General features: G+C 40.2%; 7 protein-coding genes, 3 non-coding genes and 1 pseudogene across 12 annotated transcripts; 7 read left to right on the forward strand and 4 right to left on the reverse strand.

Annotated features, from left to right (window-relative positions):
* Positions 1-9,590: 9,590 nt before the first annotated feature.
* Positions 9,591-41,992, reverse strand: MAGT1 (magnesium transporter 1). 2 transcript variants are annotated; one of them, XM_036271046.1, is made up of 10 exons: positions 41,709-41,992; positions 29,180-29,349; positions 25,495-25,612; positions 23,061-23,201; positions 22,425-22,565; positions 21,590-21,679; positions 20,887-20,950; positions 16,898-16,972; positions 14,315-14,405; positions 9,591-11,659 (listed from the first exon to the last, which is right to left on the reverse strand). In XM_036271046.1, exons 1-10 carry the CDS (start codon positions 41,808-41,810, stop codon positions 11,644-11,646), a joined length of 1,008 nt encoding a protein of 335 aa, XP_036126939.1. In that variant the 5' UTR covers positions 41,811-41,992; the 3' UTR covers positions 9,591-11,643. The 2 variants fall into 2 exon arrangements, with proteins under 2 accessions (XP_036126939.1, XP_036126940.1); XM_036271047.1 differs by lacking the exons at positions 9,591-11,659; positions 14,315-14,405; positions 16,898-16,972 and adding an exon at positions 19,673-19,704 and having other exon boundaries at positions 20,869-20,950; positions 41,709-41,853.
* LOC118636795 lies at positions 32,624-32,727 on the forward strand. Its single transcript, XR_004960776.1, has one exon. It is a non-coding gene; the product is annotated as a U6 spliceosomal RNA (small nuclear RNA).
* A 3,137-nt stretch (positions 41,993-45,129) lies between the features above and the next one.
* On the forward strand, positions 45,130-45,292 carry LOC118636856. The gene has a single exon (XR_004960821.1). It is a non-coding gene; the product is annotated as a U1 spliceosomal RNA (small nuclear RNA).
* Positions 45,293-47,437: 2,145 nt separating this feature from the next.
* LOC118635961 (cytochrome c oxidase subunit 7B, mitochondrial) lies at positions 47,438-52,986 on the forward strand. Its single transcript, XM_036271034.1, has 3 exons — positions 47,438-47,581; positions 51,115-51,239; positions 52,785-52,986. The coding sequence occupies exons 1-3, from the start codon at positions 47,542-47,544 to the stop codon at positions 52,857-52,859; spliced, it is 240 nt and encodes a 79-aa protein (XP_036126927.1). The 5' UTR covers positions 47,438-47,541; the 3' UTR covers positions 52,860-52,986.
* A 5,954-nt stretch (positions 52,987-58,940) lies between these two features.
* On the forward strand, positions 58,941-157,384 carry ATP7A (ATPase copper transporting alpha). 2 transcript variants are annotated; one of them, XM_036270762.1, is made up of 24 exons: positions 58,941-59,046; positions 80,242-80,320; positions 92,417-92,557; positions 105,594-106,083; positions 106,849-107,574; positions 110,441-110,647; positions 114,912-115,075; positions 121,524-121,685; positions 124,733-124,809; positions 125,001-125,226; positions 126,335-126,568; positions 127,905-127,996; positions 129,424-129,551; positions 131,515-131,669; positions 131,868-132,002; positions 136,452-136,646; positions 138,155-138,337; positions 140,454-140,670; positions 149,618-149,782; positions 151,553-151,695; positions 153,390-153,593; positions 154,108-154,225; positions 155,991-156,093; positions 156,742-157,384. In XM_036270762.1, the coding sequence occupies exons 3-24, from the start codon at positions 92,438-92,440 to the stop codon at positions 157,016-157,018; spliced, it is 4,521 nt and encodes a 1,506-aa protein (XP_036126655.1). In that variant the 5' UTR covers positions 58,941-59,046; positions 80,242-80,320; positions 92,417-92,437; the 3' UTR covers positions 157,019-157,384. The 2 variants fall into 2 exon arrangements, with proteins under 2 accessions (XP_036126655.1, XP_036126656.1); XM_036270763.1 differs by lacking the exon at positions 153,390-153,593 and having other exon boundaries at positions 154,220-154,225; positions 156,742-156,844.
* Positions 116,828-116,965, forward strand: LOC118636847. Its single transcript, XR_004960813.1, has one exon.
* A 16,588-nt stretch (positions 157,385-173,972) lies between the features above and the next one.
* Positions 173,973-198,772, forward strand: LOC118636467 (toll-like receptor 13). Its single transcript, XM_036271569.1, has 2 exons — positions 173,973-174,092; positions 195,419-198,772. Exon 2 carries the CDS (start codon positions 195,486-195,488, stop codon positions 198,366-198,368), a length of 2,883 nt encoding a protein of 960 aa, XP_036127462.1. The 5' UTR covers positions 173,973-174,092; positions 195,419-195,485; the 3' UTR covers positions 198,369-198,772.
* A 26,097-nt stretch (positions 198,773-224,869) lies between these two features.
* On the reverse strand, positions 224,870-225,865 carry LOC118636326 (UDP-GalNAc:beta-1,3-N-acetylgalactosaminyltransferase 1-like). The gene is given in 1 exon segment (XM_036271419.1): positions 224,870-225,865. A coding segment is annotated over 1 exon segment (996 nt).
* A 7,142-nt stretch (positions 225,866-233,007) lies between these two features.
* On the forward strand, positions 233,008-259,799 carry PGK1 (phosphoglycerate kinase 1). The gene is made up of 11 exons (XM_036270970.1): positions 233,008-233,173; positions 243,601-243,651; positions 248,912-249,067; positions 249,183-249,327; positions 252,672-252,775; positions 253,405-253,524; positions 255,188-255,302; positions 255,548-255,727; positions 258,366-258,543; positions 258,821-258,919; positions 259,316-259,799. Exons 1-11 carry the CDS (start codon positions 233,109-233,111, stop codon positions 259,354-259,356), a joined length of 1,254 nt encoding a protein of 417 aa, XP_036126863.1. The 5' UTR covers positions 233,008-233,108; the 3' UTR covers positions 259,357-259,799.
* Positions 259,800-270,297: 10,498 nt separating this feature from the next.
* TAF9B (TATA-box binding protein associated factor 9b) lies at positions 270,298-278,161 on the reverse strand. The gene is made up of 7 exons (XM_036271033.1): positions 278,090-278,161; positions 277,406-277,487; positions 276,956-277,092; positions 276,732-276,866; positions 275,193-275,268; positions 272,315-272,425; positions 270,298-270,918 (listed from the first exon to the last, which is right to left on the reverse strand). The coding sequence occupies exons 1-7, from the start codon at positions 278,138-278,140 to the stop codon at positions 270,755-270,757; spliced, it is 756 nt and encodes a 251-aa protein (XP_036126926.1). The 5' UTR covers positions 278,141-278,161; the 3' UTR covers positions 270,298-270,754.
* Positions 278,162-287,274: 9,113 nt separating this feature from the next.
* The window catches only part of LOC118636071, a 1,112-nt pseudogene continuing 28 nt past the window's right edge, over positions 287,275-288,358 (reverse strand).

Raw genomic sequence — 288,358 nt, forward strand, 5'->3', positions numbered from 1 at the left:
TGAAAGTTTAGAGAACTTATTTTCTGAGCGTGCATCCAGTTCTGGATATATAAAGCCTTTGTTTTCAAAGTCAAGTCTTTTCTCAGCTTTTCCTTCCAGACTTTTGGCACATCTATTGTTTGCAACAACTGCAATGTTTTGCTCCAGGGAGCAGTGGTTAGTTCCTTTGTTGTTCAGTATTTTCTAGAATACCTTATGCACACTTGCTTTTCTGCCCTGAAGGATTTCTCAGTTAGATGAAATTTAGGCAAGCCCCTTGTGTCATTCCTTCAGGGAACCCACAGACAGGATCAAAACAGAGAAATACAATTTGTTGGGAACAATGTCTGCTCTGCTCTTTCTGGGACCAACTCCCCACACTGGGAGCACTAACTGCTGTCTTCAAGACTCACCACGCCAAAGTGGGGGGATGGGGCAAGACTAAAACAGCACAAAGTTCTCCTACCATGCTTAAGTCCCCTTTTTCCTGATTTGGCATTCCCTTGGTTGCTTTAAACTTTTGACTATTTCCCAGAGTTCCAATAAAGTTGATTTTGAAAATTTTCGCTCATTTTTTCAGTGTTTCTGTGGAGGAATAGAGCATCTAAGCTGTTTACCATTTTCTGTCTTGGTTGTTTTCGGCTCTTCACATTTCTATGTAAATTTTAAATTCAGCATTTCTGCCCTGGCCAGTTTGGCTCAGCGGTTAGAGCGTTGGCCTGCCGTCCAGAGAGACCGGGTTTAGGTTCCCACTAAGGGCACGTACCTCAGTTACAGTTTGTCCCCTGCCCAGTTTGGGTCATGCGGGTGGCAACCACTCGATGTGTCCCTTTCACATCGATGTTTCTTTCTCTCTCTCTCTCCCTCCCACTCTATCTGAACAATAAATGGAAAAATGTCCTCGGGTGAGGATAGAAAAATAAATAAAAAAATAAAATAAAATCAGCATTTCTTTCTTCAAACACAAATACGCTGGAATTTTTAATTGAAATTGACATAAAAATTGAGTTTTACAATACAGAGTTTTATTTATTTATTTATTTTTTATCCTCACCCGAGGACATTTTTCCATTTTTTGTTCAGGTAGAGTGGGAGAGAGAGAGAGGAACAGAGAGAGAGAGAAACATCGACGTGAAAGGAACACATCGAGTGGCTGCCACCCGCACGACCGACCAGGGCCGGCGACAAACTGCAACCGAGGTACGTGCCCTTAGCGGGAACCGAACCCGGGTCTCTCTGGACCGCAGGCCGACGCTCTAACCGCTGAGCCAAACCGGCCAGGGCACAATACAGTTTTAAAGTCTATAAACAGGATATTCTTTTTTCTTTTCTTTTTTTTTTATCCTCACCAGAGGACATTTTTTTTTTTCGATATTTTGTTCAGATAGAGTGGGAGGGAGAGAGAGAGAGAGAGAAACATCGACGTGAAAGCGACACATCGAGTGGTTGCCACCCACACGACCCAACCAGGGCCGGGGACAAACCGCAACCAAGGTACGTGCCCTTAGTGGGAACCGAACCCGGGTCTCTCTGGACCACAGGCCGACGCTCTAACCTCTGAGCCAAACCGGCCAGGGCTTATAAACAGGATATTCTTTAATTTAGGTATTATTTAATTTCTTTCAACAATGTTTTGTAGTTTCCAGTATATGTCTTACATATCTTTTATTACATTTATTCCTAATTCTATCTTCATCTGAATTAACATAGAACTAGCTAGCTAGTCACTATCAGAGAAACCCATCTTCCTTTCTTCTGATAAGTTGTTGGGACTTCCATCTAATATGTATAATACTATAGCAAAGTGCTAATGCTGGTATTTTAGCATTTATTTTGTGTATTCCCAAAACATTGGTGTTTTATAATAGCACAAGGTAAAATTGTCAGAGTTATCTACATGTTGTCCTCAAATGGTGTTATACCTGGAAAAGGGCCAGGAACAGGATTAAGGATTCTTTGTAATTCTGGCTTGAGTCTTTCCAAATAGTGATGAAAAAGAAAATCTTGATTAAGAAGGTGAGGAGGGCCCTGGCCAGTTTGGCTCAGCGCTTAGAGCATTGGCCTGCATTGAACCTGGGTTCGGTTCCCGCTAAGGGCACGTACCTCGGCTGCAGTTTGTCCCCCGCCCTGGCTGGGTCGTGCGGGTGGCGGCCACTCGATGTGTCCCTTTCACCTCGATGTTTTTCTCTTTCTCTCCCTCCTGCTCTATCTGAATAAAAAATGGAAAAATGTCCTCGGGTGAGGATAAAAAAAAAAAAAAAAGGTGAGGAGGGGGTCAGGATTGTGAGAATAAATTTGACATTCAAAGAGGAAAAAGGAAGAGGAGTAACTCTAACAATGGAAGAAGAGTGGTAGTTGGGTCCTGGAAACCTGCCACCCTCTTTTTTCTTTTTTTTTTCTCAAAATTTTCTACTATCCTCTCTTCCTGTTTCCTTAAGGTTTCTCTACCTCAATTCTAGAGATTCCATTGAAAACATTTGGAATTATATGGAGTCCCAAATTGATTCTAAGGAAAATACAAATGACTAATAAACATAAGAAAAGATGTTCTGGCCCTGGCCGGTTTGGCTCAGTGGTTAGAGCATCGGCCTGCGGTCCAGAGAGACCCGGTTTCGGTTCCCGCTAAGGGCACATACCTTGGTTGCAGTTTGTCCCCGGCCCTGGTTGGGTCATGTGGGTGGCAACCACTCAATGTGTCGCTTTCACGTCGATGTTTCTCTCTTTCTCTCTCCCTCTCACTCTATCTGAACAAAATATTCACAAATGTCCTCAGGTGAGGATAAAAAAAAAAAAAAAAGAAAAGATGTTCTGTTCATTGTTGCTAATAACTTGGAAATTGGTAATCCAAATGAGATACCTTGGAATAATTTTAAAAGAAGAAGAGAGAAAAAAATATGAATGCTTTTAAAGTAGTACATTTTTGTTCATTTAGAAAATTTTAAGTACCACATAACTCATTGAGTATGACTCAGGATATAAATGACTATGACCTCAGATTTTTTTAAAGTACTGAAATGACATTATACTGATAAGAATATTTTGGCATTTCAGTACTGAAAAACTCTAACTTGTGCACTAATATCCTTTAAAATTTCAATTCCTATCACAGAAACCTCTCCCTTTCCTCCCCACCCCAATCCAAAAGAAGTGATCAAACCCTTCTCTGTGCCCCGGACATAACATTTTCCCACTAGCGCAAAGAATTGCATTTGTTTACATGTTTGTTTCTACCACAAGACAGTAAGGAACTTGAGAGTAAAGACCATTTTTTTTCTTTAATCAGTGAAGATTTACTGAGCATGTACAACACAGGCATTTAAGAAAATAACCATTCAGCCCTGACCAGTTTCGCTCAGCAGTTAGAGCATCAGCCTGGGGACCAAAGGATCTTCAGTTTGATTCCGATCAAGGGCACATACTTCAGTTGTAGGTTTGATCCCTGGTTGGGGTCCTGCAGGAGGCAACCAATCAATATGCCTCTCTCAAATCGATGTTTCTCTTTCTCTCTCTCTCTCCCTCCCTTCCACTCTCTCTAAACATCAATGGAAAAATATATCCTTAGGTGGAGAGGAAGGAAGAAAGGAAGGGAGGGAGGGAGGGAGGAAGGCAGGAAGGCAGGAAGGCAGGAAGGCAGGAAGGCAGGAAGGCAGGAAGGCAGGAAGGCAGGAAGGCAGGAAGGCAGGAAGGCAGGAAGGAAGGAAGGAAGGAAGGAAGGAAGGAAGGAAAAATGAAAAGAAAATGACCATTCAAAAATCAAATCAGTAAGATGCCCTGGTTGGTTTGGCTCAGCAGTAGAGTGTTGGCCCATGGACCAAAGGGTCATGGGTTTGAGTCCATCAAGGGCATGTCCCTGGGTTGAAGGTTTGATCCCCGCCCCACTGGGGCACTGGGGGAGGCAACCAATTGATGTGAGAAACACACATCATGTTTATCTCTCCCTCTCTTCCTCTTTCCCTCCCACTCTATCTAAAAATCAATGGAAAAATATCCTTGGGTGAGGATTAACAATAACAACAACAAATCAGTAAGACAACACCCTCCATTTCCAAGGAGTTTACAGTTTAGGGGAGTGACAGGGCAATTAGAATAATAGAAATCAGCCCTGGCCGGTTTGGCTCAACGGTTAGAGCCTCAGCCTGAGGTCCAGAGAGACCCGGGTTTGGTTCCCACTAAGGGCATGTACCTCGGTTGCAGTTTGTCCCCGGCCTTGGTTGGGTTGTGCGGGTGGCAGCCACTCGATGTGTCCCTTTCACATGGATGTTTCTCTCTCTCTCTCTCCCTCCCACTCTAGCTGAACAACAACAACAACAACAACAACAAAAAGGAAAAATGTCCACTGGTAAGGATAAAAAAAAAAATAACAGAAATCAGCATGCACCAAAGAAAATAGGAAGGTTATAGAACCCAATTTGGGAAGTCAGGAAAGTGTCCCAGAAATTATTAAAAAGGGGAGAAAACATTATTTCATTTATTTTATCTGAAGATAATGAAAAGAACTTCAGATCCAAATTTCTCTAGCTAAACTGCTCCTCACACAGACATGGCTAGGCATTATAAACTGGAAGGTCCAGACAAAATGGATTATTTCTAAGTTTGGATATTGGGTGGAGCCAACACCCTAGTGAGTTTTGCTCCAGCTGAAAGTCATTTACAAAGCACTCATTGGAACATACTAATCATCACTGATTCTGCAGACAAGTTTTTTTCTGAATGTCCTTAAATTGTCACCCAAAGGAGCCTGAAAGCCATGCTTCAATATCTCCACCATGAGTCATATTCTATCTAGCTATACTCACGTTTTCAGGACAATGATCAACTACAAAGTAACAGTGAGGATATACCAATATGGAGTTGGGGCTAAAGTATGAGCATTTGTTTTAATTTTGAATTGTGGTAAAACATGCATGAAATTAACCAACTTTACACATTTTAAATGTCCAGTTCGGCAGTGTTAAGTTCACTCAGTGTTGTGCAACCAACCTCCAGAAAGTGTTGTGCAACCAACCTCCAGAATTCTTGTCACCTTGCAAAACTTAAACTGTACACCCCATTGAACAAAAACTCTCTATTGCCCCTTTCCCTAGCAACCATCATTCTACTTTCTGTCTCTATGCATTTGACTACTGTAGGTACCTCATGTACGTGGAATCATACAGCATTTGTCACTTTGTGACTGCCTTATTTAACTTAGCATAATGTCTGAATAAGGTTTATCCGTGTTATGTCAGAATTTCCTTTTTTTTTGTTGTTCAGATAGAGTGGGAGGAAGAGAGAGAGAGAGAGAAACATCGATGTGAAAGGGACACATCGAGTGGTTGCCACCCACACGACCAGGACCGGGGACAAACTGCAACCGAGGTACATGCCCTTAGCGGGAACCAAACCCGGGTCTCTCTGCACCACAGGCTGACGCTTTAACCGCTGAGCCAAACTGGCCAGGGCAGAATTTCCTTCCTTTTTAAGGCTGAATAATATTCTATTGTATTTATATACCACATCTTGTTTTTCTATTCACCCATTCACAAACAGTCTGCTGCTTCTACTTTTTGGGTATTGGGAATAATGCTGCTATAAACATAGGTGCACATGTATCTCTTTCACCCCTCCCGCAGGTCGAGCAACGAGGACTCGAGAAATGGAGACAAGACGGCTCTGATCAAGTCTCGTTTATTCTGGGGAGATCCACAGTATATATATGGCAAGAAGCAGAAAAACAAGAACATTTGTTGCCAAGCATGTCTGTGGTGACCACCCTGAAGCAATTTCAAGTAAATATCATGTAAATATCACAGGTGGAACAAAAGACAAACAGAGCATAACTGGCTGAGTAAATGGTTACTTAAAGAAATGCAGAAACATTGTATGCAGAGGTATCCTGCCTTGGGGCAGGAGATGGCAGAGCAGATTTTTGCAAAATGGATGCCATGCAAACAGTCTCCCATATCTCTTTAAGATTCTGCTTCTTCCCCTGGCCTGTTTGGCTCAGCAGTTAGATCATCAGCCCGCGGACCAGAGAGTCTTGGGTTCGGTTCCAGTAAGGGCATGTATGTACCTCGGTTGCAGTTTGTCTCCGGTCCCAGTTGGGGTCGTGTCGGTGGCAGCCACTCGATGTGTATCTCTCACTTCGATGTTTCTCTCTTTCTCTTCCTCCCTCTCTCTCTCTCACTCTATCTGAAGATAATGCAAAAAAAAAAAAAAAAAAATGTCCTCAAGTGCGGATAAAAAAAAATAAGTAAATATTCTGTTTCTTTTTTTTTTTAATCTTCATCCGAGGACATTTTTCCATTTTTTGTTCAGATTGAGTGGAAGGGAGAGAGAGAGAGAGAGAGAAAAACATCGATGTGAAAGGGATACATCGAGTGGCTGCCACCCGCACGACCAACCAGGGCCGGGGACAAACTGCAACTGAGGTACATGCCTTTAGCGGGAACCAAACCCGGGTCTCTCTGGACCGCAGGCCGATGCTCTAACCGCTGAGCCAAACTGGCCAGGGCAATATTCTGCTTCTTAATTATTTTGGATATGTACCCAGAAGTGGGATTGCTGGATCATACAGTACTTCTATTTTTACTTTCTTGAGGAACCTCCTTACTGTTTTCCATAGTGGCTGCACTATTTCAGATTCCCACCACCCAACAGTGCACAAGGTTACCAATTTCTCTACATCCTTGCCAACACTTATTTCTTGGTGGTGGTGTTTTTTTTTTTATAGTAGTCATCCTAATGGGTGTGAGGTGGCATCTCATTGTGGATTCAATCAGCATTTCTCTTATAATTGAGTCATTGGCATGTTTCCTATAATTACACCCAGGAAAAGGTGAGAACACAGAGTGAAAGGGATGAATGAGACACAAAAATCTAAAGAGTAACCTCCAGGCAATTGTTCTTGCTTCCCTTCTGAATAAAAGCCTTTCTGCCTTCCCTGGTAAATTCCACTTTCACGGATTAAAGGGAGTCATACCAGAAACTCCTCCCTTCTTCTGAAGCCTGCATCAGCCTCTGTTGGGTAATGCTCTCTCATTAGGACCTTTCTCCCAGCAATCTAGATGCCAGAAAGCAAGCAAGGTAAACTAACTCTGGTTTCCATGTCTCTAGGGAGTAATTTGTATCTCCAAGTGAAACCGAATCCAGAGGGAATTTGCAGTAAATGGGAAACCTGTAGGCATTTCCTTGGAATAACTTTCAGTAAATTGTTTCACTTCTCCAGGTTAGGTTTTCTTTAGCAGTCAAAATGAAGGGGCAATTAAATAGTATTACGGTCCCTTTGGTTTTCTTTCTATATTAGCATACTATTACAGTTTTTGATCTTATCCTTTTTTTAAAATTCATCTTTGTTGTTGAAAGCATTACAGATGTACCCCCTTCTCCCCCCTCTTGATCTTATCCTTGCTTACAATTGGGCAAAACCCATTTAAATCAAGACGTGATATTAACATATTGGTTTCAAGTGTATCCTTTCTAAAATATATTTCAATGCATACTATTTAACAATTTCCAGATATTATGGCCCTCATAAGCATTTCCCAGCTTCCTCATAACTTTGATTACAAAAGGATCCTACATTTCCATTGATTTAATTCAACACCAAACCTGAAAATCACAAATGATATCAATTCAAAATTTAAACACACTTTTTTTTTTTTTAATCCTCATCCGAGGACATTTTCCCATTTTTTGTTCAGATAGAGTGGGAGGGAGAGAGAGAGAGAGAAACATCGACATGAAAGGGACACATTGAGTGGCTGCCACCCGCACGACCCAACCAGGGCCGGGGACAAACTGCAACCGAGGTACATGCCCTTAGCGGGAACTGAACCTGGGTCTCTCTAGACCGCAGGCCGTCACTCCAACTGCTGAGCCAAACCGGCCAGGGCTAAACACATCTTTAATATTTTGCATCACAGAACAGTAGTGCTAGAAGGACCACTGAGGTAATTAAGTCCACTGCACTCACATTAAAATTAAAAATATGTCCAGAAAGGTTCAAGTGACTTGCTTATGGTCACATACCTAGATAGAAAGAGAGTAAAGACTAAATGCTATTTAAAAGCCAGATCTCTTTACTTCCTGTCCAGTGTTTCTATTCCATGTTTGCAAGTATATCATTGTCCAGTCTCATATAACTTGATAATCTGTCTGGGTAACTGTTTCAAATCAATTATTTAATACCAAAAGTGAATTACCTAGTCACAGTGTTCACTGACTGGGACAAAAGCTAGATCAACCATTGAAAACAGCTATTCATCTACTTATCCTGGTTGTTTTGACTAATCTAATGGGTGACAACACTAATGAGGGATAACGTATGGAACCCTGGAAGAATACAACTCAACCTAGAAATACTTAAGGAAATTGGCTTATCAAATTCACTGTCATGAGGGCAATAAGAAATTTAAATAGCCCTGGCTGGGTTGCTCAGTGGTTAGAGCGTTGGCCTGTGGTCCAGAGAGACCCGGGTTCGGTTCCCACTAAGGGCATGTACCTCAGTTGCAGTTTGTCCCAGGCCCTGGTTGGGTTGTGCGGGAGGCAGCCACTTGATGTGTTCCTTTTAGGTCGATGTTTCTCTCTCTCTTCCTCTCTCTCACTTCCACTCTATCTGAACAAAAAAGGGAAAAATGTCCTTGGGTGAGGATGAAAAAGAAAAAATTATATTAAAAAAAATGAAATTTAACCATAATTTCAACATGGAATATACTACTTTGGTATTTTTTCCAGATTATTTTATTTTATTTATTTATTTCCATTTTTTGTTCAGATAGAGTGGGAGGGAGAGAGAGGAAGAGAAACATCGATGTGAAAGGGACACATCGAGTGGCTGCCACTTGCACAACCCAACCAGGGCCGGGGACAAACTGCAACCGAGGTACACGCCCTTAGTGGGAACCAAACCCGGGTCTCTCTGGACCACAGGCTGACGCTCTAACCACTGAGCAAACTGGCCAGGGCTATTTATTTGTTATAAATGTTTCTCCTTTTTTACCCCATTGACACCCTCCTCCCCATCCCCCCCACCCTGTCCCCCACCTTGTTGTCCATGTCCTTTGGGTATGCATACATGCATATAAGTTCTGTGGTTTATCTCTTCCCTCCCCCACTACCCCCTCTTCTCAGGGTTGTCAGTCTGTACCCTACTTCCATGTTTCTGGGTCTACCCTATTCCTCAGACTGTTATGTTCATTATATTCCACAAATAAGTGAGATCATGTGGTATTTCTCTTTTTCTGCTTGGCTTGTTTCACTTAGGATAATACTTTCCAGGTCCCTCCATGTTGTCTCAAAGGATAAGAGATCTTTCTTTCTTACAGCTGGATAGTACTCCATTGTGTATATGTACCACAGCTTTTTTATGGACACTTGGGCTGTTTCCAGATCTTAGCTATTGTAAATAGTGCTGCTATGAACATGGGGGTACATATGTTCTTTCTGATTGGTGTTTCAGGCTTCTTAGGGTATATTCTTAGAAGTGGGATCACTGGGTCAAATGGCAGTTCAATTTTTAATTTTTTGAGGTAAAACCATATTGTTTTCCATAGTGGCTGCACCAGTCTGCATTCCCACTACTTTAATGTTTTAAATTCACCCCTCTTTCAATGTTAATAAAAAACTCACAATTTAGATTGTAAAAGTTTATTGATATGATCAAAAAGCAAACAGCCAGACATTTGGTTATCTTTGCCACTACAATGTGTCATTTTGAATAGTATTTTTAAAATGCATAACAAATAATATTTAAACCATTACTAGAAAAGTAAAAGAGTCTACTCATAAGGCACTTCAGATGAAAGCTAATTTCAAAATTTCCACAAAGTTAACACTATTCTAAGTGTAGTAAATCTGCTTTCTACAGATATTAGCCAGAATGCAACTTTTCTCCTTACAGAAAAGAATGTGCTCTTAAGGGAGATAAAACAAATGCAAAAAACTGTCATTATTTCAATGCTCATGGCAAACTATTTGGAGCTATACACATTACATGGCAGTAGTATTCTCCTGGTGAGCCTGTACAAATCAGGGCATCTTAATACAAGTCTTATAAGAATCACAGCATGAATTTATTTGGCCTGAGACAAGTACAAGAACAGCAGATCAAGAATCCAGAATCACAAAATTTATATGGGAGTAATTAACAAAACGTGGCTCCATTAAAGAGTAAAAGGTTGACTATATTCCTCCATCCACCAAATCTACTAACAAAAAACACAAAAAAGATCTCACATAAAACATTTCTTCTTAGACAATTATATCCATCTCTTTCTGCAAACCTCTATTATATAAGACTTCTAGATCACATGAAAGACTTATTAGATAGTAAACAGAAGTCAGGCACAGTATTATTTTAATTCAATACTTCCAAAATTTCATTAAATTTTTTCTCAATCATAATTCTCATATTATCATCATAATGGCATTTCAGTATACTCTTCATAATTGTGGGAAGGTTATAGCTAGATCTAATGATAACCATAAACTTTCATTCTTCACAGAAATTTCATTAGCACATACGGTTATTTCCACTGATAGAAAAAAAGACAAAATTCAAACAAAACCTCTTTGAAGTATTTACTTTGTTTCTCCACTTAAAGTGGAGAATAAAGGCTAAAATAATAGCAAAACCAGAACAGCTTTCAAGAAACATTTACTTTCTATTCACAGGCAATAACTAAATATTTCATGACTTTCTTTTCCTAATCTAGGGAGTCCTTTTCTTAAACACAATGATTATTGAAATACGTTGTAACTGTAATACAGACATCAAATTAACCAGTAAGCGTATTTTTTTCTCTTAGGTACAAATGAATGAAGTGACAATGTCTAATTTGCAGAAACATTTAGACCAATTTTAAGTTACACTGGTTTTTAGCACTGAGCTACATTTTTATTATAGAGTGGGTCACCTTAAATAAAAGAAAACTAGGGGGACAGAATGAACCTGAAACCTTTCAAAATACAAGGTAGTTACTTCCATCCTCATGCAGAAATCATAATTCTGTATTTAGAGATATTTTTTATCATCTACAGCTACCAAGCAGCATAGACAGCCAGCAATGTATTTCAGTAGGAAAGATGGAGGAGGAGGACTGGCTAGTTTTTTTTTTTCTTTTTCCCTAAAGGCTAGACAGGTACTCTGAAGAATGGTATTCTATTTTCAGAAAACCACATAGCACATATGATTTCTCTGCTCAAAAGTAAAGATGTGCAAAAGTATACACATCCATGCACACGTGGAAAAGCTAAGAATGGATTCCTGATGTAGTTATCTGTAACAGGTATATGCAGGAACACTTGGTCAGAACCAAACCCTCACCTTTGGATAAGATAAAATCATATGGCCAAAAGTTAATTAAAGTAGTTTTGAACCTTGTTCTAACGAAAATGGAGTCATAGTTTTCAACTTTTTAATAATATTCTTAATACTACTAAATTAAATGTTCCTTAAAGTTCACTGGGAAGGGAAGATTAAGAGGAAAATTGTATCCAAATACTTCATAATTTTGACAGGAAGTTGCTGTTAAGGCACTACACATCTTCTTTGGTTAAATGATTAACTAAATCACTTGAAAAAAAGAGGTAATACAAAATACACAAATTTCATTCTTCTTTTCACACACAATTTCATTTTTCAATTTCCATTACTCCAGTGTCTACATATCTCTGGGATCCTTTTTAGCTCATCAGAAAGCTGAAACAAAAAATATACAAATCTATTAGTTTCTGGAAAAAAAAAAAAAAAAGTAGGCTTTACTTCTAATAAATATCAACCAGCCAGTGTGTTTCTCTCACATAGATGTTTCTCTCTCTCTCTTTCTTCCCTCCTCTCTCCCTCTTGCTCTTTCTGAAGATAGATGCAAAAGTGTCCTCGGGTGAGGATAAAACAAAAAAATGAAATTAATCATGATGATCAAATAAGTAACAGAAGTCCCAGCAAAATTACCCTTGCATCCTAGTTAGTATTCTATAGATGAGAAATTATTATTTTTTTTAATATCTTGTTTTCTTTTTTTTTTTTTTTTATATCCTCACCTGAGGACACTTTCCCATTTTTTGTTCAGATAGAGTGGGAGGGAGAGAGAGGAAGAGAGAGAGAGAGAGAGAAACATCGACGTCGAAGGTACACATCGAGTGGCTGCCACCCTCACAACCAACCAGGGCCGGGGACAAACTGCAACCAAGGTATGTGCCCTTAGCGGGAACCGAACCCGGGTCTCTCTGGACCGCAGGCCAATGCTCTAACCGCTGAGCCAAACCGGCCAGGGCTTGTTTTCTTTTTTATTTTGGTCTGCTTATCCCCTGCACCTTGCTATCTATCTATCTATCTATCTATCTATCTATCTATCTATCTATCTATCTATCTATCTACCTACCTACCTACCTACCTACCTACCTATATTTTTATTGATTTGTTAGAGAGAAAGGGAGAGAGAAACATTGATGTGAGAGAGAAACATCTTTCAGCTGCCTCCTGCATGCCCCCTACTGGGGATCGAGCCTGCAGCCTAGCCTGGGCATGTGCCCTGACCAGGAATCGAACCCGGATCTCTCAGTCCATAGGACAACATTCAATCCACTGAGTCACACCAGCAGGGCAGATGAAAAATTATTTTAAAATAGACTTAACACAGAACAATGAAAGTATAAAGAATCAAAGTCCTTGTAGGTTTTAGTCTTAAATAAGTTTGAAAGAAAAAAATGCAAGATTAACTTATGTTGTTCACTGATCAGAAGGCATCTAGGAATGTCAAAATATAATGAATCAACCAGGGAGTTGGTCAAAATTATCTATTAAAAAATTGTTAAAAATATGAATGGCCTGGCCGGTATGGCTCAGTGGTTGGGCATCGACCCATGCACCAATAGGTCACTGGTTCGATTCCCAGTCAGGGCACATGCCCAGATTGTGGGCCTAATCTCCAGTGGGGGGCATGCAGGAGGCGGCCAATCGATGTTCTCGCACATCGATGTTCCCCTCTCTCTCTCTTCCTTTCTCTCTAAAATCAACAAAGAAAAAAATATTTTAAAAATAAGAAGAATGAATTTGTTTTAAAAAATATCACTTAATATACTTAACCTTTAGTGTTCAGAATCATTTATACAACAGGAAAATATTGCATTAAAATAATAGGAATTAGCCCTGGCCATTTTGCTCAGTGGTTGGAGTGTTGGCCTGCGGACCACAGAGTTCCAGGTTCAGTTCCCGCTAGAGGCATGTACCAAAAAAAAAAGAATAGGAATTATGGTAACTGGCACTCAGGTTATAAAACTAAACTAAATTAGCCCTGTCCGGTTTGGCTCAGAGGTTAGAACATCAGGCTATGGTCCAGAGAGACCCGGGTTCAGTTCCCACTAAGGGCATGTACCTCTGTTGCAGTTTGTCCCCAGCCCTGATTGGATTGTGCGGGTGGCAACCACTCGATGTGTCCCTTTCACATCGATGTTTCTCTCTACCCCCACCCCACTCTATCTGAACAAAAAGTGGAAAAATGTCCTCGGGTGAGGATTAAAAAAAAAAACAAAAAAACTAAACTAAATTACAACATCCCCAATTATGTCAATTATGTAATTACATTTCTCTTGGCTATTAACAGAGCAAAATTGAGAACTTATAACCAGGAGAGTAATTTCCTTCCTGAGTCTTAGAGATCTCTATGAACATTTCAAGATACTCTTAAACACTCTTATGTACATGCTACAAAATGAATTTTAATCAATTGTTCTGTTTATGGTCTCTAAAGAGCCTTGAAAAATAAAGGTGAGGTGGCTTCAAAAACATTTAAAAATGTTCTCCTCAAGAGGTAGTATAGCATGTAGAAAAGGAACTGTGTGAATAGATACGGTATAAAATGTCCCAATGGTCCCGCTGGTGTGGCTCAGTGGTTGAGCATCGACCCGTGCACCAAGAGGTCGCCGGTTCAATTCCCAGTCAGGACACATGCCCAGGTTGTGGGCCTAATCCCCAGTGGGGGACATGCAGGAGGCGGCCAATCAATGTTGTATCTCCTCAATGTTTCTCTCTCTCTCTCCCTGTCACTTCCTCTCTAAGAAAAAAAATTTTTTTTAAGCTTTAATGATTATGTTTTATAGATTTCCAAATTAATTTAGGTGATGTCAGAATAACCCTGAAAGATGTTCCTGAGAAATCACTTACTACTGTCCATTATATAATTATCTTAAATTTATTTTTATATGACACATACCTAAATTAAATTAAAACCTATCTCTTTGCTTTATAAGCTAGAATAGTCTGGAGGTGAAGCAAAAAAGAAAATATTATAAAGCAACATCAGCTCTAATCTTTGTAAGTATACGTAATCGTTATATAAATGAACAATAATCATACCTATATGGATATCCATGATATTTAGATCTGAAAATAGACAGCAACCAACTGAAGAATAATACAACGAGTCCAATACCAGCTACACACATTACTGCAGAGAAAGAAAAGCAGAGTAAAATGAGCATGTATAATGACAAATCAGAGCATAAATTTTAGTCTATACTTCCAAGAGTGAAAAACAAGGGCTATATAACTTACTGGTAAATCTCAACTTTCCAATACTTATCATCCCCATTCTTTTATCTTCAGGATTCTGCCTTCCCCTTCAATATAATAGAGTAACTTCATTTACATACTTATGCAACTTAATTATATGAATTAATGAATTCCTTTAAAGCCATGACAATCAAGAATTTAGTGTTGAAAACACTGTTTTACTGACAAGAAAATCACCCTAAACTCTTTGTAAAACCCTTAAATGTGGCCTTAACACATTATTGATAAATACTGACTTAAAGACATCTGGTAACATTGTGACAGTTTCACTTGAAAGTACTTTATCCACGCCCTGGCCCGTTTGGCTCAGCGGTCAGAGTGTTGGCCTGCGGTCTGGAAAGACCTGGGTTCAGTTCCCGCTAAGGGCACGTACCTCGGTTGCAGTTTGTCCCCGGCCCTGGTTGGGTCGTGTGGGAGGCAGCCGCTCGATGTGTCCCTTTCACATCGATGTTTCTCTCTCTCTCTCTCTTCCTCTCTCTCCTTCCTACTCTATCTGAACAAAAAATGGAAAAAATGTCCTCAGATGAGGATAAAAAAAAATAAAAAAAAATAAAGTACTTTATCCATGCACAACTATGAGGAACTCATTCAACATGGATACCTCATTTAAATGAGGGGGGAGGACCTGATTCCTACCTCTAAATTCATAGTTCTCTTCTTAATTAATCTCATATGTTCTGGTTTAGCATAGCAGTTAATGACCTTCACTCTAGATACTGACCCCACGATGCTCAAGTATGATTCCCATAACTGGAGACTCTGCGTCCCTGGACAAAGGCAGAGCTGTGGGAAGGCATGTGTGCTACAGCAATGGGAGCTCGAGAGAAATATACTTATTGGCCAATACTAAAAACAAATTTTAGTTTTCTTATATTGGAACAATTCTTTTTCCCTTTTTAATTTTCACACAATATGATTAGGGGCTAAAATGTAAAAGTTCTTTCTCAGTATTAATGTATGCTCATTGTAGAAAAGTCTTTTTAACTAATGCACACATACATGTGTATATATACAGCATCACTCTGTATATGTTTGTATTATACTTTTCACATATCTAAAAGTACTTAGGGCAGTTCCTGGTACATAGTAGGTGCTAAATAAATTTTTATTATCATTTTTGATTATTTAATTAGGTTAGAATCTTAGAAGTAGATCAAATTGTGATTATTTTAATGTCTCCAAAACGTTTTACAAGTTAAATTCATGCCAAGAGTGTAGTATCCAGATGGCTTTTTCCCAGTATTGAATATTGAAATATGAAAATTTTTAAAGTATGCATATTAACTGAATAAAAATTGATAGTGTATCTTTCTAATATGTAAAAATTCATTTTAATGTAGTAAAATAAGTATCTCCCAAATTTGAAATCCAATGTCATCATTTTTATAAGAAAAAGTAAATAGATTTTACTTAGCTGGGTTAATTTTGATGACATTTAAATTTTTTTATCCACAAAAGGAAAACTCACACTTAAAACTGATTTCATGTAAGTAAAATAAAATTACATTGTTAGCATTCCTTTGCAACAAATACCAATGTGTGAATATTCTAATATATAAAAAGTCCATGCAAACCAATAGGAAAAGGACTAATAGATAAATGGTAAAAGACAAAAAGACATTTTACAGAAGGAAAAGCACAAGCAGCTAATAAACATTTAGGAAAATATTTAACTTCACTAATAACCAAATAAGTACAAAATAATATAGCATCCCCTCTTATCTGATTAGATGATAAACACACACGTACACACGCTTTGTTAATGAGGTTATCTAATACTGAAAAAATTACAGTGAAAGAAGCAGTCATAAATACCACTAGTAGGAATCTAAACTATTATAACATTTGAGCAAAGAATTTGGCATCATCAGTTTAAAACATCAAAAGAATTGAAAATACTCATACACAGGACCACACACTCATTCTACTTCAAGAAATCTACCTTAAGATATTAATATGAAATGAGGATAAAGCTTAATGTCCCATGATAGTCATTAAATAAGACTTTATCATAGTGAAAGAAAAACTAAATGCTTAACAAAATCAGAATGGTTAAGTAAATTACAGGATAGAGTATAAATTTAAAGTTATGTAGAGGGAAATATGTATTAGTGAATTATTTAACTCCAGTTAAAAAGGGGGAGTACAAGATTCAAAATTTTATACAATTTAAAAGATGTTTTACAAATGGAAAGAACTGTTAAAATCATTAGATTTTTAATGGTGGAATAATGGATAACTCTATTTTCTATAATTAGCATATTTTAAAATAGTAAAGAAGTAAAATAATATACTTATAAACAAGAGGGAAAGCAATTAGAGGACATGGTTTATTCTGTACTAAAGGCAGCTTGGCATATGACTTACTCTTTCGCTTTCCAATATCCATGTCAGATGTAGCAGCTTCACATAAAAGTACCATTCCTAAGGTAACCCCACCATCTTAAAAAAATTATTTAAGGAGAAATTCACAGACACAAAAGACATATCACTTTAATATCCCTAATCTTTCATAAAGAAAATTAGAATAAACATGTAAGTGTATTTACAAAATATTGTAAGTAAGTAATTTTGTGTCTACACAGCATAAATATTTACTATGAAGACATAATAAAAACGTTAAGGTTGAAAAATTATTTGTAAAAATAAAAATTGATATTTTAAACAAATGTCCCACTATAACTTATAAACTTAGTTTTCCTGAAATTGTACTTTGATATAATATTCCTGGACAGTCTTCCAACTTTTGCTTCAACCTCATACACATTTAAAAATGTATCTATGTGCCCGGCCAGTGTGGCTCAGTGGTTGAGCATCGACTCACGCACCAAGAGGTCACTGGTTCAAATTCCGGTCAGGGCACATGCCCAGGTTGTGTGCCCGATCCCTAGTGGGGGGCATGCAGGAGGCGGCCGATTGATGTTCTCTGTCATCGATGTTTCTAGCTCTCTCTTCCTCTCTCTCTAAAATCAATGAAGAAAAAAAACTGTATGTGATAAAGAACTTGTATACAAAATATGTAAAGAAAAAACTTCTTATAACTCAATAAAATAATCTAATACAAAAATATTAAATAGACATTATGAATATTTCAACCACCTTCTAAAAAAGAACACACTTAAAATATGCACCATTTAAAAAAATATGCACCATTTAGAGACCAACTATTTTTTATTTAAATAACTTCCCAAAAATTCTCCATAATTTCAACAATTAGCCTTTAAAGTACAAATCACTACCTACTTTTGTCCTATTCTAATAGAAGAAGAAAATCTCACATGCCATAACCTCGCTTTTAGTCAACTTCATATAAAAGCTACTTAAATACAAACTAGACCTTTCGAGCAAATAGGTAACACATGGCATGGTTGAATGCTAAAATAAACAATCAAATTTAAAACAAATAGAATGTGTTCTACAGCAATTCACCCTACAGTTTGGTTAATACAAATAGCAGGTAAAAATGTCCAAATTAATTATGCACAGATGCATGCATACTGTATGCTCTGCATGTGGGTATAATTAAGCAGAAAGGGAAACAAAAGTGTTCAGGTAAGGCCTAAATTAATAACCGGCTCTCTAATTTGTCGATTCATCTCTTTAGTACCATCTTGCACTTTCTTCCATAGCCTCTTGTTAGGAATGATGCTTATGCATCATGTTTTCAGTTGCTTGGCCAAGTCTTCTTCTCCAGAGATTATTTTTTCTTGCAGTTCTTTATATCCAGGTACATACAAAGACTGATCATTTTTATAAGGCTTTGGTTACAGGGTACTCTGATTAATGTTTTTATTGATTTTTTTAGAGAGAGTTAGAAACATTGATGTAAGAGAAACAATCGGCTGCTTCCTGCATGTTCCCCCCACCCCGGGATCGAGCCTGAACCCGGGAATGTGCCCTGACCTGGAACAGAAACGGGACCTCTCAGTCCACGGGAAATCGTTCAATCCACTGAGCCACACCAGTCAGGCCATGCCTTTTATTTTATTTTTTTAAGACAAAAACCCTTTTTAGTGGAAATTTTCAGTCATACCAAAAATAGAGAAAATCTCATTCCTCCCCTTTAGTCAGCTTCAATAATTTTTAACATTTTCCAGCCCTATTTCATCTAGTCCTTGCCCTCAAATTTCTTTTTAATCTTTTGTTGAGAGTAGTACAGATGTGCCCCTTCTTTCCCCTCCCATTCACACTCCAGGCCTTCACCACCCTGTAGTCTGTGCCCATGGGTAATGCATATTGAAACAGTAATTCAAAAAATGAAAAGTTGCACCCTGGACAGTTTTGCTGAGCGGTTAGAGCTTCGGCCCGCGGACCAATGAGTCACGGGTTCGATTCCGGTCAAGGGCACGTACTTTGGTTGCGATTCGTCCCCAGCCCTGATTGGGGTCGTGCGGGAGGCAGCCACTCGATGTGTCCCTTTCATGTCGATGTTTCTCTCTCTCTGTTCCTCTCCCTCCCTCCCACTCTGTCTGAACAAAAAATGGAAAAATGTCCTTGGGTGAAGACAAAAAGAAAAAAAAATGTTGATCTGCCATTTGACTCAGTGATCCCACTCCTAGGAATATATCCTAAGACTCCTGAAACACCAATCAGAAAGAATATATGCACTCCTATGTTCATAACAGTGCTATTCACAATAGCTAATATCTGGAAACAGCCCAAGTGCCCATCAGTAGATGAGTAGATAAAAATGCTGTGGTACATATACACAATGGAATACTATTCAGCTGTTAATAAAAAGAAGGATCTATTACCCTCTGGGACACCATGGAGGGACTTGGAGAGTATTATGCTAGGCGAAAGACAAGTACCACATGATCTCAGTTATATGTGGAATCTAATGAACAAAATAAAATGATGAATAAAACAGAAACAGAGGCATGGAAACATGGAACAGACTGATGAACCTCAGAGGGAAGGAGGGTGGGAAGAGGTTAACCAAAGAACTTACATGCATATATGCTTTTTTTTAAAAAATGAGCTTCCCATTTTGCAATATACCTCCAAGGTTTCTGTGTGCTGTTCTCAGCTATCAAGAGCTATGATGTACTTCAACTCACCATTCCATGGCTAAATAGATTAAGTTGCCTGACTCCAAGCTGAATTTTAAGCAGTAAATTTATTTTCCATATTACATAATATTGTTTTAAGAAAATATCATTTTTGCAAATGTCCTTCAATTAAAAGCAAAAACTTAATTATTTTCAGAATGTTTTCCTTAAAATATCTCTATGAAATCACTGACATAATAAAATACAATAAAATAAAATACAATAAAATAAAATACAATAAAATAAAATAAAATGGGGAAAGATATACAGGGGTGGGCAAATAGTATGTTTACAGTTGGGAATATGTGAAACACAGTTTATTCCTGTATTATTATTTATTTACTTATTTATTATTGTATTATTTATTACAAATTGTAAGCTTACTTTTGTCCACCCCATGCACAAACATTTACTAAAGGGGCTATTTCCAGGGGTTCTGATTTTTTCTTTATACAGTACTGAAAACTACTGTTTTCTTACTCAACAAAGAACATAGACTGATTCAAATTAAACATGCCATACCTGCCTGGAGGATTAAAGCCACTCAGTTTACAAGTGCAATTTCTTTTTTTTTTTTTTATCCTCACCCGAGGACATTTTTCCATTTTTTGTACAGATAGAGCGGGAGGAAGAGAGAGAGAGAAACATCGACGTGAAAGGGACACATCGAGTGGCTGCCACCCGCACGACCAACCAGGGCCGGGGACAAACTGCAACCGAAGTACATGTCCTTAGCGGGAACCGAACCTGGGTCTCTCCAGACCGCAGACTGACGCTCTAACCGCTGAGCCAAACCGGCCAGGGCACAAGTGCAATTTCCAAGTAGCCTCAATTTACTACCAACTACAGAGCTTCAAATAAGGAGTTTCTGAAGACAAAATCCCACATTTACCTAAACTTTGTAGTTTCCAGGAAACAGAACCCTGTCCACTTCACAGTCCTGACCTGAGGCTGACTTCTTTACACTTAGCCTGGTTTTGCTTTGAGCCTATCAAAACATTGCTTTACTTACATTTCACCTAAGCCTCAGTCCTTCCCCAAGTCCCAGAACTCTATCTTTCCTTAGGTAAGATGTTCCTTGGTTCCCCTGATATGCAATCTGCCTTGTATCAAGACCTACTAAACTTGGCTTTATCAGAATGCAGGTCTGTCCCTGGTGGTCTTCAGATGACATAATAATGATTCCAAAGATATTACGACTTGCATTAATAACAGAGTAGCCTCAACCAAACTCTGTAGAAATAATACTATAATGTGAGGAAAAAAAGACAAATTAAAACACAGTACTTATTTTAAAGAGGATACTAAACAGAAGAACAATATGTGTTTCAGCTACAAACTGGGCTTGGCTGCTTCCATGGATATAATTCTGAGAGGAAAAAAAAAGACAAAATTAAATCTTCAAATATACATTAAATTTTGGTATCCTAATCCTAAAATGGGCTATTTTCAAACTCTATGAAATTATTAATTCACCTTATATACATAAGCATTGGGTCTGTGGCATTCATCAGTAAATAAATTTGGCTAAAATAAAAGCTATTTCTGTGTTATTTAAAATTTTTGTCTGTTTTTGTACTTATACTATGTTTTCAACAACAGACTATATGACAAAACTAGTATTTCAGTGTATAAGACTGTAAGGTATATAATGTATGTTCCATGATGACAGGGATCATGTTTTTCTTGCTTACCACTATATCTAATAATACATAGTACAGTGCCTAGAAACAGTTCATGCTCAAGTAGTTGATCAAATATTATATTTAGCTGAAGGCTGACTTTTTTTCTTAGTTAGGTTTTCAAAAGGACTCACCAAACAGAATAAGGAACTTCCCACTTTTAAGACTATTGCATCTTCTTTTTAGCAACTGAAGCTCGTAAACAGGAAGACTGAAAATCCAAAACTAAATCTAGTTCCCTCATATGCTGGCTCTGGTCTCACAGGCTAATAATTACTAAGGTTAACTTTGGTATACAATGGAAAGAAATCCCGGGCTTCCCTTACCACATGTCCTGTGTGGGGGTTCTTGTGAGCATACGGTGGTCCTCTTATATGATTCCACATTTGACCAGACGTCATAGCAAGCACAAAACACTAGGAAACAAAAAGTAATGAAATACCCATATAACATGGTGTAGTTGTTCTCACCTTGATTAAATTGATAGGTATATGAAAAGTGCATCTGCTCAAGTAATACATGAAGAAAAATGTTTTCAGATAATTTATTAATTAAGGCTTATATTTCACCACAAGGATCACAAGAATAAATAATATTTACTTTGAAAAAAAATATCATTTTAAAATTATAAATAAGCTGATACAAGTTTTAAAACTGAATAATGAAAAACCTTTTAGAAGAATATTTTTTTAAAAATGGTAGATTTTCTAGAGGTGATAGAATCTATCTTTTAAGTTGAACAAAAACTAGGTACAATCAGTTCCTCCAAGCTCTGTCCATCCTAATGAGATAATGGAGGAAACAAATGATTTTAAGGCATAAAATAAAAATAAACGTCAGAGGGAAGGGGGTGGGAGGGGAGGGAAGAGATAAACTAAAGAACTGATATGCATATATGCATAACCAATGGACACAGACAACAGTGCAGTGATGGCAGGGGTGGGTGGGAACGGGGAAGAGTGTATCAAAGAGGGAAAAAGGAAGGGCATCTGTAATACTTTCAACAATAAAGATAAATTTTTATATATATATATATATATATATATATATATATATATATATATATATAAAATCCTTCCCACAGGTAAGAAATAAACAATATGCTACCCAACAATACAATATTAGTTTTATTCATACAATTTTCTTCTAAAATTCACTCACCAAAGCTGCAAAAGCCCATCCAGTTTTATTAAAGAGAAATTCCATATTGCTTCTTCGAAGATACACAAGTCCACCAATAACAGCTAAAAGCAATCCCAACATAAGGGGACCAGCATAATTTGGGGGTCTTATTACTCTAATCTAATGGAAAGGAAAGAAAAACATTTAAAAGTCTGAAACTGAATCACTAATTATATAGGTCACAATAATTTCAAATAAAAGCAATCAAAATCAGTGTGATTACTTTCAGGGAAAATCACATTTTAAAATTTTCATCCCAGTCAAGAGCCTACCATGTATCTTAAAATGGGATGGAATGGGTACAACATTCTCTTTAACCACAATATAATTAGATTATACTTCTTTTAGATTAAGAAGTATTTGCCAAGTACAACTAGATAGTCCATGGACTTAATAAGGTCAAAAGAGTCGTTTCCATGCTGAATTCCACAACAGAGGATGTTTTGTAATTTCACTCTTTCATCATGATGATTCTGTTAAATGCTACTTATGAAGGTACTGCCCAACTACTTATTACCACCTCAGTGATAGGGGGACAAGACCAATCAGGACCTCCCCAGTAAGATTCTAAGTGGATAATGGCAAAGTAACTTTCTACAAAGTAGGCAAACTTACAGTGACATCAGTTCTGTCAGCAATCCACCGGGCAATTTGCTCAGCTGAAAAGCCACGCACCTGCAACTCATAAGTATCACCCCTTTTGGGTTTCCCTTTTGCAGGAAAGTTGATGAAAGTTGGAGCTGAATTCATGTTTAGCTAAATAAAAAGTAGTCCATGAAAATGTAAGTTATCAAAAAACAAATCTTAACAGCAAATATTATCTAGAAAAGTAGGCATTTTATAGCCCAGGTTTAAGTAGGTAAAGTGATTTGCCTAAGGAAAGTGGTAAATGGTGGAGCCAGGATTCAAATCCAAGGCGGCCTGTGATCTTAATTAGCACACTTCACTGTCCAAATAGAAATGCCTAGCTAAGAAACCTACATTTACTCCTTTAGAATGGAAAAGCTCCCATACCACGAACATTTTAATCTGTTCAGAGATTAAGTAAAAAAAATAATATATTTAAGAGAACTAAAACTGTCTTATGTAGCTGAAGCAGGTTCCAAATAGAGTACATTCTCAATCTGAAGGAAACAAGATCAGGATAAGATAGTGCTCTAACATTGCAATGAAAGCCATACAAAATGGTAGCCATAAGCAGAAATAGTCAATTCTAAAAGGTTCATAAATGTTTATTGATAAGCACATTTCTCTATACTCTATGATGAAAACATAGAGTATAGAGTAATGTATTGTTTAAGAAGACAACTGGAATTGCTAAGTGAAAAAACACATACCACTATTCTATAGACCTTACACCTTTTAAAAAAAATTAACTCAAAATGAACCACAGACCTAAATCTAAAAGGAAAAATATAAAACTCCTAGAAAATAACAAAACCTGTACAGAGATGTTGATAGCAGTTTATTCATAACTGCCAAAACTTGGAAGCAACCAAGATGTCCTTCAGTGCGTGAGTGAATAAACAAACTCTGGTACATCTGGACAATGGGATATTATTTAGCAATAAAAAGAAATGAGCTATCAAGCCATAAAAAGACATGGAAGAACTTTAAATACATATTACTAAGTGAAAGAAGGAAATCTGTAAAGTCTACATACTGTATGATTCTAACTATATAGCATTCTGGAAAAGGTGAAAGTATGAAGACAGTAAAAATATCAAAAGTTATCAAAAGTTAGGGGGGAGGGATGAATTGGCAGGATTTTTTAGGGCATTAAAAATACTCTTTATACATTTGTCCAAACCAGTAGACTATACAAGACCAAGAGTGAACCGTAACATAAACTGTGTACTTTTGGATGATATGATTATGATGTGTCAATGTAGGTTCATCAACTGTAAAAAATGTACTACTCTGGTGGTGGATGTTGATAGTGAGGGAAGCTATCCATGTGTAAGGGTAGGGAGTATATGGAAAATCTCTTTATCTACCCCTCAATTGTGCTGTGAACCTTAAGTTGCTCTTTAAAGCAATAGGTTTAATAAAAAAAATTAAATAAAAAAAAACAAAACACAGGTGAGCCCTGGCCGATTTTGCTCAGTGGTTAGAGCGTCGGCCTGCGGACCAGAGAGACCCGGGTTCAGTTCCCACCTCAGTTGCAGTTTGTCCCCAACCCCGGTTGGGGTCGTGTGGGTGGCAACCAGTCGATGTGTCTCTCTTTCATTGATCTCTCCCCCCCCTCCCCCCGCTCAATCTGAAAATAAATGCAAAAATGTCCTCGGGTGAGGATTAAAAAAAAAAAATACAGGTGAGAAAGGTCATAATAGATAGAGCCCATACGTATGGGATCCAGGGAACAGGAAAAGAATTAAGCTTTGAACAAGGAACCTTGCCCTGGCCGGTTTGGCTCAGAGGTTAGAGCATTGGCCCACGGACCAGAGAGGCCTGGATACGGTTCCCGCTAAGGGCACGTACCTTGTTGCAGTTTGTCTCCGGTGCTGGTTGGGGTCCTGCGGGTGGCAACCAGTCAATATGTCACTCTCACATCGATGTTTCTCTCCCTCTCTCCCTCCCACTCTATCTGAAGACAAATTCAAAAATGTCCTCGAGTGAGGTTAAAAAAAAAAAAGGAGGAAACTTTCCACTAAGACAAGAAGCAAGGGAGTCAAGACAAGTACCTAACTCTATAAAGAACTTCAATATTACAATGATGGCATAATAATGAATTAATGCTGTAATTTTAAAAGTTACTTGATAAACTTTCCACTAAAAATGGTTAAAATGGTAACTTTTATAATGTATATTTACCACAATTTTACTTATATATGTTATTTGATTACTACTCAATTTTCATATTCTAACAGGTTAAGCACTGACCATTACATTTCATGATTAGCTCAAGTTTAGCTTTTATTTCATGAACTACTCTAGATCTTACATAAGACAAGTTCTATTTAAGTTCTTATGGCTATTGAAAAATACATATTCCACTTTATCCATAGTCTGCCTATTCCTACTTAATAGAATAAACCAAAGATCTTACCATCTGAAATACATCAGAGCCTTCATCAAAATCCACCATAGCAAAAAATATCCTGTTGGTAAATGCACTGGAGTATCGCCAGGAGTTTGCCAGGATCTGGAATTCTTCATCAGCTTGCCTGGATATAATCAGATTTGTGAAGATAAAATATGAAACATTTTAAAAAGAAATCTAGTTTATCAGCAGCAAAACAGATCCAAAGATGCAACAGAAGTTTTTCCAATGGGGTCGGGGGTAGGTTAGGCTCTACTGACAGGGTTAGGACAAACATTGGCAAACTCTGCCATTATTTTGGCATAAGAGAAGTCTTATCAAAGTGTTGGAGATTTCAATAGAAAGTAGTAATTACCTGTCTACACTATTTCTTCTCTTAAAGTAGTCACTAGAAAATCCAGCTAATTGTCTCTACAACAATTTTTATTTTTATTTTTATATTAATTTATTTTTGTTACAGATGTTACTCTTTTCGCACATTGACACCCCCCTCCTGATTCCACCCTCCCTCCCCCGCATTGGTGTCTATGTCAATTGGCCATGCATATATGCATATAAGTTCTTTGGTTTATCTCTTCCCTCCCCCCCACCCTACTTCTGTACCCTACTTCTAAGTCTCTGGGGTCTATTTTGTTCATCAGCTTATTTTGTTCATCAGTTTATTTTGTTCATTATATTCTACGACAATTTTTAATACCCTAAATTACTTCTAAGAGTTCAAAGACAAGGTTAAAGTATTTTTCCAGATAAAGTAGATGATAATATTAATCCATTAATCCATTTTAAAAATCGAAAGTACATAATGCTACTTAGTAAATAAAAATATAGTCAGATGTATTATTAGCGTGAAAAATAAGAATAATTTAGGGAATGGAGATTACTGAAACCTCAAGTCATGTTTGACTTTTCCCTTATTGCCCACATGCTTTCAGTTTCTAATATCTGACAATTCTTCCTTTGTGATCATCTCCACCCCTTCCCATTTATTTTCATTGCTATTATCTAAAGTCAGAGCCTTAATATCTAGTTTCTTTTCTTCCAAGAAACTCCTCAGAAACTGTTGCTTTTCTATTACCTTCAGAACATAGTCTCCGAGCTCTTTCGCTGGTTGGTTATTCAGAGTCCTTTATCATCTAGTTCCAAATAATGCACCTGCAAACCCAGGTACGTGCCCATGACCAGGAATCGAACCCATGACCTTTTGGTATGCGAGCCGACAGTCTAACCACACTGGCCAAGGCACATCTAGCTTTTAAGTTGCCTTTCTACTAATCAATCTCAAACAGGATATCTTTTTTAAAAATTATTCCTCACCCAAGGATATTTTTCAATTTACCATCAGATAGAGTGGGAGAGAGGGAGAGAGAGAAAGAGAAACATTGATGGGAGAGAGACACATCGACCAGTTGCCTCCCACACGACCTGACCAGGGCCGAGGATGAACCGAAACTGAGGTACGTGCCCTTCACCGGAATCGAAACTGTGACTCATTGGTCCGTGGGCAGATGCTCTAACCACTGAGCAAAACTAGTCAGGGCTCAAACAGAACATCTTAATTGCTGCTTTTATTTATTCCTATCTGTGTACCCTTTCACACATCACTGCTTCTACCTGTATGTAAAGCTGAACCATTTGTCTAGCCCTAGTACAAGTCCTATCTTCTCAATTAGGCCAGCCCTAACCACTCCTGTTATGTGTCTTTCTTGAAATTTCACAGTTATTTATTACGTACACAATTCACAGAGTACTTAATCATAAATTGTCTTATATTGCCAGTAAAATTTTCATGTGTGAACTCATTTCCTAGCCAGATGATGAGGGCAGGGCATTTTTCTTATACTTCTCATCCTGATAGCATCAAAGATATAGTATTATAAATATTGCTGTTGCTTAATTTTATTTTTTGATTGAGTTTAGGAAAATGTGAACTAATTTTAAATTTGGTCTTGTAGAGACCTGGCCGGTTAGAGCATCAGCCTGCGGACCAAAGAGTTGCGGGTTTGATTCTGGTCAAGGGCATGTACTTCAGTAGCAGTTCAGCCCCCGGCCCTCCCTGGGGTTGTGTAGGAGGTGGCCAATGTGTCTCTCTCCCATTCAGGTTTCTTTGTCTCTCCTTCTCTTTCCACCCCCTCCCTCCCTTTTCCCACTCTAGCTGAGGAAAAATGAAAGGATATTCTCGGGTGAGGATTAAAAAAAAAAGGTCTTATAGAAAGTAAAACAAATAAAAACTTAGGTTAATAAGAATTCCACTAATTTGCATTTAATACAAAATTATGAAGGAGTCTGTGTCTGTTCCTGACATTTTTGTACATTGCTGACTGCCAGTGAGTGAAATGACTGAATTAGGAGTAACTCAAGATTTAAAATTTATTCATAGTTAATACCTACTATTCTTTTTCCTTCTTCTATTTACTTTTAATTTACATTTAGTATATACCCCATAAAATAAGCGCTCTGGAACCAAATACCTTGACTATCTCCTACCTCCAAGGAGAAAATCCTTTAAGAAGAGTTAGCAAGGCTTGGAGTAGCATAACACAGTATTGTGAAAGGAGGCTGTCTATTCTTTCACATGAGCCCAGGCTGTCAAATTTGGAAAGCCTCCAAGGTTTTTACTAAATTAGTTCTTCACAGGGCAGTTTTGTCATTTCATTTAAAGTAAATTCCCAGATCACACATACTGATCTAAAAATATAAGTAAACAACAACAAAAAAAACACCAAAAGGCAAAAGCTATTTCATTTTTTGTATGCACTATTTTTAATTATCCATAACACTTTTGTTTAAAGAAATACCAACCTTTATTCCTAAGATCATTCACAAACAGTAAAATAAAATCAATAAAGCACTATTTGGTGAAAGTGTAAGTGAAATTAGCCTCCATTTTCAAGGTTTACAATCACTGCAAAATAATATAGAAAAAAAGAGAAAGATCTCTAAATCATGCATTTTTATTTTCTTAAAAAGTTCTCTTGTAATTCCAAACTTAGATGTAGCCACCATTATTGTATTAATAAATATCTCCAGCTTTGGGCCTGGCTGGTGTGGCTCAGTGGGTTAAGTGTCGTCCCATGGATTGAGAGGTCCTGGTTCAATACTCAGTTGGGGTACATGCCTGGGTTTTGGGCTCGATCCCTAGTAGGGGGCATGCAGGAGGCAGCCAATCGATGTTTCTCTCTCACATTGATGTTTCTATCTCTCTCTCCCTTTTCTCTCTAAAAAAAAAAAATCAATAAAAACATATTTTTAAAAAATATATCTCTAGCTTTGGGCAGACGAGTTAAAATTTCAGAACTTGTTTTTCACAAAACTGTGAGAATATTTGCTTTACTACCTTATAAGGTTGTTATGATAACTGAAGAGTATGAAAATGAAAGCACTTACAAATAATAAAAGACTACATCAATGCTATTGGCATACATTTATATAAGTTGATACCAATTTAGAAGATAATCATTAGATTTATTCCTATGATTGCTACAATACTTTATCCTTGCTCCCCCCCCCACTAATATGTACAACCAAGAAATGACTATAAAAAAGCAGTAATATTATGTGTTACTATAGATACCCTAAGTAAGGGATACACATTAATTATGCACCCACTAAACTAATTTAGTTCTTATGGGATTGAAAAACTGTTAAAATCTTGTGAGTTATTTAATTTTAAAGTGTAGTTGAAGGTTCATACTTGCACACGACACATTGTCTATGAAGTTGGAGAGCAGTGAACATGACAATAACGGAGTAGTTTCTTGGTGGGGCTTTAACAAGGCGACGGAACTTGTCTCCATTCATTCTTATTACAGGTCTTTTATTGGTCCATTCCATCAGTTGACTAACCTTTTCAGATAACACCATCTAAAAAAGACAATGGGAGCATACCGTTAATATTCTGAACTTTTCATTTAAAATTCCTTTTATCTAGGCAACTTAACACGGAGACTAACAAGTAGAGGTAGATATGAAATGTGAGAGCTCTAAAAATAAAATTTAGGCCCTGGCCGGTTTGGCTCAGCGGTTAGAGCATCGGCCTGCGGTCCGGAGAGACCCGGGTTCAGTTCCCGCTAAGGGCGCGTACCTCGGTTGCAGTTTGTGGTTGCAGTTTGTCCCCGGCCCTCGTTGGGTCCTGTGGGTGGCAACCACTCGATGTGTCCCTTTCACGTCGATGTTTTTCTCTCTCTCTCTCTCCCTCCCACTCTATCTGAACAAAATATCAAAAAATGTCCTCGGGTGAGGACTAAGAAATAAAATAAAATAAAAATAAAATGTAGGAGCTGGGCCTGCGGATGATAATTATTCACAAAATTACATGATTTCATGATGAGATTAAATCAAATACTATAAATTTTATGTGAGTTGTTTATTATATTTACTAATACGTAAAATAATATAAAGTCATAAACCCTTTTGTTTGCCAAAGATTCCAAAGAACGTGGAGTTAAACTAACTGGCTAGTTTTATATAAGATTCTGCTTCTCAAAACATACACACACACCTACAAACTAGAACAGTTGAAACAATCTTGAAAAGAATGAACAAAGCGGGAGGAATCACTCTCCGCAATTATAAGGTTTGCAACATAGCTATAATAAGCAAGCCAGGGTGGTAGTGATGAAAGGATAGACACATAGATCAATGGAACAGAACCAAGAACCTAGAAATAGACCTACACAAGTACAGTCAACTAAGTTTTCAAAAAGTTGCAAAAGCAACTCAGCAGAGGAAGGAGAGCCTTTTCTACAAATGGTGCTGGAGCAACTGGACATCCATACTCAAAATATGAACTTTGAAATAAACTTCATACCTTATATAAAAATTAGTTCAAAATGGATCTCATACTTAAATGTAAAATTAAAAGTATAAAAATTTAGGAAAAAATATAAAAGAAAATGCTCAGGATCAAGGGCTAGGCAAAGTTCTTAGACCTGACACCCAAAACACAATTTATGAAAAGAAAAAGAAACTGATAAAATGGACACCATCGAAATAAAAATTTTTCCTCTGTGAAAGGAGGAGAGGATGAAAAGACAAGCTACAGAGTGAAAGAAGATATTTTCTAAACACATGTCACAAAGGATTAGTAGCTAGACTATACTTTTTAAAACTACCAAAATTCAAAAGTGAAAACCACACAATTCAATTAGAAAATTGGCAAAAAACGTAAGACATTTCCTTGAAGATGATCTATAGACATCAAATAAACATGTGACAAGATGTCCACCATCATTAGCCATTACAGAAATACAAATTAAGAGCACAATGAGATAGCACTACACACCTGTAACTAAAATAAAATATAGTGACAATACTAAAGGCTGGCGAGGATATAGAGAAACTAGATCTTCTACATTGCTGGTGGGAATATACTATGGTACAGCCACTCTTGAAAACAGTTTGGTAGTTTCTTAAAAAATTAAGTAACTAACCATGCATTAACCATACAATTCAGCATTCCTGAATATTTATCTCAGATAAATGAAAATTTACACCTACACACAAAAAAGAAAGAGCTACATTTTGTTCGTTTCTTTTTCACAGCCAGTCATCATGAGACAAAGGAAGAGAACTATGGTTAGTCAACAAGAATTTCAGCTGAAATTCATGCAATCATATTTATCATTTCCCTCATCTCTACCCTTATATTCAAACTTTGCAAGAATAGTAAGACAAGGCGAGAGAAAATAAAAAGTACAGAAGACAAGAATCTCAAAGCAGACTTAATACTAAATTATAGTTTTGTTCTTCTTGAAAATATGTTTATAAAGGGCTGGTACATCATGAAGTGATTCATTATGCAGAAGCATTTGACCAGTTACATTTCCCATTACTTATACTGAAATTTGGCCAGGGCACTGGTATTCAAACTTTAAAAATAGACTCCTCCCATGTAACTCAATCATCAGAGAACAGATGTTAGGCTGTGCCTTTTCACTTTGGAAGTGGATCAGAAACTTACTAGAAAAATAGCACTCTTTGAAAGACAGCTGTCAGTAATGCAAATCTGTTGCCTCAGATTTGGGCTAAGAAAAATAATCCCTAGAAACAGTAATAGCTTCTGTGGCTTTAGTTAACCTCAACAAAATTAGTCACCTTGAGAATGCATGTCTAGTGGGTTGTGAGTGACCCTAAATGGTTTTCCTAAGTGGTCAAGAACTAAGGACACAAGTATATTAATCCCACCCCTCCAGATCTGCTAGATGTTTCACATTTTTAAAATGTATTCTAGCACTTATCATTCTAAGACATTTTTGACATCTGTTTTCTTCCCTAAACTATTAGCTACTAGAGAGCTGACACAATACTTTACCATATAGTGGGCACTCAATAAGTGTGTACTGAATTTCTATTTAACAGAATCCAGCTGGGAATGGATTAACTTGCATATTATGTAACATATAGGGAAGAAAAGATAATTGCACATACAAACACACAGAAATGGAAAAAAAATTAAATATATGTTCTATTGATTTTTTTAGAGACAGAGGAAGAGAGAGGGAGAGATAGAAACATCCATGTGAAAGATACATCAATAGGCTACCTCCTGCATGCTTCCTACTGGGGATTGAGCCCACAACCAGGGCTTGTGCCCTGACTGGGAATCGAACTAGGACCCCTCAGTCCATGGGACAATGCTCAATCCACTGAGCCACACTGGCTGGGCCTAATTCATCTTTTTTTTATAACCTCACCCGAGGATATTTTCCCATTTATCTTCAGATAGAGTGTGAGGCGGGCAGAGAGAGAGAGAAAAAAAACATCGATGTGTAAGAGACAGATCGATTGGTTGGCTGATGCTCTAACCACTGACCCAAACCAGCCAGGGCCCTAGTTCATCTTTTTTTTTTTTTTTTGGTACGTGCCCCTGGCGGGAACCGAACCCGGGACTCTCTGGTCCGCAGGCCGACACTCAACCGCTGAGCCAAATGGGCCAGGGCTCTAGTTCATCTTTTAATAGTAGAATCAGTTACCAATATTTGGCAAGAGTAGGGAATATTTGATTTAAATAAAAGCTGAGTAGATTAAATGTATTCAGTTTTTCCTACAAAATGAATTCTTATTATTTGATATATCCTTAATGAGTCTCACAGCTCAGAGAACAATAGTGGTTCACAGTTTTAAAATATGCATTCTTGTGCTCTCTTCAGCAACATATGTACTAAAATTGGCACACTACAGAGATCAGCATGGCCCCTGCACAAGGATTACACACACATTCGTGAAACATTCCATTAAAATAATAAACAAGATTAAATTAAAATAATATGCATTTTCTACTTTTAAGCAGTCATTAATTTTGTTATATTTTCAAATTAAATTTTATAGTCACCAGCAAATTCAAACATGATTTGGCTATTTTACTTACCATGGCTGCAGATTCTACTTGTGGCTATTTTAGACAAAAAATGAAAAGCAGTAACAAGTATTAAGGCAGGTTTTTTTATATAGTCTACTTCTATTCAATCACATAGATATACATATGATCATTCCAACAAAACAAGTATATGTGCTTTGAGTTAGCTATACATATGTAGTCTTCTTAAACAAAAAGTCTTAAATAACTTTCAACTAGGTCTATGCAAAACATCTATAATATTCCTGTTCCAGTTTATTAACAGCCTGGAAAGGTCACATTTCTGCCTATTCAATTAGTTCAGAGGAATTACAATTTCTCTTTAAAGCTCTTATAATATGAGATTAGCAAGTTAAAAAACTGCTTAATACAGGGGCCATTAGGTTACTTTCTGAGTTCATTTTCTTTAAAATGAATTGAAGATAGATCACAACAAAAGATGAACTAGTTTAAAATTTTTACAATAAAATTACATGAACACAGCCTGGGACATAATTAGAAGTTATAATCCTTATTCACAATGATTTAATATTTTAATATATCTTAGAGTACGCCTTTCCTGACTTTAAATGAAACAAAGTATAAAGAAACCAATTTTAACATAGGCTAATTGACATAAACAAGAGTTAATTTCCTACATTTCATCAACATTACAAGGAAAACAACAAAAGGATGTTATTCAGGGACCTGTTGTATTTGGAATGCTTAGTATGAATGTATTGGGCAGCAACTTCTTTTTTTTTTAACCTCACCTAAGGACATTTTTGCATTTATCTTCAGATAGAGTGGGAGGAAGGGGGGGAGAGAAACATCGATGTAAGAGAGACACATCGAGTGGTTGCCACCCACACGACCCCAACCGGGTGGGGACAAACTGCAACCAAGTTACGTGCCCTTAGTAGGAACCAAACCCGAGACTCTCTGGTCTGCGGGCCGACGCTCTAACCACTGAGCAAAACCGGCCAGGGCACAACTTCAAACCTCAAAACAACACTATGAGGTACTCTACTATATGCTTATTTAACTTTTTTTTTTTTTTTATCCTCACCCGAGGACATTTTTCCATTTTTTACTCAGATAGAGCAGGAAGGAGAGAGAGAAAGAGAGAGAAACATCGATGTGAAAGGGACACATCGAGTGGCCGCCACTCACACGACTCAACCAGGGCCAGGGACAAACTGCAGCCTATGCTTATTTAACTTTAAAAGATTTTTTCTTTATTGATTTTAGAGAGATAGAAACATTGATGAGAGAGAATATCAACTGGTCGCCTCCTGCATGCCCCCCACTGGGGATCAGGCCCACAACCTGGGCATGAATCCAACCGGTGACCTCTTGATGCATGGGTCTCTGCTCAACCACTGAGCCACACCAGCCAGGCCATTCAATTTTTGAGTAAACAGAATCACAGAGGTTAAGTAACTTGTCAAAAGTGCCCAAAGTTAGTAAGACACAGAGCTAGGATTCAAATAGCCATGATCATTCTAAACCAGGGTTTCTCAACAACAGCACTACTGACATCTTAGGTCAGATAATTATCTGTTGTGGGGAGCTGTGCTGCACATCGAAGGAAGTTGAGCAGCATCCCTAACCTCTATGCCCAGCTACAACCGCCAAAAATGTCTCCAGACATTGCCACATAATCCTGGGGGAGAAATATCCCCCCTTCCTCATTGAGAACTGTTCTAAAATGAAAAGAATTTTCACAGTACAACTTAGGTTTTTATAATTGTATTATGCATTCAAAAAACTTTTATTCAATAATGCTCAGAACACAATATAAAATATTTGACAATAAAGTACACTAAAACTTCTCAGAGTGAGCTGTTAGCATAATGGATAATAAACTTTCTATACCCATGTTTCTCAAAATGTAGCTGTTAAAAGTACAGACTTCTGGATTTCATCTTCCAATAAATTTAACTCAGTGGGTCTAGGGTAGGTTCCAAGAATACAAAATTTTAACATGTACCCCAAGTCTTTATATGCACTGAAACTTGAGAACTACTGCTTATATTCTAATTCTTATGAATAGGGATCACATGTTACATAAATTTGTGTGTGTAACACTGGGAAATTAAATAAATATTAAGCAATTCAAATAAACAACAGAAAAAATACACCATTCATAGTAATAAATCACCTGATCTTCCTGGAACAGTTGAAAAATGTGGTATAGTCTAGATAACTCAAATATAACACCTTAATATTTACCAGACACTTCTTTCACTAGTTTTCTTTTGTCTTCTCTAGTATATGGTTTTATAAACGAGCATCGCTTTTGCTCACATTTGAGTTGAAAGCTTTCTTGATAGGAGTAAATTTCTAGTACTGAAGAACATCCTTCCTTATGATGCTTCTCATCCATTGTCAAGAGGCCATTGTTTGTTAATAAAAGCCATGGCTTAGAAATAAAAATTTTGTTTTTCGGGTAAATACCCAAACAGGAATTGCTGGATCATATAATCTTGTATACCTGAAAATTATGTAATGTTATTAACCAATGTTACCCTAATAAATTTAATTTAAAAAAATTGCCCTGTCTGGTTTGGCTCAGCAGTTAGAGTGTCGGCCTGTGGACCAAAGAGTCGTGGGTGCGATTTCGGTCAAAGGCACGTACCTCAGTTGCACTTCAGTCCCTGGCCCTGGTGCGGGTCATGCGGGAAGCAACCAAGTGACTCTCATACATCAATGTTTCTCTCCTCTCTCTCTCTCCCCCTCTCCCACTCTATCTGAAGATAAATAGAAAAATATCCTCTGGTGAGGATTAAAAAAATAAATAAATAAATAAGAAAAAAAAGTGTTTTCTATAGCCTCTCCACTAAGTTCCATTATTCACTCTCCACATATTCCATTATCTTTCAAAATCACAACCTTTGAAAGTAAAGGATTAAAATGTCACCTATACCCTGACCAGCTGGTGTGCCTCAGAGGTTGAGTGGTCAACCCATGCATCAAGAGGTTGCCGGTTCAATTCCCGGTCAGGGCACATGCCCAGATTGTGGGCCAAATTCCCAGTGGGGGGTGTGCAAGAGGCGGCCAATCGGTGTTCTCTCTCATCAATGTTTCTATCTCTCTCTCTCTCTCCCCTTCTCAAAAAAATAAATAAATAAAATAAAATGTCACCTATACCCTTCAGTTCCGCCTATTTACTATTTAATAGTTAAAATTGATTAATAAGAAACACATTTTCCAAGGACTGTGGTAAAGAAAAATAAAAAGTTTACCAAGTGAACTACTCAGTAACTCAAAAAAAGGAATTGATTTGGAAACAATTCCTATTGCAAATACCTTTTCCACTAAGTTTCAAAAAAACATTTAAGGAAATATATCCATCCAGTTTTTAATTTGCATTAAATATATTCATTCAAAACAAAATATAGGCTTGCTATGGGAAAACATTAAATTTATAAGCAAAGACTTACACAATCAATTTACCTCCCCCATGGCCCAACAAGTTTGGCTCAGTAGTTAGAGCGTCGGCCTGTGCACCGAAGGATCTTGGGTTCGGTTCCAATCAAGGGCACCTACCTGGGTTGCAGTTTGGATCCCCGGCCTTAGTTGGGGTCATATGGGAGGCAACCGATCAATGTCTCTCTCACATTGATGTTTCTCCCTCTCTTTCTCCCTCCCCCTCCCTAAAAATCAATGGAAAAATATCCTCAGGTGAGGATTAACAACAAAAAATTTGCCCCCTTCTTGGAGTACATTACTTGGAGTACATTTCCACTAAAACAAAAACAACAACGATATTCATAATTAAAATATCTTTCAACAAACTTAAGTAAGTTTACTCTTTCTCTTCTCTTGAAACATTTAAATTAGTATGGCCACACAATAATCCCACTAACAGTAAGTCAATTAATATATCTAATCCTGTTGGTGATAATCAAGTGTGATGAAATTTTTAGGGCTACAAAGATTAAGAGGGCCAAGAAAGGGCAGCAAGACAATGTTTAATTTTATTCTACCTGCTTGCATAGTATTTAGCCCAATTAGCTCAATTAGTAGATTAGGCCTTAACAACCACAAATTCCCCTACTTTACTGAAAATCAGTCATCAAAAATAGCATATAGGAATCTATTATCATTTAAAGCTAAAATATAATCCTGCTATTAAGATTTCTTCTGAATTTCACAAGTTAAAAAGCTGCCCAGGTCCTGGCTGGTTTGGCTCAGCGGTTAGAGTGTCAGCCCGCGAACCAGAGAGTCCCGGGTTCGGTTCCCGCTAAGGGCACATACCTAGGTTGCAGTTTGTCCCCGCCCTGGATAGGGTTATGTGGGGGGCAACCAATCGATGCATCTCTCTCACATCGATGTTTCTCTCTCTCTCTTCACCCCTCTCTCCCTCCCACTCTATCTGAAGATAAATACAAAAAATGTCCTCAGGTGAGGATTAAAAAAAAAGAAAAAAAATTTTAAGTCAATAAAAACACTTAAAAAATAAATAAGTAGCCCTGGCCGGTTTGGCTCAGCGGTTAGAGCGTGGGCCTGTGGTCCGGAGAGACCCGGGTTCGGTTCCCACTAAGGGCACGTACTTCGGTTGCAGTTTGTCCCCGGCCCTGGTCGGTTGTACGGGTGGCAGCCACTTGATGTGTCCCTTTCACATCGATGTTTCTCTCTCTCTCTCTCCCTCCCACTCTATCTGTACAAAAATTGGAAAAATGTCCTCGGGTGAGGATTAAAATAAATAAATAAATAAATAAGTAGATTTTTAAAAAGCTAAGCACACCAGTCTGAATTCCTCTGAAATGTACCACCCTCTCCCCAAAATATGATGTGACTGTATCTGTGTTCTAGACCATCAGGGTTTATTCATAAAAATTCTTCATATTTTTACTTTCCTAATCATCTAGTAGTTTTCAGATGTTAGGAAAATAAATTCCCTGGTTAAGCAATAACTTTCCAACCCCGTCCTTAAGTTACAAGTGAGACTGAACAGATCTGGAAACATAATTGGCAGATAATGACCAAAGGAGGACAGTGAGCAGAGAAGAGAGCAGATTTAATTCTTAAATGCTATCTCCTCCATTCTCAGTTCACCTACTTCCTGGACAGGACTAAAATACACCACTGTTCACTCTCCTTGTTTTATTATTGGGGGAGTGTCTCATTTGTTTTGGAACACTTACTGAGCTTTTAGTTCTTAGTGATAAGGTATTTTCTAAAGAATTGCTGTTTTGCATGTATGACACACGCATGTGTCAGTTCTCAAAGCGATGTCAGAGAATACAAATATTTCCAATAAAGCCTGCCTTGTGAAAATATGCAGATAATTCTATTTTCTAAGTAATCCTCATAAAAACAATAAAAAAGATCAATTGAGAAAACATTTTACTGCTGCAGAGGAACACATTCTTATTTTATTTTCTAATATTCATCTAATGTCTTCTACATGCCAGATATTACATTAAGCACTTTATAGCTTTCATCTTATTTAATTTTCACAATATCCAAAGAAACAGGCATTTTCCCATTCTACTGGTAAGGAAAATGAGACTCAGAGTAACTTGCTAAAGATCATTTGGGTTGCATTAACATACATGCTCTTTAAAATTTTTAAACGTTTTTGGAAAACTGAGAAGAGGTGGGGGGACTATCTCATATCCTACCATTACTATGACCATTTTTTTTAAATCCTCACCTGAGGACATTTTTCCATTTTTTGTTCAAACAGAGTGTGAGGGAGATAGAGGAAGAGAGAGGGAGAGAGAGAAACATTGATGTGAAAGGGACACTTACTCTGCAGGGTTACTGTATTATAGATAATGCATGTAAACCATTACCTGACATGTAGACGGCACTGAGTAAATAATAGAGAATAAGTTCAACCTTCAAGTAAAAACATTGCTACAGGTATAAATAATCAGATAAGTACGGTAGCATTATATTTAACAACAGACAACCATGAGGAACTGGAGTGATTTTTAATTATATTCATTTAAGGGAGACGTCTTTTTTGTTGTTAATCCTCACCCAAGGATATTTTTTCCATTGATTTTTAGAGAGTGGGAGGCAGGGAGGGGAAAGAGAGAGAGACAGGGAGGGAGGAAGAGAAAAACATTATGTGAGAGAGACACATCCAGTGGTTGCCACCTGCACGACCCCAACCACAGCCGGGGACAAACTGCAACTGAGGTACGTGCCCTTAGCAGAACCAAACCTGGGACTCTCTGGGCCGCAGGCTGACGCTCTGACCACTGAGCCAAACCAGCCAGGGCAAGAAAAAAAAATTTTTTTAATCCTCACCCAAGGACATTTTTCCATATTTTGTTCAAATAGAGTGGGAGGGAGAGAGAGGGAGAGAGAAACATGGACATGAAAGGGACACATGGAGTGGTTGCCACCCGCACCACCCAACCAGGGCCGGGGAAAAACTGCAACCGAGGTACATGCCCTTAGCGGGAACCGAACCCGGCTCTCTCTGGACCGCAGGCCGATGCTCTAACCGCTGAGCCAAACCGCCAGGGCAAGATAAAAATTTTTAAAAATATATAAATGTACTCTCGCCCTGGCTGTTGTGGCTCAGTTGGTTGAGCAATGTCCCATGCACTGAGAGGTCGCCAGTTGGATTCCTGGTTGGGGCACATGCCTGGGTTTTGGGCTCAATCCCCAGTAGAGGGAGTGCAGGAGGCAGCAGATAGATGTTTTCTCACTATAATGTTTCTATCTCTCTCTCCCTAAGGAAAAAAAAAAGTCAAGTAAAAAAAAGTGCCTATATTCAAGATGTTCACAGTCTAATGGGAAAGACTAGTATATAAACAATAACAATACAATGCGCTGAATTTATCTCAATTCACCTGGGAGAAACAAAAAAAGCTTAGTTGAGGAAGAAAGTAATGTTTGAGCTAAGACTTGAAGAGTAGGAAACCTCAGGTGAATGAGGGGGTGGGATGAGAGAGAAGGGAAATACTGCAGCAGAATTCTAATAAGAATAGACACAAGAGAGTACAGAAGATCAAGGAAGGCAAGTAATTCAGTATGACTAGTACAAGGACGAGCTGGGACTGAGATGAGACTGGAAGAAGCAGACCAGGGACAGATTACAGAAGCCCTTTTATACTTAGCAAAATAGGTGAAAAGGTTTTCAGAGTTTCCTTTTCATCTCTGGCTACACTATGAAGTATGGGTTCAAAGAGGACCAAATTGAGATAAAATTCACATAACATAAAATCCACCATGTTAACCATTTTAAAGTATATAATTCATTGCTTATTCCTTTTGTACATAATGTATCCCCTGCTAGGCCTTTCTGCTTCTAGTTCAGTGAGAGATTAAATGAATAAATATAACTTTAGTAGAAATGTTAATTTATTTTATTTTTTAAAAAACAGCTTTTATTTTTATTTATGTATTTATTTTTTATCCTCACCCGAGAACATTTTTCCATTTTTTGTTTAGATAGAGCGGGAGGGAGAGAGAGAAAGAAGAGAGAAACATGGACATAAAAGGGACACATTGAGTGGCTGCCACCCGCACCACCCAACCGGGGACAAACTGCAACTGAAGTACATGCCCTTAGTGGGAACCAAACCCAGGTCTCTCTGGACTGCAGGCTGACGCTCTAACCTCTGAGCCAAACTGGCCAGGGCTAAAAACTAGCTTTTAAAAATCTTCACTTGTTCATTAAAAATGAGTAAGTGTTCAGAGTAGGAGGATGGGGGGATGGATGAAATGAACCAAAGAACTTATATACATGTATGCATAACCAATGCACATAGACAACAATGCTATTTGGGGTCGGGGGCAGACGGGGAGGAGGGGATCTGGGAGGAGAGGAGAAACATCTGTAACAAAAATAAATTAATAAAAATTGAAAAAAAAAAAAAAAAGAGTAAGTGGTCATTGTAGCAATTCAGGCAATAGCGTACAAAAGGTAAAAAGTGAAAGTGTTTCCCTAATAAACAACCTGATTACCCCAAAATAACCACTGTTAACAGATTGGTGTGTATCCGTACAAATATTTTGTTATACATATACATACCTTTATATATAGTGTTTTTAAACATAAAAGACATCTAGAATGTACAGGAGATAACATAAGACTAACTAATCCAGAGTTTTAGGCTTTGTTCTGCCAGTTAACTGCATAAACTTAGGACTCAGTTTCCCTCATTTATAAAAAATAAAACTAGAGAGCATAAATGATTGCTAGTAATCTGTAAAACTCTAGGAGCATATGGCTGTTAAGTCCCTAGGGTTTCAACACAGTGTTAAAATTCCTTTTTGGACAGCTTAATTGTGAGTAAAGAATATTGTTATCTCCTCCACTAACTAAAGCCAGTAAATTCCACAAGGAGGGATCTTAGTTTTGTTCACTTATGAATACCAAAGTCCTGGCACGCTTATTGTTTGGTAAATGACTGAAAATAGTTTAATAGCTTCCACTCCCGTAAATTGCTTTGAATCAATTACTTGGAAAAAGTAATAAACCTGGCAGAGTTTCCCTCTCCAGTTTGTCTTACATTTCTAAAGTGAAAATGCTATAAACTGCTCTAAGCGTCCATAACGAAGTTACACCTACTGACAGCAGAAGACTCTCAGGTTCTACCCGCTGGACTTCAAGTGTAACTCCCCCCAGCACCTGATGGGGCCCACACTCAAAGTGTCAAAAGTCATAGATTTGTAGATGCACAGGCCTAGAGAAGCCAGGATGTTCATACCCAACTCCACTCTCAGACGCCACATCCCCAGAACACAAGGTGCTAGTTTCTTCTCTTTCAAACCCCACAACTTCCAAAACGGCGGAATTGGAGCCACCAAAGACACAGAACGGGCGGGGAAAGGGGGTCGGGAAGGATAGAACAGACCCTCTCAAGCCGCACTCATTGAGAAAAGCCCGTGTTGCTGGAAACAGCATCCTCACCTCCTTCTTTCTTTGGGCAGAGGCTGAGGGAACCCCATAAATGAGCAGCAGCGCCACTGCAATGGTTGCAGAGACACATCGAAGCCACAAACGCGCTGCCATGTTAGCTCCTCTCCCTCGTAGAAGCGAAACTTTCCTCCGCTGAGTCTGCGGGTTGGGCGTGAGAACAGGCAAACCAGCCCCTTAACCCTCCTCATTGGTCTAGCTCAGCCCTACCGGGCGACCTCTCACATTACGTCACGGCGCTCTACTGTGAGACGCCCGCTAAAAGACGGTTCACTTCTAATTGGTCTCCGTTAGCCAATAGAAAAAGGATAATCTGGAGGTTTTTCATTGGTCCGCTAAAGATGATGGCTCGCCCCTTTCATTTACGTAAAGATGTCGCGCTTCGGGGCTCTTCAGACGCGCGTGCGCAGTTGTGAAACTGCGGCTTTTCGGAGTCTAAGATGGCTTAAGGTTGGGAAAACAGAATCTTTCCCATGGAGACTCATTTAGAAGTCTGACATCCACCTCTTTCGTGTAATATTCTAGAATACATTGAACATAGTCATGTGATTGTTAGAATCTTTTTTAGTCCCTCATTCTGTCACCAGATTGCCTCAAATCAAAATAATAATTTTTAAAAAGCCAGAAAGCAAAAATATACTCAGTATCACAGAGGGAGATTTTTTTACGGTGAACAAACAGGAGCTTGTTGAATACCTTCTGTGTTCCAGGAACTGTGCTATGTATGCTGAACAGAGTGGATATCAAAGTCATTTTTGAGGTTTTTGTTTAATAATGACATTTTTATTTTTTAATCTTTTTTCTTTGTTTAGAGAGAGGAAAGGCAAGGGAGAGATAGAAACATCGATGAGAGAGAACATCGATTGGCTGCCTCCTGCTTGCCCCACACTGGGGATCTGGCCCACAACCTGGGCATGTGCCCTGACTGGGAATTGAACCTGCGACCTCTTGGTGCATGGGTCGTTGCTCAACCGCTGAGCCACACCAGCTGGGCTAATCATGACATTTTAAAAGTTAAAATTCTTATTACTAGAGGCATCAACAAGGACTTAAACTTTAGGTTATGCAGAGCAAATGCCTTTTTTTATTTGTTATTTTGTTTGGAGGATGGATGCAAAACTAAGGTTGTAAGGAAGCACTTCGGTCTTTTTAAAGTTATGTGTGTCATAGCTGTCATCAAACATACAATTCCCCTATCTAAAAAATAATAAAAACCCTACATAGCTGAAGAAGTTTCCATTTTTTGGCCCAGGTCTGTTTATCATTGTGGGTTGTAAAACTGGAATGATTTTTTTTTTCAATTTTTTTTCTTTATTTGATTTTAAAGAGAGGGGAGAGAAAGAGAGAAACTGGGAATCGAACCGGCAACCTCTTGGTGCATGGGTCGATGCTCAACCACTGAGCCACACCGGCTGGGCTGGAATGACTTTATTATTATTATTATTATTATTATTATTATTATTATTTTTATCCTCACCCGAGGACATTTTTTCCATTTTTTGTTCAGATAGAGTGGGGGGGGGGGGAGAGAGAGAGATGGGGAAGGGACACATTGAGTGGCTGCTACCCGAACGACCCAACCACAGCCGGGGACAAACTGCAACCGAGGTACATGCCCTTAGCGGGAACTGAACCCGGGTCTCTCTGGACCGCAGGCCGATGCTCTAACCACTGAGCCAAACCAGCCAAGGCTGGGATGATTTTAATAGTGACTAATAATCTATTCAAGAGGAAAAGCACCAACAAAATAAAAGAAATTGCCCTGGTCAGTTTGGCTCAGCAGTTTGAACATCGGCCCTTGGACCAAAGAGCTGAAGGTTCGATTCTGGTCAAGGGCACATACTTCAGTTGTGGTTTGGTCCCAGGCTCTGATTGGGGTCACGTAGGAGGCAACCAGTTGATGTGCCTCTTTCACATCGATGTTTCTCTCTCTCTCTTCCCCCACCCCTTCCTTCCACTCTATCTGAAGATAAATGGAAAAATATCCTCAGGTGAGGATTAAAAAATAATAATAAAAATAAAATAAATTGCCTATAAGTTAGATGTATTTTGGTGATGTGTAATGTCCTATGACTACTCTTTTTTTTTTTTTTACATTTTTTATCCTCACCTGAGGACATTCATTTTTTGTTCAGATAGAGTAGGAGGGGGAGAGAGAGAGAAACATCGACGTGAAAGGGACACATCAAGTGGCTGCCACCCACACAACCCAACCTGGGCCGGGGCAAACTGCAACCAAAGTACATGCCCTTAGCGGGAACCGAACCCGGGTCTCTCTGGACCACAGGCTGACACTCTTACCGCCAGGGCCCTATGACTACTCTTTTAGACTCTACTTGGAAATTCAGGCACACGAAGGGAAATAATATAATTATGTAGGAGAGTCAAGGACGTGGGTATGGAAAAGAAACTAGCTGGTTCTGAAGTGAAGAGATGTGATTGAGAGAGATTTAAAAAATTAAAAATGTTTACAGACACTCATAATAATAAAAATACAAGGAGACATGCAGTGTGATTCCACCTATATGACGTTCTGGAAAAGGCAAACTCCTAGAGACAGAGAACAAATCAGTGGCTATCAGGCACTGGAGGTTGGAAGAGGGGTTAACTACAAAGGGGCCACATATATTTGTGGTGATGGAACTGTTCTGTCCTTAATTGTTGGGATGGTCACATCCTTGATAAATTTGTCAAAACTCACAGAACTGTACATTGAGTGGTTGCTTCCTGCACAACCCAACCATGGCCTGAGATGAACCACAACCGAGGTACATGCCCTTGACTGGAATTGAACCCGCGATTCATTGGTCTGCAGGCCGATGCTCTACCGCTGAGCCAAACCAGCCAGGGCAGAACTAGGATTCTCACTGTGGAAGAAGGGAGCTAAAAATATGAAATGAGGGAAGGTAAAGAAGAATTTTTGGGGGTTGGACTGGAATTGGAGGTATCAGTATAAACTTATCATTCATAAAATATATTCCTAGCTCTATTCACTGAAAGGACTAGAAAGCAAAGACACTTCAAGGAGCACACCTAGTGCCAAATCTAGGTTACTAAATACCATCCCTAAAAGAAACTAAGGGTCCTTAGAGAAATGGCTGATTCCATTGCTAGGGCAGGGAAAGTACAAGATGAACCTTGAATATTTTGTGTCAGAAAATAAAAAGTTGCTCAAAAAAAAGATAGAGACATAAAAAAAAAAAAAAAGACATAAGCCAGCTGAAAGGGAATCCTACTGACTACATCTGGCATTATTATTTATTAAAATAAATAAGAATGGATTATAACCTATTAGAGTCATGAATCCATACTGATAATGAACAAATAAATAGGAGAGAAGATAAAATTCCTCTTTAGAGTAGAACATCCATCATTGATTATGGAAAGAATAATAATTAGAAAATCACCACTTTGCATACTTACCTGGCAGGGGAGATACCATGATCACGAAGGCGGTTTTCCCAGCGAGAGGCTTATCCATTGCACTCCGATGTGCTGACCCCTGTGATTTCCCCAAATGTGGGAAACTCCACTGCGTAATTTGTGGTAGTGGGGGACTACATTCGTGCTCTCCCCTAAAAAAAAAAAAAGAAAAGAAAATCACTACTTTGCAATTTTCATTTTTTTTTTAATTCTCACCCGAGGACATTTTTCCATTTTTTGTTCAGATAGAGTGAGAGAGAGAGAAAGAGAGAGAGAAAGAGAGAAACATTGACCCGAAAGGGACACATCGAGTGGCTGCCATCCACACGACCTAACCAGGGCCGGGGACAAACTGCAGCCAATGTACCTGCCCTTAGCGGGAACCAAACCCGGGTCTCTCCGGACCGCAGGCCGACGCTCCAGCCGCTGAGCCAAACCGGCCAGGGCAGCAATTTTCAAACTAATAATTGATTTAGGCAAAAATCATCAATGGATACAAAAACTAGTGGGTGAAAGTTTGCTGAAGAACAAGATTATTTACATAGTCTTTATGTATTATTCTTCACGTTATTTATACTTACAAGGGGAAAATAGTAACTTTATAGTGTAGGAACATAGAAGCCACTCCTTCGACCAAATGATTCAAGTTGACATTACCAATGTAATATTACATGCTTCCTGATAAGATGCCCTAAGAAGACACATCTGTTACGTAATGTTCCAACCAGAAGTCATGTAAACTGAATGTAATTATGAGGAAACATCAAGACACACAATTTGGCCCTGGCCGGTTTGGCTCAGCGGTTAGAGCGTCGGCCTGCGGTCTATAGAGACCCGGGTTTGGTTCCTGCTAAGGGCATGTACCTCGGTTGCAGTTTGTCCCCGGCCCTGGTTGGGTCGTGCGGGTGGCAGCCACTCAATGTGTTCCTTTCACATCGATGTTTCTCTCTCTCCCTCCCACTCTACCTGAACGAAAAATGGAAAAATGTCCTCGGGTGAGGATAAAAAAAAAAAAAGACACACAATTTGAATGGAATTTTACACCTGTGTGGCATCAGAAGTTCAGTTACCAGTCCTTCCCTTAGAATTGCCTAAGTTTGATCTTTTAGGAATCATTTAAGGATTCTTTACCTCACTTCATATGTAAAACTGAAGGAATAAAACTTACCTGTAGTGAGAAAAAAATCAATGTCATGAAAGACAAAGAAAGGCCGAGGAACTGTTTAATTTTATCAATGGGGTGTACACCTGAAACTAATATAATACTGTATGTCAACTATAATTTAAAAATAAAAAAAATATTTAAATAAAAAAAAAACACACAGAAATAAAGCTACAAAAAAAAAAAAAAAAAAGAGAGAGAGAGAAAAAGTAAAAGGAGACTAAAGACACATGACAACTAAATTCAATACAAGGACCTGGATTGAATTCTATGTGGAAACATTGGAACAACTGGTGGAATTGGAATACCGGTTGTACTGTATCATTATGAAAATTTCTGAATTTGATAACTGTACTGTGGTTATGCAAAAGAATATCATAATCTTATGAAATGAACCCTGATGTATTAATGGGTAAAAGCACACCGTGCGTGCAAATTATTCTCAAATGGTTCAGAAAAAAAGCAAATACACACACATACACACACACGTATACATGTATAAAATACGGAGAGAGAACACATGTGGTAAAATATTAAGAAGTTTTGTATCTTGGTAAGGGGTATACAGTGGTTCTCCCCCATCAATGTTTTATTATGAAAATATCCAAACATAAAGAGAAAGTGAAAGAATTTTACTCTGAACACCGACCATGTTTCTGCAATCGACACTTTGTTAAATTTGCTTCGTCACATATTTATCCACATATTATGAATTCTTTTTACTATTCTTGCAACTTTTCTCTAAATTCGAGGTTGTTTCAAAAGTAAAAGTTAAACGATTTAGCATGTAGTAATAGAAGACAAAAAAAAAAATCAAAGACATGAAGGAAGTTTGGGAGGAACATTAGTGTGGAGCGAGATACAAGCTCAAGCTTCTGAAACACTACCGATCTCGAACCTGGTTCCTTTGCTGACTCAGCCCAAGATCAGAGTCTCATCTCTCCTTTATTGGGCCCTAAACCAGTCTTCAAGGTTGGGGGGGCGGGGTTGTCTGTAATTCGTCAGTAAATACGTCATTTATAAAGCGTGAAACTACATTTCCCAAAAGGCCTTTATCTTCCCGTGTTTTGAAGAGATTACTATTTCTATAGGTTTTCACAGGTCTCGCGAGAATTCATTAAATCTCATTAAAATGCCCTACTGAAAGCCATTTTGTTTTTCAGGGTTCCTTGCAAGGGTACCTGACGCGAAGTTCCAACAACCAGCCGCTGCAGTTGCTGCAGTTCCGTCTTCAGCTTCACGATGTTTCCATTGGCCAAAAACGCGCTAAGTCGTCTCCCAGGTGAGCAAAAATTGTGATAAAATAATTTCCAAGGGCCTTTTATCCATTTGTCCTCGTGGTCGCTCCTGCCTTTTCCGCCGGCATCCCGACCTTCTAACTCTAAATGCTTAGTCTCCCGCCTCGCCCTAACTAACTGGGAAGATGCCCTTAGCATGAGCTTGATCACCCCGTGTTCCCTTTGCGGTTCACAGCTCTCTTTTGTTACTGGAGTCATAGCCTAGCCCTGCTTTTTAATTATTCAGTAGTAACCTATGATTTCAGGGAAAAACATTCTTGGTGGACACCTTGTTCCTTAAATAATTTCGTTAATTTTAGTTTGGGGGCACATTTCCCCCACAAATGGAAGAGTCTTTTCTTCAATTCTTGTAACAATGACGGAAGGAACTTGTAAATTTCGCTCTTCATCTGGTTTTTCATCGCAGGGAGATAAGCTAAATGGTACCCCGCACTTTTTGTTATTTGTGGATTATTTCTTATGTAAAAGTTAAGAGTGTACAGGGACGATTTGAGACCAGCATTACATATTTAGAATACATTAGATTGGAGAAAGGAAAGTCATTTCCTTGATTGATTTGCACTGAAGGTGACCTTGAGTAAAGTGAGTTTTTTTTTTTTTTAAACAATAAAGGTAACCTTAAGCAATCATTTACCTTTTTTAGCTGTCTTTTTATTTTCAGTTTATGTAGCTGTTGGAGGAATAACTAGACTGTGTTCTGAACACTCAAACAGCTTTGACAATGAACAAAAAGTAGTCGCCTGACTTTTTTGGTAATCCAAAATACCCATCTCTTATCTCTTTCACATTGGGTAAAAAGCTGAACATCATTTTCCTCCTTTGTAAAATAGGGGATTAGTAAATAAAACCTACCTCATAAAGTTCTTGAGGATTATGTGAGATGACTAATAGGTGGTAAGTAAACCAATTCTTGTCACAAAAATCTAAAGAAATTCACTTGAGTGATCAGTGTTGAGGTCATGAGGTGTTGCAGAATTGTTTGATAATCTTAATGTCTTTGCCCTTTGAGCAGGTAGGGTCTTGTAACTTAGGAAACGGGTTTTGCTTTTTTGTTTTTTTTCAACATGGAATTCACAAACTCACTTTTTAACTGCTCTAGAGCAGACCATATTTTGAAATGTTTGTAAATTTGCTCATCGATGTTTTAGTAAAGGTGAAAAAAAAAAAAGACCGTAAGGCAGTTAAGAGATGAAACCACTAATTGGCAAATAACTATCCTGAAATAACATATTGTATCATACAGCCCTGGCCGGTTTGGCTCAGTGGTTAGAGCATCGGCCCTCAGACCAATGAGTGGCAGGTTCGATTTCCGGCCAAGGCCACATACCTCGGTTGCAGTTTGTCCCTGGCCCTGGTCAGGTCATTCGGGAGCCATCCAGTCGATGTGGCTCTATCACATCGATGTTTCTCTCTCTCTCTCTCTCTCTCTCTCTATCCCCCCCCCCTCTATCTGATGATAAATGAAAAAATATCCTAGGGTGAGGATTAAAATATATATATATATATATATATATATATATATATAGAGTATCATACAGAAGCAATTATATTCTTAAGTGCTAGTAAATGGTCAAGATTGCTGTTTCTTTTTTAAATGTTTTTATTGACTTTTTAGAGAGAGAGAGAAACATCGATGCGAGAGAGAAACATCAGTCAGCTGCCTCCCACTTGCCCCCAGGGATCAAGCCTACAACCCGGGCATGTGCCCTGACTAGAATCAAACCAGGACCTTTCTGTCCATGGGACAGCGCTCAGTCCACTGAGCCACACTGGCCGGGAAAGATTGCTGTTTCTTTAATATACTTTCTATTAGCACATAAGTACCTTTTGAGGGTTTAAAACAATAAGCACCTGCCACTTAGATTGGAGAGGAATTTAAAACCAGCTGGGGATATGCATTTTGCAGTCTTGGCTCTTTCCCAAGCCCTCCAGAGTCGGTTTGAAAAGTATTTCTACTAAAATAACAGTAAAAGCAAAGTTTGAATGTGTAATTCTGCTCGAAAACCTTTACCTCAACCAAAACATTGGCCCTCCATGATTATTTTTCTTTATTGATTTTTAGAGAGAGAGGAAGGGAGAGGGAGAGAGAGAGAGAGACATCGATGAGAGAGAACATCGATTGGCCGCTTTCTGCATGCCCCCCACTGGGGACCAGGCCCTCAACCGGGACATGTTCCCTGACCGGGAATCGAACCGGTGACCTCATGGTGCATGGGTGTTCAATCTCTGAGCCACACCGGTTGGGTCCTCCATGATTTTTTTTTTTTTTTATCCTCATCCGAGGACATTTTTCCATTTTTTGTTCAGATAGAGTGGGAGGGAGAGAGAGGAAGAGAGAGAGAAACATCGATGCAAAAGGGACACATCGAGTGGCTGCCACCCGCAGGACCAACCAGGGCCGGGGAAAAACCGCAACCGAGGCACGTGCTCTTAGCGGGAACCGAACCCGGGTCTCTCTGGACCACAAGCCGACGCTCTAACCGCTGAGCAAAACCGGCCAGGGCTCCTCCATGATTTTTTAGCTTTACTCCCATTGCTTGTCTATACACCTCATCCTTTAGCCAAATGTAGTTCATTTTCTAGTACACTGGGCTTTTCTGTCTGCCTTTTATCAGATTCCCCTTTCCCACATCTATATAACCAAATCCAACCTGCTGTTGAAAGTGCTTAGCTAACATCCTACTTCCTTGTATTATAGTGATTTGTATCTACATGCCTAATATCCTCCTCTAGACTGGAAGTTACCTGAGGACAGGGTCTGTGCCACACATTTTCATTTACCCCATTCCCTTTAACACGGTGACTAATTATTTTAAAAATCAAGATTCATTTTTGGAGTTTTTTCTTTTTTTGCAATTTTAAGGTCATGAACATTTAGTGTGCTTTAATTTGAAGTTCTTTTTTAGTTTATTTACCCTTCTATGTTGTATGTTGTTGACCACTGCTGAATTAACTTTAGTTAAAATTTAAGTCATAAATATTCAAATTAATGAATAGGAGCTAAGTTCCAGACGTGATACCAATACCAACATGTAAAGAGTGTTATTGATATCACCTGTTCTTTGTTTTTACCCCAACTTTTTTTTTTGAGCAATCAATTACATTTTTTTACTATACTTTTATTGTTGGCATTATTACATATATTCCCCCATTTCCCCTCCCCTGCCCACGTTCGTCCAGCACCCACACTCCCTCCAATGTTTTACTTAGAAAACTTTCAGACATACAGAAATGTCGGAACAATTGTTTGATGAACATCCACATACCCACAACATAGATTCTACAATTAACGTTTTACTATATTTGTTTTGTCACATATCTATCCATCTGTCAGTTCATCTTATTTTTTATGCCTTTCAGAGTATGGTACTTTTAGCTATAATGTTTTAACATTTTATTGAATTGTATAATACTAGAGAGTTAACTTCTTGGCTTTCCTGGTTTTCAATATCAATTGCATACGTTCTTTTTCCTAATAATTCATAGATATGCTTCTGTATATTTTTTTTTCTTTAAGTTCGAAGCATTCAGCAAAAAATGTCAAGGCAGATGCACCAGAAACAGGCACCCGACTTCCATGACAAATATGGTAATCTTGTATTAGCTAGTGGAGCCACTTTCTGTATTGCTGCCTGGGCATATGTAAGTACTATTGATTGATAATTTCTGGTTTAAATGTTTTTCATTCACATTTAGCTCATGTATTCATACTATATTCACAGAGTAGTGTGCATTTCTAGTAAGGGAGGGACCTTAGAGATTTTCTAATGTAGTTACCCATCGGGGCAGGAATTTCTTTCTCAATATTTAGCATTCACCTATCATCTGTTCTTAACATTTCCAGTAACAACTTGCTTACTGGATCACAAGGCAGCCCTTTCTGTGTTGTATAGCTGTTTTATGTTTGTTTGTTTTTTATCCTCGCCCGAGGGCATTTTTCCATTTTTTGTTCAGATAGAGTGGGAGGGAGGGAGGGAGGGAGAGAAACATCGATGTGAAAGGGACACATCGAGTAACTGCCTCCTACATGCACGACCCAACCAGGACCGGGGACAAACCACAACCACGGTATGTGCCCTTAGCGGGTACCGAACCCGGGTCTCTCTGGACCGCGGGCCGATGCTCTGACCGTTGAGCCAAACTGGCCAGAGCTGTATAGCTGTTTTAAAAGGGTTGTATGTTGCCCTGGCCAGTTTGGCTCAACGGTCAGAACGTTGGCCCAATGTGTGGGAAGCTATCAACCGAGAGATTTCTCTCTCCCTCCCTCCTAGTCTATTTAAAAATCAATGGAAAAGTATCCTCAGGTGAGGATTAACAACAAAAAAGTAGAAGTTTTGAAGTTATAATAGATAAGTTAATCTCTTTTTGTTTTTATTTTTTAATTGATTTTTTAGAGAGAAAGGGAGACATAGAAACATCAATTGGCTGCCTCCTGCATACTCCCTGCTGGGGATCGAGTTCAAAATCTGGGCATGTACCCTGACTGGGAATCAATCTCTGACCTCTTGGTGCATGGGATGCTGCTCAACCAAATGAGCCACACCGGCTGGGCAATATAAGTTTATTTTAAAAGACATAACTCAACCCTTGCCTTAATAAACAAAGATACTTTAATATAATAGGCCTTTTTTATTCTTGTTTGATCTTCCTGAAATTAGATATACTATTAAAATAAGTGTGTGTGTGCTTTATTAGAAGAAACAGATGTTGAACAAATGTCTTATCGGGGACTTCAAAAGGTAAAGTGCTCCTTCATGAAGGGATATTACAAAAGTGCTATTTGGTGGTATTTAGGTAGTTGTGGTTGAGTGAAGCAACATTTTGATGAAGTAGTATAAAATGTGAACTCTAAACTTGAGTTAATTAAATAAAATGAAAAATTCAGTTCCTTAGTCATACTAGCCACATTTTAATAACCTATGTGGCTAGTGGTTACTGTATTTATTGGCCAGTGCTGATACAGAACATTTCCTTCATATGAGGAAGTTCTATTGAACAACATGGCGTGAGTCTAGAGAATTAGTAGCAATTAGATTTGCCTACATGGAGGGCAGTCTATCCCAATGAGTTTCTATTTGTTTTTAACCTACAGAGCAGAATACCTTTGTCACTTTTAAGAAATAGTTTCTAAGGGAGAATGGTTTCTGGTTTAAACATGTAGAACTGACAGCATTTTAATTTTTACAGACAGCAACGCAGATTGGAATAGAGTGGAACCTGTCGCCAGTTGGCAGAGTCACCCCAAAGGAATGGAGAGATTAGTAATCATCCCAGATGGTGTAATAAAGAATTGTTTCAAAACCAACTCATCATTGATGCCAAGTGAAAGCACTGTGTACCCATTAAAATATGGCATGATTAGAGAAATAAAATACATTTGAAACTTGTAGGTTTGTTTGTTTTGTGAATGAAAGCAAGCTTGATCACTTCATTTATTTAACTGTTGTGTTAATAAAATCAAAATGCTATACAACTTCTTTTTTTTTGTACATGCCCCTAGTGGGAACCAAACCCGGGACTCTGGTCTGCAGGCTAATGCTCCAACCGCTGAGCCAAACCAGTCAGGGCTATACAACTTCTTTTTTTTTTTTTTTTCTTTATTTATTTTTCAGACAGAGTGGGAGGGAGAGAGAGGAAGAGAGAGAGAGAGAAACATCGACGTGAAAGCGACACATCGAGTGGCTGCCACCCACACGACCCAACCAGGGCCGGGGACAAACTGCAACCGAGATATATGCCCTTAGCGGGAACCGAACCCGGGTCTCTCTGTACCGCAGGCCGACGCTCTAACCGCTGAGCCAAACCGGCCAGGGCTATACAACTTCTTAAATGGCTTTTCTATATGAGGTAGTGTAAAAGGAAAATTTGGCTATCACCTGGAAATCGACTTTATAGTAGATTGAAATTATAGGTCATGAATAAGGGCTCACAGAGTTATTTTAGGTCATCTTTGAGCTAAAAATTGATGTCTAGATCTTGGTTATGCCTACTACTTCCTACCTCCCAGTCAGGGTGGTGTGGGAGGCAACCAATCGATTTGTCTTTCTCACGTTGATGTTTCTCACCCCACCCACCCCCCATCCACTTTATCTAAAAATCAGTGGAAAAATATCCTCAGGTGAGGATTAACAGCAAAACAAAAACAAAAAACATACAACTCAGCATCAAAAAAGCAAACAATCCCATTAAGTAATGGGCAAAGGGCCCTGCCAGTGTGGTTCAGTGGCTCAGTGGATTGAGCTTCATCCCATGGTCTGGGAGGTCCTGGTTTGATTCCCTGTCAGGGCACGTGCCCAGGTTGTTGGCATGATCCCCAGTGAGGGGTGTGTGGGAGGCAGTCAATCGATGTTTCTATCTCTCATTCCCTTTCTCTCTAAAAATATCAATAAAAACATACTTAAAATGGACAAAGCACCTGAATAGACAATTCTCCAAAGAGGACATGCAGATGGCCAATAGATGAAAAGATGCTCAATGTTACTAATCATCAGAGAAAAGCAGATTAAAACCGCAATGAGATACCACTTCTCACCTGTCAGAATGGCTATCATTAAATCAACAAGTGGTGAAGATATGGAGAAAAGGGAACTCTAGTGCACTGTTTTTTAAAAATTTTATTGACTTTATTGGGGTGACTGGTTAATAAAATTATATAGGTTTCAGGGGTACAATTCTATAATACGTTATCTCTAGTACACTGTTGGGTATGCAGATTTGTGCAACCGCTCTGAAAAATAGTGAAAAATTAAAAATGGAACTGCCTTATGAACCAGCAATTCCACTTCTGGGAATATATCCAAAGAAACCCGAAACACTAATTCGAAGGAATATATGCACCCCTATGTTCATTGCAGCATTATTTACAATAGCCAAGATATAGAAGCAACCAAAGTGTTCATCAGATGAGTGAATAAAGATGTTGTCTGGCCCTGGCCAGTTTGGCTCAGCAGTTAGGTTAGAGCATCGGCCTGCGGTCGGAGAGACCTGGGTTCGGTTCCCGCTAAGGGCACATACCTCGGTTGCAGTTTGTCCCCAGCCCTGGTTGGGTCGTGTGGGTGGCAACCACTCGCTTTCATGTAGATGTTTCTCTCTCTCTCTCTCTCCCTCCCTCCCTCCCCCCTCCCACTCTATCTGAAAAAAATATCGAAAAATGTCCTTGGGTGAGGATAAAAAAAAAAGTTCAGCCCTGGCCGGTTTGGCTCAGCGGTTAGAGCGTCGGCCTGCGGTCCTGAGAGACCCGGGTTCGGTTCCCGCTAAGGGCACGTACCTCGGTTGCAGTTTGTCCCCGGCCCTGGTTGGGTTGTGCGGGTGGCAGCCACTTGATGTGTTCCTTTCACATCGATGTTTCTCTCTCTCTGTTCCTCTCTCTCCCTCCCACTCTACCTGAACAAAAAATGGAAAAATGTCCTCGGGTGAGGATAAAAAAAAAAAAAAAAAAAAGTTCATATATATATATATATACAACAAAAGACTACTCGGCTGAAAAAAAAGGGATCTTTTTGTGATAGCATGGGTGGACTGAGAGGGTATTATGCTAAGTGAAATAAGTCAGAGAAAGATAAATACGATATGATTTCACTTATATGTGGATTCTAATGAGCAAATAAAAATAGAAACACTCAGATACAGAGAACAGACTGACAGTGGTCAGAGGGAAGAGTGTTTTGGGGGCTGGGTGAAAGAGGTGAAGAAATTAAGCAGTACAAATTGTTAGTTACAGAATAGTCACGAGGTTGTAGATTATGGTGTGGGGAATATAGTTAATAATGTCATGATAATTCTGTATGAGGCCAGGTGGGTACTTAGGACAGTGGGGGAGCTCTCTGTAAGGTGCATGATTTTCTGGCCACTTTGCTGTACATCTGAAGCTGGTACAGAATAATATTGAATGTTAACTGTGTTTGAAAAAACAAACTGAAGAATTTAGGTAAGTGATTTACTTTAGAAGCATTGCCAATTATTATTTATTAAATTTTTTTTTAATGTAGTGGTAAGATATATTGGAGCAAAGGGAAATAATACACCCTCAGGGACGTAGAGGGTGGGCAAGCTCTAGCAGCAACTGCCTAGAATCATTGCCAATTTTAAAAAAAATATGTTTTTACTCATTTTTTTAGAGAGAGAGGAAGAGAGAGAAGTATCCATGTGAGAAACATCAATCGGCTGCCTCCTATACGCCCCCTACTGGGGATCAAGCCCGAAATCGGGGCTTGTGCCCTGACAGGGAATCAAAAGCAGACCTCTCAGTCCATGGGTTAATGCTCAATTTACTGAGCCACACTGGCCAGGCTTGTTGCCAATTTTTTTTTATTCCTCACCCAAGATATATTTTTATTTATCATCAGATAGAGTGGGAGGGACAGAGAGAAACATTGATGTGATAGAGCCACATCAACTGGTTGCCTCCCGCACGAACTGACCAGGGCTGGGGACAAATCACAATGAATGTACATGCCCTTGACCGGAATTGAACCTGAGACTCTTTCGTCCGTGGGCCGATGCTCTAACTGCTGAGCCAAACCGGCCAGGGCTCATTAAATGTTATTTATTGAAAGACTATCAAGTATTTTTTAAAATTAGGGTGAACATCATGAATCCCATTCTTAATTTCACCCTAAAACAATTATTTTAGGGGGTGTGTTCTGTTTTTTAAAATTATTATTTAGAATTATGTATCAAGGTTGTTACAGAGGCATAGATATTGAATTCTCATCCTTGTGACTATTTTATTGGAGATATTAATACCACTTTGTAAGCATTTCGGGGGCACCTACTAACTGTTTAAACCCAGAAAACCTGATTACTTCCTGGAAACATTCCATTCTGTTTGATAGCTGTTAGAATAATATTGTAATCATAAAAAATTGTAATAAGCTTGTACATTAGAAGGAAGATTAAGGTTGATGCAATTAGAGACTGACATGTTTTATTAAAACTTTTCTTTATTGATTTTTAGGGAGAGAGGAAGGGATAGGGAGAGAGAGATAGAAGCATTGATGAGAGAGAACATTGGCGGCCTCCTGCATGCCCCCGACTGGGGATTGGGCCCACAACCTGAGCATGTGCCCTGACAGGGAATTGAACAGGTGACCTGCTGGTGCATGGGTTGATGCTCAACCACTGACCTACCTAAACCGGCTGGGCAAGTTTTTTTTTTTTTTAATAGATTTTTGAGCGAGGAAGGGAGAGAGAGAAACATCAATAGGTTGCCTCCTGTGGCGCCGGGACAGGGGATCAAACCGGAAACTCGGTATGTGCCCTGACCGGGAGAACCTGCTCCTTCTGGTGTAGGGGAAGACGCTCCAACCAGCCACACTGGCCAGGGTGAGACATGACACAATTTAGAATGAGTGAATGGCCTGGTGACTAGGGATATACATAGTAGAGGATTTTGCAGTTTATAATGATAAACTTAATATAAAAACTAGAGAGGTAGTAGATTTGATATTTTCTGATGAAGATTATCAGAGGATAAACCTGGTTTTCTGCCTTTAAGAAAATTTCTTTGAAAACTCAACAGTGTTAATATTGTAGTTCAAAACTAACTTGCTAATAAATGGAAGCCCACTTAAAAACCACCTTAATTTCATGTGATGTATTTTTAAGATTTTAAAATTGGGGCTGAATATGTATCTTAATCGTGCACATTGATTGAGAACTACAACTTCCTGCCCAGGAGGGTAAGGGGTTTTGAAGCTATTTTTGTTATTTATGGGGATAAGTGTTGAGGGAGGAGAAATAATTCCTTCTGAGATAATTAATTGCAGGCCTATAATTTAGATCTGTGGGCAGTTTTAAGTATTGTCTATCAAAACTTAATAGGATTTGACAACATAGGATGGAAATTATTTTATTTAATATTTATAAATACTTATTGTGTGTCAGACACTTTTGTAAGCTTTTACAAATATTAATTAATGTGTTTAATATATGTAGTTTATGTACTATTTTGAGTTCCACAACATTATCAGACTCAATACTCTTTTCATGGGAACTGGGTTCAAATGGTTCCAGTTGAAAATATAAGTAATCTTGTGATTAGTTTCCCCCTACATCTTATGACAGATATTTAATGAAACGCAGTATTAAAAGACCATATCTCTATCTGAAATTAGTGAGATGGAGCTTCACCCTCTCACTGTTAATGTTCATCGTTTTAAAGATCCTAGGATTTTGCTGCTTTTTAATAAGTCAAAGGGGAAAACAGGAATAAAATAATTTTTCTCAATTTCTGTACCATTTACTTATTGCATTGTATGGCTACATTTTATGCATCTCATTTCTATCTAAAACTCATGGTGATTGATATATACTGCAATATATATATATATATTTTTTTATCCTCACCCGAGGATATTTTTCCATTTTTTGTACAGATAGAGTGGGAGGGAGAGAGAGGAACAGAGAGAGAGAGAGAAACATCGATGCGAAAGGAACACATCGAGTGGCTGCCACCCGCACAACCGACCAGGGCCGGGGACAAACTGCAACCCAGGTACGCGCCCTTAGCGGGAACAGAACCCGGGTCTCTCAGGACCGCAGGCCGACGCTCTAACCGCTCAGCCAAACCGGCCAGGGCTATACTGTAATATTTTTGCATCCTTGGAATCTTCTAGGTTTTTAAATGCTGGACAAATGAAAGAATAAATGTGGAAGTGATTCAGAGCTTGGAATGGTCATGTGAAGGTAGTGTGAGGTGAGATCCCTGTCCTAACTCCAACACACACATAAAGATTATGAATTTAAAAGCACACACACACACACACACACATACATATACACATATACATGATGAATGAGAAACTTTTGGAAATCAATTTTCAGTGGAGAGATGAGAGCAAATCCTGGTTCTCGCGTTCACATCTGGAGTTCGGCTACACAGTCCGAGAAGCACGTGAATTTCGTGCTCGGAAGGGCTGCCCTGTTCGGAAGGCGATTTACAAGGACCTCATCACTTCTTCACTGGAGCTTAGGAAACTACGGAGGACAGAAGTTTGGGTGGGATTTTGCTGTTTTGATTTCGTTGAAGGAGGAAGGAGGCGCTGAGCAGCACCGAACAGACCTCCTCCCAGGCTGCGTGTCAGCCAGGGGGCAGCAGGGGACCAGGAAGCTGGACGGCTCCGCGCGGTCCCCGTCACGTGACGCGTCCCTCTCCCCGCCTCGCCCGCCCAGCTTCCGGCCTGGGCATCACCCGGAAGTGGGGGGAGGGAGAGGAGGAGGGGGGAAGGCGGCTGGCGGGCAGCAGGGGGTGGAGGAAGAGAAGTGGCTGGAGGAGGAGTTGCCGCCGCCGCCGCTGCCGCCGCCGCCGCCACCACAGCCGCCACCACAGCCGCAGCCACCGCCGCTACTATGACTTCTCCCGCCGTGTGAGAGAGTAGCCTCCGCGCGTGGATTTGTTGCCGTCACGGGCTACGTAGCTCCCGAGGTTTAACCGTAGGACAAAAACCAGGTAAGTCCAGTATCAGCTTCCCGTCGTCCCCTCTTACTGGTGGAGGGGTGTTCTGTCTGTCAGTCTGTTCTACCGAGTGTGGCAAGAAGGTCATCTTAATCCGGGGCAGTCTCCAAACTCTCACTTCCTCACAACTCCGGTATTCACCGCGCTCCTGCTTTACTTCTCCTCACTGAGAGGGGAGACGGGGAAATGAGGTCCTGACCTGTGGCAGTTCCCGTACCCTGCTGGGGTAGTGTCCTGATCGTCCGTGGCCTATCTTAATTAATGAATTGAACGTACCAGCAGATCTGTGCCCGGTATTGGAAATCACAGACACTGATCATCATCAATGAAATAATATAGAAAATTATTTTGCTTCTTGTGTCGCTTGGGAACATAAGCTAAACTGAGATAGCACTCTTTTTCCCATTCCATTTTGTTCATTCTGTCCCCTTCCCAGTAAAGTTACTCGCCACCCTTGTCGCACCCTGTGGCATCTTTCTGTCACTTTTTGTTGTAGAAGGAGTCATTATCTTCATCACCGACAACTCTTATTGTTTCACAAGTAAATATTTTTCAGCATCTCATCTTTGTTTTAATTACAGCTTCTTCATCTACAAGAATATGGCTTTGTACTGAGAGTGTGTGCAGAACATTGAATTAGGTGATATTGAGGTGTGGGTAGTGGTAGGGTGCATACACAAGAAATAGGCCAGAGTCACTGACCTCAAAAGAGTTTGCATTCAAGTAGTTCAGTTCAGTTATGAAGACAATGGGTTCTAGCACTCCCACTGATTGACTAACTAGGCTGCTTATCTCATCCTTTCTAAGGACATTTTGAACAGACATTTTTTTACAGAATGTATTTTTTAAATTACATTTATTGGGCTGACATTGGTTGAGATTTTATTTTTATCTTTCAAACTTTCTTATGTCTAGTCATGACATGAGGGGGTTTTTTTTGTACTGGAGGGTCTCACAATGTAGTAGGAAAGACTGATACTCCCTTTAAATCTCAGTAGCATATATGAGAAACAGAAAGTATTATGAGAGTACAGGGAAAGCAGCACTTGAATTAGGCCTTGAAAATGGATTAAATTTAGCTCTGTAGGGGAGGGCAGGCCAAGTAGAGAAAATAATGTAGGCAAAGGCTTGGGGGGCTAGAAAGATGCAGGACATCCAGCAACACACTGTACGTCAACATCCCTATTTCTAATACAGCCACATCTTCTAAGATTTTACTGGTTAAAAGAAAAAAATTATGATACAAAACTGGTAAGCTTACAACCATATCCAACTACCCTGCAGCCAATAAAAAACCTTTTGTACTTCCAGTCAAGATGGTGGAGTAGAAAGACAACTGTAATTGAAAAATAAAAACAAATACAAACCACCCACAATTCCACCTTGTAATATATCCACTTTTTATTTATTTTATTTTTTTTTCTTCTGTATTGGTGAGATTCTCTACTCCTGATAACATTAAACATTTACTCCATAAAAAAGCTTATATATAGAAAAAATACATGCAATGACAAAAAAAGTGTTAGTGTAGTATATTTATTTCTGATGAAAACTCAAATCTAAAAGAGAAAAAAGTGAAGCTTGTTATAGATACTTTAATTTTGATAGAGTGTTGTGTATAAAATATAATTTGGAATCATTTTCTAAATTGCTGGCAATGAATAACAACATTGACTAAAGCCAGAAGCTGTTCCAGGTTTTCCCCAAGAAATTTGTGCATTTCCTTTTCTCCTCCAAACTGATTTCTCTACTGGTCTTCTTAACCTGATAGAAATTATTCTTTTCAAATTATAGTCTTAAAAAAAGACCTCAATTTGTGGCCTTTAGGCAGTGTTAGCTTAAACCAGTGATCCCTCCAGAGAACAGGTTAACATCTCTGGTCTGTAATGCAGAAGGTTGTTTTTCTTTTAAAAGTACATGCATAAGCAGTAAAATTTGTTTGAAAACTAGAGCCAGAGAGCAAGCAAAAATAACCCAGACTAACACACTACAACTTTTACTTCTCTTGGTGCTCTAAGCAATACATTTCTTTTTATAAATCCTTGTTATAACTGTGTGTATATGTATATATACTTGGCAGACTTTAATCAATACTTTTGACATCCCAATGAGTGAAGATAATCTTCATTTTCCAGTTGGTAAAATAAAAATTTTGAGAAGTGATTTGACTAAGGTGATACAGGCAGTGACATAAATGAGAATAATATTTGGGAGTTTTGCCTCAAAATTTCCTTTACTCATCTTTTTTAAAGGGTGGTAGAGCATTTAAATGTTTCACAGAATTTGATTTTTGAACAGTGATCTTTCTTAGGACATAAATCAAGATGGGGACAGGGAGGGGGGAGGCAGGCAACAGTCAGGTCTATTCATTTCAATTTACCATCCCAGCAATCACATTTTTCACTTATAAATTTGTCTTCATGTTGATTTAATGTGGTATAACTTACTTGCTGAGATAACATGGCAGGAAATGTATCACAATACCTTGGGAATGTGCGTCAGTAAGTGAAAGGGTAGGACGTTTCTGGTTTCATAAATATGTCCCTAGTTTCTCCAGCACTGTTAGAAAATTTAAGTGATGTCCTCATCCTTGTGGGCTCAAATGTGTGGAATATTGGTAGGTTCCATCATTTTTCACAGATCCTTCTTTCTTGAAGGAAACTATAAAATATCCTCATTTTGAGCCAATTAGTTGCACTTTGTCTCATGTTTTCTGTCTACATTTAGAATTATACAGCTATGGCTCAAGGATTTAATTTTTTAACCTATTTTTATTTTATAATTCTCTAGTGTAGAATTACAGTTTTCCAAACCTATAATCAGAAGTGCATTTTAACAATTTACTGATTGAAATAAATGGGTTATTTCACATCTTAATGAAATTGTTTTAGTCTGGCCATTTACTTTAGTTGATTTTTTTTTTTTATCCTCACCCGAGGATATTTTTCCATTTTTTGTTCAGATAGAGCAGGAAAGAGAGAGAGAGAGAAACATTGACGTGAAAGGGACACACCAAGTGGCCGCCACCCACACAACCCAGCAAGGGCCGGGGACAAACTGCATCCAAGGTATGTGCCCTTAGCGGGAACCGAATCCCGGTCTCTCTGGACTGCAGGTTGATGCTCTAACTGCTGAGCCAAACCAGCCAGGGCAATTTTTTTTTTAATCCTCACCCGAGGATATTTTTCTATTTATCTTCAGGTAGAGAGAGAGGGAGAGAAAGGGAGAGAGAGAAACATCGATGTGAGAGGGACACATCCATTGGTTGCCTCCTGCATGACCCCCACCATGGCCAGGACGAACTTCAACCGAGGTACGTGCCCTTGTCCGGAATTGAACCTGAGACTCTCTGGCCCACGGGTCGACTCTACCGCTGAACCAAACCGGCCAGGGTCTAGTCAATTTTGTTTGTAAAAAGTAAAGTATTTGCCAGCTGGTGTGTCTCAGTGGTTGAGGGTCGACCCATGCACCAAGAGGTGGCTGGTTTGGTTCCCAGTTGTGGGCCCGATCCCCAGTGGTGGGGCATGCAGGAGGTGGCCGGTCCATGTTCTCTCTCATCAATGTTTCTCTCTCTCTCTCTCTCCCTCCCTTTCTCCCTCTCCCTTCTCCTCTCTCTGAAATCAATAAAGAAAAAAAATTAACCTTTTTTTTTTCCATTTTTTGTACAGATGGAGTGGGAGGGAGAGAGAGGAAGGGAGAGAGAGAAAGAAACATCGACGTGAAGGGACACATTGAGTGGCTGCCACCCGCATGACCAACCAGGGCCGGGGACAAACTGCAACCGAAGTACGTGCCCTTAGCGGGAACCGAACCCGGGTCTCTCCGGACTGCAGGCCGACGCTCTAACCGCTGAGCCAAACTGGCCAGGGCTAACCTTTTTTTTTTAATGCTGTTTTAACTGATGCTGATCCTGCTTGTGCATTTGATGTCCCAACAAAAGCAGATTGAGAAGGAATAATATTGGAAGTATTTCCTTCCCCTGCCTCCACTGAGAGTTTTCAGAACACTGTATGCTTCTTGGAATTGTGAAGAAAATGGTTTCTGCCCTCTTGAGTGTTCACCTGAAGCAGGCTACCTGCCACTCATGAGAGGAGAGCACTAAGAGGGCTTCTGTTAAGATCTGAAAAGCTGTCAACAAGGATATAAGAACAGAGAGAAATAATTCCACAGTGGAATTCTAAAAAATAATTCTCAGGGCTATTTTGGATAAATTTGTAGTTGACCTCTGCTTTCATGAGGATGCTTAAGACTTGATCCTTGAACTAACAAAAAGTTAGAGAGCTCAGTTGTTAAAGCGTTCCAAGTACAATTTCCTTTTTGATTTTTGCACTTACAATGGGAGCAAAAAAAAGAAGGTATCTGGCCCTGGCCGGTTTGGCTCAGCAGTTGGAGCGTTGGCCTGCGGACCAGAGAGTCCCGGGTTCGGTTCCTGCTAGGGGCATGTACCAAAAAAAAAAAAAAGAGAGAGAGAGAAAAATGCCCATTTATCATCTTTGAAAGTACAAATGAACAAATTGAGTGGACAATTAAAAGTTAAAATATTGGCCCTGGCCGGTTTGGCTAAGCGGTTAGAGCGTCAGCCTGTGGTCCGGAGAGACCTGGGTTCGGTTCCCGCTAAGGGCACGTACCTCGGTTGCAGTTTGTCACCGGCCCTGGTTGGTTGTGTGGGTGGCAGCCACTCGATGTGTCCCCTTCACATCGATGTTTCTCTCTCTCTCTCTCTCTCCCCCTCCCACTCTATCTGAACAAAATATCAACAACAACAAAAAAAGTTAAAATATTGGTAGCTCAGAATTTCCTCAGTAGTTTCAAACGAAGTTCAAAAGTAAGAATCCAGCCATGGGCAGCTCGGCTCAGTGGTTAGAGTGTCGGCCCTGGGACAGAAGGGTCTTGGGTTCAATTCCTGGTCAAGGGCATGTATCTGGGTTGCAGATTCCATCCCTGGCCCTGGTTGGGGCCCTGTGGGAGGCAACCACTCAATGTGTTTCTCTCTCTCTCTCTCTCTCTCTCTCTCTCTCCTCCCCTCCCTCCCTCCCTCCCTCCCTTCATTCCACTCTATCTAAAAAATCAGTGGAAAAATATTCTCAGGTCCTGGGAAAATAAATGGTTTATGTGTGTTTTATCATCTTTACAAGAAACACATCTTTGAACTTGATTAGACTTTGATATTTATAATAATGTTTTCAATTTAAACTGTACTAAGAGATCATGCAGTAGAAGTTGATAAGCATAAATGGGACCATTGTTGGGTACATTTTTCTGGACTACTGGATAGTCTCTTGGTAACTTCAAAACATCTTAACTTCAGCACTGTACTCTGAAGTGCTGATTTGGAGAGGCACTGTAACAGGATTAAAGAATGGGGTCTATGGCACCAGACTGCCTGGGTTGGAATCCCATCCAGCTCCTCTGCTTACTACTTGTATGACCCTAGACAGATTTCTTACTTTTTTTTTTGGCCTCAGTTCCTCCAAATTTCTGAAATGGGGGCAATAACAGTACCTGATTCTTAGGATTGTCAGTGAATTAATACGTGTAAAGCCCTAAAAGCAGTACCTGGCAGATAGTAAACACACAAAATTTAGTTACTATTATTCTTTTAATACATTATTTACTGTAAATGTAGTTTTAGCAACCTGTATAATAAAATTTTAAATTATAGTTTTGCTGTACTACTTAGTAGACTACACCCTGCAAGCAATATTTATTTATTTTTTTTATCCTCACCTGAGGACATTTTTTTTTGGCATTTATTTTCAGACAGAGCAGGAGGGAGAGGGGGGAAGAGAGAGAGAGAAACATCGATGTGAGAGAGACACATCGATTGGTTGCCACCCACACAACCCTAATTGGGGCCGGGGACAAACTGCGACCAAGGTACATGCCCTTAGCGGGAACCGAACCTGGGACTTTCCAGTCCTCAGATTGATGCTCTAACCACTGAGTTAAACTGGCCAGGGCACAATATTTAATTTCTACATTACACTATAGAAAATGGAAAACTCAGATTGGGAGGGCACAATAGCCTACAATATACCTACAGTATGCTGACGTGGTATTTCAAAACTTGTTATGAGAGCTAGCAAGTCATATCACCCTGATGTACTTACTCATTCTACTTCTGTACCAATCTGCTTGTAGAATTAGTGAGTCACAGACTCTGGGCTATTGAGATTTTCTAGATTATTTCTCTAATAACCCAATGCTGAACCATACTTTTACTGAATAATTTCTGAAATATAAAATGTTGGCAATTGAAAAGGCTTTATTCATGTCTAACCTACTCTTCAAAATAGCTGCATTTTTACAAAGTTGTGTGCACATTGAATTTTTATATTCAATCACATCAGCACTCCAATTAATAAAGGCTTATTATGTTCTTGTATATCTAGTGTTTACATCGGTCCTGTGTGGTGTGCAGAGGAGCATAAGGCATATTCTCCAGTGTCTAGCCAGAGAAAGAAGTCTAATACTAAACAATTACAGAGAAATTAGGTGCTAAACTGTGATGCTTATTCCAAAAGTATTCAGAATTGAAAAAGAAAGCGGGTACAAGTATTTGACATGTTTTTCATGGAGGAGGTGGGGCTTGGGTTCATTTACTCACTCAACAATTATTTTAGTAGCTACCATGTGTAATGGCCTGAGGATATAATAGTGAACACAGCAGATAATGGTCCTGCTTTTGTGGCATTTGCAGACAAGTAGTGTGATGGGATTTAAATATACGGTAGAGAGCATTCCAGGTGAGGAGACCAGTTAAAGTAATAGGAGTCCCAGCCCCAGCCCCAGCCCCAGCCCCAGCCCCAGCCCCAGCCCCAGCCCCAGTCTCAGCAATAAAAAAATAAATAAATACAAATAAAGTAATAGAAAGAAATGGCAAGCATGGGCCGTGTGGCAGTGAGGGCACTTGCCTGATTGTAGTAGAGATTTTATGTCAGAGAGAAGTATTTAAAATGATAGATGTGGGCCATTTTATGAATGATTTCACCAGCTATTTAAGTCTGTGAGAAGTGGGGTAGAGCAGTCTTAGGGGACCCAGCCCTTAACCCATGAGATCCTATCTCCAGGTCGATAGTGTCAGAATTGAATTAAATTGTAGGACACTCAGCTGGTGTCACGGAGAATTTCTTGGTGGGAAAAACCTCCACACATCTGGAGTCAGAAGTGTAAGTGTGGTAGTAGTATGAGAGTCAAGGAGAAACAAGGGATGGAAGGCTGCTTTTTTCCAATACAGTCAGTCATTTTTTGAATGCTTTGAATAGCTATTTAACCTTCACTAAATTCCTTTGTATAACCTGTTTAGGAGAGGGTTAGTCACATAGGCTTTGGAGTCATACTGTCTCAATTTGATACCATCTCCACTCTAATTTGTTTCCAGAGTTTAGAATTTTGTATTAAGTTTTCCTAGTGATACAACTATATAGGCAATAAAATGATATTTACAGAGAGCAGCTGGGGTCAGTAACCCAAGTAGTACCAGGTAACACTGGAGAGCAATGTACACATTAAGTGCCAGTGGGAAGTCCAAGAAGTTGGAAGACATAGAAGCAGATTAGGCAAGGAAAGAAATACACTCTGTGATAGTTGGTGGAATGCCGTCAGAAATGTCTTCAAGCAAAACAGACTACATTTGCCTAACCTTTGTTTTCTGGAGAAATGTAACTGCAGTTGTTTGACTTGGCCATTTGAAGACTACCAGTAGTCATTTTTTAGGTTCTTTTTTTTTTTCTTTTGGGTGTAGGGCAGGTAGGGTCCCCACCACCAGAAAACCAGAATAAATGGCCCACCTCCATCCACAAAGATCCCGGACAGAGTAGACAAGGATTACATGGAACAGAGACCCCAGGCGAGGAGAGAGGTTGGCTATCTTCACAGAAACTCTAGGTTCTGTTCTACATTTGAAGCATCTGATCAGTTTTAGATTATATTCTATATTTGAAGCATCTGACTTGGTGTCCTAGTTTTGTGTGGTACCTAAATACAACTTGGTCAGAAGCTTAGTAGTAAGTTTTATTTGTAATCTGTGTTAGTACTCTATCAACTTGGTTTAAAGCATGAGTGGATTGCCAAATGAATGCCTGTTATGACCTGCCTTATTCTCTCTTGTTACCTTTGGATTTAATGTTAATATGATCATGTTCTAATAAGGTTTAACAGTAATATCTGGCCCTGTCTAGAATTTTTTTCCCCACCAGACGAGTAGATATGATCACACAAGACCATCCTTGTCTCCTCCCAATCCTTTATTATGGTGATCTCCAACCTTATTATATGGAGGAGCTTCTTTTAATTTGAGTCTTGAGATCAGGGCGGATATAATCATTGCAGTCCTTGAGAAGTTGTTGCTGGCTCTGTTATTCTCCCCTTCACTCTGGGAATGTTAGCTGAGACTTGTGGCAGAAAGGATGTGTAGCAGAGAGGAGACATTTTGGAGCTCCATGAGGTGAGGTTTCTAGACCTACCAGTAGATCCTGATTTGCAGGTTGGAGACTCCCACTTTATTTCATCCAGGGCTGTTGTCTTACACAGCTCCAGGGGGCAGCTGTGTAAGTCTGTAAAAATTATGACATGGAGTTATGCAATATGGTGGCCTCGAAACCTACCCAACCCACTTGTATTTTTAGCCCCAATTTTCCCCTCAATACCCACTACATATAGTAGCATGTAGTCCCAAGTTCATCATTTGCATCTCACTTCCCACCTTAAGGTTCTCCTGTACTCAAACAGAAGAAATTTAGATCTTTGAGGATTTTAAGGAGTTGCATCAATTTTCTTACTCTTTTTAAGTGTACTCATTGGAAAATGATTGATACCTGCCCTAACTCATAGGTTGTGATCAGTATCGAATAAAATAATGTATGTGAAATCACTTTGTGAATTATGGAGTACTCTATAAATATAAGACAATATTCTTTCTTGATGTTGTATTATAGTGGAAAGAGTACCGAATTTCATTTTATTTTATTTTTTAAAATATGTTTTTATTGATTTTTTTGAGAGAGAGGAAGGAAGAGAGAGATAAAAGCATTGATGTCTGAGAGAAACATCAATTGACTGCCTCCTGCACACCCCCTACTGGGGATCAAGCCCGCAACCTGGGCATGTGCCCTGACTGGGAATTGAACCATGACTTCTCAGTCCATGGGGCAATGCTCAATCCACTGAGCCACACCTGTGAGGCCAAATGTACCGAATTTTTTTTCTTTATTGGTTTTAGAGAGAGAAGAAGGGAGAGGGAGAGAGAGAAACATCAATGAGAGAGAACATTGATTGGCTGCCTCCTGCATGCCCCCCACTGGGGATCAGGCCCACAACCTGGGCATGTGTCCTGACCGGGAATCGAACAGGGGACCTCTTGGTGCATGTGTGGATGCTCAGCCACTGAGCCACACTGGCTGGGCAAGAGAGAGTACCAAATTTTAATCAGGAGTCTGGCATTTAAGTTTCAATTCTGCTATTAACAAACTAACTTTGGACAACTTAAGTTGTATCTCTGGGCCTCTGTTTCCTTATCTATAAAAGGAAACTTAAAATGCCATTTCTCTATATCTAGAAGCCTAAGAGTTATTATATTTTTTCTCACCTCATATTATCAATCACCAAATCTGTTTAGTTTTGATATTTTTCAAATTTCCCCCCTCCTTTCTATCTCCAGTCTCTAATCATTTCTCTTCTGGGCAATAGTTTTTTTTTTTTTTAAATTATGATAAAATATATGTAATATAATAATTAACAGTTTAACCATTTTAAAGTGTACAGTTCATTGGCATTAAGTATATTCACAGTGTTATGTAGCTATGACCACTATCCATTTCCAGAAATTTCTCATCATCCCAGGCAGAAACTTTGTACCCATTACACAATGGCTTCTCATTCCCTCTTCTCCCACGCCCAGTAAATCTATTCTGCTTTTTGTCTCTATGAATTTACCTCTTCTAGGTACCTCATAACTGTAATCATGCAATATGTTTTCTTTTCATCTGGCTTATTTTACTTAGCATTATGCCATTAGGATTCATCCATGATGAAGTATATGTCTGCATTTCATTCCCTTTGGTGGCTGAAAAATATTCCATTATTGGACAATAGATTTTTTTTTTTTTAATCCTCACCAGAGGACATTTTTCAACATTTTGTTGAGATAGAGTGGGAGGAAGAGAGAGAGAGAGAGAAACATCGATGTGAAAGGGACACATCGAGTGGCTGCCACCCACACGACCCAACCAGGGCCGGGGACAAACTGCAACATAGGTACATGCCCTTAGCGGGAACCGAACCCGGGTCTCTTTGGACCACAGGCTGATGATCTAACCGCTGAGCCAAACCGGCCAGGGCTGGACAATAGATTTTTAACTGGTCTTCCTATCTCTAGTCCTGTCCCTTTCAAATGTATCCTTCACAATACAACTTTACTTACCTTTTCAATCTCCTTGTCATTCCCACTCATGTCATATTCCCAGTGATACCAAGAGCATTCCTTCAAATATGCGATGCTGTTTGATACATCTGTAATTTTGTTCATGGCCCTTTTGTTTGGAGTTTATTTCTATTTTTCTGGAGAACAGCTACTCAACCTTCAAGACCCAGTTTGCCTAACAATAGTTGATTGGTTAAATTGTGGTGTAGTTCATGTAATAGACTTCTATTTTGCCTTTTTAAATTATGGCATATATATTAGTGATTAAAAGCATAGACTGAATTCAAATTTCAATTATGTCACTTATTAGCTGTGTGACCTTGGGAAAGTCCCTAACCTTCTCTGTGTCTCAATTTCATCATGTGTAAAATGGAGATAATAGTGGTATATATCCCATTGGGTTCTGGGTTGAAATAGTAAAAAGTATTAGGTGTTATTATATATTACTATTTACTAATACAGAAAATGTTTATTGTAGCGTTAAATAAAAAGAAGCAGCCCTGGCCGGTTTGGCTTAGCGGTTAGAGCGGCGGCCTGCGATCCAGAGAGACCCGGGTTCAGTTCCCACTAAGGTCACGTACCTCGGTTGCAGTTTGTCCTCGGCCCTGGTTGGGTCGTGCGGATGGCAACCACTCAATGTGTCCCTTTCACGTCGATGTTTCTCTCTCTCTCTCTCCCTCCCACTCTATCTGAACAAAATATGGAAAAATGTCCTTGGGTGAGGATAAAAAAAAAAGCATATTATAAGACAATAGTATATCATTTTATTAAAAATCCGTGTTTACACACACACACACACACACACACACAATAACCTGCTAAATTTATACACACATACACACGTAAACACATATATACATTCCTACCTCAAAATGTTAACATTAGTAATCTCTTGGTGGTGGACTGATTTGTTGTTTCTTTTTAAATTTGCTTATCTATATTTTCTATTTCTCTCCAGTTGATTTTTTTTCTTATATTTTAAAGGGAAAAAAAACCCAAAGCATCTTTTCTTTTTTTTCTTTTGTGAATCCTCACTCGAGGATATTTTTTCATTGATCTTTAGATAGAGTGGAAAGGGAGGGAGGGAGAGACACATTGATGTGAGAGAAGCACATCAATTGGTTACCTCCTGCAAGATCCTGACCGGGTCCGGGGATCGAACCTGCAACCCAGGTATGTGCCCTTGACTGGGAATTGAACCTGCGACCCTTCAGTCTGAGGGCCAATGCTCTAACTGCTGAGCCAGACCGGCTAGGGCAAAACATCTTTTCTGTGAGTTCTTTGCTCTACTCCCTTCATCCTTTAGGTCACCACAGGATACCATGCAACCCTGAGTCCTTTGAAGGCAGAGCCTATGTCATATTCATTCACCTTTGCATCCCTAGTAGGGCCTGGCACAGAACGTGAAAGATACAGGGTTCTCAACAATGTTAATAAGGTGAGGAGGAGATGGAATTATGTGCCAAGCATTTTATATATGTTATCTGATATATTTCTCTTAGCAGTCCCATGAGTAAGAGTTGTTTTTTTAGATGAGGAAACTGAGCATTAGAGAGATCAAACAATTTGCTGACGGCAGAATTTAGATTCAAGTCTAAGTTTATCTGATGCCAAAAATATTTTCTTTAATGTGTATCGAATTAATGAATTGCCTAATGAATATACCCACTTCTTCAATGATATAATTTATGAAAGACTTCTTTGTAGGCAGAAATATGCTCTAGGAATGTAAAGATATGTTATTCTTCTTTCTTTTCTGCTGTATTCCCACCCACACCCTTGATTCTGACTAGGCAGACCGGCTTTCCTGCTTCTGTGCACAATATTTTCTGTCTGTTCAACTGGCATGTTCTCCATATGTCTTTTTATATTGTCCAAGTTCTACCTACTCTTTAGGAATATGGCTCATAATTATGATACAAAGCTTTTCAGATTAATCCAGCCATTTCCATCAAGCTCACTCTTGTGTGTGCATGTTGAGAAGACTGATTTGCAAGGATCTGGCCAGATATAATTTGTTTCATGTCAAAGTGTGGCGTTATCATCTTTGAGCATAGATACTTACACTTTTCCTAATTTGATCTGTTTACTTTTCTCTGCTGTGTCCAACTTTAATTTCCTACATTCATAGTCGTACCTTTTTCTTTTTTTAAAAAGGTCTCAGATATACCTCACATTTTAATAAGATGCCCTATACACACATTTGCTACTAAAAATTGAAATAGCACATTCAAAAAAATTGTTACAATTCAAACTTTTGACAACCAGAGAATCTAATTAATGCACCCTATGCTAATTATGCTCTAGCCAAACCACCCAGTGCTTTCTTTTTCACATTCCTTCCACACAAGTTACTTGCTTCTAATTCTTGATGTTGGGTTTCATCTTACTGACTCCAGGCTTCTAAAACACAATGACAACACTCAAGACCTATTACTAATGCTTCTTCGGGTCAAATTGAAAAGGATCTGAAGTATATTGAAGTCATTTAAATGCAAAGTACACGAATTTCTTATAATTTACTGGCACTAAAATAGATAAGAAAAAGATACAAGAAAAAGACATCACAGAACTTTTGTCATAGGTTATCAAAATATTGGTATACAGCCTATCCTAGCATAGAGTTGCTAATCTAAGCTGCTTCATAATGACCTTAAAATTAGTAGCAAGAAAAAAAGCACAAGAATAAGGTTTATAGCTAAATCGACTCCATCTCATAATTATTCTCCATGCTAATATTATCAGAAGGATCTCCATGATAAAGGAAAATGACAACTACATCTAACTCTTCTGAATCTTGATTTGATCTCAAGTTTCCTCTCCTGTGGGTCTTTTTTAAGCAGAGACAAGGTGCGGTATCGAATAATTTGTAACACCCTTTGCATCCTTTCTTTCCGAGTAATTGCCAATGTCCTCACTCCATGTGTCCTCCCGTAGAGCATGCCTTGACCCAGCCCCAGTCCAAGCCCCTGTAAGTTGTTTTCTCTGTCCTGCTGTTGCGGTGAACATTTTGGTGGAAGGGAAGGGAATTTGGTACTAGGGTTGAGAGTCAAGTTACTAAGATTCTTTGCTAGTACTTCTGAGATGGTTTGAGCTCCAGCTGAATCTCCTTCACGGGGCATCTGAGAAGACTCTGGGGTCGAGGGTTAGCTAAGCTTGGGCGAGTCCATTGGAAGTCTGGTCACAGCTTGAAGCTCTTAGATCCTCCCAAAAGTGTTTGAGCAGAAGGTGATAATAAAAACCCTCAAATTGGCCCTGGCTGGTTTGGCTCAGCAGTTAGAGCGTCGGCCTGTGGTCCAGAGTAGACCTGGGTTCGGTTTCCACTAAGGCCATATACCTTGGTTGTGGTTTGTCCCCGGCCCTGGTTGGTCATGCGGGTGGCAGCCACTCAATGTGTCCCTTTCACGTCGATGTTTCTCTCTCTCTCTCCCCCTCCCGCTCTATCTGAATAAAAAATGGAAAAATGTCCTCGGGTGAGGATAAAAAAAAACCCAACAAAACCTCAAATTGTTACAGAGAAGCCTGTAAAGAACTGTACAGCCCAGAAATAGTGAGAAAACCCCCAATTCCAACAAAACCTAGTCATACCTTTTTCAAAAGGAATTGCGAGAATTAGGGTTTTTTTGTTTTTGTTTTTAATTTCTTTTCTTTATTGATTTTAGAGAGAGAGAGAGAGAGAGAGAGAGATGGAAACATTGATGTGAGAGAACATTGTTTGGCGGCCTCCTGCATGCCCCCCACTGGGGATTTGGCCCACAACCTGGGCATGTGTCCTGACCGGGAATCGAACTGGAGACCTCTTAGTGCATGGGTCGACGCTCAACCACTGAGCCATACCGGCCGGGCGTGAGAATTAGTTTTTAACAGGAAGATACTGATTAATAAGTTCAGTCTGTCTTACTTATTTGTATGTATAAGTGTTTGTGCACATGACCCCTTCATCAAAAGTAGAGAAAAATAAGGCGGTTAAGGTAAGAAAAGAGGCACTTTAATAATTTATTTCAAAAACCCAACAGAATATGCTAAATTAAAATTTAGTCTTTAGTTATAGCTGGACTTCCCACAGGTTTTTCAGAATTGAAAAGGTAAACCCCCTTTAGGGCAAACTAACTGAAGGGAAGTATCCACTTTATGAGAATTACATGTCTAAAATGCAGGGGAGCCCTGGCCGTTTTGGCTCAGCGGTTAGAGCGTTGGCCTGCAGTCCAGGGAGACCCGGGTTCGGTTCCCGCTAAGGGCATGTACCTCAGTTGCGGTTTGTCCCCGGCCCTGGTTGGTCGTGCGGGTGGCAGCCACTCGATGTGTCCCTTTCACATTGATGTTTCTCTCTCTCTCTCTCTCTCTCTCTCTCTCTCTCTCTCCCCCTCTCCCTCTCCCTCTCCCTCTCTCTCCCTCCCACTTTATCTGAACAAAAAGTGGAAAGAAATGTCCTCGGGTGAGGATAAAAATAAATTAATAAATAAATAAATAAATAAATTTTAAAAATGCAGGGGAAATAGCTCCCTTGTAGATGAAGTACTTTTTTTTTTTTTTACTTTGCCAGAACCACTTTCTAAAGGTTCCAGCCTATTTTATTTATTTATTTTTGAAATGTTTTTATTGATTTTTTTTTTAGAGAGAGACGAAGGGAGAGAGAGATGGAAGCATTGATGTGAAACATCCTGCACGCCCCCTGTGGGGGATGGAGCCTGCAACCTGGGCATGTGCCCTACTGGGAATTGAATCAGGACTTCTCAGTCATGGTACTACACTCAATTCACTGAGTCACACTGGCTGGACTGTCTTTTATTTGTTTTTTTAATCCTTACCCGAGGATAGTTTTCTACTTATCTGCAGATAGAATGGGAGAGAGATAGAGGGAGAAAGGGAGAGAGAGAGAAGCATCAACATGAGAGGGACATATCGACTGGTTGCCTCTCGCATGACCCCGACCAGGGCTGGGGCAAACAGCAACCGGGGTACGTGCCCCTGGCCAGAATTGAACCTGCAACTCATTGGTCCGTAGGCTCACGCTCTGCCACTGAGCCAAGCTGGCCAGGGCTATATTCTTATTTTTAAGCCATGGAAAACTAAAGCTTAAGGAGTCAAGGCAACAGGCTCAGGGCTTTAAATTCAGCAAGTGACAGAGCTAGGATTCAAACCAGGGTAGCCTGATTCCAGAGCTATTGTTTTTTTTTTTTTTTAATTTTCTTTATTGACTTTTAGAGAGAGAGGAAGGGAGAGGGAGAGAGAGATAGAAACATTAATGATAGAGACCACTGATTCATCACCTCCTGCATGCCCCCAGTGGGGATTGAGCCCACAACCCAGGCATGTGCCCTAACTGGAATCGAACTGGTGACCTCTTGGTGCATGGGTTAATGCTGAACCACTGAGCTACACCGGCTGGGCCAGAGCTATTGTTCTTAAATACTTAGCATTTTATAGATGAAGTACTTTGTCCAAGATTACTTTTTTAAAAAAATCCTCACCCAAGGATATTTTCCTATTTATCTTCAGATAGAGTGGGAGGGAGAGAGAGAGAAAAACATCAATGTGAGAGGGACACATTGACTGGTTGCCTCCCGCACGACCCCGACCAGGGCTGGGGATGAACTGTAACCAAGGTATGTACCTTGACCAGAATAGAACCCATGACTCTTTGGTCTGTGGGCTGACGCTCTACCACTGAGCCAAACCGGCCAGGGCTAAGATTACTTTTTAAAAATTTCTCACATGAGGATATTTTTCTACTTATTATCAGGTAAAGTGGGAGGAAGGGAGAGAGACAGACAGACAGAAACATTGACATGAAAGAGTCACATCGACTGGTTGTCTTCCACATGACCTGACTAGGGCCGGGTATGAATGCAACCAAGGTACATGCCCTTCACCATAATTGAACCCGCGACTCACTGGTCCACAGGCTGACGCTCTAACTGCTGAGCCAAACCAGCCAGGGCCAAGATTACTTTTTTTTTTAATAAACAATAATAGCTAACTTTTATAGAGATTCAAAATATTTTAAGCATTACTGGGTCTTCACAATCTCAGTAAAGCTTACGCATATTTTGGACCTTCAAGATAGGATAAGCAACACATTTTGAGTGAACAAGCTTCTAGTGCCATATGATTTTATCACTCTAAATAGGAAATTATATTTGCATGAACTAAACTGTATAAGTTATTTCATCACAAAGCCAGAGAGAGCCAGGATTTGACACAAGGACATTTGACTTCAGATGTAGAGCTGTTACTGCACAGCAAAGTAGAAGGTAACATGTCGTTTATCTTTGTTCTGTGTACCTTGGGAAACCAGTCTAGTGAAACTACATTTAACAATCCCCAAGGAATGTTTGTTAAATTGTTCGTAGTTTCCTAAAATAAATTTCTCAAAATAAAGCTGAATGAAGAAAGAGTTTTTCTTCACAGGTTTGGAGACAGCAGAGGAGAATGATTCAGAGTAAAAGCTCTGGAGTTAGATTGTCTGATGCCTTCTCATCTTTAGTTCTTGATTTACTGACTCAAGCATGACCTTGAACAGGCAACTTTGCCCTCCAAGCCTCAGTTCTCTTAATTGTGAAAGAAGCATAGTATTCCATTATGTAAATGTACCACAGCTTTTTTATTTACTCATCTACTGATGGGCACTTAGGCTGTTCCCAGATTTTAGCTATTGTAAATAATGCTGCTATGAACATAGGGGTGTTTAGGGATTTTTTTTTCTGTCTTAAAATGACCACTTTTATTGTCTGACAATGGCAAAGCAATTGATTTTCCAGTGGTTCTAACCTCCTCAATGTGAACATAAGAATCATATCTGCAAAGATGCTCCATTTGTACAAAACAGTTAAACTAAAGGGGATGATATTATCTGCAGTATTTACTCATTCTTTTTTTTTAAATTGATTTATTTATTTTTGTTACAGATGTTTCTCCTTTTCACCCCACTGATTCCCCCCTCCCACTCCCGCCCCACCCTGTCCCCACCTTTGTTGTCCATGTTTAGGGATTTTTAGGATATATGTGGTGGCTCTATTTTTAATTTTAAAAAATATATATATATTTTTTGGTACGTGCCCCTAGCGGGAACCAAACCCAGAACTCTGGTCTGCAGGCCAACACTTCAACCGCTGAGCCAAACTAGCCAGGGCTAAAATATTTTTTTCTTTATTGCTTTTAGAGAGAGAGGAAGGGAGAGAGAGATAGAAACATTGATGAGAGAGAACATCGATTGGCCACCTCCTGCGTGGCTCCACTGGGGATTGGACCCACAACCTGGGCATGTGCCCTGACCAGGAATTGAACTGGTGACCTCTTGGTGCATGGGTCGATGCTCAACCACTGAGCCACACCAGCTGGGTGCGATTTTTAATTTTTGATGAGTAAGTAACTTCTAATGATTGGGTTCAGTTCCTCTGATATTACTTTCCAAAATAGATATAACAAACAAGTTGTTCAGGGTGATAGAATAATATGTTCGTAGATTCTAGATATTGCCCACATCATCTTTACTGGTCATTCTACTTTGTTGTGATAATTATGGCCAGTATGCTTCACTGTTACTTGGCTATTCAATTACAGTGCTGAAAGCATAATACCCTTTAGTATACTAGGTCCTTTTAGTATACTCTTACTATCTTTAAGAAGAAATTTAGAGAAATGTGTTTAAATCTGAATACTATGTTTCTGAAGGACTGGTATAAATGGAAATTCACAACATTTTCATTTTTATAGCCACTCTGAAAATAAGCACATGATGAGCCAAGCTCATTTACTAATGACCAGTTGTTACACCTATCCTGATTTGTCTGAACTCGTTCCAAGTTTTTGTACTAACCTATTAAGCTAATCACTCATAAAATAGAGCTCAAAGCAAGAATAGTTCACATTTAAAATATATATTATAACCAGTTCTTGCCAAAAATCAGAATATAGGGGAAATTGTCAAGAAAAATGATGAGAATACATTGTAAATGAAATAAAATAACAATGAAATGACTGATAATGAAGGGTTATGGCTTTCTTTCCATTTACTTCGTATTTTAGTTTTGATTATCCAATTCTTCATTGACATTTCTGAGCTGTAAAAAGAACTGTGTTACCACTTCACACTCATGATTGGTATTATTAAAAAAAAACAGAAAATAGTAAGTGTTGGCAAGAATGTAGATAAATTAGAACCCTTGTGCATGCTGGTGGGAATGTAAAATGGTGCAGTTGCTATGGAAGACAGTATGGTGGCTCCCCCAAAAATTATTATTATTTTTTTAAAATTTTTGGTACGTGCCCTTAGCGGGAACCGAACCTGGGACTCTCTGGTCTGCAGGCTGATGCTCCAACTGCTGAGCCACACTGGCCAGGGCTCCCCCAAAAAATTAAACATAGAATTACCACATGATCTGACAATTCTGAGTACATATCCCAAATAATTGAAAGCAAGGACTTGAACAGATATTTGTATAAGTCTTCATAACAGTGTTATTCACAATAGCCCGAAGGTAGAAACAACTCAAATGTCCATCAACAGAAGAGTGGATAAACTAAATATTGTATTATACATACAAGGTAATATATTTTAGCCTTAAAAAGGAATGAAATTCTGACATGTGATAAACAGTGGGTAAACCGTCAAGATATTACTCTAAGTGAAATAAACCAAACCAAATAAAAAGACAAATATTGTATGATTCTACTTATATGAGGCACCTAGAGTAGTTAAATTCATAGAGACAAAAAGTAGAATGGTAGTTATAGGGGCTGGGGGAGGGAGAATGGGAAGTTATTGTTTAATGGGTACAATTTCAATTTAGGAAGATGAGCAAGTTCTGGAAATGGATGGTGGTGATGGTTGTATAACAACATGAATATACTTAATGCCACTAAATGTTACACTTAAAAATGGTTAAAATGGCCTGGGTGGTGTGGCTCAGTGGATTGAACATTGTCCTGTGGACTGAGAGGTCCCAGTTTGATTCCCGGTCAGGGCACATGCCCGGGTTTCGGGCTTGATCCCCAGTAGGCGTCGTGCAGGAGGCAGCCGATCCATGTTTCTCTCTTATATCAATGTTTCTATCTCTCTCTCCCTTCCTCTCTCTCTAAAAAATCAATAAAAAGATATTTAAAAAATAAAAATGCTTAAAATGGCCCTGGCCGGTGCTGCTCAATGGTTAGAGCTTCCACCCAAGCACTGAAGGGTCACGTGTTCAATTCCCATTCAAGGGCATGCACCTGGGTTGTAGGTTTGATCCCTGGCCCAGGTTGGGGAGTGTACGGGAGGCAACCAATAGATGTGTCTCACATCAATATTGCTCTCTTTTTCCCTCCCTCTCCCTCCCTTCCTTCTACTCTCTCTAAAAAAATCAATGGAAAAAAATATCCTCAGGTGAGGATTAACAAAAAACAAACAAACAAAAAACGGTTAAAATGGTAAATTTTATGTTATATGTATTTTGCCACAACAAAGGAAAACTTTTTAAAAATGTCTGCCTTTCTCAGGAAATAGTAATTTTGCTATAGCCCATAAATGTTTTTAGAGAAAGAATAAATGTCATATAAAAGTGTGCAAGAGAAAAATCACCTCTGACTTCCACTGAGGATTCTGAATGACAACTACTTAAAAAAATAGTAGTGTAACATATTGGACATAGTCATAATAGGTCATTGCACTTCTTGGCTTTATAGGACAAACATGGGAAATCCAATGATGGAAAGAAGATTCTTCAAAGTTTAGATTTCAGCGATATCTTTGTTAGGGATCCATTTTCAATTCTACCTTATTGTTTAACTGTTTATAAAAGTTGGCTTGCCCTGGCTGGTGTGGCTCAGTTGGTTGGAGCATTGTCCCACACACCCAACGGGTCGTGGGTTCAATTCCTGGTCAGGGCACATGCCTGGGTTGCAGGTTCAATCCACAGTTGGAGTGTATATGGGAGGCAACCCATCGGTGTTTATTTTATTTTATTTATTTTTTGTACAGATAGAGTGAGAGGGAGAGAGAGAGAAACATCGACGTGAAAGGCACACATCGAGTGGCTGCCACCCGCACGACCAACCAGGGCTGGGGACAAACTGCAACCGAAGTACGTGCCCTTAGCGGGAACCAAACCCGGGTCTCTTCAGACCGCAGGCCAACGCTCTAACCGCTGAGCCAAACCGGCCAGGGTCAGTTCACATAATATTTAATTAAATCACATGATTATAAGAAGTTCAGTGGGCATAAGCAAAAACAGATGAACTAAGTGTGCCAACATACTACTTGTGGGATAAGGGGTGCATATAAGCATGCTGTGAACATCTGAATATTTTAGTGATAGAATGGAGACCATCAGGAAATTCGTTGGAGGTTGGTTAAGAGAACTTTTGCAAAGTGAAAATTTGCTTTTTCTTACTGAATGTATCCTGAACACTTTTCCTGTCTGTAAACAGAGATCTACATCATTATTTTTAATGGCCACATGGTAGTAGACATGTGTTAGGCTAAGCTCTTGCTTGCAAACAATATAAAACAGTTCTGACTCAACCAGACAATGGATTTATTGGTAGGCCATTAAGATTGCTTATATAGTCAACAAGGAAGATGGTCATCCAGTCTTGGAAAATGGGCAGGAATCCAGCGAGGCTAAACACAAGCCAAGGTCACACCATATGAACAGTCTGGTGAGCAACTCTCTGGTGGCACTGGCTTTCTCAGTACTTTTGCCACCACTGCTGCTGATATTTTGATTCTGCCGCTGCAATTGCTGTGAATTCTCTGTAACTGTCACTGTATATTTGTGTTACTTCATCAGGATTCAAAACCCTGGGCAGAAGCATCTGTTCAACCGGGTCTAGAATCACTTAGCAGCATCTCAGCTTCAAGGATGAAGGGTAAGGAAATATCTCACATTCCCACTTTGGCTTTAGTAGTGGGGGGCAGTAATGCCCTACTATAGAAATTTAGGTTGTTTCCTATGTTATTCTGTTTTAAGCTAAATGGTAATAGACACATTTTACTAAACTAGTATCTTAGTTGTTTTAATTTATAATTGATTAATTTTAAAAAGAGGAAGGAGAGAGAGAGAGAGAGAGAGAGAGAGAGAGAGAGAGAGAGAGAGAGAGAGAGAGAGACATTAATTTGTTGTTCCAGCCCTGGCCGATTTGGCTCAGCGGTTAAAGCATCGGCCTGCAGTACAGAGAGACCCGGGTTCGGTTCCCGCTAAGGGCACGTACCTCGGTTGCAGTTTGTCCCCGGCCCTGGTTGGTCGTGCGGGTGGCAGCCACTCGATGTGTCCCTTCACGTCGATGTTTCTCTCTCTCTCTCTCTTCCTCTCTCTCCCTCCCGCTCTATCTGAACAAAAAATGGAAAAATGTCCTTGGGTGAGGATAAAAAAAAAAAAAAAAAAAAAATTGTTGTTCCACTTATTTATGCATTCATTTGTTGATACTTGTATGTGCCCTGACCGGGGATCAAACCCACAACCTTGGCATATCGAGATGACACTCTAACCAACTGAGCTACCCAGCCAGGGCCTAATTTATAATTTTTAAGATAAGTACCATATAATTTCAGTCACGTGGAATCTAATGAACAGAATGAACTAACAAGCAAAATAGAGACAGAATCAGAGAGAGCAGGCTGACAGTTGTCGAGGGGTGGGGATTGTGAGGCTGGATAGGGGGTGGAGGGATTGAGCAAAAAAGAAAAAAGAAAAAAGAAACTCATAGACACGGACAACAGTGTGGTGACTGCCCTGGGGAGAAGGGGGTGAAAGGAGGTGGAGGAGGGTATAGGAGGGATAAATGGTGTTGGAAGGAAACTTGACTTGGGGTGGTGAACACACAGTACAGTGTACAGATGATATGTGGTGGAATTCTGCCCCTGAAAACTGTATAATTTTGTTAACCAGTGTCACCCCAATAAATTCAATAAAAATGAAAAAAAGAGGAAAAATATAACAAATGTAAATGTAAATTTTCATGTGTTTATTGGTATTTTGAATTTATTTTGTCAATTGCTTGACATATATATTACTGTATAGGTTTTTTTAAGATGTAATTTACATATTGTAAGATTCATCCTATTGAAGTGTATAATTCAGTGGTTTTTAGTATATTCAGGTTTGTACAACCATTACCATTCTCTTGGTCCAGAACATTTCGTCACCCTCAAATGACACTCCATTCATATATGTTTTTGTAGTTTGTTTACATGGTGTATTTTGCCACATGAAATTTTAAAATTTTATATCATGAAATCGTAAAATATTTTTCTTTATGGCTTCTGCTTAGAAGGGCCTTCCTTACCCCAAGTTTTATTGTTACTGTTAATTAATATTCACTTCTATATCTTTGTAGCAATTTTCTATTTTCTCTTTACATTTCAGTCTTCAACTCAGTTGGAATTAATTTTGGTGTAAGATGGGACCTAAAAAAATCACCTCAAAGTGTTAGAACATATTGAACTGTTCACAGCCATGTTGTATTACAATTGAAATGTTTGTACTGAATAAAGTTTTCTTCTTCACTGAAAAAAAGAATGGTTAGCCATTATGCCAACACCACTTAATTGATTTCTCCATTGACTGGAAATACTGCCCTTATTATATACTAAATTCTTTTTTTTTTATTTTAAAAAATTTATTTTATTTATTTTATTGACTTTATTGGGTTGACATTGGTTAATAAAATTATATAAGTTTCAGATGTACAGTTCTATAATATATCATCTATATATCATATTGTGTGTTCACCACTGTAAGTCAAGTCTCCTTCCATCATCATTTATTTTCTTTATACCCTCTTTTACCTCCTTCCACACGTGTTTCTTGGACTTACTATTCTGTTGTAAGGATGTCTATTCTGACATCAGTATAAGACTTTTAAAATAATTAATATTTTAAAAGACATTTTAATGTACGATAGGATAATTAGCATTATTATCCTTTTAGTGATATTTTAAAAAATAAAATTAATGACATACTTGAAAAGTGTGCTCAAACTGAGTTGTCTTTTTTAGCCTCACCAAACTTTATAGTTTACTTGTTCTTAGTCAGTTACAGCAAATGTAAAACAAGTGCTTTTTCAACTTACTTTATTTAACGGTTAAATACTAACAGTTGTTTTTTAGTTTTCATAGGTATTTAACTTTTTTCCTTCATCAGTGGCTTGGGGCACTATTTTGTTTAAGAGTCAAAAATTGTAACATGGATCTTCCTTCCTTCCTTCCTTCTCTTCACCCAAGGACATTTTTCCATTTTTTATTCAGACAGAGTGGGAGGGAAAGAGAGAAAGAGAGAGAGAGAGAAAGAGAGAGAGAGAGAGAGAGAGAGAGAGAGAGAGAGAGAGAGAAACATCAATGCGAAAGGGACACACCAAGTGGCTGCCACCCGCATGACCAAGCAGGGCCAGGGACAAATTGCAACCAAGGCACGTGCCCCCAGTGAGAACCGAACCCGGGTCTCTCTGGACCGCAGGCCGACGCTCTAATCGCTGAGCTAAACTGGCCAGGACCCAAGACCATATTTAACTGATAATATGGTTGAAAAATAGTCTGACACATTTTAATGTCAAATAGTTGAATCCTGCCCCCCCTCTACTTTCCAGAGATTAGAATGGCCTTGTCTGAGGGCTTTTCTCTCCGGTCTATTATTGACATGGCGGCAGATGCTCAGCCCCCAGTGGAAAAGAACCTAGTAACTGGAAGATTGTTTCTCAGTTTCTGAAGAACTTGTGGCCACCTGTGTTTATTTCAGGGACCATTATTTTTCAGGCATTTTCCTCTACCCTACTCCCACCTTCGGTTGGTTTTGCAAACATTATCCTATTAAGTTTAATCCCTTTGAGGCTATTGTTAGCTCTGGACTCCAGCCTGAATTGGCAGTATGAGTGTGGTTATGTCTGAGTATTAGCTTCCTTAATATTAAAAGGAGGCTACTACCCTACTTTTGTGGCAGAATTGTCATGAAATTCATGTATATGGAAGTTTTTTCAACTCAGCAATGCTATAGGAATATGAAATATAAATATTATTATCACAAAGACAACTCTTTTTTTTTTTTTTTAAGAAAGGCAGCGATTACCAAGTACCACAAAAATGGCTAGCAAAGCACATTACTTTTTTATTTTTAATGTTTTTATTGATTTTTTTTTTTTAGAGAAAGAGAAATGGAGAGACGGATAAAAACATCGATGTGAGAGAGAAACATCAGTTGGCTGCCTCCTGCATGCCCCATACTGGGGATTGAGCCTGCAACCCAGGCATATGCCCTGACTGGGATCGAACTGGGACCTGTCAGTCCATGGGACGACGCCCAATCCACTGAGCCATACTGGCCGGGCACATTGCTTTTTCTTTTATTTATTTATTTTTATCCTCACCCGAGGACATTTTTTTGTTTTTTTGTTCAGATAGAATGGGAGGGAGAGAGAGAGAGAAACATCGACGTGGAAGGGACACATCGAGTGGCTGCCACCCGCACGACCCAACCAGGGCTAGGGACAAACTGCAACCGAGGTACGTGCCCTTAGCAGGAACCGAACCCGGGACTCTTTGGACCACAGGCCGACGCTCTAACCGCTGAGCCAAACCGGCCAGGGCCACATTGCTTTTTCTTAATTTTAATATTCTGTGTTTTTTTTTTAATCTTAGTAATATGCCTTAAGTATTGGCTCCTAATCTTTTGGGAATAATCAAAAATGAAAAGAATAATTATGTTCTAAAACATATACTTGTCTACTCCAGCTGTTTCATCTGGAATATTAGTCCTCTATTATATAATGACAGTTGCCTAATGAAAGAGATTAGACACTCAGTATTTTGAAAACAGGTTAAGGAGTAGGAATAATTTTTATTTTAAAGGCTTACACAATTTAGATGAATTAGGTAGGCTAATGCTTTCCTCTTTTGTTTGCTTTTTTATTGGTGTTTAGAGAGAGGAAGGAAGGGAGGGAGACAGAGAGAAACATTGGTTCATTGTGTCCTGTACACACCACTACTGGGGGATTGAACCCGCAACCTGGGCATGTGCCTGACCAGGAATTGAACTGGTGACCTTTTGGTGCATGGATCGACGCTCAACCACTGAGCCACACCAGCCAGGCTAAAATGGACTGGTTTTTAAACATCTTTTTCCTCCGGCTTTATTGGGGTATAATTGACAAATAAAAATTATATGTATTCAAGCAAATTTCAAGTATACAATATAGCATTACTGATTATAGTCTTCCTGGAATAAGTTAGATCTAAAGACTTTATTCATCCTGCATAACTGAAACTTTGTACCCTTTGATCAACATATCTCCATTTCTCCTACCACCCCAGCCCCTGTAACCACCATTCCAGTTTGTGCTTCTAAGAGTTTGACTTTTAGATTTCACATATAAGTGAGATCATGTAGTTTTTGTCTTTTTGTGTCTAAGCTATTTCACTCGGCATAATGTCCTCCAGGTTCATTTATTTTCTTTCAAAATTCTTATCATGAAATAATTTAGGCCTACAAAGAGTACAGAGGCCCTGGCTGGTTTGGCTCAGCCGTTGGAGTGTCGGCCTGCAGTCCAGAGAGACCCGGGTTCGGTTGCCGCTAAGGCACGTACCTCGGTTGCAGTTTGTCCCCGGCCCTGGTTGGGTCGGGCGGGTGGCAGCCACTCGATGTGTCCCTTTCATGTAGATGTTTCTCTCTCTCTCTTTCTCTCTCTCTCTCTCTCTCTCTCTCTCGCTCACTCGCTCTGTCTGAAATAAAAATGAAAAAATGTCCTCGGGTCCTGGCTGGTTTGGCTCAGCGATTAGAGCGTTGGCCTGCGATCCCCAGAGACCTGGGTTCGGTTCCCGCTGAGGGCACGTGCTTTGGTTGCAGTTTGTCCCCGGCCCTGGTTGGTTGTGCGGGTGGCAGCCACTCGATGTGTCCCTTTCACGTCGGTTTCTCTCTCTCTCTCCCTCTCACTCTATCTGTACAAAAATTGGAAAAATGTCCTCTGGTGAGGATAAAAAAAAAAAAAAAATGTCCTCGGGCAAGGATAAAAAAAAAAAAGTACAGAGTACCCTGTAACATATGTGTATATCCACTGCCCAGCTTAAGAAGGTAAACACTAGCCCAGCTGGTGTGGCTCAGTGGTTGAGCATCAACCCATGCACCGAGAGGTTGCTGGTTCGATTTCTGGTCAGGGCACATGCCCAGGTTGTGGGCCAAATCCCCAGTTGGGGGGCATGCTAGAGGTGACCAATCAGTGTTCTCTCTCATCGATGTTTCTATCTCTCTCCCTCTCCATTCTGCTCTCTAAAAATCAATCAATAAAAAATAAAAAAAAAGAAGGTAAACATTACATATATAGTTGAAGTTCCCCTGTGTGCTCAATCACATCCCTTCATCTCTCCTTAAACTCCTGAATTTGGAGATCATCATTCCCATGTACATTTTTATATTTTGACTAACATTGCTATATATGTGTCCATATAAAAACAGTACAGGGTATTTTTCTTTTATCCTCACCTGAAGACTTTTTTGCATTCATCTTCAGATAGAGCAAGAGGGAGAGAGGGAGGAAGAGAGAGAGAGAAACATCGATGTGAGAGGGACACACCCACTGGCTGCCACCCACATGACTTGGGACAAACTGCAACCGAGGTACGTGCCCTTAGCAGGAACCGAACCTGGGTCTCTGTTGACCACGGGACAGCGCTCTAACCGCTGAGCATTATAGGGTATTTTTTGATGTTTGTATCCTTCTGAAACTTTATTTTCTCAACTGTGTTTATGAGATGTATCCATGTTGCTATTTGTAGGTCTATTTCAGAGTTTCTCAACTTGTTACTATTGACATTTGGGCTGGATGATTATTTGTTTGGAGGAGCTTTCTTGTTCACTAAAGAATGTTTAGCAGTATCCCTGGTATCCCTGGCTTCTACCCACTAGATGCCAGTAGCAAATTTTCCTCCTCCTCAGTTGTGATAACCAAAAATGTCTCCAGACATTGTCAAATGTTCTTTTGGTGGTGAAATTTCCCTTGGTCCCAGTGAGAACCACTATTTTAGTTCATTCATTTCAATTACCCTATCATGTGCCACTATATATACATGACCATCTATTTATCCATATTTTGGTTGATGGACATTTAAGTTATTTCCAAAGTTTTAACTGTTAAGAACACTGTTGTAATGAATATTCTTGTTCATGTTTTCTTGTGCACATGTGTGAGACTATCTGTAGGGTAATAAATATGCCCAGGAATGTTTAGGATGTTTAGAATGTTTAGTTCTAGTATATGCATATCTTCAACTCTGGCAGATGTTACCAAGCAGGTTCCATAATGGTAGTACTAAGTTACACTCTTACCAGTTGAATGAGAGATATCCTCACTAGCACTTGGTATTGTCAGATTTTGACATTTTTGTCTAAGACTCACAGACAAGTAAAAGCTAAATGAGTTTGTTACCACCAAACCAATATTATGTTAAAGGGTCTGTTAGAAGAAGAAAGAAAAGGAGGAAGGAGGAAGAGGAGACAGAGGAACATAGTTCAAAGGATAAAATGGCAATAAGTACATACTTATCAATAATCACTTTAAACGTAAATGGCTTGCCCTGGCCGATTTCGCTCAGTGGTTGGAGCATCGGCCTGCAGACCAGAGAGTCCCAGGTTTGGTTCCTGCTAGGGGCACATACATACATACATACATACATACATACATAAATAAATGTAAATGGCTTAAATGATCCAATAAAAAAACATATGGATAAGAAAACAAGACCCATATATATGCTTGCTATCTCTCTTGGCCTGCTGGGGGTCAGTGCAACGCAATGAACTATAAGCACATGCTGGTAGGAGTGAGGGGGAGCATAGCAAGGGAGCAAATGCTCCAGATCTCTGAATGCAGCCCAATTTATTTGTAGAGTGGTTCCCCAAGTTACATGTGGATTTATGTAAATAATTTCCTTGAGATGGCACCTCTGCAAATCCTACAGCTGAGCCTTGTCTCTTGCTTTTTATGGGGAAGGAGACTTCGAAGCTAAAAAATAACAAACCCAGCCGCACCTGTGCCTACGGCCCATTATCCTCACTGGGTGGTTTTCCAACCCTTTGACATGCAAACCTTATCTTTTTCACATGCAAATGAAGCATTCAGAGACACTCAAGGCTGTTTTCCAGCTTTCCAGTCAAACCTGTCTGTCCACACACACTTTGATTCTAGGCTGGCCAGGTTGCGAGAATGCATATCACAAGGTTACAAATCATTCATCCACCGAACCCCCATCCCTACATATGCTGTTTACTAGAGGCCCACCTCAGAAAGATACGCACAGGCTAAAAGTAAAAGGATGGAAAAAATATTTCAGGCAAATGAAAATGAAAAAAAAAAAAGCTAGGGTAGCAATACTTATATCTGGCAAAATAGACTTTGAAACAAAGGCTATAGTAAGAGACAGAGACTGCATAATGATAAAGGGAGCAATCCATCAAGAGGATATAACCTTTGTAAACATTTATGCACCCAACATTAGGAGCACCTAATATGTAAAAGAAATCTTGATGGACATAAAGGGAGAGATTGACAGTAATAAGGTCATAGTAGGGGATTTCAATACCCCATTGATGTCAATGGATATATTTTGCAGACAGAAAATCAACAAGGAAACAGTGGCCTTCAGTGACACACTAGATCAGATGAATTTAATTGATATCTTCAGGGCATTTCACCCCAAAGCAACAAAACAAGTCTCAATAAATTGAAGAAAATTGAAATCATATCAAGCATCTTCTCTGATCATAATGATAGAAATCTATCACAAGACAAAAACTGAAAAACACTCAGAGATGTGGAGGCCAAACAGCATGTTACTAAACAGTGAATGGGTTAATAATGAGATCATGGAAGAAATCAAAGATACCTTGAAACATGAAAATGAGAACACAACAACCCATAATGTATGGACATAGCAAAAGCAGTCCTAAGAGGGAAATTCATAGCATTACAGGTCTATCTCAAGAAACAAGAAAAATCTCAAATAAACAATCTAATTTACACTTAAAGGAACTAGAAAAAGAAAAGCAAACAAAGCCCAAAGTGAATAGAAGAAAGGAAATAATAAAGATCAGAGTAGAAATAAATGAAATAGAATGTAAAAAAAAAAAAAAAAAAAAACCAATACAGAAGAACAGTGAAACCAAGAGCTGGTTCTTTGAAAAGATAAACAAGATCAATAAACCTTTAACCAGACTCATCAAAAAAGAAAGGGAGAGGACCCAAATAAATGAATCAGAAGTAAAAGAGAAGTAACAAATGACATCACAGAAATACAAAGGATTGTAAGAAAATATTACAAACAACTATCTGCCCACAAAGTGGACAATCTGGAAGAAATGGACAAAACTAAAAGCATTTCCTTAAAGATCAGGAACAAAACAGGAATGTCAGCTTTCACCACTCTTATTTAACACAATACCGGAAGTCCTAGCCACAGCCGTCAGACAAGAAGAAGAAATAAAAGGCATTCAAATTTGAACGGAATAAGTAAAATTGTCATTATTTGCAGATGACATGATATAGTGTGCCCTAAATATTCCACCAAAAAACTACTAGAACTGATAAATGAATTCAGTAAAGTAGCAGGATACCAAATAAATATCTAGGAATCAGTTGCATTTCCATACATATGATGTGTTGTGGAATTGTGCACTTGAAATCTATAATTTTGTTAACCAATGTCACCCCAATAAATTTAATAAAAAGGAAAAAAACAGTTTTTTGTCTACCTTATGGATGTAAATCGTATGCATTGTGGTTTTAATTTGCATTTTGTTTATGACCATAGTAATAAAAAATTATCCAGGCAGAACTGTACCTAAAACAGAATTAAATTGTTCTGTATAATTTGTTGAGAATCCAGAAACCTTTCCTGAATGGGAACTATTTTTAGGGGGATTTTATCAATAATGTTTGAATTCTGTGATCAGCTTTATGAAATGGGTTTGAGCAGTCAGACTTCATATATGTCATGTTTGTACTCAACTTTTGCAGTTTCTGTCTTCAAACCAGAGGTGATGATGTAGTCATAACACTTCCTTTTGGGAAGTGTTATTACCAATGGTGATTACCATCTGCATTTAGGGAGTGACTCAAAATACTTTAATAATAACCAGAAGTTATTTTCCTCAATGTTGTTGGATGCTCTTATTCTTAGAGTCACCTCATTACTAATAGCTGCATGCCAGATTTGTTTCCTTGATATTGTTATTTCCCAGAAGCCTACATTTTTCCCCATACCATATAAAATTGTTTATGTTCTTATTCTGTTTTCTGAGTTATTTTGCTAAATGCATTGGGAAGTTAAACAATGTTCCTGACTTTGTACTTATCTTCAAGACATTTAAAATTCAAAACATGGACATAACATATATTACAAAATCAGCCCTGGCCGGTTTGGCTCAGCAGTTAGAGCACTGGCCTGCGGTCCACAGAGACCTGGGTTTGGTTCCTGCTAAGGGCATATACCTCAGTTACAGTTTGTCCCCGGCCCTGGTTGGGTCGTGCGGGTGGCAGCCACTCAATGTGTTCCTTTCACGTTGATGTTTCTCTCTTCTCTCTCCCTCCTGCTCCGTCTGAGCAAAGAGTGGAAAAATGTCCTCGAGTGAGGATAAAAAAAAATCAATTAGAGTTGTGTGTATATGTGTGTGTGTGTGTGTGTGTGTGTGTGTGTGTGTGTGATATAATAGAGTGGTATGAAGGAGATGGAATTCCTCTGATGTTTTACATGTAAGGTCCAATTTAAGTAGAATTTGGAAGAAAAAATATAGGTGAATTATGAAGGTAGAAATAAATATTTATTATTCATAGATGATTTGACATGCATAAATTAGTATGTAGTGGGAAATGTGGCTGTATTCATGTAATTTTCATTCATGCTCAGAAATTCTTTCCTTCTTTTTAAAAAGATATGTTTTTATTGATTTTTTAGATAGAGTAAGGGAGAGAGAGAGAGAAACATCTATTAGCTGCCTCCTGCATGCCCCCCACTGGGGATTAAGCCCACAGCTCAGGCACGTGCCCTGACCAGATATCGAACTGGGAACTCTCAGTCCATGGGCTGACACTCCATCCTCTGAGCCACACTGGCCAGGCTTCACATGTATTATTAACAAAATCTCGGATTTATCACTTTCTCTATATACATTCTAAACAAGATCAAGGATCTTAGAATCCTTCAATTACAAGCTCCCATCCATATTATTGTTTTCTAGTATTTCAGGTCCACTGTTGCTTTGTGTGTGCATATGTGTGTGTATGTTTGAATAATAATGCATTCTCATGGTACAAAATTCAAAAGGTACAAAAGAGACTAGATCTTAATTGTTCTCACCACACACAAAAATGATAAGTGATGAAATAGAGGTGTTAGTAATGGTGGAAGTCATATTGCAATATAAAAAATAGCCCTGGCCGGTTTGGTTCAGCGGTTAGAGCGTTGGCCTGCGGTCCTGAGAGACCCGGGTTCGGTTCCCGCTAAGGGCACGTACCTCGGTTGCAGTTTGTCCCCGGCCCTGGTTGGTCGTGCGGGTGGCAACCACTCGATGTGTCCCTTCACATCGATGTTTCTCTCTCTCTTCCTCTCTCTTCCTTTCTGTCTGAACAAAAAAATGCAAAAAAAATGTCCTTGGGTGAGGATAAAGGCTCAACAGAGTCTGAAGAATCAAATTTCAAGACTCAGTTTACTCACCTGGCTGTTGGCAGGAGGCCTCAATTTCTCTACACATTAACCTCTTCATAAGGTTGCTTGAGTATCCTCATGTCATGGCAGGTGACTTTCCCCAGACTGGGTGAATCAAGAGAGAGGACAAAGGAGGAATCCACAATGACTTTTCCCTCCCTCTTGCAGTGCCTTTTATGACCTAGACTTGGAAGTCACACCTCATTGCTTCTACCATATTCTATTTGTTGTCAGCAAGACACTGAGTCCAGGTCACAGTCAAGGGGAAAGGAGTTAAATTCTACTTCTTGAAGCAAGGAGTAACAAATAATTTGCGAATCGCACTGGCTGCTTTGGCTCAGCAGTTAGAGTGTCAACCTGCGGACTGAAGAGTCGCAGGTTCTATTCCAGTCAAGGGCACGTGCCTTGGTTGCAGTTCGGCCCCGGCTCTGGTCAGGGTCTTGAGGGAGGCAACCAATAGATGTCCCTCTCTCACATCGATGTTTTTCCCCTCTGTCTATCTCTCTCCCCATCCCACTCTATCTGAAGGTAAATGGAAAAATAGCCTCTGGTGAGGATTAAACAAACAAACAAAACAAATAATTTGTGAACATATTTTAATTTTTTTTTAATCCTCACCCGAGGACTTTTTTAGATATTTTGTTCAGATAGAGTGGGAGAGAGAGAGAGAGAGAGAGAAACATCGACATGAAAGGGATGCATCAAGTGGTTGCCACCCACGCGACCCAACCAGGGCCGGGGACAAACTGCAACTGAGGTACGTGCCCTTAGCGGGAACCGAACCCGGGTCTCTCCGGACCACAGGCCGACGCTCTAACTGCTGAGCCAAACCGGCCAGGGCTTGTGAACATATTTTAAAACCATCACAGGAAGACAGATGATAAGCAATAAACATAATAAGTAAATTATGGAGTGCATTAGAATATGATATGTTCTATGAAAGAAGAAGAATAGAGTAGAGGTAAGGGGAATCAGAGTGTTTGTGGAAGGAGGTACATTGCCCTTTTAAACAGGGTGGTCAGCATAAGACTCATTAAGAAGGTTAGATCTGAGTAAAGACTTGAAAGAGACAAGGAAGTTAGCAAAGCAGATATCTCGAAGAAGAAAGTCCCAAACCAAGGGAACAGTTAAAGCAAAGGCCCTGAGATAGGAATAACATGAGGTGAGAGAAAAGAATACTGACTATATTTTATTAGTAGTATATTTTTAATTGAGGAGAAGGGGGAAAGTTGAGGAAGTATTATTTCCATGACTGAAATTAATGAGTTCATTGTTTCTAATAGGAATGTAAAGAAGAAATCAAAATGGATCCAAGTATGGGTGTGAATTCTGTCACCATCGCTGTTGAGGGGATGACATGTAGTTCCTGTGTTTGGACAATTGAACAGCAGATTGGAAAACTGAATGGTGTACATCACATTAAAGTAAGTTACCCTTTGGAAATTAGTGAAGTAAGAGATTCAGAATTGGTTAGGCTTTTCAGTGAAGCACAGGAGATATATATATATATATATATATATATATATATATATATATATATATATATACTTCTTGTCTCTACAATATTCTTGTCTATGATTCAGACTTTTCATAAGATCTTGAGCAAATTGACTTCAGTTTGCCTTGTTTTATTACAAATAAATTGACTAATTGGCATATAGTGATTATGAAGTTTGTTTGTTTTTTTATCCTTACCCGAGGATATTTTTCCATTTTTTGTTCAGATAGAGTAGGAGGGAAAGAGAGAGAGAGAAACATCGAAGTGAAAGGGACACATTGAGTGGTTGCTGCCCACACGACCCAACCAGGGCCGCTGACAAACTGCAACTGAGGTACGTGCCCTTAGCGGGAACCGCACCCGGGTCTCTCGGGACCGCAGGCCAACGCTCTTAACAGCTGAGCCAAACCAGCTAGGGCTTCTTTATGAAGTTTGATAAAAAATTTCCTTAACTCAAGAGTCATGTGAAGTGTAGTGGCAATATGTGGATAATTCTTTTCCATGTCCGAAACTGTAGGTGATTTTTTTCCATGTCTGAGGTTCATATTCATCTTAGCCAGAGAGGGCAAAGTAAACTTCGAATCCATCTTTACTGTTTGTATGGTGGGAAAGCAGTGTTTCTCTCGTTTGTTGAGTACACTACACACTCTGGCCAGCTAAGACTATATTGATGGTTGTGACTAAAAAAAGTTTTATTTACGTGGTATAATAAGCCTTCTGCTAAGTTTTCTGCCCTGAAGGCATCCGTAGGAATACTTAGATATCACTTTTTCACTTTAACATGCTTCCAAAAGTAGGATTTTATTTTGTACTCACCATGTACCTTCACATAACCCCAGTCTTAGAGGCTCTTCATTGCTTCTCCCTTCTCTCCTCCCACCCCTCCACAAGGATGCTGCTTTCTTTAATTTGCTCTGGGGAGAGAGCCAAGTTGGAAGTGCTGAGAAGTGATGGTATTACTAGACTGCAGGTTTTGTCAAATTAGTTTGTTTTCAAAATATTTAAATGTATAAGAACATTTTGTAATTTTTTCACTAATTTCTAACTATTCAAAAATTAGACAGGTATTTTGCAGTTTGTTGATTTGAAAAGAGGATGACAAAACTAGCTCTACAACCTTCAGTCCCAAAGCTTTAAAAACAAGTCATTTAATTTCAGTGAGTAATAAATTTGGCATCTGCGCTTGATTTTACCCTCAAATGAAACCAATTAAACCTCCTCCACTTGATCTAAGGTGGCCTGTGCTGGGGGCAAGAATAGAAGCTAAATTGCCTTTGCTAATTGCAGTAAAGCTACTTGAACCATCAAGAAACTAGTTCACATGATTTTTCACCAAGTGACTTAGGTACTTATTCTTTGTCTGACAAACTGTTTTAGATTAATGTTTGTTTTGCCAACATATCCATGTATAAATGAAGGACTGAATTCTACTTTAACATTTGCAAGTCCAGTCCTCTGTACATTTTCCCCAAACAGCCTATTGCACCCCATTGTATGTAAGGCTGCTGTTTCTACTGCATCCTCCCAGAATTCACCTCTATTTAATAAAGCCTGTTTAAGGTCAGAAAAATGTATTTGAATTGGATTAAGTGTGAAAGAAAAGTAGCAGTGATGTAATATGAAAGCACTTTGCATTATCCACAGTAATTTATACTGATCCCAGTGACAGTTACTTAAGGCGATACTTTCCAGGGCATGTTCACAATTTGATTGCTGAAAACAAAGGAAACACGCTTTGTCTTTTCCAACTCTCCTCTCCTCCTTTAGCCAAAAGCCCATATGGTACAGAGTATAATTTTGACCTTTCTTTTTCTTTTTTTCTTCCTTTAAAAAAATATTTTGCTGGGTGGGGGGAGGATGAAGAAGGTAAAGGAGGTCAAAAGGAGACTGGACTATGGATAATGAGCACACAATAGAGTATACAGATGTTGCATTATAAAGTTGCAACCTGAAATTTATATAATGTTATTAGCCAATGTTACCCAGTACATTTAATAAAAAATATTTTACTAAATATTAAGTCTTCTAAGCCCAGAGACAGATTTATTGTGAAGTTAATGAAACTTAAGTTTCAGAGCCCCTCACTTAACAGGGAGTGACCCCTTCTGAGACCCTGGACAGGAGTCATAACAGTGGGTTCACATGACATGATTACGTGTTTTGGCAAAAGTAAAATATTTTAACCACAATCCTTTAAGTCTATTGTCTATTGCCATTGACTCCCCTTCTGTTAGACTTCCCCTTTGCGGTGGGTGGTATTGGATGTGCCATGGGCATTTTGAGGATCTAAGAGGAGGGTCAGTGGGGATATGTTTAGTTTAATGGTAGAATATTTGGCTAGATGTGGTTCTTAGTCACTTGTGTGTATAGTGATATTTTTACTAGAAATTCTGGTGCAAGAATGGATTTCAGTAATATTCCTACCACCCACTAAAATTCACCCAGTATCATGGCATAAAGATGTAGGCCTGGCTCAGTGTAAAAGTGGTAAATGACTTATCAATTTAAAGAGTATTTAGAACAAATCACTATACAAGTAAACTTTTCTGAAATGCTCTGAAATCTTAAAGCTCATATATGAAAGAAATCTTAAAGCTCATATATGAAAGAAATCTTAAAGCTCATATATGAAAGAAACTTGATAGTTTTCCTAAACCTGACAACAGCTCAAAAATTTATCAATATCTAGTTGTGACATTGAAAGGAACTTTTCTAAACTCTCATTAGTAAAAAAATATTCTGACCCTCAGGAAATAAAATTATCTTTCTTTTCTCTATGTTGAAAAATATTTTTTAAAAATCATTATCAAATGAAGCAGCAGGGTATACAGCCAAAAATATAGGATAATAAAATATAGAGGTAGGTGTATCAGGTATTAGTAGAAAATATTTTATTTTTATGGATTTTGTGGTGTTTGCTAGCTTTTAAAAATTATAAATTGCAATTTTGTTATTTAGAAAATTTACTTTTGTACAGAATTTTAAAAAAATTCTTGGATTATTTTAATTTTTTTGTTAATCCTCACCCAAGGATATTTTTTTCATTAACTTTTAGAGAGAGTAGAAGGGAGGGAGGGAGGGAGGGGGGAGAGAGAGAGAGAGAGAGAGAGAGAGAGAGAAACATTGATGTGAGAGAGACACATCAATTGGTTGTCTCCCACACGTGCCCCGACCAGAGCCGGGGATCAAACCTGCAACCCAGGTACATGCCCTTGACTGGGAATCAAACCTGCGACCCTTCAGTGCTCAGGCTGATGCTCTAACCACTGAACCACACCAGTGAGGGTGGATTAGTTTTCTTAATGACAGCCTCCCCAAATGTTTTAAATTTCAGAGGCCACAAAAGGTAGATTTTTCTAGGAATTGTATAGAAAATTGTCCATGTCCAGACATAATTTATAGTCAGAATTTACCTTAACGTGTTAAAACATAAATGTGGCTCACTTTTTAAAGAATGTCAAAGATTAAAATTTCTAGATCATAGTTTCTTAGATTGCACTTACTAAGACTAATGTGCAGTCAATTTGAAAACCAGATTTGGAGAGGACCTTGTTTTGACAAAGTCAGGAAGCTCTGGTAGTATTTGGAATAGAACTCTGATGTGAAGTAGTATAATTAAAAATTTTTTTTTCCTTTTTTTTATTGACTTTAGAGAGAGAGGAAGGGAGGGGGAGAGAGATACAGAAGCATCGATGAGAGAGAACATCGATTGGCTGCCTCCTGCACGCCCACTGGGGATCAGGCCCACAACCTGGGCATGTGCTCTGACCAGGAATCGAACCAGTGACCTCTTGGTGCAAGGGTCAATGCCCAACCACTGAGCCACACTGGCCGTGCTGAAGTAGTATAATTTTGATGTTAAATTGAGTGTGGTTGCTTTATTGAAAAAATGCTACAATGGAACAGAATAGAGAATAGTCAAGAAGTGTCTAATTTTTGAATAAGTAGGATGGATGAGTATTTCTCTTTGCAGCTGCATTTAAATACATTTTGGGAATTTTGTCTTAAATTGTAGTTTGTAAATGAGTGTAATACTCTTGTTTGTCCTGCCAGTGTCAAGACAATACTCTAAAGGGATTAACCTGGAGTTTAATTTAATCATCCCAGTGGTCTGTTCAGGGGGGAAATGAAATGGGCAGATAATGTGAATGTCTTTCTCTGGGATTGGTTGACCTTTTTGAAAGTGGAAAAGGAAAAACAAATTTAATTAGATATAAGTACTGAATGATTCCAAAGGTTAATGCCTTATTAGCAAATTACTTTGTCCTTGAAACTTAAACTGCTAACTCTGAGTGCTTTTTCCCTTTATGCAGATAAAGGCTGCCATCCATTCTTTTAATATAGACTGCCCTTTTGTTTATTTTATTAAACTCAATAAAACCTCATCTGGACACTGTATTGTGCACCCATTGCCCCAAGCAAAGTCTCTGTCAGTCCCCATTTCCCCCGCCTTTGTCTACCTCCCCTTGTCCCCAAACCTCTTTCCCTCTACCACCACACTATTGTCTGTATAATATAGACTGTCCTTTTTAAATATGACCACCTAGATGCTAGCAGTAACTAAATTCATCCTGTGGATCAATACATTCCTTGCTTCCCTTAAAAATAACTATTTTTTAATTCTTGTAAAAGTAACACATGTACAGAGTAAAGTCTCTCTCCCATAGGAAACCAATTATCAGTTAGCGATGTACATATCCTTCCAGAAATAGATTATGAATATAAAATGGTTTATATTATGTATATATATCCATATGTGTATATATGTATGCATATATATATATATCCCCTTTTTATATCAATGGAATCATACTATACATGTTGTTCCGTATCTGCTTTTTTCACTTAGCAAATATATCTTAGATATAGTTCCATAGTTCCATATAAGCATATAGAGATCAGTCTTTTGATTTCTATTTGGAACTTTTTTTTGTTTCCTTATTTTTGCTATGGCAAATGACTGCATTGAACACTCCTTTTTTTCAAACAGTGTGTACTTATGCAAATTATACAGAAATCACATGCAGATAAAGTATAGTATGTCTGAATTTCATATGTTAGAGTAATACAGGCATTTTGCTTAATAGAAATTCCTAGGTAATAATCATGTGTCCATGAAGACAGAGAATCAATTATTCAAGGAGGCTTAACTTTCTGGTTTAGTTGAACTTTATTCCAAGTATCAAAGAAAGGTCTAATCCAAGGTAAAAATCTAGCACTGGAGGAATGGTGTGAAGAGAGACTTTCACTATTTCCTTTTTATAACTTTTATTTAATTTTATAATGAATAATCACACATTCGTTGTATACTTTTTGAAGTAAAACAGAAATATATTAGCAATGAAATTCTGACAAAGCAATCAATTTACAAGTAATTTATTTCATGAAAATCAATGTTACAACTTAAAAAGACTAACAAAATCTCTATATCTTTTCATTTCAAAATAGTTGACTATTAAATTTTTATATTTGTTTTGGGTTACTGTCTTTATAAGAATGTCTTCTGCTAGTTAATAAATTGATTTAACTGATAACCTTTATTGAGGTTGGTCATAAAGTATTTGTTAATAGAGCTTGATGTTTCACTTTATGATATTTTAATTTTCAGTATTCTATACTGAAGCATCAAAATAGAGTGTTACTTGATTAATATACACATATTATTTTTTCAACAAACAACAATATAATTTGTATTGAGATAATGTATAATATAAATGGGATTCCTATTATGTATTAAAATAGTTTTTAGTTGAGTCAAAAATATATTGTAGGTGGTGAATCAAACTTCAGAAGTTAAAGATAATTAATGAATTATTTCACTTTTCTTTTTTTAAAATATGTTTTTATTGATTTTTTAGAGAGAGAGGAAGGGGGAGAGAGGGAGAAACATCAAGGTGAGAAAGACATCAATCGGCTGTCTCCTGCCCGCCCCCTACTGGGGATAGAGCCCACAACCCTGGCATGTGCCCTGACCAGAAATTGAACTGGGGCCTCTCAGTCCATGGGACGATGCACAATCCACTGAGCCACACCGGCTGGGCAAATCGTTTTACTTTTTGAACTTCAGTTTCTGTAAAATGACAGAAGCCTTTCAAGCTCTCAGAAGCCTTTGATTACCTTTATGTTGAATTGTTATGAAAATGTAAGTGGGCTTTAAACCATCTGAAGACTCCAATACTAACTCCTGCAGCATGCTAACCTGAATTTATTGTGATGACTTATATAAATTAATTATGAGGAGGATATAAAGGAATTTCAGTGTCCTAAAACTTTAGCCAAGAACCTCTCCCAAAGTGACTTTTAAAAATGGGGAAATTTTAGAATATACTGATTGCGATCCTGATAAAAACATAAAGAAATATGTTCTCTAAATCATTTTTAATTTAAATTAGTAGGGGGGAAGATAGAAAATGTAATGGGAAAGACAAACAGAACTAAAATTTGGTTCAAACACTAGAAAACAGTTTTCAAGAGTTTTGATTAATAAACGACACATTGCTCAAATCACAGGCATAAAATTTTAGCTATCCAAGGAAATTGAAGATCATCTAGCCTCATCATTTATAGGTGTAAAGAATATGGACTTTGGCCCTGGCCGTTTTGGCTCAGCGGTTAGAGCGTCCGCCTGCGGTCCGGAGAGGCCCGGGTTCGGTTCCCGCTAAGGGCATGTGCCTCGGTTGCAGTTTGTCCCCGGCCCTGGTTGGTCGTGCGGGTGGCAGCCACTGGATGTGTCCCTTTCACGTCGATGTTTCCCTCTCTCTCTCTTCCTCTCTCTCCCTCCCACTCTGTCTGTACAAAAAATGGAAAAATGTCCTCGGATGAGGATTAAAAAAAAAAAAAAAAAGAATATGGACTTTGGAGTTACATAGACCTGTATTTAAATCCTAGCTTGACCCGGCCCACAGGTCGATCAACGAGGACTCTAGAGGGGGAGTGAGGATGAGGAGGGACAAGAGACACAAGAAATGGAGACAAGACAGGATTCTGATCAAGTCTCATTTATTTAGGGGGAGTTCACGCAATATATAGGGGGAAAACAGGTGAAACAGTTAATGAGTATCCCACCTGAAGCAAATTCCAGTATATACCCCAGGTGGAACAAATAAGCAAAGAATGGAGTAAACAATTATCTAGAAGAATGCAGACACTGTATTCAGAGAAACCCCGTCCTGGGGCCGGAGACAGCAGAGCAGACTTTAACAAGATGGATACCATGCAAATGGTCTCCCACACTAGCTTTCATTTTCTTGCTGAGTTTCTTGGGCAATGTATTCAGTTTCATAGTTTTCATAAATGAAACTAGATCACCTTTTATTATCAGATGAGAAGGAACACAAAAGAGAGTAATGTACTAATAGCAACTGAAGAAGTGGTAGTAATACAGTTTTTAGATTTTATAGAAAATTAGAGCTAAAAGGATTATCTGATCCAGTCTCTCAAGAAACTGCAGCTTTTCAAATTAGGGTAATTTCTCCAAGTCCTAGATTTCATCTTGCTTGAGAATAACTGATGCAGCCTTTGTGTATTTATGCAAATTGTACGGAAATCACATGCAGATAAAGTATACTGTGCCTGAATTTCATACTAAAAAAACTTGTTGTTTTTTTTTTTAGAGAGAGAGGAAGGGATAGGGAGAGAGAGAGATAGAAACATAGATGAGAGAGAACATTGATTGGCTGCCTCCTGCCTGCCCCCCACTGGTGATTGGGCCCACAACCTGAGCATGTGCCCTGACCAGGAATTGAACCAGCAACTTAGTGCATGGGTCGATGCTCAACCACTGAGCCACACTGGCCAGGCCTGAATTTCATATTTTAGACATTTCATTAGATAAAGAACAACATACGCATTAAAATAATGGATCTTTACAATATGCATGGACAGTTAGCACCCTCTACACCATTGTGAATGCTATTGAAGCCACAGAGAACACCGGATTTCTTTTCTGTTCTCCTACTCCTGCCTTCATCTAAAAACAGTGAATAGTCCTCAACTTTCCTGTGAGCCACATTCATAACTTGTGGTTTGTTTTATGTTTATTTGCAGAGGAACTATTGATATAATGGAAAAACAGTTCCTCTGAAAATAAGAATAACAGCTTTGATTCCTAATGAAAGATTCTGAGCAAATGACAAGCTGTTGAAACTTTGGAGCAATGTGGGGAATAGGCAGAGGTGGTTTTCATTGGTGAGGATCATGTGAAAGGAGAGCTGGACTAGAGCCAGAACCAGACTACTACCATTAATTTCTACTCTATGGAGTCTGTGCCTGTTTTGTTCACCACTGTATCCGAAGCAGCTAGCACAGTGCCAGGCATATAATAGGCATGCAGTACATCTTTGTTGAATAATAAATGCTATTATATTCATTTTTTTTATCCTCACCCAAGGATATTATTTTTCCATTGATTTTTCAGATAGAGTGAGGGAGGAAGGGAGGGAGAGAGAAAGAAAGAAAGAGAGAGAGATTTATGTGAGAGAGACACATTGATGTGTGAAAGACACATCGATTAAGGCTGGGGATGAAACCTGCAATCCAGGTATGTGCCCTTAACCGGGAATCAAATCCAAGACCCTTCAGTCCTCAGGCCAATGCTTCAGCTGCTAAGCCAAACTTGCTAAGGCTAAATAAATGTTATTTTAGCTTCCTGCCCAAGGATTTGGCATCCAAAACAATATTGTGATAATCACTATATGAATTTCCTCTTAACAGAAACAAAGGAGCTGCTTGTTTTTGTTTCCTTTGAGACAGGCTTGAAAAGTCTCTCTGATATCTAACATTCAGAGGAAAAGTGGAGTGCTGTTACCACAAAAGGGAGTAAGGGTAACGTTTTTGTGTGTAAGTGTGGTTGGCCACTTTTAAAACGCACACATACATGTTACTAAATACAGAAATGCTTTCTAGTCTGCAGCATGAAAAAAAATAAAGGGTAATAAAACTTTTTGTATAGTATTTTATATACATAGTTTCCTTATATCTTTTTAATCAATAGAAGATAGGCTAAAGCAGTAGAAAGTGCAGGAAACCATCTAGTGACAAAGTAAATTTTGCTTTTAAAATCAGTTTTGAGAATAATTTTTCTTTTCTTTTGTTTTTTTTATCCTCACCCGAGGACATTTTTCCATTTTTTGTTCAGATAGACTGGGAGGGAGAGAGAGAAACATTGATGTGAAAGGGACACATCGAGTGGCTGCCTCCTGCACGACCAACCAGGGCCAGGGACAAACTGTAACCGAGGTACGTGCCCTTAGCGGGAACCGAACCCAGGTCTCTCTGGACCACAGGCCAACGCTCTAACTGCTGAGCCAAACTGGCCAGGGCGAGAATAATTTCTCATTTGGTATGTTGATAAATTGACATTTTTGGGGGGAAATTAGCTCAAAGGGTGGGGAGGGTGATGAAAAGGTTAAAGGGAGTCAAAATATATGGTGACAAAAAATATATAGTGACAGAAGGAGACTTGACTTGGGGTGGTGAACACCACCCAAAACTCCCTTATACAGGTAATACAGGCAATGTATTATAAAGTTGTACAGCCTTATATAATGATATTAACCGATGTTACCCCAGTACATTTAATTTTAATAAAAATTTAAATCTCAAATTTAATAAAAACTTTTAAAAACCTCAAAATCATGTCTTCTTTAGTAGATACCAGATACAATGTATTTAATCCTAAAAGGAAAAGAATTCCCCTTCCCTTTTTAAAAAAGGACCTAGAGTGGTACTGTCCAATGGAACTTTCTGCAATGATGGAAATGTATTATTATCTACCTTGTTCTGTATGGCAGCCACTAGCCACAGTGGCCATTGAACACTTGAAATATGGCTATTGAAACTGAGGAACTGAAATTTTAATCTTATTTAATTGTTTTGTTTAAAAATTATCATCATACAGTAAATTTGACTTCTTTTTGGTATACAGTTCTAGAAACTTTTTTTAATTTATTGAATTTTAACAAGTATAGATTCATTTAATTACCACCACAATCGGGACAGCAGTCTCATCACCACCCAAAACTCCCTTATGCTGCCTCTTTATAGTCACTCCTTCCCCACCCCTCATTTCTCCATCTTCCTCTTAAGTTTAAATGTTTACAGTTTTAAAGTAATTTTTTTAATCAGAAAATCATTTGGCCTCAGGGGAGTGATATTAAAGTTTAAAAGAGAATCTCTTTAAAGACACAAAGACACAAAAGCCTTCATTTTATCGTGGCTATGTTTAGCCCCAGCCTGTTTGGCTCAGCAGTTAGATTGTCAGCCTGTGGTCCAGAGAGACCCGGGTTCGGTTCCCGCTAAGGGCATGTACCTCGGTTGCAGTTTGTCTCCAGCCCTGGTTGGGTCGTGTGGGTGGCAGCCAGTCAATGTGTCTTTCTCACATCTATGTTTCTCTCTCTCTCTTCCTCCCTCTCTCCCTCTCACTCTATCTGAAGATGAATGCATAAATGTCCTTGGGTGAGGATAAAAAATAAATAAAATATAGTGGCTATGTTTATATTGACTCTCAAAGTATATGTCTGAACTATATGTGGTTTGGCTATTCTGCAGCTTTTTCATGGAATATGTTATACAATGTATTCTAAAACAAAATATAAATTATTTGTCTACTGTTTTGGATCATTTATGCTAATGATCTCTTCCATAAGTAAGAGCAATCTGACCAACTAGAATTATTAGTCTTGGAAACATTTCATACCATGGACACATTTCAAGATTTTACCAAATAGCCATTGATTACCAAACTAAAGGATAAATAAAAATATGATGTATATTAAAATAAGTGAAAGATTTAACTATATCACTGTTGTAGATGATTTAAAGTGATATTTTCTACTTTGAATCATTTTGAGGTTGTTTTTATTTTATGGAACAAAGCTTTTCAGCAGGAATCGATGATGATGATGATAATAATAATAGTACTCATACTTTAACTGCCTTTGGAACATTAATACCCTACTGCCTCTCAAAATCAACAGGTCTAAAACTGAATTCATCGCCCTGGCTGGTTTGGCTCAGCGGTTAGAGTGTCGGCCTGTGGTCCCGAGAGACCCGGGTTCAGTTCCCGCTAAGGGCACTTACCTTTGTGGCAGTTTGATCCTGGCCCTCGTTGGGTCGTGCGGGTGGCGACCACTCGATGTGTCCCTTTCATGTCGATGTTTCTCTCTCTCTCTTCCTCTCTCTCCCTCCCACTCTATCTGAACAAAAAACGAAAATATGTCCTCGGGTGAGGATAAAAAAATAAAATAAATAAAATAAAACTGAATTCATCATCCTTTTTCCTCTTCACTACAACCTCTTAGCTTCCTCCAGTTTTCCTCCTCTCTGATAGCCAGTGGCCCAAGCCAGAAACCTTTAAGTAACCCTACTCATCTTCTTTATCCTCTATGGCAGCGGTTCTCAACCTGTGGGTCGCGACCCCTTTGGGGGTTGAACAACTCTTTCACAGGGGTTGCCTAAGACATGACAGTAGGAAAATTATAGTTATGAAGTAGCAACAAAAGTAATTTTATGGTTGGGGATCACCACAGCATGAGGAACTGTATTAAAGGGTCACGGCATCAGGAACGTTGAGAACCACTGCTCTATGATCTCTTTACTAGGTCTTGCCTTCCTAAAATGTATCTTGGTTCTGCCCCTTTTCTCTCTCTTTTTTCTTTTTTTATCCTCACCTGAGGACATTTTTTCCATTTTTTTGTTCAGATAGAGTGGGAGGGAGAGAGAGAGAAACATTGACCTGAAAGGGACACATCGAGTGGTTGCCACCTGCAGGACCCAACCAGGGCCGGGGACAAACTGCAACCGAGGTACGTGCCCTTAGCGGAACCGAACCCGGGTCTCTCTGGACCGCAGGCCGATGCTCTAACCACTGAGCAAAACCGGCCAGGGCTGCTCCTTTTCTCTTTACCCGCAGTGTTCGTACCTTAATTCAGACCTTCTATTGTATCATTATTGCAATAGCCTCCGAGCTGATCTCCCATTCTCCTGTGTTACTCCACTGCACCCCAATAGAATCCACAGTGCCTCCAAAATGATTCTTCTCTAAAAAGCAAATAGGATCATGTCACCCCTCTGCTTAACTGCTTAACTTTTCTATCGCTGTCTATTACCTATAAGGATAAATTACAACTATTCTTGGCATACAAGAGGCCCCATAATAAAGCAATTGCTTAATTCTTCACCCTGTTATCTTTCGCTACTTTTGTGCATCCATTTGTCTGAATTCCTGGCTTCATATATCCTTGCTGATTTCTGTTTGTCTTATAATATTCGGGTATTATATTTGCTAAGAAACTTTTTCTCACCCATATTCCCAGGAATGAATGGGTGTCCATTTTCTCTCTTCTCTCTTCTAGTATTCCCTGTGACTGTGTCATGCTCAGCTTTGTATCTGGAGAATCCCAGTTTGTAGCACATATAATAAGTGCTTGATAAATATTAGTTGTTCAGTGTTTACTTTTATATAACTCACTACTACAGAGAACTGCTTTCCTATGTGTTTACTCATCTGATCCTTATAACAAACCGGAAGCTAATAGGGCATATTTCCCATTTTTCAGATGGTAGAACTAATGAGTATTGGCTAATAAGTAGAGAAGTGACACTGGAACTCAAATCTTCTGACTTGCAACCCAGTGTGTGTGTGTGTGTGTGTGTGTGTGTGTGTGTGTGTGAGAGACTATGTCATAAATTTTTGTAAGATGTCAGCCAAAGAGATACATGCAGTCATGGTAGTAGTTCTAGGGTGTGTTTGCCTATGACTATGTTTCACATACCTGATCAGTACCTGAGTCATGTACACCTCCCTATAGCTTTACCATTCCCATGGGTACGTGATGAGAAGTAGTAGAGAAACTCCATTAGATTGAACTACTTGTTTCATTCTTAAATGTGGTGCGATGATTGTTTTTAGGCTCTATGTCATGTAATTTAATTAAACTGACTTCTGAAATTTCTTTCCAAAGGTTTCACTGGAAGAAAAAAATGCAACTATCATTTATGACTCTAAACTGCAGACTCCAAAGACCCTACAGGAAGCTATTGAAGATATGGGCTTTGATGCTATTCTCCACAATCCTAACCCACTCCCTGTTTTAACTGACACTGTGTTTCTGAGTGTCACTGCTTCACCTACTCTGCCATGGGACCATATCAAAAGTACATTGCTCAAGACCAAGGGTGTCACAGATATTAAAATTTCTCCTCAGCAAAGAACTGTAGTAGTGACTATAATCCCTTCTTTAGTGAATGCCAATCAGATAATAGAGCTGGTTCCGGATCTCAGTTTAGATACTGGAACTCTGGAGAAAAAGTCAGGGACTTTTGAAGATTACAGTATGTCTCAAGCAGGTGAAGTCATGCTGAAGATGAAAGTGGAAGGGATGACCTGTCATTCATGCACTAGCACCATTGAAGGAAAAATAGGGAAACTGCAAGGCGTTCAGCGAATTAAAGGTAATACATCGGTGTTATTTGTTTTGTAAGGCTTACTTTTATGTTTTGGCCTTTTAACTTTCTGCTTTCTTCTGAAGCCTGGGATTTGAATCTGTGGGATTGGAATGCTTATTGCTTCATTGAAGTGTGAGGTACAGTATAGTCCCAGGATTAACGTCAGTAAAGCTAATGATTAAAAGTTACGTGAGTCTTGAACTAGCAGAAAAGGCAGTTGGGGTGGCGAATCGTGGAGTTTCGAGTTCTTAATACAACATGCCTGGGATCTTCTTTACTATATATATATAGTATCCTCACCCGAGGACATTTTTCCATTTTTTGTACAGATAGAGTGGGAGGGAGAGAGAGGAAGGGAGAGAGAGAGAGAAACATCAACGTGAAGGGACACATCGAGTGGCTGCCACCCGCACGACCAACCAGGGCCGGGGACAAACTGCAACCGAAGTATGTGCCCTTTGCGGGAACCGAACCCGGGTCTCTCCGGACCGCAGGCCGACGCTCTAACCGCTGAGCCAAACCGGCCAGGACTACTCTTAATATATTTTTACTCAGGCATGCAGAAACTTGGAGACCACAGATATAGTGACCATGTCTTTTACTTTTTTCTAGTCTCTGTTAATAGCATATTTTTTTGAAGAACAGAACTATTTTAAGAAAGGGGAATAACAACAATGAGACAAACAATTTTGTGTGGTATTGATTTGGTTTACAGAATGTTTTCTGAGGTAGCCCAGGAATAAATTAAATAATTATTTTTCTTTTTATTAGTCTCCCTGGACAACCAAGAAGCTACTATTGTTTATCAACCTCATCTTATCACAGCAGAGGAAATAAAAAAGCAGATTGAAGCTGTGGGCTTTCCAGCATTTATCAGAAAACAGCCCAAATACCTCACATTGGGAAGTATTGATATAGAACGTCTAAAAAACACACCAGTCAAATCCTCAGAAGGATCGCAGCAAAGGAGTCCATCATATACCAGTGATTCCACGGTCACTTTTATCATAGATGGCATGCATTGTAAATCATGTGTGTCAAATATTGAAAGTGCTTTATCTACACTCCAGTATGTAAGCAGCGTAGTGGTTTCTTTAGAGAATAGATCTGCTGTAGTAAAGTACAATGCAAGCTTAGTCACTCCAGAAACGCTGAGAAAAGCAATAGAGGCCATATCACCAGGACAATATAGAGTTAGTATTGCAAGTGGAATCGAAAGTACCTCAAACTCTCCCTCCAGCTCATTGCTTCAGAAGATTCCTTTGAACATAGTTAGCCAGCCTCTGACTCAAGAAACTGTGATAAACATTGATGGCATGACTTGTAATTCTTGTGTGCAGTCTATTGAGGGTGTCATTTCAAAAAAGGCAGGTGTAAAGTCCGTACTAGTATCCCTCGCAAATGCCAATGGAACCGTTGAATATGATCCTCTACTAACCTCTCCAGAAACTCTGAGAAAAGCAATAGAAGACATGGGATTTGAGGCTACCTTGTCAGGTAATTAACACTTTTTTCTTTTCTATGTATTTATTTATTTATATACTTATTTTTATTGAATCTATTGGGTTGACCTTGGTTTACGAAGTCATACAGGTTTCAATTGTACAGCTCAACAAAACACCATCTACACACCGCATTGTGTGCTTATCACCCCAAGTAAAGTCTCTTTATGTCCCCGTTTCTCCGCCATTGACCACCTCCCTCACCTCCCACCCCACTTTCCCTCTGTCTATCATCATATTGTTGTCGGTGTCTATGTGTTTTATATATATATGTATATACACATATATAGATACACACACACACACACACATGGTTTTTTGCTTAATCCCTTCACCTTCTTTCATACAACCCCCCAGTTTCTCTCCCCTCCATTTTGTTCATCAGTTTATTTTGTTCACGAGATTACACATATCAGTGAGATCATATGGTATGTCTTTCTCTGACTGTCTTATGTCATTTAGCATAATGCTCTCCAGGTCCATCCATGCTGTTGCAAAAGGTAAGATTTCCTTTTATAAGGCCCAGTAGTATTTCACTGTGTAAATGTACCACAGCTTTTTAACCCTCTTATCTACTGCCGGGTACTTGGGCTGTTTCCAGATCTTGTCTATTGTAAATAACACTGCTGTGAACATAGTGGTGCATCTGTTCTTTTGAATTAGTGTTCCGGATTTCTTCAGATATATTTTAAGAAGTGGAATCACTGAGTGAGAAGGCAGTTTTATTTTTATTTATTTATTTTTTTTGTTACGTGCCCCTAGCGGGAACCAAACCTGGGGCTCTCTGGTCCACAGGCCAACGCTCCAACCGCTGAGCCAAACCGGCCAGGGTGGCAGTTTTATTTTTAGTTTTCTGAGGAAACTCTGTTTTTCACAGTGTCTGCACCAGTCTGCATTCCCACCAACAGTACATGAGGGTTCCCTTTTCTCCACATATACACCAGCAATTGTTTGCCAATGTAACCAAAAGGGACTACTTCTGTGACTTATTTTAATTTAATACTGTACTCATAGAGTGTGAAAATTGCAGATTACCTCTTGTACCTGAAATAACTAAGTTATTTTGGAACAAGACATAAAGTAATTTGCAGTATAAACTTTTTTTCATTTTCCAAGTTCAAAACTAAGTCTTAATAGTAATTTTGAGAGAATTAAGTAAGATCCTGGTGAGAAAAAAAATAATGTTTTTTCCAAAGCCAAAACTCTTTCTTTTGACAAAATGAGCCTCCATTTTGAGTTCCTTAACATTACAGTATTATTTGGTAAATTTTACACTCTATTTTCTGAATGATGCTCTTGTAATCTGAGTGATTCACTCAAGACCAGAAAATAACTAATTTCCGAAGTGGAGGAATCTTGTCCTTTGATATTCAAAGTGTCCTTTGCTGTACCCAAACTGGTAGAAAAGCAGAATCTCAGACCCTACCCTAATGTACTGAATCAAATCTGCATTTTAGCAAGATTCCCTAGGTGACTATGCATTAAAATTTTACAGCCGTTATTATACTGATTTGAGGAGTCTATATCATTATTCATCAGGGAAATGGTCAGGCTTTTGTTAAAGTTTCTTCAAAGATGCCCTTCTTCAGCATCCTGAAAACCAACTCTGCTATGTAGGGCTTCCTCTGTGGGCTGTCCATATAGACCTGAACCTGATTTTTATTTTTAATCCTCACCCGAGGATACTTTTTGCATTTATCCTCAGATAGAGCGGGAGGGAGAGAGGGAGGAAGAGAGAGAGAGAGAGACATCAACTGGCTGCCACTCGCACAACCCCAACCAGGCCGGGGGCAAACTGCAACCGAGGTATGTGCCCTTAGTGGGAACCAAACCCAGGACTCTCTGGTCTGCGGGCCGATGTTGAGCCAAACAGGCCAGGGCGACCTGAACCTGATTTTTGCTCAAGGGGAAGAAAGAACAAATTAGATAGGTTAGTGGAAGTTTCTACATCATTTTTTTTCCTCCTTATTTCTGTAGGAGAGTAGAAAATCTTTAGCTTTTTTTTTTACAGGTGCATGGATATGCTAGAGAGAACAATTTCTTCCTTCTTGGGAGATTATTAGTACTGCACTGAATAAGCTAAAACAGAATAGCAGCTTTTCTGAAACTGCAGGGGGAGCTTCTGGGATGATCGGCACTTCCCACTGTTCTACAGACCATAAGCATTCTACGAAGAGATTCTCCAAATACTCCTTTATGCAAAATGAAGATTACTGCTAACTTATTCTTTGCTTCTTCTTCCACTGTCCACAAAGACATCTTAATTTTAAAAAATACCATTTATTAGTGTAAATTCAAACAATACAGAAGTATCTAGAGAGGAAATTTGTTCATTTGTCTGTCATTCTGGTCCTGCTCTAACCCTATTCTCCAGAGGTAGCCACCATTCATAGTTTGGTATGTAGCCTCCCATGCTTTCTTGTGCATGTTTTCATATATACATACACTCAAAAAAATTAAATAACATCATACTGCAATGCTGTTTGGTAAATGGTGTTTGGTTCCATTTACTGTACCACAAATTGCTTTAATACGAGTATGCAGATTGTTAACATGGTGTTAAAAATTTGTTATAAAAATAAGAACTATCCATTAACAAACTATACCTAGGGTTTGGGGTGGAAATAATGGCTGAAAGAACTTGATATAACCAAAGTTTTGTTTACTCACTTTCGATTTTCCTTAGAAATGGGATGGACAGCCTTGAAATTAGAAGTCACTTCCTAGGAAGTGTAAAGATAACATAGATCCATGCTGGCTTTAAAGGAATGGATGGACAGTGCCTGGGGGTGGATGTGATGAATGACTAGGGTACAGCTGGAGAATACCTCAAATTAAAAGAATCTTTCCCTGTCCACCAGGTACAAATGAGCCATTGGTAGTAATAACTCAGCCCTCATCGGAAATGCCACATTTGACCTCATCTAATGAATTTTATGCTAAAATGACGACACCAATTCACAACAAGGAGGACACAACGACTTCATCTAAGTGTTACATACAGGTCACTGGTATGACTTGTGCTTCCTGTGTAGCAAACATTGAACGGAATTTAAGACGAGAAGAAGGTGAGACACTCTGAAAGTTTGTTTTATGTCCTAGTTTGAAGACTCTGTCCTTTTTGCCTTCGTATGTGTTTTGTTACCATGTTTATGATTCTTGCCAAGACCTCATAAAGACTATCAGTGATGTTCAGGACAGCCTTGACTTTCTGACAGCCAGTTGTTAGTGTTTTGTTCCCTTAGATGTAGTTCCTATCTAGTTTGCTTCATGATCACATTTTAATATTAATGAAATTTGTAGGGAAATAGCACAAGGAAATACATAAGATTACTATTCTTTATGGACCTTGGCTGAAATATATTTTCTGAAACAGACAAAATTACTGATAAAATTATGTGTAAAACTAATAAATAGAATCCATAAGTTTCAGTATTGCTATACCCAGACCAAGCATGAGACTAAAACCAAGTTTGTTTAGAATTACAAGGGTGGGAATAAGTAGGTTAAATTACCGGCCATCATTACATAAAAGATAAATCATAAGTAAGGATATGAAATAACAATAATACAAAGACTACTAATAGATAATGCAATAATAAATTAATAAATAATAATACAAGAATAAATTCTGTGTTTCACATACTCACAACTGTACATCTCTTGTGCCCACCCCTGTATATTGTTTTCTTCCAACATTTGATCGCTGACCTTTGCTTGCAGTAAAAATGTTCAAAAGTTACTTAAGCCCGGCCGGTGTGGCTCAGTGGTTGAGCGTCAACCCATGCACCAAGAGGTCGCCGATTCGATTCCCAGTCAGGGCCCATGCCCTGGTTGTGGGCCCAATCCCCATGGGGGGGCATGTAGGAGGTGGCCAATCGATGTTCTCTCTCATGGATGTTTTTCTTGCTCTCCCTCTCCCTTTCTCTCTCTAAAAATCAATAAAAAAGAAAAAAAGTTACTTAATATTGTGTATGAGGTTTGATTTTAGGTTACAAAATTTTAGAAATTTTACAACATGCCCTGGCCGGTTTGGCTCAGCGGTAGAGTGTCGGCCTGTGGTCCAGAAAGACCCGGGTTCGGTTTCCGCTAAGGGCATGTAACTCGGTTGCAGTTTGTCCCCGGCCCTGGTTGGGTCGTGCGGGTGGCAACCACTCGATGTGTCCCTTTCACGTTGATGTTTCTCTCTCTCTCCCCCTCCCCACTCTATCTGAACAAAAAATGGAAAAATGTCCTCGGGGTGAGGATAAAAAAGAAAAAGAAAAAAAGAAATTTTACAATGTTATTTAATCACACTCAGGTATTTTAACTTATAAATTTATATTCATGTTACTGGACTTCACAGTATGGCATAGTAGGTTTTTTTAACCATAGAGATATCTGATTATGTTGAATGAAACTGAAGTCATAGGCTTAGTACTTAGGCAGCCCTAACCACAGATGTCTTAAAGATACATGCTGTTATTCACAAGGGCTAAATAAGTAAGATTAATATAAGCTTATTCCCACTACTGGGAAATAATTCAGAAGTATATATAGTAATAATGCAGGCCTGTGGCCAGTAGAATCATCTTATATATAAAGGCCAAAACATTGTAACAAAATGTATGTTATACAGAGTCATCTTCATTTCAATATTATCTTCTCTGCATTCTGTCACTTCTGCATCCTTCATTTCAGCCTCCATTATATCTAATAAAATGCAGTCAACACTGAAGCTTATATCACACTTTGATTGATTAAAAAAGAAAAGGGGGGAGCTTGGCTGGTATAGCTGTGTGGATTGGGTGTCGCCCCATGAACTGACAGGTCCCGGTTCAACTCCCGGTCAGGGCACATGCCCTGTTGCAGGCTCAATCTCTAGTATGGGGCATGCAGGAGGCAGCCAATTGATGTATATCATCACATTGATGTTTCTATCTCTCCCTTCCTCTCTCTAAAAAAACCAATTAAAAATATCTTTTTTAAAAAAGGGGAGGGGGAGGTCGCAAGCAAATGAAAGCAAAAAGAAGTTTCTGAGATTCTTGTTTAATTTTATAATCAACTACTTTTGGGCAATTCAGAAATAGTCATTTTCATGAGACAAGCAAAGCCTGTGCCAATTACAAATCTTTTTTAAAAATATATTAATCTAATTCTCCTAGTTACTCTTATCCCCTTTACTACCTCTTAACCCAATTAGGAATACCATTGGCCTAGCTGGGATGACTTTTTTTTTTTCTTTTTAAACTAAGTAATACTGGTATTCCCATAGTTTAGGCTCATTATATTTCTAAAGATGAATAGAAATACTTCTAATTATAGTTTGAAGTAAGAATTTTAAAAGTTATCCATAATTTATGTAAGTATGAAACCTATTTTTGAAACTTAATAATCAGAATTTCCCTTCTATTTCTGTTTGGATATGGGTTACATTCAACTGAGAAAAAAGATTTTTTTCCTACTGCTCTATCCTGTTACTACTGACACTTTCTCATGAACCATTTCTCTGAGTTATTTGATACTCACAAATTCCAGAGAATCGCTTTATGTAGAAAACTTAGATTATATTAGGTACTTTGTTTTCTTATTAAAATTATTAAATGAACAATTTTTTTCTTTTTCTCAAACCCCACCACTGACCTAGTGACTAGTAGTCCCCATTCCCTGTCTGGTAGCCACCAAGTACCACAGATTCCTAGAAAGAACTGCCATTTTCTGCTGTGTGGAATTAATTTTCTTTCTGGCAATGACAGCAATAGCTGGCCTAGGGAAGTGGGACGTTTGTTAACAAAAGGCTTGCACCACAGAACAGCGTGACTGCCATAAAATGAACTCCTTTGTTCTGTTAACAAGCTGTGTGGTAATTTTTTATTCTAGGAATGAGAGTGCTTTAGATTAGTGTGTGCCAGACAGTAAAATGAGAATTTTAAGAAATGTCTATTATTTGATATTATAATGTGTATGTTGGTACCGTCTTGGACTCTTTGTTGCAACTGCAGTGATTTCCTAAGCCTTTCTCTAGGACTGTCTCATTTGTTTCTAAAAATGCTTTTTATTTACATGATAAGATATCAGCTCATTGCAATTCATGGGCCTTATTTGGATCTTAATTCAAACAAAAGCACAGTGTTAAACAAACTAATAAATAGATATATGACACTTGTGGAAATGTGAATATTGCCTAGATATTTGATGATATTGAAGAATTATTTTATGTATGATAATGGTATCATGGTTTGTTTATTTATTTATTTATTAAATCCTCACCCGAGGATATTTTTCTATTTATTTCTTTAGATAGAGTGGAATGGAGAGGAGAGAGAGAGAGAAACATTGATGTGAGAGAGACACATTGATTGGTTGCCTCTTGCACGACCCTGTGTGGGATAGGGATCAAGCCTGCAACCCAAGTGTGTGCCCTTGACCAGGAATTGAACCAAGACCCTTTGGTCCGCAGGCCGACACTCTAACTGCTGAGCCCAAGTGACCAGGGCAATTATGGTTATTTGAAAAGAGAACAATCTCCATCTTTTAGAAATACATATTTAAATATTTAGTCTGGCTGGTGTGGCTCAGTGGTTGAGCGTTGACCCTGCACCAAGAGGTCATCGGTTCGATTCCTGGTCTGGACACATGCCCAGGTTGTGGGCCTGATCCCCAGTGGGGGGCATGCAGGAGGCGGCCAATCGATGTTCTCTCTCATCAATGTCTCTCTCTCTCCCCCTCTCCCTTCCTCTCTAAAATCAATAAAAGAAAAAAATATGTTTAAAAATAAATATTTAAATGATACGATATCTGAGCTTGAAAATATCAGGGTAGAGGGCAGAGATTACTTGGTAGGAATATGGAAGAAACAACATCAGCCTGGTATTATTGATAATTGTTGAAGCTGGGCGACTGGTACATCAAGTTTATTATGTTGTTCTCTCTTTTATATATATACATAAAATTGAAAATTTCCATAATAAAACTTTTAAGAAAATAAGGGCCCCCTTTCAAATAGTTTTATTTGGTTTGGGTTTAAGACTGTGTAAAAGTTAAGTAATACATTTCTCCAGATTCACTTTAATCCTTTCATAATTAAATGAAAAACAAAAATATTATAACACTCTTTTTAAAAATTATTTTCAAAAAATTATTTATTGATTTTTAGAGAGAGACGAAAGGAGACAGACAGAGAGAGAGAGAGAGATTGATTTGTTGTTCCACATATTTATGCATTCATTGGTTAATTCTTGTATGTGCCCTGACCAGGGACTGAACCTGCAACCTTATAATACTACTCTTTTTTTTTTTTTTTTTTTTTATAAGGTGTGTTATCTGAATTGTTTTTCTTATCAATGCTTCTAGGAATATATTCTGTACTTGTGGCTCTGATGGCTGGGAAAGCAGAAGTAAGATATAATCCTGCTGTTATACAACCCTCGATGATAGCCGAGTTCATCCGAGAGCTTGGATTTGGAGCCACTGTGATAGAAAATGCTGATGAAGGGGATGGTGTTTTGGAACTTATTGTAAGTAAGAATATTTGTGTAATTAATGAAATTTCCAGGATTCAGAAAAGAGTTCCAAAAATAATTAAGGCTGGGAAAATAAGACATAAAAGGAAAATTAAGGGAACTAGACAGTGAAAGGATATGATATGTCTTAATGGTGGCCTTCAAGCATGGAATGTAAAAGATAATCATCATATCTCTATTAAGAACCAAAAAAGAAGAATTGGGTTTAAATGCTTAAATGAAAATCAACTTTTAAAAATGTATGATTCTTACCTATAGCATGTAAAAGAATAAGTTTCAGATGCATTAAACACTTATGTTTTATACTTGAAGTCATAAAACCAAGTGTAAGACATATTAATTTACACTTGATCTTAGCCAAAAGGCCAAGAAGTGATGGGGCATATTGATTTAAAATGGTCATTTTCTCCAATCCAGCAAATCAAGTTTTATTTGTTTAATTTTAGCAATTAAAATGAAAATTTTAACCCTGCACCAAAATAGGTTCCAGCTCAAACAAAAATTTAAATGTAACAAATGAAACCATGAAATATTTGGAGCTTTTTTCAATACGTTAGCATAAACATTTCAGACATCGGAAAAATCCAAAGAATTGCACAGTGGACACCTTTATACCCACCACCAAGATTCTACAGTTAATGTTTTACTATATTTGTTTTATCATACATCAGTCTATCAGTCCACTGTGGAAATAATTTTAGACTCACAAATAAGTTGCAAAAATGGCCCAGAGAATTTCCATGTAGCCTCTACCCAGATTTCCCCAATGGTATAATCTAAACCATTATTTAAAAAATAATATTAGAGTAGAAAGGGCCTTTCTACATAGCCTATAAAATTCATAAATAAAAAGGTTGATGAATCAAGTACATACAGTTTTCCTCTTGGGAGAAAAGCAAAATAAAGTCAAAAGGCAAGTAAAATAATTGTCATTTATCTCATAGATGAAGGTTAATTTTCTTAATATATGAGGAACTGTTTTATAAATCAATAAGAGTAAAGAGCCAGCAACCCAAAAGAAAGATGGTAAAGGATATGAACTGAGAACTCACAGAAAAGCCAAAACATTACCTCTTTAAATATATGAAAAGCTATTTGAACTCATTTGTAATGAGTAAAACAAATTTAAACTGCATTGAAATGTCATTTTTTACCTATTAGATCTGTAAAGATTAAAAACAATTTTGTTAACACTGTGCTTGTGATCTCTCATATTGCTTGTGCAGTGTCAATTGATATAAGCTCTCAACAGGAAATTGACAGTATCTATCAAAAGTAAAGTTGTGCATCCCTGGCCAGTTTGGCTCTGCGGTTAGAGCGTTGGCCTGCGGTCCAGAGAGACCCGGGTTCGGTTCCCACTAAGGGCATGTACTTCGGTTGCAATTTGTCCCCGGCCCTGGTTGGGTCATGCGGGTGGCAACCACTCGATGTGTCCCTTTCACATCGATGTCTCTCTTTCTCTCTCTCCCTCCCACTCTATCTGAACAAAAAATGAACAAATGTCCTTGGGTGAGGATTAAAAAAAAAGTAAAAGTTGTGCATAGCCATTACCTCAGAAGCGTCACTTGTAGGTAGTTATCGAACAGATGTTTGAGTATGTATGAAATGACATGTGCAAAATGTTCATTATATTATTGTTTATAACAGCAAAAGATAGGAAACAACTAAATGTCAGTTATTGGGAAATAAATAAATTATGACACATCCATACTGTGGGATACTAAACAGCTATTAAAAAGAATGGGTAATGGAACCTGCAGGTACCAACCATGTGGACAAATGAAAATGCCTTTGTCTACACATTGCAGTGATCCTACATAAACGTGGAGGTCTCTGTCTGCCTTAGCACAGCTGGCTAAGTCTGATCGTTCCCCTCCATACAAACTTTAAAACCTCACTCCAGGTACTGTTTTCCTTGCTATTTGCTTAATATCTCTGATGATTAAATGTACTGGATTTTCTTTAATTGAATTTATTGGGTGACATTGGTTAATAAAATTATATAGGTTTCAGGTGTACAATTCTAAAAAAAAAAAAAGAAAGAAAAAAAGAAAGGATAGATTTTTACTTTTTAAAGACTTTAAAAAGCTCTGACTGGTTTGGCTCAGCAGTTAGAGTGTTGGCCCTCAGACCAATGAGTTGTGGGTTCAGTTCTGGTCAAGGGCACATACCTTGGTTGCAGTTCATCCCCGGCCCTGGTTGGGTTGTTTGAGAGGTGACCAGTCGATGTGTCTCTCTCACATCAATGTATCTCTCTCTTCCTCTCTCTCTCTTCCTCTTCCTCTCTCTCCCTCCCTCCCACTCTATATGATGATAAATAGAAAAAATAGCCTCATGTGAGGATTAAAAAAAAATAAAGACTTTAAAAAAATAATAGGTTTATTGAACTATAATCCACAAATTATAAACCTCTTTTAAAGTGTACAATTCAGTGGATTTTAGTATATTTTCAGAGTGGTGCTACTATCACCTCAAACAAAATAGAAACAAACTTATAGACACAGAGAGCAGACTGGTGATTTCCAGAGGGGAGGGTGGTTGGGGGACTGGGTGAAAGGATTAAGAAGTACAGATTTGTAGTTACAAAATAGTTTTAGGGGTGTAAATTACAGCATAGGAAATATAGTCAATAATATTCTAATAACTATATATGGTGCCAGGTGTATACTAGAATTATTACAGGGGGATCACTTAATAAATTATGTAATTGTCTAACCACTGACCTGTACACCTGAAACTAATATAAAATAATATTGACTGTCAACTGTAATTGAAAAAATTGCTAGTATAACATCTTTGTCTAGTAAGTCCAGTGTCTGTGCTTCCTCAACGATAGTTTCTATTGATTGCTTTTTTTCTGCTTATAGACCATACTCATTTCATTGCATGATCTCATAATTTTTTTTGTTAAAAATATAGTATGGCAACTCTGGAAATAAGATTCTTTCCACCTCCTCAGGATTTGCTGTTGTCATCATTTGTCATTGTTATTCTTTGTTTAGTGTTATTGTTTGTTCAATACTAATTCTCTGAACTAATTCCATGAAGCCTATATTCTGTTTTGGGTAGCCACTGAAGTCTTTCATTAGCTCAATGGTCAGCTAATGATGGGATAGAAATTTTCTTAAATACCCGAAACCAGTAAGTCTCCCAGTCTTTGCTGAGGAGCTCTATGTAAATGTTGGGGCATGCCTTCAACACTCAGCTCTGTGGTTGTCAATTTTGTCTTAGCTTTCATTTCCTGCCTCTACAGAGCCTGAGGTGAGAGAGGTTGGGGTCTTTTCTGTTTTTTTTCTGAGCATGCACACAGCCCTGGACACGTGCACAACCCTATGCATGTGCATGACCTTCTAGATTCCTAGGAAGATGTTGGAACTGTTGTGGACATCTTGCTTCTCTGCGTTTCCTTTTAGGATTTTTGGTTAGCCTACTGTTTGCCCCAACTATTACCCATTGGCTCAGGCAGCCATAAGATTAAAAAATCCTCTCCTGTTTTTGACAAAATTTTCCAGAGGAAAAAGCTTTTTGTACCCACTGAGCTCCAGTCAGGGCAAATACAGATGTCTTTGCAAGTGGAATATTTCATAGAACCATCAGATAGTTCAAATAATGAAAATTTTCTGATAAAGAGGCTTTGAAGGAGCTCCAACCCTTTTTGCCCTCTCTGGTGGCTTCTGATGCCCTTTTTTTTTTAACCATGGTTGTGAACTGGTGGTCTTCATGATTACCACAGAGCTGGAGGGGAGGAGCAATTATAATGCAGATAGGGATTCATCTGATTTTCTTGAATAAGTGCTTCCTGGGTTGCTGCAAGCTTTTGTTTAGTTCTAGATTTCTGAAAAAGTTGGTTCTGACAATTTTTGCCAGTTTTCTCCTTGTTTTTTTTATTTTTTTATTTTTCTTTATTGATTTCAGAGAGGAAGGGAGAGGGAGAGAGAGAGATAGAAACATCGATGAGAGAGAACATTGACTGGCCGCCTCCTGCATGCCCCTCACTGGGGATTGGGCCCACGACCTAGGCATGTACTCTGACTGGGAATCGAACTGGTGACCTCTTGGTGCATGGGTCAATGCTCAACCACTGAGTCACACTGGCTGGGCTTCTCATTGTTTTATGAAGAAGAAAATTTTCAGAGATCCTTACTATATCATTACTGATATCCCTATAGAAGATATTCTTGAATAAATGCTTTGTAATTTGTTATATACTCTTTGGTCACTTTCCAGAGTCTTTAAACAACTTTTTTTTTTTTTTTAATTTTCAATTACAATTTACTTTCAATATTATTTTTGTATTGGTTTCATGTGTATATCATAGTGATTAGACAATCATATACTTTACAAAGTGTTCCCTTTGGTATTTCTACTACCCACCTGGTACCATACATAGTTATCACAAGATTATTGATTCTATTCCTTATGCTGTATTTTATATCCCTGTGACTATTTTGTAACTATCAGTTTGTACTTCTTAGTCCTTTCACCTCTTTCATTCAGTTTCCCAACCACCCTCCCCTCTGGCAACCACCAGTCTGCTCTCTGTGTCTGTGAATCTGTTTCAATTTTGTTTGTTCATTTATTTTATTCTTTAGATTTCACATATAAGTGAAATCATGTGATATTTGTTTTTCTCTGACTGACTTATTTCACTGAGCATAATACCCTCTAGGTTCATCCATGCTGTCACAAAGGTAAAATTGCATACTTTTTATGGCTTGGTAATATTCCATTGTGTAAATGTACCACAGCTTTTTGAATCTACTCATCTATTGATGGGCACTTGGCTTACTTCCATATCTTGGCTATTGTATATAACTCTGCAATGAACATATATTCTTTTTAAAAAATATTTGTTTCTTTATTGATTTTAGAGAAAGAGGAAGTGAGAGGGAGAGAGAGATATAAACACTGATGAGAGAGAACATCGATTGGCTGCCTCCTGCATGCCCCCCACTGAGGATTGGGCCCACAACCTGGGCATGTATCCTGATCAGAAATAGAACTGGCGACCTCTTGGTGCATGGGTCAGTGCTTAACCACTGAGCTACACCAGCTGGACTGAACATATATTCTTTTGAATTAGTGTTTTGGGTTTCTTCAGATAAATATCCAGAAGTGGGATTGCTAGGTGATAAGGAAGTTCCATTTTAATTTTTTGAGGAAAACCCATACTTTTTTCCATAGTGATCTACACCAAACTGCATTCCCACCAACAGTGCTCCAGGGTTCACTTTTTTTTACATTCTTGCCAACACTTGTCATTTGTGGTTTTATTGATGATAGGCATTCTGACAAGGGTGAAGTGATATCTCATTATGGTTTTAATCTGCATTTCTCTGACAATTAATGACATTGAACATTTTTTCATATGCCTATTGGCCTCTTTTTCATATGTCCTCTTTGGAAAAGTGTTTATTCAGGTCCTCTGTCCATTTTTTGCTTGGATTGTTTGTTTTTGGTGTAGAGTTGTATGAGTTCTTTATAAAGTTTGGATATTAACCCCTTGTCAGATGTATCATCGATGAATATCTTCTTCCATTTTCTTCCATTCAGTGGGTTTTCTTTTTATTTTGTTGATGGTTTTCTTTCCTTTGCAAAACCTATTTAGTTCAATGTAGTCCCATTTGTTTATTTTTGTCTTTTGTTACTCTTGCCCAAAGAGATATATTAGAAAAAAATATTGCTAAAGGAAATGTCAGAGATTTTACTGTCTATGTTTTCTTCTAGGAGTTTTATGATTTCAAGTCTTACATATAAGTTTTTAATTTTATTTTGAGTTTACGCTTGTACATTTTGTGAGAAGTTGGCCTAGTTTCGTGTTTGTTTGTTTTTTGCAGGTATCTGTCCAATTTTTCAAGCACCATTTTCAATAATGTTTTGAAACTTTCCCCCATTTTTATCATTGCTTTTTAGGGGAAAGGAATAGATGAGCTTCTTACACAGTCATTCACAAATTTCTGCCTCATGACTTTAGAATTTAGTATTAAACTGAGCTATATATAACCTCACTCAACAGTGAGGGCAACAGTATTTTTAGACAAATGTAGCAAACTTTTGTCATCCATTAACTTTCACTAAAAGTAATAATAAAGGTTATCTAATTTAGCAGTATGAAAAAGTATCTGGAAGGAAGCAAGGCATTGAATACAAGAAACAGTGATTTTTCAAATTCTCTACAATGAGTAGTGACAAGAAGAGGGAGACTTTTAATCAGATCCTCTTCTGTGTAACCTGTTGCAGCTGGACCATATCCTTGTTCAATATGATATAAAAAGTGTTTTAAAAAAGTGTCCTAATGGTCATATCTAAAGCATATTAATAGTGCAGAAAGATCTTATGTGTTAATCTCATGTTATAGGAGTTATTTTAGTTTAAAGTAATAACTCATGTTTAATGGAAGAAAAAGTATATTTCTGAATAACAATGTGTTTGTCTTTAACAGGTGAGAGGAATGACATGTGCCTCCTGTGTACATAAAATAGAGTCTACCCTCACAAAGCACAGAGGTATTTTATACTGCTCTGTAGCCCTGGCAACCAACAAAGCACATGTTAAATATGATCCAGAAATTATTGGTCCCAGAGATATTATCCATACAATTGAAGTAAGTGCCATTTTCTGTGTTCTTGCCTATTTAATCAACATGCCGTTGAATTGCTTCTGTTTGTATCAGAGGCAATGAAAAAATCTGACACATTTGGTTACTCTAGACATCTGTCTCAAAATGTAATGTAAATGTTCTGCCTTTTTTGGTGTATTTGTCAGGAAGAGTAGGCAAAGGCATACTGACACTGTAAATCAGGAGCAGACTTAAAGTAGAAACACAAGGAAGTTAAAAAGTATTTAGAAAATGGAAGTGAAATACAAGTTGTTATGAGTAAAATTTATGTCAATCGCTAAGAAAATGAAGCATCCTGCCAGAAGCTTTATGGTGTGTTAGGTCAAAGCAAACAATGTATTTTTAAGTTAAAGTAAGAAATTTAAATGACCAAACCCTTTTCTTTGTGATAAATTCACCTTGTGATTTTTTTTTTCCTTTATTGACTTTAGAGAGAGAGAGAGAGATAAAAACATCGATGGGAGAGAACATCGATTGGCTACCTTCTACATGCCCCCCAATGGGGATTTGGCCTACAACCTGGGCATGTGCCCTGACCAGGAATTGAACCAGCGACCTCTTGGTGCATGGGTCAACGCTCAACCACTGAGCCACACCAGCTGGGCCATCTTGTGCTCTTTAGTATATCTTAAGTGGTAGTACATGTGGAAGTGCTTTAAAAGTTTTATTGTGGTATAGCATTGGTATTCTAATAATCTAAAGCATGTTAATAGTTCAGGTAAAATCTTATTAGTATAGATAATAATGCCATTAACGCATTACTGAGTATCTACTGTGTCAGTTACCAAGATTGCCAAGCTTTGTTTTAATTTTATTCACACAACAGTGCTGTCATCTTCATTTCGGAGGCGAGGAACCTCAGGATAAAAGAAATTAAGTTACTTGTCCAAGGTCAAATAGCTAGTAAATATCATAGCTTGGATTTGAGCCTAATCTTTCAGACTCCAAAGGTCATGCCTGCTCTTTTCACCGTACTATACTGCCAACAGATGTTCTATGGCAGTATTTTTCTTAGCACTTGAAAATATGATGTGTTACTGTCTTTGCTCATATAAATCTTACTTAGGTGTGTTTTTCTTTTAATACTTTGTTTTATTGAGGAAAATTTTTGTTTGTGTTCTTTTTTTCTTAATTTCTCCTGAGAGTTTATTACTAGTGTATAGAAACACAACAGATTTCTGTATTTTAATTTTGTATCCTGCAACTTTACTGAGTTCTAGTAAATTTTGGTGGAGTCTGTAGGGCTTTCTATATATGGTATCATGTCTTCTGTTTTACTTCCTCCTTTCCAGTTTGGATACCTTTAATTTCTTTTTCTTGTCTGATTGCTGTGGTTAGAACTTCCAATACTATGTTGAACAAAACTGGTGAGAGTGGGCATCCTTGTCTTGTTCCTAATCTTAGAGGAAAAGCTTTCAGCTTTTCACCATTGAGTGTGATGTTAGCTGTGGCTTTGTCATATATAGCCTTTATTGTGTAGGGATATTTTCTTTTATCCCCGTTTTGTTGAGAGGTTTTTATTTATCATCAATGGATGTTGAATTTTGTCAGATGTGTTTTCTGCATCTATTGAAGTGATATGATTCTTTTTTTTTTTTTTTATCCTTACCCGAGGACATTTTTCCACTTTTTGTTCAGACAGAGTGGGAGGGAGAGAGAAGAAGAGAGAGAGAGAGAGAGAGAGAGAGAGAGAGAGAGAGAGAGAGAGAGAGAAACATCAATGTGAAAGGGACACATCGAGTGGCTGCCACCTGCATGACCAACCAGGGCCAGGGACAAACTGCAACTGAGGTATGTGCCCCTTTAGTGGGAACTGAACCCGGGTCTCTCTGGACCACAGGCCGACACTCTAACTGCTGAGCCAAACTGGCCAGAGCGAAGTGATATGATTCTTATGCTTAGTATTGTTGATGTAGTGTATCACATTGATTGATTTGTGGATATTGGAGCACCCATGCATCCCAAAAATAAATCCCACTTGACCATAGTGTGTGTGTGTGTGTGTGTGTGTGTGTGTGTGTTACTATATTGTTGAATTCAGTTTCCTAATTTTTTTTTTTTAATCCTCAGTTGACAGCATTTTTCCATTTTTTTGTTCAGATAGAGTGGAAGGGAAAGAGAGGAAGAGAGAGAGAAACATCGATGTGAAAGGGACACATCGAGTGGCTGCCACCTGCACGACCCAACCAGGGCCGGGGACCAACTGCAACCGAGGTACATGCCCTTAGTGGAAACCAAACCCGGGTCTCTTGGGACTGCAGGCCGACACTCTAACCGCTGAGCCAAACCGGCGAGGGCCAGTTTCCTAATATTTTGTTGAGAATTTTTGCATCTATGTTCATTAGGGATATTGGCCTATAATTTTTTTCTAGTGTCTTTGGTTTTAGTTATCAGGGTGATTCTGACCTCATAGAATGAGTTGGGAAGTGTCCCTTTTTATTTAATATTTTTGTATAGTTTGAGAAGGATAGGTGTTACTTCTTCTTTAACTGTTTGGCAGAATTTACCTGTGAAGTCATCTGGTCCTGGACTTTTGTTTGTTGGGAGGTTTTTGATTACTGCTTTAAATTTGTTGCTAGTAATCGGACCGTTCAGATTTTGTTTCTTCATGGTTTAGTCTTGGAAGACTGTATGTTTCTAGAAATGTGTCCATTTCTTCTAGGTTGTCCAATTTGTTGGCATATCATTGTTCATAGTATTCTCTTTTATTTTATTTATTTTTTATTGTTGAGAGTATTACAGATGTCCCCATCCCCCCCCCCCTTTGCCTGCCTCCTCCCAGCCCCTGCTTCTCACCCCAGGCCTTCCCCACACTATTGTCTGTGTCCATGGGTTATGAATATATGCATATAAATTCTTTGGTTAATCTCTTACTGCAAAGGAAGCATGTCTTCATCTTTGTATTCCCCACAGTAACTTGCACTCAGTAATTGAATCGAATTGTTCCTAATGACAATACCATGGCTTAGAATTTCTCTACTTAATATTTACACATTCAGTACAATAATTGTTTTCGCATGAATTTCCATTAGAGTTTAGGTTTTGAAGCTTCTTTGGTCAAGAAGGATCGGTCAGCAAGCCACCTGGACCATAAACGAGAAATAAGACAGTAAGTACTTTTGGAATGTCATTGAAAAGTAAATTTTGATTCCTTGTTACAAATTTAACATCCTGTGAGCATGTCAGTTTTTACAATATCCTTATACTTGGTGGAGTGGTCACAACTTGTATTTACCTATAGTACATAGACTCTTTGACCACTAGCTACTTACTAAAATGATTTTTTTTTTTCTACACAAGATGGAGACGGTCCTTCCTTGTGAGCCTCTTTTTCTGTATTCCTGTAATGGGGCTGATGATATATATGATGGTCATGGACCACCACCTTGCAACTCTTCACCATAATCAGAACATGAGTCAAGAAGAAATGGTCAACATTCATTCTTCTATGTTCCTGGAGCGCCAGATCCTACCAGGATTGTCCATTATGAATTTGCTATCCTTTTTATTGTGTGTACCTGTACAGGCAAGTGAAAGTATATTTGTTAATAATGAAAAATAGCTAAAATGTGGCAGGTAAGTCTAGTTTCAGTTGGAAAGCAGATGTTTGCTAGAAGCCCACCATTTTATGCTGGATGCTTTACAAAAATAATATTAAACTGAGTGGTTAAAGTAGATAATAAATTCCACTTAACCCCTAAGGATATTGTTTAAGGACAAAGCAGAGAATGAGTTTAATTTGTATTCAGACATGAATTTGGTATTCATATCTGCTACTGTATATAAATTTATATTTTAAGTTATTTAACAATAAAATGTCCTTAGCCTACATAGCCCAGCTGGCTCAGTTCTTCTACCTCTGTAACTTTCTAAATACATTTTCTCTTATAACTAAAAAATATATTTTATTTATATATTCAATATTTTTAAATTAATTATATTTATGTTAATGATATTAAATATATTTTAATGTCTTTATTAATTTATTATATAAAATAAAATAATTATACTATTTATTATTAGCTATATTGCTTTTCCCTGGCACTTTTTGTATGTTTTCAACTCTTCTTCTGAGATAAACTTTAACTGTGTAAAACTTCCATTTAATAATTGTATTTCTTCTTCTGATCCTTGTAAAAGGCAATAATGATTTTCTAAAAATATTAGTGCTTTTCTCTATAATAATGAAAAATAAGTTTTTCAGTTATGTTTACCAACAAAACCAGCCAACAGATCAAATAGCTTGTGATATACCACTTAGGTTGAATTTTGGAAAGGGAGAGATGAATTTTATATAGAAAAAAATCCTTGTCAAAAGGATGTAATTCTTTTCCTAGTTCTTGTTTTTGCTAGGATCAAAGAGAAAATTCTAAGAACCATCTGAGTTTATATTATGTAGTATCCATTGGACCATAGAGGACAGCTGCTAAGGGCCTATACAGCAATTTGAATCTTTATGCACACATATCTGCTAAAATACAAACTGTTGTTTCAGCTTAAAATCTCTCTTTAGTGTTTATGGATTAGGTAAAAGCCAAAGGAAGTTAACATTGATACTGTATCTTAGTTATTGAGACATATAGGTGAATTTCAGTATTTTTTGAAAAGCAATGATTATTGTTTCTATCTTACAGTTTTTTGGAGGCTGGTACTTCTACATTCAGGCCTACAAAGCATTGAAGCATAAAACTGCAAATATGGATGTACTAATTGTACTGGCCACCACCATTGCCTTCACCTACTCTTTGGTTATTCTTGTGGTTGCAGTGTATGAGAGAGCCAAAGTGAACCCTATTACTTTCTTTGACACACCTCCTATGTTATTTGTGTTTATTGCACTGGGTCGGTGGCTGGAACATATAGCAAAGGTAAAGTCAGAAAAGGTGACGTTTGTTAAAATCTTGGGTAGCTAAATGACCATAATATTTTCTAGACAAGTTACTGGAAATATATATTGATTTATGTAGTTAACCATTTACTGAAAGAAGTATTTATTTTTGTTGGGAAGTATTTTAAGTTAAGTATTCCTTTAGAAGATTTACCAAATTTATGGAATTAATACTGTAGATAGTAGAGTACATCTGTGTTTATTTTAAGAGAGGGGTATTTAAGAAGTATTTATTTTATTTATTTGTATCACATTATTAATGGAAAAATTGATGTGACCACAACATTTAAAATAATGGTGGAAAAAATGTACCCATAATCTCATGCTGTAATGGAAATCACTTTCTAATCCTGTTCCACATACGTTTGTATTTTCCAGAGTGGCAAACTTAATATTAAATACCACTTTGTATCCTTAATACTATATAGTTTTTCCCTCATTTTTGCAGTCTAGATAATTATTTGGCATTTCTGAATAATATTCTGTCAAATCAATGTGCTGTAATTTACTAAGCCATTCTGGTTTTGTTCTCAATTAGATTGTTTCCAGTTTTTAATTTTAGATAATGCTGAATTAAACATATTCATGTCTGATGTCATTTCTATTGAATTAGTGTCTTAGGATAAATTATAAAGCATGTGGTTAAAAGACATAACTCTTTCTGTGGTTTATGCTATAAGTTGAAACAGTTTTTGCCAGCAAGGGTATGTTAGTGAAGTAGTTTTACTACAACTTCATCAGCATTGACTCCTATCTAAATGTTTGAAATGGCATCATAGAGTTGCTTTAGTTTGCATTTATTCCATTAATAGCAGGAATAAACATTTTCTAACACATCAGTTATATTTCTTCTTTAAACATTTTTATTGATTTTTGAGAAAGAGAGAGAGAGAGATACATTGATTTGTTTTCTACCCATTTATGTACCGGCTGGTTGCTACTCACATGTGCCCTGACTGGAGATCGAACCTGCAATCTTGTCATAGCGGGACAGTGTTCTAACCCAACCGAGCTACCTGCCCAGGGCTCATGTTTCTTCTTAAATGAATTGCCTGTTCATATTGTTTGCCCATGTACATATTGGGTTCCTGATGTTTTTTTAAATTAATTTACATAATTTATTTATAAATAATAGCTAATTATACATTTTATATTTTGTGTACTTCATATTTTTGAAGTGAAATATTTTTATTTGAACTAATTAATATTTCTAAAGCTGTCTTGTGAGTAAATATTAAAAATTGCATCTTTATTTTAGGTAAGACCTGGGCTTTTTCTTCCATGGCATTGTTGACATTTTTTTTTTTAATTTATAGGGCAAAACGTCAGAGGCTCTTGCGAAGCTCATTTCACTACAAGCTACAGAAGCAACTATTGTAACTCTTGACTCTGATAATATCCTCTTGAGGTATTTATCTTCATTCTTCCTATCTTTCTTTTTAAATTCCCTATGAAAATATCAAATATACACAGAAGTAGAGAGTAGAGTATAATGAATGCACATAATCCATCTCCCACATTTAACAATTCACATTTTGGCACACATTACTTCATCTAAACATTCTGCTTTTCTTTCTGTTATTGCAGTAGTATTTTAAAGTAAATTCCAGTAATATCATTTGGCTGCTAAATATCCCTGTAGTACTCTAAAACAGGACATGTCCTTATATAACTGTAACACCATATTGCATCTAACAAAATGAACAAAAACTCTTTAATATCATCTGATACACAGTTTATATTCACATTTCTCCTGTTCCAAAATGTTTTAAGTTTCATTGTTTGAAATGGAATTCAAACAAGGTCCATGGGTCATTACATTTGACTGCATGATTCTTTTAATATAGAACAGCTCATCTTTCTCTTTTACCCTCCTTCCTTCCTTCCCCCTTCTCCTTCTCTATACAATCGCCCTGGCTGGTTTGGTTCACCGGTTAGAGCGTCAGCCTGAGGACTGAAGGGTCTTTGGTTCTATTCTGGTCAAGGGCACGTACCTGGGTTGCAGGTTCAATCCCAGGCCCAATCGGGGTCGTGCGAGAGGCGACCAGTCTATGCATCTCTCTCACACCAATGTTTCTCTCTCTCTCTCTCTCTCTCCCTCCCTTCCTCCCACTCTCTCTAAAAATCAATGGGAAAATATTTTCAGGTGAGGATTAGCAATCTGGATTTGCCTCTTTGCTTCTGTGTGGTGTCATTTAACTTGTTTTATAACTCCTGTGTTACCTGTAAACTGGAAATTAGAACTAAAGGCTTGGTTAGATTTTATTATTTTGTATTTCTCATTTGTATATTCATAAAATTATTTAGATAAATTTGTACAATAAATAGTTTAGTTAAATAAAATCCATTAAATTATTTTCTAAAGTTTTCATTTATTCATTCAATGACTATTTAATAAATATTTAGAGTGCCTACTTTGTACCAGGTACTGAGCTGTTCCCCTCCAGTGAACAGGACTGACATTATAATTCTTAGCTTAAATGTTGGTTCTAGCCCTGGCCGGTTTGGCTCAGCGGTTAGAGCATCGGCCTGCGGTCCAGAGAGACCCGGGTTTGGTTCCTGCTAAGGGCACGTACCTCGGTTGCAGTTTGTTCCCAGCCCTGGTTGGGTTGTGCTGGTGGTGATCACTCGATGTGTCCCTTTCACGTCGATGTTTCTCTCTTCCTCTCTCTCCCTCCCACTCTATCTAAAAAAAAAAAAAAAAAAATGTTGGTTCTAGCTTCCATTGGTAACAGTTACAGAGCCATAGCTTGATATGAACTCAAAAGCTTACATGGAAAAGTCAGTGTGAAAAGCATATTGTCATAATGCTTTTTTTAAAACACTTCTATCCAGTGAAGAACAAGTGGATGTGGAACTTGTGCAACGTGGAGACATCATTAAAGTGGTTCCAGGAGGCAAATTTCCAGTGGATGGCCGTGTTATTGAAGGACATTCTATGGTAGATGAGTCCCTCATTACAGGTATTTTCTTTCAGAAAGTCATGAAAGTGAAGTTGAATTCAAAGTGTTAATGAAAAATAGGCATGAATGGTGACAAGCTTTTTATAGAAATTGGAATGAGTAAATAATGAGCAAAGAGAATATGAGTTCTTTTTAAGACTGTATTAAATTACTTTCTTCAGATTTACTTTGAGGTTTTAGTTATGCTAAGTGAAGGCTCATTTCACTGAGAATTGTTCATTACTAGGACATATAACCAAAGGAAATTGTCCAATTCTTCTGTAGAGCCCAAAAGACTGACAACTTTATCTGACCAAATACCTAGTTTGTCTTTCTGCCCTAAGACTGTTCTAGTCTGAGCAGGGATAGGACTCCAGGTTTTCCACATCAGTGTCTGCTCTGAGAGAGAGGACTCTAGCAGGGGTGGGGAACCTTTTTCTGCCAAGGGCCATTTGGATATTTATAACATCATTCGAGGGCCATATAAAATTATCAACTTAAAAATATACCTTTTAGCCCGGCCGGTGTGTTTCAGTGATTGAGCGTCAACCCATGCATCAAGAGGTCGCTGGTTAGATTCCTGGTGAGGGCTTATGCCCAGGTTGTGGGCCCGATCTCCATTGGGGGACATGTGGGAAGAGGCCAGTCAATGTTCTCTCTCATTGATGTTTCTGTCTCTCTCTCTCTAAAAATTTTTTTTTTAAATTAGCCTGCTATATTTGGTCAGGCTAATTTGGTGAGGTGTGTGATATTAGCTAGTATTGATTTTGTGGGCCTTATTCGGCCCGCAGGCCAGACGTTCCCCACCCCTGAAGGTCTTAGATAACTAAGGCCAATATGGAACAGAACCAAAATATGTAACAGCTTTCCTACCTTGACCCTCAGGATAATGCCAAAAGAAGCTTGGCTTATGGACCAGGTGGAAATAATTCAGGATTGTGTATTTCTCAGTAGGTGTCCTATTGCCAGTTTGGATGGGACAATTCTTTTTTTTTTTTAATCTTCACTGAGGATATTTTTTCTTTCTTTTTTTTTTTTAGATAGATAGAGTGGGAGGGAGGGAGACAGAGAAAGAGAAAAACATCAATGTGAGAGACACATCGATTGGTTGCCTCCCGCCCGACCCTAACTGGGGTTGGGGATCAAACCCGCAACCAAGATACGTGCCCTTGACCAGGAATCGAACCCGCAGCTCTTTGTTCTTTGGGCTGACGCTTTAACCGCTGACCCAAACAGGCCAGGGCTGAATGGGACAATTCCTAGTCCTGGGGGACTCTCTTACACATTACAGTCCTCCCTCACCACTTCGCACTTTGACTTTCGTGGCTTCACTCTATCGCGGTTTTTTCAAATATATTCATTAAAAGGTTGATCGAGACAGAGAAAATGATACAATGCACACTCGGTTGTCTGAGTCAGTTATACACCCCTATTACAATTAAAATTAAAATGACTGTACATATGGACTGTAGGCCTGTGGCATAGGGCCTATGTATTGGAGTACCCCAGAAATCCTTCAACACCAGGTGCAACCAACTAGGGTCTGGAACGGATTAACCACAATAAACGAGGGGCAACTGTATGGTACATTTAGTATCCTTGACCCTGGTCCAGTAAATGGGAGTAACAGCACCCCATGCCCCACCAGTAGTTATTACAAACAAGAACTTCCTCCCACATTTCTAAATGCTCCTTGAGAATAGGCTGAGAAGCACTGATCTAAGATTAGGGTAGAGTTCCAAAAGGATCTTCCAACAAGAGCTAGCATATTAGGTTTTTCCAGTTTAAGACAGTATGCCTAGGTTTGACCCAGAATTGACATAAGGAAATAGAGAGGGCAACTTTCACCTGGGCATTTGTCCAGATTTTATTTCATGAAATAAGAATCTCCTTTCTAGATATTTTTTGATAATCGACAAATAATGGTATGTTTCAAGATAGCACTTATTTATGCTCCCTAAATCTATCTTTACTCCTTATACAGGGGAGGCAATGCCTGTGGCTAAGAAATCTGGCAGCACAGTGATTGCTGGTTCCATTAATCAGAATGGGTCATTACTTATCCGCGCAACCCACGTTGGAGCAGACACAACCCTTTCTCAAATTGTCAAACTTGTGGAGGAGGCACAAACATCAAAGGTAACTTAATTCCCTAGGAGAAATAGAAACTACTTTCTTTAGAGCCCACTCAGTATAAATCTTTATTTAGTTTTCATATTTTCCTTCGATTAATTCTATTTGCATTAATATGAAGTTTATTAAAATAACTGTGCTCTATTTATTATAAAAAGGAGACTTTGATTTATGTATTGTTGTTGTTATATTATTTAATTCTAGGCCCCTATCCAGCAATTTGCAGACAAACTCAGTGGCTACTTTGTTCCTTTTATTGTTATTATTTCCATTGTTACCCTCTTGGTTTGGATTGTAATTGGATTTCTGAATTTTCAAGTTGTGGAAACCTACTTTCCTGTAAGTGTGACATGTAATAATTCTTTACCATATATAAAACAGTTTGTGAATTTTTTACATAAGTAATTAATTGGAAAATAGCCTTAATAATTACTAGTATCTCAAAGGTACTGGAGTGGAAGGATGAAAAGAATAACATTTGCATTTCTATAACTATAAAAGATTTCCTTTTAGAAATCTTTTTTTTTAGTATGATGTGATTTTTCCCAAAGCAAGTACTGAACTTTTATATTTTATACCTAGTCTCGTTTCTAGCATGATTTTGCTTTCAGAAAGGACTATAGATATATTGAGGAAAACCTCAGGATCTCAGCTCTGCCACATACCGTCTGTGTGAATTTGGTCAAATTAATTTCTCTATGAGCTTCATTTTATTCATCTATAAAGTGAGATTTTAATAAGCCCATCCTGAGTAACTTGTGAAAATTAAATAAGATGATGTGTTAGAAACACTTAGTAATTTATTAAATGCTTTATAAATATAAAATAATATTAGGCCCTGGCTGGTGTAGCTCAGTTGGTTGTACATTGTCCCATACACTGAAAGGTTGCAGGTTCAACTCCTGGTCTGGGCACATACCCAGGTTGCGGGTTCGATCCTCATTTGGGGCATATATGGGAGGACACCAATTGGTGTTTCTCTCTCATATCAATGTTTCTCTCTCACATTGAAGTTTCTGTCTCTTTCTCTCCCTTCCTCTCTCTAAAATCAACTAAAATTTTTTAAAAGATAATATTAGTACTTGCTTCTTTCTAGTTCTATGATAGTCTCTAAAGTATAGTGTTATAAAGCAGTAAAGTAGAACTGCAGTGTGCCTCATTTTAATTTTTTTTTTTTTTATCCTCATCCGAGGATATTTTTCCATTTTTTGTACAGATAGAGTGGGAGGGAGAGAGAGGAAGGGAGAGAGAGAAAGAAACATCGATGTGAAGGGACACATCGAGCGGCTGCCACCCGCACGACCAACCAGGGCCGGGGACAAACTGCAACCAAAGTACATGCCCTTAGCGGGAACTGAACCCGGGTCTCTCTGGACCGCAGGCCGACGCTCTAACCGCTGAGCCAAACCGGCCAGGGCAGTGTGCCTCATTTTAGAGATACAATCTTCTCCTAGCCTCAGTTTTGTCATCTGTAATTTAGTGATAATAATACCTGAATTGCAGGATTGGAATTAGTGTAGGTGAAAACATGCACATATGTCCTGTATGAAAACATAAGCTTAGATGTTTATGAAAGTCCTTTCCAACTCTGTTACCATATAGATATAGAATTCTTAGATGAACACTTAGTTTAAGTATTTGACCAGCTGGTGTGATTCAGTGGATTGAGCGTTGTCCCATGGACTGAGAGGTCCTAGTTCGATTCCTGGTCAGGGCACATGCCCAAGTTTCTGGCTCGATCACTAGTGGGGTCATGCAGGAGGCAGCTAATTGATGTTTCTCACATCGATATTTCTCTCTCTCTCTCTCTCTAAAAAAATCAATAAAGGTAAATAAATAATAAATAAATAAGTATTTAAGCCCTGGCCGGTTTGGCTCAGCAGGTGTTGGAGCGTTGTTGGCCTGTGGACCAGAGAGTCTTGGGTTCGGTTCCCGCTTGGGGCACTTAAAAAAAAAAAAGGGAAAAAAGTATTTAAGTATTTGAGAATTGAGTAGGAATCTAGCACTGTAAAACCATTACTATTAAGAAAGTCTTACTTTGTTGTGTTTCTTTCTTTCTTTATTTAAAAAAAATTTTTTTAATCCTCACCCGAGGACATTTTTGCATTTATCTTCAGATAGAGCAGGTGGGAGAGAGGGAAGAAGAGAGAGAGAGAAACATTGATGTGAGAGAGACATGTTGAGTGGTTGCCACCCACACGACACCAAGCAGGGCTGGGGACAAACTGCAACCGAGGTACATACCCTTAGCAGGAACCGAACCGGGACTCACTGGTCTACAGGCTGACGCTCTAACTGCTGAGCCAAACCATCCAGGGCATGTTTCTTTATTTTTAAAAGTGCTGTTCTGTACAGTGTTTTATGCTGTTTGTCCCTTCAATTAAAGAATAAGTAGAGCCCAGCTGGTGTGGTTCAGTGGCTGAGCGCCGACCCATGCACCAAGAGGTCGCTGATTCAATTCCCAGTCAGAGCACATGCCCTAGTTGTGGGCTCGATCCCCAGTAGGGGGTGTAGAGGAGGCAGCTGATCAATGTTTCTCTCTCATTGATGTTTCTCTCTCTCCCTCTCTTCTTTTCTCTCTAAAAATCAATAAAAACACTGAAAAAAAAAGAGCAAGTAGAATCATAACAACTGTGTATTTGTTCCATGGTATGGTCATTAGTATAATAGAAAAAATTTTCTTTAAATGATTCATATTGATTGAGTACACATTGAACAAGGGGATTTCCGGGAGGTATTTTGGAATGCATATCATGAGTTCAGGGGATATTAGGAGATTTCCCCTAGTATAGTCGATCATAATTACCCACACAAGCAAATATTCAGTGTCATTTAGAGCTATACTGACCTGGCTGATGTAGCTCAATGGTTAGAGCACTGGCCCTGTACACTGAAGGACTGTGGGTTCAAGTCCTGTCAAGGGCATGTACCTGGGTTTTTGTTTCAATCCCTGGCCCTGGCTGGGGGAGGCAACCAATCGATATGTCTCTCTCATATGGATGTTTCTCTCTCTCTCTCCCTCTCCCTTTCCCTCTCCCCCTCCCTCCTTCCCTTCCTTCCGCTCTCTAAAAATCAATGGAAAAAATATCCTCAGGATATTTTTTTAAAAATAAAAAAAAAATAAATAAATAGCCCTGGCTGGTGTGGCTCAATTGGTTGAGTGTCATCCTGTGCACCAAAGGATCGCTGGTTCAGTTCCAGGTCAGGGCACATGTCCAGGTTGTGGGCTCAGTTTCCAGTGGCGGGCATGCAGGAGGCAGCTGATTGATGTTTCTCTCTCCCTTTTCCTTCCTTTCTCTAAAATCAATAAAAACATTTAAAAAAAAAAAAACAAGTAAACTATTAAAAACCAGAGCTATACTACCAGATATACTTAGTTCACCTGGTTACATCCAAAATAATTTTATTGAAATGTTTTTAAGCTCCCTTTGTATGCTTTGTGATTTTTTTTTCATTGTCTTCAGAGAAGAGTATGAAAGGCAGATTTAGTCCTGGCCGGTTTGGCTCAGCGGTTAGAACGTCCGCCTGCGGTCCGGAGAGACCCGGGTTCGGTTCCCGCTAAGGACATGTACCTCGGTTGCAGTTTGTCCCCGGCCCTGGTTGGTCGTGAGGGTGGCAGCCACTCGATGTGTCCCTTTCACATCGATGTTTCCTTCTCTCTCTCTTCCTCTCTCTCCCTCCCACTCTGTCTGTACAAAAAATGGAAAAATGTCCTCGGATGAGGATTAAAAAAAAAAAAAAGAAAGGCAGATTTATGGTCTCAGTATACAGAAATTCAGAATTCCTTTTGTTTAGGATCCAATTTATTGAGAATTAGGTCCCATGTTTGCAACTGTTTTTTAAAAAATATGTTTTCTTTATTGATTTTAGAGAGAGAAGAAGGGAGAGAGAGAGAGAAACATCAAAGAGAGAGAACATCGATTGGCCGCCTCTTGCAAGCCCCCACTGGGGATGGGGCCCACAACATGGGCATGTGCCCTGACCGGGAATTGAACCAGGGACCTCTTGGTGTATGAGTCAATGCTCAACCAGTGAGCCACACTGGCCAGGCTGTTTGCAACAATTTTTGAAAGTCCCTAATAAAAACACTCTCAATATGGGGCAAAAAAAAAAAGCTGACTTTTATGTTCCTTATATTCACTCCATAGTTTGTAACTGTGAATCAGTAAAGTTGAAATCTTGATTTGGGGACCATGACTTGTTTACCAGTTATGTCACAATTTCTTTTATTCATAAAATGTAAAAAAGTGTTTTCTTGCTAGTAACTAAAAAATATAAATTGGTAGCTAAGTAGGATTATGTGACTTCAAAATTGAGGTTTTAATTTTTTGTTAATCCTCACCCGAGGATATTCTTCCATTGATTTTTTTTTAGATAGAGTAGAAGGGGGGGGCAGGGAGAGAAACATCAATGTGAGAGACACATTGATTGGTTGCCTCCCACATAACCTCTACTAGGCCAGTGATCAAACCTGCAATGCAGGTGCATACCCTTGACCAGAATTGAACCCCGGACCCTTCATTCCACAAGCTGACACTCTAACTGCTGAGCCAAACCAGCCAGGGCTGAGGTTTTATTTACATAGGGTTAGAGTTAGACTTAGTCGGGGGCATGCAGGAGGCGGCCATTTGATGTTCTCTGTCATCGATGTTTCTATCTCTCTCTCCCTCTCCCTTCCTCTCTCTCAAAAATCAATAAAGAGAAAAAAATTAAATACGGTTAGACTTTCTGTCTTTTGTTTTGTATAGCTCTAGATCAATAACCAGAATTCATGCTTTTCTTCTACAGGGCTACAACAGAAGTATCTCTCGAACAGAAACGATAATACGCTTTGCTTTCCAAGCCTCTATCACAGTTCTGTGCATTGCATGTCCCTGTTCACTGGGTCTGGCGACTCCAACTGCTGTGATGGTGGGTACAGGAGTAGGCGCTCAAAACGGCATACTAATCAAAGGTGGTGAGCCATTGGAGATGGCTCATAAGGTAAGATAGTTCCCAGAGCTAAGAATTGGCACACCTACTAAGAAACACAGAGCCCTAAATTATTTCCACCTGGCCCATAAGCCAAGCTTCTTTTGGCATTATCCTGAGGGTTGAGGTAGGAAAGGTGTTATTTTGGTTCTGTTCCAGATTGGCCTTAGTTATTTAAGACCTCTAAAACTACTGGAGTCCTTTCTCTTAGAGCAGACACTGATGTGGAAAGCCTGGAATCCTATCCCTGCTCAGACTAGAAAAGTCTTTAGGGCAAGAAGACGGAGGAGGTGTTTGTCCAGGTCTTTCAGGCTTTTGACCTATTTGTTTGTGATTCCACGTTTATGTTCTTCACTGTGAGATAGCACTTGTGGTTACATTGCAGTTTCTTTGCTTTTCTGTCACCAGAAGAAAATTTGCAACTATGACTTCAGGAATATAATCTTATCCCCAGTCTCTTTCATATTAGGATTTTCATAATGATCTCAATTAAGGCTACTTGACTTCAACTAAAACCATGTTCCTTCTAGTCTGTTCTTATTATGAGGATATGAACTACACAGAGATGCATGCATGTACTAAACATACAACACAGTGTAGAAATGGAACCTCATCTAGTGAATATGGGCTATTAGTTTTTATAGTATTTTTTTTATTTTGATATAATTTCAAACTTAAAAATGGCAAGAATAGTATAAAGACTTTCTATTTACCCTTTATTGCAGATATCAGCCTCCTTTCCTAAGAAAGATATTTTCTTACATAACCACAGTACAAAGTTCAAAATCAAGAAATTAATATTGATATAGTACTATTATCTAATCTGTAGTCCACATTCCAGTTTCCTCAGTTGTCACCATAATATCCTTTATAGCTATTCTTTTCTTGTTGGGAGTCATGCTTTCTATTTACTTGTCATATCTTTTCATCTCGGTTCCTCAAGCTATTCATTTTTCAAGGTTTGTATTCTGAGTTTACTGTGAGGTGACTGTTTTCTAATTCCAGACTGTTCCTTTATCCTGTTGGGCTTCGTTTCCCTCATTGATTCCCTGAGCCAACTCTTCTCAGGCCAAGCTTCTCCTCTAGACCCAATAAAGTCAAAGCAGCCCAGCGGGTCTTATCTGGTGTTCATTTCAACTTAATTATTTACCTTTCTCTTATTATATCTGTCTAATGGCCAGATTTCCCCTATAGATCTGTAATTCATTACTATTTAAAACCTTTATCTTTCCCTGGAGGCACTAGAGGCATTTCTTAATTAACTATTAACAGTCAGCCTCTAATAATTAGTTCTAGGTGTTTAACATGTATCCACAGTAGGTTAAACATTTCCTGTGTGTATGTGTGTGGGGGGGGGCCAAGGGGGTAGGCATAACTAAGAGTATTTCTTCCCTTATTCTTCCAAAGACAGTTTATTAAGTCCAAGCTTATTAAGAAGTAAAACTTTTTTAAATTTCTGGAATGGTGATACTAAGAATTATCAAGTCATTTAAGTATACTGTATTTTAATTTTCTTACAGGTGAAGGTAGTGGTATTTGACAAGACTGGAACCATTACCCATGGAACCCCCGTAGTGAATCAAGTAAAAGTTCTAGTGGAAAGTAACAGAATATCACGCAGTAAGATCCTGGCCATTGTGGGAACTGCTGAAAGTAACAGTGAACACCCTTTAGGAGCAGCCGTAACCAAATACTGCAAGCAGGTAGAGTTTTTCTCCTTGTTGAGATACAATTCACATACTATAAAGTTTACCCTTGTAAAGTACACAACTAAGTAATTGTTACTAGATTCACTGGTGTGCATCTGTTAACTACTTTTAATGCATATAACAAAATATTTGCATTTATTGTTTTTTAAACTTTACATAAAAAGGTCATACAGTGAACAATCTTTGGTACCTTGTTTTTTAAATTTTATTAAATGATTTTTTCATATGAGGACATACAGACCTTCATTGTTTTTAATGGCTCTATTATATTCTATTGCATGATTAATTTTTGGCTCTTACAATGTATATTTAATATCCTTATCAGCTTTTGCAAGTTTATCTCTATGTTAAATGCCTATTAATGCAATTGCTAGATCAAAGGAAACATGCAGTTAAATTTTGATGAATATTACCAATACCCACGTGGCAAATATTACCAATACCCACACAGAGGTTGTACCAGTATATACTTTCACCAGAAGTTATGACTGTCCATTTCCCAACATTCTTACCAACACTGTTTTTTCCACTATAATAAGTAAAAAATGTTAACTTGCCTGGCCCATGTGGCTCAGTGGATTGAGCATTGTCTCATGGACTGAGAGGTCCCGGTTTGATTCCTGCTCAGGGCACATGCCCGGCTTGTGGTCTCCATCCCCAGTAGGGGGTGTGTGGGAGGCAGCCGATCAATGTTTCCGTCTCACATCAGTGTTTCTATCTCTCTCTCCCTTCCTCTTTCTCTAAAAAAAACAAATCAATGAAAAAATATTTTAAAATGTTAACTCATTGATGGTTTGCTTTTCATTTTCTTAATTATGAATAATGTTGAGAATATTTTCATATGTGTATTAATCATTTGAATTTCTTTTTCTGTAATCTGTCTGCTTGAATCCTTTGCCTATAGGATTGTTTACCTTTCTCTTATTGCTTTGTATACGTTCTTTGTAAGTTATCTCACGTACTTTTATAGTTAAAATATGGCAATTTCTACCATTGATGTTGTCATTTCTTTTTTCTTTTTCCTTTTTACCTATTAACTATTACTAACCTGGCTTCTTTACATACCATGGAACAGCAGAGAGGATGAAGATGTAAAGAGCCAGAATTCCTTGACTTACTAAGGATACAGAATTACACGAGAGAGGCACTCTAGTAACTAAAGGCCCAGTTTTTTGTTACCCTTTTCCCTGTAATTAACAGAAAATCTGACCTGACAGTAGAATTAAATATTTAACTTGTAATTCCTTACTGGAAAGGGCAGAGAATATTGATAAACTGTCCATATTTTCTTTCCCTAAACTTGGTATGCATTTTAGAGAGTGGGATTAAAACAAAGGATTCTAAGGTTGTCCTGTAATTTTGAACATTATACTCAACACTCTGTTCCTTTGTCCTTATTAAAATCCACTGTCATTTAAAGACACTTGATAAAAGCTCCACAAATCTTCCTCTCTGTGTCTGTATAATAAGGGATTAAATTTGCTCAAAGATTTAGCCTTTGGCCCCAGGTCCTAGGTGGTAACCCCTAAATCCTTGGAGTTTGCTGCCTGATAAGAATGTCTTGGTTTACCTGGGGAGCCTTTGGCCATGCCAGATAATCTATGCCAATGATGTGATTTATGGTGGGAAGACTAGGGCCATTCTGTATCAGCTCAGCCTCTGGAAGGACTAGAGGCTAAAGTCAGCAGTGGAGATGGTCAGTCTTGTCTACATGACTGAGCCCCAATAAAAGCTCTAGACACCAAGGTTCAGGTGAGCGTCCCTGGTTGGCAACACTGTATGCACATAATCATCCATACTTGCTGGGTGAATTAAGCACTATTCACATGACTCCACTGGGAGGGGACCACTGGAAGCTCCATGCTGGGTATCTCTTGAACCTGCCCTATATGAACCTCTTTCCTTTGTTGATTTTAATCTGTGTCCTTTCACTACAATAAAACGTAATAGTTGATAAAAAGACTAAAAAAATCCACTGTCAAATAGGCAATGATAAGTGATAATTTTATTCTAAACATTTATAATTAATCAGCAGTAATCTTTGATCTTGTTAATGATGACCTTGGATTATTAGAACAATAGAGGAAATCCTTCTGTTTCTATTTGTTAGGAGCTGGACACTGAAACCTTGGGTACCTGCATAGATTTCCAGGTTGTGCCAGGCTGTGGTATTAGCTGTAAAGTTACCAATATTGAAGGTTTGCTACATAAGAATAACTGGAAGACAGAGGAAAATAATATTAAAAATGCATCCCTGGTTCAGATTGATGCAAGTAATGAACAGTCATCAACTTCATCTTCCATGATTATTGATGCTCAGCTCTCAAGTAAGCTAATTTTCTTTGTAATACCAATTATGGGACAGTTATTAACAGTTGTCTAACTTTATAATCCTGAACTGTTATATAAGAAATTAAAATTGGCATTATGGTTTCATTCTTGCAAATCAATTTTACCATAGGCCTCTGATCCCTTCACTCAAGTTACTTGAGAACATTTACCATCTGTGCTCCTTGACTCCACTGTAGGGTGATGAAGTCTAGTCTTAGCTGATCTTCCATCTCATTTCAGCTTTCTTTTATTTCTCATCCTAGCTACTCCAAGCCTCTTATATCCTTCACATGATCTGTGGCCTCACCCCTAGTTCCTTAAGGAAATTATCTGGCTTATTTTCCAGACACGTGCTCCTTTTTTTTTTTTTTTTGCCCAGCTTTATTCCTTTTTCAGGGAAAGAATTATCCCTCATCTTGTCTAATGAATCCCCTCATCTGTGCTCTGGATTCCTCTCTCTCTCTCTCTCTCTCTCTCTCTTTTCACAGAAAGAGAGAGAAATATCAATGTGAGAGAGACACATTGATTGGTTGCCTCCCGTACGACCCCTACTGGGGCCGGGGTGAACCTGCAACTGAGGTACACTCCCCTGACTGGGAATCGAACCTTCAACTGTTCAGTCCACTAGCTGATGCTCTGACCACTGAGCAAAACTGGCTAGGGGTCTTTTTTTTTTTAATCCTCACTTGAGGATATTTTTCTTTTGATTTTTAGATAGAGTGAGAAGGAGGGGTAGAGAGAAACATCGATGTGAGACACACACACACACACACACACACATATATGATTTAGTTTAATTTTTTTCTATCATCATTTATTCCCTCTGTGCCCTCTTCCACTTCCCCACACACCCCACCCTCTCACTATCTTTTTTTGTTAATCCTCACTCAAGGATTTTTTTTTTATTGATTTTTAGATAGAGTGGAAAGGAGGGATGGAGAGAGAGAAAGAAACATCAGTGTGAGAGAGACACATCAATTGGTTGCCTTCCACACGACTCTGGAGCCAGGGTTCAAACCTGCAACCCAAGTACATGCTCTTGACCAAGAATCGAACCTGTGACCCTTCGTCTGCAGGCCAATGCTCTTAACTGCTGAGCCAAAACAGCCAGGGCCCTCCACCTTCTCTTGATTCCTCAGAGACCTGCTTCTCTTTATGTTCCCTTGCTTCTTTATTTTCCAACTCTCTGTAGAAGCTCCTGCTAAACATATAAACACTTCTATCAAAACCACTGTATTTCCATCAACATTTTGTCCTATTTTTCCTTTTTAAATTTTAAAAAAATGTGTTCTTATTGATTTTTATAGAGAGAGGAAGGGAGAGAGATAGAAACATTGATCGGCTGCTTCCTGCACACCCCCAACCCGGGCATGTGCCCTGACAAGGAATCAAACCAGACCTCTCAGTCCATGGGACAACAGTGAATCCACTGAGCCACACTGGCTGGGCATATTTTTCCCTTTATATCCAAACTTTTAGAAATAGTAGCCTAGTCTTGCTGAATTCACTTATTCATGGAACAGTCTGGCTTCTGCCCCATTTATACTACTGAAACTATTCTTTTTACATCCACTGATGACCTTATTCAATACCATCTGCAGTGGTCACTTCTCAGTCTTCTGCTTGAATGACCTCACCAAAGCATTTGACAACGTTGGCCATTTTTTCCTTCCTAAAACTTCCCTTTATTCCATGACCCTGCTTTCTCTAGATTCTCTTCTCACTTACCTGGCTGTTCTTTCTAATCCTCCTCTGATTCATCTTTTCTCCTGCTCTTAGGGTTTTGTTCTTTGTCTTTTTCTCATTTTACATACTCTCTCTGTACAATCTAGTTAATGCCTGTGCTTATTCTTCCACACCTGGGCATCCACTGCCACTCCAAAACCCATGTCTCTAGCCAAGGCCTGTTTCTTTTGTTTGTTTGTTTGTTGTTTTTCTGTTCTAGATGTTTCTCCTTTTTCCCCCATTGACACCCTCCTCCCAATTCCGCCCCCGCCCCCAGCATTGTTGTCTGTGTCCTTGTTTACACATACATGCGGCCCTGGCTGGTTTGGCTCAGCGGTTAGAGCGTCGGCCTGCGGTCCCGAGAGACCCGGGTTCGGTTCCCGCTAAGGGCATGTACCTCGGTTGCAGTTTGTCCCCGGCCCTGGTTGGTCGTGCGGGTGGCAGCCACTCGATGTGTCCCTTCACGTCGATGTTTCTCTCTCTCTCTCTTCCTCTCTCTCCCTCCCACTCTATCTGAACAAAAAATGTCCTCGGGTGAGGATAAAAAAAACCATAAATAAAGAGAAATGTACACATACATGCGTATAAGTTCTGTGGTTTATCTCTTCCCTCCCCCCACATCCACCTCTTCTGAGGTTTGTCAGTCTGCACCCCCACTTCCATGTCTCTGGGTCTATTTTGTTCCTCAGCTTGTTTTGTTCATTATATTCCACAAATAAGTGAGCTCATATGATACTTGTCTTTCTCGGACTGGCTTATTTCACTTAGCATATACTCTCGAGGTCCCTCCATGTTTTCTCAAAGGATGAGAGATATTTCTTTCTTACAGTTGCATAATATTCCATTGTGTATATGTACCACACCTTTTTTATCCACTCATCTACTGATGGACACGAGTTGTTTCCAGATCTTAGCAATTGTAAATAGTACTGCTGCGAACATAGGGGTGCATATATTCTTTCTGATCTGTACCTTTTATTATGGTGGCTTATAACAATATTTGAATCATGAACCTTTGGAGGAATGTGATGAAAGCTATGCTCACCTCTCAGAAAATTTCTGTTTTGGAGGTTTGCATACATCCTAAAACCCATCTGTGGAATTCTGTTAATAACTTTACTGGCTCTCTGTCTCTTGCAGAACAAAGTCTAGTCTGCCTGGACTTTGTTCACGATCTGTTCCCCATGATAAGTCTCCTGCCTCCCTGCACCACCCACCTTGTCTTTTTCTACTGCCAGCCCCCCACCACGTACTCTGTGTTCCATCCCTATGCTTATAGTTCCTCCTTATATCGCATCATTTCATGCTTATTAGATCATCTCATTGACTGTTTTCTCTGGGTAATGTCCTTGTCCCAGTGGCATCTACTTCATGAACTTATTTTTTGTAAAGCAAATTATTTTTTATTTACTTTTTATTGTTTAAAGTATTGTTCATGAACTTATTTTCATCTTTTTAAGACTCAGCTCACATCTCTCTTCAGTGAAGCCTTCACTGACTGACATACAGAGATATTTGGCAGATAATAGGCAGAGATATTTGCTCTTCTTTTTAAATCATAACTGTGCTTAGTCTTTGTTATTATACTAGGCACACTGCATGAAAATTCTTTATTTGCCTGTCTGATTCTACTAAACTGTAATTTTTAAAAATTTTTCTATGAACTTCTAGTATCAAGCACACCGACACATAGTAATTTTGTTCATTTGAAAGTTTTTATTATACACTGTTCAAGACACTAAAGAATCAGCAGTGAGCAGAATAGACAAAGTCCCTATCTCATGGAACTTATATTTGTGGTGGGAGAACACAAGACAGTGAGCAAGTAAATGTGTGTGTGTGTGTGTGTGCGCGCGCGCATATATACACACACATATTTATATGATAGAGGAAAAGAAATAAGGGTAAGGGGTATAGGGAATGCTGGGAGTAGTGGATATTATTTTATATAGGATGATCAGGGTTGGCCTCATTGAGAAGGTAGAATTTGAGCAAAAACCTGCGGAGGGGGAGGGAGAAAGTTATGTGACTATCTGTGATAAGAGCATTTCAGGCAGGAGGAATGTTAAGTACAAAGTCTTGAGCCAGGAATGTGCCTGATTAGTTTCAGGAACATCAAGGAGAACAGTGTTGCTCAAGCAGAGAAAATGGATGAGAAGGGAATAAAAGATAAGGGAAGAGAGGTAGGATAGTTAGTGCAGGACTAGACCGGGTATAGACATTGAAGGACTTGGGTTTTTGCCCTGAGATGTAAAACACTGGAGAGTTTTGAGTATAGGAGTCACGGAATATGACTTAACGTTTTAAAATTATTATTCCAGCTGCTCAGGTAAGTATACACTGTTGGGTGAAGGGAAAGGGCAGAAGCAGGGAGATTAATTATTGCCATAATCCAGGTGAAAGATAATGGTTGCTGGGACTAGTGTGGTAACAGTAGAGGTAATAAGAAGTGGTCAATTTCTAGATGTGTCTTAAAGCTGGCAGGCAAATTTTTTCACAGATTGCATGTGGATAATGAGAAACAAGAGTCAAGAATTATGCCAACCATGTGGGAAGGAACTGAATTGTCAGGCATTAAAGAGAGAATTAGGGGGCAGCTTTCTCCAAGACCGAAGTGCTGGCAGAGACCATTGTTCCTTTGGTGAGCCCTTGCCCTACAGAACTGGCAGGCAGGCACCATATCTGAGACTCCATCAACCTACCTCATACTATTTGATCCACCCAGGTGATTCCCTGAGACCCTGCCCCATCCAACTTTTGGGCCCACCCAAGCTATTGCCAGGGGATTTTCCCATACAAATGGCCTGCCTTAGTTCATGTTTCAGATTTTTCTAAAATCTCTCAAACAAGCAGCATCTGGCCCCCAGCGGGCCCTGTACCTCTCACTAAGTGGCCCCAGGCCCGGCACTAGGGGCAGCCGGCCTTGGATCACAGCTTGGCCTCACCTGGGCACCTCCAAGGCCAGCACAAGCAGCAGCCATCTACACATAGCTTTGTAGCTCAAGCCAGGTAGCCCCAGACAGAACACAGGCAGTGGCTGACCTTGGCTTGCACCTCCTGGGAGGTCCCAGAGCCAGTGCACCCAGTGGATAGCTTCAAACCACATCAAAGCACCACCCAACCAACTCCACAAGTGACACACTCAAGGAATGGACTCAGTGGCTACCAGAGCCCCACTGAAGTAAGTCCTGCTCTGTGGGGTGGGCCCTGCACAGCTGATCCTCCACAGTGTTCAGAGATTGGTGGTTGGTGGTCACAGCCAGTCCTTGCAGCTGATCAGCCTGGGAGTAAATGCCTCCCACTGATGTGCCAACAGTGATCAAGGCTCAACTACAAGAAGAGGGTGTACTGTCCACATGAGTGGTGCACCTGGAAGGCCCAGCTTGGGTGATTGCGGAGGCTGTGCCACTGGGCCCTACAGGACACTCTACTAAGCCTGGGAGACACAGCAGCTCTACTTAATACATAGAAACAAGCACAGGGAGGCTGCCAAAACGAGGAGACAAAAACAAAACAAAAACAAAAACATGCCTCAAATGAAAGAACAGAACAGAATTCCAGAGAAAGAACTAAACAGAATGGAGGCAAGCAATCTAATAGATGCAGAGTTAAAAACATTGGTTATAAGGAAGCTCAGTGAACTTAGGGGAAGAGTAGAGGAACTTAATGAGAACTTCAAAAAGAGATAGGAAACATAAAAGTAGAACTAGAAAACATAAAAAAAAGATCCAGCCAGAAATGAAGAATACATTACATGGAATCAACAGAGGAGTAGATAAAGCAAAGGAGGATCAAATCAGATATTTAGAAGTTAAGAAAATAGATAACACCCAATCAGAACAGCAGAAAGGAAAAAGGATATAACAGTGAGGACAGTGTAAGGAGTCTCTGAGACAACTTCAAGCATACCAACATTCATATCAGGAGGATACCAGAAGGAGAAGGGAGAGACCAAGATATTGAAGACCTATTTGAAAAAATAATGACAGAAAACTTTCCTAACTTAGTGAAGACATACAAGTCCTGGGAATGGCAGAGAGCCCCAAACAAGACGAATTCTTGGTGCCCACACCAAGACACATCATAATTAAAATAAAAAGGTTCAAGACAAAGAATGAATCTCTCTATAAAAAATGTTTTTTCTTTATTGATTTTAGAGAAGAAGGGAGAGGGAGAGAGAGATAGAAACACCAATGAGAGAACATCGATTGGCCACTTCCTTTGTGCCCCCCACTGGGTATTTGGCCCACAACCTGAGCTTGTATCCTGACCTGGAATCGAACTGGTGACCTCTTGGTGTGTGGGTCAGTGCTCAACCACTGAACCCCACCAGCTGGGCCAAACAGAGAATCTTAAAAGCAGCAAGAGAAAAGCAGTTACCTACAAGGGAGCTCTCATGAGACTGTCAGCTGATTTCTTAACAGAAACTTTGTAGCCCAAAAGGGACTGGCAAGAAATATTCAAAGTGATGAAAAGCAAGGACCTACAGCTAAGATTAGTCTGCCCAGCAAAACTATCACTTAGGATCGAAGGACAGATAAAGTGCTTCCCAAACAATAAAAAGCTAAAGGAGTTAATCACTACCAAACCAGTATTATATGAAATGTTAAAGTATCTTCTTTAAGAAGAAGAAGAAGAAGAAAAAAAGATAAAAACTATGAAAAAAATAGCAATAAATACATATCTATCAACAATTGAATCTAAAAAACAAAATGAACAAGCAGAACAGATTCAGAATCATAAAACATTTTGATGGTTACCAGATGGGAGTGGGGTTGGGGGAATGAGTGAAAAAGGTAAATGGATTAAGCAGTATAAATTGGTAGTTATAGAATAGTCAGGGGGATATAAAGTACAGCATAAGAAATATAGTCAATAATATTCTAATAACTATGGTGTCAGATGTGTGCGAGATTTATCGAGATGATCACTTGGGTAGTTATGTAATGTCTAATCACTGGGTTGTACACCTGAAACTAATATAATATTGTATGTCAGCTGTAATTTAAAAAGAAAAAAAGGAATTATGCCAAGGTTTGTGGCCTAAGAAATTTAGATGGGTAGAGTTGCCATTTAAATAAGATGAGGAAGACCACTGCAGGGGCAATATTGAGGAAAACTGATCAGGAGTTCAGTTTCGATGTGTTAATTTTGAGTGCCTGTTAGATATTTAAGTGGAGATGTCATATAAATGGAACTATCAAGTAGGCAATTGGCTGCACAAGTTTGCAGTTCAAGGAAACAGACTGGGTTGGAGATACGGATTGGGGAGACCCACTGACAGATCTGTGCTGTCCAGTAGTTACATGTTAGCCACTAGTTACATGTGACTCCTAAAATTTAAATTAAGTAAAGTTAAATTTAATTTAAAATTCAGCCCTTCAACTGTACTAGCCATATTTCAGTGCTCAATCACCACATGTTAGTACCTACTGTATTGAACAGAGCGGATATAGAATATTTCAATCACCAAAGAAAATTCTACTGGACAGGGCTAGTATAGATGGCATTTAAGGCCATGAGACTGGATAAGATCACCAAGGAGTGAGAGTAGACAGGGTAAAAAGGAGGTTTAAGGATTGAGCCCTGCAACACTACAAATTAAGAGGTCAGGGAGATGAGGAAGAATCAGAAAAGAAGACTGAGAAGTGATGAGTAAGGAGGTAATGCATAAGAATGTGATGTCCTAGAAGTCAAGTAAAGAAAGTATTTCAAGGAGTGAGTGATTATCTGTGTAAAATGCTGCTAATAGGACAAGTAAAATGAGGACTGATAATTTGTCATAAAGGTCACTGGTGTGCTGTATGAACAATTCTTTGAAGTAGTAGAAACAAAAGCTTTATTGGGGTTGGTTCACAAGAGAATGGGAAGATAAGGATTGGAGCTAGCCAACAGAGTCAACACTTTGGAGAAGTGTTGCTATATGTACAGCAGCAGAGAAATGAGACAGTAGCTAGAGAGGTTAGTGAGCTCAAGAGAGGGTTTTAAAAAAAATTTATCTTGCCCTAGCCAGTTTTTCTCAGTGGTTAGAGCGTCAGCCTGCGGACCAGAGAGTCCCGGGTTCGGTTCCCAGTAAGGGCATGTACCTTGGTTGCAGTTTGTCCCCGGCCACAGTTGGGGTTGTGTGGGTGGCAACCAGTCTATGTGTCTCTCTCACATCGATGTTTCTCTCGCTCTCTTCCCCCCTCGCTCCTGCTCTAAAGATAAATGCAAAAAGTGTCCTCGGGTGAGGATAAAAAAAACTTTATCTCTATTGTTGAAAGTATTACAGATGTCCCTCCTTTTTTCCTCCATTGACCCCCCTCCTCCCTGCTCCTGCCCCTCCCACCGCCTTCACCACACTATTGTCTGTGTCCATTAGTTATGCATATATGCATATAAATTCTTTGGTTTCTGTCTTCCTACTCCCTCTGAGGGTTTTCTTAAAGATAGGACTGTGTACAGTAGAGATCAAAAATTTGATTATGTAAGAGAGAGAGGGGTGAATTGTTAGAGAGATGTTTGTAGAATAGGCAAAGGAGGGGGAGCTAGTGTCCGAGTGGAGGGGTTGTCCTTAAACAGGAGCAGGGGCAGTATATAATCAGAGGGGAAAGTAGATTAACATGTACACAGGTACAGCTAGCTGAGTACATGTGGCAATGAGAGCTTGTAGAAGTTCTCTGCTGATTGCTTGTATTTTCTTTCTGAAGTAGGATGCAGAGTCATCCCCTGTGTGAGAACGGGAGAAGAGATCTGGAAGGAATGGAGAATGAGCAGACTAGAGAAGCAGTAGAATTACCAGATGGCACTAAAGTCCCACTTAAAGTTAATGGTCACACATTTACACGGAGACATCAGTATGGTTGTATGTTTTCGTTCAACCATGTTCAGCTACTGATCCACAGTATTTTTAATTTAATTCAATTGCTTTGGAAAGTCAAAGGGAAAGGCCAAAAGGCAAGCTTCACAAGAAAGTAGCATTTGAACCAGCTCCTGAAGAATATGATGGAGTTTGGTATTTTGAAAGGAGGGCTGGTGGAGGCAACAACATATGCGAAGGCCCAGAGACATGGAAGAGCAGAGCATGTTTCTTCAACATTTAGAAATCAGTGTTGTAAACTGCATTTTACCAAAAATACAATGTAGTGACTGCAAGGTTAGACAGGAAGAACGTGCCTCGTGGGGTTGTTATCAATATTAAACGAGCTCACTAAATGTTATTTCTGTACTTTCTTTTAGGTGCTCTTTTAAACTCAGGTGCTCTTACTGCTCAGCAGTACAAAGTCCTCATTGGTAACCGGGAGTGGATGACTAGAAATGGTCTTGTCATTAATAATGATGTAGATGATTCCATGATTCAACACGAGAGAAAAGGTCGTACTGCTGTATTGGTGGCAGTTGATGGTAAGGTTTTCCATAAGTACACTATGACTCAATGTTGTGATCTCAGCTGTTGTTTTATGTGTATTTTTGAGAGACTTCTGAACTATGAGAATTTTTCAGAAACAGCTTGAATGCAAAGTAAAAATGTTAGCAATACATAATTGACGCGGATTAATTTAAAATTCTCTTGCATTTGCCTGGCTTTGTTATTTTCCTCCTTAGCCTATTTTGTTTTTTTAAAAAGCTAATCAAGGATTTTTTAAAACCTAAAAATAACGTAACATTACATTATAATCTCATCATTTAAACGCATGGTCAGTTTTGTATATATTTCTTTTCTTGTTTATATATGTACATATACATACACACACATAAACATTCACACACAGCCCTGGCCAGTTTGGCTCAGCGGTTAGAGCGTCGGCCTGTGGTCCAGAGAGACCCGGGTTCGGTTCCCGCTAAGGGCACGTACTTCGGTTGCAGTTTGTCCCCGGCCCTGGTTGGTCGTGCGGTGGCAGCCACTCGATGTGTCCCTTCACGTCGATGTTTCTCTCTCTCTCCCTCCCACTCTATCTGTACAAAAAATGGAAAAATATCCTCGGGTGAGGATAAAAAAAACAAAACAAAACAAGACAAAAACATTCACACACAGAATTACACTATTAGTACATACATTGTTTTTAGATGGTTGCATTTTATTGTATGTAAATTTTACCTTAATAAAATTGAATAAAAAAATCAAAACTTCTGCCCTGGCTGGTTTGGCTCAGTAGTTAGAGCGTCGGCCTGCAGTCCAGAGAGACCTGGGTTCGGTTCCCACTAAGGGCACGTACCTTGGTTGCAGTTTGTCCCTGGCCCTGGTTGGTTGTGCGGGTGGCAGCCACTCGATGTGTCCCTTTCATGTCAGTGTTTCTCTCTCTCTCTTACACTCTCTCCCTCCCACTCTGTCTGAACCAAAAATGGAAAAATGTCCTCGGGTGAGGATGGAAAAAAAAAAAATCAAAAATTCTTATACACATACTATTTTATTTTGCTTTATTTTATTTAATACTAAATATTTTCCAATTTTATTTTAATGCTGTATTATTTATCAAACTTAGACACTGTAATTAACTTAATCATTCTCCTGTTGGAAATTTAAGCTATTCTTGAGATTTCATTATTATAAATAACACTACAATAAATATCTTGAAGTTTTAGGTGCTTTCTTTTGTTATATCATTTCTTAGGTAAATTTCTAGCTATGAGATTAATTAGTCAACATTTATAATCCTTGCTCAGTATGAAGACAGTATCTTACAATGGCCTTTTGAGATCCAGGAAAAAACAAAACATCATTTACTTTTCTTTTTAAAAATAAAATAACTACTTGCAGTGACTTTTTCACTAGTAAAATGCCAGTTTTATCTCTACCTTAAAAAGAAAAAAAAGTATTCATTTTCAGTTTGATTTGCCTATAAATTAGCTAAAGTGTTTGGGCTGTCGGCCAATACTTCTCTAAGGAAAGAAAAGGGGTCTTTCAGTATCCAGTAAGGTCTCTCTTTTCGTTTTCCTGTTACTACCTTTATTCATAATCCCTACCTGACTCTGTGAAATTTTCATAACCAAATATGGAGGTTTGTTACAAGGTTTGTGTTATACTCTGTGGGGGCTTGGCGATATTTTGAGTTAAGCCAAGCCCTGAACAATTTTACTTCACAAAATTCTTTTGTTTTTGAAATTTTAAGTCAGAATATTATTCTGCTTTCTGTGTATTCCACACTCCCTTCTTTTCTGGTGCTCCTATACTAGATGTCCTGTGTGGCTTGATAGCTATTGCTGATACAGTAAAGCCTGAAGCAGAACTGGCTGTCCACATCCTGAAGTCTATGGGCTTAGAAGTCGTTCTGATGACTGGAGACAACAGTAAAACAGCTAGATCTATTGCTTCTCAGGTAATCGCTTCACTTCGTTGTTGGGGTGAGCTATGTAGTAACTTCTGATTCTTCGTATACATTTCCTTTCTTGCCTTCAGATGCTAAAAAATTAATATCTATTATTTTCATTATTGCCGAGTAGACATAGCTGGTTCCTTAAAGAATTGGCATGCTATTCAGACAGGAATTGGGGCTTTGTGTGCTAGTACTGTAATAAATTAAAAGCTATTTGCTTAGTTCATGAGATGCTTAAGTGACATTGTGCACCAGTTTCTGTTGATGCTTCCATTGAAATGTTGCTCATATTTTTCACCAGTGCTGTCAGCCTAGGCCAGGCTCTAATCCTCTTATGCCTAAAATACAGCACTGACTCCATGCGCGTCCCTCCCCAGTCCATCCTGAACTGGTGAAACCATCTTCCTAGCGCACCACTTGACATACCATTTTTCTGCTACTGACCCCCACATTTGTCTTACCTTCCAAACTTTTCTCATATTAGTCTTTTCTTCTTTGGAATGCCTTGCCACCTCTTCTATTAAATAACGCAAGTGATACATGAATGCATTCTTGTATAAAAATACAGAAGGTTATAATAAAGTGAAAAGTTTGTTACCCTTTTCCCAAGCTCCCTGTCAAGTCCCCCCACTTTTTTATATGTATACATGTTCATATACAAATGTATAGTTCTGGTATTCTCAACATAAATTGGATCATTTTTGTATAGATTGTTTAGCAGTTTGCTTTTTAAGATGTTTTTATCGAATTTTTAGAGAGAGAGGAAGGGAGAGAGAGAGAAACATTGATATGAGAGAGAAAAACCTATCTACTGCCTCCTGCACACCCCCGACTGGGCATCGAGCCCACAACCCGGGCATGTGCCCTGACTATGAATAGAACCGGGACCTCTCAGTCCATGGGACGACCCTCATTCCATGAGCCACACCCAGCTGGGCATAGAAGTTTTACATAGCAATATATTTGCCTTGGAACTTTGTCCATGTCTGAACAAATAGTTATTTATTCTTTCTACATTGCTGCAGGGAATTCCATGGTATGGCTGTATCATGATGTATTTAACCATTCCTCTAATGATGGGAATTTAGGTGATTATGAAAATGTTGTTGTTACAAACAGGGTAGTAATGTGTATCTTTGGACATACCTCTTTTTATGCATGTACAATTATGTCCAAAACAGCCCTGGCCAGTTTTGCTCAGCAGTTAGAGCATTGGCCCGTGGACCAGAGAGACCCGAATTCGGTTCCCACTAAGGGCACGTATCTCGGTTGCAGTTTGTCCCCAGCTCCAGTGGGGGTTGTGTGGGTGGCAACCAGTCGATGCGTCTCTCTCACGTCGATGTTTCTCTCTCTCTCTTCCTCCCTCTCTCCCTCCCGCTCTGTCTGGAGATAAATGCAAAAATGTCCTCGGGTGAGGATAAAAAATATGTATAGCTAGACGTGGAATTGATGAACCAAATGATGTGCATACTTTGATAGATGCTGCCTAATACCCTCCAAAAAGACAGTACCAATTTACATATTCACCAACACTGTATAAGGGAGCTTATCTCTTCCTGTTTTTACTGTCACTGGATGTTATCAGTCTTTCAAAATGTGCACATGTGGTGGGTGGAAAATGATGGCTCATTATTGCTGAGTTATATTTCGGGTACTCAGTAATATTTCTTGAATTGAATCTATTTTCCCTGACATAGGTTGGCATTACTAAGGTATTTGCTGAAGTTCTACCTTCCCACAAGGTTGCTAAAGTGAAGCAACTCCAAGAGGAGGGGAAACGGGTAGCAATGGTTGGAGATGGAATCAATGACTCCCCAGCTCTGGCAATGGCCAATGTTGGAATAGCCATTGGCACAGGCACAGATGTAGCCATTGAAGCCGCCGATGTGGTTTTGATAAGGGTGAGTGCTGTAGCCTGAACTTTGAGGAGTGTAAGTCTGTTCTAAGTGGTCAGGGATCGTGTCATAAAGTAGATTGAGCATGATGATTCTGTTCTAATTCCCATGATCCCAGCTATTGAAATGGAGAATTTGAGATGGGTGTACGAGAAGTCTTACTGATTACTTCCGGATTTTTTCAGTTCAGTTAAGCAAATGACAATGACAAGCTTCTAAAGGGAAGAGCAAGATTTGGGAACATACTTATAATAAATTTATCTTCAACAAATACTGAGGTCATTGTAATAGTATTTAATCACTATACCAGCATACAACCCTAAATGTGTTTTCAGAACTGTGAGAAAAAGTCTCGAAAAACATCTTCCAAGGCTGACTCATATTTTTAGCGATATCTGAGATTTGTAGTTACTTCACATATTACCCTAAGGTACATGTCATCTTCAGTATACACAGTATCAAATGCAAAAATTACTAGTTAAGAATGTCTCACTAATATCACAAATATTTCTGTTCTCAGAATGATCTTCTAGATGTAGTGGCAAGTATTGATTTATCAAGGAAGACAGTCAAGAGGATTCGGATAAATTTTGTCTTCGCTCTAATTTATAATCTGGTTGGAATTCCCATAGCTGCTGGTATGTGACTGTTAACTAGTATTGCTTTTTCCTCTGAAGTCATTAGAGACATACCATTTTGGAAGTTTTAGTCTTTTTATTAGTTTTGAGCTCATTCTTTGTATGTAGTCTGCTGATGTGCTAAGAGATAATATTAAGATCAATAGCTTTAATTTTCAGCAGTGTTCATTATAGTCCAGAATGTATAAGCATTCTGACAGGTTTATTTTATTTTACTTTATATTTTTCTCCAAGTTTACATTTTGAAAAGTTTCAAAACTACACACACAGGGAAAAAATGATACAATGAGAATCTGTATACCCTTCACCTAAATTTATCAATTAATAATATTTTGTTACATTGCTTCATCTCTTTCTCTATATAGTCTCATACATATATTTTTTATTTGTTTTTTTCTTAAGAGAATAAATTTACCATTAATCTCACTACCCAAACACAAGTACCATTAGCATTTAGTCTATTTACTTCTGGTCTTTTTAACTCTGCGTCAGTTTTTGTCTTGTCACATAGTTGTAATTATAGCATACCGAGAAGTTCCAGTTCCAACAGGTTTTGTTTTTCTTTTTTTTCTTTATTAATTTTAGAGAGCGAAGAAGGAAGAGAAAGAGAGATAGAAACATTGATGAGAGAGAATATCAATTGGCTGCCTCCTGCACGCCCCCCACTGGGGATCAGGCCCACAACCTGAGCATGTGCTCTGACCGGGAATCGAACCGGTGACCTCTTGGTGCATGGGTCGACACTCAACCACTGAGCCACACTGGCCGGGCCAGCAGGTTTTTCTTTATGTTTGTGGACTAGATGAGAGAGAGCCATTGAGTGAAGGAATATGACCAAGAAAGAACAATTTAGAATTATCTTATAATCTCCTGTATTTAGGGGCTTGGTAGAAATTAGTAATAACATAAGAGAAATAGTTGTCACTTTCTTGTTGTTCTCTCTGGTTTGAGAGCCAAAGAAAGACAGAATGACATGAGAGCAATTACAAAGCTGTTGATAAACACACAAATGCCGAGAGGATAAAGAATAAAAGAACGATCAAAATCCAGAGAGGTTAGCCCTGGCCGAGCTCAGCTGGTTAGTGTTGACCCGATACGGCAAGGTTGCAGGTTCAATCCCCGGTCAGGATACATACAAGAGTCAACCAATGAATGCATCAATAAGTGGTAGTGGAACAACAAATCGATGTTTTTCTCTCTCACAAATCAATATATATTTTTTTAATCCAGAGAGATTAATTCATAGAACAAGTGATTTTTAAAAATATGTAATATATGATCACTGCAGAAAAAGTAAAAAATACAGATAAGTACATAAAAAAATGAAAAATACAGCAAGTCTATCTTATCCCCATCATATGAGCAAATATTAAAATGTCTGTCAAAACCAAGTGTGGATGAGTTTGTAGACCATGAACTCTCATGCCCCGTTGATGGTATTGTGATCTGGTACAGCTACTTTGGAGAGCAACTGAGGAATATCCACCTACAGTTGAAAACGTGCCCATGTTCTAACCCAGCAGCTTCACCTCTAGGTGTGTACTCGACAGTGATTCTCAAACACATGTACAGGGAGGCATGTACAAGAATGTTCACAGCAATGCCCTTTTAGTGAAAAATGGGTAGCTACATAAGTCTCCACCAACAGGAAGATAAATTGCAGAATAAATATCAAATGAGGAAATGGTTTGTAAATACGTATTAGAAGCACATTGGTGATCTGTTTAGTACTACCTGCTGTAAGTAATCCACCCTTGTTTCCTAGGAGTGTTTATGCCCATTGGTTTGGTTTTGCAGCCTTGGATGGGATCTGCTGCAATGGCTGCCTCATCTGTTTCAGTAGTACTTTCTTCTCTCTTCCTTAAACTGTAAGTATAATGGCTTGCTCACGTTTCTATTTGATATTCCTTTTTGTCACCCACAGTCAGTCTTGGTAGGCTTTATTCTTGTATGGATCAGCGATAAGCCCAAACTGTCTTAATAATAAATGTTAGCTATGTAATTTTCACCGTATGTAGTCTATATGTAGCAAGCACAGACTCCAAGTGGGGTAAAATCGAGTACATTGGCTCTGAGAGGTAGGATTTCTGATCATGTGACTTCACCCAATTCCTTTTGAGCTACTTGCCTAGCAGGGACCGCCTTTGTACATTTCATACCAGGCAAATCTCTTGTCATTTTTTATTTATTTTTTATCCTCACCGGAGGACATTTTCCCATTTTTTTTTGTTCAGGTAGAGTGGGAGGGGGAGAGAGGAACAGAGAGAGAGAGAGAAACATCGATGTGAAAGGGACACATCGAGTGGCTGCCACCCGCACAACCAACCAGGGCCGGGGACAAACTGCAACCGAGGTACATGCCCTTAGCGGGAACCGAACCCGGGTCTCTCCGGACCGCAGGCGGACGCTCTAACCGCTGAGCCAAACCGGCCAGGGCTCTTTTCATTTTTTAAATATAACAAGCATCTAGTTCACATTTGGCTATTTCAAACTAGTGTACTTTTGCATGTGTCCAGTTACAGGAAACCAACTTATGAGAATTACGAACTGCATGCCCGAAGCCAGATGGGACAGAAAAGTCTTTCAGAAATCAGCGTTCATGTCGGAATAGATGACACCTCGAGAAATTCTCCTAAACTGGGTTTGCTGGACCGGATTGTTAATTACAGCAGAGCCTCCATAAACTCACTACTGTCTGATAAACGGTCCCTAAATAGCGTTGGTACCAGTGAACCTGACAAGCACTCACTGCTGGTGGGAGACAGCAGGGAAGATGACGACACTGCATTGTAACGGCCGCAGAGAGCACGGAGCGCTGCCCGCGTTCATGATGCCACCTTAGCTTTTCCAAATATTGTGGAAGGGTTTTGTGTAGCTCTCATGCTCTTCTATTAGGGATTCTGTTTGAATTGCATTTTCTAATGGCAAAAAGATCTTTCTCAGAGCATCAGCTCTGAACCCAGCTTTATTTAAAATGAATTTCCAGTGTTTTTTTGTTTTCACTAGCCAGCGAGGTTTACAGCAAGCCCTACATTTGAAGATCGCCAAACTGCTGCTAAAGTGATAGATACTTTCTTTATTTGACCAAAAAAAAAAGTTCAAGAAAAGGATAATTAAAAATGTGAATATTTGAGAGCACGATCTTGAGGAGATTCTTGAGCCTTCATCCCTGCCAGATTGGGAAACAGTGGCTTTCAAAGCACTGGATAAAGCATCTAGTTTTCAATGGAAAACAGTAGAAACTGTTTAAAAATAGATGTGCCTTCCTTAGTACAGGCTCCCCCCACCCCCAATCTCCCTGCATCTTTGTCTTTGCATTTGCTTTCTTAGATGACCCAGTATGTTCTCTTTTGTATCTTGTTTTGAGTAAGCTAAGTGTAGGTGGTTTTTCATTGATAAAAATAACTAACAAGATTTCCGGTATCGTGTTCCTTTCTTTATCTTGTACTTCAAAAGACTTTAAAGGGCCACAGCTTTAGGTTCCCTGCTTCCCATCTTTCCATTGTTGTGAAAAGTAGATCAGATTCTTCCTTCAGTGCGCTCCTCCCCAGCTCGGTGCAAACCTTCAGTTCACTCCGACCGAGGTCACCTCTACGTTGTTCTTAGTGTCCTCTATCGGCTTCTGTTCAGAAACTTCGGATTTTGAGCCTCCTTCACAATTGATTTTTTTCAAAGATAAAAGGTTTTTCAAAGAATTTTTTTTTTTTTTTTTTTTACCATTTTACCATATACGGGTCATATAATATTACCTGGATTCACTATATTTGTCCTTTTATGGACAGAATATAAGACCTTAGCTAGTATATATAATTTAATGGATTTTTTTTTTATCCTTGCTCGAGGACATTTTTCAATATTTTGTTCAGATAGAGTGGGAAGGAGAGAGAGAGAGAAAAACATCGACGTGAAAGGGGCACATTGAGTGGTTGCCACCCACATGACCCAACCAGGGCCGGGGACAAAGCGCAACCGAGGGACGTGCCCTTAGTGGGAATCGAACCCTGGTCTCTCCAGACCGCAGTCTGATGCTCTAACCGCTGAGTCAAACCGGCCAGGGCTATAATTTAATGGATTTTAATTTTCTTTTAGTATTTTAGATAACCACTTAAAATGACTTTAAAATAATGCTCTCACACAAAATTGCTTTTACCAAAAATACAGTAAATTGTAATACAGAAATGAGAATTTCCCTAGGTTGGGATACCTTTCAGGCAAATTTATACTTTTCTCTAGTTTAAAGCATTTGCACTGGCTAATTAGTGTGATTGGCAAAGTCAAGGGCTTGTTCTCATTACCATATACATTTGCAAATTCCCCTGTGAGTGCCTGGAAGTTCATACACTGGCCAGCGATCTGGTACTGTACTTGTATCACTATTTAAATTTTCTTGTTAATTGTAAGATAGATTTCATATGTAGAATATGTAAGTGAACTCATAAATAAATTTCCAATATTTTGTTTCCATTGACATATGTAAAGCTGCTAGCACAGTGCCTAGCACGTAGGGTTTGTACTCAGTAAATGTTCATTGTTTTCTCTGCTTGAGGTTGGTAATAAATATTAAAAATCAATGTTATAGGGCAGAGGCTGAAATCAGGTGGTATTGGGAGATGCATTTCTTCCCACCCTACTTTCTCTCTTCTCTTTTCATACACATACAAAAAGTTTACAACATTATTCCATGTTGTCTTTTCAGATTTAGAAAATATCCCTCTTTTTTCTCAGCTGTTTTAAAGAGAGAACTGAAACTTGATGAAGGTGCTATTAATCTGGAAAGGCAAACCGTTTTAATGAAATCAGAATGAGTTTGTATATCTAGTTTCTTTCTTAGAGTAATACCTATTCCAGCTTCCATGCTACCAGTTTGAATTTTAATGTGCTTCTTATTTTAATTCCAGTGGCCCAGCATACTGTAAACTTGTTTCTTCTGAAAGAAACGGTTAATATGACAGGTGTATATTAGACTTTTGAAAAAAGAAGCACCTCTCTCTCACTCTCTCTCTCTCTTACTCTTTTTCTCTCTGTCTCGGAAGCACTTGAATGTAGCCAGGTGCTATTATTATTGTGTGTATGTTTGAGTTGTGGTCTTGCCCCCCCCCCACCCCCCGCCAAGCGACCCAAGTCATAGAACAGTGAGAAGAGCAATCTGTAGTCTGGAAAAGATCGAGGCTATAATTTCAGCCCTTACTACTAGAACACAAAACATGCTGTTTAGAAAGAATCCTTTAAATATCTGTAGCTATCTTTGAATTCTCTACCACAAGTTTTTGTTTGTTTGTTTGTTTGTTTTTACAATCCTGAACTCCCGTTAGCTTCATAGAGCAGCTGTAGTCACAGGAGAGAGAGGCGATACATAGAGGAGATCAAAAACATGGCTTTCAGTCGGTAACTAGCATTAAATAACTGGTTACTAGTGAGAACAAATTTTATAAATATGTGTGTATGTCTATTCATATGCATATATAAATACATACACATATATACACAAACACAAATGCCATATAGAAGGAAAATAGATTTCCTAGTGGTCCCTCTTATCCGTGGGAGATGTGTTTCAAAACCCCCAGTGGATGCCTGAAACCACAGATACAACCGAACTCTATATATGCTATGTTTTTCTCTATACATACATCCTTTTCACTTAAAGAAAACACTGTATGGCTTCTCTTTGGCATATCCAAATTGCCAGCCTCCCTACTCTTGCACTTTGGGGCCATTACTAAGTAAAATGGGGGTTACTTGAACACAAGCACTGTGATACCAGAACAGTCAATCTGATAACTGACATGGCTACTAAATCACTAATGGGTGAGGAGTATGCACAGTGTGGATATGCTGGACAAAGGGATGATTCATGTCTTGGGTGGGATGGACCAGGACAGCGTAAGATTACATCACAATACTCAGAATGATGAATAATTTAAAACTTACGAATTGTCTTTTTCTTGGAATTTTCCATTTAAGATTTTCAGACCATGGTTGACCATAGATAAGTGATAGGGGAAAATGAAACCACAGATAAAGAGGGACTACTGTATATTTGAACTTAATATTTGAAGTTTATTTGTTATTCCTTTATCACTCATCTTTATTCACTCAGCAACCATGCCCTCAGTCTGAAGTTAACAGGATGTTTTGATATCCAGTGCTGGTTCGGACTCAATTATGGGGCACCTTTTATCTTAAATATCCAAAGATGCCTTTTGAATTTCAAAGGTTAAAACACAGCTAAAATATTTAGTGTTGTAGTCTAAAGAAGTATGATTGTTATTTGTGAAAACAGAAACGTTATTTTTCCTAGTTTAGTATCAACATTTTAGAATGTTAAATTCGATGCCTTGTGAACAAATAATTTTATATTGTGCTTTAACTTTTTAAAAGTTATTCTTTTTTCAGATGTATTCTTTGTTCAAAATGCTTAAATAGCACTGTAGATAGATGTTTCCAAAAATTTAAGCGTGCATATCTTTTATGTACACAGCTTAAAATCAAGAATGTATGTTCTTAGAGAATTTTTCCATTACGTGTGGATCTTGCTTTAAGATTATTTTCTTAATATTTATTTTACTTCTGTTATTTTTTGGGGGGTGAGGCATCTGGTTATTGGTTATTTTAATGAGAATAAAAACATTCCTGGAATCACTCCTTTTGGATTTTTTGTGTTTAGTTCTTACTTTTCTATATTTAAAAATATTATTTTACCAAATATAAAAATATATGGATTCATGCCAAATTATTAACTATTTTTACACTAATTTTCTTAGTCTGAAAGTTTATCTGGTATGAGTAACCAGATAAAGCACACAAGCAAGAATTCTTGTTCTTCAATGAAAAGAGCTTCTGTAATGGCATTGATATTAAATGCCTTCTGTAGCCAAAACCAGGCGTCTCAACCTTGTTTTTAGTTCAAGAAATGTTTAACTAAACATTGTTAAACATTGATTGTTTGCTACCCAAACAGCAGTGGGCGATGTTGTGCAATAATCATCTGTAGTCAAGATATTAAGTAGTTTGTTTTTCCACAGCATGTAATTGATCATATTTTGATCTGCCACGGATGTGCCTTCAACTTTATAATTATAGTATTGTGAAAAAAAATGGTTTTGTCAGTGTCTCGTTTGTTAAATCATCCAAATACTCTACCTGCAGTTCCAAACCACCCTGTGTTTTTAGTTTAGTTTAGTTTAGTTTAGTTTAGTTTAGTTTAGTTTAGTTTAGTTTTTTACAATTAATGATGGGGGAGATTAGAGGCAGTACCATGTATTCACTGAGAGTGGGAAGGAAGAAATCTACTTTCCTTCAGACTCCACTTGCTGTATCATTTAGTGAAGATGAGAAACAAAGAAAGGAATATAATTATCCTCTTTCTTTTATAGTCTCTAATACATTCTCCATAGATTGTCTACCCCAAATGACCTAAACAGAGACAAAGGGTTTTTTGGGTTTTTGTTCTGAATTTTGGGAGCTCTCTACAGTGTGTTTGAGTACCCCACTCCAAATACATTCCCATCCCAAACACTTCTTTGAGTTAAGAAAAGGGTTTTAAACTTATTTGTAAGGGAACACTAATCCCCCCTCCAAATCCTTGGGATTATTCAGGGTGATGACATAGGATTAGAAATGGAAACACAAGAGTAAAATCCCTGAGTGTGCACTTAGCTGGCCAGCCTCCCTTTTCTGTGGGCATGTTGAGTAACCTTTGAGAAGAACGTGCAATGATAGCAACATCCCAGGTGAGGTTTCAAAACCTTCCAAACAAAAACAAAACAAAAAGCTAGAAAACCTTCCTGTTGGGAAATACTTGCTAGGTTACAGCATCAAAGGTCCTGTGGAAATTCAAATAGAGGTGAGAGAGATACAGATGCTGCTTTCACAAATTTCGCTTGGGCCAGCCAGCCCTACTTGCTTAACAGCTTCCTCTTCAGAGATGGGACCATTAGTTGTGGACATAAATTACAAGCAAGGGATGAAAGGCAAAGCTTTTGAGAAAGTTTAAGCGAAGTTGTTAGTATAAATAGGATATCATAAAATTAAAGGAATGTGAGAACTTCCATACAGTCAGTCAGTCCTCTCTCTGGAAAAGTTCAAATAATCTGCCTACTGCCCTCGAGTGGCTCCCAGCTTGCCCCCTACCCCCTGGCCTGTCTATAAACTGAAGTGCGCCCATTATGTCAACATTACTTGCTTCCCTTCACTCAATCAAAACCTCATTTTTTTCACTGCAGTTATTGTCAACAAGTAGTAGGAGACAAAAATGAGATTAATGTCATCCATCCAAAAGTGTCAATGACCTTTAGCTCTTGCCAGTACTTGGAATTATTTGAAAATATTTTTTAATCCAAATAATTTTATAATTATTGAAATAAAAAAAAACAAAAACAGCAGGCCGTGTGGAAGAGATTATATGGGGGCAAGTAGACCCCAGGATCAATTCTACTGAACTCCTCTTGCTTCTTGCAATTTTTTACCTTCCACTTTTTCATCCATTTCTTTAAGAACACCACATCACCATAGTGAGGGGAAGAGCATTGATTTTGGAGCCCACTAGACCTGTTTACAAAATCCCAGTTCTGCCATTTACCAGCTGGATGACTGTATTAGTTTCCTATCACTGCTGTAAAAAATCCCAACAAATTTAGTGTCTTAAAACAAAACATTTATTATCTTACAGTTCTGGAGGTCAGAAGTCTTAAATAGGTCTCACGGCTAGAAAGGCATCAGCATGGATGTATTTCTTGTTTAGGCTAGAGAAGGAATTTAGTTTTTTGGCTTTTTCAGCTTCTAGAGGCTTCCTACATCCCTTGGTTCATGGCTCCTTCCTCATCACTCCAACCTCTTGTTTCTGTCATTGCATATTGTACTATTACCGCTGACCCTTTGCCTACCGTTTGATTATATTGGGACCACTCAGATAATCCAGAATAATTTTCCTATTTTGAGATCCTTAATTACATCTGTAAAGTCCCTTTGCCATGTAACATAACATATTCACAGGTTCTGGGGATTAGGACATGGGCACCTTTGAGGGGCTGTTATTCTGCCTGCCACTGTGACTATGGGTAAATTGCTTAACCTAACCATCTTCAGTTTCTTCACGTGCATATTGAGGATGATAATATCTAACGTGCAGAATTGTGAGACTTAGTAGTAATGGAGGCAATGTTTCCAAGACACCAAAAAAAAAAAAAAAAAAAGTGGTAAATGGTTTCTGTTACATTCTTGGCCTGAGCACATAGGGATAGAAGGACAAACTAGTCACAGACACTTGGGCATGTAGGTCAATTATTGGTCTGAAGCTGCCTGAGTTGCTAATTTTCTATTTTGAAGAGAGCTTCTTTTACCTATGGAAATGTAACAGGGAATAAAATTTTTATACTACTCTGACTAATAGAATGGAGTTAGACTAAAATGTACTGATAAAAATAACTCACATACTGACAGTTTCCTTGTAAGCATGTTACAGGCACCAGCAGTTCCAGTTCCTGCTTGTACAAGAGACACCCTTGACCATAACTTCAGATAATCCAACAACAGGAATTGGGCTAGCACTGACCACTTCCGGTGTGCTGACATTAAATATCCAGTTGGGACCAGCAAAGACACTGCCTACATGTCCACAGCCCCTCCTCCTGATCTCTTTGTTTTACTTTCCCTCTCCCTCCCTATAAAAACCCCTGCCTGGCCCTGGCCAGTTTTGCTCAGTGGTTAGAGTGTCGGCCCGTGGACCAGGGAGACCTGGGTTCAGTTCCCACTAAGGGCATGTACTTCAGTTGCGGTTTGTCCCCAGCCCCAGTTGGGGTCATGTGGGTGGTGGCCACTCGATGTGTCTCTCTCACATTAGTGTTTCTCTCTCTCTTCCTCCCTTCCCTCCCTCCCACTCTATCTGTAGATAAATGCAAAAATAAATAAATAAATAAATAAAAATAAATAAATTTAAAAAATAATAAAAACAAAAAAAACCCCCAGGCCTGGCCTTGGCTGGTTCGCTCAGTGGTTAGAGCATCAGCCTATGGACCAATGAGTCATGGATTTGATTCTGGTCAAGGGCATGTACCTCGGTTGCGGTTTGTTCCCGGCCCTAGTTGGATCATGCAGGAGGCAACCAGTCGATGTGGCTCTGTCACATCAATGTTTCGTTCTCTCTCTCCCTCCTTCCCACTCTATCTGATGATAAATAGAAAAGTATCCTCTGGTGAGGAATAAAAAACAACCGACAACAACAAAAATCTTGCCTGGCCTGACCTGTGTGGCTCACTGGATTGAGCATCATTCCATGGACTGAGAGTTCCTGGCTCTATTCCCAGTCAGACACATGCCTGGGTTGTGGGCTTGATGCCCAGTGGAGGGTATGCAGGAGGCAACCGATTGAGGTTTCTCTCTCATCTCTCTCTCTCTCCCTTACTCTCTAAAAAAGCAATAAAAAAAGTTAAAAACCCACAAAAAACAAACCCTGCTTGCACTGATGTTAAGATGGACTTTGGGACGAGAGTCTTCCATCTTTTCAGGTTACTGGCACCTGAATAAATACTTTTCTTTTCACCAGCACCTGTCTCATGAGTTCAGCAAGCAGCCGAACTTTGGTTTTGGTTACAGAAAGACCCCATATGGTGTGATTTAAGAAGCACCAAAATAACAGCCTACTCATCCCAAATATTCCCTATGCCAATCACATTTCTTTGAGTCCTTAAATTTAGCAATGTTACCCTTCCCTTCTCCTTCATAATTGTTACTTTTCATATTTGTGCCAGTTCAACTGAGATAACACTCCCACATTGAAACATAGCCAGCTGTGTTCTTAAATTTAGGACCATAGCTATTGGGCAAAGTCCTTGTTTCCAATAGTCATAATGAAGCAGTTATCTCTGTTCAAAATTGATTATTCTGTTTCTTATTAGGTTGAACCACTGGTAGCAGCTATTTCCCAGCTGGTCATATTTTGGTTACATTGTCTGAGACCAGGCTTCAGTAATGCCTTTAAATCTTGCAACTCAAACTATGGTTCCCAGGCCACCAGCATCAACATCGCCTGGGAGCTTGTAGGAAGTGCAAACTATCAGGCTCAACCCCACATCCGCTGAACCAGAACCTGCATGTTAACAGGATTTCCAGGAGATGCATATGTGCGATAAAATGTAAAAAGCACTGCCTTAAAACATTTATTCTCACTCTTCTTTGGGATGAGTTGGAAATGCCTACACATCTGTCAAGGATTCACACTTACTAGCTACTTGTTTGTCTTCCTTTCTTTCCCCAGTGAGCTCTAGACAATAGTTAAATTTTGACCAGATACCCAGTTCAAATGTAGACTTGTTCGTTCATTCATTCATTCGCCCATCCATTCATCCATCCATTAAAAAATATTTATTGAATGTTGCAGTGGATGAGGCACTGTGCTGAAGATAACAGTAGGGAACAAAACATAAAGAACAAAAACGAAAAAGCAAAACTGCCCCTAGGGCCCTGGCCCTGTAGCTCAGTTGGTTAGAGCATTGTCCAGATACGTCAAGGTTGTGGGTTCGACCTTGGCCAGGGCACATACATGAATTGACCAATGAATGCGTAAATAAGTGGAACAACAAACTGGGTCTCTCTCTCTCTCCCTTCTCTTTCTCGAAAAATCGGTCAGTAAATTTAAAAGAAATTGCCCTCAGCATGCTTAGATTTTGATGTGGGAAGACAGTAAACAAAATATTTAGAAATATTATTTCTATAGAGAAAATAGAGAAGGGGAAATGATATTGGGGAAGGGGCTACAATTTAAAATAAGGTAGTCAGAGCTCTGGCTGAATAGCTCAGTTGGTTCGAGCATTGTCCCAATCCACCAAGGTTGTGAGTCAGGGCAACCTTGTGATTGCCAGTCAGGGCACATACAAGAATCAAGGGGTTGTCCTGGCCGGTTTGGCTCAGTGGTTAGAGTATCGGCCTGCTGTCCAGAGAGACCCGGGTTCAGTTCCCGCTAAGGGCACATACCTCGGTTGCAGTTCGTCTCCGGCCCTGGTTGGGTCATGAGGGTGGCAGCCACTCGATGTGTCCCTTTCACGTCGATGTTTCTCTCTTTCTCCCTCCCACTCTATCTGAACAAAAAATAGAAAAATGTCCTCGGGTGAGGATGAAAAAAAAAAAAAATCAATTGGTGCATGAATGAATGGAACAACAAATCAATGTTTCTCTAAAAATCAATTTAAAAAATTTTAAATAAGATGGTCAGGGGAAAACTCACTAAAAAGCTGACATGAGGAAATACTTGAAAGAAGTGGGAGCTTGCCACATAGAGAGATAAGAGAGAAGGGCATTACAGGCAGAGCATATGGTATGGGACATACTTATACTAAAAAATTATCTGCTGTTTATTCTAAAATTTAAATTTATTTGGGTAGTCTGTATTTAATCTGACAGCCCTAGTTAGGAGGCTATGGCAATAGTCCAGGTGTGGAGGTGTTTCTGTTTTGAAAGTTGAGAGACCAGGAGTTCCAGGTTCCTGATTGGTCGGCTATGAGTTATGAGAAAGAAGTCAAGGATGACCGCAAGATTTTTGGCCTAAACAACACGAAGGATTGAGTTGCCATTTACTAAAATGGGGGAAGGCAGTAGATGGAATGGTTTGTTTTGGGAGGCAGGAGAGAGAAAGATCTAAAGTTCAGTTATAGACATAATTTTGAAATATCTATTATGTAGCCAAGAGGAGATGTCAAGTAGGCAACTGGATATATGAAATTCAAATTAAGTGAAAATGTCAAGGCTGAAATTACAAAGGCGTATATATTTCAAAAATGCAAACTTTTTCTATTTAAATGGGTGTGATTTTATTTCCCGTATGCCTATATGAAATCTCTTGTTATCCTCATAACAATCCAGGTAATCTATAGTTTATAGCTAAAGGAAATGAAGTTTCTTGGTTTATAGATGAGGTGGTGACTTTGTACAGTGTCACATTTGGTAAACTGGAACTATATATCACAGAATTTTCTTCCCTGTATGGGTTTGGTTAGGATTAGTTACAAGACACATTTTCTATGAGATTTAGAGTGCAGAGCCCAGGGCACTGATCTGGCTTACTTTGGTGTGGGGCAGCACACTAACCTGAGGCTTATCAAGCTACTACCAGACCTCCTTTTTCCAATTCTCTAAGGCCAGGTCCAACTGGGAATGTAGTTTTGTGATGCAGGGTACCAGCTGCTGCTGTTAGGTCTCAATGCTATACTTGTTAAATGTTAAAATGTAGCACAGTTCTGCATCTCTGAATGAGCTTTAATTGATACAGATGGAGAAAACATAGGTACTGTAATGAGAAGTAAAATGACATAAGATCACTCAGTGATTAAAACCCAAAACATATGTGCCCTCTTCAGAGTGTTTCTACAAGACTAAGAAAAAACTGAGGATCTGGTGGCAAGAAATAGCAATAATGCTAAAGGATGTTTCACTGGAGACTGCTGATCACCCTTATTCTGCAGGGCCTGAGGCCCATTTGCACCCACAAGAACACTATTTAATGAGTGGATAAAAAAGTTGTACATATGTACAATGGAATATTACTCAGCCATGAAAAAGAATGAAATGTTACTATTTGTGACAGCATGGATAGACCTAAAGGATATTATGCTAAGTGAAATAAGTCAGTCAGAGAAAGATAAATACTACATGATTTCACTTATATGTGGAATCTAAAGAACAAAATAGAAACAGACTTACCCTGGCCAGGTAGCTCAGTTGTTAGAGCTACACCCTGATACACCAAGGTTGTGGGTTGGATCCCTAGTCAGGGCACATACAAGAATTAACCAATGAATGCATAAATGAGTGGAACAACAAATCAATGTCTCTCTCTTTCTCTCATCAATAAATTTTAAATAATTTAAAAATAGAAACAGACTCATAGATACAGAGATTAGACTGATGGTTGCTAGAGGGGAAAGGGGTTAGGACATTGCGGGGTTGGGTGAAAAAGGTGAAGCAATTTAGAAGTACAAATCGGTCCCTGGCTTGTTTGGCTCAGCAGTTAGACCATTGGCCCGCGGATCAAAGAGTCACGGGCTTGATTCAGGTCAAGAGCATGTACCTTTGTTATGTTTTAATCCCAATCCCTGGTTGGGGTTGTGCGGGAGGCAACCAATAGACGTGTCTCTCTCACATCGATGTTTCTCTCTCCCACCCCCACTCTATCTGAAAATCAATGGAAAAATATCCTCAGGTGAGTATTTTATTTTATTTATTTATTTATTTTTTTAATCCTCACCAGAGGACATTTTTCAACACTTTGTTGAGATAGAGTGGGAGGAAGAGAGAGAGAGAAAAATCGATGTGAAAGGCTGCCACCCACACGACCCAACCAGGGCCGGGGACAAACTGCAACCGAGGTACATGCCCTTAGCGGGAACCGAACCCGGGTCTCTCCGGACCACAGGCTGATGATCTAACCGCTGAGCCAAACCAGCCAGGGCCTCAGGTGAGTATTTTAAAAAAAGAAGTACAAATTGGTAGTCACAAAATAGTCATAGGGATGTAAAGTACATCATAGGAAATATAGTCAATAATATTGTAATAACTATATATGGTGCCAGGTGGGTACTTGAAATATTGGAGGGACCACTTAGTAAACTCTATGATTGTCTAAACCACTATGCTGTACACCTGAAAATAATATTGAATGTAAATTGTAATTGAAAAAAAGAAAGTCACCCTGGCTGGTTTGCTCAGTGGTTAGAATGTTGGCCTGAAGACTGGTCAAGGGCACATACCTGGGTTGCAGTTTTGATCCCCAGCCCCGGTGAGGGTTGTGGGCCGTGCGGGAGGCTGCCCATCAATGTTTTTTTTTTTTCTCTCTCTCTCCCTCCCTTCCACTCTATCTAAAAATCAATGGAAAAATGTCCTCGGGTGAGGATTAACAAAAAATAAAAATAAAATAAAAATGAGAGCGAGACAGAGAAAGAAAAGAAAAAGAAAAAAAGAAGGCCATCTAAATAGAATCATACAGTCTAACATTTTGATACTGACTTCTTTCACTCAGCATAATACCTTTCAGATCAATTAAATTTATTGTGTATACTAATGGCTCTTTCCTTCCTTTTTTTTTTTTTTATCCTCACCTGAGGACATTTTTCCATTTTTTGTTCAGATAGAGTGGGAGGGAGAGAGGGAGAGAGAGAAACATCGATGTGAAAGGGACACATCGAGTGGCTGCCACCCGCACGACCAACCAAGGCCGGGGACAAACTGCAACCGAGGTACGTGCCCTTAGCGGGAACCGAACCCGGGTCTCTCAGGACCGCAGGCCGACGCTATAATCACTGAGCCAAACTGGCCAGGGCTCTTTCCTTCTTTATTGCTGAGTGGTATTCCATTGTATGGATTTAAAACTGTTTGCGTATTCATTTGCCAATTTACGCTGTTTCTTTTTCTTGGCAATTATGGCTAGAACCTTTATAAACATTTGGGAATATGTTTTTGCATGGACATAAGTTTCATTTCTTTTTGGATGTGAATCTCAACCTAGGATTATTTTGCCCCCCTCAAAGAATATTTGGCAATGTCTGGAGACATTTTAATTGTCCCAGCTTGGCGGTGGGGGCAGTAGTACTGGCATCTACTGGAATGCATCTACCAGGGATGCTGCTGAACACCCTACAATGCATAGGACAGCCCCTCACAACCAAGAATTAGCTGGCCCAAGACTGAGAAAACTTGATGTAAATGCCCAGGAATATGATCGCTGGGTCATATGGTAAGTGTATGTAATACATATAAGAAATAGCCAAACTCTTCTCCATAATGGCTGTGCCAATTTGCACTCCCACCAGTAATATAGGAGAGTTCCAGTTGCTTCATATCTTTGCCAGCAAACTGGGGTGGTTTAAATAGGGGTGTAATGGTATCTCACTTGTGCCACTTTTTAAAATATATGTTTTTATTGATTTTTTTGAGAGACAGGAAGGGAGAGAGAGACAGAAACATTGATGTGAGAGAGAAACATCAATTGGCTGCTTCATGCATGCTCCCTACTGGGGATCAAGCCCGCGACCCGGGCATGTGCCCTGACCTGGAATCAAACTGTGACCTCTCAGTCCAAGGGACCAGGCTCAATCCACTGAGCCACACCAGCTGGGCTTACTTGTGCCACTTTTTTTTGGTACGTGCCCCTAGCGGAAACTGAACCCAGGACTCTCTGGTCCGCAGGCCGACGCTCCAACCGCTGAGGCAAACCGGCCAGGGCTCTTGTGCCACTTGTTAAGTGAGGAAACGTTTCCAAGAGTCCCAAACGGAAACCACCTCATGTCTCATCAGTCAGAATTACATCACATGGCTTTTCCTAAATCAATCACAGGCAAGGGAGAATGGAATTATGATTCATCATCAGGAGTGCTTGCTCACTGAAACTTCAAAATATATGTTCTGTAATTTCTTTATGCCTTCTCTGTATTTTCTCATGAAACAAAACAACGAGAAATGCATTATCGATATGAAATCCCATACTTTGCTCTGGTCAGTGTGGCTCAGTGGTTGAGTGTCATCCCATGCACCGAAAGGTGGCTGCTTAGATTCCCAGCCAGGGCACATGGTCAGGTTGCAGGTTCAGTCTCCGACTGGGATGTGTATGGGAAACAACTGATCAATGTTTCTCTCTCTCTCCCCACTCCCTCTCTAAAATAAATAAAAGCCATATATATATTTAAAAACATACTTTGACGCTGTTTTTGAAAGACCATGTAGTGACACCTTCACTGTCTGTGAATTTTGTAGGGGAGAAGTCAAGAATTGGCCACTTCCCATGATCCTCCTGTTCCCAAGAGGAGTGATCACAATACTATGAGCAAATCAATTCTAAATATGCTATTTTCCCTTCTCCTTTCTTCTTCCAGGTATTTCTCCAGTAGTGCAGACTTGGAAATTGGATGGTCTCATGTCAGACCCAGGAGATATGGAATGGAGCTGTGCACTCACTTAAAAAAAGCATCTAACAAAGATAAACTCCTTTTATTACGTTAGGTACATAATAAAGTGCGTAAAAATAAATGTTCTGTGTTTGTAGCATCACACTTTATTGGTTTATTAGCTGTTTAGTTGAAAGAGCTTTTTTTTTTTTAAAAAAAGAAAGGGTTGTCTGATTGATTGATTTAATTTATTTTTGGTATGTGCCCCTAGCGGAACTGAACCCAGGACTCTCTGGTCTGCAGGCCAATGCTCCAACCGCTGAACCAAACCAGCCAGGGATGAAGGAGCTTTTAATTCAGAGAGGATCCAGGTCAGCATTCTGGTGTATTTGTCCACAGAAACAGCACTAACTAGCACCATGAAGTTTTTCTATAAATTACTTATATGATTAGCCAGAGTGTGGCTTTAAACTTGCCTTTCTTGCAGCTCAGTTGAGAGAACTGATCATAAATGGTTTCTGGAAAGAAATATGTAAAGAAGCCATCTCTGAGTGGCAAGGAAGAAGAGGATATCTTGCTGGGAGGCTTATGGAGACTTTTTATTAAGAAAAACCTGCCTTGGCAGGTTTGGCTCAGCGGTTAGAGCATTGGCCTGTGGACCAAAGGGTCGTGGATTTGATTCCCAGTCAAGGGTGTGTACCTCGGTTGCAGGTTTGATTCCCGGCCCTGGTCGGGGTAACCAATTGATGTGTCTTCCTCATGTCAATTTTTCTCTTTCTCTCCCTCCCTCCCTTGCACTCTATCTAGAAATCAATGCAAAAGGAAAAGTATCCCCAGGTGAGGATTAACCAAAAAGAAAAAAGAAAAATCTCCCAGGAATAATATTCCCAGAAAGGTGAATGAAAAGGCTGTTTTAGGAGTGGTGTTACACAGTATGACTTGTCTCAGCTAAAATAAACAATTGTAAAAAGGTATAGACCTCAGAGAACATCCAGAGAGGAGCTGGCAGTGCCTTGGACAAGAGATGTCCAGGAGCCCTGGCTGGTGTGGCTCAGTTGGCTGGTCCCATGCACCAAAAGGTTGCTGGTTCAATTCCTGGTCAGGGCGCATGGCCAGGTTGCAGGCTCAATCCCCAGTAGGGGGCGTGCAGGAGGCGGCCAATTGATGTCTCACATCAATGTTTCTCTCTCTCTCTTCCCCTCTCCCTTCCCCTCTCTCTAAAAATCAATAAAAATATTTTTTTTTAAAAAGAGAGCTCGCCCTGGCAGGTTTGGCTCAGCGGTTAGAGTGTCTGCCTGCGGTCCAGAGAGACCCGGGTTCGGTTCCCGCTAAGGGCACGTACCTTGGTTGCAGTTTGTCCCCGGCCCTGGTTGGGTCATGCGGGTGGCAACCACTCGATGTGTCCCGCTCACATCGATGTTTCTTTCTCTCTCTTCCTCCCACTCTATCTGAACAAAAAATGGAAAAATGTCTTCGGGTGAGAATTAAAAAAGAGAGAGAGAGCTCCAGGATCCCAAGGAGGAGGAGACACTAGCTCAACCTACCAGCAGAAAGTACACAGGATCAAGAGAAGCCACAGGGTGTCTGGGTAAACAGAGATACCATCACAGCTTTGTTCTTTACTGGCTAGGTGACCCTGGGCTACTTCATTATTCTGTCTCAGTTACCGCATTTAAAAACTGGGAAAGTAATACTATTTATTTCATAGAGTTCTTTGTTACCTGCGTAAATACATATAAAGCACTTAATACAATGCTTGGAATATGGTAAATGATCTCTAATTTTTGTCAGTAACTATTATTATTATAATATTATTATTATTAAACAAGAGATGGTACATAGTATGAGTGAGAGTATTGAAAAAGCCCAAAGAGCTTCTCCCTCACCAAAGAAGGCATTGCCACAAGTCTCAGGGATCCTGCTATGGGGATGTCTCCTCATCTAGAAAAGAACACTTTGTCCAGATATACCCCACTCTCCCATTATGATGTTATGGCAAAATATATTATTCTGCTGTTGTCTCTTTTTCTGAGCTGCACCTCTACTGAAATGTTGTGGTTTCAGTACTTAAAGGTAAGGAGCACGGGGCTGTCAAAAGAGAGTGGGTCCCCGAGTTTCTGGAGTGTGATACACACAGCAGAGGGCAATCTCGTCCTTGTTACTGGAGAGATGTGTGAAGGACAGAGTGCTAACGTTAAACTACCAAGACCTGGCTAGAAATTCCTCAGTCAGCCAAAGGCTGGCCCTGTAAATGGGTTGTTCTGGTGTTTCTTCCTCCCAACCTTTCATCAGTATTTTGGATCAGTTCTTGATAGTGTGCATTCAATCTCTTCAGAATTCAATCTCTTCACAAGCTTCTCTTCGCTATCATGAGGGGAAAGAAACAAATTTTGCTCCCCAAACCAAAGAACAACATGGGGAATCTCATCAACAGGCAGTCAGGTCTGTGGCACAAAGGAGGAGTCAGTGAGGAAAGAAGCAGAACTACCTGGCCTGACCACAAGGCTGACACACAGGTGGGACCTAGTCGAAGAAGCATACCAGTTCCAAGAAAAAAAACCAAGAGAAGAGAGGCCTCTCCCTACCAATTCAAATGTGCGGTTCCAGGCATGTTGACTAGAACTTCTTCCAACACAGGGCTTGAACCAGCTGAGCAAGCCCAGGAGTTCACAGGGAGCAACACATCTGGAGGAACTTGTGATGGGCACAAGATGAAATCTTTCTCACTAAATATCTGTTTTGCAATACACACCAAACAGGATTTTGGCACGTCTGCAAAAACTCCCTTAGTTACCACAAAGTGAGCAAATCAGAAAAAAACCAAAAACATGTGGTCTGAAGAGGAAGAAAATGTTTCTTACTTTTGGTCACACGTCTTAAGAGTTCCTTGCAATCATCTTGAGGTTTTGAAGCTTCCCAAGAAAGAGGTTTCGTATTTGAGAGAAAATCTGACTACAGGAAGATGAACAACAGGAACGTGTATTAAAAGCTTCTCACAGGTATGTTGTTTTTCTTGACCCTTAATTAGCATCCCAGCAATATACAGGGAATTATGGGAAGAAATCCTTTCCCAGACTTACACCAAGAGATAGATGGCATTACTCGAGTCTGAGGGATCCAGAAAATGATATTTTTTCTTTAAAGAGATTCATTCAGAAATTCCACCATAGATAATGGTATTACATGGGGGTGGCATAGCATTTATTTTCATATCAGCCAACAAGCTTTGTTCCTCACTAGTTACACCTGTCCACCTATACCCAATAACTTAAGAAGCTCTTAACAATTTTGAACCTGAAGAGATGTCTGTGCCCCCATGTTCATTGCAGCATTATTCACAGCCGCCAGGATATAGAAACAGTCTAAGTGTCCAACCACAGATGAATAGATAAGGAAAATATGGTGTATATGTACAGTGGAATATTATTCAGCCATAAAAATAAGGAAATCTTGCCATTTACAATAACATGGATGGACCTTGAGGACATTATGCTAAGTGAAAGAAATTACACAGAGACGGACAGATTCTGTATAATATTGCTTATATATTGAATCCAACAAAAAACAAATTCCTAGAAACAGATCAGCTTTGCGGTTGCCAGAGGTAGGAGTGATGGTGAGGGAAGGGAGTGAAGGTGGTAAAAACGCACCAACTTCCACTTACAACTTAAATAAGTTCTGGGGATATAATGAACAAAATGATGACTATAGCTAACAGTATAGGTTTGTATATTTAAAAGTTGCTAAGAAAGTCGATCTTAAAAATTCTCATCACAAGGACACATTTTTGTGAGGCGATGGTGATGGATGTTAACTAAACTTATTGTGGTGATCATTTCCAAACATACACATATACCAAATTATTGTGTTGTCACCTTAAGCTTGTACAATGTTATGTGCCAATTATATCTCAATAAAACTAGGGGGAAAAAAGAATTTGGGATTCCATGTACATCCTAAGTTAGGTGCTTCTGTAACTACTGGACAGAATATGTTGTTGAAATTATCACAGTGCTTTTTATTTTTTTATCTTTATTGTTGAATGTATTACAGATGTTCCTCATTTTCCCCCACTGACCCCCTCCTCCCCACTCCTGCCCCCCTCCTGCCTCTTTCCACACTGTTGTCTGTGTCCATTGGTTACATATAAGTTTTTTGGTTTATTTCTTTTCACCCCCCCCAACCCACTTTCCTTTGAGGTTTGTCAGTCTAGCAACCAATTTGTACTTCTTAATCCCTTCACCTTTTTCACACATTCCCCCAACCCCCTCCCATCTGGCAACCAACAAAATGTTCTCTGTATCTATGAGAATGTTTCTGTTCTGCCTGTTCATTTTGTTTGTAGATTCCATTGTCAGTAGATATGTATTCATTGCCATTTTGTTTGTTCATATATTTTATCTTTTTCTTCAAAAAGACCCTTCAATATTTCATATAATAACGGTTTGGTGGTGATGAACTCCTTTAACTTTTTCTTGTCTGGGAAAGTCTTTATATGGCCTTCGATTCTAAATGACAGCTTTGCAGGATAGAGTAATCTTGGTTGCAGGTTCTTGCTTTTCATCACTCTGAATATTTCTTGCCACTCCCTTCTGGCCTGCAAAGTTTCTTTTGAGAAATCAGCTGACAGCCTTATGGGAACTCCCTTGTAGGTAACTAGCTGCCTTTCTCTTGCTGCTTTTAAGATTCTCTCTTTGTCTTGAACCTTTTGCATTTTGATGATGATGCGTCTTGGTGTGGGCCTCTTGGGGTTCATCTTATTTGGGACTCTTGTATGTCTTCCTGGACTTGTATGTCTGTTTCCTTCTCCAAGTTAGGGAATTTTTCTGCCATAATTGTTTCAAATAGGTTTTCGATTTCTTGTTCTCTCTCTTCTCCTTCTGGCACCCCCAAGATACGAATGTTGGCACACTTGTAGTTGTCCCAGAAGCTCCTTACACTATCCTCATTGTTTTGGATTCTTCTTTCTTTTTGCTGTTCTGATTGGGTGTTTTTTGCTTCCTTAGATTCCAAATCGATGGTCTGTTTCTTGGCTTTACCTACTCTACTATTGAATCTGTGTAAATTATTCTTTATTTCAGTTAGTGCTTCCTTCATTTCTGACTGGTCCTTTTTTATGCTCTTAAGGCCCTCCCTAAGTTCGCTGAGGTTCTCACTAAGTTCACTGAGCATCCTTATAAGCAGTATTTTGAACTCAGCATCTGTTAGGTTGCTTATCTCCATTTCGCTTAGTTCTTTTCCTAGGGTTTTGTTCTGTTCTTTCATTTGGGACCTGTTTCTTTGTGTCCTCATTTTGGCTGCCTCCCTGTGTTTGTTTCTGTGTATTACTTAATGAGAGGTATGGGGCTAGCTGAGACCAGATGCTGCTTGTTTGAAAGAATTTAGGAAAAACCTGAAGCAGGTTCGAAGACAGGCCAATCCTATGGTTAAGCAACTGGCAACAGCTTGGGTGGGCCTGAAAGTTGGGTGTGGCGGGGCCTCAGGGAGTCACCAGGGCGGGGCTACCAGTGTGAGCCAGGTTGCTGGAGTCCCAGATATGGCAGCTGTCTGCCGCCCCAGGGAAGGGCTCACCAAAGGAACAAAGGCCTCTGACAGCACGTTTGTCCCCGAGAAAGCCCCCTCTCCAGCCCTCGCTCCAGTGCCAAACAGCTCAGTTCTTCCCTGTATGTCTCTGGCGCCCCTCCAGCTGCCTCCCCTCCAAGCTTAGAGGGAGAGAGTCCGATAAGTCCGTGTGCGGGCCCTTTAAGGAGCTGCCTGGGGCTCCAGCCGCCTCAGCCTCCCTGAGCCTCAGTTCCCGCTGGTTTTCCAGCCAGAAGTGATGGGGATTCTCTTCCTGGCACTGGAACCCTGAGCGGGGCACCTGGTGTGGGACGGGGACCCCTTAGTCCTCAGGAAGGACCTTCCCAGCTGAGGTGTCCTCCTGATTTTTATCCGCCACACGTGGGTGTGGGACCAGCCCGTCCCCTCCGCCCTCCTACCAGTCTGGATGTGGCTGCTGCTTTAATTCCGTAGTTGTAGGACTTCCATTCAGCTTGATTTCAGGCGGTTTTGAATGATGGTTGTTCAGTAGTCTAGTTGTAACTTTGATGTGTATCACAGTGCTTTTTAAAAAAACTGATTTTAGAGAGAGGAAGGGAGAGATGGAAACATGGATGAGAGAGAACATCGACTGGCCGCCTCCTGCTTGCCCCCCACTGGGGATCTGGCCCACAACCTGGGCATGTGCCCTGACCGGGAATCGAACTGGGGACCTCTTGGCGCATGGGGTCGACGCTCAACCACTGAGCCACACCAGCTGGGCTATCACAGTGCTTTAAAAGTTTCTGCTCTCAGTCTAATAAACTCTCTAAGAATGCATGTGCAAGTTTACAGTTAATTTTCATTTTGCTCACTGCAGTGGTTTTTGATTGGGTTTCATCACACCTCAGAAATGCCAGAAATAAGCAGTTGGAAGGAAGGGGTAGAATTCTAGATAGTGCTCTGGGCCACATTATCCACAGTCTATGCAGTAGCCTTGGGGAGCAGGCATCGAGGTCTGTGTTTGTACCACTTGTGCTGAGGTGGCAAGAGCACTGGATTTGAGGTCAAGAGGTCAAGAGGGGTGGATTTGAATCTCAATCATACATACCATTTACTGAGTGCCAAATCATGCTCCCTCCTTTCCTCTTCTGTAGACCTTCACGGAGGTTATGTGACCGGATGGTAAATGTAAAGTGCCAAGCAATTTTGAGGTATCTTTCTAGGCATCAAGTTCCATAGCACCCGTCAGATGAGAGCATGCACTGTGGATCACCTCCTCTCTCATTTCCCCTACCCCCAGCCACATTTTCAAATAACAATACTGTCAAAAAACTTCCAAGAATAGAACTAGAAGGGCTCCTTCTAATTTCAGACAAAACATCATATATTACAAAATAATAATAACAAGCTAGGTACAGTTGAATTCATGGCAAGATTTCACCTGAGACTCTTTGGCAGAGTGCCTCTTCAGACAGCTGTAGGAGTGGCAAACTCCCAGGTTCTGTGTGAGTCCTGAAACCCTGTTTTCTCAAAACCAGAACTTTCCCCCATACCTGCCTGGGAAAGGTCCCTTTTTCCTTGCCTTTGTACAAGCTCAGGAATGCCTTTGAAGGACAGGGGGGTAAATGCAATAGGATCATCAGCCTTGGAAAAGAAACTCAAGAGTTCTCCTGAGACATGGTAGATCCTTGTAAGTGTGACAAGATATGGCTCCTGTTATCAAAGTTAAGCTTACCTACTGCTGGAAAATTATTTGATTTGGGTGCTATCTGCATGGAGACTGGGGGGTCAGAAGCTGTGCAGGAGAACATTTCCATTAGGAAGCTAGTGGCTTGAGGTGTGTGTATGTCACCCTCTGCTTCGCCTGGGTGACCTTGAGAGGGTTGTGAGCTGATTTTTTTTGCAGGGATATGCAGGGTAGAGATCGATTCAATAACTAACTGAGAGTTGGGGCTCGTTCCATCCCCCCCGCAGGTATCCCTTGCAGGGGCACACTGAAGAAGAGGCCATGGCAATTGTTTCACAATGAAGGTCAAACTAAGATAAGCTATGCCAGTTGTTCCTAGTGTGGACCTGAATCAGTGACATCAACATCACCTGGGGAATTGGGGAAAATGCAAATTCTTGGGCTCCTCCTCAGACCAGATGAATCTAAAACTCTGGGAGTCAGGCCCAGCAATTTATGTTTTCAAAAAGCCTTCCAGGTGATTCTGATTCAAGCTCAAACTTGAGAACTACTGGGTTAGGAAGGGCTTTACATCCCTGGCTGCATACTCAAGGCATCCATCCATCCATCCATCCATCCATCCATCCATCCATCCATCCATCCATTTATTTATTTTTACATTTGAAAAGCATTTTTTTTTCTTTTTTATCCTCACCCGAGGACATTTTTCGATATTTTGTTCAGATAGAGTGGGAGGGAGAGAGAGAGAGAGAAAGAAAAACATCAACATGAAAGAGACACATAGAGTGGCTGCCACCCACATGACCCAACCAGGGCCGGGGACAAACTGCAAATGAGGTACGCACCCCTAGCAGGAACCGAACCCGGGTCTCTCCGGACTGCAGGCCAACGCTCTAACCGCTGAGCCAAACTGGCCGGGGCTGAAAAGCATTTTTATTTTATTTTATTGTTGATAGTATTACAAATGTCTCCCATTGCCCTCCTCCACCCAACCCCTGCCCCATCTCAACCCTTCCCCATGTATGTGCATATATGTTCTTTGGTTAATCTCTTCCTGTCCCCTCCAAACCAATCCCTCCTCCTCCTCAAGATCTGGTATTATGTTCCATGCATCTATACCTATACCCCTAGACCTATTTTGTTCATGTGATATTTGTCTTTGTCTAACTGGCTTATTTTGCTTAGCATAATAGTCTCCAGCTCCATCCATGCTGTCTCAAAGAGTAACAGATCCTTCCTTTTTACAGCTGCATAGCATTCCACTGTGTAAATGTACCACAGATTTAAAACAAAACAAAACATTTTTTTCTTTATTGATTTTAGAGAGAGAGGAAGGGAGAGGGAGAGAGAGAAACATCAATGAGAACATTGACTGTGAAGCATCCATTTAAAACACAGATTCTTGAGAGGGGCCTGGGACAGCTATGTTTTTAATCCCTAGGTGATTCTGTTGCTCAGACAGGATTGAGAACCACAAGTTCTTATGGACAAGTTACTGAGGACCATGCTGAGTTTGGGTCATGGGCCTTCCACCCCTCTTCTCTGCATTAAGGGTTAGTTTTACAATTAGATGCATTTCCTGGCTCCGGGCCTGTCTCTGTGATGGAATCGAGGCCTAGGCCGGGAGGGATGTCTGTGTTTCTTGGTAGGAAAGCTGGAGTGTCTCTGCCCATTAGCCTCTTTTGTCCGCCTCCCATCGACGTCTTGAGGAAGCAGTTAGCAGCTCACGGTCCAGAGCCTGGAGAAACGCTCTGCAGAAATAGTGAACGGGGCTGGTGGGGGCTGAAGTACAAGCACCGTAGTCCCTGGATCTTCTCTGTTTCAAACTGGGCATCTCTAGTTTCTTCAGTCCTTTCATCATCCCCAGTTATTCCCGGCTCCACTAATACATGGTCTATGACCTTGGGCCAGGCACTTTTTCTGCTTGCACGTCTTTTTTAAAACAATTTTTTTCTTTTTCATTTTTTTGTCTGTTTATTTCATCATCCAAAGTCAAGTCTCTTTCTGTCACAATTTATCCCCACCTTTACCCTCTTCTGCCTCTCCCCACCCCCACCCCATTCCCTCTGGTAATCACAATACTGTTCTCTGTGCCTGAGTTGCTTTTTATTTTTGCTTAATCCTTTCCCCCTTTTCACCCAGCCCCCAAAACCCCTCCCCGCTGTGAGTTTGTTCTCTGTCTCTATGAGTTTGTTTGTTTTGTTTGTTCCTTTATCTTACTTTTCACATTGCACATGTAAGTGAAATCATATGGTATTTGTCTTTCTCTGACTTACTTCCCTTCTCTTAGTATCCTCTAGGTTCGTCCATGTTACAGATGGCAAGATTTCATTCCTTTTATGGCCAAATCATATTCCATTGTATAGACGTGTCACTTCTTTATCCATTTTCCATTTGAAAGTGCAACTATGCCTATCATCACCCAAACAGCAAAGGCGGCAGGCAGGGCTGGGGGAAGGGTCAGTCGGGGGACCACCTACATTGCCCATCTATATAAAAGGCACCAGACAATGAAACCACCTACATTGCACAGTGAAACATTTTGGGGGGAATATAATTCTGTCTGAATTCATCATTGTTGTCTTGAAAGTGGTTTGCAGGGGGGAAATTCATTCATGTAAATATCGAATCATAGAGCAACCGTGAGATAATGTGAACTTCTGCCTTCAGTTAAGTCAATCTGTTATTTCATCTCGCCTTCTCTTGGTTTCCTGCCATAATAAAAGTATACAGAAACAGGACAGTGTTCATATACACATGGGGAAATGCATGTTGAACACAGGCAAATATGGTTACATTCATTGAAGGTCTATGTGCTGAACATTTTACTTACATCACCATATTTAATCCTTACAGTAACCTTGTGAGATTATGACTGCCTTTTACAGAAAAGACTCACTTTATGTGATCTGACTTCCTGAAGTCTCAGGAAGTGTCAGGCAGACGCAGGGTTTGAATTCAGGTATGTCTGATTTGAGGGAGCTTTTGTTCTTTCATGAAAGAACAAAATGGCTTGCTGTCATTTTCCTCACAGTAGAGCTGTTGTTTAAGATGCCAGCCAGGTCCTGGCTGGTTTGGCTCAGCGGTTGGAGCATCGGACTGCCGACCAGAGAGTCCTGGGTTCAGTTCCCACTAGGGGCACGTACCAAAAAAAAAAAAAATGGGGGGGTGCCAATGGGTTAAAAAGGTAAAATATCTGTAACAAAAAAATAAATAAAAAATTCATTAAAAAAATAAATAAAAAATAAAAAGAAGTAAAAAAAAAAAGAAGCCAGCCAGGCTGAAGTGAGCTCTTATTTTATTGATAGGTTTCGATGCAGGGGATGTATATGATTTGTTTCAGATGACTCACGGAGCTAAGACTAAACCAGGTTTTTCTGTCTGCCAAGCCAGAAAGTACATCTTATGGCCAAAGGATGAAGCAGTCCCTCCTTGCTACAGCAATGCCAACACTGACCAAGAAATCCAGGAAGGAGCTAGGATGTCCCAACTGAAAGGGTTAATAATGTTTTAACAAAATTAAACTCCATTCTGACCAGTTATTCCTGCATGTAAACACCCGAGCAGTTTTCTAAAAAGAAACCCTGGGACTGAAACCCAGAGAAAACATAAAGATAAGGAGTTAATGCTGGCCTTGGAAAACTTGGAGGGACCATAAAAAGAAAGAGATTAGTAATGGCCCTGACCTCTGCTGAAGCAGACTCCTCCCTTACCTCTGAGATAGCTTATATCAGCCCTGGCACCAAAAAGCGGCACCAAGAGAATGTGTTTTTTTGTTTTTTTAATGTAGTTTTTTTTTTTTTTTTGGTAGTTTCTATAGTTTATACAAATATAAGCCAGAAAAGGAAAGAAAAAGCTGAAGCTGGGCTTTTTTTTTTTTTTTTTGGATCTGCCTGCCTGCACCCAGGCGTATGCAATAAAGCCATTTTGCTCTACACTGGCCTTGTGTCGGGGCTGTGATCTCCCACCAGCTCACACCTTGTACCTACCACTGTCTGGGTTCCGAATAGGGCCTTGATGTTGCAGATTGGCAAAAGAACATCCTTCCTTTGGGCTATACTTTGGTCTAGGCTTTTTGAAGCTCCAGCTCTGGAATTCAAAATAGAAATGAACAAAGGGAAGGGGGCAGAAAAGAACAATCATAAATATGTTAAGCAAAGATGTTAGGGCTGTAATAAAGAACAAAAAGGATTTTTTGGGCATAAAGAGTTACAACCCAGGAGACACAGAATCAGGTAGCGACCTAAATTGTGCTCTGGAGAGAATAAAGAAACGCATGGTTTATAAAGGCAAAACCCACGAAGTGTAATTCTTTGGTGCACATGAAGAATTGCTGGCTAGGTTAACCGGGACTGGTGAGTTTCAATATGCAAACCAAGGGGGTGAAAACTACAAGGAAGAGGGCAAATTCCTGTGTGTCCATGGGGCAATTGTGTTCCAGGATGTTTGTGGCTCCCCTTGGAGCTGAGTTTAGCAACATGTATAGCAACTTAATAGCAACTCTGAGAACTGAGGACCGGCAGGTGCACAGGCCCCACTTCCTTAATAGCAGTTTGACTCTATTTCAAGTGACTGTCTTAGCAATGCTTATTCTATTTTATTTTCTCCATTATAAATATATTTATCTTATTTATTTGAAAAGCATTTTAGTTCTTACTCTGTGCCAGCTGCTGGTACTTGACATATATTAACTCATTTAATCTTCAACAACTTCATGTGGTAGGTACTATTATTATCCCCATTTTGCAGATGAAGAAATTGAGACTCTGAGAAATTCAATATTTGCCCAAGGCCACAAAGTGAAGGGCAGAGTCAGGAGATAAGCCTTGGCAGTCTGTTTCCGACTCCATACTTTTAGCCACTGTTCTGTGCTGCCTCTCAAGGCTGCAAGCAGAATTCTAAACCCATGGATTGAGAGTTGGAAAGGACTCTTAAGGACTTTCAGTCCAAACTTCCAACCAATCCAGGAGTCCCCTCTATGCACGCCCTTCCCTGCTTTGCATTTACACTACCTGGAGTTGAGGGTCGGTCTCAAAGGCAGCCCATTCCAACACCGACAACCTACGCTTATTGGGAAGTTTATCTTTAAAGTGAGCTGAAGAACAAAATCAGCTCAGCTTATGCTGCTGAGCCCATATTATGTTTGAACTACTCTGTTCGGTATATACAAAAATAAGGAAGATATGGTCCCGGTCCCTTACAGATTTATTTACTTATTTTATTAAACATTTTTATTTTATCATTATTATTTTTTATCCACGCCTGAGTATATTTTTCCAGTTTTTGTTCAGATAGAGTGGGAGGGAGAGAGAAGAAGAGAGAGAGAGAGAGAGACATCGATGTGAAAGGGACACATCAAGTCGCTGCCTCCCGCACGACCCAACCAGGGCCGGGGCCAAACTAAAACTGAGGCACATGCCCTTAGCGGGAACCGAACATGGGTCTCTCCGGACCGCAGGCCGACGCTCTAACCGCTGAGCCAAACCGGCCAGGGCTTATTAAACATTTTTAATGTTGACATTATTGCAGGAGTCCCCTCCCCCTCTGCCCACCTCCACTCTCCCCCACCTCCCTTCCCCTTGGCCTTTGCAAACCATTGACCATGTCAGTGGGTTATACAAATATGTTCTGGAGCTAAACCCTTCACCTTCTTTATCCAGTCACCCCCCCCCCTCCCCTCGGGCACCGGCCTTACAGATTCCTAAGAGAGACAAGCAAGCATACAGTGGCAGAATGTCGTACATCTTACACTGTAAATACAAAGGTGAGCTTCAGGAGTACAGAAAAAAGTGAAATGAATTGCAAGAATGAGAATTAAGGAAGGCATCACAGAGAATCATAACAACTCGGCTCTACCTACAAGCTTGGGTAAGATGTCATTCAACAAGCACAGCTGAGGCAGAAGCAGGAAAGAAACATCAAGTAAGCACAGAAGTGTTCTTGGCTGACAACAACCAGGTTCCGCTCTGAGTCGTCCTCCTGTCCCCTCAGCTGTTTTGCTTTTTATTTAGTGTTTAAGAGCTTGGGCTCTGGGTTCGGATCCCAGTGCTCCCACCTGTTACCAGGGGCTCACTATGATGTTTGCGGGCCCCAGGTGCTTTTATATTCTGGGCTCCTTCCTCCATTAAAAAACCTACAAAAATAGACCTTACAACTATGTTGGTATACAGGCAAATATATTAATATTATATATTAAAACATTTCCTCCAACCTAAATGTTCGTTTTTTTAATTCTGATTTAGTAAAAGGCAGTAAAACCTTTGTAAAGGCTCCTGAAAGTATTGTGGACAACAGGCCCTGTCCCTACTGTGCCTGATGGATAAATCGGGCCTATTCATTACCTCTATGACCTTGGAGTGCGTACTGAAACCCTCAGAGGCTCAGATTTCTCATCCATAAAATTGCAATAATGCTATAACACATATATCATAGGGTTGTGATAAGGATTAAGTGAGGTCTGGCATGACAAACAATAAATGGCACTAATAAATCTTAGCTATATATATGTAGGATGGCCATATAATTTGTCATCCAAAATGGACTACTTTTGACAGCAGAAGGGGATAATAATTGGATGGGATGACAGCGATTGGCATAAACTGGGACCTAATGGTCACCTTATATATATGACTTGCTTTCCCGATCCTTCACCACGCTAGGCACCCTCCTTTAGATTCCCATCCCATTTTGGCAATGGTGCATTTAAAGTATGGTGAACAGAAGAAATCTAGGTATGGTCTGACCAGGGGAACAATAGTTCATTCATTTTATTTATTTATTTATTTATTTATCCTCACCCGAGGACATTTTTATCTTGAGATAGAGCAGGAGGGAGAGAAGGAGGAAGAGAGAGCCAAACCGACCAGGGCAATAGTTCATTCATTTAATCCAAGATTGTATTAACTGCTTGAGCAGCTCTATTACATGGCTGGCCCATTGAACAAAATCTTTAGTTCTTTATAACTTCTAAAAGATTGCCAACAGTAAGTGTTTTTTTGGCTTATAAACAACAGAGGGCGCTTTTCCAGGTCGCAGACTTCTCTTTGTGTCCTCACATGGTGGAAGGGGTCCAACAGTAAGTATTTTCAAAATCATATCTATAGTCTTTTTTATTTTAATTTTTTTCTCCTCACCTGAGGACATTTTTGCATTTATTTTCAGATAGAGCAGGAGGGAGAGAAGTGGGAAGAGAGAGAGAAACATCTATGTGACAGAGACACATAGACTGGCTGCCTCCGGCATGACCCCAACCAGGGCCGGGGACGAACTGCAACCGAGGTACATGCCCTTAGTGGGAACCGAACCTGGGACTCTCTGGTCCGCGGGCCGACGCTCTAACCGCTGAGCAACTGACCAGGGCTCTATAGTTCTTTTAATATCATAGAATGTTGTTGATCTACGTTTGGAGACTTCAATCCTGTAACATTTAGTTTATTCTTATATTAGTTTAATTCCATGTAGCATAACTAACTTGTGCACATGAATCCATCCACCTGTCTGTAAATTATTGCTCAAGGGTAGGGACCATGACCTCCACATCTTGTTTAGGTAAGCATCGCCTAGCACAGTAGCTGAAACAAAGTAGGCACTCAACAAATGTGTATGAAATAAAGTCACTGACAAATGCATGAATTTAAAACAGCTATATATTTTCTTCTTTTTTTTTGGTGGTGGTACGTGCCCCTAGTGGGAACCAAACCCGGGACTCTCTGGTCTGCAGGCCGATGCTCAACCACTGAGCCAAACTGGCCAGGGTAACAGCTATATATTTTCTGAGCAATACCTCAACTACCTTGGCTTTCAGCTAGCTATATTTATTCTACCCTCCCCCCAACTTGGAAATGTTTTGTTGTTGTTTTAACTTGGAAGCTATAAATAAAATATAGTTGAGTAGTCTGGGTTACGTTCTGTTATCTCATGCACGTTATCTCATATCCAGAGTGACCAGCTGTGGCAGCATGCTGCAGCTCCATTAACGCCGGTCATGTATGCCGCCTCTTTCACTCTCAAAAGTGTCATCATGATTTGACTGAGAAATTATCTATGGTCATCCTTCTATTTTTCAATTTTTTTTTCTTTATTGATTTGAGAGAGAGAGGAAAGGAGAGGGAGAGAGAGATAGAAACATGGATGAGAGAGAACATCGATTGGCCACCTCCTGCATGCCCCCCACTGGGGATCAGGCCCACAACTGGGCATGTGCCCTGACCAGGAATCGAACCGGTGACCTCTTGGTGCATGGGTCGATGCTCAACCACTGAGCCACACCAGCTGGGCTCTATTTTTTAAGGCCAGCTTAGCAATAAAGGTCAGTGGGTTGTATCTGGAGCTAACATCAGCAGACGATCCCAGGATGGATTAAGCTTTTTTTGTTTTTTTTGTTTTTTAATCCTCACTCGAGGATATTTTTTCCATTTTTTTGTACAGATAGAGTGGGAGGGAGAGAGAGGAAGGGAGAGAGAGAGAGAAACATCGACGTGAAGGGACACATCGAGTGGCTGCCACCCGCACGACCAACCAAGGCCGGGGACAAACTGCAACCGAGGTACGTGCCCTTAGCGGGAACCGAACCTGGGTCTCTCCGGACCGCAGGCCAACGCTCTAACCGCTGAGCCAAACTGGCCAGGGCTGGATTAAGCTTTAAAGCAACAAAATCTCTGTTAGGAAAGGAGCAGACAGGTGGCAGTCTAAGCACCTCTTAGTGGGATTTGCGGGCCCATCATTCTCAAGCTGGGTTTTCCAGCCTCATCCACAGAAGTCAAGGGCGGTGGTAGCCTATGCCCTGTTCTGCCTGAGTAACACTTCAACTCCTCACTTTGCCACCTAAGAGCAGCTGGCCTAGCTCCTGGGATGGGAAGAGCCTCATCTGCTTTGAAAGCCCCCTAGTGACTGGGAACTAAGTAAATGGCAGCGCTCAGGATCAGCCTCTTGCGTAACCTTGCTGTTTAAAGTCCAGCCTTTCCGATATTAATGAGGTACAGCTCCCCTGCCCAACTCCCACCCCACCCCCACCTTCATGTCCAACCCCACCAAGCACTGGTTTTGGTTGTGCAAATGAAACGGTGCCTCAGTGAACTACACAGTAGTTTTCAGTTCCCCTCTTGAATTTTGTTGAAATGGCCCAGGAATTTAGACACGATCAAGAGGAACTCTGCAACCGCCTCAGCAATACAGAATATTTCTCCCCTGCCCTCTCCTCCTGTCTCCCCGGCTGCTCAGTTCAGGTCCGCTTTCCTCCAGGAGCACCAGGAACTCCAGCTGCTGGATAACCAGCCCGGTAGCTCGGCACTCAGCATACACCTTTTGGCCTGAGTAATTTGGTGGATATTGGGCCACTCATTGAATTCTAGATTACAAATGAGGAAACTGAGGCTAAAATAAGTATATAACTTGAGCATAGCTGGTAAGTGAGAGAGCTGGGATTTAAAGCTAGGTTTTGCAAAGCTGAGCCTACTTCAGCTTTGGTCAGCCCAAGAATTTCCCCTTTTCCTTACTTTCAGGAATGGGATGGCTGATAACAGGATCAGGTGCTCTGTGTAGGAATTTTGGCCGGGTTTCAGAGAACGCAAACACGTCAAGCTTGTTAGGGTCCAGGCAACGTGCAACCAGTCAGCAATGCTGCCTGCTGAGAGATGCAATGGTGGGTGACTTGTGTCAGGCCTGTACAGACTTCATGCAGAGTCAAAACACAAGTCCAACTTCAAAATCCTTTTGTTATAGAGAACCTTTTCTGTTGACTTTCTTAAAGGGGTAGTGCAGGGTTTTACAGAGCAAATCAAACAGAAAAGCTTCATAAAATTCCGCTTCTCTTCTCCATTTCGTTAAAGTCTGCAGAGCCACAGTTCAAATCTCTGTCCTCTACCCCCACCCCAGACCCCATTCTCACTCTCTTTCTTTCTCACTCCATGCTGCCCTCTCTCTCTCTCTTTTTTATCCTCACCCGAGGATATTTTTGCATCTATCTTCAGATAGAGCAGGAGGGAGAAAAGGAGGAATACATAGAGAGAAACATCGATGTGAGAGACACATAGAGTGGTTGCCACCCACACGACCCCAACCAGGGCCGGGGACAAACTGCAACCGAGGTACGTGCCCTTAGCAGGAACTGAACCCGGGTCTCTCTGGACCATGAGCCATTGCTCTAACCACTGAGCAACCGGCCAGGGCTCTCTTTATTGATTTTTAGAGAGAAAGAGGAAGTGAGAGGGAGAGAGAGAGAAAGAAACATTGATGAGAGAGAACATCGACTGGCTGCCTCCCAGATGCCCCCCACTGGGGATTGGACCCACAACCTGGGCATGTGCCCTGACCGGGAATCGACCCGCCAACCTCTTGGTGCATGGGTTGACACTCAACCACTGAGCCACACCAGCCTGGCTCTACACATTTTATTTTTATGATAGTGTTTTGATTGTAGAGAAAACATATTAAGGAACCTGGAATCAGATGCTGAGCCTTTGCATGCTTTCACTATGGCAAGCTTTACTACCCGAGAGTAAAGCTTTAGGCTTGGCGCTCTCTAAAAAAGGTGAACTGGCCCTGGCTAGTTTGGCTCAGCGGTTAGAGTGTCAGCCTGTGGACCAGAGAGTCCCAAGTTCGGTTCCCGCTAACGGCACGTACCTTGGTTGCAGTTTCTCCCTGGCCCTGGTTGGGGTTGTGTGGGTGGCAACCACTCGATGTGTCTCTCTCACATCGATGTTTCTCTCTCTCTTCCTCCGTCTCTACCCCCCCCACCCCATGCTCTATCTGAAGATAAATGCAAAAATGTCCTCGGGTGAGAATTTAAAAAAAAGGTGAACTGATGACAAACTTGTAAACTAGACTAGGATGTAGTCTGCTGTAAAAATTCTTATTTCTTCACAATCCTTGCCTTGTTTAGGATGCTATAACCAGAAGTGTTTTTGGCCTCGTGTCCTACTCAAGGCCTTTTAAAGGCTCTGTGCGTTCCACTCCCGCGGCAGGCCTAAAATCAAGCTGCAAAAACCAGCGCTGTTTGGGTCTTTGCACAGATTTCCCCCTAGTCTCTCTTTTGACCCTCTGCTCTCTGTTCTCATCTCCCCAGGTTGCTAAACTTAGTTCCACGCTTGCTTCTAGAAGCCCCGGCTGGTGTGGCTCAGTGGTTGAGCGTCAACCCATGCACCAAGAGGTCACCGGTTCGATTCCTGGTCAGGGCACATGCCCAGGTTGTGGGCCTGGTCCCCAGTGGGGGGCATGCAGGAGGCGGCCAATTGATGTTCTCACCCATTGATGTTTCTGTCTCTCTCTCCCTCTCCCTTCCTCTGTCTCTCTAATATATCAATAAAGGAAAAAAATTAAATAAAAAAAAGTTCCTCTAACAAACAGGGATAGATTTGAGGGGTCATATCGCTATCTCTTGTCATCTCCGAGAGCAGAGAACACATTAACTTGGCATTGCTGTCTTGTTCTACCCAGTTTTTCTCAACCACCCAACACTTATGCAAGACATACTTATTTATATTACTACTTCTGCTTCCTCTTCTGCTCTCTTCCTCTTTCTCCTATTCACTTTCACAATGAAATCGCTCCTCCTTGGATCCATTGTTTTTCTTGTTGCCTAACAAAGTCAAAATGCCTTAAAGTATTGAGTCAATCTATTCATCTCAGTCATTACGCAAGTTGGCTGTCTTAAAATTCAAATTCAAATTATCATTAGAGTATTGCCTTTTCATTTTATCTGTCATGGACATGAATAAAAGGTGTAAGCATAGCCCTGGCTGGTGTGGTTCAGTGGTTAGCCCACAGACCAAAGAGTTGTGGGTTCAGTTCCGGTCAAGGGCACATACCTCAGTTGCAGTTTGATCCCCAGTCCTGGTCAGGGTCGTGTGGGAAGCAACCAGTCCATGTGTCTCTCTTACATCAGTGTTTCTCTCTCTCTTTCCCTCCCTCCCTCCTTCCCACTCTATCTGAAAATCAATGGAAAAATATCCTCAGATGAGGATTAAAAACAAACAAGCAAACAAAAACTAATAAGAGAGTTCAGGAAGCTTTCTATATTTATGATCAACAATAACAAAAAATTCAAAATTTATGGCACCCTTGCTATACCTAACTAGAAAATTAAATATAAAAAAATAACACATCCCTTAAAATAATAACATCCAAACGTTTCTAGGAAACAACTTAACACAGAAAGCACAAAATTTTACAAAGAATATTTTAAAATTATTTAAAAATATAAAGGAAGTTTTGACTAAACAAAGATAAACCATGTCCATATTTGGGGTGATTTACCATGATAAGATTAACTTGCAAATTCAATGCAGTCCCAAATCACATTCCAGCAACACTTTAGGGGAAAGTTGGTAGACTTACAATTATAATGGAAACATTTTCATGAATTGCTAATCTCTTTAAAAATCAACTTGAGTTGCCCAGCCAGTGTGGCTTAGTGGATTGATTGTCATCCCATGGACTGAGAGATCCCAGTTCAATTCTTTGTCAGGGCACATGCTTGGGTTTTGGACCCTATCCCCAGTAGGGGGCGTGCAGGAGGCAGCCAATTGATGTTTCTCTCTCACATCCATGTTTCTGTCTCTCTCCCTCCCTCCTCTCTCTCTAAAAATCAATTAAAACATTTTAAAAAAATCAACTTGAGAAAGAAGGGCAAAGACAAAGGATTCACCCTGTTAGATATTAAGATATACTTTATAGCCATTGCAATAAAATGGCATGGTACCCTTGTAGGAACTGATAAGTAGATAAAGGAACAGAAAAGAGAGGTCAGCAATATACAGATGATGTATTATAGAATTGTAAACTTGAAACCTAAATAATTTTATTAATGATTGTCACCACAATAAATTTAATTTAAAAAGAAAAATAAATAAAACAATGGTGTCTCAGGGAAAAAAGAGAGGCCAGAAATACATTCAAGTATATATGGTAACTTTCTTTATGATAAAGATGCCCCTCAAAGCATTAGAAAAGCAACAGATTGTGTTTAAAAAAATTTTTTTTGTTAATCCTCACCTGAGGATATTTTTTCCATTGATTTTTAGAGAGTGTGAAAGAGAGGTAGAGAGGGGGAGAGAGAGAGAGAGAAACATTGATGTGAGAGACAAACATTGATTGGTTGCCTCCCACATGCACCCAGACTGGGGCCGGGGATCAAACCTGCAGTCCAGGTATGTGCCCTTGATTGAGAATCGAACCTGTGACCCTTCAGTGTGGGGGCCAATACTCTAACCACTGAGCACACTGGCCAGATTGTTTATTATTATTTTATTTTAATCCTCATCCGAGGATATTTTTTTCTATTGAGTTTTAGGAGGTGGAGGGTAGAGACGGAGGAAGAGAGAGAGAGAAACATTGACGTGAGAGAGACACATCAACTGGTTGCCTTCCTGTATGCACCCTAACTGGGGCCTGGGAACAAACCTGTAACCAAGGTATGTGCCCTTGACCAGAAATTGAACCCACAACCCTTTGGTGTAGGGGCTAATGCTTTAACTGTTGTAGACCAAAGAGACAGACCAGACTCAGAACTGGGTTCAAATTAAAAGAGCTTTATTAGCTGCGCGGCAACTGTCCCATCCTACACAGAGGAGGGAGCAGCCCCGAGCTCAGGGGGAGGGTTGCTTATATAGTTGTCTTAGCCCCTGTTAAGGAATTTGGGTTAAGGGTATGCGAGCAAGCAAGCACTTACAGAAGCAGATATTTGCAGTTAGCTGTTATGCCTGAGGGAACAATCAGTTTCTGTGTACACAAAGCAATGGTTATCTATACAATGCAGTGGTTATCTGTTAGCAGCTAGTTCTTGCCATTCCCTTAAAATCCAGGGGGCAAGGTCATGTGTTTGTCCTTTACATAACCCCTGAGCCACACCAGCCAGGGCCAACAGATTATTTTTTGGTTTATAGTGAGCTACTTTGCTAATTGAAGATTATAGCTGGATCCCTACCTTACACAATGTACAAAAGTGAGATTTTAGATGGATTAGACATAAATGGAAGAGGTAAAGCTAAATGTACAGCACTTAATGTAATCTAAGGAGGCAAACAATTATTTTTAATCTTCACTTGAGGATATTTTTCCATTTATCTTCAGATAGAGTGGGAGGGAGAAAGAGAGAAACATTGATGTGAGAGAGGCACATCAGTTGGTGGCTTCCTGCACAACCCTGACCAGGGCTGCAGGCTGAACTGAAACCGAGGTACATGCCCTTGGTGGGAAATGAACCCATGACTCTTAGGTCTGCAGGCCAACGCTTGGACCGCTGAGCCAAACTGGCCAGGGCAGGAGGCAATTTTTAAAAACAGGAATCCTGCCCTGGCCGGTTTTGCTCAGTGGTTAGAGCGTCGGCCTGTGGTCCTGAGAGACCCGGGTTCGGTTCCCGCTAAGGGCATGTACCTCGGTTGCAGTTTGTCCCCGGCCCTGGCTGGTCGTGCGGGTGGCAGCCACTCGATGTGTCCCTTTCACATCGATGTCTCTCTCTCTCTCTCTCTCTCCCCCCCTCCCACTCTATCTGAGCAAAAAATGGAGAAAATGTCCTCGGGTGAGGATAAAAAAAAAAGTCACGTTTTGTGATTATGTTACAGGTGGAAGTGGGCAGTGCCTTTCGCTACTGGGTGCTGGGGGTCGGGTTCTTATGATATTTTGAGAAAAATAATTTTCTAAGACTTGCATGGGCAAATGAGTGATTTTTATTTGCACCGAGTTACATTCCTCAGTTTCAGAAGTCCCAGTTCCCTTACACCAGTCCTGGAAGAAGTGCAGCTGGGGATTTAGCAGAGCTAGAAGCAAAGCCAGTGTCCAAACTTCTTGTTCCATGGCGGGCTTAAGTAAGGCTAGTGCCAGTCCACCAGTCCATTGTGGGGGGCAGGGTCCACACGGCTGTGGGCCATGTGGGCGAACGCAGGGGAAGGTGCCCCCTGCAACAAGAGAGCCAGGAGCGCAGGCAAGCGAGAGAGCAAGAGGATGGAACTCCTTTGCTCAGGAGTTTAAATATCCAATCTTCCCATACTTACAGTGACCATACCTATTTTGGCAATGACCCATTCCCAGGTGTGACTGACAGGCAACCACCCTCCCCTACGTCACCCATACTTTACTGGGCATGCGTTTAAATTGCAGCTTCCCTTGTTCATTTATAACCGGGTTAGTTACGATGGTATCATTTCTGTTCATTATAATACAGTGGTGATTGTCATTGTACCAACACAAAAGATTCACATTTGATTAGATATATGTTTCTATAATGGATGCTTGTTTTGTGATTCTTAAAACAATTTTTTTTATCCTCACCCAAGAACATTTTTTTGTTTTGTTTTGTTTTGTTTTGTTTTTTATCCTCACCCGAGGACATTTTCTACATTTTTTGTTCAGCTAGAGCGGGAGGGAGAGAGGGGAAGGGAGAGAGAGAGAGAAATATCAATGTGAAAGGGACACATCGAGTGGCTGCCACCCGCACGACCAACCAGGGCCGGGGACAAACTGCAACCGAGGTACGTGCCCTTAGCGGGAACCGAACCCGGGTCTCTGTGTACCGCAGGCCGATGCTCCAACCGCTGAGCCAAACCGGCCAGGGCCCAAGGACATTTTTTTACATTTATCTTCAGATAGAGTGGGAGGGAGAGAGGGAGAAAGAGACAGGGAGAAACATTGACGTGAGAGAGATACATGGAGTGGCTGCCACCCACACAACCCCAACTGGGGCCAGGGACAAACTGCAACCAAGGTATGTGCCCTTAGTGGAACCGAACCCGGGACTCTCTGGTCCACAGGCCGATGCTCTAACTGCTGAGCCAAACCCACTAGGGCTTTTGGTTCTTTAAAAAAAAAATTTCTTTCCTTTATTGATTTTACAGAGAGAGGAAGTGAGAGGGAGAGAGAGATAGAAACATCAATGAGAACATCCATTGGCTGCCTCTTGCACACCCCCCACTGGGGATCGGGCCCACAACCTGGGCATGTGTCCTCACCGGGAATCGAACCAGTGACCTCTTGGTGCATGGGTCGACGCTCAACCACTGAGCCACACTGGTCGGACTGTTTTGTGATTCTTAGAGTTACAAATAAGAGTGCTAGAAAATTTCATATATTTCTGTGGGTGTATGGAAATGCATATATACAAAAGAAGAAAACAACCTAATGCAACTATACTATTTTCTTCCTCTGTGACTAGCAGTGTTGTTGAAACAAGAGCTAGGAGAGCAATACGAAGGTGTGCTGGTGTTGGTCTAGAGTTAAGGCGAAAAGAAGGGAATGGCCTTCCATTGCACTCCACAGTGTACCAGGCATCAAGCTAGGCACTTTAACTCGTGTTGTTGAATCTGTACAACATTATGAGGGAATAGGTATTATTATCCCATTGCATGGATAAGGAAAGAGGTTCAGAGGGGTTAAATAATTTGTCAAAGGCACAGGATTGGATCTCCGTTCTGTTTGAGCTGGTGCTGTTTTTACTCCATTACCGTGAGTGACTGTGGGAACGGGTTGAGACTGTGGGAACAGGCTGAGACTGTGAGGCAAGGCTGGGGAGAACTTGGTCAGCACACATCAGAAAGTGAACTGACAGAGCTAAATTTACTGTAGTTATGATTTTTTCTGATGACCAGGAATACCATATGCTAACAACAAGTTTAGTTGTCTGAGAGATGTAAATGCAAATTGTGGGGAACCAAGTGGCTTTAAAGCAAGGACTCTGTATTCTCTTTATTCATTCACGTAAGATAGAGGTGAGCTGTAAACTTCATAAACATTGTTGTCCACCCCCCCATCATGGATGATTCTTTTAACTGCACTGAGATCCATAGAACCCAAAGTGCATCACCAGTGGTGAAATTTCAGGTATCGGCCCAGACAGCAAGGGAGGTGTTTTATTGTGCAGGGGTGAGAGGAGGGTTGGGAATGTCTTCATTCTCTAAATTAAATAAAATACACAATTGCCTTCTCTTCTTCCATGTGCTAACAATTTTCCTTATAGGAGAAATAACACTGGTCTTTGCTGATACACATGGAGGTTGCTTTAGAAATGGATGTGTTTTGGAAGTTAACTTTGGGAGACTTTTTTTTTGTTTTTTGTGTTTTTTTTTTTAAGCAGCTATGATATACTAAAAGAGAAATTTAAACTTAACTTTCTTTTTTTTTTCTTTGCAGCAAAGTAACATGGAAGGATCATTTCTTCAAAAATGAGCATGATGCATGTGAAGGGATTTTTTTTCTAATGGTATCTCTGAATCCTGGGGCTGACAAGATGGGCTTGGGGAACCTCCTGCCTCCTCAGTGGCTCTGGCTCATTTTAATTGCATTTTCTCTGCTGTCTTTGGCAGATACATATGGATTCAGTAAATGTACACAGTATGAATTAGACATTCATCATGTTTTCTGCATCCGGAAGGACATCACCAACTTGACCGATGCCATTTATGACCTTCCTGGATACACTACTCACCTCAACCTGACACAAAACAAAATTGAAGTCCTTCCTCCCTACAGCTTCACTACTTTGTCTGCTCTGGTAGACTTGCGACTGGAGTGGAATTCCATTTGGAAGATTGAGGAGAGGGCCTTTTGGGGACTTGAAAATCTGACCTTTTTGAACTTAGTAGAAAATAAGATTCAAAGTGTGAACAACTCCTTTGAGGGCCTATCCAACTTGGAGACTTTGCTCCTGAGCCATAATCAAATTACCAATATTCACAAAAATGCCTTTGTCCCTCTTTTCAAATTGAAACACTTAAGCTTATCTAGAAACTTTATTACCAATTTTTCCAATATTCTTGAAGCAATCCAGCATCTTCCACGCTTGGAATACCTTGATCTTACTAACAACAGCATCATCTCCTTGGATCACAGTCCCAGGTCATTGGTCTCTCTGTCTCAGCTGAGCCTGCAGGGGAACAAGCTAATGGAATTAAATTTCTCTGCTTTGTCACTGCCTAATCTGACCACTCTGAATGTCTCTCAGAATAGCCATGGAGTCATCCAGAATGTGGCTCTGGAAACTCTACCCAATCTGAGGAGCTTGAATCTGAGCGGTACCTTGGTAAAACTAGAGATGCTTCCAGCCAAGCACTTACAGAATCTAAGGGAAATGGATCTTAGTGACCGGGAGTTTAGAGCTGGTCATTTCAACTTGAGCAGAGTGTGTCACCTCCTGAGACACTTGCCCATATTAGAGGTTTTGGTTTTTAGGAAAAAGGCCACTGATGCAGGGGACATAAAGCACCTTGCCAACTGTACCAGGCTTTTGTTCCTTGACCTGAGCCAAAACGATAATCTGGTTCACCTCAATGACAGTGAGTTCAATGCTATGCCCAGCCTCCAAAGGCTGAATCTAAATAAGTGCAGACTTTCCTTTGTCAGCAATCAGACCTGGAGTACCCTCCAGAACTTGACAGCCCTAGATCTGAGCCATAACAGGTTTAAAAGTTTTCCGGATTTTGCATTTTCGCCATTGAAGGACCTACAATCTCTCTTCCTCTCTAGAAATCCCATCACAGAACTCAATGACATGGCCTTCTATGGGCTGTACTCTTTGAAGGAGCTCAACTTGGCTGGGTGCTGGATAGTGAAAATTGACAAATACTCCTTTTCTCAGCTTCCAAATTTGGAGAGTTTAAATCTTGAAGACAACAATATTAAGACTCTAAAACGCAGAACTTTTCAGTTTCTGAAGAAACTCCAAGTTCTGATTCTCTCCCGGAACCGCCTAAGTATTATAGAAACGAATGCATTTTCTGGCCTTACTTACCTCTGTTACCTTGACCTGGCATACAATATCTTGTCAAGTTTTCGGGCTGGTCTTTTCACTGGCCTTGAAAATCTAGAAGTTTTGGATCTCAGTTTTAATAAAATAACATATGAAACCACCAGGACCTTGCAATTTCCTCCATTTATGAACCTCAAGTCTTTGAAACAACTCAACCTAGAAGGACAAATGCATGGGATTCAGGTTGTTCCAACCAACTTTTTCCAAGGGCTGAATGGCTTGCAGGAGCTATTCCTGGGCAAAAATTCCATGGTATTCTTAGACCATCTCCAATTTGACTCCCTTACTAATCTCACAAAGTTGGATATCTCAGGAACAAAATCTGGAGACCGAAGTCTCTTTTTAAATACTTCCTTATTCCATAAACTCAAAAGACTAAAAATGCTGCGCCTGGAAAACAACAACATGGAGTCACTGGTTCCTGGCATGTTCTCTGGCTTAGAAAGTCTTCAGGTCTTCTCTTTAAGATTCAACAACCTACAAGTCATTAATCAAAGTCATCTGGGGAACCTGAAGTCTCTGATGTTCTTTGATATCTATGGGAACAAACTTCAGTGCAACTGTGACAATGTGTGGCTCAAGAACTGGTCAATAAACACAGCAAAAGTTCATATCCCTTACCTCCGGAGCTATCACTGTCAGCAGCCAAATACTCAGAATATGTTGATAGATTTTGATGATGCTATGTGTAATTTTGACCTGGGACAGGTTTACTTCTTCTGCTCCTTCAGTCTCGTCCTCACAACCATGGTCGTCTCCTGGTTCAGTGCCCAGATAACTTCATCTCTAAGGTATGGGCTCTACATATTTCGAGCCTGGTGCCTAGCCAAGTGGCATAGGACAGAGAAGCAGTTCATCTATGATGCCTTTGTCTCTTTCAACACCACTGATGAACAGTGGGTGTATGAAGAGCTTGTTCCAGCCCTAGAGGAAGGTGGTCAGCCCACCTTTAAGCTCTGTCTTCACCACCGGGACTTTGAACCAGGTATAGATATCTTTGAGAACATTCAGAATGCCATCAACACCAGCCGGAAAACTTTGTGTGTGGTCAGTAACCACTACCTGCACAGTGAATGGTGCCGCCTTGAAGTACAGCTGGCCAGCATCAAGATGTTCTATGAGCATGAGGATGTTATCATCTTGATCTTCCTGGAAGAGATCCCAAACTATAAGTTATCCAGCTACCACCGACTCAGGAAACTTGTGAACAGGCAGACATTTATCACCTGGCCAGACAGTGTCCATGAAAGGCCACTGTTCTGGGCTCGTATTAGAAACGCACTGGGTAACAAATCTGTGGAGAAAGACGCTGCACATCTCACTGTGATTGAATGACAGGAGTTTTGTGACCTTAAATCCAATGTTGCCCAAGGTATGTATAGGCTAAGAGTGTGACCGAATGTACTTGTTCTGCAGGAAAAAGCTCCTGACCATCAGACCCAGGATCATTTGGTTCACGTCCATTGGGCACTAGGAAGAGCGAAGGGGACTGCTTGAAGAATCGTCAGGAAGTGTCCCCACTCTAGGGGATTGGATATCTGGAAAGTATATCTGTTTTATTAAAGGGAAGACTTGGGAGACAAGTCACCTGAAAGTCTGAGGATCAGGAGAGCCCTAATATGTGCTTGAGAAAATTGCTCAACTAGTTTCTCCAAATCAGTTCCTGTCAAGATAGATCAAACTCTACTCCTTCTAAGAACCTGTAACAACAGAAACACCATATACAGAGATCAATAAAAACCAAAGAAAATATTTTGGTGTATTCTTTGTTAGAGCATAAGATTCCAAAGGTCAGATGTTTTTTTCTGCTTAAGTCAGAGGCCAAGAGTTAAGAGAATCCTACTTGGGATCCATCAATTTACTTCATGGGAAGCAACCTTGATGAACCAGCAGTGCAATAATGGCTGCAGAAACTATCACCCAGCTTTGATAAAACAGACTTCATACAGCAATTTCTGGCAGGGGTGGAGACTCTAGTGACTTCATGCTTCAGGCAGCAAACACATACCAGTGTTCTGGAGCAGGCAATGATTACTGGAAGCAACACTCAGTTTAGGGTCCATGGCTGTTGTATTAGGTAAAAGTGCTACAAATTCCTGTAGGAAGGAATTTCCTAGAAGAAAAGTGCTACAGCCTGGCCAGCGTGGCTCAGTGGTTGAGCATCGACTAAGAGGTCGCCAGTTTGATTCCCGGTCAGGGCGCATGCCCAGGTTGTGGGCCAAATCCCCAGTGGGGGGCATGCAGGAGGCAGCCAATCGATGTTCTCTCTCATCGATGTTTCTCTCTCTCTCTCCCTCTCCCTTTCTGTCTCTCTGAAAATGAATAAAGAAAAAAAAATTTTAAAAAAACGCTACAAATTCCTGGAGCTCGAGGGATCATAGAGACCCAAAGAAGATCAACCTATAGTAAGAAATCTTTTTCTGATTTCTCTCCACAAGGATTTGGTCTTTAGTTGCTGGCTTCCTTCTGCAGTCTTCCCTTTATCCCTAAGACTCTGGGAAGTTTGTGTTGAGGAAAAGACCCTGAAGGGCAGAGTTTCAGTGGCTGGGGTAGCCAAAGGTTTACTTCAGTGGACCCTAGCCAGGCCTCTTTGTAACCTAAATGAAGAGAGGTTGGCATGTTTTGGACATGACTTTTCTTAAACCATTAACAAAAAAAGCCCAGGGCACTGAGATTAGTATTCTTCCCGATTTGGTAACTACTGTCCTGTGGATCTTTGCTGAAGAGAGTTGGAGAAATGACTAAAATATAAAACTGTTTACCCCAGGCCTGCATAAATAAATGTCACTTCACCACTCTCTGCACCCAAATCACCGAGGTCCCATTGGAAGGTGTACTCAAACATTTCCAGTCTCCTGAATTGCACACAAATAGATGCATATTTGAAAAAATGTAGGAAAAAAAATCCAAGGGGATTTATGTGGGAAATTATGTAATCAACTGGATATTTATGGTTAAATATTACATTGTAGCAGGAAATAATTTGCAACTGTCATATGGGACATGAAGAAATATCACATTGCTTAATTTTCTTTAAATCAAATGCTATCTGATTTTGAGGCCTTGTTCTACTAGACTGGTGGAAAACTCAGTCTGAAGTCATTAAGTCATTATGGGTTCCTCACCCTTACCACTAACCCCCCATGTTCTTGCATAAAGAAAGAAAAGTGAAGGACTTTTGTAGAAAAGAAGTGTCCAGGAGTAAAAACTAAAACTGACCCTCTTTTTTTTTTTTTTTTTTTTTAATCCTGCAATAAAAAATTTATGGCAGTCTCTCCAGTCTTTGGTGCATAATTATCACCACTTGTATGACCATCATCCAAGCTGGATCTTTGAAATCTGAGGGTTTTCTGCCTCTCAGCTATGCTTGGCATTGCATTCTTGCTGAAATTGGATACAGCCATTCCTTACTGAAGTACTATCACCTCCCTGGAGATGGGTTGGGTCTTAGATCCTACCACTCAAGGAAATAGCAGTCTTCTGTTCTTTTCCTGGTCTTGAAACTGGACCCTAACACTGAAACCAGATGCTAACAGGTTTTTTTCCCCCTACTTTGAAGTGTCTTTTTGGAGATAACAACAGGCTTCTTCACAGAGCTCTGGAGACCACCAGGTCAAGCTGGATCAGACTGGTCCGCAGGCAGTTAGCAGCTAAATAGCCCTAAACTGACCTTGAGAGCACAGTGGAACCAAAAGTCAGGGAACTCCAGTTCCAGAGGGGCCACTTTATCACCCAGAGCCCATTAGGACTCAACAGGTCAGTCAATAGGGAAGATCTGGTGCTGGGACCCAATTTGGACACACAGAGGAATAACTAATCAAACTCTACCAGACTGGAATCTCTTTGTCCTCTGTAGCACCTTCTACATCCCTAACCTCGGATGGCTTAGTTTTAAGACTACTCAATAAGATCCCCTGAATTAGAGTTAATAAATATGTATAACACCTTAAAACTGATCCCAACCCTTTGTTTGGGAAGACTAATTTAAGCTTAGATTCAGGTCTCCTTGTTTGGCTGGCCTGAAGACTGAATCTCTTTTTCTCTGAGAAAACCTGTCATTGTAGACTTTTGACTGGTCAGTAAGTCTTGAGTAATCTTCATCTCTCATGTTCTGCTCTGTCCCCCACTGTGCACACACATGTGTGCATGCGCGCGTGCACACACACACACACACACACAGTGTGGTCTCATCAGTGAACTAAGAAAGAGAGAGTGTATTCAAACAATTTCAGTGGGCATACAAATATGTTCCCTTTGAATGTGGAGAGGGGGAGCTATAATTCTCATTTTCCTGATTTTTCCCATAGCAGGAAAAAAAAACAACACAATATAAATGATCCTGCCATGAAATTAATGACTGAAATGGCTAAGAGACTAAGATCGCTGGCGGCCTGGCAGGCAGCAGCAGTAAAGGATTCCTTGAAACTACAGTGTTTGATGTGAGGGGCACAATACCACGAAAAGGGTCATGGCTGTAGCCTAGTAGAGAAGTGCACATAGGTGCATATGTGTGTAGTCCTTTTTGGCAGGAAAGATGGATCATTCATAACTTGAACTGGTTTGGTTTTTATGTTACCAGATAGGGACGGGGCCTGGACCGGTCTGCATTAGGCCAGCCTGTATTATGTGGGTTCTTGACTTCACGCAGGAAAGATTTTAAAGCTGGGGACAGTGAAAGAAGGAAAGGTTTGTGATAGAAGAAGCAACAGAAGAGAGACTAGGCGGGGCTGCTTTGGCTCTTTCGAAATGTTACAGGAAAGAGCCTGGCCGGTGTGGCTCAGTGGTTGAGCGTCGATCCATGCAGGAGAGGTCACCAGTTCGATTGCCGGTCAGGGCACATGCCCAGGTTGTGGGCCCGATCCCCGGTTGGGGGTGTGCAGGAGGCAGCCAATCGATGTTTCTATCTCTCTCTACCTCTCCCTTCCTCTCTCTCTAAACCTCTCAAAAGAAAGAAAGAAAGAAAGAAAAGGAAAGAAAGAAAGAAAGAAAGAAAGAAAGAAAGAAAGAAAGAAAGAAAGAAAGAAAGAAAAGAGAAATGTTAAGGGAAAGAAGTGAGCCAAGGCAGGGCTGCTGTCTGCTCTCTGGGGAGTCAGAGAAAAGGGGGCCTTGGGCACAGGTTCAGGGTATTAGCCTGGATGAGCTGCTGCTGCCCATTGCTGCCCTGGTTGCAAGTCTCGTGGGGCCCCTTAGCGTTTAGGAGATGCAGGCCTGTGGGGGAAGGAGAGGGGAAGGGCGATCACATGCTGGGACCTTCGTTTTGAGGGTTTAAAAATTATATTTTAAAAATATATATTTTAAAAAAATATACGTTGATTTTTTTAGATAGAAAGGGAAAGAGAGATAGAGACATTGATCAGCTGCCTCCTGCACACTTCCTACTGGAGATTGAGCCCATACCCAGGCATGTGCCCTGACCGGGAATCTAACGGGTGACCTTTTGGTACATAAGATGATGCTCAATCCACTGAGTCACAATGGCCAGTCTTGAGGGTTTTTAAAGTCTGGGAGTTTATGGGAGGTCTTAGAGAAGGATCTCAATAGAATATTCATCAGCTCTTTCAGGTTTGTCCTTTTAGGGTCCGGTCTCCACTGACAGGTCAGTGCCAGGGCAGAGGGTCATTAGTCATTGCAGCTGGTCCTAGCTTCACCCACCTGGCTTTTCTGGGCCTGGAGCTGAAATACAACTGAGACCTAGATGTCATCTCTAGGGAAGAAAGGTCAGGAGGTTTAAACCACAGGACCAGCAATGTGCCAGGGAAGAAAAGGCCACCCTGGGGATGAGGTCTGGTGCCAGTTTTGCATGTTGCTGGGCACCTGGGGCTTCCACCCTGGTGACCTTCTGTATTTGGCTGTAAATTGCTCAGCCAGAGTTTGTTCTTTATCTGTTTCACTTTCCCCATTCCACTTGCCAAGAAATTTCCCTAGCTGCTTCTTTTTTTTTTTTTTTATCCTCACCCGAGGACATTTTTCCATTTTTTGTTCAGATAGAGCAGGAGGGAGAGAGAGAGAGAGAAACATCGACGTGAAAGGGACACATCGAGTGGCTGCTACCCGCATGACCAACCAGGGCCGGGGACAAACTGCAACCGAGGTACGTGCCCTTAGCGGGAACCGAACCCGGGTCTCTCTGTACTGCAGGCCGACGCTCCAACCGCTGAGCCAAACCAGCTAGGGCTCCCTAGCTTCTTATTACCCTGCCTCATTTGGGATAATGAGACAATCATGCTAGAATTGCGACTACATTATATACATACCTGGCCAGGTAGTTCAGTTGGTTAGGGCATTGTCCTGATGATACTGTTGTGATTAACCCAGTTATTAATTAATACCTGGAAAAGGAGCAAAGGTAAGCTGCAATTTAGATGTATGCCCAGTTAAGTCTGAGTGACACGTAGGGGAGGGTGCTTGCCTGTCAATCATACCTGGGAATGGGTCATTGGCCAGAATGGGTGTGGCCAATGGGCAAGCACAGGAAGATTTGCTATTTAAACTCCTGCTCTCTTGCTTGCCTTTGCTCCTGGCTGTCTCTCTCTCTCTATTAAATCCTCGCCTGAGGACATTTTTGCATTTATCTCCAGATAGAGCAGGAGAGAAGTGGGGAAGAGAGAGAGAGAAACATTGACGGGAAAGGGACACATAGAGTGGCTGCCACCCACACGACCCCAACCAGGGCCGGGGACAAACTGCAACCGAGACACTTGCCCTTAGCGGGAACCAAACCCAGGTCTCTCTGGACCGCAGGCCGACTCTCTAACTGCTGAGCCAAACCAGCCAGGGCTGCTCCTGGCTCTCTTGTTGCAGAAGACACACTCCCCTGCACTTTCCCACATTGCCCACAGCCATGTGGACCCCACAAAATGGACTGATGGCCTTTGACTAGCCTAATGCTGTGCTGGACTCAACTCCACCATGGATGGGAAGCTTTGGACACTGGCCTTACTTCTAGCTCTGCTGAATCCCCAGCTACCCCTCTTCCAGGACTGGTTTAAGGGAAATGGGACTTTAGAAATGGGGGGATATAACTCCACATAAATAAAGCTTTTTATCAATCTCATCCTCCCATGGGGGCCTCCAGAAATACTTATTCCCGCAGTGCCCCCAAGAATCCCACTCACACTAGCAACAGAGAAATGCAATCCATGCAATTCTCCAATAACAGCGAACACCAAGGTTGTAGGTTCGATCCTTGGTGAGGGCACATACAGGAATAAATAAATGGAACACCAAATTGATATTTGTTTCTCTTTCTCTCCCCCTTCCTCTCTCACTCTAAAAAAATCAATAAAATGGGGATTATATTATTAAAAATTATATATACATAGTCTAGAAAACCAGATGAACAGCAGTGTTCATTTATGTACTCAGGATTGGCTACATAAAGTGAAGAGCCCAGTGTAAAATGAAGACGCAGGGCCACTTGTCCAAAAACTACTCATAATTTCAAAGCAGAGATGGCAGAGCATTAAATCAAGCACAGGGACCTCCTGCATGTGGCGTCACATGCCCATGAAGCCAGCCCTTCTTGTGACTCTCAACCAGGTGACTAGGCTTTGTACCTCACAATGTAAATCTCCAAATAGGACAATAGGTATTTCCCACAGAATTGGGCAGCATCCCATCTAGCCACCAGAAGGGAGCTCATAGGGATTGTACAGAACAGAAGGTTTTTATAGGAAGAAGGGTGGGGCAAAGGAGCTATTAGCCAAAGAAAGGATTATTTTTAGGCCAGAACACCCACCTGTGGGGAAGGGAGGGCAAGGCAAGGGTTTTATTATGCAGATGACTCTTCTTCCTTTGGCGGCAGTGGAGAGGGCCCCTGTGATAGACTACCGTACAGGTGCGCAACCAGGACATTCCAGACTGGTTAATTCCGACTACATTTCTGGAGAAGGTTGAAACTGCAGTTAGGTCAGGTATGAAGTCTAGGTTTTGTATCACAGGCTTGAGCACAAGTGATGCCATTTGGAACCTATGGTTGCATTTCTTTTTTTTTTTATTTTTTTCACCCTTACTCAAGGACATTTTCCATTTTTTGTTCAGATAGAGTGGGAGGGAGAGAGAGGAATTGAGAGAGAGAGAAACATCGACGTGAAAGGGACACATCGAGTGGCTGCCACCCACAAGACCCAACCAGGGCCAGGGGCAAACTGCAACCGAGGTACGTGCCCTTAGCGGGAACTGAACCCGGGTCTCTCTGGACCACAGGCCAACGCTCTAACCGCTGAGCCAAACCAGCCAGGGCTATGGTTGCACTTTTAACACATGTTTCAACTATTTACTTAGCCAGGATACAGAGAAACTAATTTCCTAGACCAAGTTACTAGAACTACAGGCATTTTTAATGAAGACGTTGGGGTTGTAATTATTTTATTTTATGTTTATTATTTATTTATTAAAAGTTTTTTTTTTTATTTATTTTATTTTATTTTTTATCCTCATCCGAGGACATTTTTTGTTCAGATAGAGAGGGAGGGAGAGAGAGGAAGAGAGAGAGAGAGAAACATCGACGTGAAGGGACACATCGAGTGGCTGCCACCCGCACGACCAACCAGGGCCGGGGACAAACTGCAACCGAGGTACATGCCCTTAGCGGGAACCGAACCCGGGTCTCTCTGGACCGCAGGCCGACGCTCTAACCGCTGAGCCAAACCAGCCAGGGCTTATTAAAAGTTTTTAATGTTGACATAATTCCACCTACTCCCTGTCTCCCCCTCCCTTGACCTTCACCAAACTGTAATTATTTAAAAATGATATTTGGAAATGATTTTGTTAAGTTCTCTATCACCCAATCTGAAGTAACAAGCGGTTTCTATTGCAACAGAAAATAATTAAAATGAGAAAAAGAGAAATTTTCCTGCTAGTAAAGATAGAACTAGATTAAGCTTAATTTATTAGAAAGATGTGACATTTTCTCCCCTACAGATACTATAAAAAAGGGACAGAAACCTCTCTGTTTAGAATTATTTATGTGGAGTTTCAGTACCAGCCCTGTGGGAAATGGACAATGTCTCCACCTATTGGATATGTTTCCTTGAAACCACACATTTGCTCTCAATAATAGGATAACTGATTAGGTTTATTTATTTTTATTTATTTATTTTTTAATCCTAACCCGAGGACATTTTTCCATTTTTTTTTTATACAGACAGAGTGGGAGGGAGAGAGAGGAAGAGAGAGAGAGGGAAACATCGATGTGAAAGGGACACATCGAGTGGCTGCCACCCGCACGACCAACCAGGGCCGAGGACAAACTGCAACCAAGGTACATGCCCTTAGCGGGAACCGAACCTGGGTGTCTCCTGACCGCAGGCGGACGCTCTAACTGCTGAGCCAAACCGGCCAGGGCGGTTTATTTTTCAATTAAACATTTTTTTCTTTATTGTTTGGAGAGGGAGAGAGAGATAGAAACACCGATGAGAGAGAACATTGCTTGGCCACCTCCTGCATGTCCCCCGCTGGGGATTTGGCCCACAACTAGGGCCAGTGACCTCTTGGTGCATGAGTCAGCGCTCAACCACTGAGCCTCATCAACCGGGCTGACTGATTAGGTTTAAAAGGCAGAGCCAAAATTATTCCTTACCACGCATAGTATGATCCACAGACCAGGAGCATGAGCATCGCCTGGGGGCTTGTCAAAATGTAGACTGTCAGGCCTGGCCCCAGATCCCCAGGGGATTCTTTTTTTTTGTAAATAATTTATAATGAGCATGACACAGAGCTCCTATTGCACTAAAAAGTGGATTACAAATCTCTTTGATTGCTTTAGTGAGGAATCAATGATTAAAAATTTGTATCTGGCCCCAAGTCAGTGTTTATAGGAAAATAAACTGCTGGTTCCAGAGTGGACACAGGCTACCTGGGCTTTGCACCAAGCTCCCCTCCTTCCAGCACAGGGGTGGGGTTCGGCATGGGGGCTCTCCAGAGGGAGCAAAACTGTGCCATCGGGTCTCATGGGAAGAACTATGAAAATCGTCCTTGAGCCTCATCTACCTCCTGGTGAGTTCAGGTGCTGGTACACCCTCAGGTGGGCTCTGGCTTCACGGCCTGATCCTCCGTGGTCCCAGATGGTGGCTCCAGGGGCAGGGCCTTGTCCTGGGTCTGTGTCAAAGGGTGGACCGTGGACATGTGTACATTGAGGTTGTGAGCCTTCTCAAACCGCCGGCCACACTGGTCACAGGCGAAGTCCAGCTCGGTCTCAGCCCTGTGTTTGGTCATGTGGTACTTGAGGGATGCCCCAGGGGATTTCTATGCACCTTAAATTTGGGAAGCTTTGGGGTAAGCAGTTATCTACACAGGGAAGCTCTGGGAAGGTTTTACTCTGTTCAAATATAAGCTCTTCTTAGGTAACACTGATCAAAATTTAATCATTAAATATTTTTTGGATTTCTCTTCTTGTGATATTTCTTAAAAGAGTAACAGTAGTGCCTGTCCAGTGTGACTCAGTGGTAGAGCATCGACCCATGCACCAAGAGGTCACAGGTTTGAGTCTCGGTCAGGGCACATGCCCAGGTTGTGGGCCGAGTCCCCAGGGGGCGGGGGGGGGTCGCGGGGGGGGCGGGTCATGCAGGAGGCAGCCAGTCGATGTTCTCTCACATTGATGTTTCTCTCTCTCTCTCTCTCTCTAAAATCAATAAAGAAAAAAAAATTTTTGAAAAGGAATAACAGTAGCACAACATAATTTTACATGTGTGTAGTTGAATACTGTTTCCAAAGCACTTTTGTTGTGGCAGAAATTTGGTCGGCGGGAAGAGACAGACTGCACACACTCGGAGGATTAGAAAAGGACTGTCTAATGTGCACCGATGCTGGCCCAGCAGAGTCACCTCCAAAGGCTGAACCCCAAGCCCGGGTTCCAGCCGCCTTTTATACATGACAAGCCTCTGGGTATTTGGGGCTTTCTGGTTTAGGTGGCTGGCAGGTGTAAGGGGAGTACAAAAGCCAGGGGCGGGGTCTCTGCACTGCCTAAGGGGCTGCACCTGGCCTGCCTTCTCACTTTCATACCTTTGAACTCACTTGATATTTTTATGATGGATAACCCATGAAATCAATGCACCCTAATCATTCTACCAATAAATATGAAGTTAGGTCAATACTGTATTGTTTTTATGTAAAGGTCATTAAAAACTCTAAGATCACTGTGGTGGTAATCATTGTACAGTATTTAAGTGTATCAAATCAACATGAATATCTTGAAGTTACACAATGTTAGGAGTCAGTTATATTGCAATAAGGCTGGAAAAAAAAACTCAAATAATATATAGATACAGTGTAATCAAAATAAATTATGAGTGCAAAATACACATAAGATATAAAAATTATGAAAGAAAAGATAATACAGTGAAGATATAGTTCTAAGCATGAAAATGTAAATTGGTACATAGACTCACAGAAGGAATTTTCATCATTGGGGAGATTTAATTATTATGTCTTAAGTAACATTCATTCTCTTGAGGGAAAGAAAGAAAGAGAGAGAGAGAGAGAGAGAGAGAGAAAGAAAGAAAGAAAGAAAGAAAGAAAGAAAGAAAGAAAGAAAGAAAGAAGAAAAGAGCCCTGGCCAGTTTGGCTCAGCAGTTAGAACGTTGGCCCGCGGACCAGAGAGACCCGGGTTCGGTTCCCACTAAGGGCACGTACCTCGGTTGCAGTTTGTCCCCGGCCCCAGGTGGGGTCAGGTGGGTGGCAACCACTTGATGTGTCTCTCTCACATCCATGTTTCTCTCTTTCTCTCTCCTCCTCCTCCTCCTCCTCCTCCCTCGCTCCCTCTTGCTCTATCTGAAGATAAATGCAAAAATGTCCTCATGTGAGAATTAAAAAAAAAAAAAAGAGGCTGCAGAAGCTACATATGTCTTCATTTAAAACAGTAAGCAACTCTGGCCCAGCTGTGTGGCTCAGTGGTTGAGCGTCAACCCATGCACCAAGAGGTTGCCAGTTCAATTCCTGGTCTAGGGCACGTACCCAGGTTTGGGCCCGATCCCCACTGGGGGGTCATGCAGGAGGCGGCCAATCAATGTTCTCTCTCATCAATGTTTCTATCTCTCTCTCCCTCTCCCTTCCTCTCTCTCTCAAGTCAATAAAGAAAAAAAAATTTTAGAAAGTAGAAACAGTAAGCAACTTCACTTGAGTAGGTTAGAGTTAGCTAAAGAAAATGCAGATGTACGATGCAAAAATGAGTACAACGTAGAGGATCTAGGAACTCAGGAATTACAAAAACAGGTTCATAGATGTGTCTGGACACTAACTGCTGTAAAGGTTTGTCTGCAGAAGAAGGTGACATTGCCCAGTAATGTCACTTATTACAACCATCTTTGATTTTATTCTACTGTACCTCCGGGAGGAATGTCAGCCTGTTATAGGTGGCCTATTGCATTTAGGGGGAACTGGAATAAAGCTATTGTGGATTATAGTAGCTCTAAGTCCAGTCCTAAAAACTTTGTTTTCAAATAAGTTCTCAATGGATCTTTCTAAATTGATACTTATTAAAGTGATATGAACAGGGGTTCTAACTTGAGGAATTGTTTCCCAAGGTGAGAGATGTTAACAACCATTTGGTGAAAAGCTCCAACTTTTCTTTTTTTTCCATCCTCACCTGAGGACATTTCCATATTTTGTTCAGATAGAGTGGGAGGGAGGGAGGGAGAGAGAGAGAGAGAAACATTGATGTGAAAGGGACACATCGAGTGGCTGCCACCCACACGACCAACCAGGGCCAGAGACAAACTGCAACCAAGGTACATGCCCTTAGTGGGAACCGAACCCAGGTCTCTCTGGACCACAGGCCGCCGCTCTATCCCCTGAGCCAAACCGGCCAGGGCCAACTTTTTTTTTTTTTAAATCCTCACCCGAGGACATCTTTTTTACATTTATTTTCAGAGTGGGCGGGAGAGGGGGGAGGGGAGACAGAAAGAGAAACATCGATGTGAGCGAGACACATCCACTGGTTGCCACCCACACTGCAACCGAGGTACGTGCCCTTAGCGGGAACCGAACCCGGGCCTCTCTGGTCCACAAGCTGATGCTCTAACCTCTGGCCAGGGCTAAAAGCTCCAACTTTTAAGCTCAATGCCACAGGTGCTCTGTGGGCAACAAATATAGCTAAGGTATGGTCCTTAGCTTAATGGAGTTTGCCATCCAATTAGGAGAAGATAATGTATTTATGTAAACGTATAAATAAAATGCTAGGCAATGTGCGGTTAAAGAGTCACCTGAGTAATACAGACAGTAAGTACTAAGTTAATTCGGGGAAGGAAGGCTAGAAGCCAGGGAGCACCAAGGTCTGGCAATTAACCTCAGCTGACTAAGGTTTGAAGCTTGACAACCTCCGAGGAACAGTAACCCTGTTACTTGACCTCTTCAAACCTGATTTTCATTCTGTAAAATCAGGATAATTATAATAGCTTTTCCTAGGCTGTTTTAAGGGTTAAATAAAATAATGTATAGAAGAGTTTAGCAGGATGCCTGGTCCATAGATATTCACCTTGCTCACAATTGAAGGACCTGGGGCAGAAAGAGAAATGGGTGTCTAAGCATGGGCTTACTGAAGAGAAGCAGCTAGAAATACAGAGGCCACCAACTTTGTCCACTTCACCATTTGCTAAAGGCCATCCATAAAGGGAATGCTGGGTTGTTTCCCTCAAAGGCTGTAGCTTTGACAGTGCTTGGAGCTTCATTGAGTACTAAGACAGGTTTTTCCATGCATTACTTACCCATCAACCGCTGACATACCCAACCTGGCTACCATGTAAACTACCTGTGGATGACCGAGGTCCGTGTGTGCGGCTTTTTAGGGTCAGAAAGAAGTTTCGGGGTCAGTGGGTTGGAGTGATGAAAATAAAGTTGATATCCAAGGGGAGAGGAGGATGTGAAGTAACAGAAGTTTTTCATGAGATCCCTGTACAGCACTGCCACCTGGTGGTCATTTAGTAAAATCACACTATCTCCCCCCACCCACCCACACCTGCCCACCGTCAAGGTCTGGTCCTAAAGAGTTAATTAACAGAGAATAGGGTGATGCATTGTATTCGTTTCCTGTGGCTGCTGTTATAAATTACTACAAAGATGGTGGCTTAGAACAACAGAATTTATTCTCTCACAGTTCTGGAGGCCAGAAGTCCAAAATCAAGGTTGGGCAGCACCATGATCCCTGGAGAAGTTCTAGAGAAGAATCTGTTTCCTGCCCTTTACAGCTTCTGGTGGCGGCTGGCTACCACTCCTGAGCTCATCCCGGCATCACTCCAATCTCTGCCTCTTTGTTCATATGGCCTTCTCCTCTTCTTCGTGTCTGATCTTCCTCTGCTTCTCTCTTATAAGGACACTTGTGATGGCATTTAGGGTCCACTTAGGAAATCCAGGATTTTCTCATCTTACGGATGCTTAATTTAATTGACATCTACAAAGACTCTGTAATACGGTAACATTCACAGGTTCCAGGGTATCTTTGGAGGACCATGTTCTTTTTTGGCCTAACCCTCACATCTATTCTTTATTATCTTTTAAAACTTTTTTTATCCTCACCCAAGGATATTTTTCCATATATCTTCAGATATAGTGGGAGGGAGAGAGAGAGAGAGACAGAGAAACATCATCAATGTGAGAGAGACACATTGACTGGTTGCCTCCGGCACAACCCCGACCGGGGCCGAGATGAACCGTAACCGAGGTACTTGCCCTTGGCTGGAATTGAACCCACGACTTTTCGGTCCGCAGGCCGACGCTCTAACCACTGAGCCCCAACCATGGGCTATTCTTTATTATCTATGAATTCCCTGTTGGTGATTGATATGTAAGGTCAATTTGCTTGCCAGGGTAGGCTGAGAGGATAGGATGCAGAATGCTGAGTTTGGGATTTGGATGTGGGGTGGGATAGGGAGGGAACGGTCCACAACAAGGGTGGGGAACTTTTTCTGCCAAGGGCCATTTGGATATTTATAACATCATTCGAGGCCATACAAAATTATTAGCTTAAAAATTAGCCTGCTATATTTAGTCAAACATTTAATGAGCTCACCCCTAATGTGAAGGCTGGAACTGCTTCTCTTTGGGGAGGCGTGTGATGTTAGATGGGGTTGATGATGTTGCTACTCACAACTGCGTTTCCAGGTTTGTCTTGGTCAGTCTGGAGCACAGTCGACTCTTTGCGATGGGAAGCTTGGAAAAGAACTGCTCCCAGCAGTAAGCTGTTCCGAACACAGATGCGTATTTCAATGCGTGTCTCCTCAAAGTGGGAAATTCATCATTGCTTAGGTAACATTTATAGAACTCAAGCAGTGGGAGGTGGTTGTACCTAGCTTTCAGCTCAGCATCACTTTGCAACTGAATGATTTCCTATTGTAGGTTATCAGGCTCATCAGCTGGTTCTACATTGAAAGGTGCAGCAAAGATGTTAAATTCCATGTGTTTACTTTTCATGTCCTGCAATTTTCATTAAATGCCTCAATTAGTTTCGCACATTCGCCAGCATATTCAAGGGTCCTAGAAGGCTTTTGTCCTTCCAGAGTGGGGAAATGCACCGTGTTATTCATTTCGAGTTGCACTTTCCACAGCCTTAATTTAGCTTCAAGTGGTTTCACATTTGAAAGCAGGGAGCTGAGAAGCTGGCTGGGGCCCTGCAGCTTGACGTTCAGCTCTGAGAGGGACTTGGTAATGTCCACCATGAACGCTAAATCACACAGCCACTTGCTATCACTGAGTTCCCTAACAGGATTTCCCTTCATCTCCATGGACTGCTTGACTTCATTCCGCAGTTCGTGAAACTTCGTGAGCATGTTCCTGTCACTTAGCCACCGCACTTCAGTGTTAAACAAGGTCACCGTACTCAGAGTCAAGATCGTTCAGTAACTCCTCAAACTGGCAGCTGTTAAACCCTCTGCTTTTGACAAAATGTATGCATGACACTACTGTTGATGTCACACTGTTGAGCCGCAACGACTGTGCACAGACTTTCTTGGTATGTGATGCAGTGGCACATAATTAAATCACTTGGATCAAGACTGAGACAATTCACTTCTTTCTTGACAAATGCAGTTAGCCCCATTTTCGAGCCAAACATGGCTGGAGCTCCATGTGTAGTAAGGCCTCTTAACTTTTCAAGTGTTAGCTCAAGTTTTTTTCATTGATTAAACAAGTCTCTCCAACAAGTCCTCACCTCTTGTAGGGACAACAGTTCCTCTCGCGTGTCCAACTCTGCAGTTATCCCAGGAATGAAAACGGCCAGTTGGGCAGTATTTGTTATGTCCATTGTCTCATCATGCCAGAGAAAAAGATTGGAAATCTCCTGCACGATCCTTCAGTGCTTCTTCAGTATCTGTGCTAAGTCAGTAACCCGATCTGAGACGGTTCTCCGAGACAAGCTAACCCTCTGAAACAATTTGACTCTGTCTGGTGCTAACGGTTCCGCAGCAGCCACCACGCACTCTCACAAACTCTGCCTCTGCACGAGGCCTCAGCTTCTTTGGGATTAGTTCCCTCGCTACACTGCTAATCTGAATAACGAATGTTGCCTGTCACAACAAGGCCTAGTGAAAGCGGCTTATTGTGATTCCAAACTCCGCTGAAGACCATTGCTTCTATCCAGACGCATTTGGCCTCCCAATTCATTGAGTTTAGCATGTTTTGAGCTGTAATGATGCTCCAGATTAGCTTTTTTCATTACTGCTAATGCATCCCCACAAACTAGGTACACAGGTTTGCCTTTGACTTCAACCACAACAAAAAAATCATTCGTCCATTTCTCTTGGAAAGATCGACCCTGCATCAACTTTTCTTTGTAGTTGCCATTTGTAGGATGTCACACCACTTAGGTTTTTTTGTTTAACTTTTTTTTTTTTGCATTTATCTTCAGATAGAGTGAGAAGGAGAAGGGGGGAAGAGATAGAGAAACATCGATGTGAGAGAGACACATCGACTGGTTGCCACCCACACGATCCCAACCGGGCTGGGGACAAACTGCGACCAAGGTACATGCCTTTAGTGGGAACCTAGCCGTCCATAGGCTGACGTTCTAACTGCTGAACCAAACTGGCCAGGGCCCACTTAAGTTTTTTAAAAATATGCTTTTATTGATGTTTTAGAGAGAAAGGGAGAGAGATAGAAACATCAATGTAAGAGAGAAACATCCATTGGCTTCCTCCTGCACGCCCCCTACTGGGGATCAAGCCTGAAACCTGGGTATGTGCTCTGACTGGGAATGGAACTGGGACCTCTCAGTCCATGGGATGACGCTCAATGCACTTAGCTACACTGGCCAGTCTTAATAACTATCCAGTGTGTGTGTCGCCAGTGACATGATTATTTTGCTTTGATCACTGTTCTAATCCTGTACCTTGGATTTGGAACATATCCAATGTTCGTATCGTCAACTCTCAAGGTCTTTTCTGTGTACTATAATTTCCTTAATCTTCATCTGAGATTCGGTTTTTGGGAGGATTGTTGATTGTGGACGTGTGGATAAAGGTTGGATTGGAGTTATTGTCTGCATCAACAAAGAAGTCAACAACATTGTCATCCATCATCGGAGGCAAGGTCATCAGCATCTTGAGAAATCATCTCACCACATCTCATCTTATCATCACCGATTGCTGTCGTTTTGCTGCAGCGTGTTACACTCCCAGCCTGCCTGGCACTGACTGTCCTCTGAGTCACTGCAACACGGGCAGATGGGCTGCAGGCAGCCAACAAGAAGCATTTGTATCTGTCCCGTCATGTACTCGTATGTGTCCTGTGTATCCTGTAATGGACATTCCTTGCTTGTCCCTCAAAATTTACATTATTATTATGATTCACTTAATATAAATTTATGTTGCTATGAAAAAAAGGTCCTAGATTTATTAAATTTTGAGTCCCATCTGTGGTTGCCTTGGCAGGGCCAGACCAAAAGATTTCCCAGGCCTCATACAACCCATGGGCCGAACGTTCCCTACCCCTCGTCTAGAAGGTCAACTTTTCTAGGGAAGGGAAGCTTGAGTGGGGCAGGGCAATGAGACACGCTGGGTGATCAGAAAACAGAGCAGAGGACTCTGGGCATATGAGTGTGGAGCAGAGAGTATTGAAAAGGCAAGAAAGAAGCGGTGGATCAAGATTTAACTTTTGCTTGTTTTCAATAAACTGAATGTGAGTGGTCTTCCAAACCCTTTATGGAAATGGGCAGTCTCAAACATTGCTGGTAAAACCGATAGAGTTGGTAAAATTTTTTTGGAGAACAATTCTACATATATATCATACACTTCTATCCAATAATTCTACCCCTAAGAGTCTATTTTAAGGAAATAATCAGACTACAGGAAGTTTTATGCACAAAGACATCCTTTACACCCTTCTTAAAAGGTACTCTTGAATGTTGGAAACAAAATGTATACCTTTAGAGAGTAACAGTTGAGCCCTGGCCGGTTTGGTTCAGCGGTTAGAGCATCGGCCTGTGGACCAGAGAGACCCGGGTTCAGTTCCCACTAAGGGCACGTGCCTCGGTTGCAGTTTGTCCCCGGCCCCGGTTGGGGTCGTGTGGGTGGCAGCCACTCGACGTGACTCTCTCATGTAGATGCTTCTCTCTCTCCCTTCCTCCCCGCTCTATCTCAAGATAAACGCAAAAATGTCCTCGGGTGAGGATTAAAAAAAAAAGAGAGTAACAGTTGAGTGAATTATGGCTCATCTACATGATGCAATACTTTATAGTCATGAAAATGTATGCTTACGAAGAGTGTACCATAACATGGAAAATATTTTATGTGAGATGTTAAATGAAATACGAATTACAAATTGCTTTTAACAGTATATATGTCTTCTTGGTGTTGGGTAGTATAAGTTCTTTATATATTTTGGAAACCAATCCTTTATCAGATGTATCATGGACAAATATGTTCTCCCATTCAGTGCATTCCCTTTTCATTTTGTTGATGGCTTCTTTTGCTGTGCAATAGCCTTTTAGTTTGATGTAGTCCCATTTGTTTATTTTTTCCTTTCTTTCCCTTGCCCAACAAAAAAATGGGCAAAGGACCTGAATAGACACTTCTCAAAAGAAGACATACAAATGAACAAGAGAGATGAAAAAATGTTCAACGTCATGCCCTAGACAGTCTAGCTCAGTTGGTTGAGCATTGTCTTGTGCACCAAGAGGTCAGTAGTTCAATTCCCGGTCAGAGTATATGCCCAGGCTTTGGATTCGATCCCTGGTCAAGGTGTGTACAGATCAATGTGTCTCTCTCTCTCCCCCTCCCTCCCTCCCTTCCTTCCCCTGTCTCTCAAATCAATAAAAACATACTTAAAAAAAAAGAAAAAAATGTTCAGTGTCACTAATCATCAGAGAGATGCAAATTAAAACCACAATGAGAGCCTGGCTGGTGTGGCTCAGTGGATTGAACATCGTTCCATGGACTGAGAGGTCCCAGTTCGATTCCCGGATAGTGCACATGCCTGGGTTGTGGGCTTAATCCCCAGTAGGGGGCATGCAGGAAGCAGCTGATGTTTTCTCTCATATTGATGTTTTTATCCCTCTCTCTCTAAAAAAATCAATGAAAAAAAAAAACAAAAACACACATTTAAAAATAAATAAATAAAAGACATAACCTGTAAAATTTCTGTATGTCAAAACAACAACCCATTATAAAATAAAATTAAAAGAAAAAAATAAATAAGGAAAACACATGCAATATGTGACTGAAACATTTAATAAATAAGGACTTCTTATCAATTAATAATAAAAAAATGAATGCCACAATAGACAAAGGAGTAAAAGGAATTCTATGTTTATTTGTGTTTTTCATTTTGAATTTTTATGAGTTTATTTGAGCCAAACTCATAACATGCCAAGAAGCAAGATCTCAAATGCTACTGAATTTTATGTTCATCATGCTCCTAATAGTTGAGACTCAATGTTTTCTTCAAGGATAGCTCCTGAAACACAGAGCCTCGATTTTTATCTACAAAGGTTTAGCTATCCTTCCATAAGAGGCATAAGTGAAACATTAACCTCATAATCCTTTGGCTATCCTTGAAAATTAGAAAGCATAAACTAGTAGCTCCATAGATTAATTTACCACATTAGCAAGTGTTGCTTCTATAATCAGAACAAAATGTAACAAAACAATAAAAGACAAGCAAGAGCTTGAGCCCTTAGGCTGTATACAATGACCTGGTTCCTTTCAATGGCCCTGTTAGAATTGCAGGGACTGCACCCTAGCAGCTAAGTGTTACTGGGAAAAATTCCGCACAATGCAACTTGGCACCAATATAAATTCTTGGTCACTAACCTCAATTGGCCCTGAACTCTGCTCAGCAATCTTACTCTATTTCTTTGGTCAACTCATGCTTCAAATACCCCACAAACCCATTTTACTTTTCTCAAACCTCGAATCCTTCTATTTCCCTCATTGTCACTCTGAGTGACCTTACTTCTTACTTCACAGAATAGATACTGAATGGGCATTAGCTCAATTTTTCCTGCATTGAAACATAATAATCGGCACCCATCCTCACCTCCTTTGTACTGTTAAAATAGAGGTAGTAGTTTCCCCACCTCTGTTGAGTGGTTATTATCTCACTCAGTAAATATTTACTGAATGAATCAATCAGGAAGCTAGTCTGACCTGGGAGTACAGTGGAAATTTTCTCTGCAGTCTTGGTGGTTCTTTTGAGTCTTCAATGATTGTGTGTTTGTCCCAGTAAATCTCAGAGAAGACAGTGGCACTACCCAGCTGAAACTGGATTGTGTCCCTTCAAGACAGGGACAGCATTTAATTAATAGAAGGTGGTGGCAGTCAACACAGAGATAGCTTCCCAGACCCCATGCCAACACTTTGGGGGAGGAAAGGAAAGAGGAGAAAGTAAAGCATCCCTTATTGTTTTTAGTCTCATGACCTGGAATAGAAATTAGACCTGCATCTTATCCTACAAAATTTGATAGTGAAAGAGTCCTTGTCTCCCCTCTGTGAGGACTCCTTTCCATATATTCCACAATGGGCACATTTCCTCCTTCAAATCACACAGATTTTACCATTTTCCTGAGTGCTGTTTCTGGAGCTTTATGTTCAGTAGAAATGGAATCGGCAATAAAGTTTACATTTAAAAGCAAAAAACATTTTTTGATTGGTTGATTTAGAATAGGTAAAACATTAACATGGTTTAAAAATAAAAGCAGCCCGGCTGGCGTGGCCCAGTGGACTGAGAGGTCCCAGTTCGATTCCTGGTCAGGGCACGTGCCTGGGTTGCAGGCTCCATCCCAGGAGGGGGCGTGCAGGAGGCAGCCGATTGATGTTTCTCTCTCACATCGATGTTTCTCGCTCTCCCTTCCTCTCTCTCTAAAAAATCAATAGAAACATATTTAAAATAAATAAAATAAACAAGGCGTATGTTTAGAATGCCCACACCTACTCTTCTACTGCACTATGTTCGTTCTCATAGGAAACCATTTTATTAGTTTCTTATATATTATTTCAGCATTTCTTTTGCAGATACAAGCAAAAATATATATCTCATTTCCCCTTTCTTACACAAAAGGTAGCATATTACTATACACGATTCTACATCTTGCTTTCTTCACCTAAGTACATCCTGAAGATATATCAGTGCTTCCAGAACTCCTTCATTCTTTCTTCCAACTTCATTTGCTACAGTATTCAATTATATTGATGTACCATAGCTTATCTCATCTCCTATTGATAGACACTGGGATTTTTCCCCTGTCTTTTGCTGTTACAAACAATAAGAAAATGTACATACATTAATTCATAAAGTATGATATATCCTTACTGTGATTAAATTTGGAGAAATGGTACTGTTGGCTAAAAGGGTAAATGCATTAAATCTTTGTTCCGCTTAGAGTTTAACCTGCCATATGGTGTGAGGAAGAGATAGAACTTTATCTTTTTCTATATAACTATGCAATTTTTCCAACACCATTCTTTTGAAAAATAAAGTCCAATAGTAGGGGATTTTAATACCCCATGGACATCAATGGATAGATCTTTCAGACAAAAAAAATCAACAAGGAACAGCAACCTTAAATGACACACTAAACCAGATGGATTTAATAGATATTTTCAGAGCATTTCATCCCAAAGCAACAGAATATACATTTTTTTCAAATGCACATGGAACATTTTCTAGAAGAGACCACATGTTAGGACACAAAACAAGTCTCAATAAATTTAATAAGATTAAAATCAAATCAAGCATCTTCTCTAACTGCAATGGTATGAAACTAGAAATCAACCGCAGGAAAAAACACACAAACACATGGAGGCTAAATAACATGTTACTAAACAATGAATGGATCAACAAAGAAATCAAGAAGAAATAAAAAGCTACCTTGAGATAAATGGAAATGAACACATAACAACCCCAAACCTATGAACACAGCAAAAATAGTTCTAAGAGGGAAATTCATAGCATTAAAGGCCCACCTCAAGAAACAAGAAAAGTCTCAAATAAACAATCTAACTTATACTTAAAGGAACTACAAAAAGAACAAAGAATCAAAGCCCAGAGTAGAAAAAAAGATATATTTCAGTAAAATAGAATAGAATACAATAAGAGTAGAAGTAGGACAGACTTTAATAGGAAAAAATCTAAACACCTGTCTCTAAGTATAGAATTTACTTGTATAAATGAAGAAGAGGGCATGTCTAAGTAGCAGTTCATATGAAAAATATCCGAGAGGTTTAATTTTCCACAAGGTTTAGTTCTATGATATGACTGAACAAAATGACAATGCAATCTTTTCTTTTTTGTTTGTTTATCCTCACCTGAGGACATTTTTGCATTTATCTTCAGATAGAAGTGGGAGGGAGACAGGGAGGAAGAGAGAGAGAGAAACATCGATGCGAGAGAGACACATTGAGTAGTTGCCACCCATACAACCCCAACTGAGGCAAACTGGCCAGGGCGACAATGCAACCCTTAAGCTGAGTAAATAGAAGTCTAGGTCATTGTTAATAACGGTTCTACTGTACCTTGTGCTAACCAGGTCTCATGTGTTCCCAGTTCAAGGCAAAGTACTGTATAACACACACAGAGAAAAGTGCATGAATCATAAATATACAGTTCAATGAACTTTAACAAAATGAACACACCTATATAATTGCTAGGGTGGCCAACTGTTCCAGTTTCCCCAGGACTGTCCTGGTTTTAGCAATGAAAGTCTTGTCTTGGCCTGTTTAGCTCAGTGGTAGAGCATCAGCCCACAGACGAAAAAGTTGCAGGTTCGATTCCGGTCAAGGGCACATACTTTGGTTTTACATCAGTCCCCCACCCTGGTCCGGGTTGTGCGGGAGGCAGCTAATTAATGTGTCTCTCTCACATTGATGTTTCTCTCTCCCTCTCACTCTATCTGAAGATAAAATGGAAAAAAAGTATCTTTGGGTGAGGATTAAAAAAAAAAAAAAAAAAGTAAGTCTAATATCCTGGGAAACTGCCTGGTCCTGGGCAAACCAAATACTTTGTTATCTTAACCCACCCAGATTAAGATATAGAACCTCACCAGTATCCTAGAAGCCCTCATATGGATTGTCAGTTACTACCCACTCCTCCTCCCAAAAGGAAACCATTATCCTGACTTCTAACACCATAGATTATTTTGAGATGCTACATATTATTTATTTATTTTTTAATTAATTCATTTTTGTTACAAATGTTTCTCCTTTTCCCCCCACTGATTCCCCCCTCCCCCCTCCATGCTGTCCCCGCCTTTGTTGTCCATGTCCATTGTTCATGCATATATGCATATAATTTCTGTAGTTTATCTCCCCCCCCACCCCCTCTTCAGGGCATTGTCAGTCTGTACCCACTTCCATGTCTCTGGGACTACCCCGTTCCTCAGACTGTTATGTTCATTATATTCCACAAATAAGTGATACTTGTCTTTCTCAGCTTGGCTTGTTTCTCTTAGGATAATATTTTCCAGGTCCCTCCATTTTGTCCCGAAGGATAAGAGATCTTTCTTTCTTACAGCTGCATAGTACTCCATTGTGTATATGTACCACACAGCATTTTTATCCATTCGTCTACTGATGGACACTTGGGCTGTTTCCAGACCTTACCATTGTAAATAGTGCTGCTACAAACATGGGGGTACATATATTCTTTCTGATTGGTGTTTTAGGCTTCTTAGGGTATATTCCTAGCAGTGGGATCACTGGGTCAAATGGCAGTTCAATTTTAAATTTTTTGAGGTAACACCATAGTGTTTTCCATAGTGGCTGCACCAGTCTGCATTCCAACCGGCAGTGTTCTAGAGTCCCATTTTCTCGACACCCTTGCCAACACTTGTTTGATCATTTGTTGATGGCGGCCATTCTGACAGGTGTGAGGTGATACCTCATTGTTGTTTTAATTTGCATCTCTCTGATGATTAGTGATGTTGAGCATTTCTTCATATGTCTCTTGGCCATTTGTATGTCCTGTTTGGAGAGGTGTCTATTCAGCTCTTCTGCCCATTTTTGGGTTCTTTGTCTTCCTTTTGTTGCGTTGTATGAGCACTCTATATATTTTGGAAATTAACCCCTTATCAGATGTATCATTGGCAATGATGCTCCCCCATACAGTGGGTTGCCTTTCCATTTTGATGATTGTTTCTTTTGCTGTGCAGAAGCTTTTGAGTTTGATGTAGTCCCATGTGTTCATTTTCTCCTTTGTTTCTGTTGCCTTAGGTGATGTATAAGTGAAAATTCTGCTACGTATGATGTCTGAAATCTTGTTGCCTACATTTTATTTTAGAATTTTTATGGATTCACGGGTCACATCTAAGTCTTTTATTCATTTTGAATTTATTTTTGTGTATGGTGTAAGTTTATGGTCGTTTCATTTTTTTTGCATGTAGCTGTCTAATTTCCCCAACACCATTTATTAAAAAGGCTGTCTTTACTCCATTGTATACTCTTGCTTCCTTTGACAAATATTAATTGAGTATAATGTCTTGGGTCCATTTCTGGGTTCTCTGTTCTGTTCCACTGGTCTACATGCCTGTTCTTGTGCCAGTACCAGGCTGTTTTGATTACAGTGGCTTTGTAGTATAACCTGATATCTGGTATTGTGATCCCACCTACTTTGTCCTTCTTTTTCAAGATTGCTGTGGCTATTCGGGATCTTTTTTGGTTCCATATGAACTTTTGAAGTATTTGTTGTAGTTCTGTGAAATATGTCATTGGTATTTTAATAGAGATTGCATTGAACCTATAGATTGCTTTGGGTAGTATGGACATTTTAATGATGTTAATTCTTCCAATCCATGAACAAAGTATGTACTTCCACTTTTTTATATCTTCCTCTATTTCTTCTTTCTATGTCCTGTAGTTTTCTGCAAATAGGTCCTTTATTTCTTTGGTTAAGTTTATTCCTAGGTATCTTTTTTTTAATTTTTTATCCTCACCCGAGGACATTTTTCCACTTTTTGTACAGACAGAGTGGGAGGGAGAGAGAGGAAGAGAGAGAGAGAGAAACATCGATGTGAAAGGGACACATCGAGTGGCTGCCACCCGCACGACCAACCAGGGCCGGGGACAAACTGCAACCAAGGTACATGCCCTTAGCGGAAACTGAACCCGGGTCTCTCCGGACCGCAGGCGGGCGCTCTAACCGCTGAGCCAAACCGGCCAGAGCTATTCCTAGGTATCTTAATTTTTTTGCAGCGACAGTAAATGGGATTGTTTTTTCAGTTTCTCTTTCTGTGACTTCATCATTGGTGTATAAGAATGCCGTCGATCTTGACTTTAATTTTGTATCCTGCTACTTTGCCAAATTCATTTATTAAGTCTAGTAGATTTTTGATGGAGTCTCAAGGGTTTTCTATGTATAATATGTCATCTTCAAATAATGACAGTTTCACTTCCTCTTTTCCAATTTGGATCCCTTTTATTTTTTCTTCCTGTCTGATTGCTGTGGCTAAGACTTCCAGTACTATGTTAAATAAGAGTGGCAAAAGTGGGCATCCCTCTCTTGTTCCTGTTTTTAAGGGAAATGCTTTTAGTTTCTGCCCATTGAATATGATGTTGGCTGTAGGTCTTTCATATATGGCCTTTATTATGTTGAGATATGATCCCTCTATTCCCAGATTGCTGAGCGTTTTTATCAGAAATGGATACTGGATTTTATTGAATGCTTTTTTAGCATCTATTGATATGATCATGTGGTTTTTATTCTTCATTTTATTTATGTGGTGTATCACATTTATTGATTTGCAAATATTGTACCAGCCTTGCATCCCTGGGATGAATCCCACTTGGTTATGGTGAATAATTTTTTTGATGTATTGCTGGATCCGATTTGCTAGTATTTTGTTCAGGATTTTGGCGTCTATGTTCATCAGGGATATTGACCTGTAGTTTTCTTTTTTTGTAGTGTCTTTTTCTGTTTTTGGAATTAGAATTATGCTGGCCTCATAAAAAAGTTTGGAAGGCTTCCTTCTTCTTGAATTTTTTGAAATAGTTTGGGGAGAATGGGTATTAGTTCTTCTTTAAATATTCGGTAAAATTCCCCTGTGAAGCCTTGCAGGCCTGGGCTTTTGTTTGCTGGAAGAATCTTGATTACATTTTCAATTTCTTCTGTTGTTATTGGTCTGTTCAAGTTTTCTATCTCTTCCCGGTTCAGTTTTGGGAGACTATGTGTTTCTAGAAATTTGTCCATTTCGCTTAGATTGTCGAATTTGTGGCTGTATAATTGTTCATAATATTTGTTAATAATCCTTTGTATTTCTGTGCTGTCAGTTATTATTTCTCCTCTTTCATTTCTGATTTTGTGTTTTTGGTTCTCTCTCGTTGTTTCTTGGTGAGTCTAGCTAAGCGTCCATCAATCTTGTTTATCTTTTCGTTTTTTTTTTTGTTTGTTTTTTGTTTTTTATTTTTTCTCTTTATTATCAAACTGATTGTTAATGAGAAAACACTTGGAGCAGATTAGGAATTTAACTTAAATCTTCAGTCTTCTCTTTTCAACTCAAGTACTGGAATACAACAGTCTGCATTATGTCCCGGCCATCAGGTTCTCTGTTCTTTTTTGCATTTAGAGTCCTTTATGAAAGGAAACATACTGCCTGGCATTTTATATTATTCCTAATTCCCAGATGGAAAATGAGCCCAATAAAATGACATCTAAAAACACTGAGGAATTATATTTTTAAAAACAAGACAATAATTCAGATCTTCAATTCTTTTCTATATTATCACAGTAAAATATTTATCAAAGTCAAAGAGATTACTGATACACAATAACGACCAATGACCTCACATTAATGAAGCTATCAATAGCTCATCAGTGAAGGAACTGAAAAAGAGTTCAAATGGAAAGGGTGATTCACTATTGTGTTTATACCATATCGAAACAACCATAACATTTAAACACCCAGAAGGTTCTAAGCAGTATTAAATAATAATTGATAACTCTGAAACACTGCAACATCTTGAAGTACCTTTTGAATGACCAAAAACAGATGATAGTTTATTTGGTATAACTCTAATTAAGATTTTTACACGGAACTATATAATTTTCAAAATTGGTAATCCACATGAGAGATACACAAAACCCTTAATTGACTAGACTACTTAATAAATAGAGCTCCACATTACTTTGTTATGAACTAATGAGCTTTCAATTCAATGAAACCCTTTTAAGAAGTCCTAGTTTATAGAAGGGTATGTTCAAATTGGTCCAACTATCATGAATAAAACACTTGGTCTAACTGCTCTCAGTATCATCTTCAAAGGTCTGTTCGGATTCTGTCCAGCAGTCTCTCGCCCACGGGTGCATCACGGGTCTCAGCTCAGCTGGCCAGCAGTGACCTTCCCACCGTGTCCCACTACAGTGCCACCTCTAACACGTCCCACAAAGCATCATGTCCTCCTCTAAGTTTGCTGTAGAATGTCAGATTAATAATGGCATGTGGTGTTCTTTAGCATAACCTGCCAGAATGTGATAATTTCTTTGGAAGAAAAGCCATGGGCAGCAATCACACGCCTGAGCTGACAGACATCCAAATGAATTCTGTATAGAAAGAAAAGGTTTGTGTCTTTGGGAATATGAATGTCCACCTTTAATAAATTCAAACAGATCCCAACATAAACATCTTCAAACTTGATGGGTTTTATGTTACTCATCATTTCATAGATTTTTGGCACCAAATCTCTAGACATTATATAACCAAACCCACTACAGTAGGGAGGAAACACCTTGAAGGGATACTCCTGGTATGAAATATGGGTTTTTTGGTAAAATCCTCTATAGGAATAATTATCAATTAGAGGATAACCTGTGAAAAACTTCTCTGACTGGTTTACATTTAAAAGATACTTGACTAGTTTGCCAGTATTGATAAAAACATCAGTGTCTGTCTTCATGATGTACGTGGCATTGGGGCAAAACTCAGTTACCCACCTGAATGCCATGATTGTTTTCAAGGTCAGGTTATTATATGTGTCTAAAAAATCTTGTCGTATTATGTCGCCGTAAAGAAGGTGTTCATCTTCTAGGGACAACGTTAACACTTTATCTTCCCTTTCCGCCTGCTGGCCTAATAAGAAAAATGTAAGAACTTTGTATCCCCACCAAGACTTTTATTCATCCCAAGTAACTCGAACGGCCTGTCTGGCTTTCACAGCTGAGGCGTGCGAGGTCACCAGGATGACGAGAAACGGGTTCTGATGAGAGCAGTTTGAGTGCTCGCGCAGGGTGAAGCGGAAGTCCTGCCTGTAAATGGGCTCGTACTCATAGAAGTACATCCAGTTCACACGTTCTATCACATTATAGTGGGGCAGGCTGAGGTACCACATCACGAGGAAGCCCAGGAGCGACAGAAGCAGTAGGCTCCATTTGAGGGATCTCAGTGACATCCTACTGGGAAGGGTGGCCAAGAGGGCCAGGGCCATTCACAGCAGCTCAGAAGCAAGTGGTTCAGGTTCTTTGCACTCAGGGGTGGGCTGTCTGAGAGCATGCCATGACAGAGCAGGGAAGAGGCAACAGGATGGCTGGATCCAGAGAAGCTAGGAAAACTGGAGAAGGTGAAGGGCGACCTCCCTCCTCAAGTGTCTCCAAATTTGTGGTCAGGCTCCATGGTGGGGAGCTGAGTTTGCACCCTCAGAATGTGTAGATGCTCAATTAATGTGCCAATTATAGCCCTGGCCGGTTTGGCTCAGCGGTTGGAGCGTCGGCCTGCAGTCCAGAGAGACCCGGGTTTGGTTCCCGCTAAGGGCATGTACTTCGGTTGCAGTTTGTCCCCGGCCCTGGTTGGTCGTGCAGGTGGCAGCCACTCGATGTGTCCCTTTTGCATCGATGTTTCCCTCTCTCTCTCTTCCTCTCTCTCCCTCCCACTCTGTCTGTACAAAAAATGGAAAAATGTCCTCGGATGAGGATTAAAAAAAAAAAAAAAAGTGCCAATTATAGGACCTGTAGAATTTCAGAAGAGACAAAAGCACTAGTTGAAGTTCTTTGTTGCTTTCTGTATTCCATGCTTTAATGAAAACAGATTATCTGGGGACTACTTCCGCGCGCCACGTGCCTTGTTTATCTTTTCAATGAACCAGCTCTTGGTTTCATTGATCTTTTGAACTGTTTTTTTTTTTTTTTGGTTTCCATGTCATTTATTCCTGCTCTGATCTTTACTATTTCTTTCCTTCTACTTGCTCTGGTTTTTTTTTGTTTGTTTGTTTGCTTTCTAGTTCTTTAAGTTGTGAGATTAGATAGTCTATTAGAAATTTTTCCTGTTTCTTGAGGTAGGCCTGTATTGCTATGAAATTCCCTCTCAGAACTGCTTTTGCTGCATCCCATAGATTTTGTGTTGTGTGTTCATTTCACTGGTTTCCAGGAAGTTTTTAATTTCTTCCTTGATCTCCATGGCAACCCATTCATTGTTCAATAACATGCTATTTAACCTCCATGTTTTCAAATGTCTTTGCATGTTCTTGTTGCAATTGATTTCTAGTTGCATGCCATTGTGATCTGAGAAGATGCTTGATATGATTTCAATCTTCTTAAATTTGTAGAGACTTAGTTTGTATCCTATCATGTGGTCTATCTTTCCGAATGTCCCATGTGCACTTGGGAAGAATGTGAATTCTGCAGTTGGGATGTAATTCTCTGTAGATATCTATTAAATCCATTTGGTCTAGTACTTCATTTAGAGTCTGTGTTTCCTTGTTAATTTTTTGTCTAAAAGATCTATCCAGTGATGTCAGTGGGGTATTGAAGTCTCCTGCTATGATTGTATTGCTGTTGATTTCTCCTTTGAAGTCCTCCAAAAGATTTTTAATATATGTTGGTGCTCCTATATTAGGTGCATATATGTTTACCAAGGCTATATCTTCCTGTTGGATAGATCCTTTCAATATTATGTAGTGGCCTTTTTTGTCTCTAGTTATGCTTGTCATTTTGAAATCTACTTTACTAGATATGAGTACTGCTACCCCAGCTTTTTTTTCCTTTCCATTTGCTTGCAAGATTTTTTTCCATCCCTTCACTTTCAAGCTATGTGAGTCTTTTGTTGTGAGGTGGGTCTCTTGTAAACAACATATATGTGAGTCATGCTTTCTTATCCAGTCAACTACTCTGTGTCTTTTTATTGGAGCATTCAAACCATTCACATTTAAGGTGATAATTGATATGTACTTATTTATTGTTATTTTTGTTTAGTGTGGTTATATTTTTCGTCCTATTTCTTCTACTAATTACAGCAGTCCTTTTGGCATATCTTGCCGTGCTGGTTTGGTGTTAATATGTTCCCTTAGCCTTTTTTTTTGTCTGGAAAGCTCTTTATTTGACCTTCTATTTTGAATGATAGCCTTGCTGGATAGAGTAGTCTTGGATTCAGATTCTTGTTTTTCATGACTTTGATTACTTCATGCCATTCCCTTCTGGCCTGTAGTGTTTCTTGTGAGAAGTCAGCCGAGAGCCTTATGGGGTTTCCTTTGTAGGTAACCTGTTGCTTATCTCTTGCTGCTTTTAGAATTCTCTCTTTGTCTTTAATTTTTGGCACTTTGATTACTATGTGTCTTGGTGTGGGCCTGTTTGTGTTCTTCGTACTTGGGGCTCTCTGTGCTTCTTAAACTTGAATGCCTTCCTTCACCAAGTTAGGAAAGTTTTCTGTCACTATGTCTTCAAATATATTCTCTAACCCTTGCCCATTTTCTTCCTCTTCAGGAACTCCTATGATGCGAATGTTATTATGTTTCCAGTTGTCCCACAGTTCTCTTAAGCTATCTTCCTGTTTTCTAAATTTTTTTTCCTTTTGGTTTTCTGATTGGTTGATCTTTTCTACCCTGTCTTCTAATTCACTGATCCGGTCCTCAGCTTCCTCTACTCTGCTGGTTAGTCCTTCCAATGTGTTCTTTATTTCTGCTATGTCATTCTTCATTTTCACTTGATTGGTTTTCAATGTTTTTATATCTTTACTCATGGTGCTGATATCCTTATTCATGCTGTTGAGCTTCCTCAAGATCATGGCTCTGAACTCTACCTCTGATTATTTGCTTAACTGCATTTCATTTATCTCATCTTCGATAGAGTTCTCTTGTTCTTTCATTTGGGATTTGTTTCTTTGTTTCATCATTTTGGCTATCTCAGTGGGTTTTGGAGCCTGCCAAATTTTCCCTGTGGGTGTTGGTGTTCTGCTGTTCATGGCTCCCTCTACTGGGTTTGGATAAGCCTGGGTGGGCCCATGTTAAACACCACTGTCAAGTCTTACTTTCCTGGGTAGATTTGCAAGCCCAGGAAAGGTTCAGTTATTCTCTAGCTTTTTCCTGGAGTCTAGTAGTTTCAGTTACTCAGTGTCTTGGAATGTAGCTCTGGTGTTCTGCATAAGAGGATTTCCAGAGGGTGAGATAGATGCTGGTTGTTAATGAGCCTCAATTTGCATTTATTTGCTTCACCTTGGAAAGGCTGAATCTCCCGGGCGGGGGGGGGGGAGGGCTGCTGCTTTTCCTCACAGTTCTGGGAAGGAGCACACTGGCCACTGTCCTTTGTGGCTGCAACTCAGCAAAAACTCTGAGTGCCCTCCAAATCCCTGGTGTCCCCACAGAGTTCTAGCCCAGTCTGCCCTCCCTGTGCCAGGTGAGTGGCTGTGGCTATTTTAGCGCTCTGTCCCGGCTCTCTGCACTGTGGAGCAGGCTTGGTCTTTATTCCCCAAGGGTGCTGCTCACAGCTAAGACTGCTGCTGCCCATGGGCTCCCAGCCCACCACCCTCTTGCACCTCCGCAGATCCTACCAGTGTCCCTGGTTACATGGTCCTGTCCTGCGGCTTTTCTGTTGCCTTTTCCCGAGGATTTGTCTTTTGTAATTCCCCTTTGGTTCTGGGAGATTGTGTAGCTTCCATTCACTCTGTCTCCATTTTCACATTCCCTATGCCTATCTTGTGTGCAGCTGGGTCGCACAGGCCTCTCTGGTGCCCCCGCACCCTGCAGGTCCTGCCGGTAACTGGGTCACACAGTCCCTTTGGGGACCCGGCTCTATGCCTATGTTATGGGCTGCTGGGACACACAGGCCTCTCTCTCGATGCTATATTTTAATACCAGCACTACAAACTAAAAAGCAGAAGTTACAGGCTCATGGCTCATGGGCTGAATCCAGCTGCTAGACATGTTCTGTTTGAGTTATGCAATACTGGCCTATAGATTTTTTCATTTTTTTATACTTTATTTATTTGGGGGACAGTTCTATGAGTTTGAAACATGTATAGATTCATGCAACCCTTATCACAATCAGGATACAGAATAGTCCCATTACCACAAAAATCTCCCTCATACATCTCTTTTGTAGCCATACATTCTCCCCACTCCTAGTCCTTGGCAACCAATGATCTGATCTTCATCTAGTTTTGCCTTTTCCAGAATGTCATAATAAAATAAATTTATCAAAATCTGGACAAAGGGTATATGGGAGTTCTTTTTGCAACATTTCCAGTATTTGTGATAAGTTCTCTCTGGAAGAGAAATATAGTCAACAATATTGTGATAAGTTTACACAGTGACAGATTATCACTTGTAGTAGTGGGGCAATCACAGCGTAAAGTATAAAAATGTTGACTCACTATACTGTATGCCTAAACTAATGTAACCAATATAAGACTATATACCAACTATACTTAAATACAAGTAAATTAAAAAATTATTATTATGATACCATCATCATACTTAAACATTTTTATCAAATACCTTAAGACCATTAAATATCGTCAGTGTTCAAATTTTCCAGATTGTTCCATAAGTGTGTGTGTGTGTGTGTTTACAGTTGGATTGTTTGAATCAGGATCTTAACAGGGACCACACATTGTATTTGTTTTATATGCCTCATATTTCCTTTAATTTGTAGATTCTTCCATCCTCTTTATTTTCTTGCAAATTATTTTGCTGATTGCATCCCAGATTGTAGTTTAATACAAAGATGTTATAATAATTATATCTATCCAATAATGTAACTTTGTCCTTTATGTTGTGAGTGTTCCATCGTTGAATACTAAAATAGAAGCTAGATGCCTTAAAAGGCGTTTTTATAGTACAGAAGTTAGGATTTTGGACCTGTGGAACCTTCAAGGTTGCTACTAACTGTGTAATTTTCATTACATGAAAATATCAGCACAGGCGAGGCATGGGTAGAAGTCTAGGCAGTGGCCACAATGGCTGAAATCTACTGTCTTTAAGTTGTTATGTTCATCTCTTCATGGGCCAAGGAATGTGTGTTGTAGGCTATTATCAGGTCTAGGCCTCAGCAAAATTAGGACCCTGGCAAAGTGTGTGTGGTAGTTTTAATATAGGCCAACAAATTTCTCTATATTTCTCTCTTCAAGAGGTGGAACCCAATTCTCCTTCCCGCAAGTGTGGGCTAGAGTTAGTGGTTACTTCTAACAAATATAGAATAGAGCTGAAATGATGGTTTGTGACTTCTAAGACTAGGTCATAAAAGGCATTGTGGCTTCCCCCTTGTCTCTCTTGAATCATTTATACTGGAGGAAGCTAGATCCATGTCATGAGGATATTCCAATAGCCTTATAGAGAGGCCCATGTGGTAAGGCACTGAGGCCTCCTGTCAACAACCATGCGATCCCCCAGACCCAGTCAAGCCTTCAGATAACTGCAATGTTCTGAGTGACCCTGAGTCACAACCACACATGTCCCATGTTCTTGAATTCATGACCCACAGAAACTGATATAGTTATTTATATATTTACATACATACTTATTTATATGTAATTTGTTTTAAGCTACTGAGTTTTGGGGTAAACAGCAATAGATAAGTAATACACTTTGTTATTTATTATTATTTTTTATCCTTACCCGAGGACATCTTTACATTTATCTTCATATAGAACAGGAGGGAGAGAGGGCGGAAGAGAGAATTCATCAATGTGAGACACATCAACTGGTTGCCACCCACACGACCCCAACCGGGGTGGGGGCAAACTGCAACCCAGATACGTGCCCTTAGTGGGAACCGAACCCGGGACTCTCTGTTCTGCAGGTCAATGCTCTAACCACTGAGCAAACCGGCCAGTGCATACTTTGTTATTTTTGATTGAATACTAGACAAAGTGTATGAGAAATAATTTGAGGCTCTTGATAATGTTGTCTTTTCCAGAAAGGCTTCACATTTGTTTCTTACCAGTGGACTATTAGGCTAGAGGTATTAAAAAGTCCAGATCACTTTATTCAATTATAGATTGAAATGATAAGACGTTGGGTTTCATTCCTTGTGAGGGCTGGTCTATTTCCTATTCATTCCTATTCCTAAGGTGTTGCCTTTAAGGGTTGCAACCCAAAGCCTGTGGGGTTTATCGAAGCCTCTTCTACCTCATGAGCCCTGAGGTCTAATTTTTCCCCTCTACCCTCAAGAGTCTAACCAAAGCTATGCTCAGTCTGTCTGCTGTCTCTTCTGGAATTGGTAGATGGCCTTGGGGGAAAAATATTTGCACATATGAGTTTCCTTTTCCTCTTGAATCTTGGTTTCATAGTATTTCACTACCCTTCATAGTTCTGTAACAACTCAAACAGATGCTTTTAAAATTTTGTCCAGGTTTTCTACTAATTCTCAATGGGATGATTAGTTTCAATTATGTAGTCTAAGATTACCCCGTTAGCTAAGGTGAAACTCTCCTAAGAATGAACTTTTATTTTTTATACGTGCCCCGAGCGGGAACCGAACCCGGGACTCTCTGGTCCGCAGGCCTATGCTCCCACCGCTGAGCCAAACCGGCCAGGGCTAAGAATGAACTTTTAAAAATGTATACTTGCCTAGCTCGTGTGGCTCAGTAGCTGAGCATCGACCCATGAGGTCGCCAGTTTGATTCCCAGTCAGGACAAATGCCCAGATGATAGAAACATGATGAGAGAGAACACTGATTGGCCGCCTCAAGCATGCCCCCCACTGGGGATTTGGCCCACACCCTGGGCATGTGCCCTGACTGGAATGGTACTGGCGACCTCTTGGTGCATGGGTCTATGCTCAACCATGATGAGCCACTCCCCCACAGCACATTGCACTTTATCTTATAAAAAAGGTAGGGAGGAGGAACCTGGGACTTCCAAGAAGTCTGGATTATTAAGGCCACTCAGCAGCCTTACGTGGAATTTCATTTGCATCGAAGCTGTTGGGCTGCTGGGCTTTCCATGGCGTACGGGGGTGGCGCGTTTCCCTAGGACGTCGTGGGTTTGCGCGGTGTTGTAGCTGCTCTGGGCGAGTCGCGGTGACCCCAGCAGTGGCCTTGGGCTTCTCACTCTGTTCACGTCGCTTTGCGGGGCCACCCGCCTCATTTCACCTCCACTAGCGGGCCTTGCGCTGCTGCCTCCCGTTCCTGCCCTTAGTCACGAAAGTTCCCAGTAGGTTGCTGCGTGCGGTACGTGACAAACGTTGGCTGCACGTCCCACCAGCGCCCTCAAAGACTGACAGCGATTTGGAGCAATGGAAGCGCGCCGGCGCCTTTGAGCTGCGTCCAATAGCAGCTGCTGTTAGCGGAGCGGTGCGCGCTACGGCCGGGAAGGGGAGGGAGGGCGGGGCTAGGACCGGGAAGGGGCGGGGGGCGGGGCCCGCGCGCTGCTCCGTGATCGGCACGCTTTCCGCCGCGGACATTCGCTGCTCTCTCCGTCGCTGTCTGCTTCCCCGGCCTCTCTCCGCTGCTGTATTGCCAAGATGTCGCTTTCTAACAAGCTGACTCTGGACAAACTGGACGTGAAGGGGAAGCGGGTCGTTATGAGGTAATTCTGCACATCTGCCCGCGCGCCCTCGGGGCTCTGCGGCAGCCTCTCTGGCCAGGGCCCACTTGCTTCCCCGGCTGCCCAAAGTTGCTTTTAGTCGTGGGCTCGGTCCTGTGGGTTCTGGCCATGCTGGGCGAGGCTGCCGACCTTGGTGGCAGAGGCTTTGCCCGAGTTTGACGGCTTCTAACCTCATTTCTCCCAGCCCAGTAAGTGAACCGTAGTTGCTCTTTCGGGGTGTATCCACCGAGGAACAGCTCAGATTGCAGGGACCAAATCTTTGGCCTTCTTTCCTATTCCTGCCATGCGGTTCCGTCGCCTCCAGTTTCCAGACGGCGAGGTGGAAGCTAAATCAAATCCCTAGGCCCCAAGGCGGGGACCTTGAAAGGTCATTTGGTTAGTTTCCCTTCCCCGCCGCCCTAAACCATCCCAGGCAAAGAGAAAGGCCCACATTTCAAAGGTCCTTGCACAAAAAGAAATCTTTCCCAGAGGGTGTTGATTTAAATGTTCAGGAGTAGAACCCCCTAAAGCATCGGGGGTAGGAGGGTGAAGTGGGGTGGTGCCCACCGAAGGCAGCCTTGCTGAGTTTATGTAACAGGCCTCTGCCGCCCCACCTGGTCGTTGGACTCCGGGCGGTGGGGTTTGCATCAGGATTGTGACACATGCTGGCTAAAGGTAGAGCAGGGTGTGGCTACTCATTCTTGCTGTTCTTCAACCTCACCCCCACTGGTGGCAAGAGAAGCAGGATATTAGAAATGGGGAGGGCTCCCCATGCACTTGGGGGTTTCTTACTCCGCACGTGTTGATCCGTGGTCACTTACCAATATGGCTTCTCCGTTATTTGCTCCAGTTACTAGTATGGTGTATGGAGCTTGTATATTCATTCTTTTTCTAACATGTGGTACATTTGTGCATGAGAATAATTAGGTATGTAACGGATACACTTGACTGTTGCATAGAGGATGCAAGGGTGGTGCTTTGGGGAGGCCATAAGGACTTGCTTTAATAGCGTTGTGTAGTCTTGTCCTTTTTGGGAAATGATTGATGGGCAGGCATGTGAATGGTGTGATTCACCCCCTTTCCCAGTTTGGGTTGGTTCAATGAGGGCATCTTTTGGATAGTAGGAGATACTTAAGGTAGTAGGGGATCTCCCTTTACCCTAAGCATAAACATATCAAGGCACTGTGAATTAGAGAACTTTATGGGTACCCTAAAATTCATGTAGCTTTCCCTTCCCTCTAATTTCACTATGGCCACTATTAGTTTGCAGGTGGCCTTCTGTGCCTTGCTATGGAAATAGAAGAACTCAATAGCTTATGGCGATGAAAAACACCTGGTATCCACATTTTCCCAAATGACCTAGGCTTTTGCAATCTGGACAAAGTAGGAGTTAGAGTCATCCTGGTATTAGGCAAAGGCCCTTTCTACCCCTCAGATTATGTTAAGGAAAGGGGATAGATCCTCTGAAAAACAGGACAGGTGGACATCGGCAATTAGGTTTTATTTCCTCCCATCTCTATGCTCAAGCCTGACCTTTCCAGATGCATGCACCAGCTGAAAGACAAGAAGTAGGGCACCATACTGGTCACCTTCCTACAATTTCAGTTTTTGGCTTTATTTCCTCTCTCCCCTGGGAAACTGGCATAAGGAATTAACTGGACTGGCTGGGAGTGGGACTATAGAGAAGGTGCTTATCTTTTCTCATCTGGATCTAATATGAAATATCTTTCTGCCCAAGGGCTCCAAAAAATTTCATTCAACACAGATTGACCCTGAGCCTTGAAATGATTGGCTAGTCCGTTTTGCTGATAGAAAATGACCTGACCAAGGTCACTGAACTAGCAAGTTAATGGCAGAACCACGACTAGAGTTGGATCTCCTTGGCTATGGACCAGATCCTCTGAATGCTGGGATGTAGTGAACAAAGACAGGTTAAAAGAGACATTTTGTTTACTGATGGTTGCAATCTATAACCCCCCACACCCTATAATCTTTATAAATTCTATTTATGTGACCTGAGGAGAGGAAGTTACTTTGTTCCCTGATTATTAAGGAATCTCTTTTGAACATGAGTCATATTGTAGCCCTAATTTTTGGAAGAGTCTAGGCAGCCATGCTTTGTCAGCTCAAATTTCTTTTTGTTTTAGTGCTGTTGTGTGGTCTTTGCTGGCAATGTTTAGGAAATGGGGCCTCCTGAGTAATGGCTGCTTCACTTACCTCCTCTCTTTGTCTTGCAGAATAGATGTTTGTTGAGTCTTCTGGCCCCTGCCTTGATTGCCCAAGGAAAATTTTTCCTTGTTGATGGAACTTTAGATAGCTAGAAACCTCTGAATAATTACCAGGTTCCACCTCAGTTTTTTAGGACACCAGTTGACCTTACCTTTGAATAAACTTCCTGCATAGTTTTGCGATGTTATTTTCTTTCTTCTCATAGGATGTCAGAAATACTCCATTGCTGACTGTGAAACACTTCCTGTTTGGTTGTCGTCCCATCCCCCTTCTTTTTTTTTTAAAACCTCACTGTTTCTCTTTAACCTGTTGAAACTTGTTAAGCAACAGCCTTGATGAAGTGGAAAAGGAAATGGAGAGGGAAAACAGAGCAGATTTAAAAAGTCTCTAAGACAGCCATGATACCTCAATTTTCCGGTCAGGGGCAGTGAAGCAAGGATGGACATGGTTTCTTTGAGAACTTGTAATGGAACTGGGCCTGGACTCCTGAGATTTCAGGTGATAGAGACTTGATATTTGTACTAAATCAATATTTTTAACATTTTATTTGGAAATAATTACAGATTCACAGGAGGTTGCAAAGATAGTAGAGAGGTCCTGTGTTCACCCAATTTCACCCATTGGATACATCTTGCATAATTATAATAAAATGTCAAAGTAGAAAGTTGACTTTGGTTTTATCACATGTCTAGATTTGTGTAACTCCCACCACAATCAAGATACAGAACTAGTTTTGTTTGATCACCACTAAGATCTCACTCATGCTGCCCCTTTAGAGTCATGGCCCCTCTCCCTTATTCCTAACCTCTGGTAACTCCTAACCTGTCCTCTGTTTCTAAAATTTTGTCATTTCAAAAATGTTACATAAGTGTAATCACACAGTGTGTTACCTTTTGGCACTGGATTTTTAAATTCAGCATAAGTCCTTGAGATTTTTCCAAGTTGTTGCATGCATCCATAGTTTAGTCCTTGTATTGCTGAAGAGTATTCTATGGTATGGATGTTCTACCATTTGTTTAGCCCATTGAAGGACATCTGGGTTGTTCCCAGTTTTGGGTTACTACAAATAAACCTGTTGTGAACATTGAACATTTATTTGTGCACAAGTCTTGGTATGGACATATGCTGTCATTTCTCTTGGGTAAATACCTAGGAATGGAATTGCTGGGTCATATGCTTAAACTTTGAGGAATTCCCATACTGTTTTCCAAAGCAGCCACACCATTTTACATTTCCACCAGCAGTGTATGAGTGATTGGTCTCTGCATCCTTGCCAGCATTTGATGTTGTCATTATTATTATTATTTTTATCCTCACCCGAGGACATTTTTGCATTTATCTTCAGATAGAGTGGGAGGGAGAGAGGGAGGAAGAGAGAGAGAAGCATTAATGTGAGAGAGACTCATCAAGTGGTTGCCACCCACATGACCCCAACCGGGGTGGGGACAAACTAACCGAGGTACGTGCCCCTAGCAGGAACTGAACCCGGGATTCTCTGGTCCATGGGCCGACGCTCTAACCGCTGAGCCAAACTGGCCAGGGCAGTGTTGTCATTTTTTATTTCAGCCATTCTGATAGGTGTATAGTGATAGCTGATTTCATGCCTGAGTATTTTAGGGAAGTGGAAATGGAAGGGGTGCAGATTTTACATAGAATGGAACAAGTGGAATGTGTAGGGAAAGCAGTTTCTTTGGTGGAGTCCACTGAGAGGAGGAGCTAAAAGGAGTGCTGTTATTGAGAGTCTAGAGATGGTAAGGGGAGGTAATCCTCAGGCAATGAGAAGAGAGTACAAGTCCAATTCTCCTCAGTAAGCTATGTAAGCTTAGACAGATGAACCAGATTCTTGAGTGTTTCTGCCCAAAGAATTTCCTCCTTATGAGGGCTTGGGGGTAGGAAGCAGCACTGTGAGGGATGGCTTGTGCTCTGCCTCTTGCCCTTAGCCCTTTAGACCATGGGCCTTCTGGGAGGCTGCATAGGGAGAAAATGACCCATGGTAATGGGATACTCTATCCTCTTTGGAATGCACTTTATGGCTGGCAAGGACCTTGTTCAGGATATTTAAAGAAGATGCTTCGGATCAGCATCAAGTAGCCTGAAACTAAGGAGACTGTATGTCTTTCTTCAAAGGCATATATACTGCCTTTAGTTTTGAAGAATCTTTAATGAAAGTATTTGAATATAGAATTATTTCTTCAACCCACCTTTGGAAAGGCTGCTCTGTAGTGAGATAGATTGGAGTATAGGCATACCTTGTTTTATTGTGTTTTACCTTACTGCACTTAACAGATACTGTGCTTTTGTTACAAATTGAAAGTTTGTGTAATCCTGCATTGAGCAAGTCTATGGGCACCATGTGCCAACAGCATTTGCTCACTTTGTGTGTCTGTCATATGTTGATAATTCTTGTGATATTTCAAACTTTTTCATTATTATTAAATTTGTTATGGTGATCTATGATTAACGATCTTTGATGTTACTCTTGTAATTGTTTTGGGGTGCCACAAACTCCCCATATTAAGATAGCAAACTTAATAAGTGTTGTGTGTGTTCTGACTATTCTACCATTTGGCCATTCCCCCATCTCTCTCCTTCTCCTTGGGCTTTCCTATTTCTTGGAACACAACAATATTGAAATTAGGCCAGTTAATAAATCTACCATGGCCCTGGCCGGTTTTGCTCAGTGGTTAGAGCATTGGCCTGCAGTCCAGAGAGACCCGGGTTCGGTTCCCGCCAAGGGCATGTATCTCGGTTGCAGTTTGTCCCCGGCCCTGGTTGGGTCGTGCGGGTGGCAGCCACTCGATGTGTCTCTCTCACATCGATGTTTCTCTCTCTCTCTCTCTCTCTTCCTCTCTCTCCCTCCCACTCTGTCTGAACAAAAAATGGAAAAATGTCCTCGGGGGAGGATTAAAAAAAAACCTATAATGGCCTCTGAGTGTTCAAGTGAAAGGAAGAATCACACATCTCTCATCTTATCTTTTTATTTTTGGTTAATCCTTACCTGAGGATATTTTTTTTATTGATTTTTAGATAGAGTGGAAGGGAGGAAGGGAGGGAGAGAGAGAGAAATATCCATGTGAGAGAGACACATTGATTGGTTGCTTCCCACATGACTCCAACCAGGAACCGGGGATTGAACCTGTAACCCAGGTATGTGCCCTTGACCAGAAATCGAACCCTAGACCCTTCAGTCTGCAGGCTGATGCTCTAACAGTTGAGTCAAACGGCCAGGGCCACACATCTCTCACTTTAAATCAAAACTTAGCGCCCGGCCAGTGTGGCTCAGTGGTTAAGTGTTGACCCATGCACTAAGCGGTTGCGGGCTCAATTTCCCGGTCAGGGAACATGCCCAGGTTGTGGGCCAGATCCCCAGTGGGGGGCATGCAGAAGGCAGCCAGTCGATGTTATCTTTCATTGATGTTTCTATCTCTCTCTCCCTCTCCCTTCCTCTCTCAAAAATCAATAAAGAAAAAAAATTAACAACAACAATAACAAAAAAACCTAGTGAGGAAGGCATTTTGTAGCTGAGATAGGCCAATGGCTAGGTTTCCTGTGCCAAAGAGTTAGCCAAGTTGTAAATGCAATGGAAAAGTTCTTGAAGAAAATAATGTGCCATTCCAGTGAACACATGAATGATAGGAATGTGAAACAGCTTTATTGCTGATATGGAGAAAGTTGTATCTGTCTGGATAGAACATCAAATCAGCCACAGCACAAAATTCCCTTAAGCCAGAGCCTGAACCAGAGCAAGGCCCTAATTCTGTTTAGTTTTTTGAAGGCTTAGCGAGGTGAGGAAGCTACAGAAGAAAAGTTTAAAGCTAGCAGAGATCTGTTCATGAGGTTTAAGGAACGAAGCTGTCTCCCTAACATAAAAGCACAAGGTGAAGCAGCAAGTGCTGATGTAGAAGCTGCAGTAAGTTAGCCAAAAGATCTAGCTAAGATAATTCATGAAGGTGGCTACACTAAAAACAAAAACAAAAACAAAAACAAAAAAACACAGTTTTTCAGTGTGGGTGAAATGGCCTTATGTTGGAAGGATGTGCCATCTAGAACTTTCATAGCTAGAGAGGAGAGATCAGTGCCTGGCTTCAAAGCATCAAAGGATAGTCTGACTCTCTTGATAGAGGCTAGTGCAGCTGGTGACTTTTAGTTCAAGTCAGTGCTGATTTAGAATTTAGAAAATCCTAGGACCCTTATGAATTACGCTACATCTATTCTGCCTGCACTTTATAAATGGAACAACAAAGTCTGGATGACAGCACATCTGTTTATAGTATGGTTTATTAAATATTTTATTTAATTTATTATTTTTTTCTTTATCCTCACCAGAGGACATTTTTCCATTTTTTGTTCAGATAGAGTGGGAGGGAGAGAGAAAGAGAGAAACATCGACGTGAAAGGGACACATCAAGTGGCTGCCACCCATATGACCCAACCAGGGCCGGGGACAAACTGCAACCAAGGCACATGCCCTTAGCGGGAACTGAACCCAGGTCTCTGCACCACAGGCCAACGCTCTAACTGCCGAGCCAAACCAGCCAGGGCTATTAAATATTTTAAGTAAATATTTTAAGTAGGCTCTCAGTGTTGAGAGCCTACTTAGAAGAAAAAAAAAGATTTCCTCCTAAATGCCACTAAGAACGTTCATGATTCACAGGAAGAGATCAAAATGTCAACAGGATTTTGGAAGAAATTGATTCCAGCCCTCATGGATGACTTTGAGAGAGGTTCAGGACTTTAGTGGATGAAGTAAATATAGATGAAAACTGGTGAAAATAACAAGAGAACTAGAATTAGAAGTGGAACCTGAAGATGTGACTGAATTGCTACAGTCTCATAACACTGCAACTCCTCATCCATGATAAATCTCATGGATGAGGAGCTGCTTCCTAAAGATGAGTAAAGAAAGTGGTTTCTTGAGATGGACTCTCCTCCTGGTGAAGATGCTGTGAAGATTATTGAAATGACAGCAAAGGATTTAGAATATTACATAAACTTAGTTGATAAAGCAGTGGCAGGGTTTGAGAGGATTGACTCTAATTTTGAAAGAAGTTCTACTGTGGGTAAATGCTATTAAACAGCATTGCGCGCTACAGAGAAATTGTTCATGAAAGGAAAAAGTCCATCAATGTGGCAAACTTCACTGTTGTTTTATTTTAAGATATTGCCACAGCCACCCCAACCTTCAGCAGCCATCATCCTGATCAGTCAGCAGCCATCAACATCAAGGCAAGGCCCTCCATCAGCAAAAAGATTATGACTTGCTGAAGCTGAATTGATGTTTAGTATTTTTTAGCAGTCAAGTGTTTTTAATTAAAGTTTGTACATTTTTTTTTTTTTTTTTAATCCTCACCCGAGGACATTTTTTGATATTTTGTTCAGATAGAGTGGGAGGGAGAGAGAGGGAGAGAGAAGCATCGACGTGAAAGGGACATATCGATTGGCTGCCACCTTTACAACCCAACCAGGGCTGGGGACAAACTTCAACGGAGGTACGTGCCCTTAGCAGGAACCGAACCCGGGTCTCTCCGGACCTCAGGCCAACGCTCCAACCGCTGAGCCAAACCGGCCAGGGCTGTACATGTTTTTTAAGACATATTGGTATTACATACTTAATACACTACAGTGTAGTGTAAACATATTTTTATATTCAGTGGGAAACCAAAACATTTGTGAGACTTGTTTTATTGCGATATTCTCTTTGTTGTGATGGTCTGGAACTGAACTTGCATACCTCTGAGGTATGTCTGTACAGGACTAGGGAACAGGATATTAGTGGTCTTCTCAGTAGGTCTGGGATCTTGTAGTCATCTACCAGGCCTTTGTCTCTGAGAAGAAGGACTAGGAATGGAGCTTTATGGTCAAGCATGGCAACAGTCTTCTTGCCTAGGTCATAATTTTCCTGTAGTCTCTTAGCATGTGATGCTAGCTGTTTCTAGTGTAAAGAGTAATGTAAAGTAATGTAAGTGGAGCCGGAGCTACCATGCCAGAGGAACTGCCTTGCATTCCTTATGCTTCAAATCTTTGGAATGTTGCCCTGGCCAGTTTGGCTCAGCGGTTGAGCGTTGACCTGCAGACCAGAGATTCCCGGGTTCGGTTTCTGCTAGGGGCACGTACCACCAAAAGAAAAAAAAAAAATCTTTGGAATGCTAAAACAGGTCAAAATAACCTTTGGATTGGACCTAGAACATTTTGTCCCAGAAAACCGTTTGCAACGACAACAAGAAAACAGTTAATTGTGACTAGAACTGATGACTACTGGAATGAATATTAAAAACATTGTTTAGAATTAGTATTACTGGGTTGTGTTATCTGCATCAATAGGGATGCATTCCTTCTATTGATGTAATTGTTCCTCTTCTGTTTCTTAAAAATACCCATTGGCTCTGTCTCTAATTGAAACACTGTTTGGGCCCTGGCCAGTTTTGCTCAGCGGTTAGAGAGTCGGCCTGCGGTCCAGAGAGACTCGGGTTTGGTTCCCGCTAAGGGCATGTGCCTTGGTTGCAGTTTGTCCCTGGGCCCTGGTTGGTCGTGCGGGTGGCAGCCACTCGATGTGCCCCTTTCACGTCGATGTTTCTCTCTCTCTCTCTTCCTCTCTCTCCCTCCCACTCTGTCTGAACAAAAGAATGGAGAAATGTCCTCGGGTGAGGATGATAAAAAAAAAAAAAAAAAAAAAGAAACAGTTCTTTTCAGTGAGTCCCGAACAGCATTCCTAGTGATCTCTGTAAATGCTTGCTGCCTCTCACTTTGAAAGGCCATCTTATTTTTAGGTTAACATTAGTAATAGTTAATCTGCCTTTTAAATTACAGAAATATGGTGTGGGAAAAGCATTTACATGTATAATAATAGTTACCACTTTTATGGTACTTATTGTATACCAGGTATTCTAAGCACTTTACAAATCACTAATTCATTTAATTCTCACAATAACTGTGAGATAGGTACTATCATCCACCTTCTATAGATATAGAAAGAAAACACATAAAAAGGATCTTAGCAGGCAAAACTTAGACCTTACAAATAGCTACCACATGGTCTCAGTTCAGTTAGATTGAAATAGCTGAGGTTCCGAGGAGTTCAGAAGAAGGGGGAAGGAATTACCGGTTCTTAAAAATGGTAAAGCAGTTGTCTGTTGGGTAAGAAAGAAGAGACTGCAGTACATTTCTGCTTGTGCCATCCTGATCACTTCTGTTTTAATTGCCCATTTGTCTGATGGGCAGGGTCATGTATTCCACTCATGCCTCTCAGCCTTTTTGAAAGAGCCTATCTTATTTTTATTGTCTTTGTTTTGTTTGAAGGGTACTGTGTAAACTTGGTCTTGGACACTGGGTTCCTTCTGGTCTCGAGGCCCTAGGCTTTCTCCAAAAAGTATGATATTCTCTTGATGTGTTTTATTTTTTCAGATGTGTGTGTGTGTGTGTGTGTGTGTGTGTGTGTGTCAAGTGATGGTAGTTTCACTAGGACCCAGAAATGTCAAAGGAATCAGAATCAAGACGTGTTTCTTGCCATGGCTGGTGTGGCTTGGTTGGGTGTCATCCCATGCAAAGGTTGCTGGTTTGATTCCCAGTTAGGGCACATGCCCAGGTTGTGGGCTCGCTCCCCAGTTGGGGGCATCAAGAAGTGGCTGATCGATGTTTCACTCTCACATCAGTGTTTCTCTCTGTCTCTCAAGATCAGTAAAGAAATCTTTAAAAAGAGATGTATTCATTATTATCCTTCACACCTCCAGCTGCCATTATTATTACATACTATCATGCTAGGCACACATAGAGCTCTTTTTAGATAGAACAGGTTTTAGCTACCCAGATCTTCAGGGCTAGTACCTGTGGTTTAAGTTAGGTTTTATTTTTAATATTTTAAAAGAATTCTTTTTTAAAGTATGAGATAAACACTGGAAAGGACACAAATCATAAGTTCAAAGAATTATCACGAAACGAGCATATTTGTACAATCACCCAGGTCAAGGAATAGAACATTACCAGAACCCCAGAAATCCCTCTGGTGTCCTATCTCAGTCACTACTCCCACCCTCCTCCCCATGGCTAACCACTGTCTTGGCTTTTAATACTGCTGATTATTTTTAAGGTGACTTTTGGACTTCTAACTTATTTAACTGTTTCAATAAAAGCGCCTCTCTAGTCTTTGAGGGGACAATATATTGATTATGGCTCTGAACCTGAAACTTTGTTTTTTGTTTTTTTAGAGTGGACTTCAATGTTCCTATGAAGAACAACCAGATAACAAACAACCAGAGGTAAGGTTCCTGCTAAGCATTGAGCTAGGTTAAGATGTGCATTGGGCCCGGCTGGTGTGGCTCAGTGGGTTGAGTGTTGACCCATGCACCAAGAGGTCGCCGGTTTGATTTCTGATCAGGACAACATGCCCACGTTGTGGGCCAAATCCCCAGTGGGGGGCATGCATGGGGCGACCAGTTGATGTTCTCTCTCATCGATGTTTCTCTCTCTCTCCCTCTCCCTTTCTCTCTTTGAAATCATTAAAGAAAATAAATTTTAAAGGATGTTCATTGGTGTAGGTTATATAGGATGAAATGGTTTTCCTTTCTTATTGTAGAACTGTGGTAACTTAAGCATATGATCTTGGGCTTTCACCAACCTACCCTCTTGTCTGCTTTCTTTTCTTTCTTTTTTTTTTATTTTTAAGAATTTTTATAAGAGTTTATTTGAACCAAACTGATTGACTAGGGGGCAATATCGCTACAGCTCTCTGTTCTGCTTTCTTATGAGAACGTAGAAATTGGAAAAAAACCATCTTAAGAAAGTGATTTTTTTTGTGTGTGTCCTCGTTTTTTGAAAATTTTTTTTTTTTTTTTTATCCTCACCCGAGGACATTTTTCGATATTTTGTTCAGATAGAGTGAGAGGAAGAGAGAGAGAGAGAGAGAAACATCGACGTGAAAGCGACACATCGAGTGGTTGCCACCCACACGACCCAACCAGGGCCGGGGACAAACTGCAACCAAGGCACGTGCCCTTAGCGGGAACCGAACCTGGGTCTCTCCGGACCGCAGGCCAACGCTCTAACTGCTGAGCCAAACCGGCCAGGGCGTTTTTTGAAAATTTGAAGACTTTGGGGTTATGCATTTTTAAAGAATGTCAAAGTTTAAGGTTACCTGGCTTCCCTTACAAAATGAACTGTATAAGAAAAGGCTTTTTTTTTTAATCCTCACTCGAGGACATTTTCCCATTTTTTGTTCAGATAGAGCGGGAGGGAGAGAGAGGAAGAGAGAGAGAGAGAGAGAAACATCGATGTGAAGAGACACATCGAGTGACTGCCACCCGCACGACCAACCAGGGCCGAGGACAAACTGCAACCAAGGTACATGCCCTTAGCGGGAACCGAACCCAGGTCTCTCCGGACCGCAGGCCGACGCTCCAACCGCTGAGCCAAACCGGCCAGGGCAGAAAAGGCTTTTTTAATTACCAGTAATTATTAAGCTTACATGTGGTATTGCAAGCTCCTGCAATACTGGGGTGGCCCAGATAAAATCAGTTTTTGAGAATTTTGACTTAAGGGATAAGACATTAGAAGTAATATTTTTAATCTGTGTAGGCTGCTTCAAGTGTCTTGGCTCCTAGATTCAGAAGCAGAAATTATAAGTCATAGTACTGTTTTTGCTTTTGACTAGATTGTAAAACAAGGTTTTTATTTTCAGTTTTATTTACTTATTTTTTACCACTCTAAAGATGTTTATTTCCTTTTTATTAAACTTAATGGGATGACACTAGTTAACAAAAGTATACATGTTTCAGGTGCATAGTTCTACAACACATCATCTGCACACTGTTTTGTTTGTTCACCACCCCTGGTCAAGTCTCCATCCATCACCATTTATCCCCCCTTTACCTTCTTCTACCTACCTCCACCCTCTCCCTCCAGCTATCACCACACTGTTGTCAGTGTCCATGAGTTCTTTCTCCCTTTTTCTTCCCTCAATCCCTCCACCCCAGCCCGCCTCCCCCGATATTTTACATTTTAAATGAAAGGTTTGAGCTGAAAAGGTGCTTTCAAATGATTAGATCAGTGTTGTCTCATGTAAATATAATATGAGCCACATGTAATTGAAAATTTTCTAGTTGCTACATTAAAAAAGTAAAAAGAACCCTGGCTGGCATGGCTCACTGGTTAGAGTATTGGCTGGCACACCAGAGGGTCATGGGTTCGATTCCAGGTCAGGGGCATGTACATAGACTGCAGGTTCGATCCTCGGTCCCAGTTGGGGTGTGTGTAGGAGGCAACCCCCCCCATTCCACTAGAAAAATCAATGGGAAAAATATCCTCGGTTGAGGATTAACAACAACAAAAAATTAAAAAGAAATGGGTGAACTTAATTTTAATAATATGTTTAATTCAGTAAGTCCAAAATAATCATTTCAATATGTAATCGATAAAATAATTTAATCAAAGGGACATTTAACTTTTTTGATATTAAGCCTTTGAGATCCAGCATGTATTTTACGCTATAGCACATCTCAATCTGGAATAGTCACATCTCTAGCATTTAAGAGGCATATGTGGCTAATGGCTACCATATTGGACAATGTAGGTCTAGACCCAGAACATTTTCAGATACCGGCCCCAGAATAGAGCCTGGCAGTCTGCCAAGCACATTTCTGCTGCACCACAGTGGAAGGTCTTTGTACAAGGCAGCTCTGATCCTTCTTGATTTCCATTATTTTCTGCAGCACACAGAAAAGATGGGAAATATGCCTGCCTATGAAGGGATTTTATGAACGAGAAAAAGCAGAGAAACATGTCTGAGTAGATCTTTTCATTTTCAGAAATCCATTGGATTGATTAACAAAATGAAGCAATAGAAATAATAGAACTTGCCAGTAAAGGATAGCCCTGAAAATTAATTTGGTTTCATTGAGCAAACTTTATACCTGATAAAGATTTCTTCTTTATTTGAGATAAATGGTTTTTTATATCTGCCAAATAGCATAAGATATTTTAGAAACATAACTTGATTTTTTATTGCTCCATATTCTGTTGAAATGTCAACTTATCAGAGAGACTTTCCCTGGCCATCCTACCTAAAATCCCCGCCACCACTATTCCCGGTCATTCTTGTCCTCTTGCCCTGCCTTATTTTCCCATGGCTCCTATCACCATCTGAGATAGATATATTTTATTTGTTTGTTGTATATTATCTCTCCCATGATTAGAATTTCACTTCCATGAGAGCAGGCACTCTTTTATTTGCTGTTGTATTCTCAGAATCTGGAACAGTACCTGGCATAAAGGAAGTATTAAACAAATATTTAATGAATAAATAAATGATTTTCTTTTTTTTTTTTTTTCGGTATGTGCCCGTAGTGGAAATCGAACCTGGGACTCTCTGGTCCGCAGTCCAATGCTCCAACCGCTGAGCCAAACCGGCCAGGGCAATAAATGATTTTCTTTTTTTATCCTCACCTGAGGACAGTTTTCTATTTTTTGTTCAGATAGAGTGGGAGGGAGAGAGAGAGAAACATCGATGTGAAAGGGACACATCGAGTGGTTGCCACCCGCACAACCCAACCAGGGCCGGGGACAAACTGCAACCGAGGTACGTGCCCTTAGCGGGAACCGAACCCAGGTCTCTCTGGACCGCAGGCCGACGCTCTAACCTGCTGAGCCAAACCGGCCAGGGCATAGTGATTTTCTTAATTATCAATTTTAATTTCTTAAAGACTGGCAAAAATGAAAAGATAGTATCAAGTTTGTAACAAAAAATTGAAATGTTAAAAGTTTAATAATTTTTTGGTTAAATGATGATGTACTATAGTATTATAAACTACATTCTATATAATGCACATGTTTTTTCTTAAATTAAAAAGTGACTTAGGACCTGTAATGGGCGCAGGAAAGTTACTACAGTTCTCCCCAAGTTTCCTTTAAAGGTTTAAAGATTTAGGAATTTTATATTTCTTTTTTTTTTTATCCTCACCTGAGGACATTTTTTGATATTTTGTTCAGATAGAGTGGGAGGGAGAGAGAGAGAGAGAGAGAAACATCGACGTGAAAGGGACACATCGAGTGGTCGCCACCCACACGACCCAACCAAGGCCGGGGACAAACCGCAACCGAAGTACATGCCCTTAGCGGGAATCGAACCCGGGTCTCTCTGGACCGCAGGCTGACGCTCTAACCGCTGAGCCAAACCGGCCAGGGCGGAATTTTATATTTCTTCCACAGTCATGTAAGAGCTGTGTTTTGGAGTACCCAAGACCATCCACGTTTTGTGATTTGCTAGGACTCACAAGACAAAGCATTTAGTCTCACTGCAAAAGTTTATTACATTGAAAAGATGTACGGCAGGATCAGCAATGGGAAAAGACAAGCAGAGTTGGGAGAAATCCATGCATGGTCTTTTTTTTTTTTATCCTCACCCGAGGACACCCTTCCATTTTTTGTTCAGATAGAGTGGGAGGGAGAGAGAGAGAGAGAAAAACATCGACGTGAAAGGGACACATCGAGTGGCTGCCACCCACACGACCCAACCAGGGCCGGGGACAAACTGCAACTGAGGTACATGCCCTTAGCGGGAACCGAACCCGGTCTCTCCGGACCGCAGGCAGACGCTCTAACCGCTGAGCCAAACCGGCCAGGGCCATGCATGGTCTTTTGATGCTCTCTCCCTCCCATGACTGGATACACTGAGTGTGTTCCTTTCTCCAGCAGTGAAAAATGCAGTAATTGTGTGCAGTGTTTATGTCCAGAAAAGCCCATTAGAGACTTGACTCCCAAGATTTTTATTGGGAGCTGGTAATATAGGTACCCTCTGCCTAGCAACTACTAAAATTTCAGACTCCTAAAGGAAGCAGGTGTTCAGCATAAATCATCCTGTTTTTATAGACATTGTAGGAACAGTGAATGGCCCTTGTCAAAGGACTGAGGGACCACTTTGAAAGTCAAATTCTAGACACCAGCCAAGGGTCAACCTTACAAGCAGGTTTTTTTTTTTTTTATTATTATTATTTTTTTATCCTCACCCGAGGACATTTTTCCATTTCTTGTTCAGGTAGAGTGGGAGAGAGAGAGAGAGGAACAGAGAGAGAGAAACTTCGATGTGAAGGGACACATCAAGTGGTTGCCACCCGCACAACCGACCAGGGCCGGGGACAAACTGCAACCGAAGTACGTGCCCCTAGCGGGAACCGAACCCGGGTCTCTCAGGACCGCAGGCCGACGCTCTAACCGCTGAGCCAAACTGGCCAGGGCACAAGCAGGTTTTTAGACAGATAGTAGCTTCAGGCCCTCTAGCTGTGGTCTGTTTTCTGGAAAAGAGGTAAACCATGATGAAAATGTATAATCCTGGGTGGAGGGTTGGCATTGTCATTAACTTCTTCCCCTGAACATGTATCTGAGGACCATCACTGAGTTGCCAAAAGTGGATTCGAAGGCATTGGGAGAAGAAAAGGGGCTTGATGTTTTGTAAGGCCATGAATGAAATATTTCCCACTAGTTCCTAGCAGTAACCTTGCTCTATGTGCTGTCTCTTTTTGGTTACAGAATCAAGGCTGCCATCCCAAGTATCAAATTCTGCTTGGATAATGGAGCCAAGTCAGTTGTTCTCATGAGCCACCTCGGTCGGCCTGATGGTGTCCCCATGCCTGACAAGTACTCCTTGGAGCCAGTTGCTGCAGAACTCAAATCTCTGCTGGGGAAGTAAGTGCCACCTCTGGTGCTGGTGGACTCTGTGACAAGAGATGTTGTCAAGCATGTTGTTACTGGTTCTTAACTTTCAGACTGCTCAAGTTTCTCCATCTCGTACTCTCCCCAGGGATGTTTTGTTCTTGAAGGACTGTGTGGGCCCGGAGGTGGAGAAAGCTTGTGCTGACCCAGCTGCTGGGTCTGTCATCCTGCTGGAGAACCTTCGCTTTCATGTGGAGGAAGAAGGGAAGGGAAAGGATGCCTCTGGGAACAAGGTAGGACCTGTGATTTAAAAATATATATGTATTTTTAAAAATTGATTTTTCTTTTTTTTAGAGAGAGAGAGAGGAAGGGAGAGAGAGAAACATCAATGAGTGAGAGAGGCATCGATTGGCCGCCTCCTGCATGCCCTCTACTGGGGATCAAGCCCACAACCCGGGCATGGGCCCTGGCTGGTAATCCGAACTGGGACCTCTCAGTCCATGAGATGATGCTCAAGCCACTGAGCCACACTGGCTGAGCAACATACTACTTCTAATTGTCCTTTTGTCACACACCTGGCCTGTGGAACATAAGGATTTTCCTTCCGGCAGTATGTGATAATCATATCGAAGGGTGGGCTGTGATTCCCAAGTGCTGGGTACAGATGTTCACAGGTGGTGGTGAGGGTGAGTGTCCATGCAACACCAGGTGTTCCTCCAGCAGAGTCAATTTTAGAGATTTTGTTTGTCAAGGCCGGAACAGTTTTTCTGAGCAATAGGCCCTAGTGTATTATTGAAGGACAATCTGTTGTTATTTAGAAGAGGAATTAAGTTAAAGCTTGAGCTTGATATTTTTAAAACAGTAAGTTAAATTTGATATAATTAGGATTTTCTTATAAAATAATTTCATGAATAGAAAAAGTATTTTTCTAAGTCCAGTGAAAAGGGACAATTGATTGTAGTGGGGTAAATGATGGTCATAATGATGTTGCTTTGGATTTAAGGCATTTTTTCTAAGAAGTGTATAGCATTTTTCTTTGAATTTCTCTTTAAGATAAGGGCATACATATATTATCATTTCATAAAGAAACTAAGTTTCAGCCCTGGCCAAGTAGCTCAGTTGGTTAGAGTTAGAGTGTTGTCCTGATATGCCAAGGTGGTGGGTTCGAACCCTGGTCGGGTGCATACAAGAAACATCCAATGAATGCACAAATAAGTGGAACAACGAATCAATCTCTGTCTCTTTCTCTCTCTCCCCCCTATTCCTTCCTCCCTCTAAAATCAATAAAAAAAAAAAGAAACTAAGTCTCAGAAAAGCAGTCATTTGACTAAAGTTAGAGTTAGTGGTTCTGTTGCTGGGCTTTATATATATCTCAGTCCATCAGAAAAGCAAACTTTTTCTATAAAAGTCCAGACAGTAAATATTTTATGTTTGTGGGCCATACAGCCAATCACAACCATATATGGTCTGTGTTGGAACTACTCAACTCTGCTGTTGTCATGCAGAAACAACCATAGGAAAAAGAAATAAAAAAGGACCCCCTCCCCCCAAATCTGAAAGTAACCCACGAAACAGATTACCATGACCTGCCAACTGGAATTCAAGTATTAAATGATAAAGCTGGCTCTTTGAGGATGATTTGGAATTTGCCTTATTGGTAGAAGGGAAGCTGAAGGCACCCTCTGAGTACTTTGCGCTCTTAAGATCTTTAGTGTTTTGGGGAACAAGATGCTCTGAGTCTCGTTTCTCAATCTCCTGTTATACTTCTGACATTTCTTAAGGTCACTGGAGTGCAGCAGTTTCTTTTCTTAGCACCACAGGCCCTGGTTGTCTTGCCTTATCTTGCCTTTGGCATGATCTTACTATAATAGTAGGAGTCAAATGCTGACCTAAAATTTGGTGCCCTTTTAGACTGGAACTCAAGCTGCTCAGACCCTAGGACTCAGACATGGCAGGAGGCAACTGGCAAATTGAGGCAAAACCTTTTCTTCAGGAAATGAGGAACCAACCATGGCAGTCTATGACTTTTGTTAGTTAACTTGACATTTAGTGTGCAGTAGTTTTCAGTGCTTGAAATTTCAGGAGCCAGCCATGAGTTTAAAATAATAAAAAACAGAGTACATAAAATGTTTCCTCTATCCAGTGTTCCTGCATTGATATTTTAGGAGCATTCCTTTCCTTCTAGTGATGGGCAGATGATAAATGAGAAGTGGGTTCTGATTATTATTATTATTATTATTATTAATTTCTATAGCACCTTTTTATGAAGAGCTTTCAGTTTGCCATTTTTGCTCAAACAGTTCTTGAATAGAGGGGTTATTATGCCTTTTTAATATAAGGGAACATTTCAGGGACAGAGAGCAACTTGCCAAAAGTTACACTGTGAATTAGTGTCAGAGCTGGGCCTGGAACCCAGGTCTCCTGCCATTCAGGCATTGTTTTCATTACTATATCAGTGGCAGATGATATTCCATTCTGGAGTAATTACGGGGGCCCTACAGTCTAGTTTTAACATTAGTGCCCCTGCATCCTTTGGGTCATTAGAGGAAAGCCCCTGTTCTTTGTGACAGCCGCATCCATCTTGATTCGTAAAGGATGGGAGTGGGCAGTGAGTAGAATGAACATCTGTTCTGTGCCGTGTACCCTCCTGTGCCATTTCTCCCTTCATCTGGCTTCCTGTTCATCTTTGCTTAGTCTCCTGCCAGAGACTTTTTGTTCAGCCTGCCATACTGCTTTGTGTCCCCTTTGGTGGTGGTGGTGATCCCTGGATAGTGAGCTGACATTTTAAAGTCCTGTGTTTTACTTCTACTTTTTGTTCCTCTCTCTATTTTGTAGAAGTTTATTTCTTGTTTCCTCAGATGCCTAACTTCAAGAAAGGCCATATGAAAATCCTCCTTTTAATCAACATGAAATGACAGCCCGGCTGGTGTGGCTCAGTGGATTGAGCGTTGTCCCATGGACTGAGAGGTCCCGGTTCAATTTCCCAGTCAGGGCACGTGCCCGGGTTGCCGGCGCAATCCCCAGTAGGGGGCGTGCTGGAGGCAGCTGATCGGTGTGTCTCTTTCCCATTGATGTTTCTTTCTCTCTTCCTCTCTCTCTAAAAAAATTAATAATCAACATAAAATGTTTCTGAGGTCCTTTTCTCTTGGCATGTTTCCACCTGCCTTCTCTGTCCCATCCTGTCCTTGTTGCTTTCATGAGGAATATATGTGAGGGCCTCTGTCCCTTTGCAGAAAGGCCTTGGTAGCCAGATAATGTTAAAAATAAGGAAATGAGTCAAGATAAAGAGAGGGAAGAATAATCAGAATCTTGTCTTAGGAGTTGGGGCGAGGCCAATGAAAAATGGGATGTGGTTAGTTTTATGTGATTAGAGGTTAAGTCATGGTTCAGGAATCTTAGGTTTGCAATTTGAGAGAAGGCAAAGGAGGGCAGAAACGTGCAGAAATGACCAAAAGACCTGGAATATTTGAAACAAAGAGCAGACCCTGTTGTTAGTTACAAAAATTGATGTCCCACCAGCTCAGGGTCTTTAAAGATGTTCAAGAGGACTCTTGGTATGAAATGCTTTTACAGTTCTCTTTGCAGCCATGCACATTTACTGTTGTCGGTTTTCCCGTGTTTTTGTGTTTCTCTGCAGGTTAAAGCCGAACCAGTTAAAGTAGAAGCCTTCCGAGCTTCACTTTCCAAGCTAGGGGATGTCTATGTCAATGATGCTTTTGGCACTGCTCACCGAGCACACAGGTACTAAGAGTCTTGTTTGATGTTGAGCTGGGAGCAATATTCCACTATTTACTCAAGCAGCCCAAGCTCTGGGTTGCTTTTGGAGATTTCTGTATTATACTGTGATCCTGTCGGTTTCTATCTCTGATTGGACCTACCACTTACCCTGTGGCTCTTGTTGAGTATCTCTGATCCAAAGAGGAAAGAAAAGTAAAAGTTGAGGATTGTGGAGCTTTTTGTTGAGTGTCAGTAAGCAGCTGCTCTTTCTCACTTTGGATATTTCATGTAAAGGTCGCCCTCTGTGAACATGTGGGATCAGAATCTCATGCTGTCAGTAGGAAGAAAATTGAGGAATCCTCTCTTATTGGCATCAACTGACTGGTTATTTATTGGGGTTAAACCCTTGGCCTGAAGACTACTAATTGGGTATATTAAATTCTACTTAAGGTCACTGCTTTTTATTTGCCTCTTAACACTACACTATTAGGCAAAAATCTTATCTTGTACCTAAGTGTTTTTGTTGCAGTTTAGGGATGAAAATCATGGTCTCCTGGAATCTCTGAAGTATTTCAGTGATAAGGAGATGGTCTCTAGAATTGGGAGAATTGATAGGGACTGACTATTATTTGAATGTCTCTGGTCTTTTCTAGCTCTATGGTGGGAGTCAGTCTGCCACAGAAAGCTGGAGGTTTTTTGATGAAGAAGGAGCTGAACTACTTTGCCAAGGCCTTGGAAAGCCCAGAGCGACCCTTCCTGGCCATCCTGGGCGGGTATGAAGAACTCTTCAAGATTTTGCTTTCAGCAGTGCGTTTGCCTGGAAAGAGGCTATAACTTGGGTGGTTTATTGTCAGATAGCACGATCAAATTGGGTAACAGGAGAATTTAATAAAATGACTTATCTGCAGAGGCGTGGGTAGCTTTTAAGGAAACTCAAAAGGGACAGTACAGTAATCTGGGGTAGCAACAGCTATCACCATCCCTAGGCCTAAAGGGACAAAAGGGAGGGAATGGTTATCAAAATCCAAAGAGGGTAGTTGTGTGGAGAGGGTTCTCTGATAGGAACTGTAGCCTTTGGTCGAGACATAGGGATAGTCATCTGGCAGGGAGGGAGCCAGGGAAATAAATACTCTGATGTCCCTTTAGTTTCCTGCTGATGTACCCCTGCCACCCCTGGTTGGCTGCCACCCACCTGGAAGCCAGAGGGCAAGGGAGTCCCTTGATGAAGGCCATGCAGGCCAGCTTCTTGGAACAGAGATTAGGGCCGAAAATGAATAAAGATGGTTCTGGAGGGAAGAATAGTAAGATCCAAAATAGGTGCTCATCTAACAAGTTTTGAAGCATTTGGTTAAGCCTTTCACATACATACAATTTGACAAGGAATAGGTAGGAGAATCTCCTCATTTGTGTTTAATATATCATTTAGAACTCTTGTCTCCAGATCACATACCATTTTATATTTTCTCCTATGGGTGAAGGTACCACGTGGATAAATTATATTGTGATGGCTTAGTTAAAAATAGAAATTTCAGAATTGTGGGTCAAGAGGCTAGCAGTAGCAGGGTGAGTTTTAGGTGATAGAGTAGGGACAGGGACCTGGTACTGCTTGGAAAAGATAACTTCCTGTCACTTGGCATGGCCAACTAGGTAGCAACCTCTTTCTGATGAGATGTCTCTGACCTTTTTTCTCATGGGAAAGAACATACTCAGCATTTCCCTATGAAAATTGACTCTGGAGTTGGGTATCAATTTCACATAGTTGCTCTCCAGGCTTCCTGAGCCCAGTTTCAGGATCCTAAAAATAACCCAGGTAGGTACAGGTTATGTGTGTTCTGGAAGCATTGCCTGTCTTGTGCACTGGGTTATAAAGGTTAGACTGATCATTGCTGCCCTGAAGATCTGATTTTGTTCTCCAACCTTCTGTAGACCTGGAATTTGGGATTGAGTGCCACCTAGTGGTTGTGATTAGGTTATAAACTCAGCCTGAAATAGCTGTTTTTGGGAAGTTGATGTGGAGAGGTTTTTTTTGGCCACCTTTCTTGCAATGTAGTCTTCTTAGACTATTAGTCATTTGGGGGAAATTTTTACATTTTATCATTATTGTAGAAGCACTCAAACGTGCACAGAAGTTGAGAGAATAATATGATAACCCCACAGGCACCTGTCAGCCTGCTTCAATAATTTTTTACTTTTTTGCCAGTCTTGTTTCATTTACAATACTTTAAAAAAAAAATCAGGAGTATTTTAAAGCAAGCCTTAGCCCTGGCTGGGTGGCACAGTTGGTTGGAGCATAGGCAAAGTTAGCCAATATTTTTGTCACTTTGTGGGACATTTCTCTGTTCCTGTGCCTTGACATAAAAACTGAGGTGCTATGTAATATCACTTCCTTAGTCCATCATTTGTTCTGTTGGTGATGATTCTTGCTTTCCCTTCTAGAGCTAAAGTTGCAGACAAGATCCAGCTGATTAATAATATGCTAGACAAAGTCAATGAGATGATTATTGGCGGTGGAATGGCTTTTACCTTCCTTAAGGTGCTCAACAACATGGAGGTAGGAAACCAATGCCAAGTAGATATGAAATAGCTCTTGATAAGAAATAGCAATTATGTAAACTTGAAAAGAAAACCAGCTTTTGACATGAGCTCTAAAAACTCTCATTTTTATTTATTTTGCAAGTTGTTTTTCTTTTGTCTTGGAATTGCTCCTTTATATTGTATCTTCTTCCTGTCTGCTTTGTGAGGTAATTGTACTCTTAGTATAGAGGTTGATCTTCATCATCTTGGTCCCCTGTGTAGATTGGCACTTCTCTGTTTGATGAAGAGGGAGCCAAGATCGTCAAAGACCTCATGGCCAAAGCTGAGAAGAATGGTGTGAAGATTACCTTGCCAGTTGACTTCGTCACTGCTGACAAGTTTGATGAGAATGCCAAGACTGGCCAGGCCACTGTGGCCTCTGGCATACCTGCTGGCTGGATGGTGAGTCACTTGGATGGCTGACAACATAAGTGAAGAAAAATATTTTGCTGTCATTTATTCAGCCAACCAATAGTATTTTAGAAGAATCTCTACAGGAGATCTGTCAGAGAAAGCCTCACATGTTGCAGTGAGACCCTCCTTGGAGGAGAATCCATGGGGGAAAAGCAATGCTGTCAGATTGCTGTTGTCTTCATAAGTAACATGGGGACAAAACCATTTTTTGTTCATCTATTTATTGTTTATTAAGTATTTATGTGCTGGGGATGGTGTTATGTACATTCTTGGTTTGGGCCTTTCTGACTTATGTTGTTGCCTAGAAAAATAGGAAATTTTTCTTCTATGAAAACATAAAGATAGTAAAAGTATACTGATTACAAGCAGGGAAAACTGTGTATATTTAAGACTAAGTTAGTTGATTTTAGTTTTCGCAATACATTTTTATTGATTTTTTAAAATTAATTAATTAATTAATTTTTGTTACAGATGTTTCTCTTTTTCCCCCCACTGATTCCCCCCTCCCCTTCCTCCCCGCCCTGTCCCCAGCTTTGTTGTCCATGTCCATTGTTCATGCAGACATGCATATAAGTTCTGGGGTTTATCTCTCCCCCACCACCCCCTCTTCTGGGGATTGTCAGTCTGTACCCCACTTCCACGTCTCTGGGACTACCCCGTTCCTCAGACTGTTATGTTCATTATATTCCACAAATAAGTGCGAGCATATGATACTTGTTTTTCTCTGTTTGGCTTATTTCACTTAGGATAATACTTTCCAGGTCCCTCCATGTCGTCTCAAAGGATAGAGAGATAGAAGCATCGATATGAGAGAAATACATCAATTGGCTGCCTCCTGCACACCCCATACTAGGGATAGAGCCCACAACCCGGGCATGTGCCCTGACCAGGAATCAAACTGGGACCTCTCAGTCCATGAGACGACACTCAGTCCACTGAGCCACACCGGCTGGGCTGTGTTCTCAATTTTAATAGCTGTATAAAATTGTATCATGTTTACATATTAGTTTGCTTAGTCATTTTTTTTTTTTTTGTTAGGCGTGTAGGTGTTTAGTTCAGTGTTTCTTAAAGTGTGGTCCCAAGAACAATAGCGTCAGCATCATTTTGGATTTTTTTTTGTTGTTGTTTATCCTCACTAGAGGATATTTTCCCATCGATATACACAACCCCAACCGGGTCCAGGGACAAACTGCAACCAAAGTACATGCCCTTAGCGGGAACGGAACCTGGTTCGTGGGCCGATGCTCGAACCACTGAGCCAAACCGGCCAGGGCTTCCCATCGATTTTTAGATAGAGTGGAAGGGAGGGAGGGGGAGAGAGAGAGTGAAACATCGATGTGAGAGAGATACATTGATTGGTTGCCTCCTTCACAATCCTGACCAGGGCTGGGGATCGAACCTGCAACCCAGGTGTGTGCCCTTGATTGGGATTCAAACCTGTGACTCCTCAGACACACCAACCACTGAGCCAAACCAGCCAGGGCTCATTTTGGAATTTGTTTTAAAAAAATGCAAGTTCCTGGGGCCCACTGTAGACCTACTGAATCAGAAACTCTTAGGGGTGTAGCCCAGCAGTTGTGCTCAAACAAGCCCTCCTGGTGATTCTGATGCATGCCAAAGTTTGAGAACCGCTGATTAGTTCAGTGATTTTCAATCTCGGCACCACTGACATCTCAGGTAGTTTTGTTTTGTTGTGGAGGGCTGTTGTTGCATAAGAGGATGTTTCAGGCATCTTTGACCACTAGGTGCCAGTAGCACACCCAGCCCACTCCCTAGTTGTGACAACCAGAAATGTCTCCAGACATTGCCACATTTCCCCTGGGGAGGGGCAGAACAGACCCTGGTTCAAAACCACCAATTTAGCCTGGCTGGTGTGGCTCAGTGGTTGAGTGTTGACCCATGCACCAAGAGGTAGCTGGTTTGATTCCCGGTCAGGGCACATGCCCAGGTTGTGGGCCCGATCCCCAGTAGAGGGCATGTAGGAGGCTGCCAATCGATGTTCTCTCTCTTCGATGTTTCTATCTCTCCTTCTCCCTCTTTCTCTAAAATCAATAAAGAAAAAACAAATTAAAAAAAAACAAAAAAACAAAACCACCAGTCTGGTTCTTCACAGTAATATACAATAATAATAGTGTGGCTAAGAATTTTTTTTTTTATCCTCACCCGAGGACATTTTCCCATTTTTTTGTTCAGGTAGAGTAGGAGGGAGAGAGAGGGAGAGAGAGAGGGAGAGAGAGAGAGAGAAACATCGACGTGAAGGGACACATCGAGTGGCTGCCACCCGCACGACCAACCAGGGCCGGGGACAAACTGCAACCGAGGTACGCGCCCTTAGCGGGAACCAAACCCAGGTCTCTGAGGACCGCAGGTCGACACTCTAACCGCTGAGCCAAACCGGCCAGGGCAAGAATGTTTTTTATCAAATAACTTTTGAGGTTTTTCCCTTAGACTTGGTCTTCCATAAGAGGCATGGAAAGGTTAATCATTTTAAAAGACTTAAGAGTATCTTGGTTCTAGAAGAAATTCTGGTATTCAGCCGTGCGTTCTGGTCTTGGTGGAGGTGGTATTTGCTCCTCTAAGTAGCTTTCCTTGGTAGCTCATCCTCTCTATTAACTTTCCCCCATAGGGCTTGGACTGTGGTCCTGAGAGCAGCAAGAAGTACGCTGAGGCTGTCGCTAGGGCTAAGCAGATTGTGTGGAATGGACCTGTGGGCGTATTTGAATGGGAAGCTTTTGCCCGAGGGACCAAAGCCCTCATGGATGAGGTGGTGAAAGCCACTTCCAGGGGCTGCATCACCATCATAGGTAAGATGTCCTGTATGAAGCTACTACCAATGTGAGCTGGCAGAATTCTGATCAGAGGAAAGTAGAAGGGAAATAGGTAAGTTTTCCTAGGTCTCTTGGCACTAGGTGAACCTTGAGAGCTAAATAGGTACATAGTTCATGGAGGTGTCTCTTAATGAGATGGAGTTGGGGGTTCATCAGCTTCTGTTTGGGTTTGGAGTACACTGCCCTAAGTTTTGGTATGAATCCCTCCCTCCCTTTTTTCCTTTCCCATTTATACATGGCTTTCATTCAACAGGTGGTGGAGACACTGCCACTTGCTGTGCCAAATGGAACACAGAGGATAAAGTCAGCCATGTGAGCACTGGGGGTGGTGCCAGTTTAGAACTCCTGGAAGGTGAGATTCTTCTTGTTTGGCTTGTTTAGGGGAAGGATGGGGATGATGCAGTGAGAGGTGGGCAGGATGGAGTGGAGATAGTAGGTAGTGTTGTCATTAGCCAGTCATTTTTAGCTGGGTATTACAAATGCAGGAACTTCAAATAAAGCTCCCGACATCCATTTGAGGTGGGCAGGGGTTGATAGGAAGACTCTTTCTTAAAGAGGTTATGCTGTAGTAGACCTGGGACCCAAAATGTAAAACACACACAATAATATAATAATAGTGTGGCTATATATCCTGGCCAAATACCCTAAAGAAGAGCTGACATATTATGGGGAAGATAGAAAGTGATGGATCTGGCTTAGTGGATCCTGTAGTAATACTGTCTGTGTATATGTGCTCTCTCAAAAACAGGTAAAGTCCTTCCTGGGGTGGATGCTCTCAGCAATGTTTAGTACTTTTCCTGCCTTTTGGTTCCTGTGCACACCCCCTAAGTCAACTTAGAGCTTTCCGCATCTCTACTTGGTCTTAGCAAAAATCTTTCCCCATGTCAAGATTCAGCTAGTGGCCAAGAGATGCAGCCCAGGAACACTTACACAGTTGCACAGCATCTCAGCTCATCTTCACTGCACCCTGGATTTGCCTCCATTCTTCAGGATCCCATTTGAATTTCTTAGTGACTAAACCATTGTGCATTCTAGAGTACATATATTTATATTTTGTCTGTTAAAAGAGAGTAAGCTGTTAGCTTAATTCTCTCAGAGTAGCTTATTCTGATTAGCTTTGTCATTGTTTCGCTACTCAGCATGGAAACAAGGTGAAATTCCCACTGTAGGGAGGGAGGGAGGGAGAAGAAGTTGGTGATCTGTTAAATAAATAATAAAAGTATTCATTGAAACTGGGATTTTCTTTTCCTGTCATACTTTGTTAGGGTGAGAACAGACTGACTCTTCATAGGATCAAATCATCCACATTTCTAAATGGAAGAAATGGGGCAACAGTGATGGGGAGGTGGGGGGCATTAGATAAATGTCTACTCTTTTATTGAGGTCCTACTTTATGGCAGACATTGTGATACATTATTTTACATTTTTATCTGTTACGCGTGAATATAATTTTATAGATACACGTTTTTATTGATTTTAGAGTAAGGGAGAGGGGGAGAGAAAGAGAAACATCAGTGTGAGAGGGAAACATTGATCAGTTGCCTCCCATATGCCCCCCAACCAGGGATCAAACCTGCAACCTGGGCATGTGCCCTGACTGGGAGTTGAACCAGCAACCTTTTGGTGCATGGGACAGCACTCAACCAACTGAGCCCCACCAGCCAGGGCCACATGAACACAATTTAAAAAGTCAAGGTTTATAACAAAAGAACAGGCTTCATCCCATTCCTCCCACTTGTGATTTCCACTCCCCAGAGGTGACCACTTTCAACTCTTAGCTTTTTTATGGTATTTCCCTTCGTATTTCTTTCTTTTTTTTTTTTTATCCTCACCCGAGGATATTTTTCCTTTTTTTTTTTTTTTTTTTTTTTGTACAGATAGAGTGGGAGGGAGAGAGAGGAAGGGAGAGAGAGAGAAACATCGACATGAAGGGACACATCGAGTGGCTGCCACCCGCACGACCAACCAGGGCCGGGGACAAACTGCAACCGAAGTACGTGCCCTTAGCGGGAACCGAACCCGGGTCTCTCCGGACCGCAGGCCGGCGCTCTAACTGCTGAGCCAAACTGGCCAGGGCTCTTTTTTTTTTAATATATATATTTTTTATCCTCACCTGAGGACATTTTCCCATTTTTATTCCGATAGAGTGGGAAGGAGAGAGAGAGAGAGAGAAACACCTGCACGACCCAACCAGGGCCAGGGACAAACTGCAACCAAGGTATGTGCCCTTAGGGGGAACCGAACCCGGGTCTTTGGACCGCAGGCTGATGCTCTAGCTGCTGAGCCAAACCGGCCAGGGCTTCCCTCCATATTTCTAAGTAATATGCTTATACTGTTAACTTCTTGATTTTTTTTTAGAAAAGGTATCTAAGAATTTCATACATGGGACAATTTAGCTCACTTATAGCCTCTGTTCCACAATATGTCCCATTCTTCATTCTCCCAATATAGTTTTGTCATAATTCTAGATTAGATTACATCATAATTGTAAATACTGTTCACAACTGAGCTATGTCATATGCTATGATTACATTTACTTATATACCTTTTTTTTTTTTTTTGGTATGTGCCCCTAGTGGGAACCAAACCCCACACACTCTGGTCTGCAGGCCGACGCTCCAACCACTGAGCCAAACCGACCGGGGCTATACCTTTTGTTTTTTACAGCAAATATCTTTATTCATTACTTTTTTTTTCTTTTTTATTAAATTTATTGGGGTGACATTGGTTAATAAGATTGTATAGGTTTTAAGTGTACATTTCTGTGATACATGATCTGTATATTGCATTATGTGCCCACTACCCAAAGTCCAATCATCTCCATCACCATACATTTGGCCCTCTTTACCCTTTACTACCTCCTACCCCTTTCCCTCTGGTGACCACCATACTGTTGTCTGTCTCTATGAGTTTTAGTTTTATATCCCATATATGAGTGAAATCATATGGTTCTTAGCTTTTTCTGACTGATTTATTTCACTTAGCATATCCTCAAGGTCCAACCATGTTGTTGGACAATACTGCAAATGGCAGTATTTCATCTTTTCTTATGGCTGAGTAGTATTACATTGTATATATGAACCACATCTTAATTATCCAACCCACTATTGAAGGACACTTCAGCTGTTTCCATGTGTTGGCCACCATGAATAATGCTGCAGTGAACATAGGGGTGCATGTATCTTTGCAAATACATGTTTTCAGATTTTTCAGGTAGTTACCCAGAAGAGGTGACTATTAATTTTATGAGGAACTGCAAGACTGTTTTCTGTAGTGGCTCTACCAGTTTACATTCTCACCAGCAGTGAATGAGGGTTTCCAACATGTCCAATACATGTTATTACTTGTCTTGTTTATAATAACCATTCTAACAGGTGTGAAGTGGTCTCGTAGTTTTGATTTGCATTTCCCTAATAGCTAGTGAAGCTGAGCATCTTTTCATATATCTGTTAGCTATCTGTATGTCTTCTTGGGAGAGATGTCTATTCAGGTCCTCTGCCCATTTTTTAATTTGATTGTTTATTTGCTTGGTGGTGAGTTGTATCAGTTCTTTATATATTTTGGATATTAGCCCCTTGTAGGAGCTGTTTGCAAATATATTCTCCCATTTGATGCGTTGCCTTTTTTTTTGTTGGTGGTGGTTTCTTTTGCTGTGCAGAAGCTTTTTAGTTTGAGATAGTCTCATTCATTTAATTTTGACTTTGGGGTCAAATTCATAAAATTTTCTCTAAGACCAAGGTCCATAAGTTTAGTTACCTATGTTTTCTTCTATGGAATTTATTGTTTCAGATCTTATATTTAGGTCTTTGATCCATTTTGAATTAATTTTTGTACATGGGGACAAACTAATCTAGTTTCATTCGTTTGCATGTGGCTTTCTAATCTTCCCAGAATAATTTATTGAAGAGGCTTTCCATTGTGTGTTTAGCTCATGTATATTTGCCCTATACATGTGGTTTTATTTCCGGGCTGTCAGTTCTGTTCTATTGATCTGTTTGTTTTTCTGTCAATACCATGCTGTTTTGATTATATTAGCTCTGTAGTATAGTTTGAAGTCAGGGAGTGTGATACCTTTGGCTTTGTTCTTTTTTCTCAGGTTTGTTTTAGCTGTTTTGGGTCTTTTGTGGTTCCATACAAATCTGATGATTTTTGGTTCTGTTTCTTTAAAAAATGGTACTTGGATTTTGATGGGGATTGCTTTGGGTAATATGGACATTTAACTATGTTGATTCTTCCAATCTATGAACACAGAGTATCATTCCATTTTATTGTATCTTTTTCAGTCTCATTTATTTTATTTTATTTATTTTTTATCCTCACCCGAGGACATTTTCCCATTCTTTGTTCAGGTAGAGTGGGAGGGAAAGAGAGGAAGAGAGAGAGAGAGAGAAACATCGATGTGAAAGGGACACATTGAGTGGCTGCCACCCGCACGACCGACCAGGGCTGGGGACAAACTGCAACCGAGGTACGCGCCCTTAGCGGGAACCGAACCCGGATCTCTCAGGACCACAGGCCAATGCTCTAACCACTGAACCAAATTGGCCAAGGTTTTTTCAGTCTCTTTTAATAATGCTTTGTAGTTTTCAGTATATAGATCCTTCATTTCCTTAAGTATATGTTGAGTAAGAGTGGTGAGAGTGGGCATTCTTGTCTTATTTCTGATTTTAGAGGAAAAGCTTTCAGTTTTCACCATAGAGTATATTAGCTGAGGATTTGTCATTTATGGCCTTTATTATGTTGAGGTACTTTCCTTCTGTACCTATTTTATTGAGTGTTTTAATCATAAATGGTTGTTGTATCTTATCAAATGCCTTTTCTGCATCATTGATAAGATCATATGTTTATCTTTTGTTAATGTGGTATAATACATTGATCAATTTACATATGTTGAACCATCTTTTTTTTATCCCCACCCGAGGACATTTTTCCATTTTTTATTCAGATAGAGTGGGAGGGAGGGAAGAAGAGAGAGAGAGAGAGAGAGAGAGAGAGAGAGAGAGAGAGAGAGAGAAACATCGATGTGAAAGGGACACATCGAGTAGCCGCCACCCGCACAACCAACCAGGGTCGGGGACAAATTGCAACCGAGGTACATGCCCTTAGCGGGAAGCGAACCCGGGTCTCTCCAGACCACAGGCCAATGCTCTAACCGCTGAGCCAAATGGGCCAGGGCTGAACCATCTTTGTGCCCCTGGAATTAACCCTATTTGATTGTGATGTATTATTTTTTTTAATGTATTCAATTTTGTTAGTATTTTGTTTAGGATTTTTGCATCTGTATTCATCAGAGATATTGATCTGTAGTTTCTATTGTTGTGTTATCCTTGCCTGCTTTTGGTAACTGGGTTATGTTGGCTTCATAAAATGTGTTAGTAAGTATTGCCTCTTCAGTTTTTTGGAAGAGTTTGAGAAGGATAAGTTTCAAATCTTTGAATGTTTGGTAGAATTCACTAGCGAAGCCATCTGGTCCTGAATTTTTATTTTTTGGGAGGTTTTTGATTGTTAATTTGATTTTCCTCACCTATGATTCAGTCTAGGAAGGTTATATATTTCTGGGAACTAGGTTATTGAATTTGGTGGCAGATAGTCTTTCATAGTATTCTAGTATGATCCTTTGTATATCTGTGATGTCTGTGGTAACTTCTCTTTTCATTTCTGATTTTATTTATGAGTCATTTCTTTTGTTTTCTTCAGTGAATCTAGGCAAGGTTTTGTCAATTTTATTAATCTATTGAAAGGACTAGCTCTTTGTTGTATTATTTTTTGTATAGTCTTTTTGTTCTCTGTTTCATTCAGTTCTGCTCTAATTTTTATTTCCTTTCTTCTGACTCTGGGTTACTTTTGTTCTTCATTTTCTAGTTCTTTAAGATGTAATGTTAGCCCTGGCTGGTTTGGCTCGGCGGTTAGAGTATTGGCCCGCCGACCAAAGGGTCATAAGTTTGATTCCAGTCAAGGGCACTTACCTGGGTTGAGGGTTCGATCCCCGCCCTGGTTGGGGTCATGTGGGAGGCAACCAATCAATATGTCTCACGTCGATGTTTCTCTTTCTCTCCCTTCTTCTCTCTAAAAAAAATCAGTTGGAAAAAAAAAAAATAATAATCCTCACCTGAAGATGTGTTTTTTTTAAAAAAGATGTAATGTTAGGTTGTTTAGTTGTGATTTCTCATTTCTTGAGATAGGCCTGTAATGATATAAACTTCCCTCTAATTACTTCTTTTGCTGCACAACAGAAGTTTTTTTTTTGTTTTTTGTTTTTTTTATCCTCACTTGAGGACATTTTTCCATTTTTTTGTTCAGATAGAGTGGGAGGGAGAGAAAGGAAGAGAGAGAGAGAGAGAGAGAGAAACATCGACGTGAAAGGGACACATCGAGTGGCTGCCATCTGCACAACCCAACCAGGGCCGGGGACAAACTGTAACCGAGGTATGTGCCCTTAGCGGGAACTGAACCTGGGTCTCTCTGGACCGCAGGCCAGTGCTCTAACCACTGAGCAAAACTGGCCAGGGCACAACAGAAGTTTTGATATGTCATATTGTCATTCTGATTTGTCTTTATATATCTCTTGAGCTCACATTTTAAAAAAAGTATTTGTTACTACTCTATCTGAATAAGTTTTTTTTTTTTTTTAAAGATATTTTATTGATTTTGAGAGAGCAGAAGGGAGAGGGAGAGAAACATCAATTTAAGAGCAAAACATGGATTGGCTGTCTTTTGCTCGCCCCCGACTGTGGATCGAGCCCACAACCTGGGCATGTGCCCTGAATGGGAATCTAACTGGCAACCTTTCGATGCATGAGATGACGCCCAACCGAGTCCCACTGGCCAGGGTGGAACAAAGTTATATGTTTTTTATTGTAACAAATATCTACTAAGTCTAAGATTTATTTTTTATTTTTTTATATTTTTTATCCTCACCCGAGGACATTTTTCCATTTTTTGTTCAGGTAGAGTGGGAGGGAAAGAGAGGAACAGAGAGAGAGAGAGAGACACATCGATGTGAAGGGACACATTGAGTGGCTGCCACCTGCACAACCGACCAGGGCCGGGGACAAACTGCAACTGAGGTACGCGCCCTTAGCAGGAACCGAACCTGGGTCTCTCAGGACCGCAGGCCGATGCTCTAACCGCTGAGCCAAACCGGCCAGGGCTAAGATTTGTTTTTATGTTTAAAAAAAAAAACAACTTAGGTCCAGTTGCCTAAATTTTCATGTTTTCTATTTATTTATTTTTTAATTAAAAAAAAATGTTCCCATGAAACAAACCATAACAGAACACCTTATTAGAGATGTCCCTGCTGGAGGAGTTCTCTGTGCTCCCATTCCAGTTTATCTTGGCTGCCCTCTAGGTAACCCTCTTGGGGTTTCCTTTCACCTCTTGTGTCATATCCCCCCTTTCCTGGGTTCCCTTTCCCCACTCTTTCTTGGTTTAGTCTTGTTATGAAACATAAGACTCCCAACTAGCTTCCTGAGAAAGTGCCTGGGAGGCAAAATCTCTAAGACTTGATTTTTTCAAACCTTATATTGTCCATTTGACTGCAGAATTTCAGCTTAGAAAATTTCTCAGATGTGAAGGCTTTGTCTCATTGTCATTGCTGAAAATCTAATGACCAAGAAGTGATCCTAATGACATTCTGATTCTTTTATTGTCTCTGCAATTCTCCCGTCCTTTTCCTATCCTGTCATTTTAATAGGATTTCTGGAGTGAGCAGAGGTAAACATGCAATTTCAAAAGGCCATGTTTAACCAGAATTTCTTTGCTGGGAATTTTATATACTACATATGTATTTCACCTTTATGAATAAAGAAATACTGGACATGCCTGGCCGGTGTGGCTCACTGGTTGAGGTGCATCAAGAGGTCAGCGGTTCGATTCCCAGTCAGGGCACTTGCCCAGGTTGCGGGCCCAGTCCCTAGTGGGGGGCATGCAGGAGGTGGGCAATCGATGTTCTCTCTCATGAATGTTTCTCCCTCTCCCTTCCTCTCTCGCTAAAATAAATAAAAATATTAAAAAAAATATTTGACCTCTTGGACAGGATCACAGAGCTAGTAAATAACAGCAGGTAGTCAGGTCCAGGTTCGTTCGACTCCAAAGACTTGAGATTTTTCACGTGTGCCTCCCTGAAATGATGCTTCTGGACTAGCACTGGAGAAAACACACAAAAGAAAATTTTGGTGGCTTTTTTAAACAAAATAAAAATTTTAGGGCTCAAATTTTTTTCTTAAAAATGTATTTATATTGTAATTAATACTTTCCCTATACTTGTAGTTAATTTTAAAATACACCATGTTTCTGCATAGTTCTAATGCTATGCTGTACCCTGATTTGAGAAGCAGAAATTCTAGTCCAATCTTCTTTTTGTAGATGAGGCCCAGAGATGCTTCCCATAGATCCAGCCAATTAATGTCACAGCTGGGCTAGAATTTTGGCATACTAATGACCCTCCCCCTTCTGATTACCTTTCCCCCAATATTTTATTATTTCAAATGTATAGAGGAATTGAAAAATTGTAAACACCCATAAACCTAGCACTTAAACTCTAACTGCCAATTCATCCATCAATCTGATTGTACCTTTTAATACTTTCCACTAGACTCTGCTTTCAGGGTTTTCCCCCCATTTATTTGGGTCATTAATCCAGAGAATGAATGGGGAAATGCAAATATTTGAGTACCTGATTTATGCTTTGGACATAATGGAGGGAATATAAGATAGCATTTATGTCCTGAAGGAATTTACAACCTAGAATTTACAACCTATTGAGGAGGACAATTTATGAGCATATAAACTAGAATAGTGTAAGAATGTGCTTCCTGATATAATAAAGAATTATGAATTACTGATAAAACATGGCATATGTTTAGGCTTAAGTGTAGCAAATTCACTTTCAACCCTTCGACAATATATGCATGCCTCTATACAGAAACAGGGTTATATTCTTCATGTCATAAACGAATTCAGTCTCTTCTTTGGCTCAGTGTTTTCTGCTTCCCTTCTTTTTCTTTCTTCTGTCCAAACCTTCCCTGTAGCACATGATAAAAAAGTCAAGAAGAGAAGAGGGACAGGAGAAGACTCCTTCCTATCTGTTCCCTGCCAGTCTCCCTCCTTAGAAATAACCACTGTAAGACTGGTTTCCTTCAATCTGGAGCTACTTAATGCATATAAAAAGCATATCTAGGTGTGTATATACATATAAATATATTAAAATACATATGGTGGCATATTATATACAACTTGGTACCTGCTGTTCTGATTAGTGTTTTCTTTCTTACCTCTTAAGTACTTACTTCCCTTCCCTTCACTCTGGACTCCTTAGATCACAATGTACCTTTATCTTCCATCCTCCTGCATGCTGACTGTATTCCTATATTCATGCTCAAATATGACACTGGTTTCCTACTTGTAAAGAATTGGGGCAACAATGTCCTCACCCCAATTACCATCAATACCTCTTTTTAACAATTCTACCTGGAAGCTGAAGGACAAGAGCTTCCTTAAGTCATCCTTGAAGCTAGGTTAGGTGGACATGGTTAGGGCAGGGAGATGAGCCCGGTAAAGTGGTCTTCATCTGAAAGAGCAGCCCACCCACGGGCTGACCAAGTAAGTGACTGAACAGTTAATTACATATACAAATTCCCATCAAAGACACAGCATGTTATGTTTTTAACAGATGTAAACCTTTTTTCATTTTTATTTTGCTTCACTCTAAGTTGTATGCTGATTCTAAATAAAAGCAAGCAGTTCCATGATTTACCATTAATTCATCCATTAAATCTTAATTGCTTTTTGGACCTCAGAATGACTGGGCCTTGTTCATCTACCTTGAATCTCTCTGTTTTTAATCTTCACCCAAGAATATACATTTATCTATTTTAGAGGGAGAGGGAGAAAGAAACATTGATGTGAGAAAAATCTTTTGGTTGCCTCCTGCATGAGCCCCAAACAGGGATCGAACCCACGGCCTGGGTATGTGCCCTGACTGGGAATTGAACCCACAATGTTTGGGTATACAGGACAACACTCCAACCAACTGTGCCACCTGGCCAGGGCCATCTTCCTTGAATCTCTTAAGTCAAAAAGGAAAGATAAATGATAAGGTCAAATATTTTATTAATAATCTTGGAACAAATACATTAACAATTCCTTAGTTTTACAGCATTTTACAATTATGAAAGAACTTTCACATGTAACAATTAAACCCTCACAACATCCCTGTGAGGTAGGCAGGGTTTGTGTTATTTTCTATTACTAGTGAGGAGAACAAGGCTCAGAGGTGAAGTAAGGTCACAGAGTTGATAAAGGATGGAGCCAGGACTAGAACCTGGGCCTTTTGACATGCTGCCTCCCTGAGAACATTCAAGTAATGATAATGAACATTTCTCTCCTATCATGTTGATCAGATCTGTTTTTATAGGTTTGATACCACCTTTTCCTAACATCCAAAATCACTCAAAATATGATGAGACATTTCTTCCCCATTACTGGACTATTTCTCTCCGATGTACTGAGCAGCATCCTAAGATGAAACTTACTCATATTTTAAATTTTGAAAATCCTCAAATACGAACATTCACTTCAGAAAATTATGCAAAAGTACTCCTACGTTGAATATGTCAGACTTACTTAAATAGAAACTGTACAAACCAGTTTATATTTTTTTTGAAAACTTTGCAGTCTTTCCCAAGGTGTTTAGATGTGTGTAAATGGAAAAAAAGGAAAGGTGTTTAGTAACATTATTTGGAAATCTATGCAGAGTATATCTAGGTGCAATTCACATCACACACCAATTTGTTTTTGTTGCTGGCCTTCTAGAGGAAGGAAAACCATTAGAAAACTTTCAGGTGTGATCCCATCTTAAGTGTGACGTCCTCAGCAACAAGCTAGAAAAATGATCTGAATTATACCAATAGGAGGAAGGTTCAAGCAGTAGTGATGAAAGCATATATGCATGTGGTTAAAAAGGAAGAAACTTGTTCTTCAGTGGTTTTGCCTAGGTCCAGTGTAAATATACTTATCAAGGCAGGTTTTAAGCTATAGCATCATCTATGTTAAATTTGGAAATGTGAAATATGGTAGAGTTATCAGCTTGGGATAAAAGACTGAAACTGGATGTAACTGACCCAAAACTACCTATCAAAAGCAAAGTAAAGTTCAAGGGGCATAAAAGGCAAGGGATAAGCCCAGCCGGTGTGGCTCAGTGGTTGAGCATCAACCCATGCACCAGGAGGTCGCCGGTTCAATTCCCGGTCAGGCACATGCCCAGGTTGTGGGCCCGATCCCCAGTGGGGGGCATGTAGGAGGCGACCAGTTGATGTTCTCATTCATCAGTGTCTCTCTGTCTGTCTGTCTCTCTCTCCTTCTCCCTTCCTCTCTCTAAAATCAATAAAGAAAAATTTTTTTAAAAAGGCAAGGGATAAGACAACTGCTCTGATATGGAGGGAAAAAGCAAATGGAAACATTCACATTAAAGTTCATTGTAGAACAGCAGGCACAGAAAATAGGTTTAAAAATATGAAAATGACACTAAGATGAGTGATCAGGAATGATACTTTTTAAATTCCAGTTTTGGCCTTTTAAAGTTAAGAGCAATGGGGAGAAACTTAAGCCTATGGGGAGGAGTTGGTGCAGAAAACGAATGGGAGCTAGAAACAGGGTTGAGGATGTAGGAGATTAGGGAGCAGCCAGAAACAATTTAAATACATTCAAAAATGGATTGAGAATCCCTCTAAATCCATCCTCTCCAAAAATGTTCACTAAATGAGAGAATTGTTTATAAAAGTTGGTGGCAATAAAAGTGACTATTTTATCTTACAAAAGAAAAGTAGCATTTGAATGTAGATTAGAAATGCTGTTAAAAATTAGTTCACTGATCAGGCTGCAGAAACTGAACCGTAAGTGCTGCAGTCAGTGATACATGGCAGAAAACTGCTTCCAAAAATAGAATTGCCATACTAGGACTCAACATAAGTGAAACTATTAAACGAGTGCTTAACTCTTTCTATTTGAAGCCTAATGAAAAAACACTGGCAACCGTACTTAAGAAATCTAACAGTTCACATGAATATGAAAAATACTGCAGCTACCTTTAAGTTTTCTGAGATAAAACTTGAGGAGATCTAGAATGTTCTAGTTCAGTACTTGGGCTCAAAACCAACTAGGCATCTGAAATGTATCTAGACTATTTTCCTTACATAGTATCATTGTCATCATCATCTTCATGTTTTCTCTTCAATGGGTTTGAGTCATTAGTCGTGTTCTGTGATGAAACCATGTTGGCGGTAATAAGAATATTTTTAGGTCCAATCATTGAAGGATTAATCAGAACATTCTGAACTGCAGTTGTTGCAGGAACTGTAAACAGAAGAGAAAACACCCCCACGCTGTGAATTACCCAGGATCAGAAACATATGATAAAAAGTATTCCCCAGAGTTGAGTGTAATTCTAATAATTTCAATAGCATGAAGTGCATCTACATTATAGAAGAAACTTAGGTAATTATTACTGCATTAAAAGTTGAATTAAATTTTTAAATACTTAAACTAGTATCTAGTATAAGATTAAAGGAGTTCTGTTTCTAAAAAATTTTAACTACTTCAAATTTTACTTAGTACTTAGTCATGGGAAGCAGTGCACTGGATTCATCATACACACTAAAGGTATATATGTACAAGGTAAAGAATCATGCTTCCCATATACCAGTGGTTCTCAACCTTCCTAATGCTGTGACCCTTTAATACAGCTCCTCATGTTATATGTGGGCGTATCTGCATGTGGGCGGACCCGCCTGGAAACGATAGAGGAGCCATGTCTCAGTTCCTAAGACCATTGGAAATATGTGTTTTCTGATGGTCTTAGGCGACCCCTGTGAAAGGGTCGCTCGACCCCCATAGGGGTCGCAACCCAGAGGTTGAGAACCGCTGCCTTATACAGCCATCCCTCACTACTTCGCGCTCGACTGTTTGCGGCTTTACTCTATCGCAGTTTTTTCAAATATATTCATTACAAAGTTGATCGAGACAGTGAAAATGATACAGCGAGTGCTCGGTTGTCTGAGTCAATTATACACCCCTGAATTACAATTAAAATTAAAATTACTGTACGTATGGACTGTAGGCCTATGTATCCGAGCACCCCAGGAAGCCTTCAATGCCAGGTGCAACCGCTAGAGTCTGGAACGTATTAACCGCGATAAACGAGGGACGACTGTAGGCCAATATTTTATATAAATCGTTTACTGTGTGTGGTTAAGTTTAAGATGTAAATCTAAGCATATGCATTAATGAGCTATGCCATAACGAATTCTACTTATATTATTCCAACTTCATATGTCTTCCATGAAGTGAGTAAAGGTATACTTTTCTTTTGATATTCACTAAGTCATATTATTTTCTTGAGCTTCAACCCCAAGTGCTTTTCCCTGAAGATGCCTTAGATCTGTGGGCCCTAACTTATTTTAGTTCACAGTGTTTTCTGAGAATCTGATGGTCACACTGAATCCTCTCCCTAATCCCCAAATGTTACATATATTTACATTTTCATATACTTTTAGTTGGCTCATAGACCCCACTCTGAAGTTCTGCAGCATTACTGCCACCTTCTTTTTATGCTATTAAAACAATTTAACTCTTGCTATGGGAACACAAACTGTTCTATAATAACAAATTATTCAGAAATTTTAAAACTCAGAAAAAAAAATTTTTAAAAGAACCACTTAGAACACCACAACCCCCGACCCCACGACGTTACCTGGTTTGGCAGGTGTGGACTGAGAAGGTGGAATCTGCACCGCAAATCTTTGGCTTGTCACTGACACTGGAGGTGCCACTTTATTTGTGACAGACACCGTTTGTGGGGTTGCTGTAGTTGCAATTAACAGACCATGTTAGTTAGATGACTTATTATACAGGTTCATATTCTGCCCTCCTTAGCTTACCAGAAACTACCTTTAAAGCACAGGGAACTAATAAAAGGTGAGGAAAAAATCATTAGAAATAAGAGTGAAATAACTTCAAAAGTGTTTACAAGCTCAATAGTTTCGATGCTAAAACCAGTAGCATAGTGGTAAAAAATGTAGGCTCTGGGGCCTACCTGCTTGTATTTGCATCCAGGCTTTCATCACCTAGCTGGGTGTCCTTGGGCAAGTATTTAATCTTTTTGTATCTCTTGTCATCCTCAAATGGGGACAACAGTACCTATTTAATAGGATTCTTGTGAGAATTAAAATAATTCATGTAAAGCTATTCAAGCAGCGACTGGCACTGAATTTTAGTGACAGGAAGTCATCAAGGGAAGTGTTTAGATAAATTAGCAGAATAAAGACCAAAGTTTTCTATTAATTACCCTACATGGCACTTTTAATCTTTGTCATTTGCTGAGAACTAGAAGATATCTACTATGCCCATGAAGCTAAATCAGCATGCATTTAACAAAAGCCTTCAGGACAAAAATATTCTTTTTCCATATCCAGATATTTTTTTAAGTAGACAGGGATCTTGGAGATAACCTAGTCCAGTGCCCCTTATTTAAATTCAACCTTTTAATACAAGGTAAAATTTAAATACCATCTCGCTTTATAAATTTTTTTATTTCAAAAGTTGTTACCTGCCTCTGAAATTCCCCTACTATTTTGTAGGGGCCTTATTATTAGTGTCTTACATTGTTCCCTAAATTACAAGCCTCAGATAACCTTTTTTATCCTATGAGCACATGGCTTTTGTGCCTTGTTCCTAACAGGCAGTCAACAAATGTTTGCTTAATGAATTAATATGGCAAGACTCAAAGATTTAGCATGTATACTGATGTCGTAACTCTCTGAAAAAATGCATTTTTGGAAACATGTACATTCCAAGTTTTTCCTTTGGGGATGCAAAGGTTTTCCATATATCCCTTTCCCCTGGAACCAGTAGTCTGTCCAGGGATAGAGTTATTGAAAACAACTATCATTGAAGAAAAACTACAACTGTCATCATCTCCAGGGATAAAGGAGAAGAAAGCCTTAATGGGGGAAGAAAGCCCCAAAGTACCCAGAAATCAGGGTTCTAGTGCTTTCTCTCACAAACCCACGAAGTAAGAACTTACTCTAATATATCTTCATCCCTAGGTAAGTTTTCTCATGTATTAAGGAGTGGTCTAAAGAATTTGGTGAAGTTTAATGAAGCAATCAATATATCTTATTTGTCAAGAAAATTCACAGTACATAGGTGGTTTTCTTGGTCATTACTATAAGGAATTGTTAACATTTAAGTAAGTATGGAGTTTAGGCTTTAAAATTCAACAAAGGTAGTTGCTTTGGTCTCGTGTTATAAAATTCATTGAAAAATATTTTAAAGTTGAAAATTTGCAACTTTAATAGTTTTTAGCAGCTCCCTCAATTATAGATTTAAAAAAAAACATGTACAATAAAAATGTCTAACTAGGAATATTACACTACTGATCTTATAAAAAAGTCTGAGAAGTGATTTAACTATGAATAAAAATCACAGCTAATAACTAAAATTAGTTTGCCAAAAACACGTGCAACTGATTACCACAGCCTAGACTTAAAAAAAAAAATTGGTATTCACCTAATATGAATCCACAGATAGTGTATGACCAAAAAGTTACATCAATTATATATTCAAATTTCTGTCCACAGAGGTCACATGCAGTTAATTAGAAGTGTACAAGTAATACTAACCAAGCTGGTTTGAAAATGCTAAAATGTCTATGCACATCCTGAGAATATGGAGAGATTATCTACACACCTCAAAAATAAAATGCTTACACTAGAGCTATATGATATCTACAGGACATAAGATATAAGCCATAAAAGCCAAAAATCAATACTGATCAATGAGAAGTGAAATTTTTTTCTGAAAATACTCTGTGAAAGAAATCCAGCAAGAATTTAGGACAAAAAAAATTAGGAAATTGAAATCCATTATTTATATATCTCCTTATTACCTAAACAATGACATTAACAAGATACAAATAATGGTTGCTAAATACCATACTCCACTAAAAGGCACCAGAGCTCTTTGGAGAAATGGCTGATTCTAGGACTGGGGTAGAAATGTAAGATGAGTTTGGAATATGTTGTGCCAGAGAGCAAGAAATGCCCAAGAATGATGGGAAGGCACAGATGAAGGGGCCAATATAGGTCAATCAACACTACTTTTGAAAAGGTTATTATTAAAAACAGAATGTTTTTTTTTCCTGATATCCTTAAGCTTTCTATACATTTTAAAACTCTTCTGACTGCATTCTGTTGCCAATTTATTCAGACATTTCTTTAATCTCTGATAATAATTTGGCTATTGCCATGGGTGTGTTTGGCAATGTCATCTGTATGGAAGGCAGAAAGAACAGCTTAAACTCCAGTTTTTGGTATTATAGTTGATACCAACAACAAGGTTGGTTAATGTCCATATTTATGCTCATTTGGGATCAGATATTCCTTGTGGCTTTTTCATTTTGAAATTTGATAAAATATTATGCCTATAGCTTTATTAGGGGATGAGTAAATGTAATGATGGTAACACACATGGGAATTTCTGACTCACCTTTTGACTTGGATTATATTTCAAAATCAAGTGCTGAGGCACTTCTTTACCACCCAGAAGAGGCATTTCCCTTTCTCACTTACCTAGAGTAGGAGTGGTAGGTCTGCTGCTAACAGCACCAACACTTAACCGTGGAATTAGTCTTCCTTGATTAGGTCCCTAGGGAATTTAACAAATTAGTTTTAATGTTGTTCAGATTTGACACCCAAACTTAGCAGGAATGAAATTAGGATTGTTGATGTGAATTATGATAATCCGTGGCAAGAATGTCCTCTTTTGTTCTATTAGTGTTCTAAATCTAACATAACTAGGGTTTGCATAAATATATAAGTATACATGTATGTACGTATATAAAATTCTATATAGTATTTTAAAAATAATTATTTTGTTTATTGATTTGAGAGAGAGGGGGAGAGAGAGAGATAGAAACATCAATGAGAGAGAACATCGATTGGCTGCCTCCTGCATGCCCCCCACTGGGGATCGGGCCTACAACCTGGGCATGTGCCCTGACCGGGAATCGAACCAGCAACGTTTTGGTGCATGGGTCGACACTCAACCACTGAGCGACATCAGCCAGGCTAGTATTTGGTTTAAGATAGTCTTATTTGAGAAAAACAGCTAACTTCCTTATAATTTTTAATCTTAACTAGTGAACATCTAACCCCCCCAAAAGAAACTCTTATAGTGGAATTACAGACATCAAAAGCAGCCCCATGTGGGAAGAACTTTTTCAGTGGAGGGAGAGCCTTAGGTCATATTTCAGAAAGCAAGTCTAATTCCTGATGGTGTATTATCAGCATTCACTAAAAAACTATGGTATAGCCTGGCCAGTGTGGCTCAGTGGTTGAGCGTCGACCCATGTACCAAGAGGACACTGGTTCGATTCCCAGTCAAGACACACGCTCAAGTTGTAGGTCAGATCCCCAGTGGGGAGCATGCAGAAGGCAGCCAATCGATGTTCTCTCTCATGGATGTTTCTCTCCCTCTCCCTTCCTCTCTCAAATCAATAAAAAAAATTAATAAAAAAAACTATGGTATAGTGGGAAGATTGGGGATTATGAGACCTGAGTATCAGACTTAGCTTTGCTACTAACTTCATATATAAGTTTAGATGTGAAAAATAAGTGTTGGTTTAGATGAACACTGAAGCTCCTTTGAGCTCTAAAAATCTTAGATCTCATATTTTGTATTTTAACATAGCAGCTCACTGCAGACATGGTATTTTCAAAGCAGTAAATTATAAAAAAACCCTAGTAAATTCAATTGTTTCAGGGTTTTTTTTTTGTAATCTTTACCTGAGGATACTTTTCCATTGATTTTTAGATAGAGTGGAAGAGAAGAAGGGAGAGAGAAAGAGAGAGGGGGAGAGAAACATTGATTGGTTGCCTCCACATCATGAACCCAACCTGGACCGGGGATCACACCTGCAACCTAGGCATGTACCCTTTGATGGGGAATTGAACCGGAGACCCTTTGGTCAGCAGGCCGATGTGACCAAACTGGCAAGGACAATTATCTTGGCTTTTAATCTACTGCACTATCTATAGGCACTTGCTTTTTACAAATTCCCCTAACACATCTCAACTTTTTGAAAAACTAAATTGACCAAAAATTTTTACCTTTCTAATGAAGCACTTCAGCCTATAGTTTGGAGATGTTAAGCAGTATCTGTCAGGTGGCAGTCTGGGTCCTGCATATGGCTTAATCAGAGGTAAAGGAGTTTGATTTTTCTGCCTTGCGATATCCAGTAAAAACTAAAAAAAAAAAAAAAAAAAAAAATCCATATTAAACCTACAATGAAAAAATTATAAATAAAATGAAGTTTAAATAAAAGTTTGCTCACATCTCTTGGGGGAGGAGAGGTAAAAGATTGATCAGCGCGACACTGGATTGCCAGTCTCACATCATCTGCATCGACATTAGGTTTCTTAGCATGGCTCGAATAAATTTTTGCATCATCCAGAATTGTAGTCACATATCCTTTAAGAACAAAACATTTTCTTCACCACATGAAAACAGCTTAATATTTATGGCTTTTCTTAATGGAAGATTCCACTAATTTCTAGAAAGTTGATGCATTTTGTTTTTAATATCTAATTGTTCTATCTGATCAATTAAAAGAAAATATCACAGTATAAATACTATTTTCCCCTATCTTGAGCTCCTTTTCACAGTTTTAGGCTCAATTCGATGATATTAACTGTTCAAGTAATTTAGTTGAAAGTGTTCTTACAATAAAACAATCTTTTCAAATTCCCAAATTAGGCACATTTTTCGTGTCTTGTTAACTTACGGAAAGCAAATTCCAACATTTGGTTTATAACTCTCGGTTCGTACTCTGTAATTCCCATGTCCTTCAGGATCTGTGCCATCACCTGTGGATTCAAATAAGAAGCTCCTGGTGCATAATGTAGGTATTAGGACTCAACCCTGGACCCAAGGTGGTGTTTATACTTAAGATACCAGGTCTCCCTTCTCTGAGCTTTAAACGTGTACTCATCCTTTTCTGCCCAAGTCAGTGTCGGGAACACACCGAATACCGTGGTACCCGCTTTGCTGAAAACTTTTATTTTATCTTTTGGCGGGAGGTGGGGGCGAAGGGAAGAGAAGCGCCGGGTTGGCTTCCCAGCGGAGGGAGGGGCGGCCACAGCTGGTTGTCATTTTCGGCTGCGGCGACGGGGAAGCCGGCGAGCATCACTGCGGACGCGAGAGCAGGGCTCGCAGACCCGGCGACACGACGAGGCGGCGGGGACCCGAGGTCCGGAGACAAAGCCGGGCGCCGGCCTGCGCGGTCCGGCGGGGCTGCGGGGACGGCGGGAGGGCGCCCCGGAGCCAGACACCCCATCCCGCCCCTCCCGGCCGCCCAGGTTGCGCTGAGGCCGGCACGCGGGACCGCGGCAGCCCCTGCGCCTGGGCCTGCCCCCCGGGTCCCGGCCGCGCCGGGCTGTGCGCCCCGCCTCCCATCCCTCGCACTCACCAAGGCGTCTCTCGGCGCGTTCTTGGGAGGCGCCATCTTGCCCGACTCCATGTTCTCCGGCCGCTCGTCACCCGGGGACAGAGGGCTGCTCGCCGGCTCCGCCTCAGGCTCCACCCCTCGGGCGCGAGGGGCGGGGTCACCTCGGTGCCCTGCCGGCCGCCCCTCCAGCTGCTGCCACTGCCCGCGGGAGAACGGGGACAGGTAGGCCGGGCAGGTGCGCGGGAAACTGCCCCAGGAGCCCCAGGCCAGCACCTGGCCGAGCCGAGCAGCTCCTCTTCCCAGGGTTGTTCTCAGCGAAAGTGCACCGAGGGGGCCGCTCTTGTCTTTTCTGGGGTCTCTCCTCACACCTCTCCTGCTGCCACTTTGGCCCCTCAGTTTCCCTGGAATCCCTCCCTGCAGGGGCTCTGCCCCCACCTGCCAGATCAAAAGCAGGACGCCAGTTAAATTTCAATACCAGATTAGCAACTACATTTTTATTTTTAATTTTTTTAATCCTCACCTGAGGATATTTTTGCATTCATCTTCAGATAGAGCGGGAGGGAGAGAGGGAGGGAGAGAGAGAGAAACATCGTTGTGAGAGAAACATCGAGTGGTTGCCACCCACACGACCCCAACGGGCCAGGGACAAACCTCAGCCCAGGTACATGCCCTTAGCAGGAACCGAACCTGGGTTTCTCTGGTCAACAGGCCAACACTTTAACCACTGAGAAGACCAGCCAGGGCAACACAACTACCTTTTTAGCATGAGTACATCCCAACTATTACACAGGCTATACCTTCTACAAAAAAATGATGTGTTGTTGATGTGACATTCAAATTTAGCAGGGCTTTTGAGTTTTTATTTGCAAAATTTGACAACTCACCTCTATAGCCTGTTCTCCATACAGCAGGCCTTTGGTCAGCTCTGGTCACACTTAAAGCCCTGTCATGGTTGCCCATTTTACACTGATGAGAAGCTAAAGCCTTTGACCACCTGCAGAATTACCCACTGGAACCCCTCCAGCCTTGCTCCTTGGCCCTGAATACTTTTCTCTGTCCCTGCTGAGGCCCACGCAGAGCCCGCACTTGCCTTCCAGATGCCCTCCCCACCCCACTCTCCACAGAGCAGTCTGAATGACTTAAAAACGTGCATCAGTTAAGCAGCTCTGGCTTACAAGTGTTCCAAAGAGAACTCTTTCTTACTCCTCCACAGTCCGCCAATGCCCTAGAGTTTCCCATCCAGGAAAAGGTACTCTGACCCAGCAGTCAGCCATGCTATATGCTCCCCCCCCACCCCCAACCCACAGTCAGTCTAGCAACAAGTCCTGTCAGGGCAACCTCCCAAAGACTATCTGTGTCTTGGTATCTCCATCCAGCGTTACCATGCTAACAGTCCAAGCCAACAGCCTCCCTATCAAGACTACAGAAATATGTCCCCCAAAATTGTGCCTCTCATTCTCCACACAGCCAGAGGGATCTCTCAGTCATACAGGAGATAATTCTATTCCTTTCCTTTTTATTTTTAATCCTCACCCGAGGACAATTTTTCGTTCAGATAGAGTGGGAGGGAGGGAGAGAGAGAGAGAGAGAGAGAGAGAGAGAGAGAAACATTGACGTGAAAGGGACACATCGAGTGGCTGCCACCCGCACGACCCAACCACGGCCGGGGACAAACTGCAACTGAGGTACGTGCCCTTAGCGGGAACCAAACCCGGGTCTCTCTGGACCGCAGGCTGACGCTCTAACCACTGAGCAAAACCAGCTAGGGCTCTATTCCTTTCCTTAAAACCCTCCAATGGCTTTCCTCATGCACAAAAATTCATACTGATTCCCTTTATTTTTTGTCATTCTCACCTGAAGACATTTTTGCATTTATCTTCAGATAGAGCAGGAGGGAGAGAGGGAGAAACATCAACTGGTTGCCACCCACATGGCCTGGGGCGGGGGGGACAAACTGCAACTGAGGTATGTGCCCTTAGCGGGAATCAAACCCAGGTCTCTCTGGTCCGTGGGCCAACGCTCTAACCGCTGAGCCAAACTGGCCAGGGCCTGATATCTGAGGCTTAGCGGGCCCTTCAGTTTTCGGCACAAGCTTACCTCATTGGACTTGTCTGAAATGATCATCTACCAGGCATCCATCTTGAACTTTGGGCAGGTTCCCCAAGAACCTTATATTCTTAGCACATTGTTTCCAGTGGGAACCTTCATATCTATGCTCTGCAAGCGCCTCTCCCAGCTCATCGCAGGCAACCTTTATATAAGACGGATAATAATTTTCTCCCTTTTGAATACGTAGTATATGCACAAGGTACAAAAATTTAAAAATGCATATTAAATCTAATGAATCTAATGAATAAAGTAAATTGATGAATGAAATAGAAACAGAGGCATGGAAACATGGAACAGACCGACAAACCTCAGAGAGAAGTGGGAGGGGTAGAGATTAACCAAGGGATTTACATGCATATATGGACACAGTCAATAGTGAGGTGAAGGCCCGGGGCAGGACAGGAACTGGGATGAGGGGGGCAATGGGGGAAAAAGGGGGGACATCTGTAATACTCTCAACAATAAAGATTTAATAAAAAAATAGATATTAAAAAAACAAGAAAAAGAAAACCTCTTTGGCTTGTTCCAGCCACTCATTTCTTTTTTCACAAAAGGTACCATTGTTTACGTTTCTTGTCTGTAATTTACAAATATTTTCTTTATACCTTGTTCCCCCACCCAAATGGTACTAAACCATTGAGATGACTAACCTCTAGAAAGCAACCCAGGATACAACTGTACTAGATGAAAGACCCATAATATATAATAAATAATTGTGCACATGTGTGTTACTGCTTTAATATAAAAATAGATATTCATTTTAAATTTTTTTTTCTGTATTTATTTTTCTGTTACAGACATGCTATTATTTAAAACAAAACAATAGGACTAGTTAACAGTGGCAGTTAGTAATATTTAATTTTAGGACTAATTAAATAATATGTGTGAGAAAATATAACATTTTTTTATAGTTTTCTCTGTCATAGAAATTTTATTTTAACTCTTGGATATTTAAAGTTTGTAGCACATATATTGTCTATCTTTAACATGCATAAATATAAGACTTTAAAAAAGGAGAATGTAAATACAATAAGACAGCTATCATCTATTGCATATGTTTAATAAGAAAATTGCAATGAAATGTTTCTTTTGGCCCCATGATACAGGAGGATATTATTACTCTTTCTGTTTTGTTTCCAATAATACTTCTCTGAACTGCCTATAGCCGTAGGACATCCATATCAATACCTATACAGCACCTCATTGTTATTCTAAAATAACAGCTTTATTTATATATAATTCACATGCCATACAATTTGCCAACTTAACGGTGTACAGTTAAGGAATAGCTTTAGTCTATTCACAGAGTTGTGCAGCAATTACACCATGCATTCTAGAACATTTTCATCCTCACCCAAAGAAAATCTACTTGGACAAAAAAATGGATGCACTTCTATGGCAATAAATGATACTTATACTCCCTATATAATCTGTGCTTCACTAAGATACTGCTTATGTAGCTACCAGGCTTATCCATCTACTGCATACTGACTTATTCTGTGTATTTGGAGTAATTGTTAGAGATTTTCAGATATTTACAACTACCATCCATGCTTTACAATAATGATAATTTTAAAAACTAGTATAGCCCTACTGGTGTGGCTCAGTGGTTGAGCATTGACCCATGCACCAAGAGGTCACCAGTTTGGGGGCATGAAGGAAGCGGCCAATGGATGTTCTTTCTCATTGATGTTTTTATCTTTCTCTCCCTTCTTCTCTCTCTAAAATCAATAAAGAAAAAAAATTAAAAAAAAAACTACTATAATTCATCACCTGGATTTGTCATAGTCCTTGATTTCTTCTTGGCTAGCTAATGGAAAATTTATACTATAGTAAAACGTTCTTGTTATACCTATATAAGTACTACAGGACAGGTAGAACTGTCTGTCACTAGCATAAAAAAAAAAGCTAGGTCTAAAACAGACCCAGCTAGACTCTGGGACATGATTTAATTGCCTGGGTTTTAGAATTTTAGCTCGTGGCTTTGAGATTTGTTACAAGGACCAATAATCATTTTGTTTCTGATAATTGCCTGTTAGAATTTGGCTGGTGTATCCTGTCCAGAGTCTTAAATGCTGCTGCATAGCCATTGTCATATCAGATGGTTCAATAACTCATCCTACAACAAAAGGAGAAAAAAGGGTGAACTCTTGTTCAACTATAGACTATGTTTAATCTATACATTTCTGAACTTGATCAACAAAATCTTAGTGAAAATCCAGTTATCATGGATTAAAGTTCTGTGGTCTGATGTCATCTGTCCTTGGACAAAAGGGAGAATGAAGGAACGAACAACAACAACAATAACATAAAAGCATTCTCTGACTTCCAGAAACTGGCTTAATACAGTTAGGCCTCAGTGTTGTTAGAAGCTTGCCTGGTGCTCATAGCTAGGCCATGCTATTTTCCTGTTGAACATAATCTCAAGGAAAACCAATGTCAGACATTCACTCTGGGACTATGATAAAGTGAGACATAGCAAGTCCACTTCATAACTTTGTCTAAGCACAGACAAAAACAAGGTCACTGTGACCCATAAAATACCAAACATCCCCCTTACTCAGATACCATAAGTAACTACTACTTCTTTACCAATTACAGCTTTATCTTTGTTGTAAATCTGCCTTCCCTGTAGATGAGATTTATTATGATACCCAATCAGAGTTGCCCCTACTTTCTGACAGCACCCAATCTAGAGTAAACATCTTCCTATTTAGACCCTTTAATATCCTCTTAATATGACTCCCCATAGTTTCCCATGGTATACATTCTCCTTTGCTGTAAGAAGTAATGAACACAGCTTGTTCAACTACAGGTGTATTCCTAGTATTCTTTGGTTTGGAAGACATTGGCATTTGCTATCTATATATACTCTTTGGTGAAGTGTCTCTTCTTCATCTCCTAACTCATTGTTGAATTGGATTATTTGTTTTTTTTATTATATAATTTTAAGAGTTTTTTTTTTATGTATTCTAGATATAAGTCCTTTAACAGATTTGGAAATATTATCTCTTGGTCTATAGCTTGTGTTTTCATTTTTCTTAATGGCATCTGTTGAAGCTTATTTTTAACCAAAGAACTTATATGTGTATATGCATAACCACTGGACACAGACAATAGTGTGGTTAAGGCCTGGATGGGGGATGGGAGAAGGGTGGAGGGGGTCAGTGGGGGAAAAAAAGGACATCAGTAATACTCTCAACAATAAAGATAATTTATAAAAAATCAAAGGGAAAAATTCTCAGGTGACAATTAAAAAAGTATTCTAATAAACTCAATTCACACATACATAAAAACAATAAGAATAAATAAACTTATAAGTTTAAAAAATTTTGAGGAAGTCTAATTTATCAATTTTTAAAGTAGATTGTGCATTTGGTGACCTACTTAAGGAGCATTTGCCTAATCCATGGTCTTGAAGATTTTCTCCTATGTGTTCTTATAAAAGTTTTATAGTTTTAGCTCATATGTAAGTCTATGTTTGTATATATGTTGTGAGGTAAGGGTCTAAATTCATCTTGCTGCATGTGGATATCCAATTGTTGAAAAAAAATTTTTCCCTATTGATTTGCCTTGGTATCTTTGTTGAAAATCAATTGTCCATAAAGTTAAGGGTCTATTTTTGGATTCTCTATTTTGTTTTATTCATCTATATGTTTACCCTTATTCCAGTACCATATTGTCTTAATTATTGCAGGTTGTAGTCAGTTTTGAAACTGGGAGTGTGAGTCTTCCAACTGTATTCTTTTTCAAAAAAACTTTTTTTGTGTTCTTGGTATTTTGCATTTCCATAAAAATTTAAGACCAGTTTTTCATTTTTACAAAAAAAATTCTTCTGAGATTTTGATAGAGATTGCATTGAATTTTTGACCCAGGCACTATTTAGAAATATGTTTGATCTCTAAGTATTTGGGGATTTTTCAACTATAATTTTGTTATTGATGTCTTGTTTTATTCCATTGTGTTCTGAGAGCGTAAGTTGTATGAATTCTATTCTTTAAAATTTGTTAAGGTGTGTTTTATGGTCCAGAATGTGGTCTATCCTGCTGGATGTTCTATGTCAGCTTGAGAAAAATGTGTATTCTGTTGTTGTTTGATGAAGTATCTAGAATATATAAAGACCTCTTACATTCCAATCATAAAAAGACAAATAAACCATATCTTGCTCCTCTGCAATCTTCAGTTGAAAGTGAGCCTTATTTTTTTTAAAAAGTATGTTTTTACTGATATTGGAGAGAGAGGAAGTTAGAGGGAGCAAGAGATAGAGATATCAATGAGATAGAAGCATTGATCAGCTGCCTCCTGCACACCTGCTATTGGGGATCAAGCCCGAAACTTAGGCATGTGCCCTGACCAGGAATTGAATTGGTGACCTCTCAGTGCGTGGGACAACATCCAATCAACTGAGCCACACTGGCAGGGCAAGCCTCATTTAGTATTTTAAATATAGAGTATAGTGGTCATAGGAGCAATTTAGGACCTGATAGTGTAGAGAAATTATTGTGCATACACTATAATGTCATAATTACAAAATTATTTTTGATTCAGAATATTTAATGGATTCTTGATAATTATTATGAACTTCAATGGAATAACCTTATTCAGTGCATCATTTTGTCTTGCATTAATGCTTTATGTTCTCATATTTATATTTAAAATTCATATACAAGTAGAAATTTTGCCAATACCTGTTTCTTTTCCTAATTTATTTAACCATTACTATATACTTAGGTAGGTTTGAGTCCATTTGGAAAAAGAAATTTAACATTTTGAACTACCAATAAAAGTAAAGCAGCTTTTTTTTGAGAATGAAATATTTTCTATCAGAATGAATTTTAAGAAAGTTTTCTACATAGTGGCATGCTAATGGAATATCTTTTAGTATAACGGTTACCTGTTTGGCATGGATAGCACATAGGTTGTTGTCCTTGAATGGCCCATTAGCTAGACCCCACCTTCCTCCTGCAAAGCAACAATAGCTGAATTATGGAAGCACAGATCTGTTTTAAAGTCCTGTTCAATTTCTCACACTATATACTGGCAGGGGAGTTTATGAAACAGAATTTCAGTGAACTGATAAGTCTTATTTCACAACAGTACTAGGCTTGTAATAATAACGTTTCTTCATTCCTCCAGTACAGGTTAACTCTTGCATGTTTTTTTTTTTTTTAGTTGGTTGTTAACTGAGTGTTACCACTGGTCAACTGTGAGCAGTCTGCTTGGTATGAGCCATAGTAGAGAGAACTCCTTATTTGCCCTCCTTATCGTTTGGCTAGAGCTTGGTAAACTAGAGACAGTTCTATTGAGACAGGTCAGTAAGCCAGGACAAGTGGAATAGGGAAATTGAAACAGATAGCTGAATAAGTTGGCAGAACAATTTACAGCAGATACAGAAGGTCACCTCCCTAGAAATAACATCTAGGCCACAGTTTCATTTCAGCTCCAGACCCAGAAAAGCAGCAAAACCATGTGGGCGATATCAAGAGCAGCTGCAATGACTAAGGACCCCCTGCCCTGACACTGACCAATCAGTGAGGACCACGACCCTGAAGGAGCACACCTAGAAAGCTGATGAATATTCTATTGAAACCCTCCCCTGAGACCTCCCCTAAGATTCCCACCTGCAAGAGAGAGAGAGATAAAAGCCTCAAGACACAGGACTTAGGGCATGCTGTCCTTCCTAGGAGCACACTTATGGCTCCCCGCATTCTTCCCCACAGGTGTGCATCTCCTAAACTCTAAGGGACCCCAGGAGGCTTGCAACCAGGGCAGCAATGGGCAGTGGCAGTTCGTCCCAAGCTAACCCCTGAACCTGTCCCCAAGGCCCCCTTTCTCTGACCTCTCAGTGAGCCAAAGCAGCCCAGCCTAGGCTCATTTCCCCAGCCCTTTCTTGTTTCACTGTCCCCAGCTTTAATAACGTCCTCTAAAGTTCACCTGGACTTGTGCTGTGAAACTGCTCCTGCACGAAATCAAGAACCCACACACTACCGGCCGGCCCTAGGCAGACCCAAGGGCCAGGTCCCCTTTCCGGTAACACTGTCACTAGAGAGCAGTGGCTTTGGAAACAAAGCCCCAAGTTTATAGCACAGGGAATATAGCTGATAACATATTTTTATCAGAATATTTATTTCAAGAGTTAACATTTTTTTCAGAAAGTAAATATAATATAGTTACTTCTCTGAATATAAAAAACTAACCCTACAATAAAAGTAGAAGACAATTACAAACTTAAGCAATTAGAGAAACATATTTTCTGTTTTCAATTATACTATATTATACATTTATTTTTTTTCCAAGGTGGTTTAATTTATTTGCTCTAAATAGACATTTATTTTTAAAAACCTTGTGTTTTGGAACTTTAGTTAATGTTTAGAAAAACAGCCCAGCTGGTGTGGCTCAGTAGTTGAGCGTTGACCCACGCACTAAGAGGTCGCTGGTTCGATTCCCAGTCAGGGCACATGCCCAGGTTGTTGGCCCAATCCCCATTGGGGGGCATGCAGGAGGCGGCCAATCGATGGTCTCTCTCATTGATGTTTCTATCTCTTCCTCTCACTCTAAAAATCAAAGAAAACACACACACAAACAAAACAGCTCATTTTGTACCTGTGATATTAAGATATGTCTGATCTGTCTGTTGCGGTTCCTTTATAATAGGAAGAAGCGAATGAACACAGAACACAAGACACACAAAACATAAGACCCACAGAACACAAGACACTCACAGACAGTACATGGCTGCAGCCCCAAGTGCTTGCAGCAGTTTATTTTTGAAGGCAAAAGTTTGGCAACCTGCCCTGCTTACTTAGCAGCTTTATTGGACTTTGTTCCTTATTCTTTCCTTGAACCCTTTATCTGAGTAACATAGTCCCTTGTCTGTTCACGTACTGTTCTTAGTAAGAATGTTCCCAGGAAGGTCAGTGCGTGCAACTGCTCGTTCAGGCTCCCGCTGTTGTTCCCAGGAAGGTCAGTGCGTGCAACTGCTCATTCAGGCTCCCGCTGTTTGCAGCGTAGGAGCGCCTGAGCTCGTTTGCAAAGCTCTAGGCATGATCGTGGGAACGCAATAAGGTTCAGCCGTTTGCAGCTGCCCTCAGTTGTCTTTAGTACGTGGGTCTCACTTTCGTGATCCTCAGAACTCCTTCACTGTCTTTATCGAATTCCAGACCAATCTTTACAGCAGTGCTACTGAGTCCAACAGACTGCATGTTACATATGATAGAAACAACTATTCCTCTTGGAGGAACCTTGATATATACTGATTCTGCATCTGTTTCTTCAGGAAGGATCAGCAGGACACTACTGGCACCCACTGCACCTCCAGTATGTGAGGCATAATGCCATTGCTTGCTACAAGAACCATATATTTGTTTCTTTTCCACAACACCCCATGCCATTGTACATTTTTCTTTTTTTTGTTTGTACATGCCCCTATTGAGAACCGAACCCGGGACTCTGGTCCACAGGCCGATGCTCCACCCGCTGAGCCAAATCTGCCAGGGCGCACACTTACCTTCTATATCCTAAGACTTCTCTGTGTTAGGGACTGGTGTCAAAATTATAACCATTGCTTCTGGTTTGAGATATCCAGGTAAAAGATTTTAAGTTCTTAAACAGCTTGACTTGGTAACCATACAGCATTGCATTTCCAAATTTCAGGTCACCCACTGTAGATAGAAGTCCACCACCAGACCATTATAGGAGCTATCCATGTAAGGTTTGTTTACAAGATGTCTCTTTTTGTTGGAAACATAAAATCTTGCTCTAGTGTAAATCACTGGTTCATTTTCTTCCTGCGTAGTTGTCAGCATATCCAAGTCACGGAATATTTTCCACATATAGTCCAAATATTTATATACCAAAGCTCTTTCAACTATGGCTGCCAGTAGAGAATAAGCCAAAAGTTGAGTACAAAAACTGACTACTGGGTTTAAAGAACAAAGGACCATTTAAAAATAATCTTATGGATGCAATAGAATTTTCAAACTTTTCTTTCAAATACAATTCGCCTTGTTCAAAATAGTTTTATTTTTTCCTGACACATTTAGAATTCTGGCCTTCGGCTTCATTATCCTGCTCTAAGCTTTAGCAAAGTCATTCTTCTCATTACTTTTGCCTCCTTTTCCTTTTAACTTTCTTCTTTGTTGAATTCCATCATCTCTTTCACCATCTTCAAGGATTTGTAAG

Source organism: Molossus molossus, unplaced genomic scaffold (assembly GCF_014108415.1).
Source record: "Molossus molossus isolate mMolMol1 unplaced genomic scaffold, mMolMol1.p scaffold_m16_p_2, whole genome shotgun sequence".
NCBI lineage: Eukaryota > Metazoa > Chordata > Mammalia > Chiroptera > Molossidae > Molossus > Molossus molossus.

Excerpts from the sequence above, each read along its gene's own strand:
- MAGT1 (XM_036271046.1), bottom strand. The coding sequence starts at position 41,810 with ATGGCAGCGCGTTTGTGGCTTCGATGTGTCTCTGCAACCATTGCAGTG. Across the intron at positions 23,202-25,494 it reads GCTCTGATGTATTTCAGATG|CTAAACATGAATTCAGCTCC; the intron begins GTAAGATCTTTG and ends CTTTTTATTTAG. Across the intron at positions 20,951-21,589 it reads ACCCCCACACAGGACATGTG|AATTATATCCATGGAAGCAG; the intron begins GTAAGGGAAGCC and ends TTTTCCTCTCAG.
- LOC118635961 (XM_036271034.1), top strand. The coding sequence starts at position 47,542 with ATGTTTCCATTGGCCAAAAACGCGCTAAGTCGTCTCCCAG. Across the intron at positions 47,582-51,114 it reads CGCGCTAAGTCGTCTCCCAG|TTCGAAGCATTCAGCAAAAA; the intron begins GTGAGCAAAAAT and ends TTTTTCTTTAAG. Across the intron at positions 51,240-52,784 it reads GTATTGCTGCCTGGGCATAT|ACAGCAACGCAGATTGGAAT; the intron begins GTAAGTACTATT and ends TAATTTTTACAG.
- ATP7A (XM_036270762.1), top strand. The coding sequence starts at position 92,438 with ATGGATCCAAGTATGGGTGTGAATTCTGTCACCATCGCTGTTGAGGGG. Across the intron at positions 92,558-105,593 it reads ATGGTGTACATCACATTAAA|GTTTCACTGGAAGAAAAAAA; the intron begins GTAAGTTACCCT and ends TTCTTTCCAAAG. Across the intron at positions 149,783-151,552 it reads TGTATTGGTGGCAGTTGATG|ATGTCCTGTGTGGCTTGATA; the intron begins GTAAGGTTTTCC and ends CTCCTATACTAG.
- LOC118636467 (XM_036271569.1), top strand. The coding sequence starts at position 195,486 with ATGGTATCTCTGAATCCTGGGGCTGACAAGATGGGCTTGGGGAACCTC.
- PGK1 (XM_036270970.1), top strand. The coding sequence starts at position 233,109 with ATGTCGCTTTCTAACAAGCTGACTCTGGACAAACTGGACGTGAAGGGG. Across the intron at positions 243,652-248,911 it reads CAGATAACAAACAACCAGAG|AATCAAGGCTGCCATCCCAA; the intron begins GTAAGGTTCCTG and ends TTTTGGTTACAG. Across the intron at positions 249,328-252,671 it reads AGGATGCCTCTGGGAACAAG|GTTAAAGCCGAACCAGTTAA; the intron begins GTAGGACCTGTG and ends GTTTCTCTGCAG.
- TAF9B (XM_036271033.1), bottom strand. The coding sequence starts at position 278,140 with ATGGAGTCGGGCAAGATGGCGCCTCCCAAGAACGCGCCGAGAGACGCC. Across the intron at positions 277,093-277,405 it reads AATGTTGGAATTTGCTTTCC|GATATGTGACTACAATTCTG; the intron begins GTAAGTTAACAA and ends TTGTTCTTAAAG. Across the intron at positions 272,426-275,192 it reads ACCTACCACTCCTACTCTAG|CAACCCCACAAACGGTGTCT; the intron begins GTAAGTGAGAAA and ends TTGCAACTACAG.